Source organism: Pholcus phalangioides, unplaced genomic scaffold, assembly GCF_987345545.1.
Source record: "Pholcus phalangioides strain wild (caught in Gottingen) unplaced genomic scaffold, Ppha-v1.0 ptg000003l_1, whole genome shotgun sequence".
Classification (NCBI taxonomy): Eukaryota; Metazoa; Arthropoda; class Arachnida; order Araneae; family Pholcidae; genus Pholcus; species Pholcus phalangioides.
The window spans coordinates 55,807,010-56,095,367 of NW_028301596.1; the positions used below are offsets into that span (position 1 = coordinate 55,807,010).

Here is a 288,358-nt window from a genome sequence, read left to right on the forward strand (position 1 = left end):
CAATGGAAAAATTACCTATTGGCATTAAAAGCCTGAACCTTGTACGGTTTAGTTCAGTGTTTAGCAACCTTTTCCTTATTGAAGATCATTTTTTTCAAATGGTAAAAAAAAATTATAATGGGAAAAGCAGACGTTCCATCCACCACTGCGGTACCATCTTCAGTGCAGTTGACGGCAATAAAGGAGACGAAACGACCTCCCTATATGACCGTTATCTACTTGAACTGGAAATACCAGGCAGAAAACCATGGTAATATCCTTACAGAACCTCTAACGTAAGGGGCATCTACTACTTCACCAAACACCAACTCTGGCTATATCGCTATATATAAATTTACTGCCATTAATGAGATGGGTTGTCGCCTCAAACTCGTTAGGGGAAATATTTTTTCCATATCCTCCCCCGGGTTTGAACCTGGGACCCCGACAGCATCCTGCACGTTGGTAGACGAGCATCTTACCAATTAGGTAGTCGGGCTGCTAGTGATTAAGAGATGTCTACTGACATTTTTGCTGAAAACGCGGAAGAATCTACCTCGTGACATCGATCCGTCAATTGCTCGACGTCAAACGACGAGGTTGATTCTTTCGTATATTCAGCAAAGTCGTCAGTAGATAACGGTCATCCAAGGAGGTCGTTTCGTCTCCTTGCTTGCCGCCAACTCCACTGAATATATCCACCGCCAGTAGTGGACGAAACGTCAGCTTCTAAAATGCTTCGAACACGGCCCGAAAAAAATGGATTCTACTATAAACTTCGGCCGTGAAAGCCTGCCTTCTCTTTTCAATGAAAAAATGCTTCAGGAAATTGAAAAAGACCATATTCTATAAAAACATGTTAATTTATTTTCTTCAACGGGGTATTTGAACTTGAGATGCAGCTCTATTGAGAGCATAACGGAATCTGTTGCCAATCAGTGACACCATATCAGCGGACACTCGGCTCTTGTAAGAATCGGACAGGAATTTCAGTTGGTTGCTCAGCTTTCCCAGTCCAGTATATTTCGGTTTCACCTGCCCGACCAGTTGGAAATCCAGCCTGTTGACCGTAGCGGTGGACGACGCCGGTGGAGCGCTGAATAAGACGTACATTAAGGTCCTGCTTACGGTCGCGGTTACGTTAACCGACACTTGGGGCAGTTTACCGTACTTGATGTCTACCTTGTGAGTTGATGCGAGGTTTTCGAAAGAGATCGTGCAGTTGTAGTTGACCTGGCCGAAGCTGTAAGATGGGCCGTAACACTCCCCGTACCTCCTGACATTGTCTAATCCGCTGAGACGTCCCTGCTTGAAGTTCGCTGTACCGTTGACTTTGGTGAAGACAATTTTATCCTGCCATTTGCTGGTGAAATCTGACAGTGGAGCGGGCGTTAGACTTTGATATCTGAGTTCATTTCTTAGTGGCCCGTAGAGGATGCTTTCCACGTACCTGTTCGCTTGTGGTGTCGCAGATGCGACGGCTAGAAACAAACAAAAGTTCATATTGAGGAGAAAAGTTTGAAAAATATACATGAACTATCTCCCCTATCCAAATGACAAAGAATGTGTGGGGTGTATGTGGTACACTTCATTACATTAAGGGTTGCCACGACCCCTGAAGCCGACTTTTCAAAAACTATTAGAAAATATTTTATTCAATTGCAAATAAAATGCAAACAATTTTGTGGCACTCTGTTAATTTTATTTGGTAATTTTTGGCGCACGATGGCTATAATTAGACTGGGAGCTACAATTTATATCCGATTCCGAATGGCAGGCTTGTTTTTATCCCATACTCAGCAGGAAGTAACAGTTAATATATTTCCCAACCTACTCGCTAAGATTAGAGTACCAGATCTCATGATATAGGCCTTTCATGGGTATAATGCCCCAGATCACACACATGTGCACATGGGTCAGGCTTTATGAGTAGCTCCTCTAGATTCTGAAAGTAGTCGCATAGGGCATTGGGGCCTCAGGTTATGAACCACTACAATAATACAAGGAGAGGTAGCCGAAAAAGATGATCGTAAAAAATACGGATGCCTAATAACTAAAATACAGCAACCCAAAATAATAGCAATTATGTATCACGAGAAAACAAATACACGATAAAACAAAACTAATACAAACATATAATTATGGTAAAACAAAATACACTGCCCATAAAAAATTATCGGTTTCTCTCATCTAAGTAAAATAAATTAAAAAAAAAATACTGCATTTTTTTGCAGCGATGTTTTCGACATTTTTAAGGCCGCTATTACACTATAAAAGTTTGGTAAAAGTCCTTTCATAAAACTTGCAGCCAATAAGGTATAAAAATGTAGCCAATAAGGTCACCTCTTGCATTTTCTAGAATGTAACCAATAACTCTATTGGTTAGACATTTCAAGTCTTATAAAAAGGATTTTATCGAACTTTTATAGTGTAATACCGGCCTTAGAAAAATAAAACCTCAAAAGAGTGTATATCTGACCATAAATTAGAATTTTATGAATTTTTAAAGTTTAAAAAACCCATAAGTTAATTGCAAAATCTGAGATTTATTTTACTCTAAAATAATGTTGAATGAAAATTTCTGCAAAATTTCAGAATTTTTGGTGCAGTAGTTTTTTTTAAAATCTTACGGTTGAGATCAAAAACTGTAATCTGAGAAAATCGCGTTTAAATTATATTTTCTTGAAAAAAAACCCATTTACAATGTATTTTATTAATTCCTTCTTTTATTTTGAAAAGAAAAAATAACCAATTAATATGAAGTTAAAAATTTTGCATTAAATTTTAAATTGACATCGAAAAATGATTTTCGATTGAATGAAATATTTATAGTCCTTTTTGAAAAAAAAAATGTATTTTCGGGATCGCGACACCCTTAAAGTTTGTTAATTTTTTCACGCCAAAACAAGAAAAAGCAACTCATATTCTTCTGTCCTACAGATACGTTCAGCATCTGGACCTTAGGCCGGGGGATTACACACTACAAAAGTTTAAAAAAAGATCTTTTATATACAAAACGTGAAAAAAACAACAACCGGTATAAACCTATTACATTACATTTACCCGAATGTAACCGATACGTTTACTTGTTGTTTTGTAAAAGATCTTTTTCCAAACTTTTATAATGTAATCCCGGCCTTATATATATGTTTCGACAAAATAATAAAAAACTATTCAAAAGTGATAAAAAATAAACGATTATTTTCAAATTATAAGTCAATTTTTTAAAAACATCTCTTTCATGAAACATCAAATATTTGTTGTTTCAAGTCATTTTTAGAGAACTTTCTATTGATGCTTCTAACATTTGATAAAAAAATGGAATTTATTCAAAATTCATGACAAAGGAATATAGAAATATCTGTCGCTTACCAAATAAAGCTACGACTACGTAAATTGTTCTGTACATATTGAAAGATTTTTCTTCCTGAAACAAAAATAACATTGATAAGTATACAAATACAAATACAAATACAACACCACAACAGGCAAAATGCCCAACGAGGTGGCTGATAAAAAGATGCCCATAAAAATATGGTTGTCATATGTTTCAAAAATACAGCAACCCAATTAAAAATGCAATTAACACAAATTACAAACAATATATACACATGATAAAATATTATACAATGCCCATAAAGAATACTTATGGTTGTCTTATTCTAAGAATGGATAGCTTCCCGATTTACCCCAACATGTTTATCGTATTTCTTTTTAAACGTGTCAATTGTGTTACAATTTACTACCTCCGGGGGTAAGCTATTCCATTTATTAACAACCCTATTGGAGAAAAATTCCCTGCGACACCATAACCTTGCATTGTCCCTCACCAATCGATACTGGTGTCCCCTTGTAAAAGCAGTCGATTGGCGGTGTACTAAAAGTTCATGGTCCATCCTATCCATCCCATTGAAAATTTTGAACACTTCGATCATATCTCCTCGACACCTGCGTTCATCCAATGTAAACATATTCAAAAAATGAAGTCTTTCTTCATAACTCAAGCCCTGTGTGCCAATAAGGACACGCGTAGCTCTTCTCTGCACCCCTTCAACCAAGTCTATGTCCCTCTGTAGGTATGGTCTCCAAAACCTTACAGCATACTCCAGTCCAGGACGAACCAAGCCTCGAAAAAGCGGAAGAATGACTTTAGGAGAACGCGAAGAGACCTTTTTGAAAATGAGACCAAGCATTCTATTCGATTTTTTGACAACCGCTGAACAATGTTCAGAAAACTTAAGTCGCTCGTCAATGAGAATTCCCAAATCGGTGACTCTAGTTGCATCCGGGATAGTGACACCATTCAACTCGTAAGAGAACCGTGGGTTGTTCGAACCAAAATGAGCGACCATGCACTTATCTACGCTAAACGTCATGCTCCATTCATTTGCCCATGCTGCAATCTTGTTTAAGTTGGTCTGGAGCAACTCCCTATCGCTTTCATTCCCGATTACCCCCATTAGCTTCACATCATCTGCGAATTTGCTAGTAATTCCATCGATACCCTGATCGAGTTTATCGATAAAAAGTGAAAAAAGTAAGGGGCCAAGGACACTTCCCTGAGGAACTCCACTTGTGACGTCTGTCCAACCAGAGAATTCCCCGTTCACCATAACTCGTTGCGACCTATCTCTTAACCACGATTCTATCCAATTCAGCAAGTTGCCCCCTATTCCAATCTCGTGTAAACGCTTCAAGAGTTTGCCATGTTGGACCCGATCGAATGCCTTCTGGAAATCAAGGTAAACAACGTCGACATTTTTGCTCTTACCCAAAGCCTTAGTCACGTAATCATAGAAGCAAAGGAGGTTAGTTACACATGACTTCCCCTTCCTGAACCCATGCTGATTATCCGACAATACATTATTCTCGTCTATCCACTTCACAAACTGCCTTTTGATGATAATTTCCAAAATTTTCGAGAGGGAGCTCGTCAAACTCACTGGACGATAATTAGACACCACTTCTCTATTACCCTTCTTAAATATAGGAACAACGTTAGCCAGTTTCCAATCTCTCGGGACGATACCCTCAGCAACACTACTCCTATATATCTGTGCGACTGGCCCCAACAATTCATTAGCACCTTCCCTGAGAACCCTGGGATAGATATCATCTGGTCCTGGTGCTTTGCTTGCACATACATTTCTTAGAAGATTTAGGACCTCCACGTCTTCCACTTGAATATCGTTGAGCGTTTTATTACCCCATGCAACACCCGTATATCGAATATCATTATCTCCATTAAAAACCGACGCGAAAAAGTCATTGAAAGCACTACACATGCCTACATTGCTCTCTACTTTTGAGCCTCCTATCGAGAGGGGGCCAACTGTCCCCTTACATCCATTATTGACGTATCGAAAAAATGATTTTGGGTCAGAGCCAATGTTATCTGCCAACCTAGATTCAACTTGCTTTTTACTATCCCTTATCGCTTTCTTCAACAGTCTTCTTTTATCAGTAAACAATGATAGGTCACCTCGTCCACTTTTATACTCTCTGAATGCTCTTTTCTTTTCAAGATAAAGGTTCCGCACGCTATCCGTGAACCATAGAGGGTGTGATGTACAAACACGCTTTTTTCGAACAAAGGGTATGACGTCGTGCAAAACAGAGGACAGCTTCGTACTAAATTCTTCCCATTGACTTACCACCCCTACTGATTCCAACCGGTCTTTGAAAACTTCCGCTAACCTTCTTCGCAAAACATCAAAGTTAGTTCTCCGAAAACAAGGAACCAGTCTTTTGTTATCAACCTTACCCGAGGAAAAGTTACAGAGAAATCTGACGATACGATGATCACTGGAAGAAAACTCTTCCCCCACCGAAACATGTTCAACTAGATCCTCAGAACTAGTAAGAACTAAATCCAAAATAGCAGTACCCCTAGTGGCTTCTGATACATGCTGATACAAAAAATTTTCGAGCACCAACTTAAGAAAGTCTCTTTCATACTGATTTCCAGATGAAAGGTTCTCCCAATCAATACCCGCGTAATTGAAATCCCCTAGTATGAGAACCCTCTTTCGCTTACACATGTAGGAAATTTCATCATGCATTTTGGCGATATAATTTTGATCCCTATTCGGTGGATTGTAACAAACCCCAACAATAAGCTTATGACGTCTTTTGTTCTCAAGTTCAACCCATATGGTTTCAATATCACTTCTCTGCACGTTACACTCTCTAGCCTTGAAACATGATTTCACGTATATCAACACTCCACCCCCTTTCCTATCAGATCTATTTCTCAAAAAAGTATCGTATCCGGAGATGTGTAAGAAAGATTCATCCCCATCGTTTGCCCAAGATTCTGTAATGGCTATAAGATCCAAGTCCTCCACAACTATCATAGTTTCTAAAAAATCTTTCTTGTTACCCAAGCTCCTGGCATTTATTAACACACATTTTAATTTGCCCGGTGGTTTGTTGTCAATCGAGAAGCCATCCAAGTCAGAGGTGGGTAATTCCCCGTCAGTACTGTTGTGATTATCATTAACTAACCCGCATTCCCGACTACGTGGTCTGGGAGTAAAAAACCTGACCTAAGACTATCGTAAACCTCCCAGACCCCTCTCTTATTTAGATGGATCCCATCCGAACGAAGCCACCTATCGGTAAATGCGGGAAGCTCCAAGAACGTGACCCCAAGTGAGGAGCAAATGTCCTTCAGGCCTATATTGAATTGGTGGATCCTACTCCTATATCCCCTACTACCCCTTGGCAGCACTGGAATCACTGCCACATCTGAACCCCCCTCCCTAGCGGATAATAGTAAATCCCGGTATTCTGACAGAGACTCACTAATATTCGCTCCTACCTGATTTGTTCCCACCCACAGAATCACCCGCAAGGGCAACTTTCGGCGATGAAAAACGTCTCGAACGTTGCCAATCTTCCCCCCAGGAAGACAATTAAATGTTTATATTGATTTTTTTTTCAAATAATTTCATTCAGTTTCTTTCTTTGTTTCTAAGTGTTTGAAAAGGAATTTTTTGATCATATAATATCATCGCTATTCACTAAGATCTATGTTTTTGGTAAATTTACAGGCTGTAAAATGGAATATAAAAGAGGGAAAATACGCAAAAGTAAAAACCAAGGAAAATAGGAAACAAAGGGATGAAAACGGGAAAAAATTTTTAAATGAAAAAAAGTTAAAGAAAGAAAAAGGAATTCAAGAAGATGGAATGAAAAAGGAATAAAACGAAAAGAAATGAAAAAAGATAAGACACATCATAGAAATGAAAAAAGATAAGAAACATCATAGAAATGAGTAAATGGATGAATTGAAAAAAGGGGGTTAAATTGCGAATTGCAGTTAAAAGCAAAATAGTTAAGGATGAATAAAAATTCGGAACACAAAATAGTGAGGAAAATAGAAAATAGGAATCAAGAAGAATAAAAGGAAATGAAAGAAAAAAAATGACGATATAAAAATGAATGATAAGAACCGGAAAGCATAGAAACGAGAATGAAAACAGAAAGATAGAAATAAATGAAAAAGAATGAAAATCAAATAAATTAAAATGAAATGGAAACACTGTAAATGAAAAAAAAAGGAAAATAAATGGAATTAATATAAATAATATAAAGATTTATCCTCTTCAAACCTGTGCCAAAACTGGTATTTAATTTTTTTTTTTGATTGATTTGCGTTTGTTGTATGTCAAAATGCTAATAACTTTTTTAGTTAATTGATTATTTATTTAATTTAGGGCGATCTGATTACTAGGAGAATTTGAGTTAAGTTCTCATATTTGTGTACCTCAGGTCTTAACTTGAAAAAAGAATCATTGACTGTCTATAACAGTTAAAAATGATGTCTAGGTGTACTTTTTTGGAGAGGAGAGGTTACAAAGAACATGAAAAGAAAATGGCAAAATAAAGGAGAAAAATGAAGGAAAAGAAATATATGCATAAATGAAAATATTTCAAAAATGTAAAAGATGAGAATGAAAGTAATGAAAAATGAAGAAAAATGGTGCGGCCTGAAAATCGCATGACAAATCTGATTTTTCCTTCAACTGCATTTCGAAATTTTACAGGTAAATATTAAAATTTAGATTTAATCGATGTATATAACAGACACTTATTTTCGTAAAGAAATATTGCATTTATAATGTATTGTTAAACAGGGCTTGACAAATCAGAAAAACTTTGGGTGCCAGACAAATTTCATAGGAGCCGGGCATGACGTTTTCGCAATAAAAAGTGCCTTCAATAATGTTTTTCCGACTCCTCTGGGACTTGATGACCCTTTCCCGTGTTGGAAGACAGCTTATTATGAAAGCGGAAAATTTTGAGCCATCCTTGAACTCCGAGATTTAGCAATCACATAATAAAAATTTTAGGTGCCAATACCAATTTTCTAGTCACCATGGCGTCTTGGATTTGCCTGTCGTTAAGTACATATGTAAATTATAAATTAAGTACATACATATGTACAATGGATGCTACTTCTTTACACAAATTGCTTTCAACTTACCTGTATTCATTTCTTTAAAAGGAAAATTATTACTAATATCATTTACACTAATAAGCATTTTCAGGGTAAAACCCGTAATATAGAAAATTCAAGAGTAAAATAAAATAGAAATATAACAAAAAATATTGACGCTATAAAATTAATTATTTATAAATTCTAAATACCTATGGCTCTAATGTTAACTGATCACAATCATAACGTAAATTAGACAAAATACTTCCAAATCTGAAAAGGTATTTACGTGGTTAATTTCATTATTTTAAAATTATAATTAATATTATTAAAAGAAGTTAGAAACCGATAAAAACCAACATTTTTGGTTTTACTAGTTAATAAATAATTTTTCTTCATAGATAAATATCACACCGTTACCTTTTCCCTAATATTGTTGAGAAGCAGTGACTTGGGCGGAGAAATCTCAGCGTGGTTTATATACGTATGGTTACCTCGTATATATACCTAGTGCCCACACGATATCAACAACATGTGCATTGTAATATCCGAAGTAATAATTCTTTTGAAATCTTATTTCCAGGTAAAAAATCTTTATCTATCGGTATTGTATTGCCTCGTGGGAATGAAAGATGATGCCGAGATACAAAGGTTGCAACTGCCAAACCCGATTAGTTTCCAAAAAAAAAAAAAAAAACGTTAGATAAAGTAGAATAGAACGCAAACAAATATGCCTTTCCTGATAAGTAAGAGATTTCTGGATTTCGTAAAAATATCGATGTGTTATCAACCGGATTTCTTTACGAGAGAAATTTCCAGAGTGGTTTTGTCTAATCAGTTCAGTTCTTTTTCTCCAACTCTTAACTATTTTTCATTCACCAACATTTCAGGATAAGGCGTCGTTTTCAGTCGGTAGAACATCCGTCAGAAGAAAGAAATGCTATCCATTAGCTTTGTGGGCTTGGAACCAGTTTTGTTTTTCTCCAGACAGTCCTTCCTTAAGCTGAAAAACTGGTTAATGAAGAGAGGAGATCCTTTTTAAAAAAACAACAACAGAAACTTCTTCTTGAAGAAGATAGATGGCGCCTTATGAGGAAAAAATAAAACCATCCAGATTCCGAGCTAATGGGAAAAGAAAAATTAGATACTTCGAAAAACTGACTTCTTTTGGAGAAAGAGGGTAGGAAAATGATGAATTTTTTTTTGTGACTACAGACTGATTTGGGGTAGTCCAAAAAGGTCGGTAGGTCTACATTAAAACTATTTTTTTGGGAATGAAAATATCATGTTTGGCTGATGATATGGATGAATTTGTTGGCATTAATTTAAAAATAATATGGAGCTTCATTTATTTGCCACGTTATGGCAGAAAATAGAAATTGAAATGGTCTCTCCGAACATCCTTCAATAGGACACTTACATTACATGAAAATTCAGGCGTTTGTAGTTTCCGACCCAAGATACAGAAGGCAGTTGGCATCACCTGTACAATATGAAACTGGCATAACACTGAAAACCCAAATACATTAGGGCCTGTCATATATACATAAAACGTACTTGCATGTATCAATTCGTTACCAATGGCTCAAAAGAATGTTAATACGAGGTGCATGTACGCCGGCTAAGTAGTCACTGCCAATTCTGGACGGAAAAAAATCGTTCTCTCCCTCCCCCCCTCTCTCTAACGTTATTATGTGAGTGTGCATGGAATTTCCTCAGATCAGAATTATTTCCCTCAACTCAATCCCAGGGTTAATTTAAGATTTTATTCCATCCTTATTGGCACATCCATCAAAATTGCCGATTTATTATTATTATTCAAAAATACTTATAATTATTTTTTTCGAATTTACTGTTTTTTTGTATTTTTCTCGAGCTGTCGCGGAGCCCCTGGGAAGTTCACACGGAGTCCCAAAGGCTGCGCGGAGCACCGGTTGAGAACCGCTGCGTTAGACTATAACTTCTGTACGGACACGAGTAGTTGAAATTTTGGTTCCAACTATGCTCACTAGATAGCAGCAGAAGTTCTAATATTTAATCAACTTAAGGACGATTACAAATATTCTGAATAAGGAGGTTATGGACCAAAAAGCTTGGGAGCCTCTGATCTAGAGCTATGCGCTCGGACAGTAGTCATGGCCCCATATCCTGGAGCAGAGCCCTGGGCTGGAATATTTGGTTGTTGCTCGGTCCAGACTTTCCGATGGGGCCATTTATAGTCAGTTTATAGCATGAAAAAATAAAAAATGATGAGAATCGTCCTGTATAACAGGGCTGGAGCTCCGTCAGCCCCACCCTTGTGTATGTGTGTGCGGGATGAAGGCATGGCAATAGTACAGTAATAGTACAGTTTACTGTGTAACTTCTCTTTTGTCAGTCTACATTAACAGCGAATGCTGTTTAAACGATCGCTGTTAAACGATCGTTGATCGACGTTTAAAATAATTTAAAATTTTTAGAAATTAAAATATCCTATAAGAAACAAGTTTTTTTCCAGTTTTTACTTTAAAACCATCATAATCCAGCATGGAGCTTTTCCACCTATCACTTCCCTTGAGTACTCCAGTTGTAACTGTAAGAGTAACAGCAAAATATTTCCGGATATAAGAATGAACTGCTTATAACAATCAAAATGACTGAACCGAACGTGATTCTTACGAGCGGCGGCTACTATATTTGGCGACCAAAAATGGATTTGTGTGTGTGTGTGTGTGTGTGTGCCAAACAAATAATAAATTCCGGTAACTACTTCACCAAACACCAACTCTGGCCCTATCGCTATATTACAATTTATTGCCATTAATAAGTTGGGTTCGAAATGAAGACGTCGTTTATCGGTGGTCGACTCAAGCTCGTAAGGGAAAATATCTTATCTATATTCTTCGCCAGGTTTGAACCTGGGACCATGACGGCAACCGTCACGGTGGTAGACGAGCATCTTATTGGTAACCACGGTTTTTAGTAACCTTGGAGAAATCTAGTACGTCTCCCCTCATAATGAAATAGACTCTTTCAAGAGGCGTTCTCTTGTGCAATATATGGTAGTCGGACGAGGTAGCGTAATAAGATTTTTCACCCGTATCATAATAAATGACATAACAAAGACCAAACAACAACAATTATCACTAGCGATCATTTTATCGAAGTCACGAAGTTAACTGAGAGAGGTCCAGTGACACATTTCACAATGATACAATTACTGTACACTACACAAACAAAAAACGTTCCCGAGGAAATAAATTTCAATGCCCTTTAACTAATTACAACAGCGGTGTCGTGGCTGTCAGTTATAAATCCAGAGAAAACAAAGGTGGGTAAATACAATGAATACATTGACAACAATTATGTAATATCCAGATCCGTCTTCCCGCGCATTACAGTGAAAAATGTAACATCGCAAACAATATTTATAGTTAATAACCCATTTACAGAAAGGCGTTAATTGTTGGTTTGATGGTTTTCAATTCTGGGAATTTATAATAGGAGATGACACTGCTTACATATTAGAGATTTATACGAGATAGCTTTGTCCGCTACTTTATGCAAATATTCCATTAGAGGAAAAACAAGTTAATAATACACGAAAGAATCAAATCGATTCGATTGAGTTGCTATAGTAGCGAATAATATGTTGATACCGGAAAAAAAACCTTCTTAGAATTGAGGTAAAAACATAAATAGAGAGGAGGGGGGGGACTAATGTGCATCGCACGGAAAACATAACAAAGGATGTCCCGATGACTGTTATTGAAAATTCGTACACGATTCTGCCACAAAATTCCATCAATAACATTACATAGAAAAACGTTCAAGTACCTAAATCAGATAAAATGCAATCCTCGGCATAAAATTTGTCCCATTTAATTAAATAGATTGAATTATTTAAATTTTATTTTTTAATTATTATTTTATTATTATATTATTATAATATTTATTATTTTATTATTATAATATTTATTATTTTATTATTATAATATTTAGTATTTTATTATTATATATTATTATTATTTTTTTATTATCTAGATTTTATTATTTAAATTCTATTTGTAGCTCTAATAATAGCTTTTGACTGCAATCATATTTTGTTTTTCTTCCTTGCTTGATTTCTACGAAAATTTCGGGGAAAAAGTTCCTTTTTTTATATTTCATGGAAATAAAATTTTTGAGTTGGAAAAATAATAATTTCACTCGATCTTTGAGGTGGAAATGATTAATATTGATGATTTCATACCTGAAATACAAAAGAAAACATTTAATTCGTTCTGGGAGGTTAAAACCTAATTACTCTACACAAAAATGTCTTATTGGAATTATAGACATCTCTGATAATCTAATCAGAAATATAAATTAAATTATTCAATATTTAATTTTTTCGAATTTAAAATATTATCTCGATGAGAAAACAGGAATTAAATTTTACAGCAGGGATAGAATAATAATGCAATTTTGAACTAGAAACAAACAGAAAGAAATTCAGTTTTATAGTATACTGGGAATGGGGGCGGGGGATTCAGTACAATAAATAAATACGTTTCAGAGGAACAAAAAGAAACTGAAAAAAATATAAAATAACTAAAACTTGCGTTTTGAAATGATATCAAAAGAGCATTTTCAAATCAAATAAATTTTTTATTGAAAATTGCACCGCTTTTTGTCAGAAACGGAACTACTAATTTTTGGTGAAAACGAAACCGATTTTCTAATGAAACCGAAACTAGTTTTTAACGAAACCGAAACTAATTTTTTGTTCAAAAAATGAAACTAATTTTTTTATTGAATATGATATTAATGTTTCGTTACAAACGAAAAATTTTAGGTGAAAATGAAACAAATTTTCTTTTATCAAAATGAAGAACTTGTTTTGATGAAAATGAATGAGGTTTTCGATGAAGTTGGAATGATTTCGATAAAAAATAAATTTTCAAATTTACATGATAAAAATACGTGTATGTGTGAATTTAATCTTGAAAAGAAAATTTTTAGAAAAAAGAAAGAATATTTTGTTTACGGTAGTGAACTTTTCAAAGACAATAAAATGTTAAAAAATAAATTGCAATACACTAAATAAATATCGTAAAAAAAATATGCACATTTATGATTTGAATAAGTTTTTTTAGAAGGAAATAAAATATTTCTGTTGAAAATAATCGTCTTTTCAAATAAGATGAAATGTTTTGATGAATGATAAAAATAGATAAAAATTGTTTTCATGAGAATAGAACCTTTTTCTAATGAAAATGGGAGAAAAAGGGAAATGTGTTGATTATTTTCCTATGAAATAAGGCTTTGTAGAAAATGAAATAGAAGAAAAAAACTGTTCATTTAAGAGAATCCTAAATACCATTTATACTTTCACGAAACTACTCTATATTCTCAAGGTCTACTACACTCACAGATAAAAACATTTTACATAAATTACAAAAGTATTTTGACTCTATCACACACATTGTTGTAAATTTTACATATTATATTCTCTGCATACACACCATTCTATACGATAGAGGCAAAAAAAACAAAAAACAATTTTGAAAAATTTTTCTTTCGATAAATATTTAAAGTACAAATAAAGAAAAGGACAGACAACATTGATATTTCACGAAGCAAATCGAAAAATTCTTATCCAAATTTACAAACAATACTAATCGAAACATAACGTTGAGAAATAGAGAAATATTAGATTTATATGTCGAATTTTATACTTCTTTCGCGAAAACTATGTTCAAAAAGAATTTAATATGCATAAGAGAAAAAAAAACTCACAGTTAAAAAATTTGCACATTTAAAATATTTATTTTGTCGTCGACTAAAAGAAATAGGAAAAAAATTCTTTTTTCGGAAATTTCAATGTTTTCCAACGCGGATATTCATGAAAAACTCATAAATATTCATAAATCGAACTATGCAGGGTTTTTATTTATAGTAATTTGGGATTTATCCAACACTCATATCCTCACAATTACCATAATTTACATAAAAACATACATTTACTATACTCATAGATTGAATTCGAATTTTTCGAATGCATGCCATGTGAAAAGTAAATATAGTCCCGCCACTTGATGTCATCACATAAGGAGTCAGGGTTTCTGATAACAATAACCGAATTATAACTGTATCCGAAAGTCCCGTTTGCAAATACGGTGATGATACGGTGAGGAACTGTTTAATGTTACTCCTGGGAAAAGAAATTTGAATCTGGTCAACTGAAAGAAACACAACAAGGACTAAAGAAAAAGTGGTATTTTTTTCTCGTTACGCTTTTTGCCTTCACTATAAGAAGGCCATTGGAAAAGTGGCTCCACACTTACATGGGTGACAGCGAATATTACAAACTTATTACAGTGTTAAGTACGGAAATGTTTGTCAACAAGGGAGGGGGCTAGAGAACACCTTTTAGCCTCCTAGACAGTCTTGTTGCCCGATAAATTACGGGGCAAAAAACGTAAACACAGTCGAATCCCGTTATAACGAACTCCAAGAGACCAGAGAAATCATTTCGTTATAAAGGAATTACAGGTTTTTGCATTATTCTTATCTAAACTTACCTGGATATTAGAAAAGTGTTCGTTATATAAAACGAGATTTTCACTGTAATGGTATTCATTAAAACGGGATTTGACTGTATAAATACTAATAGCCGCGATAGACAAAATTCCCAACCAGTAAGTTAAACCTTAGCTTCATAATGCGCAAAAAAATAACTTCTGACGGGAAAAAAAATCGAAAACATAATCCGAAGTCCCGATAACGTGAGATGAATTTTAACCCCTGTTATGATATAGGTCTGTTCTGTTCTTTACGGAAATGATAACAGTACGCATACCCGAATGACAACATTACCCGTCATTATAATAACCGGTGTCAACTGTATATTAGCATTTCCCGCGCATGTCAGTAGTAAGTATTTAAGTACGACTATATACGTAAATACTCATAGTGTAACGTTGTTGAAATGACGCTCATCGGCTTCATTATATACGAGTTTATGGACATTGATCACGGGCATGTGATGAGGGTTTTGTGAAGACAAGATATCGATTTCCGATATCGTCGTACGGGGTATTCCGTAATAAATTATTTAGGAGGGAAATATCGATGATGTGATGGCTTTTTTTTCTGTGATTAAAGCAAGCATTTTTTCCCCATTAGGGAACTGAAAGCCTTTTTTTTGGTCATCCCGTATAGTAAAATTTGCATTAAATACTGTTCCGAATCATGCCTCGCACACAAGTCCTTGAAACTAGCAGGGAATGAAGCAATAAAATGTTTTCATTACTTATGAAACCGCAGTTTGTTTTCGGGTAAATTCTTGGGTAATAATTTTTTCCCCTACATGTAGGGATTTGTTACAATCACGAGCGAAATTCGGGAGATATAAGAATTTTTCGGGAGTCCGTGAGATAGAGTAGAAATCAGGGAGACTTGGCAGCTATGCAATTTGCATGACATCACAGATTTATTTAGAGAACAACTATTTTACACGTATTTACACGAAGAGATTTGACGAAATACGCTAAACAGAGAGCGACTTCTTTCATGTACAAGAGATCTCGTATTCAACTCAACAGTTTTATTAAACTACTCTTAGTTCCTTAGCTTAATTCCGAAATGCGTGAAGAACTTAAATAGAGGAAGGAGAAATACATATGTGTACATACATATGCATATACATAGCAATTAAACAAATTTTGACTCTGTTAACGAGCGATTGTTTAGCGCATTACGAGCAAATATTTTGCGCTTTTTTTTATTTATTTTCACGTTATCTCAACGGAGCTGATAGTTTTTTGCTTTCACCCACACACGTGTTATGGGATTTAGGGTAATATTCTCCCGTACGGTCTCCGGTAAGCGAGCCTCAGTCGAAAAATTAACACACGTGCGGTGTGAATATTTACGATACGAAACTAGATGTAACATACCAGCCATGCGTATGTGTACCTGAATTTTTTTCTTTAAATTCTGCTTGGAAAAAAAAGTTGTGGGTTGATTGTATTATTGAACGTAATTTTAAGGAGGGCTAACTCATGAACAAGAGTCACTACTTGTGGAAGTGATTTTATGCTTGGGGAAGACCATGGATTCTGAAGGTGCATGAGGATGGCATTCAAGAACTATTGGTGAAAAGTTGACGGTAGATGAAGCTATGGATCTCTTTTGCACGCACCAGCAAGAGTTCATGGACGGTATCAAGTCTGAGGAAGACAGAAGTAAGGAGGGGTCCTTCGCATAAAATGAGATTATAGAGATGTGTAGAATGTGGGAATTTGTGCAAAACTTTGTAGAAAAGAACCACCCAAATAAAGCTGTAGCATGCTGCAATCTGTCCAAGGAACACTGCAATTTGCTCTTTCTCAGAAATCCTAAAAAAGAGGCAAAGGCAAGTGCCATTGGATAAGGTTATTTTTGAACAGCACACAAAAAGAATAAGTTTACAAACAACAGTGAGTCTGTAAATCATCTAAACCATAGTCTCTTAAACTTTTTGTTCCATCGACCCCTTCATCAGAAATTTGTTTCCGCTCATCACCCCCCAACTCAAGTAAACCCATAGGATCCTATGTTAAATCAGTAGGTTCTATCGCCCCCTTGGACCATTCCATCGCCCACCAGGGGGCGATATTGCCCACTTTGGGAAACACTGATCTAAACGATATATATATATATATATATATATATATATATATATATGTGTGTGTGTGTAGATATATATATATTTAAATGACGAGAGAAAGAGAGAGGAGAACTATATATACATATATTACGTACTGTCCTCTCTCTCTCTCTTAGTAATCTGGAGTTCGCAGGACTGGGCGAAAGTACCAGTTATTTGTCCTGACAGAAGATAACGATGGCTTCCTTTTTTTCGGCGAATTATGACAATGATTAGTCAAATATGTCTTGGGGAAAAAAACCCAACTTGAACAATTAGCAGCGATCTTTAGTCATCTTAAGATCTTAAGATGACCAAAAATCTGCTAATTAAGTTACGTTCTTCGATGACCAATTCACTGAATTAGCGGTAATCTCTGTTTACCGTTTTCGATGACTCAAGGAGGGTAATAGCAGCGATCATCAAGAAACCCAATCAGAAGTCATCTTTGGTCATCTTCGATATCTTAAAGAGGTCAATTAGCAGTGCCTTTTGGTTCATATTCATCGATGACCAAGGAATCCAATCAGAAGCTGTTTTCGGTCATAAGGAGATCAATTAGCAGTTATTTTTGACCCATCGTCTTCGATCACAAAGGAACTAAAACAGAAGCTATTTTTGGTCTTCTTCTTCGATCACCAAAGGAACTAAAACAGAAGCTATTTTTGGTCTTCTTCTTCGATCACCAAAGGAACTCGGTCAGCAGCAATCTTTGCCATCTTCTTTGATGACCCCCCCCCCCCAGAGTGCCTTCCACGGCTAAGTGCTGCCGTCTAATATTTGAATAAGCAGGGATTGAAAATATACAAAAGAAAAAACGAATGTGCCTCTCTCTGGTGTGTTGTGACTAGACATGTAACGGAAAACAAACCTCGCTGTTAGAAAGACCAACATCAGTCATCTAGTACTTTGTAGTTGTTGGAATGCAACGTTTCAATTTTAAGTTGGAGGAACTTTCCATCCAAGGGAAAAGAAAAATATATCAAGAGTTCTCAATTTTCCTCAGAACCTACTTCGCTACTTTGTGATACAGCACAACCTTAAAAAAGTAAGTGTGGAATTTTTTTTAAATGTAGATTGCAGATAAGTGTGAAGAATCCCTTTCTAATATTTTCGGCCTAATCGTGTCCCCCATAACTTCATTGAACACGTTCCGGTCTATTCAAGACCAAACTTTCCGTGTAATTATGGCGAAAGCAATCTTTATTCTTCTCCGTGTCATACCGTATGCGTAGATTCATCAACACTTATCTATTTAGAACAAACTAAACACATTAACGTCGAGATTTTTCAAGACAGAGGCGCTTACATTTTAAGAGAGAGCCGATTTTTCCATCTAACTTTCCGGATTGTGTGTTCAAGAGCGTTCCTCAAGAGACATCTCGGGTACTTGGTTAGTGTTATAAACTTCAGGTGGTCCTTCAAACTCGACATTTTTACGTCCTCCTGGAATAGACGTTACCTAATCCTCTTAAAAGGTCGAAAGTGGCCAAGTACCATTAATCAATGCCTTTGTCTCTCTAAAGAAAAAAAAAGGAAAATTACTCAAAGTGCGTTTCCTCCGACTTTTCCCCGTGAATTCCGGGACAAAATACTTTTCGTTCCTTTTAAGAAGTTATAGGGACGAGATATTTGTATTGATCGGTTCACTGGCGCCTGGTGAAGAGAGAAAGAGTAGAGAAGATAAAAATTGTTGAAAATTCATTCAAGAGACGAAAAGTTAGATGTCTCTTGCTATTTCGCTGGATATACCATCGTATCGTTTTTTTGAATTTTTCTGTCATGTCTGTCGGTTGATTGCATGTCAGGAGTTATTGTGACATTGATCAGATAATATAGGTTGAATTGAATTTTTTTTCTATTGACTAATATTTTTACTCGTTAATCATAGTCTTTCAGACTATTTCACCCAGTTAATCAGGATGCTCCAGGAAGGACTTAATATTCTTATAAATATTTCTTGGAAACAGTGGTAGATATAATGGACAGGCCTGGAATTTCGAATACGCCGGTTTGTGGGATTAATTACGACTTTGGCTGATAGATGACGCCGCAGTTCTTATAACAGTTGGTTATATTTGCGGAGTCACCACACAGAGCCACAGCATCGGAATAAACATTTATTATGACGACACAAACATAATGATTGTCTTGGCAAATGAAAAAATAAGACAGGCATAGAAATTTTCGAACCTCACGCTTTCGTGTGCAGTGACTCTCTGCTCTGCTGTTTTCCAGACGGTCGTCTCCAGTACCCGGGATCACGTGGCACACTCGAGGTCGTTGACCCGACTCTTGGGGGGTCGTCTGCGTGAGACACCACACACTCCCTCCCCAGTGATCACGAGTAATAAGAGGTGATCGCGTACTATGGAGTAGCATCAGTGATCACGAGCACTGTAGACGATCTGGAAAGTGGACAACACGTCCAGAACGAGTGGTTCTGACTGGTTTCACAGCAGAATCAGCTTCGCAAACATGTGCCAAATCACATCCCGATGGATTGTGAATGGTTCCCTTGGCTGCCAAGAACAGGACAAAAGTGAAGAATGGAACTTGGAGATACCTTCGTGCAACGTCTCTACCACTATGGATGCGTGCCTATGCCTTAGAGTTCAGCTGTTCAAACTGGTAGAGCGTTGAGGAGTTTTAGAATAATAATTGTGAAATGAAACGACTTTGACGTTATCTTTTAGTTAGAATTGTAGCTAATTTTGCGACCTAATGCATTTAAAATTCTACTCCTGTCCATCAAAAAACCTTACCACTTTTATTGTTAACTTTCCTTCCGTCACTATTTCCAAGATATTTCATTTCAAAGTTAGGAAATCCTTTCTGGAGCACCCCATATTTATCTTTCGATTCATTTTCCCAACAATATAATGGATATATCCTGAAATATTAAGTTTGGTGAAATACAAATATGATAATTGTCCCAAACGATAAAATATTTCAGTATCAGTTAGAAATATCTGAATTTCGCCTGAAGGCAGAGATCCCGTAGATACGCAAGCAGGGGAATGACCATCTCATACTACTCCTTATTGAGGACTAGGGCTCGACAAATCCCTAAAAATTCACATGTCCAACCGGGCATGTAACTTAAAACAGTAGATGTCCGAAATCGACATTTCACATGACCGAAAAATATTATCACTGGACTTAATTACACACAAAATTATATTTAAAACGAATTAATTTATCTGCGTAAAAAATATCGAAATCAATGTAAATTTTTTAATAATCGAAATACCGAAAGAAATAAAAAATTTAAAAGGGGAATTTTTCGGTCACCAACTAAAAATCTAAAATTACTCAAACCGGTAATTACAATTACTTTTGCTCGCTGTTGGAGTCAGAAAAGAGAAAGACGCCACCAAGTTACAATTAGAGAATCACACGCGATTTACGGTACAGGACCTCACTTGGGCAGGCCTAGAATAAAGTGGCTAGATCATGCGGCTAAGAAACCGGGACAAATCATAATAAAATTACGGGACTTAACGCAAATTCACTGATAGAAACCGGGACATCTTTAAGAATATTTTTCGGAGGGCACATTGTGCCGAATTTGTAAGGCAATGTGGCTGATAGTACGTATTGGCTTTCATGCATGAGTCTGTACAGTTTAGTTCGGTGTTCTTCAATATTTTTCTCATTGCAGGCCGCTGGAACTGAGTGAACATTTTCGTGAACAGGCATGAATGGGAGAAATAACTCTCCAACCGGTGAAAAAAAATGAAAATTTCCCGACCTTCTGATTCTGATATACTCCATATTTATACTTCAATAATAATAAATACGAGAAACTACGTTAAGTTAAGAGTACTGCTGCCACCTGTTGAATAAAAACAAAACTATCTGTTGTATAATTCTTAAAATAAAATATTTGTTGGTTTTGAACACATACGCTGTATGAAAAGAAACAAAATGTGGTATAAAACAATAAGTTTTTATTTTTATGCAGCATACCTGTGCAAATTCTATGCGCCATGATATCGGTCACTGTATTTTTAAGTTTCTAGCAAAATCAAATTCTACAGTAAATATAAACATACAGTATCGGTACTTCGCATCAACTAGCAACGGCAACGGTAAATATTACAGTAACCGATATTTTAGTGCATGTAATTTTCACCGGTTTGCAGTTCAGAAATATAAAATTTATAGCTTGATACCACGTTTTTCATTCTTGTACTGCATATCGGTTTAAAACCAACAATGAATATTTTATTTTCAGAATTACAGATAGTTATGATTTTATCCAGTAAGTAGTAGCAAGGGTCCTAGCGTTCACGCAATATTCATATGCATTTCTCTCCTGTAAAAGAAAGTACCCCGGTACGAGAACGCGCACCCGTACTCCCTGTCACTATTTATAATTCGCCTCCATCTTCATTTTTTTTTACTTAAAAATAAAGTAATTTTATTGAATCTTCGATTATAGTGAAGGAAAAAACCGGGACAAACAGCTCTCCCGAAAGCCCTTTTTTTTCCGGGACAGTGAAATTTACTGCTCAAAAACTGAGACTCGCCCTGGAAACCGGGACGTCTGACGACCTTATCGTAAGATGAATTTTACGAAATAGTTAAATTTACTGAAGAGTAAAATTAACCGAAAAACTTTATTGAAAAGCCCTTAAAAAATCATGGCCTTGAGATCCGCAGAAGATTCTAGCCTATGAGCCCAGTTACAGTAAATGGGGACCATGACCACAATACTCTACTGAATATTAGGACCGTAGAAATAGATAGAAATACGTCGACTACATTCGCATCATGACTTCCAGCGGTGGACAAATCGCAAATAAAAAAAATGAGGTGCCAAAAAAATTTTACCCGGTCCAAAATCATGGATATATATATATATATATATATATATATATATATATATATATATATATATAATATATATATATATATATATATATATAATATATATATATATATACACTTTATATATATACCCGCACATCGAGCATGTGGTCGGAAAAAATACATGTCCGATCGAAATTTTAACATGCCTATGCGTGTCAGGCAATAGATTTGTCCACCCTTCTCTTTCGTACATTATCGCCATGCTGATGTAGTTTTCATTCAACGGTAAACACTGCATAGTGTAAAGCATCATATTTACCCACTATGGCGTGAACCTCATCAGCAGCCCTTTTCACCCTTTTCGTTTCGTCGCACGCAACACATGTTTCACATGTCATTAGGAGTTGATATGCCATCAATGTCTGACGTTCAGCATTCGTTATGTATTCTAGTACGAATATCCATCTCCGCTTGTTTACGAACGAGATCATAAGTCACTGATAATCCTATTAGTTGAAGGTTCCGAATCCGCTATCCCCCCCAACGGGTTATCCCGTCGAACGCGGACACGTTCACCATTTAGTTGATGATGATGATGATGCAAATTGGGTCAGTTCATTACGTTATTGAATTTTAAATCATTTAAACTAGGCTACTCGACTCTCCCAATTTGTAAAGTCCCCGAACGTGCTCGTGTACATGTGTGAGACCGCAATCCACTCACACTCTCACTGAAGAGCCCGTGCCGCATTTGCATCCTGTCAGTCCTCGTGTCCCTTTAATGTCGCCGGGTCGATACATGACAGACGGATAATAAAGCATGCACAGGCAATCCGATAAATGGTACATAGAGACAGAAAGAGAGAGAGAGAGAGAAACACCCTCGTTGCCTCGGTATGGAGGCATCTCCAGAGACAGAGAGTAATGAATCCGGGTGAATGAATTGACTTGTTATTGGGCTGCTGCTGGCTGTTCATTTTCACACAAAACGGCTCCCTTGAGCCATGATTCGAATTGATGAGGGTATCGAACCGTATTGATCACATTTATTGCTCCGTCTTCATGAACGAATCCAACGCATATTATTTATGATCGATGCGCAAAATGCGTTTCATATTTTCAATTTTTGACGTTTTAACAGATCCAGCTTTGCCAAGTGGATTGCTTGCGATATACTCACTCACTGATCCAACAAAAATACTGGTGTGCAATTCTGGTACTTTAAAGCGGCATCTCATCGATGCTCAAGTAGAGATATAAGGCCTCTGCTGCCTGCTCGTGACGACGCGCAAGTAGTTCATCCTCACTCAGAATATTCAGACTAAAAATTCCGCTGCAGTTGCTAGTATCCATCGTTGTGCGCAAAAAAACGATCTGTCACTGAGTTGGCGATTTCTATGCCCTACATCCAATCACCGTGCGGTATTTGTGAGCCAATCCGGAAGATTATTATCCCTCATATTGGGATCAGAGACGTATGGGGGCATGAGGAGGGGGAGGCTCGTGCAGCCCCCCAGACGATCGAAAATTTATTTTTTTGTTGCAAAAAAATATTTTCAAAATTTAAATTTCGGAAGGAAATACCTTTATATGCTATTATAATCAATTTCTGGTAATTTCAATGCTATTTGAAGGCTAAGAACTCTATTTATTTTTAAGAAACTCATTGCGACCCATCCTCTGAGCCATATATGTTGAACCCATGGCTTGCGGACTAAATGCGCCCCTCGGGGTTATTTGATGTGGCCCGTCACCCCAAACCAAATTTTGTAGAAATGAACTAAGCGAAATATTTAGAGATCGCTTAAGTGACCCGTGGCATAATTCCAGAGAATTAAAGCGGCCCGTGGCACATTTTCAGAACGCTCAAGTAGGCCCGTGGCACAATTTCAGAACACTCAAGTAGGCCCGTGGCACATTCACAGATCACTTAACTGACCCGTGACACGGTTCCAGAGCACTTAAGTGATACGTGGCACATTTAGAGATACCTTGAATGGCATGTGGCACAGTCGTAGAGTGCTTAAGTGGCATGTGGCACAGTTGTAGAGCACTTAAGCGGCATGTGGCACAGTTGTAGAGCACTTAAGCGGCATGTGGCACAGTTGTAGAGCACTTAAGCGGCATGTGGCACAGTTGTAGAGCACTTACTTGGTTAATGACGTAAGCATCATTCACCCCCCCCCCCCCACTGGTCATCAAAAGTCAGCAAATTTGAAATCCCCCCTCCTTCGATGCTAACGTAATACTTGAATGTCTCCTAACCAAACGATGTCACCATGAACTTTCTTGTGAGAAAATAACATTATTTCGCAGCGTCACCGACAGTCTATAATTGATGCTAAACGTCAAAAACGTTAAAGACTCAGTTAAAAGTCCATAAAATGGGTATATCATGTCGTTGAATCAGTGTAATGTCACCCAATAAATTTCACTTCGACAATCCCTATCAGAAATCATCCCATCCTATAAAAGATGATTGATTCACCTCTATATACATATACACTCATTCCCATTAATACATAAACTACCTCTAGCTTTAGAAATACCCTCCCTTAATCCCAGTGAATAGCCTATTAAAGTACTCTCGTGGACAACTATAAACACGCTCTTCTCAGATAGACTTAACAGTTCCCTCGTTGATTCAAAAGCGTAACTAATGGAGTTTTCTCTACAGCGATGTTTTGATTCGGATCCACAGCGCGGTTATATACATTCTCTTCTAAGTACTTTCGAAATAAGAGAGCGAGACTCTTGTGCTGTTTGAGGAGTATAAGGAATTCCTCGGGACATGATTCGATTAGCGCTAATAATTACTGCTGCTGCTGCCTGCAAAAGTTCGAACGAATTCGATTGCGTGACCTTACTTCATTTTCGCACAAGCTTAACTTTCCTTAGGAATGATGTTGTTGAGATGCGTCTCGAGTCAGGGGTGAGGAAAAGTTGTTTACTTCGGAAGCCAAAACGATCGGAACGAAGTTAGTTTTCCCTCTCTTTCCGCCATATTTATAGATCTATTCATTTTACCAGTGAAGTATTTTCTGTTAATTTCTCATCTGGGTGATGGTTTCGTATAATCTTAGTTCCCAAGTGTTATTTGACTGCGATGGAGTTTTTGATAGAATCGCCATCTAGAAACTTCTCAAAAACTGAAGAAAGCGAAACATCTTTTAATATGCACGCTCTTTTGCAATGCACGTGTAATAAATAACATCCGATCAATGTCATTCCAATGTGTTCGACACACAGGGTGGATACAATCTCCCGCTCAATAATTGCACACGTAATTCCGTGTGATAACTAATACAGAAAAGTGTTTTCCGTTTTAAGATCAGACGGATATTTAGGGACTTGTAACGTTTTGAATATTTGTGACGCGTCATTTTTGTAACGGTCAGTTGCGCACCAAACACCGAGCAAAAGTGAATTTTTCCCTCAACAATGAGGTTGGCGTTTTGAAAAAATGAAGTGAAATATTCAATCCCGTTAGAAGGCAAGTTCGATCTTATTTAACTATGGGAGCCTTTTCTCTTCATGAAGATTAATGTTATAACCTTGTTATTGCGTAATAAATTCTCCCACTATATTGGCAAATTTATTATCATATTTGTAAACTGTTAGCCAAATAATTAACTATTTGAGAATTTGTTTTCCGAAAACCACTTTTTTTTTTTTTTTGGCAAAATGTGGTAATTTTCTCTCCGTCACTATTAAGTGAAATTTTTTGAGTGAAGGTGCATAGAGAGAAGTGCAGCATATTGTTTACTGCGCGATCTTTTTTTTGTTTACCCTGTCTGTCAAATTAGATCACATGTTGGCCCCAATAAAAGTGGCCAAATTTTTTAATTATTTTAGGATTTCATCGTAACTGTTACGCATAAAAAGCTTCAATTAAGAGTGCAAAAATGGTAGCTTGTGTGACTAAGGTGGCGGCTGGAAACAGTAAAATAACAACAACCATTCAATCAGGAAATTTTAATCAAACTAATTATTTTATGACTTGAAATATTCAAAATAATTAGTGGTTCCTCGGATCTTTTCCTATTGATTATTCATCCAGTCACAGTTTCATATCGAATTGCAATGAAGATTCCCTGTGACTGCAATTGATTTTTATTGCGCTGAAATGTTAATAAATTTACTTTTTTTTTCACAAGAAAGATTTTGATGACTTCGAAATTTATTTTAGCCTGCTTGTGATTCACGCAGAACTTGGCCAATTTTGCAGATAAAGTTTTATTCGAAGTTATTCCCTCAGGCAACGCCATCTATATCAGAAGGCCTTCGCCAACACCTACTAGAGAACATCTGTAGTTCTCTCTAATGTGAGTTGCTTCCGCGCGAAGCTCGTGACGTCACTGAAGAAGGTCATCTCCCGTATAGCGATTTTTCATAGCAATCCGGCGCACGTGCCACCTTTACCCTTTTTTTTTGCAGTATATCCACTCACACAGTGGCGAAATTACCTGTTTCAGTGACGTCACGAGCTTCGCGCGGAGACCTTTTGCTGTAAATGGTGTTGCCTCTCAGTTCCCTCTTAGCGGAGACGGACTTCAGATACTCGCCGTTCTATAGGCACTACTAATTTTTTTTGGCCTCCTTTAAAATGCTCTTATATTTCATTTCTTAACATTTTTTCCAGCAGAAAAATAATTCCATTCCCTTCCTCACCCCTAGCTCGAAATTGAAAATATAGGTCCTCTCTTTGCTGTTTGTTTTTCTAAATACGGTTTTGAATATTGTTTCATACACACACTCATGACATGAATAAGATGCTGTAAAAATTTTAAACTGTATTTGTCAGACTTCGTTAAGACAATTTGTGTAACTGCGATCGATTTCATTGAACAAACTTACTGTATAAATGGTTATGGAACTACAATCAAAAGCCGTGGTGCATTCTTGGCCCCCACTTCTAAGATAGGGGGTTCTAGACTGGGATCTTTGGGCCCCTAAGCCAGACTTTTCACCGGCCCTTCAATAGTTAGTTTAGAGCACGAGAATAAAATTATGTAATCGTCACATATGGGCTCAGCGGCTAGAGCCCTGTCAGCCCCACAATTGTGGAGGCCATGGATGTAACATGTAAATCTTCGGAAACTTCTAAGTTGGAACTTGGAGAAAAAAATGCCATCTTAAAATTGCTAGTGAAACTTTATTCGTTTAAACGAGACAAATCAAATGAACACAGACGTTGTGCACGATTTGATCAAAGCAAAATTACATTTTTATACTTGGTTGTATCAACCACGTAAAAATTTGAGAAGCACACACACAAGGGAAAAACTGGTTTTTGTTTTTTCGATTTCTCTTAGGGTTAATAGATTATTACCACCTTGAATTCCGTAGCCGGTCAATTTGTCGCAATCAACTTGTCGCGCTCAACTCGTCGCGCATCAATTTGTCGCAGTGCCAATTCGTCGCGGTACAAATTCGTCGCAGAGCCAATTCGTCGCGATACAAATTCGTCGCGGTACAAATTCGTCGCGATACAAATTCGTCGCGGTACAAATTCGTCGCAGAGCCAATTCGTCGCGGTACAAATTCGTCGCAGAGCCAATTCGTCGCGGTACAAATTCGTCGCAGTGACAATTTGTCGTGTAACCAATTCGTCGGGACGTCAATTTATCGCAGAGTCAACTCGTCACGCGATCTGTATGTAGGTTTTTTTGTCTCATACGTGAAAAAATAAACATGAAGAAAAGTTTTTTTCCATCAAGAAATGCACACAGTTTACTAAATTTTTTTTTTTGTCATTTCGAAAAAAATCATCGAAATTACATCGAAATTAAAATTACAATTGATATTAATGTTTTATTATTTAATTATTGTAAATGTTAAAAAAATCATTTTTTCTATGATAAAATTTTAAAATTCTGTAAAAAAATGTCGGTGTTTATGATATTCCCCAAATTACAGTACAGCGGAGGCTGTCTTTAAGTGTAAACTTGTATCTGTCCCATGTGGAATCGAGACTCCCACCAACATTAACCACTACAGTATCTCCACAAGAACCTGAAATAATTAATAATTTAATTTAATTAATATTTCATTTTCACCGGATAAGCCACACTTGTCGCTTTCTCTCGAGATTTGCATTACTCGTAGCGAGGGGAGTTGGGGCGCACACCGAGATGATAAATTGCGATCACATACATTTTCAAAATTTAATTTGCACCGGATAAGTTGCTCAAGTTAAAAACTCAAAAAATCCAACCAATAAAGTTCATAGGTTACATTCGAGCAAATGCAACCGATAATCTTATTGGTTGAATTTTTCAAGTTTTATAAAAGGACTTTTAGAACACTTTCATAGTGTAATGCTAGCCTTAGATATATTGTCGGTAAAAAATTCCTCAAAGATGTATTCCCTACATGGCAGATACATATTCAATAGTGAATTAGGGCCATTCAAGTATTACGTGAGCAGATTTTCAGCCATTTTTGACCCCCTCCCCCTTGTCAGCAAAAATCAGCAAAACACTGACCCCCATCCCCTCCCCCGTCAGCAAAATTTCACCAGAAGCTTAGAATATTTCATATCTTCAAAAAGGGGTGGTTGATGACGTAAGCGACCTTCAACCCCCCCCCCCCCGCCATCAAAAGTCAACAAATCCGAAACTCCCTCCCCGATCCTGACGTAATACTTGAATGACCCCTTAGGCAAATTGTGCTTTGGGATGGGCATTGATCCTAATTTATCATCTTGGTGTGTTCCCGCAACACCCCTCGCTGCGAGAAATGGAGATCCCGCCAGAAAGCGGGAGTGCGGCTTATACGGTGAAAATTTAATTTTGAAAATTTATTTTATCGTAATTTATCATCTTGGTGTGTTCGCCCAACGCCACTCGCTGTGAGAAATGGAGATCCCGCCAGAAAGCGGGAGTGCGGCTTATACGGTGAAAATTTAATTTTGAAAATTTATTTTATCGTAATTTATCATCTTGGTGTGTTCGCCCAACGCCACTCGCTGCGAGAAATGGAGATCCCGCCAGAAAGCGGGAGTGCGGCTTATACGGTGAAAATTTAATTTTGAAAATTTATTTTATCGTAATTTATCATCTTGGTGTGTTCGCCCAACGCCACTCGCTGTGAGAAATGGAGATCCCGCCAGAAAGCGGGAGTGCGGCTTATACGGTGAAAATTTAATTTTGAAAATTTATTTTATCGTAATTTATCATCTTGGTGTGTTCGCCCAACGCCACTCGCTGCGAGAAATGGAGATCCCGCCAGAAAGCGGGAGTGCGGCTTATACGGTGAAAATTTAATTTTGAAAATTTATTTTATCGTAATTTATCATCTTGGTGTGTTCGCCCAACGCCACTCGCTGTGAGAAATGGAGTTCCCGCCAGAAAGCGGGAGTGCGGCTTATACGGTGAAAATTTAATTTTGAAAATTTATTTTATCGTAATTTATCATCTTGGTGTGTTCGCCCAACGCCCCTCGCTGCGAGAAATGGAGATCCCGCCAGAAAGCGGGAGTGCGGCTTATACGGTGAAAATTTAATTTTGAAAATTTATTTGATCGGCGTACTGACTCTGCGACAAATTTGTACCGCGACGAACTGATTCTGCGACAAATTCGTACCGCGACGAACTGATTCTGCGACAAATTTGTACCGCGACGAACTGACTCTGCGACAAATTTGTACCGCGACGAAATGAGTCTGCGACAAATTTTCACCGCGACGAACTGACTCTGCGACAAATTTGTACCGCGACGAACTGACTCTGCGACAAATTTGTACCGCGACGAGTTTGTAGCACGACGAATTGACGCTGCGACAAATTGATTGCGACGAATTGTCGTGCGACAAGTTGATCGCGACGAATTGACCTAGACCCGTTACAGACTCATTAAATCTAATTTTTGATCAATTTGAATTAGTTTAAATCATTTAGAGTCCCGTAATGGATATCACTCCTTCAAACTTAATTCTTATAAATAACTTTTTTCTCGGATATGATATTTAATTTTAAATACATTACATTTGTATATTTATTTTTAACACCATACATTTCTATATTTGTTTTTAACACCATACATTTCTATATTTGTTTTTAACACCATACATTTCTATATTTGTTTTTAACACCATACATTTCTATATTTGTTTTTAACACCATACATTAGTATATTTATTTTTAACACCATACATTTGTAACGAAGAGAATTCAAATTTAAGGTTTCTACAATCTATTAAATTGGAATAACAAAAAAACCCCAAAAAACCAAAATTGGAATTCTCTATAATACTCGCATTTCATATATTGCTTAAACAGAATGAACTTTTTCTGATTTTTTAACTTTTTTTTAAAACCGGTTTTTTTCCAGTAAAAACTGGAATTTCGTACTTCTAACAAAAAAAAAAAGCCATATCTTGAAATAAGTGAATATAAAACCCGAGGTTCAAAAACATATTACTTCGAAAACTTATATATTAAAGAAAAGAACTTTTTCTCTCCCTTAGGAGAATAATGCAAGAAGCAAAAGACGTCAAAACGCGCTCGACGTAGCAAGAAAATGAAATCCTTCCTCGGGGGAAGATACGTTTAAACGTGGAATACAAACGCTGTGTTATCGCGAGACATGTTCCACCAACAAGATTTCGAAACTTTCTAGCATTTCCTTCACGAATATACAGTATTTCTAGCATTTGCACTGCAATACGCTGGATAATGTATAATGTATTTACGAAGTAAATGTAGTAGTGTCTTTTCCCTGTCTCGTATCTATTCGGGTTCAGATTTGCTTATTTTTGATGACAAGAGGTGGGGGAGAAGAGTGTGGATGACGATGGCGTCATCAACCACCCTCTATGGGAATATGAAATATTGTTAATGACGTCTTCAATTTATGTGTTTTTGTGTGTGTTTATTTATTATTCGGCCGGGATTACAATATAAAGTTTGATGAAAGATCTTTCACAAAACTTACAAAAAGTCCAATAAGCCTATCGATTATATTCATTCGGATATAATCGATACGCTAATTGGCTACATTTTCAAGTTTCATCAAAGAATTTTTATCAAACTTTTATAGTGCAATGTCGGCCTTCTCTTGAAAAACTTAACCACGCATGGTGTGGGGCCCACCTTGCGATATACTCAAGACGAGATGCATCCGCAATGATTTTATAAAATTGCATCGATAGCTATGAATAGGAAGGAATTACCTCAAATTATTGGTTGTTTTTGAGCAACCATCTTGAGATTGACCGATTAGCATCTGTGGAATTTTAGAAAAACCTCGATGAAGGCGACAGCTCACTGCTCTGTATTTCGCACCAACTGGCAACAACAACCTATACCTCTCATTAATTAATGCCCAAAACTTAAAACATAGTAAATAGTAATATAATGTGTTCACTGTTCCATTTGTTATCATGTGAAAAATGATCTCTGTGCATTCATAGCAAAGTTCACTACAGACTGTCAGACAGTGGTGGTCAGAATCACTATGTATATTCTCGAAGAGCAATCCCAATCAGAAGATTACTCAGGATCGACCTTTGGAGGGGGCCCAAAACACTTGGAGGTGTAGGGCACAATGAATTTCTTAAAGATAAATTTCGAGTTATTTGCCTTCAAATAGCATTCATATTGACATAAATTAGCTATAACAGCGTACAAAGGTATTTTCTTCCGGCATATAACCCCTTATGGTCCCCTCCCACTTACACCTTTGATTCCAATTTGTAGTAAGTGGGCTGAGGAGGAGGATCAAAAAGGGCTAAAAATCTGCTGACGTAATAGCCTGAATCTGCTGACCTGAATGGCCCCCAAGTTTTGCCTGAAACTCGAAAGTGTATTTGAAACACCATTGAAACACATGTATGTTACAAAATATTTTAGGAAAGTAACTTCCATATAGAGTTGTTACATGGGTAGAGTGTAAACGTTCACACCAACGTCGTAAATATGTTCCACGTTCTCTTTTTTTCAAGGACTTTGTACATTCGTACTTCTAGCATGACAGAGACTATATACAGTGTAGGCAAAAAGTCCGTAAAAACCATAAAATAAAAAAAAAAGTGGGTAAATAACCGAAATATAAAAAAACGGTTTGCAGGGTTAGCATCGCTAGGTCACGGGAATTTTTTTTAAGACAAGGGCAAAAACCCTTAAAAACAGCCGATAGGTGGCGCTGGTATGAGCCACTGCGGTGGAAATGTGCAAATGAGACGTCTAGAAGAACTTACGCTCCTAATTCACAACCAGTTCACCGTTGTTAACCGTGTATGTGAACCTGCTGCACTCTACCGTTGCTGGATTTGTGACTCTCCTGCAATGTGTTATCCCCTGTGTGGTTTATAGTCATGTGGAACTCATACTGCTGTAATAAACGATTTGTAGGTATTCTGTTCGTTATTTGCGTATCTTTTCTTTGAATCATGCACGTCAGCGCCACCTATCGTCTGTTTTTGAGTTATTTTTTTCTTGTCTTAAAAAAATTCCCGTGATCTTAGCGATGCTAACCATGCAAATCGTTTTTTTTCGATATAAAAATTGGTAAGCGGTATCCACAGTAAAATACCTTCCCACAAATTCCATAGAATTATCAAGTTGCTATAGCTACTTCGAGGTTATGCACGCTCGGAGAGGTTGAGACGAGAATTTCCGAGGGAAATTGAAATTATGTGGGAACCACCCGAATCTCGATTGAGAAGTAAGTTGTTCACGTTTTCATCATCAAAGTTGCAACAAGGCAAAATTCCATTGATAATTCCATAAATTCAATTGATTATCAATTCTCCTGATGATTCGGGTCTTCGAACCCGAAAAAACAATTTTTATCAAATGATGGCCGCGAAAACCTTATCAACTATATACAGTAAACACTTGGATAATGGCATAATATGGTATTTTGCGCTTGATGGGGGTTTTTAGTGTGTGCGCCTGTTTGGTCATTATGAGGCAATAATCCCTGGTAACTACGGTATTCGGGTGTGTCCAGCTTCTACCGTCGCTTTAATGGTGTTCGTAACGGTTTTTTCAACGGCTTTCTGTGCAAGTCAAGATGGATTCTTGCAATATCGCTGGTTCTAATACCAGTGATACTTTGTGTGTGCTGTGATCGACCAGTATTTCTTCCCCCTCCCCAGTGCATACGTCTGCCCCATATTTTCCCTTTTTATAGGTTTCTGAATGCACTTGGATAGCGTGGATTTACAGCTGAAAGTGAAACAACGACACGCATTGACAGTGTGAATCCAGGAGACGCTTCGACTATCATCGACTTTTTGTTCGAGTTGTGGTCATCAGTGGACAAAAAGAACCCTCAACCTGTTTTGTATTTCAGTGTCGCGGATCGATCTGTGTTTTTCCGCTATCTACGGTTGTTTCTTTTGGGTGAGATATGTATGTTGTGAAGTGAAACCCGGTCCAGACCAGAGACGTGGCTCATCAGGGGTAAGTCTTTGCTTTTTGAGTGCTCACTTAAAATGCCCCTTCGTTGTCCCTATGCCGATCCGGCGGCAATCGCTGAAATTGTGGCTTTTCGCCGGATGGCAGAGAGTTTCGTTTTCGAGGGGAATCATAATTTTGAGACACTGACAGAGAAATTTCTGCCTTGGATTGAAAACATGTATGATTTGAGTAACGATGGCATTAGTGATGAATGTTCTGTGGTTGATCAATTGCAAAATCTTATAACATATTTTGTTGAGTTCAAAATGTCACATAACAATGATACTGTACTCAAAAAACTAATTAGTACAGGTTGTTTATTTTTTGGAGATCTTGAGGGTATTGATTGTGTTCATAAGCTGTCTAACAGCTTTAAGAAAACGCCTGTAAACTTGGTAACTGATCCTGGTCCCAAGTGTGCTAAATCAATTCGTAAGAGTAAGAAGGTAATGGCTGATAATTTATGTGTTAAAAACTCTGCTACAGGTAAAGAATTTGTGCATGGAAATGTTTCAAAGATAAATGATAAGGTAATCAGCCCAAATAATATTTATGATTGTGTCAAATCAATCGATAATTCTGTATATTTATGTGATAAAAATGACTTTAATTTTGAAAAGAGTGTCAATGATATGAAACCATGTGATAATGTTAAGATGGTATTAATTCATGATGCATATATCAACAAATCGAACGAAAATGTTATCAAATCAGTTAATGGTTCCATGTATGTATCAAACAGAGTTATTCATGATAATGATCATGACAAGTGTGGTGTAAATGAAAAGCTAGCATTTGATAATGATAATAGTAACCCAAAAGTCAATGTTAACAATACAGATGTTGTTGATGCTATAATTCTGGGTAATGTGGTCTGTAATGATGAACATGGTATCAATGATGTCAATGTAACCGATTGTTTGGTAAAAGAACTTGTCATGAATAATAATGTCACACTACTACCTAATTCTGATGTTGAGAAATTGGGTAAATTTGTTACTATCAGTGAAGGTTGTGATGATGATGCCAACATATCTGATAATTTGGTGAAGGCCTCAATCAATGGCTTCAGTAAAAAGCGTCATATTTCAAATAAATGTAAATCACGTAAGCATAATGAAGCCCTTAAAAAGAAGTTGAAAAGATGTGTGTTATCCAAACTTGTGTCATCTCAATGCCCAGTGCCGAATGAGTGTGATAAGCCTCAGCAAAAACGATCGGACTCTGACACTGATACTGATCATGATGATCCGGCACTAGTAAATAGGATCACCAAGGAACTTTCCGACTGTGTTAAGTTATCTAATTCAACGGCTAATCCAGTTTTGCCATCTGTAACTGGAAATTCAGTGATCCCTGACGAAGGCAATGGCAACGAAAAAAGCAGATTCAACGTGGGAAAATTGAAAACCAAGAACTCTAAAAGTGACAAGCATGCTAACAAAAATATCACTGTTGCCAAGGCCCCTCCATCTAATGCATGTATGGCAAAAACTTCAGATCGTTATCTGCCGTCTCTTCAATCCAGGATCTCGAAAGAGAAACCGGATCCAGCACTTGGTTCCATGGTCACAACTGACGAGCCAGATAATCAGCCAAAATTGACGAAGTCACAGAGATCAAAAGCTAGAAAAAAGGCAAAAAAGATGTCTACAAGAGCAAATGAGGTGATGCTCTCCACGGGAAATAACAACTCCACTGGAGCTACTGCTACCCCCATATTTGAAGATAAATCAACAAATGAGTTTGCAATCGCTTCAACAAGTCATCGAAGTCCAGTGAGAGACTCAGGTGGGGTTGGAGAGTGCAATGCAGAGTCGGATTCAGTGGAACCGAGTAGGGTAGAATCTAGAATTGACAATGATTATCCTAATGGTGACAACGATGAATTCACTCAAGTCAACAGAAGACGAAAAAAAGTTAATGTACCCCAAATTGTCTTATCCTCTTGGGGATCCAACTGGCTTGCAACCTTTCGAGATATAAAAAACAATTGTGAATTTGCTCCAGTGTCTAAAACGACAGAGAAGAACATTCTGTTAAATTTATTTAGTGAAAATGATCACAGGAACGTCACAAGGTTCTTGGACGATAACAGGTTCGAGTATCATACGTACCAAATGAATAGTGAAAGGTCCTTAAAATTCGTAATACGTGGTCTACCAGCAAATGTTAACCACTCTGACATCACTAATGACTTATCAAAACAAGGATTCGATGTAATAAAAGTATGCAATCTCAAAAACTATACTTCAGGAAGAGTACTCCCGCTCTTCTTGGTGGAAGTTCCGATCAACTCTAAAGAAATTGCCAACTTGGTCGACATCGACGGGGTTCCAATAGAGATTGAAAGATACAGAGGAAATCGTTTTCCCTTGCAATGCAGGAACTGCATGAAATTCGGACATACAAGTTATTTTTGCCATAATCAAGCCATATGCGCATTTTGTTCAGAAGGACACAGTACTAGAAGCTGCTTGGTTAAGGGAGATCTGAACAAGATAAAGTGTTACTTCTGTGGAGGCCCTCATACAGGAACGTATTCTAAGTGCCCTGCCAGACCTGCTTCCACAGGTGAATCTGGAAGAACCTTCATCTCCAAGCTTCCACCTTCGCTTCGAGATTTCCCCCTTCTAGGCAGCGTAGGAAATAACGTAGTTTTAGAACGAGGAAGAGATAGAAATGGGGAAAACAACTTTTCTGAAAATGAGTTGTCTACTAAAACGGAGTCAAATCCTTGGGTCAAGGCTAGTACAATCCCGTTGGTATTACAACGTTCTGTAGACGAAGTCTTAAAGGGACCACATATTCTTGGAATAGGCAAAGTGCATCTCACGGAAGCCGAACTGGTCGAGGAGCTGAACAGAAAGTATAACGAAGCCGAGCAAGTGAAAATATTAGATTACAAAAATAATCAATTTGGAATTAATTTCACAGATGTAATTCATGAATTCAACAAACATCTTAATAATCGTGATGATTCTTTCGGCGATCACATAGTTAAGCCGTCTGAACTTTCCAAATCTTATAATAATTCTGTAAACAGGCAAATGCCAGTACCTTACCTTGTCATTGATGAAACTGATGTCACTGATGCGTCTGTACATTCAGTTTGTATGTCTTCAACTACTAATGAAACAGTGGAGAATTCACAGAAGAACAACATCGAGAACTTTTCCAATGTTGTGCGAGAACTTTTGGTCAATATGGGCATTTCTGAAGACAAGGCTCATAACCTTATTCAAATTCTGATTGGTTTTATTTCAGCGCTCAAAAATTAATACACCAGTGTCAACTATCAGCAAACCGCTGAAAATTCTGGCATGGAATGCCACTGGGCTTAAACAGGAACTACAAGAATTCAAACAATTACTCTATGACCTACAAATTGATGTAGCACTGGTTTGTGAAAGTTTTTTAAAACCTTCTCATACTTCCAATATCTCTAATTTTGTCTGTTTACGTGAAGACCGTCTACATGGAAGGGGTGGTGGAATTGCGGTGTTCGTTAAAAAGGACATTCCTCACCAAAAACTTTCGATTCCTTCTTCAACTGAAATGGAAGCTTTGGCAGTAAACATCTTCATCAACAGATCACCAATAACCATTTGTGCAATTTACAAACCACCTAATAACCATGTTGATATCAATCTCCTAAACTATCTCGTTAATATCAATAATCCGGTACTAATTGCTGGCGACTGGAACTGTAAAAGCCCTACATTCTTCAGCCATTCCACAAATAGACAAGGTAGAGTTCTAGAAAGATTTTGTAGGAATAATTGCTTGTGCATTCATTCATCGAACATTCCAACCAATTATCCTACTAGTCGATTTTATCGACCCGATGTTCTGGACTATGGAATCTCCAAAAACTTCAGGCACAACATCTTTTTCGAAACAACTGCCAAACTTAATTCAACTCACAACCCTATTATTTTCACCATCGATATAACTAGACCAAAGGATATTCCATATCAACTGGTTACCAACTGGGAAATCTTCCGCTCTACGCTGGAAACATTACCAGTGTGGAACTCAGCGGAATTGACGACGAACTGTATTGAAAATGCAGTAGTTGATGTGACTGAACAAATTAAAACAGCTATTCAAGCCTCTACCAGGAAGATTAAGGCAAAAGAAAACAGATTTGGCATTTCGGAAGAATTACGGGACAAAATCAGACTAAAAAACCGGGTCCGAAAACTCTGGCAAAGATTTAGAAGACGGTCTGACAAAACCACTCTAAACAGACTAGAAAAGGAAATAAGACAAGAAACAACTGAATATGTCAATGAGAGATTCACCCACTTCATTGAGGAGGCCACAGCATCCGATGGCTCACTTTGGAAGGCGTGGAAAATCTGTAAACGAAAATCTCCAGCGGTGGACAAAATTACAAACGAACAAGGTCAACTGTTGTATACAAATGAAGAGATTGTTGAAACGTTTGCTGATAACTATGAAAAGCAATTCATGCCAAACAGTCTGCAATCTCGAAGTATTGCTTCAGCTCATCATGGAAAAGTTCAAGAATTCCTGGATAGAGTTCGCTCGGATGCCTTGCGCGGAATGGGTGCTGCCGGTTTGACCAATGTTGACGAAATCAGGGGCATGATTAACAAACTCAAAACTAAAAAAGCTTCTGGTCATGATGAAATTTCAAATCTCGCTCTTAAAAATCTTCCTCTTTCTATCCTCAAATCATTCACTAATATATTTAATAGCATGCTTCAGACAAGCTATTTTCCTAATGTCTGGAAACTTTCTATTGTCAAACCTCTTCATAAATCTGGAACTGACCCACTTTTCTCTCAAAACTTCAGACCTATCAGCTTACTCAGTAACATTTCTAAAGTCTTTGAACGTATCTATATTTCACGTCTTGACGCTTTCCTGTCCTTCAACAGCATTCTTCGAAGTGAGCAGCACGGATTCAGGCGGGGGCATTCTTGCGTCACTCAGCTGCACAGAGTTACCGAGTTCGTGATGACTGCGTTCAACTACAAGGAACATGTCTGTGCTCTCTGTCTGGATATATGTAAGGCCTTCGACAAAACGAATCACACGACCTTATTATCCAAACTAATTGACCTGGGTTTGCCTGACTATTTCATCATCTTTTTAAACAGTTACCTTTCCAATCGAAGATTCCAAGTCAAAAATGGCAACTGTCTCTCAACTGTTAGACCAATAAGAGCGTCTGTCCCGCAGGGTTCTTGTTTGGGACCACTGCTCTTTGCGCTATACATCAATGACTTCCCAGCTCCTCAGCGCGGAATGCTTGGTCTATTTGCTGACGATGCCATCCTGTTGACCAATCACAAAAAAGGGAAAAAATGTATTGAAAATTTACAAGAATCAACTGAAGACGTTGAGGACTGGTGCCAAGACAACGATATAAAGTTGAATCATCAAAAATGTCAATATATTCTCTTCACAAGACGGTACAAGTTTCCAAGAACTTCCATATACATCGGCAATACGGTGTTGACAAGAAAACTCCAAGTCAAGTATCTAGGTTGTATACTAGATAAGTCGCTCTCATTTTCTCCTCAGGTGATGTACGTAAGAAATAAGGCCTCACAAGCAGTTGGGATGCTATCCAGAATCACATTCCCACAGGCCAGGCTAACGTTGAGGAATAAAGTAATTCTTTTTAAAACTATTATTCGTCCTATTCTGACATATGCTGCCCCAGTGTGGGCTCATGCCAGTCTTGCAAATATGAAACGTTTACAGACACAGCAGAACATCATTCTTCGTCAGTTTACCAGAGCCCCCTGGTATGTGAGAGGAAAAAACATCCGTAAAGATCTTGACTTACCACTAATCTTGGACTATATCAAGGAGCTTGCAAATGCTCATTTTGACAGGCTACGATCTTCTGAACACCCGCATCTTAGAGAAATTGTCTATTATGACCCTAGAATACCCACAGTACACTCTAGGCCAATGGACTTGCTGAGCGTGGATTGGGTGACGAATTGATGTAATTTGCAGAACATTTTCATGATTTTGATTTTTTTTTTTTTTTTCAAAACAATTTATCAATCTAATGTCAGTTTTGTTTGATATTGCGGATGCTGTGATCGCAATTCAGAGGCATTTATATGTTGTTGTTTTTTTCGCAATTAATAATTTTTCTCATTTATTCATAATTTGCGCTTGCATAAAATGGTGCATTGGGTTCGTGTCGTGTTGAAACTGATTTTATTACAATACAGAGATGGTATGTGTCATGTCTTCATTATAACTTTTTCTTTGACGTTCTTGATTATGGTTATATGACTGATGACGGTTCAACAGTACCTCAAACATCTCTGGTTAGTGTCTCTCGATTATGTAAATATTTATAATGTTGGGGTTTTTGGGTAGCATATCATCAGCTACTTCCCGTAAGACATTGCCTCCTTGTTCTTCGATTGTGTTGTGTTTTATCTCGATGAGCATTCATTTCGCGAAGATTTGTAAACAATACTCTCCTGGCTCATTCATTCTCTACACACACACATACACTACATACCTTACACACATGCACAAACTTGTCTTTTTCCTTCTCATACCACCCCTGGTGATCTGTAAGTCGCCAGACAGCCTGCAAAGGCTGGGCAGCGACGGAAACGTTCAATTCTGGTCTGGTCTGGATGGCATAATATTCTGATATTGAAGAATTAATATTCTTCAGTAAACATTCAAAATTGCATACAATTTTATTAGAGATTTCATTAATTTCATTGCTTTTATGAGTAATAACAATGAATTGCAACGAAAGTTTCAAAACAAAATTAGGTAATGATGCATGAGTAGCATTTACATGGCACCGGGTAATGACCATGGTAATCGATCTACTTCGAGGTCATGAACTCTCGGAGAGGTGGAGACGAGAGTTTTTCCGAGAGAAATTGAAATGAAATGGGAACCACCCGAATATATCGACTGAGAGGAAAGTCGTTCGCGTATCAAAGTTTCAACAAGGCAAAATCCCAAATCATACCGCGGACACCGATCGTTTAATGATTCAATAGAAAATAGTATCCGACAATAACGAAGCTATGGGGGAGGGGGACCACAGATAGGATCGTCACGAAGTCCCTCGTGGGAAACGAAATCGCAAACGAGCTTTTCATCGTGGCTCTAAAATATGAATGATCAACCGCCGGCTATCAAATATGCATATGCACCTGAATAACCCATAATGCTGCTGCTGCTTCTCTTGATGATGTGCACTTTTAGCCCCCACCCCCCTCCTCCCCACCCGTCTTCGAATCCAATTAATTGTATTTACGTAAATTCGCAGTCCCGTTCGGTTCTCATAGAAAAGCATGTCCCGGGGAACGATCCTACCCATGAATAAAAAGGCTAACAATATCCATTAATAATTATCTCTAATTGGTATTCCGAGTACCGGGAAAGCGATGATCACGAGGACGCGTGTGGATCATGGGATGCAGAATGTGAACTATTCACGCTCATCGTGGCACTAAAATACCCGCATAGTATATTGTGAACTGTTTTGTGAAGAGAGTGCTGGGTTAGAGTTTCTGATAATTAAATTTTTTGGGAACAAAAAAATTGCATGCAGATTTTGGTGTTGAAATTAGGGCTGGTCCGATTAATCGATCAATTGTTAATCTCAATTAAAAATTTTAGTTGAGCTGATCGACTTGATTAATTCGATTAAAATTTTTAATAAAAGTTTGTGAATTAACTCGATTTTTGGTTTGGAAAAAAAAACCGATTAGATGTCATAAAAATCATGTTCCATACACAGAACATGCGACCATATTTAAAAATATTTGAACCAATATTTTGATGAATTTAGATTCAGCAAAAACTGATGATTTTAATTTTTCAAATTAAGTTTAATGGGAGTGTAGGTGTCGCTGTGAAAGTTCTATATCAAAGGAGTTTTAAAAGACGACCAAAATGTATTGTCTCCACTATGGACAGTAGTTTTTCTTATTCTTGGAATCGCGCATCAGCTCATCTCCTCACAAGGCCATTAGAGAGGAATGTATAGGAAAACAAGCAACAGAATAATTGAAAGTTGTTTCGTATATATAACCAGTGAATAATAACTAAAAATAACCGATTCTTTTTTTCAGGAAAAACGACAAGATCAAAGTGAAGAAATTACAGGTTTAGGCAATTATGTTCAGCATATTAAATTGCTTGAAGTGGGCAGCCTTAAGTTTTTAACCTATTCCTATATTTGTTTACATTTACCGAATAGGTGAATGAAATGAATAAATTATACTTTTATAGAGTCTATTAATATTATATGGTGACAAAAATATTCGATTAAATTATCCGATCGATTAATCGATAAAAAATTTTTGATTAACCAATTACAAATTTTAATCTATTCCCAGCCCTAATTAAAATGTTCGCAATCTTCAATAAAATACAAAAAATTGCATAAAATATTATTTAAAAGAAATTCATAATCTACATTCAAAATTTTTAAATTGTGAAATTTTCAACACCAAATCTGTACGAAATCTTCAGTGAATATCTGAAATTGCATAATCAAATTTTGGTATTAAAAAATTTATCTTCAATGAAATTTAAAATTACTAAATTTTTTGACTAAAAAAAATTCATAATCTATAGTTAACATTTAGAACGGCATAAAAAATTTTGGTATAAAAAAATTCATAACTTTCAGTGAATATTTAAATTTGCGTGATATTTTGGTATTAAAAATTAATCTTCAGCGAACATTTAAATGTAAACTTCAGTAAACATCCAAAATTTCGTAAAATTTTGTTATTAGAAATTTCGTTAATTTCATTGCTTTTATAAGTAATAACAATGAGCCACGAATGTTTTATAACAAAATTAGGCAATGATGCTTGAGTAAAATTTACATGGCACCGGATAATAACTGTGGTAATTGATTTACTTCAAGGTTACGCACGCTCGAAACGGACAAGGTAGCGTATTCGTAGAGAAGGCGAGAGTTTTCGAGAGAGAAATTGAATGAGAACCGCCCGAATCTCGACCGAGAGGAAAGTCGTTCACGTATCAAAGTTTCACCAGGGCGAAATTCCGAATTATTCCGTGGACAGCTATCGTTCAATGATTCAATAGGAAATAGTAACACTCAATAACGAACTTACGGGAGGATAGATAAGGATCGTCACAAAGTCCCCCGTGGGAAACGAAATCGCAATACAGCTTTTCATCGTGGCTCTATAAAACATGAAAGCTTATCCCGCCGGCTATCAAATATGTATGCATCTGAATAACCCATAATGCTGCTGCTCGTGATGATGTGCACTTTTAGACCTCTACACAAGCCTTCGAATCTAATTAATTGTATTTACGTAAATTCTCAGTGCTGTTCAGTTCTCATAGAAAAGCATATCCCGGGGAACAATCCTACCCATGAATAAAAAGGCTAACAATATCCATTAATAATTTTCTCTAATTGGTATTCCGAGTACCGGGAATGCGATGATTACGAGGACGCATGTGGATCATGGGATGCGGAATGAGAAGTATTTTACGCTCATCATGGCACTAAAATACCCACACAGTATTGTGAACTGTTTTGTGAAGCGAGTGTTGTATTAGTTTGTGCCTATTAACATTTTTGGAAACAGTTCTTTCATGTCTGCAAAGGATCTATTGCCCGGCGTACGCGGGGCATTCAAAAATTTCGACCGGACATGTTTTTAACCACATTTCAATTCTCTAATTATTTTAATTTAATTATTATTATTCTTATTTTTTTGCAATTTAAAACTTGAATTATTTTAATTTTAAAAAGTTGGTAATTTTTTCATCAACGATAGATAATGCATGTGTTTGAATACATGCTTGAAATTCCACAGAAATTTGTTTCTTTGCCAGCCGTGATGCATATACAGGGTGATTCAGAAAAGATGGGAAAAACTTTAAGAGAACTTGATAGTTCACACCAATACAAACCAATGTCGTCGAAGAATGCATGGTCTAACATGAAACGCAAACGCGTGTTTCGAAACGGCCACTCTGCAAACGTTAAAACGGCAGTCCTGTTGAAATTTATCGGGAGAAAATTTCGTGGGGGCCTCCTCTATAGTGAATTTATAGTGTAAAAAATGACAAATGGAATGAGATTTGTCCCGGAACCCCATGATAAAGCCCTGCCAGCTCTGCCTTTGTGGGGGTCAAAGTGCTTGCTTGAACCATTGAGGATAAATGATCGATTGCGTACTCAGGAGATACTCTCCGACAACTCAAATGAACACCCTATGATTCAATGATTACCATCATGATAATTTCAGTTAAATCATATGTCAAAGTTCTTGTACGGATGCTCTTATTCTGGTGACGGATATAATGAAAGCTCTTGATTCGGGAATATCCCAATAGTCTGACAGGGTTCCAATCTCGTGAGTTGTGTTATTGAGTTGAATCGGGCACGACAGGGAGACCCATGGCCACCGCATCCTGCAGTAGGGCCCCTAGTATTTGGTGGGTCCCCCGAGGTCAGACTCTTCACGGATCCCTCTCTATTATGAACTTATAGTGCGAAAAACAAAAATGATGAGAATTATCTCGGGCCTCCCTGGGCTGGAAACTTGCTAGCCCCACTCCCTTGTTGCCATGCGGGGACCTATGATGTATTAAGACGGCAGTAGTGACATACACTTTTTTGTACAAATATTCCAAAATTTGTTTGAGTTCCCCGTAGAACGACGTGGGGTTCCACGTGAGACGTTGGAAAACCCGGGTCTAGACGACTCCGCCGATGTTGTGGGGTTAAAGGCAGACGACTTCAAGGCCGCTGTGAGTGTAGTCCCGCCTCAGCTAACCGCTGTGAGATGGTGGAAGGCACCACGGTAGGTATGGAAGAGGCTGTAGCACGTTAGATAGCGAACAATGATGCCATTGGTGCAGTTCGGGCTTACCTCGCATTCGTGCATCTTGGCCTTCCAGAGCCTTCATTCCCACTGCTCAGTCGTGTATGACCACCCAGCTTCATGCATCCGGACTATGCGACCACGCATTGGCGGAGATTGACTTGGAATTCTGGGGGGGGGGGGCAAGGTCATTATTGCTGGGGGGGGGCACGATGATGATGATGTCAGCTCATATATACATTAGATCAGTCGACTCCACCTGTGACGCTGGTGGATGCCCCCCCCCCGTATCTCCGCCCATGCGACCACGTTCGTCCAATTAGCTATAAGGTCTTCGACAGCGTCGTAACGACATTATTGGTTGCGTCTCCTGCGTACTGCAACGCCGACAACGGGAAAATTTGTCCGCATTTGTTATCTACCAATGCTAGTTTCGCAGTAGAGACGCGCGCTATAACCGAAATTAACATTCATTGGCCTTGAAAATTCAATCATTTGCACACTTGGTATAAAGGAATTTGCAGGAAAAATTTCGTATCGTATTGCCGCTGTGGTGGTCGAGTGGTCATAGTGACGGACTCGCATCGCGAGGATCTGGGTTCAAACCCCACCGTCGCCGCAGTGGTGATCGGCTGAAGTTGGTTTTCTGCGGTTCCCAACTTCGAGGCGCAAATGCGAGCCGATCTCCAAGTTAAAAAGTCTCGCCGCAGAGAGAGAGAGAGAGCAACAGGCCTATACCCTATCATTATTCATTCATTACACTTCGCGCTCTATGAGTTGAGGAAAAAACTCATAGTTTAAAAAATTGGTTGAAGATGGCAGCAACTACAGATAACAAGCATTACACGGAAACAAACTTCACGGTAGGTTCACTATACGTACTCACACATTCCAACATGTACCAATTCGTTAGAGGTTCCGCAGAGGAATATGGACGAGGTGCATGTGTAGTGTAGTAGTAGGCAAAAGTTCGAGATGATTGAACTATTTTTTAACGGTGCTTCATTTTTTGTGCAAAAGAATGTATTTGTGCGTGTAAGAATGATAATTTTATGAGCACTGATGAATGTTAATGTTCAAACTATTTGCTTTCCCGTACCGATAATGTTTGAATGGAAGAGAAATACGACAAAATATAGCTTGAAAAAGACAATTTTTCCGCAAGAATTTCAGCTAACTTTCAAATAGAAGAAAAACTATTGCTATGATTCTTAAAACAACATGGTTGCGGGTTTTAAACCGAGATGTGCAGCATAGAAATGAACAACATGTAGTATGAAACCAAAAATATTTTATTTTTATGCCGCATACCGGTGTGAATTTCACGCGCTAAAATATTATATTTTTATGCTTGCCGCAAAATAATTTTTTGTAAACACTAAAAACATACATAGTAATAACCGTTACTTTTTGGCGCATGAAATTTACACCGGCATGCAGCATATAACATTAAAAATGAAATTATAGTTTTATTCAATATGTTGCGTATATATTTTCATGATGCACATCGGTTTGAAACAAACGACGGTTTTATTTCAAGAATTATAACAGTTTTGTTTTTATTTAATAGGTGGAGTCCTAACTTAAGGGCGTTTCTCTCATTAATAATAGCAACGTATAAATATAAAAGATTTGTACAGTTTCTATAAATTGCATTTATTTATAAATATTAAATACAGAAAGCCAGGAAATTTTCCTTGCGAATTTATTTTTCGCCGATTTGCAAATTATTTCTTCCATTTATACCAATTCTTGAAAATGTTTACTTAATTTCAGCAATAAGGTTGAAGAACGTTGAACTAAACCGCACAAGGTCCAGGTCTTTTAGTACCAATTGTAATACCAATTACATTCATTGCCTTACAATTGGACACTATAATACAAATACAAATACAAATACAACGCCACAACAGGCAAAATGCCCAACGAGGTGGCTGATAAAAAGATGCCCATAAAAATATGGTAGTCATATGTTTCAAAAATACAGCAACCCAATTAAAAATGCAATTAACACAAATTACAAACAATATATACACATGATAAAATATTATACAATGCCCATAAAGAATACTTATGGTTGTCTTATTCTAAGTATGGATAGCTTCTCGATTTACCCCAACATGTTTATCGTATTTCTTTTTAAACGTGTCAATTGTGTTACAATTTACTACCTCCGGGGGTAAGTTATTGTCACTTATTAACAACCCTATTGGAGAAAAATTCCCTGCGACACCATAACCTTGCATTGTCCCTCACCAATCGATACTGGTGTCCCCTTGTAAAAGCAGTCGATTGGCGGTGTACTAAAAGTTCATGGTCCATCCTATCCATCCCATTGAAAATTTTGAACACTTCGATCATATCTCCTCGACACCTGCGTTCATCCAATGTAAACATATTCAAAAAATGAAGTCTTTCTTCATAACTCAAGCCCTGTGTGCCAATAAGGACACGCGTAGCTCTTCTCTGCACCCCTTCAACCAAGTCTATGTCCCTCTGTAGGTATGGTCTCCAAAACCTTACAGCATACTCCAGTCCAGGACGAACTAAGCCTCGAAAAAGCGGAAGAATAACTTTAGGAGAACGCGAAGAGACCTTTTTGAAAATGAGACCAAGCATTCTATTCGATTTTTTGACAACCGCTGAACAATGTTCAGAAAACTTAAGTCACTCGTCAATGAGAATTCCCAAATCGGTGACTCTAGTTGCATCCGGGATAGTGACACCATTCAACTCGTAAGATGTTGGCCTCGGCAAGTTTATTTTTCAAGATATACCGGTTTTTATTAGTGTTTTTGCTTTACATCTGGTTTTTTTTGATGTTTTGTCCCGGTTTCTCAGTCGCATGATCTGGCCATCCTATTCTAGACCGACAGACCAGACACGACCCGGGCTCTGTCCCTCCTGGGATATAAGCCTTTTACCCATGCGGGTTGGGTCGCGCTGGGCGACCTAACCCCCCAACTATTCTAGACCCGCACTTGTCCATATCCAGTCCTATATCGTAAATCGGATATGATTCCATAAGCGAGTTGAAACGTAACTTGGTGACTTCTTCTCTGAAGCGCACAGCGCGGAAACTTCTAATTATCGGTTTTGCTAATTTTTGGTTTTTATTTGATGACAACATCCTTTTGAATTTTAGTATTGATAAAAGAAAAGGTAATAAAAGGGGAGTAATAATAAAATAGCAATGATCAACTGACGTACAATAATAACAAAGAGGCATTGATAAACTGGCGTGGAGTGATCATTAGAGCCCGGATTATATGTTGAAGGATATGGAAAAAAAAAACACCAATGCACATATTGGTTCTTTTCAGCACAAATGCATAAAAATCAAAGAATTTTCAGAATAAGTGCATATTTTTAATGGTATGATGTAAGCTCAATCACTTTTTTTAAAAATATTTTTCAAATAAATATTGCTCATAATATCCTCATAACATCGGTTTTTTTCCCGCAGATGGGGGAATTATAATAGAGATATTTATAATACTGTATCTTCCAAATATCTACCGTTTATATTGTAATGCTATTTCTAGAGATATTTCATAAGTGTTTAGATTTTTTTAGAAATAGTGTCGAAATTCTTTTGAGTGGTATTTCGTTGCTGAGTAGATACAACAAACTAGAAATTGAGACACCAAAAAAGAAAATATGTAGAAATTATTTGCATGTGTAGTATGTATATGAGAGGATTATATTTTTTTAAATAGATATGCATTTTAAAAACATATGCGCTTTTTTGTATGGTGAGTTTTTAATGCATATTTTCTCATTTTTGGTAAATATTTCGAAATTTTTAACTTTTTAGAATTTTCTATTGCATATTTTGGAGGATTAAATGGATGTTTGGGCGTTTTTAAGTGCATATTTTTTCATTTTTAAGGACATATTTGTATATTTTTAGAGCATAGTTCACCACTTTTTAGTGCATATAATCCAGGCTCTAGTGATCATAAAGTAACATGTGTCGCTGGCGTAGAATGATCACATCCGGAAATATATGACCTGATGTAGAACGATAACAAATTTACACTGATCACTGTCATTGAATGTTAACAGAGACATTGATCACTGACGTAGAGCGATCATAAATGGTCATAAATTGCTGATGTAGAATGATCACAAGTAGACGGAGAGTAGTAATAATAAAAACAGAATGATTTGTTATAAAGGCATAGAATTACTGACGTAGAGTGATCACTAGAGCCCGGAAGTTTAGGCACTTAAAATGGTCTAAATAGGCACTAAAAAAGCAACAATTTCTTGGGACAGTCATCGGTTAGCTCTATATATGCAATGCAATCTAAAGCGTGAGCAAGACATGCTATTGAAACCTGAAAGAAGCAAACTTCTAATTTTTTTTTCATATTTTCTTACATATGGGCCACGCCCGGGGGGCCGTTGCCCCCCTGGCTTTTGAAAATACACTAGAAATTGTATATATATACAAATATATATACATACATTGAGTACATGTGCTTTGCCCCCCCCCCGGAAAAAGTTGAAATGACGGCCCTGATATGGGCTGCTTTCGTACGAAACAAAAGTACTCATGTCTGTAACACCATCCGGCCAAAACAAAGTTGATGCATGGCAACACCATGTTTTTTATCTCTCAGGAACCTGTACCTGTTCGCTTTTAAATTGGGCAGGAAAGGGGCTGGGAACTGGCTTTATGATAATAATTAATACCAAGATTTGGAAATTTTAAAAGAGCAATTCTTTTGAAGTTCTCATTGCTCAAAATATTTAAGTTCTACAGATTACGTCATCTCAAATTTACGAATAAACTTTAAAAAAATGTTAAGATAGGCATTAATGGCAGAAAGAATTCAAAAAAGGCACTTATACAAAAAAGTTTGAAAATAGGCGAAAACAACCATTTATGGAAATTTTGCCTGAACTTCCGGGCTCGATCAGAAGTAGGCATATATGACCTGACGTAGAATGATAATAACTAGACAGAGATTACTGATGTAGAGTGATTGGTTTATAAAGACATAAATTACTATGTAAGATAATTACAAATAGAGTGATCACAAGTGGGCATATATAATGTAGAGTGATAATAAACTGACAACGTAGGTCTATGAATAGACAGGTACTGACGTAGAGTATTGCACAGGATATGCGTACATATGGAAAATAAATACATGCGACGCGTATAGAAATGCAGAAATCCTGATCATTCATAGAATATTTATGAAATTTCTTATGACATTTCATACCCTATCATTTATGTTATTAATTCAATTCACAAATTCTAATGATAATGAATATTTTCAATAAAACTATAAAAATAATCTGGCCTATTATTAAACACGATAATAGGAATTCTCTCTTATGTCTTTAACAGGAAATTAAATTACCAAATTATTCCACTCCATACGCGTGAATAAAACCATTACTGAACCATTATACATCTACTAATAAAGCTCACAATAATGAGGCAACATCAATATCCATGAATAGAATGATCATATTACCAAATTCGTGGCGAATTTCATGCCAATGATCATTCAAATCACATTATCATACTGATAATCGTTTTATTGCTCATTATTACAAGAGAAATAATTTCTACCTCTGAAAGAATGGGGGAAATGAAATTTCCATTTTGCCTACAAATACATCGGAGAATAACGGTTGATAACGAATCATTATCTCTACAATAACTAGAATATATATATATATTTTTTAATAATAACGTGATCCACACGTATTCCCAAGGGATCAGTATGATCCGTCCAGGGAATTTGTTAGTGTTAGTAAACATCCATGCCCGAACCGGAATTTCATGAATTAATGAAATTCCAACCCTCATTACTATACGTGCAATTTTGTGTTTATTCTATTAAATCATTAATCATCGTGAACGAACAAACAGCAATCTATTATAAAGATTATTCCAGAAAATTGTTTCTTCAAAGTACAATTTCTGGAGCTTTTGATATTGCCAAAGTAATTACCACTACTTAACGAAGGCCCTTTGTCATCTTGGGATATGCAATACTATACCGAGAGCAAATAATTCTCAGGGTATTATCAATAGAACTTCGTCTCGAAGAAATTAAAGGTAAATATTTAAAAAGGAGGTAAAAAAAACGCAACTAAATTGGGAAAACAACATATTATATTAATTGTTTCTTCTATAATCTCTTTCTGCCCGAAATGAAACGTGGTTTCGGCCTTGGAAAGAGACTCGAATGTCTTACGGGGAACTAAATTCACCTTTAATTGAATTGTCAATTATAAAATTCGTTCTTGATAATTCTCTCTATGGGCTGGAAATTTCGTACTGATTGTTTTACGTTAATGGATGTTCCAGAGTTCAAATTAGAAGTTATCTAATAAGGATTATATCAATTTGTGAATGGCATCAATTCTGAAAGGGGGAGACCCAACAACGAGATGAGTAAAGTGGCCTTGCCCTGTGCGGTGGTGTTATGCTAGTCCGTAATCATTACCATATTCACTTCGAAATGTGGGGGGGAGAGAGAGATGACAGAGCACCAGGAGAATACGAAAGAACTAAATAAGCATATTTCCTACTACAACCGAATCTCGTTTAATCGTACTGCAAGAGACCGGAGAAATCACTTCGTTATAAAGGAAATTCAGGTTTTAGCATTGTTTCTATGTAAACTTATTTGGCGGATTAGAAAAATTTCGTTAAAACGAGTTTTTTTCACTGTGACGGTATTCGACTGTATATAAATGTGTTATGGGGGGGGGGCACACATATAACAGAACCCACATTCCAACATGGAACAATTAGTTAGAAATAAAATTACGATTTATAAGATTTTTGATGTTTTGTTTGATGCCAGATATCTTGTAATGCCCCAATTGCTAAAGAAAACCTAGAAAAAACATATTTTAATACCATATGTGGTTATTTATATGACTTAGTATGACCGCGTACTACCATACGATTGCATAACCTCTGGCACAAATATAAGGTGCATAGGTAACAGGGCGCATGTCATTTATTTCACTGGCGGACCGTTGATCCTAGAGGCCTACTTCCAATTAGAAAAAGTATCCAAATAATTTGCACATGTCATTTATGTTGCAAGGGGTTTTTTTGCATAGTTATTAAAATAAAAATGTCGACATTTTATACAGACACCCCGTGCTCAAAAACCCAATTAGAAAATTATCGCTGTCTCTCCTGATGTCAAAAAAAAATCCAAGTTTCCAAGTGCAACGCACTAGAACCTCTCGATACGGAACACCCACAGGACCAAAACTTTTGTCCGCAAACGGGAAGTGTCTGCTATTGGGGAGGTACGATACACAGTAGAACCTCCTTTATACGACGTTTGGTTCCGGTTGGAATTGGTTCCAATATGGCCAAGATGGCGTCGAAGTCTGTAGACGCACGTGTAGTCTCGCTCTTTAAAAATAAGCTGGATTACGTGTTTCAAGCCCTCTCCTCTAGGCACAATATGGATACGACCATGCGGGAAGGTGCCAAGGCCATGATGTGCGAAATGCTGGGCTCCATTCAGCTTTTAGATGCATTAATCAATGAAAAATGTTTTTCCACGGACGATGACCAAAAATCCTCGGCAAAGAACAAAGAAGCTCCTCTGACTTTGCCCGTCGCCACGTATGCGAATCCATCGCCAACTGTGCCAAATACCCCCTGGTCGGTTGCGAATAACAAGTCTGTCCGTGGTTCCATTGTGACTCTCCCTCCGAGTTCCGTATCCCCTGAAGTCAAGCAACTATCATCGTCGGCATCATCAGGTCAATCCACAACCAATGTCATCGCTCGAGGTGGTGATGATAATGATGCCCCATTCACTGAGGTGAATAGAAAACGCCGCAAGAGGAATGTGATGAAAGGTTCGAGAACCGAAAGCTGTCTTTTGTCCGCGGGTGTGTCAATCCCTAAGGATACATTGATTTATATTGGAAGATGCGACAAGAACACTTCTGTTGATGACGTGATTAACTTTATGAAGGCTGAAAATATTTCGGTGAGTGACTGTGAACGGCTGAGCTCGGCTTCATATTCATCTTTTAAGTTAGCGGTACCAGCTAATGTAGGTGCAAATCTTCTGACAGACAGTTCTTTCTGGCCAATGGGTGTTGTGGTGCGTCGTTTCTACCCATCCCGACGTAGGGTCAGTGATATTCGACCAAATCCCTCAATGCCTAGCCAGAAGACTGATCAGCCCATAGCTGATGCAGCTGTGAACTCGGCTGTCATTGATATTCGATCGAATTCAGCAACGCTAAATGAGAAGTCAAATCTGTCCACACCTAATGCAGCCGTTAACGCGGCTGAGATTCCGGTCTCCTGTGATGATACAGATCAGTCAGTACAATCGGAGCAATGACTGTCTGTCAAACTGAACTCTCACGTCTCTACTAAAGATCGGCTACTTGTTTATTACCAAAATGTTCGAGGTCTTCGAACCAAAACCCATGACTTTTTTACTTCGGTTCTTTCCTGTAACTATGATATAATCTGCTTAAATGAAACATGGCTTCAAGACGACATTTCTAATTCGGAACTTTTTGACAATAGATACATTGTGTTCAGGCAAGATAGAAACCTTGTGCTCACAAACAAACGAACAGGAGGAGGATCTCTTATTGCAGTCAAAAATTCTCTATGTGCGAAAAGGATAATTCATGATGCGGCACCTGAAGAGTGTGTGTTTGTTGAAATTAAAAATGTCAGTTCCCGTGTAATTATTGGTGTAATATACATTCCTCCCGGCTCGTCCGTGGAGTTGTATCAGACATGTTTCTCTTTCATTGCCCACAATTGCGAATTCTCTGAATCTGACTGCATAATAGTTGGCGATTTTAATCTTCCGTCTTTAAATTGGATCAGTGGCGTACCTCAACACAGCTGTCTGCGAGATATCGAGCTTGAATTTTTATCATTTTTTAATTATCATGATTTTCAGCAACTGATATTTTCACCGAATTCTAATGGACATTACTTGGATCTTTGCCTTGCGAAGCTTCTTCGTGTCAATGTAGTAGTGACCACATGTGATGATCCATTAATTAGAGAAGACCTACATCACCCCAGTTTCGAGATTAATATTTTTTGTGTAAAAAATAGTTCTCGGGGTGTCGCTAGAAAGTACGTCAACAGTGAATACAACTTTCGTAAGGCGGACTTCTTCGTATTATATAATCTTCTGGATCAAACAGACTGGTCTTGCCTTCGAGCTCACTATAAAGTAGACGATGCTCTTACTTGCTTCTATAGTTTAATCTTCGCTGCATTTGACTCTGCTGTCCCTCGAAAAAGTGATTCCAAAAAATCTTTTCCTCATTGGTTCGACACTAATATAATCAAGGCAATACGCAAGAAAAATTCAATTAGAAATAAACTTCTATCTAGTAATGGTCAATTGCATCTTAACGATTTTCGTGACCAACGTAGACTCGTTAAATCCCTGATCCGAAGTGCACGGGACGCGTATTATCGCCGCATTGAAGATGATATTCATACGGACCCTTCTACATTTTGGAACTTTATGAAATCTCAACGACGAAAACTTACCCCGAGAAGCTTCAATTATGAAGGAATGAGTTTTTCCGGAGGATGAGGAAATTGCAAACAAATTCGCCGAGTACTTCCAGTCTGTATTCTCTTCTCAGGTTCAAAGTACATCTTGGGAAGACTACAGTAGTGAACATCAGATAGCTAATAGACTTGATATTTTTGACATTGGTGAAATAACTGAAAGTGATGTTATCGGCGCTATACGGCATATGAAATCTGTCAAATCCATAGGCCCAGATGGTATCCCAGGCTTCATAATCAAAGCATGTGGAAATATTTTTTCAGAACCTCTCGTAATTCTCTTTAATCTCTCCTTGCGTAAAAATGTTTTCCCATCTTCTTGGAAGCTCGCAAATGTCATTCCGATTTTAAAAAGCGGTCTAGTATCTGAAGTCACCAACTATAGACCCATTTCTATTTTATCCACCGTCTCTAAACTCTTCGAGCACATCGTATATTGCAAATATTACAACCATATCCGTCTTGAATTATCTCCATCTCAACATGGGTTTTTGCCGAATCGGTCTACTGAAACAAATCTTGTTCATCTCACTCACGATCTTGCTAAGTCAATCGACGCCAACAAGCAAACAGACGTCATTTACACGGATTTCACTAAGGCTTTCGACAAAATAAATCACCAGACACTACTTTACAAACTCCGTTCTTTCAATGTGTCCGAGAACTCTATCAATTGGTTCACCAGCTACTTAAATTTGAGAACATCCCAAGTTGTATTTCATAACGGAATTTCAACAAAGTATGTTAGTGGATCAGGTGTTCCCCAGGGTTCGAATCTTGGACCATTGCTGTTCTTAATATTCGTGAATGACCTTCCTCGATGCTTCAGTGCATCAAAGTGTCTGACGTATGCTGATGACGTGAAAATTTATCGCGAAGTTGGGAGTCTGGAAGATTGCATGGCTCTACAAAGAGACCTACAGTCTCTCCATGATTGGTGGGGGGCTAATTTCTTCCAGCTTAATGTTCGAAAATGCCACGTCATCAGCTATACAAGAAAATTGTCATCGACCGAATTCGACTACACCATTGATGCTGTTTCAATCAGGCGTGTTTCCGTAATCAAAGACCTTGGTATTTTCTTTGACTCCAAGCTTGCATTTACCGATCACATATATGATCTCACCAATAAATGCTTGAAACTGCTAGGATTTGTTGTGAGGAGCAGCAATAATTTCAAATCAATCACAACAATCGCGACACTTTTCAGGACTTACGTGCTCCCGAAACTAGAGAACTGCACTATTATATGGAGTCCTCACAACAATCTAGACTCACTGATTCTAGAAAGAGTTCAGAACAGATTTCTACGTTACATGTTTTACAGGCAATTTCACGTCTACATCAATGACGTAAGTACAACTGAACTGCGACGTTTTTTCCATTTCCAATCATTGGAATGCCGAAGAAGAAGAAGTTACCTTCGCTTTTTGTATAAACTTGTAAATAATATAATTGATGACTGCCACCTTCTTCAACTTGTTGGTTTTTCTGTGCCAATTGGAAATAGGCCTGTTCGGCGAAATTTTCGCCTCCCTAAACCCCGAACAAATATTTTACGACGGTCTCCTATTTTTGAGATGTGCAATATATATAATCAGTGCGATGTGAAACCCGATATGTTCAATTCAAGTATAAGGGAATTCTTAAAAGTATGTGTGAGTAGTGAATATTCATGTTAATATGCCTTTTCCGTATGTATTTCCATTGGTTTTTTTTTTTTTTTTGTAGTTTGTTGTATTTATGTTTTTGTATTTTTCTTCTCTTGTCCATCTCTGTAATTGGGCAATCCTTGCCTGTTGAGACGTAAATAAATAAATAAATAAATAAATACTGTGTGTAAAAGTGATACACCGGTGGTTATGCGTGATCATCAATCGTCTCGATATAAAGAAAGTTTGATTAAATTTCACTACATATCTCACTTTTACCAATGATTATACATAATTCCCAAATAAAGTGTGATTGAATATGGAAAAATTTATAACCTTTTTTCTCTTCATTAATCCCATAAATTATTTTTATCCGTACCTGGTATGTGCACTACACATATTTTGCAATAAAGATTAAATCAAATTAAGTGCAAAGAAGAAATAAACTGTTCATAACAATATTATCAGTTATGTTGGCTTTCCTCACACGTATTAACGTGTGCAATCAAAGCCAACATTACTATGCAGAATCAGCATCCTGGACCATAATTATGTTCAGTTAATCAAGTAATTAATCGACGGATTATCATTTTTATCAATACCAGCTGGGATTATACATAATCACCGTCGAGAATGACAAATTCTCGATTTATGAATAAAAATTCACAAATTAGAGTTTGCCTGATTTTACTGTCCATAACACCAAACATGGCCCCCCGCTCTGTCCCTTGCGGGATATAAGCGGCTTAATAATTACCTTGCGGCTGGGCCATGCTGGAAGACTGATTTTACTGTCCGCTAACGGGGAGTGAAATACATAAAAGCCCTATTCCACGGGGCCGGGGATCTGAAAAGTGTCCGTTAACGGGAAGTGTCCGTTATGGGAGGTTGTTCTACTGTGTTCACTGAGATATTCGAATTCGAAAAACGTAGGGAAGTCGAAGGGGGGAGGGGAACAGCACATTAAATGCAGGTGAAACGGTTAACCGAACTCTCCCTCTTATAATCAACTTCCGATTTTTATTGAATACAGTCAAGTTCACTCAACAAACTTTTCTTAAGAGTTGCACAATAATTACAGCACAGTTACCCCCTCGTGCGTCCAAGCAAGCACACACACACACACACACACACACACACAAGCTGCAATTAGTGCGCTTTTAGAACATTCCATTTGAGTAAACTCAATTAACGGTTTCCTCAGAAGAGCAAGGAAATATATTCCACACGAGGGAATAGCTGTCTTTTAACTTATTTTTTTCCCGAATCTCTTCGATCCCGGGCGTTTCAAAAAAGATATATATCTCACCATTCGCCCGGAAAACGATTAAATCTACTGAAAAGTTAGAAACGGCAGTAAAACTTTTTTTCAAGAATGAACTGTAACTCCTTTTATACAGCCATTGATCGCTCCCCCCCTCTCTCTCTCGGCTAGGAATGTTTTCCCACAATATAACGCCCCCGTCCCTTGCGTTTAAAGTAACCCCGTAAAAGTTTCCCGAAGCTTTTAACTCTGCGCGTGTATTTAATTAATTACTCTCGGCGTCCTTTTTCTGCGTTTACTGAATGGCGTGCTTGAAAGTTATTTGAGGGATAAGCGAGAGCCTCATCGATTACCTGATGTATTTTTATACGCGTTTCGGAGCTGGAACCTTCTAAAATTTCATCTATGAATTTCGATATTTTTGAGGAGATGTTATTTAATTTGCTCGGTGATTAAACAGTGTGTATAGAAGATATTACACGAATGAATGAAGATTACATTTTTTTCCCCGCATAGCAGCTTAACTTGGAGAACTTAACTAAGAACTTGCAGCTTTACGTCTTTACAAAAACCGTACATAGAAATATATGGAAGGGATTTTTTTCGCAAATAAAAATGAAATCGGAGGGATTTTTGTGGCTTTGAAAAAGAACGTGAAATCATGCTAGCCATTGTGAGTCGCCAATATGCCTGCTGTGGTTAAATCCCCTATTACGGTCCACGCCGCTTAATGTGATCCCATCGGGACTCGGGGTTTCTGATAAAATTAACCGAATGATTACTTATGTCCAAGAAAGTCCCGTTTTTGCAAGTATGAGAGTCCAAGTGCAATGCGTTTTTCTCTTTGTGTGTGCTACTGCCGAAGCCCGAAATATGGCAATTCGTGACGGGGTTGGACACTTCGTGAACTGGCCAATTTCCGAATTTCGGGAATCGGCCGGTGATCCTTGGCTAACGTAACGTCTGAAAACAAAAGACGTGATTCGGGATGATCGTCAGGTTGACGCATTTTTCGAGATAATCATGTCCGCGTCAGTTATGGCAACCCATCATGCCCCAGTCACGATGCGGTAATCATTTAGGTGTAATCATGCTGTAATAAATTAGATAGTTGTGTTTCCATCCGATAGGTGGCAGCAGAAGCATGTTTCTCCCACGTATAATACGAGGGTACAAAGATGAAATATGAAAAAGTCTGAAAGTTGGGAAATACTCCTCCTACTACTATTTTTTTTTCACCGGTTCACACTTATTATTTGTCCAGGGCTTTATAGTAAGGGCCATTTTATCTCTTGCGCCTGACCCCTGGGCTAAGTGGGGGGGGTGGTTTCGAAGCTGCGTGGGACATCTCACGGCCCTGCTACTTTTTCCTCGTAGACGAAATCACTTCACAGAACGTACCTCTCTATTGAAGAGGATTATTTTACATTTTATTAGCTTATTTTACTGCATTAAGTGAGTGATCTCTCGCTCATGGCGTGGTTTTAGTGGCAACGGTAAGTGCGGTTGGTATTTTTTTATAATCTATAAGCCAAGAAATATATGGATTAAATCCAAGAAAATACAGTAGTTGGTATTTTGATATTTGCATTCAGAATGATAATAAGAAATTCAAACATTCAATATTAGGATTTCTTTATACTTGCTTCCCTTGTTTTTATGTTCCACCTAAAAGTCCAAGGCTTCTAAAAGCTTTCTTTTTTGTTTTAAACCAAGCTCAACTGCGGTCTATGGCCATGGGCAGTTCACTACCGAGTGAGCATTCTTACATCTACATTTTCAGAAGCAAAGTGAGTGAAGTGTACTGATTGAATATTTGTACCATTGTAGACCCGTTTCTTTTAACAGGGAGATCGCCTCGCATTCATGCGTTGAAGTTGGGAACCACAGATAACCACCTTCAGCTGACCACCATTGTGGTGACGATGGGGTTCGAACCCGGGTCCTTGCTCGCTATACGCGTCGACCACTCAACCACCATAGCGACTTTTATAAGCTGCACTCAACGATATAAAAGTGACGTCAGTTGGTACGACTTCAATTGAAACTATCTATCTGGAGTTGGTTTCAGTCAATCCAATAAAAGGTAACCAATGTATGTGATACAACTGAAATAGATCCGAGAAAAATATTCCTAGTGGAAGTTATCTCATAAGCAAATGCAGAACTCTATCTTTATTTTAAATGTTCAAATGCCTAAACGAAGCAGGCCAATAAATAAACAGAGGCTAATGAAAATAATCGGAAAGATAATTTTGGAAGGGTTTGCGTTAATTGGGCAGAACAGCGTTTGTGCTACCTACCGTAACTAACAAGCTAGTAAAAGCGGACGCACTCCTCCGTTCTGGTTCTGCAGGGGAATGACGTCACGCGCGATGGTACCGACTCCAGTCATTGGATATACTGCAAAAAAAAGGTAAAGATTTCGCACACGTCGGACTGCTATATCCAATGGTTACAGGTGTAATGGACGACTCCAGTGACGTCAAAGCTTCGCACGGAGGCTTTCTGCTGTAGAAGTTGTTGCTCAAGCGCCTTATGAGACGGCCCTTGCTATATGACGCTGTTATTTTTCCCGTTTATGCCTCTCGTCCAGAAGAAAAAAAGTTGAAGAACATTGACTTGAAGAAAAGGTTGAAGAAGGTGTTGCTCCAGAGCCTTATTTGACGGCCCTTGAAGAACATTCAACTTTAGAAAACATTCCTTTGAAGTTTTCCGGGTCACACCAGTTGGAAAAACCCCTGCCATAAAGTAGAGTCGAATCCCGTTATAACGAACTCCAAGAGACCGGAGAAATCACTTCGTAACAACGAAATTTCATTATAAAGGAATTCCAGACATTTACATTGTTTCTATGTAAACTTATCAGTGGGCGATTAAAAAAGTTTTCGTTACAACGAGATTTTTCGCTACAACGTTATTCGCTGAAACGGGAATCGAATATTAAATCGCATGTCGGAGAAACGAATGATAACAGAACGTATGCGCACATACTCAAATTCATCTATACCAATCTCCCCCAAACAGTAAAAGTTTTGAACAAAATCCAAGAAATGTTATTGGATAGCGAATGAATACTTTCCAGTAAAGAAAATAAACAAAAATAAAATGCTTGGAAAAAAAAAAAAAAAAAAAAAAAAAAAAACCACCGCATACGAAAATATTTCCAAGAATTTCTCGAAATCATAGTAGAAGGGAGGAAAAAAAAAAGTAGAATGAAATAAACGAACTGGAATTGAGTTATTTTTCTTCTTAACTTAGCGAAGTATATCTTTAAGGCTATTATATATGGAAAAGAGAGAGAAAAAAATAAAAATATATATATTTCGTTCGGAAAAATACAAAAAAAATACAAAATACATTACAGTAGAGCGGAGAATAAACTCGAGTTTCTTTCTTGGAGACACGTTTTTCCATCAAATAACTGAGTTATCGCGACACATTCGTCGAATACGAGTTGGATTTCTGTTCTTATATATTCTTTTTTTTGCTTCTGGAGGAGAAAATGCTGTAGATACACATATTGGTCTGGTATGTGGTGGCCGAGAATACGATGTATTTATAGAAAATAAATAAATAAAAATATAATGTCCAAGGAGGAAAGAAAAAAAATTATTGCCTTACATATCTTTTCGTACTTTCGGTAACTTTCCCTTTCCGCGAGATCGAATTTAAATCAACCGAAGATGAAAAATATGGCGGAGGTAGTTTTTTTTTCTTTCGCCGTCATTCCCTTGGTGTGATGGGTGAAGTATTCATGGTTATAAGAAGGTTTGTGGATGGGGGAAAAGTTCAATATATATATAAGCAATTCGAAAGTAATCATTTCGTGTTAATAGTCGCACTATGGGGGAGTTTCTCGACTGGTTGAGCGTCTTCTGAAAATGTAGTTCCAAGGTTCTTCAACCGTTGGTTGTCCGTGGGAATCGTCCGCAAATAATTTCGACAAATTCTCGGGCTACTGCACGATTGGAAAGCGCAGAAACATTACCGGTTGAGGTGGTTGCTTCTGGAATTTCAATTTATGCTGAAGAAATTGTTCAGCCGTGTGTCAGTAATAAAAATAAAAAAAATCCGGGAAATTCGCCCATTTTTTTCTTAAATTTTCCATTCAAACAGGCAAATGTATTGAATGGGAGTTAATTAAGGGCTTTATATCACAGAAACAAAGCTAAAGTGAAGATTTCTTTTGTCACAAACAAGGATCGGATCTCCAACTACTAAAATATCAGAATTCAACTCCGTTATCATTATTCGTTGAATGAAATACTGAGGTTATAGCTCTTATCTTATTAATCATTATATCAAGTTTTACGTACAACTATATTTATTTCCAGTGTACCAAAAAAAAGTGAATGCTGAAATTCTGCGGCAGGCATGAATGCATAGTTACTGGCATTATGGTGCATGAAATTTACACCGGTTTACAGCGTGAAAATAAGTAACATGTGGCATTATCCTGTACGTTCTTCATTTACGGGGTTACAAGGTTTGGAAATTTTATGACGTGGCAGTTTTGTAACGGCCAGTTACGAGCTGAAAAAACACCCAACAAAAAAAAAAATTCCTCATGCAGTGGCTTGCCGCTAATTGAAAATGAACTCACATATTCAATCCCATTAGAAGCCAAGTTTAGTTATTCTCTTTCACGGTTGGCGCTTTTTTCTTTTCGGGTAAAGGAATGTTAATCTTGTTATTACGTGTTGCTTTTTCACTCAACTATATTGGCAAATTTATCACCAGATTTGTGAAGTCATAGCCAAACGATATATATTTGAAAAATTGTTTTCCCAAAATCAACGTTTTTTAACAAAAATGTGGTGATTTTTTCCCTTCACTTTGTTAAAAGTCAAATTGTTTGAGGGAAAGGGGAAGGAAAAAAAACTGATTGCAAAGCTTTAGTTTTCCTGATTATTCTCAGGGTTATATCATTGTTAACATTTTAAAACGACAAGTTATACGTTTGGTGCAGCATCGATGAATTTGGCAGGATTTGAAAGTGACATGATCAATATTTAATACCAATTTTCTTGGTAAAATAAAAAAAACTGAGAACAAACTGTTTTTTTTTTCATTAGGAATCATCATGTGTGTTGTTATTGGGTGGTCGATAGTATCCACCCTGTATTTTAAATTGTCAAAGAAACTTTGACTGAGCTTCGGGACGATAGATGACACCTGCGTAGGTTGCTAAATGGCTAGTAATTATGCAATCATTCCATTCACAGTGGAAAAAATATAAACCTGAACATTGGTGCATTTTGCTTCAAACAGGTCATCGTAGACGGAAAATGGAATAGGCGAAATTCATTACCAAGATACCTTCTGGATGATAGTCCGCACTGTGATGGAAGAGAGAACTTTTACAAAATTCATGAAAAATCGTAGTAAATGTGTGAATAACATATGAAATTCTTCAACCGACTCCCTAAAGCTTAAGCTAAAAATTTTGAATGTTACACCGAAACTCAAACGTAAGTATGAGTGTCTTAACTCTGACGGAAGACTTAACGAAAAATGAAGCAGCGCCTTTAACGCATTCGACGTAAAAACAATACGCCCAAACACAAAAGAGTTTCAGGTACGACACATTTTAGCATGTATTCAAAAGGGATAGTAATAGTAATGAATCACATTTCCTTTTACACGTCGCTTAAAAATTCCACTCCCTGATCTGAATCTTTCGTTAAGCGTGAGAAATAGACTCGTGATTTATTTTATGACAGAGAAGATAAAACTAGAAAAAGATCACATTTTAAATGAGTTCCGAGAGAAGTGCAATGATGATGGACGGCGACAGAAATAAACATTAAAGATTCGCTCTTCTTTGACATCAAATTCTGAAATCGGAAGTTTGAATTACCATTTGTCGTGGGCTATTATCGTTTTGCTGAGGTCATGCGGCTCTAATATCCATCATTCAGACACGTCCATGATAATTATGAACGGATAAAAATGAAGGTAAAGATGGAAACATTTCACTGGAAAACGACTTAGATTTAGTGTTCATATGCACATATACTTGTAGTTATTTATAGTCCATAATAAATTGTCCAAGTCTTTAAATATTTATCACGAAAGTTTCAGTTCATTTTCGTAAAATTATTTCAGAAATATCTCGACTGTTTTTATGATCGTTATTAGTGAGGTGATCACATTACATCGAAAGAGAAACTGGATGTCTCAAACGGGTTATTACGGGACCAGTTATTGCCGAAATAATCACTAATTGTTGCTGAAAGAGAATATATAGAAAAGTTGTCAATAAGTGAAAACTAGAGAACTGAAAACTGCATTGAAATTGAAAACTATACAAAAATCATGTAGCACTGGAGATTGTTTCACACACAAAATAAAAATTCTAACGTATAAATGCAGAAGTTAAATGTTATATCTTATCCCCCTATATTTTCATTACACTGCATAGTAACAGTTACGAAAGTGCATGGAATTTACGGCAAACATTAAAAACACCGTAACTGGTATTATAACGGATAAAATTTATATGCTATCATATCATGCACTGATTCTCACGCTGCACACCGGTTCAAAACCAACAGCCTATTTTAGTTGAATTGTAACAAATGGTTTCGTTCTTCTTCGATAGGTAGCAGCATGGTTCCAAAATTTTTTTTTTTTCCGTCTTTGTGTATGATAATAAGGCATATACAAAGGTTTTTAACAGCTGGCTGATGCGAAGATATATTTAGGAAAGAGAAAATTCAACTGCTTTTGTGGGGAATCGAACTCACGTCCTTTCACTTTCCGGTTGAACGCATTAGACCAGTGGTTCTCAACCTTTGGACGCCGACGGCCCGGTTGATTTCTTTTTTGCTGGAGGAATGCGCGGTCATACACACGACTAATGGGAAATAAATGGGTGAAAATAAAACGGTTAACCACTCACGGCCCGGTTTGACTGATGTAAGGGCCCGGCGGTTGAGAAACACTGCATTAGGCTATACAGGCAACGAATATCTCAATCTCTCCTTGGAGCTCGTGTGCACTGAACGGGACCGTATATAGACGGTTGTACCTAACTCAGGCCAAAGCTCACAATTGCTGTCAATGCCACCAGATGGTGAGTTATCCGAGGATGATGTCACTCTCCGCTATTCATACAAAGGTTTTTAACAGCTGGCTGAAACCTTTGTATGGATAGCGGAGAGCTACATCATCCTCGAATAAGGCATATTGCTGTCACACTGCCGAGCACAACTCCGGTGCGGGAAGTGTGGGTGTGTGTACCTAACAGCCTGAGTGCGCATATAGTGTTGTGTGTGAATTTGTAGTGGTGCCATCTATATTACAAATTCTAAGTGAAGTGTAATATTTTAACATTTGTGCCGTTATAGGAATTTTTGTCTCTTTGGTGAGACTTTTTAACAAGGAGATCTGCTTGCATTCGCACAACAACTGAACCACCGCTGCCGTCTACACGAACATTAACCGGTAAGTATACTTCAAGTGTTCATTATTTCGCTCGTTCTTCTAGCTTTCCCTGAACAGTTTCAACCATTCACGAACTTTGTCATCATGAGATCCGGACTGTGCGAATGTGGTGACGAATATGCGTCAAGAAGCGAATGAAGGATCTCATTTTATTAGTGGGCAGCCTATCGATTTTTTCACGCATTTCAAAAACGCCGCCATTTACGACGTCATTCGGATGACATGCGTGTCTGTAGACAATGTACATGTGAAAAACCACGTGCACTCGAATTTCTAACTCTTATCGCAGAATGGTATGAATTTAGTAAACTGTAAAAAATGAGAAATTTTCAAACAACAGCCCTTTCTTCATTTGAGATGACACCAAATGCTAATATTTAACTGGAATTGAAAGAGTTTGTGGAAAATTTACTGACCAAAAATTCACCGACTAACAATTCACCGACAACAGTTCGACTTGAGTTAGTGAGCCAGTAAGTGAGCGAGGAATGACCGGGTGAGTGAATCAATAAATGATACAGTAGTTAGTGAGTGACAGAGTGGTTGGTATTGGTGAATGAGCAAGTGACACAATGAGTGACCTAGTGAGCGAGCGGGCAACTTTGTGGGTGAGTGTCATGGTGAGTGACCCAGTGAGTGGTAGACTGAGTGATCTAGTGAGTGAGTGAGTGACAGAATGAGCGACCTAGTGAGTAAGCGTGTGACCTGGTGATTGAGTATGTGGCAGAGTGATAGACGTGGTGATTGAGTGCGTGTGACAGAATGAGCGACCTGGTAAGTTAGTGATGGAATGAACGACCTAGTCAGAGATTAGCAGAGTAAGCTACTTAGTGAGTGAGCGGGTGAGTGAGTGAGTAGCCTAGTTAGATAGTGAGCGAGTAACAAAGTCAGCGACATCGTGAGTGAGTGAGTGAGTGATTTAGTGAGTGAGTGATATAATGAGAGATCCAGTGAGTGAGTGAAAGAAGGAGCGACTCAGTGAGTAGTGAGTGATAGAATGAGCTACTTAGTGATTGAAAGAGTTGCCTGGTGAGTGAGCGAGAGTGAGTTCTAGTGACAGTCAGGTTTCGCTCATTCCATCACTGACTTGTTCACTCATTTGCTCACTCGATCATTCATTCACTCATGTCGAACTGTCGGTGAGTTTTGCGGACACGAATTGAAAGAATACGAATCTAAACACATAACTTGAAACAGAATAAATTGAAACTCGCACGAGTCAATAGTTTATTCTATGACCCGTGTGATTTATGTTTCGCAACAGAATTACAATCAACCTATGTCTGATAATTTTCCGGGTAGTAGCTTTAAGGATACCGACAAAAGCAATATTCTAATATGCCTTATACTGTGCTCATTAATTTTTCAAGCACCAAATTGTACTCTCATGAACTAAGTTTTCACTGATATGAAGGTTATTTTCGCAAGAGAGAGATTTAACAGCTTATTATAGGATATCATAAGAGTTGGATTCACTCGATGTTATATTGAGATTTTTCTCATTTTCTAACGCATCTTCGCGCGTATTAACGTTGATTCCTCAGACAGCCACGTTAATTGGTTTCTGCGAATCGCGGAATGATCGTGAGAAATCGCGGGATTATTTTCGATTATAAGTATTCTCGACATATTACTAGAAACAGCAGAGCTGATTACGATGTTATTATATTCAAATCTATCTTCTGTGTTCATTGATATTTGGAGCGGATGATTCTCATACCGGTTACCCATTGATTCTGTGTTTTTGTTCTTTTCATTCATCGAGTTGTTTCGATTGGAAGAACATACGTATAAGAGTTATGAATACATATGTTGAATTCTCCAAACCTAATTTATTCGTCGTATATATATACTAGAATTTTGAATTCAATACGTTTCCAAATTAAATCTAAACACCAAGTTCCGGAGATTGAAATATTTTATTGAAATGATTGACAGTCATTTAAATACTTGTAATGAAGCAGTTATGCTATTTATATAGCAGCTTATTTATATCATACAGTATTTGATGAAGTTCTACTTTTTGGTTAAATGTCCTACTTTTGTCCTCCTTTTGTCTTATTTTATAGTTTTTGTCCTCCTTTTGTCTTATTTTATAGTTTTTGTCCTCCTTTTCCACCAAATATTATCAACAATATTCCTGTAATTAATTTAAATTGACGAGGGAATCATCGATTTATATTGCCAAATATTACAAATGTTGTAGATAGCAAATAATGATTCTGCCAAAGCAGAAATTTTATCGTTTTTCAGGTCATTTGTGGACCATTTGGTTTATTAATTTTTCATTTGCTTAGTTTGAGGGGTTCAATAAGTAGAGTAGTCATAAAAACTTCTGTTTGGTATGAAAAAAAATAATTTTGTATTTATTACTTCATGGTCTTTTGGACAGTAACTACCATTCTACATTCAATATTATGGTGCACGTTTTGTGTACAGGTGAAACAACAGTTTGCATAACAGAACAGTTGGATACATGGATGGCCTGTTTTAGGTTTGGTGATTTTGATGCTTCTCGATAGCATTTCTTTCTCTATTTTTAGGGCATGCAGAAGCGTAAATGGTATTTACAATTCTCAGCAGGGGCTAGAAATGATAGTGTTTCGTTTGTCAAAAACGATTGCACTAGCCATTGTACAGTAAAATGTAAACAAATTCCTTTAAAAAAAGGATGGACAACGTAGTAAAACCATCCGGTTCACCTTGATTTAATTTACATCAGACCTTGCAATTTACACATTTTGCACTGTGATTTTGGAAGTGGTCTAGCAAAAGCGTCATTCTTAAACAAGTTACATGTCTTCATAATTTGCTGCGCATTGTCGAAGTGAATTGACAGACTTGACTATGGAAGACTCCAAGAGAGGAAAGTAATTTATATTGTGAGGAGAGACAGAAAATAATTGTTAGTGTATTGTTTTGGCCAAAAAAACAATACACTAACAATTAGTTACTGTTTCAGTTACCAAGTCATTTCTGTCATTTTGCTTTGGCTCGAGTCAATCTCACAGGATACTGAAACAGTGCTATGGTGTTTTTTTTAATTTTTGTAAAAATAAAAAAAAATACATTTTTGAGGGTTTATATTATGCTGTCTAAAAAAGAGTGGGGGGGGGTACCCTCTTCAGGTACATTTACTTTGTATAATGTTTTGAGTGGGAGCCCTGAATATATTATTTTTTGAGATCTATCGCTGGACCTATCAAAAAAAAGTTATGAAAATTCAGGAAAGGCTCAGTGAAAATAATTTTCAAAATCACTTTAAAAGGTGGAAATAACTTTTAAAAAAAAAAAAACGTCCTTGTAAACTGAACGCCATACTTTTTTCGTCAAGAAATCAGAACGGAAATGTTTCTTCTGGAGATGTTTCGATACCCCAACACACGAAGCTTGAGCAGTTTGGTCTCATATCTCCACTGTTCCTTCCCGGTCGTTTATCATCTGCAGCAGTTTCGGACAAGCAAGCGCCAGTGAATCAGAAAATCAACTACACAGATAATAAAGGGATTCGACCTCAGACCATGGAGACAAAAATACCGCAAACCACAAAATCCTCAGCTACCAACAAGACAACGGTCAGAAAATCTGTCATCAGCACCACCAAGAAGACAGCGGTCAAGAAATCCGTCGCCAGCACCACCACCAACACCACGACCAAAAAGTCGTCCGCCAGCGTGAAGATCGACGGCGGCAAGTCCCAGAATTCGACCGAAAAATCAACTGGTCCCAAGGTGCAGCAGCAGTCGCAATCCTCCGTTCATCTCCTCCACCAGCGCATCGACGCCAACGTCACCCCCGGATTCGACCCGGATTCAACCGAAAAACCAACTGGTCCCAAGGTGGAGGAGCCGCAATCCTTCGCTCATCTCTAGATGCTAGAGCCATAAGAAGAATACTGAAAGAGAGGAAGAATGTAGCACTGATGTGGGTGAGAGGCCATGTGGGCGAACGTGGAAACGAGGAGGCAGATCAGTTGGCGCGGGAAGCGACGAAACTGGAGACAACGTCCCAGGAGAAGATCGCTGCGGCAACGGTCAAAAGAATAATTAAAGGGCAGACAATAGTGGAATGGCAGAAGCAATGGAATGATCCAAAAACAAACGGACGGCTTATTCATAGAGTCATCCCAAAAGTCCAGTGGAAAGAACGTTACTGGAGTAGGGAAAAGACAATCTTCTTCTCGGGCCATGGACCGTTTTCACCAACTTCAAGCGTTTCAAAATTTCCGACAATGAGCAATGTATATGCGGAAGAGTGGGAAGTCCAATTCACTTTGCCGCGGAATGTGTCCACACCAGTCGTTTCCACTTAGTTAAGCCACGGCCGCAATTGGAGAACGAGTGGTTTAAAAGAATGGCCAAGGATGATAAAGCACTCAGGAAAATCAAGGAAATCAGGGATCGGCTTTCTGGAAGAGAGTATGGAGTGGCTCCATAATAAGCGGACGGGAGCGGCAGATCGAGCGACGAGCCCACCTGCACCCAGGAGAAGGAGTGAGAGAATCAGAAGGCGTCAGCAGGCAGAACAGGAGACGGGACGACAGGGAGAAGAAGAATGGACTGAGGAGGAAAACGAAGATCAAGAGGCAGACGATCCAGGATTCGACTCCGACTTCCAATGAGGACGAGGCGAAGAAGGAGGAAGTCACGAATTAGTATTTAATTAAATAAGGGCGAAAGCTGTTCCTTGTAGGCGAAGGTCGCGAGGCAGCTCCCTTGAAACCATGCCGGATGAGCGGCTGGACTTTGAGGGCTGGGTGACGGCTGGCCAGGTGTCAGGCAGTTGAATGCATACAGTCGCTTTCGTGGCCCGGGGTATTTGGGGGGGGGACACACACACTCATATTTCCGGCACAACTCAATCGGTAGTAAATTGCCTATGGCGATAGACCGGAGTTGTGCTCGGTTTGAATGAATGAATGAATGAATGGTCTCATATCTCCGAAAAATGCGCATGTGCATTGAAATTTACAAGCACTCTATAATGGTGAATATAATAACCTATCAATTTTACTCTTAATTTCTTTCTCATTTATTCATTAAATACAATTCCAGAGTTTCGTAGCATCTTGGCAGACCTTTGTTCCACTCGCAGATTAATATTTTCTTATTGTACATATTGCGGTAATCTTTCATGTTTCCCCCAATTGATTCACACAGTTTTTTACTTATTGTTGTTGTTGTTGCTGTTGTTATTCTGTGTATAATGCTATCTGCCTTGAGTATCAAGATGTCGCATCGTCCAAGGCGCTGTCTGCCCATGTTCTCATATTATTTTGTATATCGATGCTTTATGTACAGTAAAACATGTTAAAAGCGACCGTTAATCAGGGTTTTAAAATGCATACTTTTATTATACAAGGAGAGATTTTTATTTGGTCGTAAAAGAGGGGTGCCCATTAACAGCTGTTTTACTGTACAATCTTCAATTATTTCGGAAAACGTCTGCGATATGCAAGTCCAGCATCCACAGCTATCGCCCTGATTGTTATACATCAGGGAATTCTGACCCTTCTCGTACTTTTCTGGTTGGCTTTGTTACGGATGCGATGGTGGGGGAAATGAGTTGGGTTTCTACGCCTGATGGGACGTTCTGGGCCTCCGTGAGAGGTTGTTCTGCTTTATTACATGCTTCTCTTTAGAGATTCCTGTTGGAAGGTTAATGTGCGAGTGTTTATGGTTCTCAGGCTTCTTGACGGACAGTTATGGCTGTAGACTGCTCTGATCAGGGCATTTTTAAAAATTTGCAGCCATAATTTTCATTCAGCGACGAGGAAGTAACTTACACACCGCCAACATTCTAATATATTCTAAGAATATTCTGTGATTCTAATTCTAAATAATATTCACTTGTGCAACCAAGGTATGCCGTATGAGATAATGCAAACCCATTCTTTTTAATGATGTCAAAAATAGTCTTCGAGTTAAAAATTTTCCTTTTATAATAAGACCCATTATTAGATATTTAAAGACGAAAAGCCCTGAATTTTATATTAAGCAACAGATACTCATGTAATTAGTAATTTTTAAAATAATCGAATTACAAATGAGATTCAACGGTGAATAAATCCTCAAATCGAGCAACTAATCCGTGATAACCAAACGCGATCCCGACTCTTCAATAACATAAATTCATGAATAAACGTGTAGATAATTCGATAGTTTTTATTAAGACACATCTGAAATTCCAATTCGGAAATCCAGATATTTATTTAAAAATTCCAGCGAGTTTTTAAATGTCCGGGAAAAGAATTTCTCCCGAGATTTCTTCTCTCATGAAAGCGCTTTGTTGCCGCAGGTAACGAAAAATAAGGATAACGAAAGGGTTATCCGAACAGGCACCACGTGATACTTCATTTGAATATCAACCAGAGAGAGAGAACCATATTTTGTTTCCTGTTGTATTTTCTTGCTCACGAGTTACGAGCTTTACCTTATTAAGAATTCAACACGCGTTATGTTTTGCATAGTATAAGGGGGAGAAAAATACAACACAAGTACGCATGTTGTGGATGCAATTTCCCAGGAGAATATATATATATATGACTCCCCACCTTCTCGTATGGACGTGAAACAGATGTGCACACAAATATATTATGTGTATGTTTTTCGAAATCTTTTTTTTTTGTGTTGTGTGTCTGTTGGAACGTGAATTTTACTTGGCGTCATCCTCAACGAAACAAATTTCCATTTTTTTTTAAATGTCAGAAACGACGCGTCGGTTCGAGATTTGCATCGATATTGAACGGGCCTATCTTGAAATGAAATTATTTTTAACAATGTCGGAACTAATTATTCGAAAGAAATGAACGCAGGTTTAAAAAATTGGAAAAGTTTTTAATAAGAAATTTATATATAGAAAGTGCTAAATTTGATGAGTCAAATGTTCTGTGCAATTCGTGACTAACGTTGAGATTGGGGTGTGAATATGTTACGGTTAATTTGATAAATATGGTTATTATGCATAATTAACCAGTCAATATGCATGATCGGCCGAACATTTTGGTAAGTTTGATAAATTTTAGGAAATTTGTCAAACTTACCAAAATGCTCGGCGATCAGATAAATTTCGTAAACATTATCACTTTTACCGGTGATTGTGCGTTGTACCCACATAACGTCTACATTAATTACACATACTAGAAAATACATAATTTGGAATTTTTTCATATTTATCGAATTCACCAATTACACTAGGGTATTATGAATAATCACAGAAAAAGACAATAAAGTTTGAAGCATTTATCAAATTTATCAACAACATTTGGGTGTCATGCATAATCTCAGGTAAAAAAAAAGTAATAATTTTTTCAGTACTCAAAAAAATCACCAACGAAAAAGGCAAATACAAGTGAAATACAAAACTCCTCATGCATTTCGACACGCTATGGGTGTTGTCTTCAGAGGATAAAAATATCACACTGACCGAGGATAGCACTTGGATTGGTTATGAAATCTTAACTCTCGATTGCTCAGTGGAAAGAAAAAAATATGTCTATCCAAATCGAACAATGTGATCAGAATGAATCTGAGCACCTGCGTGTAGTTAACACCAGCTATAGCTAGTCGCTGCTAGCGAAGTGGCTCCCATAGCGTGTCAAAATGCATTAGCAGTTTTGTATTTTACTTGTATTTGCCCTTTTCGTTGGTGATTTTACTGAGTATTATTAGGCAAACTTCTTTCTCTCATATACCTACACAATTTTTTAGTACGTATTTATCAAATTTATCAACGAGCTCGAGTATTATGTATATTCTCGGTAAAAGTGATAAATTCATCAGACTTACCAAGACTATTGGTAAGTATGCATAATAGCCAGTTATTATGTATAATAACCAATTTATATGACAAGTACCGTAATTTATATATCCATTTTATCGAAGTAATATTCTCTCATATTTTTTAGGTCATTTTTACGAATCAATAAGTCTCACGAGTAACAATGCATTTTTAAAAATATATAATCATATTATTAGTATTAGTTTTTTTGCATTTTTAAAAATTTATTTATAAAAAAATCTAGTTTTTCATGATTTTTAAAAACTTTTATCAATATTTCTTGATATGGAATTCCTTTTTTAATTGCACATCAACCAGAATAAATTTTCCTAAAAAGCATTGATTAGTTTTTTTAGAGGTTTCATTATAATAATTTTTTAAAAAATTATTTTTAATAAATAAAATTTAATAAGTGTTGAATGATTTTATGATCTCTGCTTGCGATTGGTTTACTTCAATCCTTTTTTAAATTCATTTGAATTGAAAGAAAGAATTTTAGCTGTTCTATTAATTAGATTAGAAATCGATAATACATTATTAAATTAATCTAACTTTTTTTAAACACTGTATTATGTATATTTTTTCAAATTCAGTTGAAATTCTATTTTTGAAAATATACATACCATACGCTAATGAACGCAGTTGTAAAGTAACTGTTTCATAATATCACCCAGATTATGAGGTCGATTGGAAAATATTTATTAATGGACTATCCATTTATGAAATCGACTATACCGAGTGAACTAATGATTTTTGAACGAATGCATTTACTACTTTTTATCACTCTATAAACGAAAAAAATCGGTTTCAGCAAACGTTTCTTAACTACTTTATCATCCATAAATCATATATATACCGTACTTATTTATCCACAGTTCAAGACCATCAGTTTCAAACTATTTATAATCAATCTTCATAGATTATATATATCTATTCCTTAACTACACGAACTTCTCTCACTATACAGTAATATCAAGTAGAAATATACTTAAAATAACCAAAAATTGAAAAGTTCATGGACTTGAACAGCTACAAAAAAAGATAACTCCGTACCGCATACATTATGATCTGAGTGAGAATGTTCCAATATTCCAACACAGTAGCTACTGCTGTTTCGTGCACGAAAATCTAGTTATACGTACACGAGAGTGAATCAGTTTGTTTTTAGTACTAGTATATTAGCGATAATATGTTTTGTTACAAATTTTATTGGTGAGCTAATGTTTTTATTTCACGTTTAATCGAAAGAAAAATGGAATAGAATTCATATTATTTCGTATTAGTTTTTATTTTATTTTATTGCATTTTTCTCATTGAATTGTTTATTTCCATAACTTTTATCAAATTCAGTTTAAATTCTTATTTTTTTAACTCTAGATTTTTTAAAAATTCAGTTTCGATTATTTTGTAAAATAGATAATCAAAACGCAACTGAACGTAGCTGTAAAGTCACTCTTTTATAATATCACCCAGTTTATGAGGTCACTTTGGAGAGTAGTTATTGATGCGACTTTACCCATTGACGAAATCGACTATATCGGGTAGATAAATGATATTTGAACGAATGATTTTACTACTTTTAGGGCTCTAAACGTAAAAACTTGTTCTCAACTGACGTTTCTTAACTACTCTCAATCATCCATAAATCATATATACCGCATTTATTTTTCGAATATCCACTGCAAGACCATTATAGTTACAACCACTCTATAATCAATCTTCATAGATGTATATCTTCATTTCCTAAGTACACTAAAGTTCTCTTAGTGTATAGTAACATTAACCAGGAATATATTAATATTCAATGTAACCTAAAAACGAAAAATTTCATTGACTTGAGCAAGTATAAAAAAGGTAATTCTATACTGCATTCATTATGATCCGAGTGAAAATATTCCAATACAGTAAATACTATTTCGTGCACGAAAACCTAGTTATACGTACACGAAACTGAATCAGTTTACTTTTGGTACTAAGTACATTAGCGATAATATGTTTCGTTACAAATGTTGGAGGTGAACTAATGTTTTTATTTCGCGTTTAAGCAAAAGAAAAATGGGATCGAATTCAAACTATTTCGTATCAGTTTTCTTTATATTTTATTTCGTTTTTGGTTGGAGAGAACTTTCGGTTCAAAATTGGTTTCCTCTCACGGGGACCGTAATTGTTCTTTAAGAGGGAAAAACCTTTGTTTTTTCACTTTTTTTCTCATCCTCTTGATGGTTTTCAAATGAGGAAAAGAAAAGTATGGACTGTCATTAGAGAGCGCAAAATGTTTTGCAAAACATCTGATTCCTTATTTTGTTTTTTTCTTTCAAACAGAAAACGAAACTTAATGGTTGTTTTCTCTACTAAGAGTTCGTATTTGATTATTCTTCCTTTTTTGAAACCGAACTCAGTTTAGGTTCTACTGTATATTAAATTTAGTTGCGTTACTTCTTTTTGTCTTTCGTGTATTCCCGATGGACTTTAAGTGAACATTGATTATAATCCTTACCCGGAATATCTAACAGAAAATCGGTTAAATGATTCCTTTTTTTGGAGGACGTTGACGTCTATTTATGAAATATCGATTACGATTTTCTATGGATTTATTGATGAGTAATATTAGGGTACATTCAAAACATCAAATGTGGGTTGGAGTATTTTGATTGTGAAGCATTCATCTTCGTTGACGTTCATTTCTATTGTAGATATGCATATTTAGGATTTTAATGTTTGATATGAAATTTATATGTAAGGTTTTAGGGATTTTTTTATAATACTTTTCACCTCTTTTCTCAAGAATATGTATTTCTTTTTATTGAAAAATAAATGTTTCTAAAGTATCCAATATAGATATGCTTGAAGATTTCCATTATCTGAATTTATCATTAATCGTTAGGATTACTATCAAATCTAATTTTTTTTCGATTTTTTAATTACATCAGGAATCAAATGAAAACTGATTGGTTTTACGAATTTGGTTATCCAACAACCAATTCCTTTTCGAATTTGTTTTTAAAGATTCTAATTCGTTTTTAAAAATCCTATTCCTATCCTAAGTTTAATTATTTCTTGGATTGATTATTAAACTTCGATCGATTTTTTAAATATTTTTATACCAAAACTTCAATTGATTTTAAAATTTATGGGATAATTTTTGTTTTCTAGGTTTACCGGTACCCAAAAATCAATTGATTGTTAAAACTTTTGAACATTTTGCCAATTTTGAACTTCAGAAGATCAATTGGCATTTGATATTCGATTATTAAAGAATTCAATAATAAATAAATAAATTAATTAATTAATGAAAAAATAAATGGATTAAATAAATTGAAAGTGACCGGTTTTTTCAGTTTGAGTATTACAAAATCGATTCATTTTTTTGAGTATTCAAAAATTACTTTTTTTAATTCAGTTATTCAAAAACTAAACCGACTTTTCAAATTTCATTTTATTATTCGAAATTTCTTAATATTTTATTTAAAAAGACTTCAATTTTTCCTATTTGATTAGAAAAATATTTTATTCCTGCGATGATTGAGACTGTTTTAATCTCGATTATTGATTTTGACTTTATTGATTTCTGATATTTTTTTTGATTTTCTTTGAAAAAAATTTGATTTTTATTTCTTTTAATTTGAGTACAACGTTTTACCTTTTCAATGCGATTCTTGATTATGATTTTTTTTGTCAAATTCTATGGTTTATTTTTACTCTTTTTTAAATTCGATTCTTGATTTTTATTTCTTACTCTCTATTACAAAATTTTTGAGTATGAAACATTTGGAACCAAATGAAAGACGGCACTTATCAGTCAGTTTTTAAAATTGAATTTATAATCAAACACGAATATAATTTCAAATGATCATTGCCTTTTCTTGTTCGATTGTTATACCCAAAATTTGACTATAATCATCGCTTACCGAATAGAAGCACTCTAACAAATGTTTGATATGTACATTATAACACATCCGGTCTAGTTCACACCTTTATTAACCTCGAAGCGGCTCAGCTATTAACGTGCTAACACCGTTTCCAGGAATCTCAATCATATTAACTCCTGAGAACCGCGCAACGGGAATGGCACTCGTCGCTCCTGATTGACCTCGCGTCCAATCCCTGTTTGCATCTAGTCAACATTATCGAAACGCAGCATGTTGATCAGCTGACAAATTATAGCAAAGCTAATTATGCGCTTTATACAAATTTGTATATCATAACACGTCTCCTCAATGCTTCATTCAATTCGTGAGAATGCCTATCCAGCAATAATAATATACTGAACGTATTCTTCTATCACTTTTTGGTTGCCATTTATTAGGACTTCGTGGACTTGAAATATCAACGAGCTGCAGTCAAACACCTCGGCTATAACGTCGATAACTGTCCAGGCTGACTCCCAAAGAGGATGATGTTAATGAGTGGGGCTAGAATTTCTATGACTTTGCATATTTTTCATGCATTTAGCGTGTTTTTACGCTATATAGCATTTTTTCATGATTTTCAGTAATTGAAGACTTGAAAAAGGCTCTAAGTGCCATTTTTTTTCAAAAATTGTTTTTTCCCGCAAAGAAAAGCAAAAAAAGCTTAAAGTTGTTCCCTGACGATTGGTTAATTTGTTGCAGCTACCACTTGGTAGCGCTTGATATATCTCCTAATACATCGGTTTCCCTTTCACATCGACTTTCCTCGGAATTAATATTTTGGCATTTACAGTCTTTTTTTGATTCCAGTCTTCAATTTTAGAGCATTTTTCATGATCCTCAGAACTTAAGAAATATTTTCATATTTTGGACAATTATTTTATTTATATTAGCATGATAATGAAGAGGGACTTTTTTCTCAAAACTCTGTTTTCCCTAGCTTCATTTCTCGCTATTGGCGATTGTAGCGATAATTAGAAGTTTTACTTATCTTTGAAAATGGTTTTTTTGGCAATTATTGCGATTTTTCGGCTATGTTAGCAACTATTGGCAACTTTATTGTACAGCCCATGTCAGATGCCCTTGAGACCCAAGTTTAGGTCATGTCCTATAGGTTGAGAAATCTTTGATGTGTAAATACAGCAAAACCTCTCTTTTGTGGACTCCGCCGGGACAAAAAAAAAAGTTCTTCCGTAAAAGAGGGGTGACCGTTAATCAGGGGGTTTGAAATGCATACTTTTTTATACAATGGGAGATTATTATTTGTCCGTAAAAGTGGTTGACCGCATCTGATGGAGGTGGGGTGTCCGTTAAGAAGGGGCTTCACTGTATTTAATTACATCTGATTCCTAAAAGGCATTAAAAACGTCATTCTCGGTTACAACAGTACCTCGATTATAACGCAGAATCTTCGATATCGTTTGGACTGCCTCTTGTATATCATGCTACCCATAACAGCAGTAATATTCCTAAGTATTTGCGATTATTCATACCGTTAGATGGCGTAATCCAAATGTAAGAAATCCTAATTAAATTAATTTTATTGATTTTTTTTTTTTGTAAATTACTGTCGGGGTGAAAAGGAACTAAAATATGTGGTATATTCAAACATTAAACACGAAATCTCGATGGAAATTTAAACTCAATTTTTTTTACTTATAGATAAATCTTTTGAGAAAACACTATAATTAGTTAATTGCCATTAACATCTTCGTGAAACTCCGTCGGGAGAGAAATGATTAATATCATGATCGCGTAATTTATTATGTGGAGAGCGATGACCGAAATACGTGTTGGTGACATTTTAAAAGCATTATTTGAATAAAATAACTTTTTTCTTATGATGGAAGTTATTGTTTTCTATTAGAAGATTGAAATTTCATTATAATTAAGATAATTATATTTCTTCTAGGACATTTTTTTTGTTATTAATACCAGATTAATTTCGGTATCGACTGGAAGATTTTTTTTACTTGTTTCGAGAATTTTCTTTCAAATTTTTTGATAGTTTCGAAAGATAATTAATAATTCCATTAAACATGAAGAATTACATCCCATAAATAATTTTCATATACTTTTATCCAATATTTATTACCGAAGTTCTTCATTTTATATATATTTTGCTCTTATTAATAAGTAATTTCGGAGTATTCTTTATAAGTAGTTCGAAGTTAATATCTTCTCAATTAGATAATTGCTGTTGCACGTTAAAGTAATTTTATTTTTCGTTATATGTTGCACTTTCAAATTGCTGTGCCAATGGATATGTGATTTTGTTAATGGTATGTCATTGGATGTATTTTTTTGCATGTCTAAATTGTGATTTTTATTACACTCATTATGGATATTAATGAAAATTTGTTGCCGCCAAGTTTCGTTGTGAATTCTTTTCGGCTAGTTGTTGGAGATATCCGCTCATTTGATGGTATGAGATTGTTCGTTTTTGTGCATAGCTGTCATTGTTACTGGGAATGATATACAGTCAAACCTCGTTAGTGCGTCACCTGGGTAACGCGTCACTCCGCTTTCCGGGTAATTTTTTGGACATCCTAATCATCCTCTATGGGGATCTAATGTTAGTAAACTCCTGATAATGCGTCACCCAATTCCGCTTAAGAAGTCACTTTTTGTGAAAGCACTCGTGGAAAATTACCACTCAAATCGGAAACTCTTCGAGCAACATACACGATGAGTCCAGTCTTATCACCTCAAAGCCTAGCATTTCAAGCAGAAGCCACTGAAGCCTTCATTCGCCCCTTTACTCTTCTGTCACTGCAGGTCTGCTGACAGACTTTTTCAACATTGGGCTATTTCTTACTTGAGATTGGTTCAGCTGGAATTTTTTTTTTTTGTCAGCGAGTTGCGGTTCTTGGTCAGCTTTAGCTGAGAAAGTGTCCACGGCAGAAATCACCGGTATTTTTGTTTTTTAGAGAAAAAAATTATTAGTTTAAGTCACTCAAAATTTTTACCGGCTTTTTGATATTTTAACCTTTTATCGGCCGAATTAAGATTTGAATTGATTTTAATTTTTTTCTATTACAGTCAAACCTCGTTAGTCGTCATCCGGTTAACACGTCACTCCGCTTACCGGGTCACTTTTTGGAAGTCCTAATTGTCCTCAGGCATGAATTGGCACAGCTATGGCTTATTCCGTTTAACGAGTCACTCCGCTTAATAAGTCATATTTTTGCTCTCCCAAGAGTGGCTCATTAACGAGGTTTGACTGTATTTCCCCTTCTGATCCTTTAGTTTAGAGATATCAACCATAAAACTCATGAAAAGAAAAACTTTTCCTGCACGCTTTCTGGACTTGCCTATCTTCATAGAAATAACATTGAAATTAAAAACAAAAAAAAAATTAAATTTTACTTTTCTTCGAAAAAAAGCAATTAAAAAAAAACAAAAATTTATGGCGTAAGCACTGAAATGAATGAAATTTTTGTGTTTTCACGTGTTTAGGGAAAAAAATGAAGAGTTTTTAATAAAAGTGATGTTTCGGGAACATTGGCCGTAAGTTTAAACAAATCTTAGATGGACAGTTATAATGTAGCTAGACATATGTAACTTATAGAGGAGGAATATGAAAGATCGACCTTTTGAGAAAATTTGTTGGGACTGGAAAACACACAAAACAGACAGTCTTTCAATTTCTATCTCCTTTGAAGAAAACCCCTGAAGAAAAAGAATGCGCTTCAACTACCAATTCCACAAAAACAAAACTCATCAGTGCTTTTTCAGTGAAAATGAATTCTTATTTTTTTGAACTCATGAATGAATATTTTATTTTTATTTATGATGTGAAAAATTGAACTGCCAGACGAGACGACAATACTTTGGTTTCCATAAACATGCGGAAGAATTTGCGAATTTTTAAAATCGAAAAAAGTAATATTTTTTGTGTTATTCAAATGCGTAATAAAAATTCTAGTAATATCAATTTTCATGACGGAATTCGTTTGAATAACTAAAATTTACTTTTTTTCCTGCATGAATGCATCAGTACGGAGACAGGAATCATCACAGCCATGGCTTACTCCGTTTAACGAGTCACTCCGCTTACGCGGTAATATGTTTGATCTCCTAATAGTGACTTATTAACGAGGTTTGACTGTACTCAAGATGCCCCGGAAGTTACATCCCTTCGATTTCGGGTAGTAAGCGAGAAAGTCTAGCTCGTTTTCACCGTTATACAGGGTGTCCTGTAAGTGCTGGCACGGCCTTTATCTCATCAACCGTCTGTCGTAGAGGTACGATTCCGAATTTATAAAATGCTCAACAGACGTTCAAAAATCACCCTGTACCAAATTTGAGAGTGGAAATACAGTGTTTCACAAAATAAGAAAATCTAAAGTTTTATACGGTCCCCCGTGCTCTAATGCCTCTTCCAATTAGAAAATTGTTGCCCCGCCTCTCCTGATGCCGACGAAAAAAAAATTTGTTTCCAAGTGCAATATTCGTAGATATATTCAAATTCGAAAAACGGAGAAAATTTGGGAAAGAACAGCGATAAATGCGGAAAAACCGTTTTACCAGCATTTAACGCGGTTCTTTAACCAAATTTCCTTCATTTTCGAATTTGAATATCTCTGAATATTACACTTGGAAACATATAATTTGTTTTGATGGCATCAGGAGAGACATGGCAACAAATTTCTATTTGGAAGTTAGAGAACAAGGGGGACCGTTTAAAAATTTAGATTTTTAATTTTGTGACACACTGTATTTTCACTATCAAAACTGCTCCAGGGTAATTTTTGAATGTCCGTTGAACATTTTGTAAATTGGAATCAAATCTCTACGACGGATGGTTGATGAGATAAACGCCGTGTTACAACTTACGGGACACCTTGCATATAACATTCGCTAAAGAGTGCAAATACGGAAATCAGTGAGAAGTATATCTCTAGAAATCCATCATGAAAACAGCATATGAAAATAATATGTAGATATCATGTATGTAATTACGTAGGCCTACACTGTAGTTTGATATGATCTACAATCAGCACTAGTTGTTGGAACCCCTTGAATCGAAAACCCCTGAAGAGATGCCCGCACTGTTCAAATACGTTTATTGAATCGTATTTATATGTCTGAACTGTGTGAATGTCTGTATGCTTATTATACAAATTCACACGCTTTTACGAATTTTTATCGAAATTTCAGTATACACTATACTAAACGAGACTCGGATAGGATAGTTGATAGCTATTCTGTGTTCTTATTCCAGATTATTCCTAGTATGTATGTACAGTCGGACCCACTTAGCGAGAGTACTCTCATTTATAAATCGAATTGATGCATTTTGTTCGGTACAATGCAAATCGTGTAGCAATTCTGCCGCTTTATGCGAGCGGGGTTTTTTACGATAGTTCGGATTTAACGTGGGACTCAAAACGGATAGATTGGTTGAGAAAAAGAGCACAAAAATGAAAGTAAATAATGAAAGAAAAACTACCAAACTATGTATTTGAGTTTTTTTTCGTAAAAGTTCTCTTATGACTTCTCATAAAAATGTGGATAATGCGCTTTGACGAGGGTACTGTGCTAGGCGAGAGATGACTGTCAATCAAATGTTCGACAAGATCTTTCAGGATGAATTTTGTTGTCAGTGTGCAGGAACAGAAATACTTCGTCTAGAAGGGAGCATGGAAAATGAAGGTGAGAGACTGTACACACGCACAATCAGAATTTAGAATATGACCAATTCAACCCTTACGCAGTTTCCAATACAGACTAAATATGTTTGAGTGAGAAGATCATCAGCGAAATTTTTGATTTACCGAGTGATTTGTGTTCTAATTTTTTTTTTGGGGGGGGGGATATGTCCAAAAGCAAAGTTTTCACCCAGTGTTTAATTGCTAGACGAGTGCGGGCCACTTCATTGGTTTGAAAAAGTGTCGGGCCACTGAAGCAATCTGTAAATGTGTCGCAGATCACTCAATTTATCTAGAACTGTGTTGCGGGTAACTTGAGTGATGTGAAACTTCACCGCAGGCCGCTTAAGTGCTTTGGAACTGCGCCACATGTCACTTGAGTATTCTGTTAACATGTCGCGGGTAACTTAAGTGATCTGAAATGTGTCGCTTGTTATTTAAGTGCTGCGGAATTGCGCCTCTGATCACTCAAGTGATTTGGGAATGTTTTGCGGCCCACTTAAGTCATGTGTGAATGTTTTGCGGCCCACTTAAGTCATGTGTGAATGTGCCGTGAGTAACTTGAGTGAATCGGAACAATGCTATGGGTAACTTGAGTGATGTGGAACTGCACCACGGGCTGCTTCAGTTCTCTGGAGTTGTCCCAGGTTACTCAAGTGATCTTTAAATTTGCCGCTGAGTTCATTTTTACAAAATTAGGTTTGAGGTCACGAGCCACTTCAGATGACTCCAATGGTCAAATTTCACCCGCGGGACACTTCAGATGACCCCGAGGACCACAGGTTGATCATATATGTACTAAACTACTCTGGGAATCCGCAGATGAGCCATGAATCGGAAGGAAGCCGCAGGTGACAGAGGATTAAGAAAACAGTTTTAACTTGTCAAAGTGACAATAGAAATAAATCAAGTTATTAGAAAACATTTAAAAAAATACACACACACACATCGTCCTGCTAAATATTAGGACCGTAAAAATAGATCGAAATATGTTGACTGAGTGAAAGATAGAACTTTGGCGCTGTACTTATCCCGTTGCCGAGATCTCTTCCAGCCCAGCCTCGTGGCAGACTCCGGAACAAAAATAACTCGCTTCGGCAGTACATATACTAAAACACTTGCATCTTTGAAAAAAAAAATATATTTTTTAAATTTTAATAATGAAAAATGATTAAAGTTGACATTTTCTATACCCTCGCGTGGGCATGTTGTCGAAGAAATACACGGGCGGAATTTATACATCCCCAGGGCATTTCGAGCTTCGTCCAGCCCATGAATATTCACTGACAAAAATAAAAAATTCCAAAAATGCTTCATCAAAAATTTTTGCAATTCGCCGCACGAATCAAAAATTAATATTTTAAACTGAATAAACGACGAAATTGAAGTGAAAAACGCGAACACGGCAAATCAGTTTACACTCACGGAATATTCATTTGAATAATAATAATTCTAGAGAATTCCGTCTTTATAAAACTTTCAAACAAACTTTAAAAATATTTATCAGAGTTTCGTAAAATTCCAAAGAAAAGTGATTTTTGCGTTTTCATTCCTGATTTTTCCTGAAAATAAAATACCGCATATTCATTTTTTCGCTTTAGGATATATGTGTGTAAAAACAAAATACAAAAGTAAGAGGAAATCTTTTCCCTCGTGTGTGTGTGTTTTTCCAGGACGGAAAGTTTTCGTTTTCCCGGAATATATTTTTTCTTCTATTTCTCCCGTTTCCCGACGGGGCGTAGAGTAAGTAAGTACTGTACTGTAGTAGTAGCAACTACCGCCACCTAACACACTTAGTTTGCCGTTAGGAGGAGGCAAGACTCTTGGTCATCGAACATTGGCGAGGCAGTTTGCACAGGACTTCCGAAGAGGTTCGTTCGCTTCTACCGATTTTCTCTCGCTCCAAAATAAGGCAACTTTTTTTTTTTTTGCCAAGTCTTTTATATACTGTATACACGTATTTGGTTCATGTGTGCTTACCAAGTAATGACGTAAATGTAAAGCCGTGTGTTTGGTTTAGCAGCAGCTACTGGCCAGTGTCCAAGTTCCAAGTGATAGCGAAACTGTATATTTTTTTCTTATTATTTTAGTTTTTTTTTTTTGGTCTGGGGAAAAATATTTGCTGATGGACATTCTATGATGGAATTTCCTGCGAAAGGTAATTCAATCATTTATTTGTATAATAAAGTTATTGTAGCACCAAAGTCATTACTTTAAAGAGAATTTTATAGAAATACAATTTCATTTTTTTGTGCATGTATTTTTATGTAATTGATGTAATATCCAGAAATTTGATTAATATTGTGTGAAATAATTTTTTTGTTCTACATCACAACCGTTTGAAAGACCAGTAAATCAATTTGAATAATTATTTAAAATTAATTTTTTTTCCGATGAAAATTGATAGCAAATTTAAAATATCGAATCTTCTTTCTATATTACTATTTGAAATGTTAAAAAAAAATATTAAACTAAATAAAACGTATTCTCAATAATTTATTAAATAAATTCAGTAATTTATTTTTATAATCAATGGAAACTTCTATTGGAGTAATTATTACTTCAAAGAAAATCTTATAATTGTATGTGATTCATTTCAGAAACATAAATTTCGTAAAATAATTATGTTTTGTGCTAGATTTGTTTTATATTGGGTTTAATATCCATAATTTTCGTTACATTGTCTGGAATAGTTTTTCACTTCATCTTCACCGTTTGGAAGATTAGAAAATCAGTTTAAATGATTATTAAAAAATTTTAGTACCTTATAAAAATGAATAGCAATATTATTTAAATTATGAAGCATTGAAAAATAATTGAAATTATAATAAAATTTAACTAATTCAGTCATTCACCGTATTCGTATTATCAATGGAAACTTTTATTGTAGCATTATAGTCATTAATTCAAAAACAAAAGTTTGTTACAATTCGTTTTGCGAATAAAAATTTCTTATAATTATTGTTTTATAATGGATGTAATATAAATATATTATGGGAAACGATTTGATTTGATTTTTATTCTTACCATTCATAAGGTAAGGAAAACAATTTAATTAACTATTCCAAAACAAGTTCTTATAAAAATAAGTAAAAAATAAATAAAAAAATCTATATTCTTACGATTTTTGGAATATTAAAAGCAATTGAGATAATTACAAAGTGAAATGTTATTCAATAATTTATTTGCATAATCAACGGGAAAAACCTATTATAGGTTTATAATTAACTCAAAGAAACCTACCTACTAGTCATTACTTCAAAGAAAATCTTATCGCAGCATAATTAATTTTAGAAGCATATATTTCTTGTAATAGTTATGTTTTTGGCATGGATTTTTTTTAATAATGTTATTACATCAATAATATTGATAATATTTGGCGAGAAAAAATTATGTTCTTTATCCTAGAGCTTTGAACAATTAGAAAATAAATGTAATTAACCATTATTCAAAATAATTTTTCGCTATAACAATAAATAAAAAAATCTATATTTTTACGATTTGGAGAATTAAAAATAATTGAAATAATTATAAAGTGCAATTAATTCGATTCGATCATTAATTTCTTAACCAATGGAAACATTCATTGGAGCACAGTACTGTACTCAATACTTTGAATATTTTGTTACAATTCGTTTTAGAAATATAAATTTCTGATACTTATTATATGTTTTGGGCATGGATTTGTTTTGCAATGGTTAAAATATCCGCTATTTTGATAATATATTGGTTAAAATATTTTTTTTCTGTATCCTTACAAATTAGAGAAAAGGTCAAAATAAATTTGAATAATTATTTAAAAACATGATATTTCCCTTATAAAAACAAACGAAAAATCTTGAATAATTTGAAATATTAAAAAATAATTAAAATGATTGCGAAAGATAGTAATGAATAGTTTGTCTGATTCATATTCTTGAAATTTTTATCGGCTCGAAATACAGTACATTCAAATAATAAGAATAATCGTAAGTAACTGAATTTTATGTATATTTGAAACACGATTCACAATTACAAATCGTTTTACATAATTTGAAGAAAGTTTAATTCTTGGAAGAAAATAAATATAACCAATATATTTATCTTTAAGTAGTTGAAAATATGAATAAAAAGTAACTTATATAAAGATTCCGTGCAGTATATAAAATGAATAAGTTACAATATAATTTTTTTATAATTATCATTATACAAAAATAATAGCTTTCGGACATAAATTGGACTTATAAAAAAATGAAGAAGTATTTCTCATATTTTGTGAGATAAATATTTTCGTCCTACACTTTTATGGGTGGATTTTAGAAAAATAATTATAGCGTTCAATAATCAATAATTGTCAGCGAATTCTTACGGTTAAAGTGACGGGGAGAAGTTATTAAAATTATTATTCAAAATTATTTTCCTGCATATTAAAGAATGATTTATCAGTAAATATATATTTTTATGTTTTGAGATATTAGAAAAATGAAAATATAACTATAACGTAGGTATGTTAATGAAACATTTTTCAGGAAACTATATTCTCATGGTTCAAAATATGAGAAAAGTAATAAAAGTAACTCTTTAAAAATGGTTATAATGTATACAAATGAATAATTTATTAGCAGTTTCTTACAGTTTGAACCAACAGTAAAGGAAATAAACTTTATTTTTAAATATAATTTTTAACAGATAATAATGAATAATTTATAAACAAATCAATATTTTCCCTCCTCAGAATATTAGAAATAATAATTCTGAGGTTTTATTAAATTTATCAAAAAATGTATTTAATTTATTAATTAGCAAAACAGTAAATTAAAAAATACTTATAACTAATATTATTGAATAATTTATCAGGAAGTATGTTTTCTAAAATACGTAAAACTTGGCTGATGAATCAGATAGTGAATGTGTTTACAAACTTTATTTCTCAAAAAATTATTTCTTTGCCTTCAAAATTTCTTTTGCGTTCAATAATTATTTCTTCGTCTTTTTATTTTTTTTGCAATACTTTCTTTTTCAAAATTTTGAAAAAGTGAATAATAAATGATTAGATTATTGATATTTAATTTATAGTGAATAATAAATAAAAAAATTAACCAAAATATCGGTGTATCATATTAAAATACATAAAAAAATTGAAATAATCAAAAATATATTTCATGAAAAAAAATTATTTACATAACATTCCGTTTTCGAAATATGTTTAAATTTCTAATATATAAAAATTTTCGAACGTACCAATTTTTCAACAAAATAAAGAAATTTTTCTTTCCAGTTTGAATCAACTATTAATTTAGGATATTAATCACCATATTCTGTTCTTTGGATGAAATAATAATCTTATTTCATTCTAACTAAAATTACTGGAAATTTCTATTAATTTCATGCGACAATTTACTGGATTGTCTCGCTCCCAAAAGATACTGTAACGCAGTTGTATTGAAGGATGATGTCATTCTCCGCTATCCATACGAATGTTTTTAATTGGCTCACTTGGCTCACCCGGTAAGTGAGAGACATGGGTTCGCTTCCCCTCAGGACCAGATAAATTTTCTCTCTTTTCTAAATTCATCTCCACATCAGCCAGCTGTTAAAAACCTTCGTACAACGTTATATCGCTCCCAAGAGAAAGGGTAGGTTTCGTGATATTGCCGACATAAAGTGAAATCAATATTTTTGTGGGTGTCAAAAAAATTGTAACTTCATTCCTTTGAATCTCTTTATTAATTAATTACCATTATTCAGTCTTTGTTTTAAATTTAATGCTGGAGTAAAGTGACTGCTGTGAGGCGTTTGATGCCTCTGTTTGCCGAGGCATCAAACAATGAGGCCCGTAGCTATGGAGAAGCGTCAAAGTTTTATGAAAAAAACATGAGAATTTCGAGATTTAAAAAACTGTTTTTTAAACGTTTTTTATTCATTTATTTAAGAACAGTTTCAATAAAAACAAGACATACCGACATTTTGGCAGCTCACGTTCACGTTAAGGATGCTCGGGAAAGGTGTGTTCAGTTTTCAGAGCTCAGCCACAATACTGTGATAAATTATTATAAAAAACAAACTTGCGTTATAGTGTCTCCATGTTTGAAAAAAAAAAATGAACTTGGCTTCGTAGAATCTCTCCATCTTTATCACTTTGAAACTTTAAATAGTTGAAACTTTGTATTGCAGGGCTAGACAGAGTTTGTTGTGCTTGTCTGTTGGGAGTCGTCAAAGTTTTCGAGGGGGGAGGGCGATTATTTATCATTTCGATATAAATGAAGAATGGGCAGTAGCGTATAAATTTAGAAAGCTCTGGAGAGGCGCGTTTCCATTTTGAAAACTTTGGCAACATGCATTCACACTCAAAAAGTTCTGGAGAGGCGCGTTTGAATTAGGAAGCTTTTGAGAGACACGTTCGTTTGTGAAGCTCCCGCTTACATATTTATGAAGCTCTAGAGCGACGCGCTCTTATTTAGGAATCTCTGGAGAGACGCGCTTAAACTTAAGAAGCTCGGGTAAAGCACGCATACATTCAGGATGCTTGGGTAAATCCAGAGATGGACAAAGGATGCTTGCCCCTTCTCCCCCCTCGTTCAGTAAAAGAAAATCATATTATTGACAAAGGCGGAAGGGCGGAGGAAGTCATTCACCCCTTGTTCATCATACAACCCTCGTCCGAGGAACGGTAGAGCACGTATGCATTTAGAAAGCAAATAATAAGTTTGCTAGACCCCTCCCAGAGCATGGTCTGGTCATTGGACGTCGTGAGAGCAGTTCTACGTGCCAAGTATCGAAATCCAAAAACTAAAACTCAAAATGCCATTACGCGCCTGCAGTGGCAGGGCGACGCCAAATTTAAAGAAGAAACCGTTACAGGTCCCAACCCATATACATTTACCAAGCTCTTGTAAAGCGAGTATAAATTTAGGAAGCTCGGGTAAAACAAGTTTGCGTCTAAGAAATTCAGCGAATTCATTACACCAAAAAGTCTAAAATCTCCCGCTATAATGTCTTTCTATTCGAGGAAACGAGCATGGCATCGTAAAATTTCTCTCGCGATTAAATGGGGCATGAACGCAGAATTTCGGGCATTACGTCCAGCGGTTTAGGAAATATAGAAATTTATGTCCGACGTGTCAGAAAAACGCTAACCAAAATCTAATATCTCATTGTATAGATATTGATGGTTACGCGTCCGTGATTTCCCACATAATTCATACGAGTGCCCTCATAAGTTTATGTGAGCGGGTGTCTTTACATATTTAGAGGATTAATGAGAGGATTATTGCTAAGATCATCTGTTGTATTTCATTATCGTCCGTAATCAGTGTCCCGTCCGGGCGGGTGGGCAATCGTTTGTCCGGCGAACAGGAACATCAATAACCTTGCAAGGATACGGATTGGATGAGTTCCATCCAATTATCTCATGATCGGGGGTTTCGAGGAAAAGCGACTGCCGTTAATAGCAGAGAGTCGCGTTAATGGTTCTCTCTCTTAGTCGCCGATATAACGGCGGAAATTTTCCCGCGAACATTAGCGATCAACGAAAAACGCAATTATGTCTAATACTTTAAAAACAGTAGCAAGTTTTTCGTCGTTAAACTCCCTTTTTTTGTCCTGAATTTTTACAGAAAAAAGCTATTTATATCAATTTGAGCGCCATTGTTTCTCCGTATTAAAATTTAATTCCTTAAGAAGTGTTTTCGAAATTTCTTAACGACGGGATTGCGTATGCAATCTATCTTTATAAAGGGACACGGAATTTAAAACCTATAGCTGGCTTACTCATGTGTAATACCTGCCCCTTCGCCACGTCTCTGATAAGCATAATTTTCAAACTATCACAATTTCCTGAGTGTAAATGGCATCTATGTAATCCACGCGCGCATACGAATTTCATGTTCGAATTATAAAATTTTACGTAATAAAATTAGCTGTCGGTCATGGTTTTTCCTTAAAATAAATCAAAAATTTTTCAGGGGCATCAAAATATATTTTTACGAGTAATTTTAAAAATATTTTCATTGTTAAATCCCAATATTACAGAAAAATACGCTGGGTATGTAACGCGGTGGTCTATAATCCTCATTAAGAAATTAAGATTTTTGTTAAAGTATAAAATATGATTTTTCGTTATTTTGAACTAGCTGGTACCTGGGGAGGTTGCCCGCCCCGTAAAAAATTTCTATGTATGTATGTATTTATGAGCTATATAAAGTATGTACAGCTCAAATGTAGCCGGTATTTTACAGGCTCATCTGAAAGAAAGTGATTCGATAATGTTGAAAGTGACGATAAGATTTTAATAATTTGAAAGTTCAGAAATTGATTTAGTTTTATTAATTATTTTGTAAGCAAAAGCAAAAATTCTACATCAAGTAAAAAATGATAATTAAAAGTTTCGGGCAAGTTTGCAGCAGCCCTTTATTTCCCATACACCAGTAATTTCAGCAGTGATTAGCAAATTGCATTTAAATTAATAAATTGCCATTTTTTTTGCGAAATTTAGTGATATCCCGCATTTAGGATCGCGATTTCCTGCACTCTACTTGCGGTCCATCTGTTGTCCTGTCTTATTACCCATTTCCATTTTAGATGTTTAATTCTTTCCATGATATTACATACCTTTTTGTGTGGTTTCTTATCCGTGCGGTTTATTTTCTGCCTCTCCTTGTGATGCCTAATATACATCTTTCCATGCTACTTTGTGCAGTCTATAGTCTTTGTATCGCTATCGTTTTTCTTGTGAGTGTCCATGTTTCAATTAAAAATATTCAACAGCCCTAATTGACATATGATTTTGTAGAAGTAAAATGGAGGTGGTGGATTTTGAGTTTTAAATTTACAAATATCGATAAAAACGACATATAAAGTTTTATTTTGTATGTCGTTATATCTATACAATAGATATAACGACATTCTACGAACCAAGAAAAAATATCACTGTACAGGGATGATACAGGGTGGACAAAAAGTACGTAGAAACTTCAAAAATTCATAAAAGCCGGAAAAAATAATTTAAATAAGAAAAACGGTTTGCCGGGTTAGCATCACTAGGTCATGGGAATTTTTTAAGATAGGAAAGAAAAATAACTCAAAAAATAGCCGATAGGTCGCACTGACGTCCACAAGTCAAAGAAAAGATACGCAAATAACGAACAGAATGTCTCCAATCGTTTATTACAGCAGTGTGAGTTCCACATACCACAGATTCACGTAAAACAACTTCACCAACAAAGCTTTATCATATGCACTCAGCATCCTTGTTCACATACACGGTTTACAACGGTGAACTGATTGTGGATTAGGAGCGTAAGTTCTTATAACCGTTTCATTTGCATATTTCCATCGAAGTCACTCGTGCCAGTGCCCTCTATTGGCTGTTTCTGATGAGTTATTTTTTCCTTGCCTTAAATTCCAGTGACCTAGCGATGCTAATCCTGCAAACCGTTTCTTATTTCGGTTATTTTTCCTGTTTTTATTCACTATCTTTTAGGTCGAACTTTTCAAGTAAAAATTCAAAATACACTTTCTTCAATAAAACAAATTCATGGCTCTGTGCCACAGGGCAGTGTGTTGGGGCCACAACTGTTCCTGCTATACATTAATGACATACCTTGTCCCCAAAATAGCATAATATCTTTATTTGCAGACGACTGTGCAGTTTTGTGCAGTAGCAGGGATGCAAATCAGGCCTTCAACAATTTACAAGAAACCATGGATGAAATGGAATATTGGTGTGATCAATCTGCCATCCCAATTGAATAGTGACAAATTCAAATTTTTATGGTTCACTAGACGTCGTAAAATTCCGGACAGACGAGTTCAAATTGGTACACAATCTTTAAGCCCTGTTAGACAAATAAAATACTTGGGCTGTATCCTCAACAAAAATCTATCTTTCTCTTCACACATTGATCATGTAATAAACAAATCTAATAGAATTATGGGTATGCTCAATCGCATCACATTTCCACAGGCAAAACTTTCATTAAAGAACAAAATTATTCTTTTTAAATCCATAATAAGACCTACTCTACTCTATGCTTCGCCAGCTTGGGCGCATGCTTGTAAAACGAATATCAAAAAACTACAGACTATGCAGAATAAAATACTCAGAAGATTTGTTGGAGCCCCTTGGTTTGTTCGCGGAATAAACATCAGACAAGACTTGGACATACCTCACATATTCACATACATTAAGAAATTAAACAATGATCAATTCGAGCGAATGTTTAGTTCCCAATTCGAACATCTGAGGGAAATTGTTGACTATGATGCTGACTGCTTAAGGAAATATAGGAGGTCCAAACAGATTGGGCGCCTTACATGGGAAAATTTGTAAGGGTGTTTTCTTCTACAAATCTCATTGTATACATACTATTTTAATACATGAATTCTCTCATTCAATTGTATATACTCACATTACTTGCATACTACGTATCTATCCACTTTTGACATTTATTCGCATCTATTCGATTTGTATCTTCTCATTATTGAATTTTGTATATACACATATATTTCCCAATTGAACTTGCATATTGAACTTTGACCTGCATATGATGTACATTTGAAAAAGGTGTAAAAAAAAAAAAAAAAAAAAGAGCGAGAAGACTCTTTTTGAACTTTAGATTGTTTTGCTTACATAAAATGTGTCAATAGTAAATCCCCATTAATTTCTGATGCACTGAGTTGAAACAGAACTTTATTACCTGTATTGCATTTTTGATGTTATTGCTGGGGTTTTTTGCATCACGACTCCCATGTGATGTTTTTTCCCCCATTCCACTTCGAATAAAAGTTGCTAGCTGCAGATTGTGTGACCTACTTCTGTGAACTGTGGTGGCATTTGCGTGCTTATAGCCAGATCATGACTTTTAACCAATTTGACCAGTTCTTTTTACATACACATTCATGCAAACACATATCTATTTACAAACATGGACACATTTTCTTCTTCACAGGCCTTCTTGACCTTTTTTTATGCCGGCAGTTGGCCCTCACGGGCTGGGAATCGGCTCAAAATTCAATTCTGGTCTGTTTTTATTCACTTTTCAAGTTTCTACGGACTTTTTGCCCAAACCTTATATCAAGAGGCGGCATTATCATCACGTGCCATCAAATTTATGCTGGTGTTGGCATCTTTTCTGAATCGGTGGGGTTAGTACCATTGTACATTGAGGAACCGGACACACCCATCTTCCCATCTCAGACAGAACCAGAGAATGTGCTCTTTTACACATTTTTTTCACCGCAAAAACTAGTTTATTGGTTTATTATTAAAATTTCGTTATGTGCATTGCTCCTGTAAAGTTGTTTCTTTCATTGCACTTTTCCGTGTCCTGCAGAGAAAGTGGTGATAGCAGTAACTTCCTTAGTGCTTTGGGTGATCCTGTCTATCAAATTACCAATTTAGTTACTAGACGCCTTAAGAAGAACGAAGATAAGTGACGGACTTGAAATAAAATTGAAAACGAATTCGACCAAAATTTAAAGAAAATATCGTTGCGCGCATACAGTCGTTTTTCAAAAATCACTTTAAAATATTATTATAGAGAGATTTATCGTTGTATCAAGAAGAGTCCAACATCGAAATTTGAAAAAAAAAATAATGTCGTTGTTGGGGGGAATTTATCGTTATATCGAGTATCGTTGCAGCGAGGTTTCACCGTATAATTTTTTTTTTTACAAATTTTAATTTTGTCTTGAGGGGTGGTGGACATGACCACATCAGGGCAGTAATTTCAACTTTTTCCGGGGGGGGGGGGCAAAGAACATGTACTCAATGTATTTATAATTTTATATATATATATATTTGTGTATATATATACAATTTTTAGTGCATTTTCAAAAGCCATTGCCCCCCCTCCTGACCCCCCCCCCCAAATGACGGGCCTGGGCCATATATTAAATTCATTTTACGTCTCATAATTTTATTGTCTCAAACAATTATCATTGACATTGCTACATATTAACATTGCTATCTATGTCCATTTATCTGCATGGAGTCTGAATACTTTCTTTAGAACCAAATTCTATATATGCTAATTTTATGATTTTAGACCTTATTTTAAGAGATAATGGTATATCTAGACTGTTTTTAAGTAAGAGAATTTCATGGTAACTTAAATGGAACAACAAAAACATATAATTTTCTTCGATTGCATGAATAATAATCTAATTTTAGAATAGAAAGCCTAGAGGTGATTCTCGATATTATAAACGCGGATTATTTGTCTCGTATTTCGGTTCGTTGATAATTGGTTTCAATGGAGATCATGCAGGTAAATCATGATTATTAAACATGCAAAGAAAAGTTTCACGCGATACGTAAGTCTAGACTATTTGGTGATTATTCTCATCATGGATAGTCTATTTTCGATACCTGTAAGCGGAAAAATGTCTCTTTGGATTTCGGAAAGAATTGATTTCGCATTGAGCACGTATAGCTACGAAGAATCTTCTGAATACACAAATGGATTTGAATGAATCATTAAAATCGTCAAAACTGAACGGGGGAAATTTCGTTTCAAACATTTTCAGACCTAATGTTGCAATTTCATGCCTGAGGAATATTTTTCATTTAAAATCGAATAATTTCGTTATATTTCTTGACATTGCGATATAAAGGATGGTGAGTTTTCTGGAAAATGTTCAAGAGAAAAATTTTACATTTGAACGAATTCCATAGACGTCGGAAAATAACGCGCGGGCGCTGTCTTAAGATCTTAAAGTTGTAAAATAAGACAGAATGCAATGCAACAGTAAGTACACGGTGTGTTAAAATAGTTATTAAAACTTTGAAAACTAGTTAAAATGGAAAGAAAGATTGTAAAAAAATTGTTTATATATACGCGAATAGAATTAGAAAAAGAGATAGGGAAATTTTTTCTTTGGAAAAATAGTATGTTAGTTATAAAAACCACCGATAGATGTAACTAAGATGCAATTTTCGAAGCTGATTTACGCAAATCAATTACACTCTCATTCTTTTTTTTTGATGCTGGAAGTTTGATTTGCATAAACCTGCTTCACATACTGCCGGTACATCTGATCCATCTGCCGTCGACTTCTGTAACTAATTATTTAATTAAAAAAAATGATATGCTCACATTCCATGTCTCTCTCCAGCCTGACGCCAGTGGGCGGAGTCAGCTTCAAAGTTTGGTAATAGAAGAGAGAGAGAGAGAGAGAGTGTTTTGACCCCCTTTTTTTTGGAGTAGTACTGGGATATGCGTACAGAATAAGTGATAGAAAATACATAGAGCGAGTATATTTTTCTCTTCCTTATTGGTAGGTTCCGGGGGGAGGGGGGGAGAAAGCAATATCATCGCACAAAATCCGAAAAAAAAAATTATCGAAAGTAGCTGGAAATTTCTAAGGGACCCGGGTTCGAGTCCCGGTAGAGGCAGAGGATGAAATTTTTCAAAAAATCAGTAGCCCTGAAAAATTAGCCAGTTTTTCCGTATATCTCGTGTTAACAAGTGGAGAGTACATCATTCTCTAAACATATGTCGCCATCTGGTGGCCTGATGTCATTTACGAGCAATAGCTGATTGCTGTCACCGACCATGCACGGTACCATATAGCATATATGTTAGCGCTAAAGTGCAGAAATCAGTTATTCTACAAATTATCTAGGTATCAAATTAGCAATTAGTTAATGTGCACACACACACATTAACGGCTTTCGAGCTTTATTGATAACATATATATGCTCTCCATAGGTCAAATAGTCTGTCACTATAGCTTGGTGGGTAGAGCGCTCGACTGGCATTCGAGGGACCCGGGTTCCTCGGATAAAATGAAATAAGATAAAATTTTTCCAAAAAACAGTATCTCTACAAAATTAACCAGTATATTTGGAATTTCTAAAAGGTTTAGTATTTTCTCTTTGGCAGTTATATAATTGCGGATCAGAGAAATTATAAAACCGCTTAAAATGTTAAAATCAGGGCTTTAATAAATTGGATGAATGTAAATGTCACCAGCATGATTTGCATGATTCGCTTAATACGAATACGTCATGTCAACGCGTATTTTGAATCCCAAACAGTTTGAATAAAAAATTATCAAATTAAACGATTAATGTTCAACTGGTGGCTTTTTCTGAAATAAAATCTCAAGTTTTACAATGAAAAAAAAGCTTCATTATTACCTGATGGCGTAAAATTAACCATACAAAACATGATAATGTCACTTTCTCCGCCAACTGCACATTCATCAGTCTGTCATCAGCGCCACCTATCGGTAATTTTGATATTTTTTTTTTTTTGTCAATCGCAAATGCCAATTTCACCACAATGGAATGATTCGTAAATTTTTTAAAATTAATTTCCAAAATTTTATGAAGTTAATAATAGTTATTATAACACGAATAAAAAAATACTTTCACTAACTCTCTCACCACACCAATGATAATTAGCACTCGTTTACTTAGTCAGCATCTTATTTAGTTACCTCATTAACTGGTGAAAGGAAATGACTGAGCGTAATTTAACATGAAATACGCGTTGAATGTTAATTGCTAAGAGAAATTATTCGCTATTTTTTTTAAAAGATTTATTCAGTAAAACGAGAAATATAAGACACATCATGTATTTCAGTAATTAAAAACACTCATAATTTTCCCCTTAAAAAAAATATACTCGTAAGACGTATGCATATAATAATTTTTTTCTCCTCCTCAAATAAACTTGGAATTCAGGCAAATCGCACGCAAGCTTATATCCCTGGTAATTAGTATCAAGAAAATTCTCGAGAAAAATCTCTAGATTTATTTTTTCGTCTAGAAAAATTAAGTGAGAGAAGATGTGGCTCCGGTTTCATTAAATCTTGACATTTCGAGTTTCTCTCTTTTTACTGTGGAAAAAAAAAAAACATTTATTTTTTTCGTTTTAATGAAATGAATGAATGAAAATATCTTCATGGATTTTTTGGAAATTTAAAAAAAAAAAATTGTGTTTTATGGGATTTTTCAGTTTTTTTTGGGAATTTTATACGCTGTTAGAAAAATTTAATTTTTGCATACTTTTGGGATTTTTTTTTCTAGTTAAAATAAGGTAATTAAATTGCTTGCGTTTTGGGTGGAATGATATTGTGGGGGGGGGGGGGAGGTACATATAACCAGATTCCTTAACTGACCCGCGGCACATTTACAGATCTCTTGAGTGACCTGCGGCATATTCGCACACATCACTTAAGTCAACCGCGGCATATTGTCAGACCACTAAAATGACCCACGGCACATTTGCAGATCATTTAGGTGACCCACGGCACATTTGCAGATCATTTAGGTGACCCATGGCACATTTACATGGTCACTTACATCCGGCCCGGCTAATATAATTCGCCATACGGGGGTTCCCCGGAGGGAGAATTTATTTTCATGGCATTTTTTCATTTCATGGCACATTTACAGATAATTTTTGTGACTCGCAGATCATTTACAGACCATTTAAGTGCACATTTACATTACATGCACATTACATGCCATGAAGGCACATTTACATATCATTTAATTGACCTGTGACACATTTACAGATCAATTAGGTGAACTGGAACAATGTTTTAGATCACCTAAATAATCACTTGCGGGACAATTTCAGTTCATTTAAGTTACCCGCGGCTCATTTAAAAATCAATTAAGTGGGACATTCACTGTTAACCTGGGGCACTGTTCTAGATCGCTTAACTGGCTTGCGGCACATTCTTACCTTATTTAGAACTGGAGCAATGTTCTGGATCACTTGAGTGACCCGCTCCACGCAGATGAGTGACCAGTGACACATTTGCAAATAAATTAATTGACACGCGGTACATTACCAGAGCACCTAGGTGAGCCACAACACAATTGCAGGCCACTCAAATGACTCGGGGCGCATTTTTAGATCACTTTAGTCCTTCGTGGCCCATTTATGGATCAATTATGTGACCCGTGACACGTTTGCCTACCTCTGCAACAGGTTGAGAACCCGCGACGTACACGATCAACCCCTTTTGCAATATATACATTATAACTATACGTACCGTTCACACGCCTCGTATGAATTTCTGTTATGTCGGTTCCACGCCAGCAGAACTCTGCAGAATTCATCAGCGAAAAAACCGGTTTTATGGTTTGGGCTATGCAAAATCGACCATTAAAATCGGCCGCGCCTTGCTAGTCACACCTTCAAACTGTTTTTTTGCGCTGCGGAATTCTGTTAACGGGGATCCAACTGTAGGATTTTCTGATAATTTAGAGCATGCCGGAAGATCCGCATATTACCTTTAGCGGATCTGACGCTGCATCTTGGGGTTAAATTCAGTTTGTGCAGGGGTGCCGCAAGATATTCCATCGATAAAATAAGCGTTAATCGGTGTTAAATTTCCTTTGAGTCAGAAGTAATTAAATGACTCGCGTTTTGGGTTGAATAATATTAGCACTGAAGGGCGTATATATACAATTAATTGCTATTACTGTGCAATGCATTTCACTGAGGAACTTCCAATGAATTGGCAGATGAGCAGGAAAGAGAACATGCAATCTCTAGAGCAGCGGTTTTGAACCGGTGCTTCGGTTGAGAACCGCTTTTGAGGAAAACAAAAAAGAATAAATTTGAAGAAAAAAAATAATTTCAAATGTTTTTAAATAACAAAAATAAACCAGTAACTTTGACGAATAAATAAAAAATATGTCATTGGGGCTCAGCCATAGAAATTATATACCAGAAAGGGCTCCGCGAGTCAAAAAAGGTTGAGAACCGCTGCTCTAGAGCAAGGGCTATCAACCTTCTGTGTTCCGTTGACCCTTTGTTAAAATAAGAAGAAGCGCACGGACCCCCCTTCCTGCCAATAGAACAAAGTCCACATAATATTCAGAGTATAGCATTGTAAAACTAATCAGTTGAGGTTTTTTTTATTTTTGTTACGAAGGTTACGGACCCCATGAAATCTCTCTAAGGACACTTGGAAAACATTGCTCTACAGGATGAGTCACAGCTCCTTGGAGTTAATTGAATTTAGAGAGGGGGGTTCGTAAGATATTGCATGGATAGAATACCTGGTAGTCATAGGCGGAGATAGACTTGAAAGTCTGGGGGGGGGCATGGTCATTATTACTGGGGGCACGACGATGATGATGATGATGTCAATTCTGTCAATTCATATATACTGACATACATTAAGTCGACTCCACCTCTGACGCTGGGGGGAGGGGAGCCCATGCTGGTGTAATCGAAGCTAAATTACTTCAAACTCAGTGGATTGCGGGGCGTTCTACTCTGATTCAAATAACATCAAACGCGGACAACTGTCACGTTAGCTTCAGATGATGCACTTACTGTTTCTTTAATAAAAAGTTATTACTCAAATAATTCATACCCTACAAATCATTTCGCAGAGATGATATGTTTCTCCCCTCCCCCGTATTCCCACAATGCCTTCTATTTGCATTTCGGCGAAAACACGTCAATTATCCATATCTCTGAAAGCCAGCATTCAAATCCAAACATTCATCGGCATTTTCTAAGGATTAATGCAGAATTGCTCTGCGTAAACACGGCTTTGCGAATGGGAAATATAGCTGTAAAACAAAAGGGTGTTATTACACATTCATAAGGTTATTTATTGAGCGTCACCTATATCAGAGAATTTTCATATAAATCTTTATATTTGAAAAATGTTTAGCTCATCATCTGAAGTGTCTAGTGTCGGCATATTTCATGTCATTTGAATGACTTCCAATTCTCAAGTTGGGAAGTTGTTTTTTACCTTCAAGTCGCGAATGCGAGTCAATCTTCCCCTCAGCCCCCTCCAAAGGGATCCACAGGCCTTACAACGGCATTATTACTGAGTAATCAATCATTATACTTAACTAATAATTTTAAATATGGGTGGCAACACTGACTTAGACCTTAAAACTGGGTAAACAAGTAGACTTAGAATTGCCAGACGTCCTCCTTTTTGGATGTAATTCCAAGCGTTTCCCCTACGTGTTCAATCCTCCTTTTAAGGTTTCCGACATAATGTTTGTTCTCGGAAAATTTTATTTTTCGCTCGAAAACGCCTTTTCATTGATATGAGAGAGAGAGAGAGAGAGAGTGTGTGTGTTTTTATTTCCACGCATTTTAAACGCTTTTGACCGATCACCGTCAAACTTCCCAGAACCCTTGTTTGAAAACAACAGCAAATACCGTATACTAAACTAGGAAGAAGGGAGGTGGTGTGGTACATCTTTCATTCAGAAATAAAGAAAACATGAGGCAAACAGCTCTCAATGCTGATTCCTTTGATAAATCACCTCTAGAAAAACAAGCAATGCTCAAGGGGGAAAAAAAAACTTTCTGAGCGTAGAGCTTAAAAAAAAAGCTATGAAATCTTTTAGAAAGGGCCAATAAATGTAAAAAAAGACCAAGTAAGTTCTTTGTGAACGGAAACTTCTTGCTCCAGACAAAGCAAAAAAACTGACCGGACTATAGGAATAATTCATTATAATCGGAAGGAGAGAGACGGGTCGTTTTTTTTTCTTTTCTAAGCGTTTCTGTTTCAGTTGGGGAAAAAATGTTGTAGTGGCTGGTGTTTTGGTCAAGTATAGTGGTGCAAAGTACTGTATCTGTTGCGAAAATTGGGAAAAGTGGCGTTAAAAAGTGTGCATGCAAGCGTCCTCCTTTCCAGTTTTCGAATCTGTTAGGTACGCAGGCGCACTTCCGGAAGAATTTATCCCTGACGAGGGATAAAACGTTTATAAATTGCTCACAGTGGCGGTAGACGGTTGTTGCTCTCTATTTAGAAGAATAATACGGTTTAATGCGTCAACGAAGTGCTTTGAGATTCAACAAGATTGCCACGTGATACTTCGGGGATGGAATATATTGATCGTCGTTTCTAATACTTAGAGATACGTAAATTTCGCAATTATTCACAATAACGAATTCCAAATGAAAAATTTCACACACACAACAACAACAACAACACGCACTCGTATAAGTAAAACATAGTTCAAATAAAAAATTTCCTATTCAAAAAAAAAAAAAAAAAAAAACCAAAAAAAAACCGACCGTGTGGCTGGAAAATGTTAAAGTTGTTAGTTGATAATCGAACATCTCTACTTTCTCCTAATTTGACCTTGTTTTTCAAATGCTTTTTATAGCATCTTTTTCCGAAATTTGAGAATGTTGCATATACAGTCGAGTAGACACTTACAACATAACCCGTGGATGTGACATACGGTTGAGAAATGCTTAAAATTTGATCCATTCACCTCTATGTATTTTTACCTCTTTTATAACTTATCCTGCTTTTAAAGCATACACTGTGGATATAACAAACCAAAAAAAATGGTCTTAACCAAGAAGATAATATGTAATAACATACTTCAAAAATCCCTAGAAAATATAGCCAAAACAGCCTTTAATGTACACATTCATTGTATGCGGGTGTATATATATATATCACCCGTTTTGAAGCATATTCTGACTTTTTAAATATCTTGAGTGACAACGGATATCCATCTTCTTTTCTGGGTTTCGAAATTTCACCCAAGTGCTTCTGGTAGTCGGTTCGGCCAGCATGCTCTAAAAAGATTCTTAACCTTGGTATGTTTATTTAAAGTTTTCTCATTTTTCAATTTTTAACACTTTGTGTATGTATATTTTATATTTTTAACTCATTTGCTTTTTCATATTTTGATTCTTATTATATTTTGTCATTTTTGCTGTTTGACTTCCAAAGCTTGTTTCTCGCAAAAATGTCGGGGGAACTGATGGTAATTTTTTGCCTATTAGGCTTACCATCATTAGAAACATTTTTGCAGTTTGGAGCAATGTGGGCGGTTTCCCCTTGAGAACGACCTCCTCATTGATCCATATTTTTTCTTTTTACAATTTTTCAATTGTATATATATATATATATATATATATATGATGGATATATATATATATATATGGTGATGAAGAACAATTGTTGCAAATCAACTCAGTCACTGTTGAAAAGCTATGCTAATTCAAGTGTATTATTGATTGGTGATGGCGTGTATATGAAAATTCATAAACACACACATCAGAGGGGTTATTTCTCTGAATTTTTAAATTGTACAATACTGTCAACTTCAAAGGGAAAACAAGTTGACACATAAATCTAAAAAAAAACCATTAATATTTTCAGAAACATCATATATTTTTTGTTGGCATCGGGAGAGACGGGGTAAAATCTTTCTAATTGGGTTCTTGAGCATAGGGTGTCTGTATAAAAAGATAACATTTTTATTTTGATAACTATGCAACCGCTTGAAACACGAATGACATATCTAAGTAATATACGTTATTTGGAAACTTTTTCTAATTAGATGTATTGGAAACATAATTTAAGAAAAAAAATCATTTGACATTTCCAAAAACGCCTGCATGTTCTTGCATATCTTGCATTTTCTAATAAATTTCTAAAACTTTCCAGGTATCAATCAAAAACTATATTCATGTTGTATTATATTTGAATTATGTGCTGCATAAGGTTATTTTGTCCACGACAATCTCAATAATGCGTGTATGTTATTGCTACGTAAGCTAATTTCAACACCTCCCTTATACAACACATGTCGGTTATTACCTACACTTCTCGAATTCCGTAAGGGGTATGTTATAACCGACTGTATTTACATCTGCCGGTGTGGTGGTCGAGTGGTTATAGTGCCGGACTCGTGATGCGAGGATCCGGGTTCGAACCCCACAGTGGTGGTCGACTGAAGTTGGTTTTCTGTGGTTCCCAACTTCAAGGCGCAAATGCGAGCCGATCTCCCTGTTAAAAGTCTCGCCACAGAGAGCAACAGGCCTACAACGTTACAAATATTCAATCATTACACTTCACTCACAATTTGAAGTATAGATGGCAGCACTGAAATATCATACACAACACCAGCTACACACTCAGACTGTTAGGTGTACACACTCACTTTGTTCCAGACTCTGCCACGAAGCTGGGCTGGAAGAGATCTCGGCAACAGGATAAGTCCGGTGGCAGAGACCCTGGCGTTCATTGTATTTACATCTAACACAATGTCAGAGGGGAAATAAGTGATGCTTGTGGTTTCCCCTTTCAAACACGCTCACAAGTACTGAGCAAAATTACGACTTTTCCACTTCGAAAAGTGTAAATTACTTAGGTTTCGCTAAAAAGCAGTAAAAAAAAAAACAAATTTTGCTTTTATTCGTCAAAATTGGCAAATTTCGCTTTCATCTCGTAAATTTCGCATTTATCGCAGTTATTTCATTAATACGAAATTTACGTATCCCTACTAATGCTAAACAGAACTGTGTTTCTTCCCAAGCAGTGTCTTACGGAAGCACCATTACTACTAGAGCACACATGCATCTCGTGAAGATTTTTCCGAGGACCTACTCTAACGAATCATTCTATAGCACTAAAGTCAACCACTGTGGTTCCTCGAGGTCAGGCAGGTATATCATAAGATACCTGTTCTTCTGACACCCCCCTGATTTCTATTTGGTGACGAGTTTTACCGATAGGAATGAAAACCTTCAATCATAGATCAGAAGAAGATGGCTGAGCAAGACTGTCTTTGGTGAGAGACTGTAGCAACTGGGAATCAACCTCTCGGTAGTTTTTTTGATTACGAAGATGGCAAAACACGACTACTTCACCTCGACGAGGATATTGCGGTGGAAACTCGACGACTGCGTGCTGTCGACTTACTTCGAAAAGACGCGTGAGACCTGGTCAAAGCACCCAACTATGGACAAGGCGGTAAATCAGATAATGCTTTCACATTATTTTGGTCACTCACATACTTGCAGACACTCTAGGCCACTGTCCTCGTCACTCACACGCTGGCAGACAATATAGTCGGTCACTCTCCTCATCACTCACATGCTTGTACATTTTCTTTTCCATCCACTTTTTAGGCAGAGGCGGATTTATGGTTTTACCCCCTGTGACCTATAAACACTTTGGTTCCCTTGTACTTTTATACTAATTTTCTCGACTACTCATTCCTCAAATTTGTCGCCCCGGGCTATAGCCCGTTAAGCCCCCCTCCCTTCATTGTATAAATACACTTCTGAATACATTATCAGAAGTTTTACATTAGTCATTGAGACAAGACTTTTAAGGCTTTGTGTAGGCGATTCAATCTAGAATATTAACTTAGTTATTCATAAACACTATGAGGCCTGGTGCATCAAATTTGGATAACATTTCACCCGCAGGCTGTGTTGGAGCTAAGCCAGGGCACGCCTTGATGTAGAGATTCACCGAATTTTAACGTCCACGCACACGCGACACTTTTAGGGTTAAGACTAGAATTTTAGATATCTCCGGTAACCGAATGGTTCCACGGCATACAGGTTGGATGAACCGAACTGTTCGAATTACCAATTTAAGTAAAGTGGTCTCATTGAAATAATTCGTGAAACCATTGATCGATGGCGCAGGATAGCCGTGGTGCCCTACGTCCTGAGTTTGAATTCACCTAAATTTTCTCGACTACTCATTCCTCAAATTTGTCGCCCCGGGCTATAGCCCGTTAAGCCCCCCTCCCTTCATTGTATAAATACACTTCTGAATACATTATCAGAAGTTTTACATTAGTCATTGAGACAAGACTTTTAAGGCTTTGTGTAGGCGATTCAATCTAGAATATTAACTTAGTTATTCATAAACACTATGAGGCCTGGTGCATCAAATTTGGATAACATTTCACCCGCAGGCTGTGTTGGAGCTAAGCCAGGGCACGCCTTGATGTAGAGATTCACCGAATTTTAACGTCCACGCACACGCGACACTTTTAGGGTTAAGACTAGAATTTTAGATATCTCCGGTAACCGAATGGTTCCACGGCATACAGGTTGGATGAACCGAACTGTTCGAATTACCAATTTAAGTAAAGTGGTCTCATTGAAATAATTCGTGAAACCATTGATCGATGGCGCAGGATAGCCGTGGTGCCCTACGTCCTGAGTTTGAATTCACCTAAATATCTCGATTACCATGTATAGTACAATTTTCAGTTTTAGTTGAATACATTTCTGGGGAAATTTCGTAATGTTTCGAGTTTTTTTCCATGTGTATGCGGAAAGGTTTTTCAACTCATCCTGGTTAACCGATCAGATAACAATATACCCTCGAAAACTACAGGTTACAAAAAATGCATACAGGGTTGGAGTATTATTGAGAGAAACATCGGTTTTTTTTCCTGACAAGAATCCGTCTCAGAGTATTTCTACTTTTTCTATCAGTCAGTATTTCTACTGACTTATATTGAAGGATCTTAGCTCACAACACTATCCCAGGGGTACCCACTCCATGGCCTACGGGCCCCTTTTGGCCCTCGGATCTTTTTGTCGTGGCCCGCCGATCATTTTCAGAAAATGGTTGAAAACATGGAAAAACGATTAATTTTAGAATTAATGAAAAAAATAATCTTGGAATTGATGGCACAGAAATAATTTCTTAATTTTTTCTGGAGACGAAGAAATAAATTTGAATTTTTCTCGTGCTGGCGTAACAGCAGAGATGGTTTTGATCAGTCTGTGAAATCAGTTTTTCCCCCTGAAAGTGTGAAGATGCCAAAGACAACATATTTATTGAGAATGGGAAATACGTGCTCTCTAAGAAACTTCGATGTCTGGCCATGGAAGGGTGAGAAGAATTTAAAGATCGAAGGCTGCAGTAAAAGTTTTATAAATGGGCCAGAGAATTATGGACTGAAAACTTAAACGGTCTTTTTTCTCTTACTATTCGTCTGAAAAAGATTCACAGTTTTTGCTTGAAAATAAATTTTCCGGTGCAATTCCATCCGTATTGCATTCACCGGAATACGACTAGCCTTGCACACGTCGAACCGTGTCTAATGTGATAAAAAAAAAAATTCAAATATCTTTGGTATGCAAAACCCCGAAATGAAAACCTCCTCGTATAAAACAGGGAAGATAAAAGCGACGTGAATCGGCCAAACAACATGTATCACAGGGTGCACAGTAGGATGCGGATGTTTTCTTTGATGAGAAAGCAATTCATACAGACTCGATGGTTTCAAATATTACCGACCTATGCAATGACAGAATCATATTTTACGAATGTAGGCACATCAAGACAAATTCCGACAGAATTTATATTTTCTCGGCTCCTCATATATTTTTCATTCAGTTTTTGTTTTAAAAGGATAATGCTCCTGTGCATGTTTTAAAGTCAAAAAGTTATTGGTTTCAAGATAATTCAGTGGAACCCCTCGACTGGTGATTGAGAAATCCTTTTCTTATTTCTACAGAGCACTTGCGTGGCACTTTGATTCACGAAGCGTACGCAGTACGGGAAAGAACATGATGTTATTGCAAAGAAGCTTGAAAGATGATTGCATAACTGGTTATTAATGACTTATATACCTATCAATGGCTTCCCGAAAGATAAAGCTTATAAAGAAAAAAGATGTCTCTTCTGATTAAAACAAAAATTTTGCCCATAATTGTTAATTGTGTCCTCATCCTTTTTCCCAGGTTTTAACCTTTACTATAATTTCAACAATTTTTTTTTCTGAAAAAGTACAGCACTCGTCAAAATTATTTTCAGTGGAGAATTTTTAGTTAAACTCGTAGCTGTTACCCTAAAATTCCCATGCATCTACTAGCATAAGTTTTCAAAGTATAGGGGTTATCTGTTTTCCTTAAACTTTTCCAGCACCTTATACGGTAGTTTTCAAGAGCAGAAAGCATACTGACGTGCGTTGCTTGCTTCGAACAGACTCAATGAAATTAAGGAAATAAATATAATGTGATTTGACGCATTCCCACTTCTTGTATCTACTGAAGAACGGAAGAAAAAAAAACGTCTTCAAAGTCCCGTTTTCACGCTTCAAAGCAACTTCGAAATCCTTTCTAATCTCATCACCGTGTTACTATTCACAAAAAGAACGGATCCCGGCGCCAATTTAAACTCCCTTCTCATGTTTTCCGTCTCAATTTTAATCGTATGAGTTTCGTTTTCGCTCTCGCGAACCAGAACGGTGATATGATCAACAGCCAGTGAAAAGCGTAATTTAAAATTCAAATGATAATGCCACACCAAAAAGCATCAAATTCACTCTCCTAGAAGCCCGTTGTATACCATTTGAATTTCACACTGCATTGTTGTGTATAAGACACCTCAGATACATGTTGTTATTTTCTTTCTTTCTCAACCAAATCGTCATTTGTAATTTAGATTCGAGGAAGAAATTCGAGAATACATGATTTCAAGAATCTGGAATTGATAAAAGGTGTTTGAAATCTGGATTGGGGCAGATCCATTACGTGCGTTATTTGCAGTGTAACGTGATAACTGCTGAATGAAGCCAACTTTCCCTAGTAGTTTTCAATGCATGTTTCTTAGAGGAATAAATACTATTGAGAGAGATCTGGGAATCTAGAGCATAATTTGATGGAATTCGCGGCAACTTCATACGGTACATCGAAGGATGTACGGTGATAATTTATTATTCAGGGTATTGATAAAGCTTTGGGAAAAGGAAATAAATGTACACTGGTGTTTAAAAATAAACACCGTTGTTTCGTATATTTCTTGGTAATTATTAATAAGAATTAAATAAAGATTAAGACATTTATTTTTATCAGCCAACATCACATCAAGGAAAGGTGCATTTTGGATGTTTACCCTTACAGCGGCAATCCCGAGACATCTCGTCTTCTGAAAACCCTTTTATTTCGGCAATCCCGAGATATCTCGTCTTTCTTCTCATATTGGAAATCCCGAGCCTGGATAGCTCTGTACAAAGAGCTTTGCCTGGTAACATGTTTTCCTTCCACTTGCCCCGTCTTGTCAATCAATTGCCACTGGGCGAGGTCAGTTTTTGGTCAAAGGCTAATACGTGAAGGGGAGAAGGAGATGACGTTTTCCCTTTCCCTTCTGGTAGTACATAGTTATAGCATAAATAAAATAGAAAACGGTAGTTTTTTTCTCTTCCTTGGTAATTTATGGTTATTATTTTGTGTTGGGAGAAACATTTATCAGCTCACGCAATTGGAAAAAATATTCTTGAAAATAGGTGGCAATTTCTAAAAAGTTTAGTGATTCCCATGTGGTAGTGGTAATGCGGATCTGGAAAAGTTTAAAAACGGCTTAAATTGTTAATGGCCGAGATAAAATTGCTAAATGGACATGAAAGGTGGTGTTCGTCGGTAATCGAGCACAGGTTCTCTTGCATTCCAGTAGGTTTTTTTTTTCCCTGAATTTCAAGAGGGTTATATTCTCGGTCAACTTTACTTTCGGAAGAATTAAATAAGATTCGGAAGGGATACAGGGTTTTAGACAGTGGATATTATTTTGGACTCTAATCGTGAGCATCCAAAGGCTGTACTATCTCTGATCGTGCTTATTCTCATCCCATCCGAATTATAAGCATGACTTTAAGAATAATCCAAAAAACGACACCAAGGAATTATTCTTAGCCTCACCCCTTAACGTCACGTGACGCGAAAGAGGGAAAATTAAAAAAACTCGCTTCAGAATCGAAAAAAATCACTTTTCCCTTTGGCCAATTGTCCGCTGACCAATCAAAACGAAGTTTGGTATATATACAACTAGTATGACTATATATTGACTGCATTTTTTTTCAGCGACGGTGGCAACGCAAATTCATTTTTGATGCACGTGCAGAACATTTGTTTTTTTTCCCACATTCTTTCCACGTTACAAATGGAAGGTGTTAGCGGAACTATATTTTGGCTAGATATTTTTCCCCTTTTTATTAATGGGAAAGATGGAAAACAGGGAGTGCATGAGGAGAGTTACTTTTATAATTAAACTAGCTATAATACCCGGTACTGCGCTGGTTTTCTTCAATTGCTGGCAGCATAAAAAATGTGACAAACAATTGTAAAGACATGTTCATGTATGAAATGCATTGTTAGGGAACCACGACAACATACATAAGTAAACATTCTGAAAGTGACTGTTGGGGCCCAGAAACCATTACTGCCCGACGGTTTTTCGGCCATTTCGGGCATTTGCCCTACTCTGCGAACAAGCAAACAATGTCGTTGTAGAGAAGATTATCATTATATAATCAATATATAAGCATTTTCAAGCAAGACTTGAAAAAATATAGTAGTAGAGGGATTTATCGCTATATCGAATGCATCGTTGTAGCGAGGTTTCATTACAAATGTTTACTACACTTGGTAACAAGTAGATTTCTAATTGAATCCAATCTATTGTGAAGAAATTGCGCAGTTTTCTTTCAAGGAAAAGCACTACTTAAGTCATCGTAATAAATTTTCAAGTCAAAGGATTACATTTTTCACTAAACCGGCGCCATCGCGAGTAGAAAATACTATCATCCGATGCTGAAGGAGCGGCCTCCCCTATTGTCGTATCTTCCTCCGAATACATCTATCGAATACACGAAGCCGTGTGCAGTTCTATAAATTGGTCTCTGCCTATGTCGACATGCTGTACTGGTTCTCTCAAAAGAACCAGAAGGCGATATATGTAAGTGTGCATGCGGAATATAGACTAATAAAGTTTAAGAGAACGCGAACCCATAAAATTTTGGTCAAAGGCTGATCTTCTCTGCAGCATGTCAGGCGCCCTTTCTAGTGCGAAGGAATGAGCGGACCGCGAACACACAGAACGTTTTCTACCATGTAATCCTCTCTCGTAAAGCCTTCTATAAACGGTATACGTTTGAAATTTCGGTTCCGATGGCAGCATATAGCTTAATAGCATATATCTTGTTAAACCACAGCTGCGTGGCTGTAGAAGTTGACGGGCCACCTTGCTGAAAATCTTTACTAGGCATCATTGACTGTTGTCGCTCTTAGATGCTTTTGTCCAGGCCTGCTGAATATTTATGCGGTCTCTTGAAACTTTCTGCACAAATTGGTGACACTAGGTCCTCACATTGGTCTCTTCTGCAGCCTGAGCTTGGAGTTACTCTGCCTCTAATCTACCAGCAATTCTATGTCATTCAAATGCTATTTGTGTTCGTTTTAATGCTCTATGAAATTTTGAAGAAAAAAAATTATACCCATGCTATACTGATGGTTTATGTTACGTGTGGCTATCATGATTCATGATGGCATGCCAATGTTCACGGTTCGATATAATCAGTGCCGCTCTTACCAGACGCGGGAGGAGATGCGAACATAATAGCGGTACCAATTAGCTGCGATTTTCTCTTCTGGGGAATCGAAAATTCAAAAAATGAAAACCAAAAGTTCATAATACCAAAATGAAAGTTCAAAATACAGTGAATGCTAAAAATAATTCCAGCACCCATGAAAATTCAGAATAAATGAGAGCAATAATTTCAGAATAAATGAAAAAATGAAAGAAATAATGAAAATAACTTCAGAATAAATGAAAAAATGAAAGAAATAATGAAAATAACTTCAGAATAAATGAAAAAATGAAAGAAATAATGAAAATAACTTCAGAATAAATGAAAAAATGAAAGAAATAATGAAAATAACTTCAGAATAAATGAAAAAATGAAAGAAATAATGAAAATAACTTCAGAATAAATGAAAAAATGAAAGAAATAATGAAAATAACTTCAGAATAAATGAAAGATAATATCAGTATAAATGAAAGATAATTTCAGAGTAAATGAAAAAAATTATTTCAGGATAAATGGAAATTTCCTGAATTTATCAAAATTCAGAATTTATGAAAGAAATTATTGTGACCATAAATGCGGAGCTACCAAAACCTCTCACCCCCCCCCCCCACACCCAAAGGCTGCTTTGGATATAATTGCTTTCAGCTGAAGGTGGCTGGAATCGACCAGATTCACCTGCACGTCGTAATGCCATATGACAGAATTTCAGGAAAGAATTCACAATCGTTTTCTCCTAACATGATATATTTGGTTATTATTTTTGGAAAATTACTTAATTCAAGACACAGCGGAAAGAAAACCAATACAAGTCGTAAAGTTCATGACATAATCAGATTCCGAAACTGCCCATTAACAGAACACCAGCGAGAACTACAGTAGATTAACTCCTCCAGTCCCTTCTGACATTAGCTTTAAAACAATATCCAGTATCGAAAATAGCCGAAAACCTAATAGAGGAAAACGTTAACATTGCAGCGAACGACAAAGTTGATGTTTTGTAGAAAATCGGGAAATCGGATATCGGTCCAATATTAGTAAAGATAATTATTGTAGAAAGAGCGAAGATCCTTCGGATTCGGACTTGACTATCGTTGGATATATATATAAAAATGGACCAAATCGATTGAATTCGTCGAGAACAAGTTATTTTCGGCAAATTTCATCTCTGCTGAGTACTTTTGGGGATTCCCATTCGCAGCTCAACTTCAAATTAGCCGGATTCGATCATCTCCAAAGTGCTCCTGATGTAAAGATACGGATGAAAAAAAAAAGGAGCGAAATCCTAAGAATGATGATAGTATAGGAGAAAGAAAAATTATCTGGAGTTTTCTGAAAAGATGAAACATTGGGGACTTTCAACGTGTCGGTTAAAAAAGACTTGTAAGAAGTAAAATATAAGGGGAAAAAAAGCTAGATGAAAATCCCTTTTCCTTTAGGTTCTAAGGGGATAGAAAAGTTATTTCCGTAAATCCATTAGGATATTTCGTTCTACACTGAATCGGAAAGTTTGGCAACGAAAATGACGTGTTTCTTTTTTTTTTTTTTTCATTTTTCTGTTAAATTCCAATAACGAAAGAAATTTCTCTTCTAATACTAGCGTATCAGGATATGAAAAAGTAATTTCTGTATCGGTGCAAAGATTAAATGGTATAGAAATATTTGAAATTCTTTCGAAAAATGGATAACGTTTCGTCAAGATAATACTTTTTTTGAGTAATATCTTTCGTGATATCTGGCAGACTGTGTCTTGGAATTATAATACTTTGATCTTTCTCTCTTCTCTCAAATTTAGTTCACCGCAAAAACGTAGATTTGTTTTACCTTATGCATGAGCTTCAATATGTTATTAAGGTGGGTGATATGTATTAAGAGTTGGAGAAAGTATTAGTCGTGAGGTTTTCATTGAGGCTTGAAGAACGGAGAATTTTTAGATTGGTTGGATATGTGAGAGGTGGGGTTCTTCAAGGAAGTGTCCTAGAACCCATGCTTTTTTTTTCATTTTTATAGCTAAGAATTTGATTAGAGTGTTGATGAAGGTTGTACAAAATCTGCAAAAAATATGAAAGTGATTAATTTAATGGTGAATTCTAATTTTGATCCGTGATCGGAATATGTGTGGATGAAGTTTGTAGGATTTAAGTTGTAAGATATCCTATTTTGGTTTTACTCACCCATCTTGGAGAACAATTGATATTTCCTATTAGAGGCACCTGTAGCTACTATGTGAGGATTGCCTTTTGCCCCTGAAATGGAATTCTCAGCAAGATTCGCCATAGTCGCAGCTGTTGATGTCGAATATGTCTATATATAAACACATACATTTCTCCATTTATTTTCCGGCCTATGTATTTAATGGAAAGCCATTAAATTTTCTGATGACTTGATTTTCATCGTCGATGGGCACTGATGCTAATTTTTGCCATCATGTTTATTACATGCCACATCTAGGGGAATATTCCAGTCATTATTTCGAAAATGTGAGTAAATATTATTCTAGTATTTTCTAAACTTAAATTCACAGTATGGTATATAATAGTGATTCCCAACGTGGGCGTTAACGTCCCCTGGGGAGCGATGGAATGTTCCAGGGGGGCTGTAGAAGCTACGGGCATAACATAGGATCCTATGGGTTAGAGAGGATCTATAGGGAGAAAAAATTTTCTGAAGAAGGGGGCGATGGGACAAAAAAGGTTGGGAAACTATGGTATATAGGGTACCCAGACGGAAAACCGAGAGACATAAAAATATAAATTTTTTTCGCGCCAATATTCCGTAGCCCAACTGCAGCAAGAAAAATTTCAGGATATCATAAAAATCCGTGCTCTCGCGTAGTTGACATTACAAACCGTGCGCAGCTTCGCTTTTATCACCCTAGAGGTAACTAATTACAATTTTTACTTTCGGAGAAAAGTAGCTGCGTTTGAATTAATCATTGTAGACCCTAACCGTGAATTTATGCTGCTTCCTGCATGTATGAATGTTTTGAGGTACTGCCATCTACTTTCTAAAGAAGAAACTGGCAATAATTTGTATAATTTAAATTTTGTAAAATCTGTTACTCGATGTGACGAAATTTTGTTTCTTGGGAAGACCGTAATCAACTGATGTTCATATCCTTTACATGCTCCTCATTACACACGAGGGAAAAAAATTGGCAGTTTTGAGCTATTTTGACAGCATTGTTACACTGTAGCACTGATTATTATTATTTCATTTGCACTTGCATTAAATATAGTATGTATCATATAGTATGTATAGTAAATATTTTGATACAGTACGTATCAACATTGACCGGGCCATTTGAACAATTGGTTAAACAAAAAAAAAAGAAAAAGAAGAATGGAGAATGCGATAGAAAATACTCAATGCTCTGCATTGTACTTCGGGAAACAGTAAATTTCCAATCAGACACAATTTTACAATTAGTTACACATTTCAGCTGAAAATGACGCTGCAGACCCAAAAACAAAAATACGAAATTTTCAGCGAATCTACCATTTACAGACATACCATGGTACACTTGGTCTCAAGACGAAATTCGCAGAAATTAGTCATTAGATGGTCTGAATAGAAGTGACAGAATTTCGAAATTAGTCACTAAGTTAGCAAACAGATGACACAGAAACTGATCTGCGAGAGTTGTAGATAAACGCAATTTAAGGGATAGCTTTACCTTCAAAAGTTTGAGAAATACCAGAAAATTATTTCTCACTGCAAACTTTTCAGTAAATATAATTTCCACACGAAACAAAGCGGATAAATATAAAAATTTGATGTAATATTAATAATAAATTAATTTTTCATGAGTACTGCATATTACCATAATCATTTTAGTTTTATTTGTTTAAAATTTAGTGTGTCATCGGTTTTTTGCGTGATAATTGTTTTTATTTTGGGTTTCTATAAGGTTGCTATTGGGTTGCTTCAGTTACGTTTGACATCCATTATTGACATCTTCTTTCCGTCACGGCCTTGTATTTGTATGAAAAATGGAATCTTCTATCAAATAGTATATGAAACCATAAACAACAAACCCAAACAAACAATTTTACGGGCAAATTGCAGCACACGCTTGTCAATACAAATTCAAAAAAAAAAAAGACAAATTCTCGAGAATTTCAATTTCTTTTCTTCAAGGTCCATTGCAAAAAAAAGTCTTAGTAACTATTTTCCTTTCCGGGCACAGAGATTCAAGTTTCGTTTTCCTAATACACATATAAATATACATTTGGATTTTTTTTTTTCAAACTTATATTGACTTCACCTTGAACATCTTTCGGTATTTTTTGACCAGGGGAAAAAAGTAGGATGAAATAGAAAAATAAAATCCACTATGAACAAATATAAAGTCTGTGTTTTTTCCTACTCATGGATAAACCGAAAAAGAAAGACTTCTCCAGAACTTCTCACGTCACTTCGACGTCATTACTCTCGACCATGGCTCGCAGTTTTTCCGGGACAATAACAACAAAAAACATTTTTTTTGTGAGGGTATTTCTTTTTTATCGCGGTCTATAGACTTTTCCTACTCCTTTTTTTTTATCCTTATGTTTCTCCTGGAGAAAATTTTCTCTGGAACTATCCTGGCTTGAGTTCTGATAAAAGAGGCGTTTTTTTTTTCTGCTAAACTCATTGGCCAAGAAAAATAGGGGGACTTTCTGGTAGTAGTTTTCTCCTTTTTTTCCCCTCTTATACAATGCAATTTTTTCCCGAAAAACTATATTTTATTATTTTACTTTCTTGTTGTTTTCCCCGGAGTATGTTTCATTAACTCGTGTGCTCTGTAGATACCTTCAATTTATAAAACTTCTATTTTTATTATTCCACGTCGTCTTGGTTGAGAAATTTGCATGTTTCGATGAAAAAAAGTTTGTGAACTAAATTTTGTTGCTGTTGTAAATTGGGTTTCGATATTCGTGCTTCTTAAAATTTCAGCATCGGGATTCAGTGGGAAAGCGTCACGCTGGTCATCAGTTTGAGACGGTTTTATTCGAAGCGGTGACACACAGAGGTCAGTGTACCGTCCTCCGGTAAAATCTCAAGGAGGGTCATGGATGCATAGCCATCATCAAAGTGACCATACGACCCTATTTTCCTGTAATTTTTGCCTTTATTTCTGTTTTATGAAAATGTTCAGTAGTTTCAACAAAGACTATTCGAATTTTGCACTCTTTACTCAAATCAGGAACTAAAGTTACTTTCTCAATTTTACAGCGTGTCCTGTAAGTGCTACAGCACGGCCTTCATCTCATCAACCGTCCGTCGTATAGGCATAGTTTTAATTTAAAAAAATGCTCAAAATGTGTTCAAAAATTACCCTGCTCCAGTTTTGAGAATGAAAATACAGTGTTCCACAAAAGAAAAAGAATATATACATCTTATACGTTCTCCGTGTTCTCTAACTTCAAATTAGAAAGTTGTTGCCCTGAATCTCCTAAGGCCAACAGTATAAATTCCATGCTTCTAAGTGCAATATTTTCTGAGATATTTTTGAATTCAAATATCGGGGAAAATTTGGTAAATAACAGAAGAAACTAACGGACTTGCGCTCCTTTCCCTCATTTATTGCTGTCCTCTCCTGATTTTTCTCCGGTTTTTGAACTCGAATATATCAGTGAAAATTGCACCTGAAACTTGTAATTTTTTTGCTGGCTACAGGAGACACAAGGCAGTAATTATATAATTGGAAGTTAGAGAACAAGGGGCGCGTATAAAAATTCAGATTTTTTTAAATATAGTTTTCACTCTCAAAACTGACACAGGGTAATTTTTCAACGTCTATTGAACATTTTTTAAATTGGAATCATACCACGACGACGAACGATTGATGATATAAAAGCTGCATTAGCACTTACAGGACACCCTGTGTAATGATAACTTTAACTACAAATTTAAATACAGTCGAATCCCGTTTTAACGAACACTGTTATAGCGAAAATCTAGTTTTAACGAAAACACTTTTCTAATCCCACAAATAAGTTTACACAGGAACAATGCTAGGTAATTTGGAATTCCTTTATAACGAAATTTCGTTTTAACGAAACAATTTCTCCGGTCTCTTGGCGTTCGTTATAACGGGTTTCGACTTTACAGTTGATGCTCGTTATAACGACTCCACCGAAAACGGATGTATTGAGAGGTCGTTGTTTCGAATGTTTGAAAGAAAAAAGTATTAATTTATATATATACTTTATATATACAGGGGTGGCAAACTTTTTTCTGTTCGCGGGCCAACATAATGGCCCGCGAACAGAAAAAAGTTTGCCACCTTGGTCAGCTATAGCGTCGCGGTACGCATCAGTGGTGCAACTTCGGTGTATAAGCCGCTCCATTATTAATTGAATTAATTAGTTATTAAATTAATTTCGTCACTATAAATAAGAAAAGTTTGTTAATCAAGAAATCTGCTGTTGGAACCAATAGTTCAAATAATGATCCCAAATTTAATTTTTTCACGGTACTTTTACCTTGTCGCGGGCCGCACAAAATCACTTAACGGGCCAGCTGTTGGCCCCCCCCCCCCCTGCTATTCATACACTATTAAAGATTATACTATTTTTACTAAAGAAATCATTTATAGAAATCATACTACTACTGTTATCATTTAAGCCAGCGGGTCTTCAACGTTTCAGATACCACGGTCCAAATCAAATTGTCCATGGCGACCGCGGAACACCAAGTCATACCGTGGTATTCTCGGTTATTAAACAAGGTTCTTTAAATTTAATGAACGGTTTTATTTACTCCCTGAATTCATTTCTTTTATTAAATTTGAGTTTTCATTCATTTTTAAATAACTTCCTTCAATTAATTAATTAATTAATTCTTTTTTAATCATTTATTTCTTTTATTAAATCTGACACGTGTCCCGATAATTCTGAAATTATATTTTCATCTCAATTTTTAGTTTTTTTTATCAATTATTATTTCGAAAATTCTTAAATTTGTTTTCGTGAATCATTACTTTTAACAACTCTGAAGTCACTCTTGACATTTCTGAAGTCACTCTTTGACATTTCTGAAGTCACTCTTGACATTTCTAAAGTCACTCTTTGACATTTCTGAAATACAAATACAACGCCACAACAGGCAAACTGCCCAACGAGGTGGCTGACCTAAGAACATCATGGATCCCCGAGCCATTTTTTTTGGAATCCCTACCTAGTACTGCTACACCACACATGCACCCCCCCTCCGCGGAACCCCCCAACGAACCCCCCACGAATCGGTACATGCGTGAATGTGCGTGTACGTGTAGTGCAACCTGACGTAAAGTTTGTTTCGGTGTAATGCTTGTTATGTGTAGTGCTGTCATCTGCCTCCAGTTTTTCTAACTATGAGTGAAGTGTTATGGTTGAATGATTTACCGTTGTAGGACTGTTGCTCTCTGTGGCGAGACTTTTTAACGGGGAGATCGGCTCGCATTTACGCCTTGAAGTTGGGAACCACAGAAAACCAACTTCAGCCGACCACCACTGTGGGGTTCGAACCCGGATCCTCGCATCACGAGTCCGGCACTATAATCACTTTTGACATCTGAAATCTTTCGTATTCAAAGTCGTCATTTTATTCATCCAATATAACGACCTACAAACACCTATTTAATCCAAAACAACGGCCGAACTCGGTTCTGCACCATTTCTTTTTTTTTTTTTTGCAAAGAAATGTACAATATCAGTAGTTTTTGTTTGCTAGAATTGTGTTTGACTTTGACCTTTGACAATCCGATAAATAGATCAGTGCAAGTAATCAATCATAAATATTTTATTATTATTTTATAACATTATGCATTTTTATTGCAATTATTTACAATTGTAACAAAATCTATAATATAATTTTTAATTTCGTCCAAGTATGAATTCTACATAGAAGCTAATCTTTTGTTAAACTTTCGATGCAACGATCTCCCAATATAGCGTTTGTTTTCTTTGGAACGATGGGGGTTGCTATAATGAACGGGGATAGCAAAATTGTCATAACTGATTGCATGTCAAGCTCAAAACATATTCAAGAACGGATTTTGTCCATTTCCTTTGGGGAAAAAAAAAGAGGCGCGTCCATAACCTGAGTTCAGACGTTGTATTGAATTGAAAGGTTGTTGTGGGTAGTTATATGGGAGGTAAGATTACATGAGATAAGTAGGAAACGTTTGTGGCTTATCATACCAGTCGTTACAATGGAATGGTAGCAATAACGAGTGTGTGTGTGTCGACGACATTAATCTCCTATGATTTTTGTATAAGACGTTTTTTTATCGTGGAATTGAATGCCATTTCGCGTGGATTTCAATCCACTGCAGATTTGCAGTAGCGCATTTCCCGCCATTTGCGATTTTTGCAGTAGTTTCAGTTATAATTGGTAACTTATAACTCTTTGCCATGGTTTTTTGGTGATATTGCGTATTTTGGATTCAAATTTCTCGAATTTTTCTCGAGGAAACATTATCAGCATAAGCCCCATTCACATGTGCAATAAAAACATCCCGGGAAGTTCCCGGTAACGGGGATTTTCACTACAAACCATTCACATGACGTTTAGTTCACGGCGATAATTCCCCCCTCTTTTTTCCGGAAGTCGTCACTGGTTACGTGGGTTGAACGGAAGTACTTGATTCAAGATGGTTGACGAAGGACCTTACAGTAGTTTTCGCGGTGCGAAGGATTATGGGAGAGAAGGTGGGTGTCGACCACCAACCCACTCCAAGAAAGATGGGCTGTTTTTGCGATTAGCTTCTCGCCCACCTTTTTTTCCCTACGAGGAGAAAAAGTTGTCATGCCGGTAATTATCACCAAAGCGATCCCCAATCTTACACATGTGAACGGGTCTATAGTTTCATCATCAAGCCAGGTACAGGCACGAATCTATGTTTATGGGTATCAGTGAAAGTGACTAATTGCGAAGTAAAGCAAAATACCCAAAAAAAATGCATTTAGTCCTTTAATTACCCTGAATACTTTGTTGGAACTATTTCTTGCATTCATTGTGAACTTTCATAAAATCTAGAACTATTGCTTTTCATTTATTCTGTTTAATCAGAATTTTTTTCGATTCCGTTTATTCTGAATTTTTTTTCGATTCCGTTTATTCTGAATTTTTTTTCGATTCCGTTTATTCTGAAATTTTTTTCGATTCCGTTTATTCTGAAATTTATTTGATGCCGTTTATTCTGAAATTTCTTTGATTCCGTTTATTCTGAAATTTCTTTGATTCCGTTTATTCTAAATTTTCTTCTATTCTGTTTATTGTAAATTTTTTTCGATTCCGTTTATTCTGATTGTTTTCGATTCCGTTTATTCTGATTTTTTTCGATTCCGTTTATTCTGAATTTTCTTCGATTCTGTTTATTATGAATTTCCTTCGATTCTGTTTATCCTGAAATTCCTTCGATTCTGTTTACTCTGAAATTTTTTAATTCTGTTTATTCTGAATTTCCGTCAATTTCAGAATTTTGAATTTAGATCGATTCTGTACTTATTTCTTCCATTCATTCAGAATTTTCGTCTATTGTGGAAGTACTTTCTTCATTTATTCTGTTTATTCTGAATTTTTATCAGGTCTGGAATTATTTCTTTCATTTACTTATTATTTTCATGAGTACTGCGATTATCTCTGTTAATTATATTTCAAATTTTTGATACATCGATTGTGAATTTACGTTAGTTCTCAGACACAAGTTCTTTCATTAGGACCTAATTCCAACTGATTTTGAAATTATTTCTTTCATCCATTTAATTTTTTTTTTCAGTAAGAAATCATCATTAAATTTTTTTAAATTCAAATTTAATTGTCAATACTTTTTGTGTGTCGGCGCAATTTTTATTTTGTAGAAAATTTTCAGCATTTTGGATGTGCTGATTTTTCCTTTTCTACAGAAAATATGAATTCGGAGCTAAGGGGGGGGGGGATTATTAAGACGCCTTCGGCTCCGCTATTATTTTCGCACCGGGCCCTTTGTCTGGTAACGGCATCCCTGTAAGAAGTACACGGTGCTCGAGCGCAGCATTGCCAAATGAAAGGTTACGTGCCATCAAGAGAAGATTACTAAGTAATATTTAGTGCAAATTCTCACTTCTAAGTATTCGTTCTTCAATACGATGATGGGAGGGCAGAACAATGGTTGCCTCTGCGGGTAAATGATACTCACCATTACCCAAGGCAAGGAACAGAACTCAAGTATAACAGGAGTAGGTTATATGATAATGATAAGGTAGCGTCCTATGCACTATTAGTAATTATCTTAAGCACGGTTTGTGTAACATTTTCTAGTCAAAAGGTTACTCCATGTTGGAAGTTCTAATGAGCTTTGAAACAAACGATGTTATTTTTGGATTGCTCTCAATGCTTGGAAAGAACTTGTGAAACGAGATAATAGTTCATTAAGGGACAAACTTTTATTTCTCAATGGAGACACAATGGCAAAATGAAAGAATTCAACACGCATTTTTTTACTTTTTAGGAAATTTCAGTGCTTCGTTTTACAAAAGAAAAAAACAATTTCTGTCTTGAATTTTGAAACATTTTTGAGAGAATGTCAACCTAATTAGAGTATTCTGCGGGTTAAGAGCTTGTTTATAATGATTACATGTTAAGCAATATGAATAGTGGGAAAAATTCTCCTTAATTAGTGCTAACGATGTGTTTAGTCTTTATTGAAAAATGCAATGTTTATATACGTGGAGATTATATACAGGGTGCATAGCAAACGGGGGGCATGGCATTTTACTGGCGAATCGTTGATCCTAGAGGCAAACTTCCAATTAGAAAACGTTTCCAAATAACGTGTAGTACTCAGATGTATCCTTCCTGTTGCAAGGCGTTGTATGGTTATTAAAATGGAAATAAATAATAATTTTTATACACTATCCCGGTGTATGCCAAAACCGAATTAGAAAGTTATTGTCCTGTCTCATTCCAACAAAAAAAATCTGTTTATAAGTGAAATAGTCATTGACATATTCAAATTCAAAAACAGACATAGGAAATTTTGGAAAAAAAACAGCATTAAATGCGGGCAAAAAGATTCGTCCTCATTTAACGCTGGAGAGGGTACAGAGAGAAGTTACGCGCGCCCTGTTTTGTACACGAGACTTGAGCTATGAAGAATGAATTGAAAAGAATGTACTTACATTTTCTCTTGGTGTTGTTGAACACCATTATGCCGGTATCACCGCTGTTCGTTCGTGTGGGCATCGTGCTAGACTCTGGTCATGAGGATCCAAGTTTGAACCCCCGTTGACGCACAGTGGCGGTGGCTAAAGTTGGTTTTCTGAGGTCTTCGACTTCAAGGCGTAAATGTAATCTGGCACCCATTTCAAAAAGTCTCTCTTTAGAGAGTATAGGCAGACCTTTAACATGGTACAGTGAAACTTCGCTACAACGAAAAAATTTCTTTACAACGATATTTTTATCACATCTTGTTTAGGGTTGTGTTGTCTTTAGTAAAATGTCAAACTTCTCTCGTGATGCAACGATACCCTCTACTACCATAAATCTCTCTATAACGATTTTTTAAAGAGATTTTGAAACCACTACAATGATATTTTTTTTATATTTCGCTCAAAAACGTCTTGAATTTAATTTAAACTTCGTCACTTGCTTTCATTCCTCCCAGAGTGTCTGATGACATCGGTATTTTTTGCGTCACATGATCGCTGAAAAAACCGTTGGCATTGCGCTTTCTGTGCAAGACACATAAGTGCAATACGAGTGAACTAGTTTACGAGGGCAACGCATCTCTGGAAGAATTTCATTAATCGACTGATTAATTACAGTTTTCCTGTGACGAATGAATACTTTGAAGCACGTTTTCTGATGGTACTAGCAACGAAGAGTTAGAAAAGAGATGCCAGCAACAGCATAAATTTGATGCTCTCGTTGTATAACGGTAATCCCTCTACAACGATATTTTTTTCTTGACCCACAGAATAACGTTATATCGAGGTTTCACTGCACATACATAACATGGACAGCAATTTCCAACCAGTAGAGATGGGTCGGAAATGAAAGCTCCATCCATCGGTGGTCACCTTAGGCTCGGTAGGTAAACAACTTACTTCTAACGTTCTGTGCCTGGATTCGAACCCGTGGACTTTGACGGTGACCTTCATAGTGGAAGACAAACATCTTACCACTCGGCACAATATGGCGATTCTAGCATTTACCATCTCTACTTCGAGATATAAAAAAACAGATGGCAGAACGAAAGAACACGAAACAAGCACTACTCTAACAACACAAATATACTCGCACAACACGTTCCGACGTGTACTGATTAGTTAGGAATTCCTCAGAGGAATGTGTACGAGGTGCAAGTTCAGTTAAGTAGTAGTATACTGGTATCGGCGTGTTGAGAGATATACTGTTATTTAATTCGAATATTCTCATTTGGGATGTAAATACACACGTTTGCGTCAGTGATAGCAAATTCCCATAAACGAGCATTTATTTAAGGAAAAAACTAATTCCTGAAAAGAAATTTGTCTCTTAGGAAAGAAATCAACGCATTAATACGACGAGATTAATTGCCGGGGTGGCATAAAATCTGATGAATGCAAACAAAAGGCGATTACTAATCCTAATTATATCCCGGAGCGGGAACAAATTGAGACATCAGGAGAAATCTTTTTTTTTGTTCCCCATAAATAGGAAACCAATAACAACGTCGTTTGTATTTTAAGCCCGATAATTTCCAGGAACGATTTATGGAACCGAGAAAAGAAATTAAGGATCACAAAAAGTATTTTTCACGATTAGGATCAAATAATTCATAATTAAATCTTTAATAATTTATAATTAAGGCATTAAGTGGAAATGGGTAATTAGGAGTCGTTAATTTTTTATTTATTTTTAGTTTGGAGTGATTAATCTTTAACCGAAATTTTTAATTTTTTTTAATGGGGAAACCATTTTAAAATTCTTAGAAATATCCTAGTATTCGTGATACTATTTGGAAAAAAAAATGCTGTTTTGCCTCATTATGGCATTTGAGAGTCACAACTAAGATTCGTTCAATTTCTGACTCATTGAAACTTAAGGTGGTTCCCAGTCATGAAACGCTCGTCTACCACCGTGAAGGTTGCTGTCACAGTCCTGAGTTCGAATCCGAGAGGGAGGATATAGATAAGATATTTTCCATAATGAACTCAAGGCGACCACCGGTAGACAGCGCCTTCATTTTTAACTCATCTCATTATTGGCAGTAAATTGCAATACAGCGATATGGCCAGAGTTGGTGTTTGGTGAAGTAGTCATGGAATTCATGAAATCCCAAAAAGTAACGTCATGGAACCTATCTTAGAATTGAGCGGAACACCGTAAAAAAAACCGGTGTTGTTGGAGCAGCGTCTCCTCTACCGTTCAGAACGCAAGAACCAATAAAAATTCTAATGACTCCTTACGTATACAGTATGTTTCCTTTTATTTGAACCCATGTGAATGTAATAAACATGACATAAAACTTTATTAGAATTTAATTTTCAAGTCTGCTTGTGGATCACCTCTGCTGTTGTATATGAGCCTAGGTTGAGGAAACACTGCTGTAGAGCGTTGCGAATTGTGAGCAATCGAGTTCAAGATGAACAAAGACAGTGTCACAAATAATTCAGGATCATCGTGCTCTATAATTGTTTTAAGAGAAAGGTTTTAAAGAGGATGATAGGGTATATTTTGATAGAAATATCTTTTAAGCACAAAATGAAGAAAACGAAAAACTTCAACGATGTTTGCTAAAAATATATAACTGCATAAATTCATATAGTTTAGGATGTTTTAAAATTTATTATGGACCCGTAAAGTACATCGAAGAAATTCCACAGCTTTAAGTAAGCATTTTTAAAGCAGAAACATGCAGATAGATAACCTCAAGTTCAAGAACAAAAATCGTAATACCTAGCGCCCATCAAAAATAAAAAAAATATATTAATTTCTATGTTGCTTTAAAACTAGATTTGTTTCTTTCATGAGTCGAGCAGGAAATCGCCATGTTAGTTAACTTGGATACGGTTTGTATGTCCCTCATAGAAAGAGAGAGAAATCACGTGATCCAAAAAGTCTTATTGAAGAAAACCCGGGTATTATATCTAGTGCTAATATAAAGGCGAAAAGGTCTATGTATTATGAAAAATATTAATAACGGCCGAATGCAAGAGAAAAATCATTTTGAAATTAGATGACTTTCTGAATCACACTTGTATATCAAAATCAAAGAACATACACCACCCTACACTTCTAGTTTCATAGAAAAACAGCACTGCCAACTAACTACTGAAAAATAATATGATTTCAAGATATACAGAAAACTGTTGTGTGTGTATGAAGATGCTTACTCTTGAGACGTTGATTTTTTTTCAGAAAAGAAATACTTCTACCCGGAGTCGAACCCGGGTCCCTCGTTCGACTCCGGGTAGAAGTCTTTCTTTTCTGAAAAAAAATCAACGTCTCAAGAGTAAGCATCTTCATACACACACAACAGTTTTCTGTATATCTTACATATACTTATACAAGTGGAGAGCGACATCTTGGCATATAATATGATTTCATTCATGTATAATTTCACAAATTGAAACCAAGAGTAAAAGGCATTCCGAAAAATGCTTTCGAGACGGAAATGTTTCGGAAAAGGAATCGGGTCGGGAATGTCTCGGTTTTCCGGGATATATATGATTATATTATGCAACGGGTCGCCGATAAATTTCTTGCCAAAAGAGGATCGCAGTTCAGACTTTTATAATCGTTGGTTTTCAATTTTCTATCGGAGGACATTGTTTTTCAAACAATGTACTAGTGATGTTGATTTTACCTGAAATTCGAATCATTCGTGCCATGTAACGTAGGTTGATTTCTTTTCGTGGTTGATGAAAGCAACCAAATTTCCTATTGATGCAAAATTGCTATAGATAGAATTACGAATTAGGGCGCAAGTTCTTTTTTTTTTTTTTTTGGCATAACACGTAAAGCGGTTTACTTTGCAAATATGATGTTGCTGCCAAGAAAACAATTATCGCATTGAAGTGAACCGCACCCATTGTATTTGGTAGTATATGGATCTGTGTAACGTCACCGTATTTTGAAATTTTTTGAAACTTATTGCAATACGAAAATGATATTTTTCTTATAAATGTTTCTGATAAAATGTGTGCAAAGATAATAATTTCTCACGCTTCATGTCTTCCTCTATTGCAGTGATTCCTAACGTGGGCGATGGAATGTTCCAGGGGGGGGGGGCGGTAGAAGCTGCGGGTACAGCATAGGATCCAATGGGTTAGATTTCGTTTGGGGGCGATGGGAGAAAAATTTCTGAAGAAGGGGGTGATGGGTTGGGGGAAACTATGCTCTATTAAATAAAGCGCTTAAGAACGGCAATTAAATTTCCTAGCAATGCACAACCGTAGAATTCACCTACTACAAATACAAATACAACGCCACAACAGGCAAAATGCCCAACGAGGTGGCTATTCAAAGAGGGTAATCTATACCTTCGAATATACAACAGTACTTCAACTTGCACCATAACGATAGATTGCCATTTTCGGCAGCTCATTCATTTCCTCACCCTCAGACAGAAGGTGCCATCTATTGAGCGTTCAAAGGTCTATGGAATTTATGAAGGCAACCAAAGTTGGTGTTCATAATTGTTGACGATTTTCTCAATCTGTTGTCGTTGAAAACTATACAAGGTGCTTGAAAAATCCACGTAAAAATGTTAAGAACAATGCAATACCATCACGATACGTTATGCTTTTAGACTATTCTGCAAAATTGTGTTTAGTTATAAGTTCTGGCAGCATTTAATACATCAGAAATGCAGCATTATATGGCGTTCTCAACCATTTTTTACTGTAAACAACTATACTGGGTGTCCTGAGAGTCCTGGCTTGGCGTATATCTGGACGTCATTATCCGTTCGTCGTAGAGGAATGATCGCAATTTAAAAGAAATGCTCAAAATATGTTCATAAACCACCCTGAACTGGTTTTGAGAGTGAAAATACATAATATTCGCATAGATACTTAAATTCAAAAATGTGAGAAAAGTTATGAAAGAGCAGCTTAAGTGAGGGAAAGAATTCCGTTTGTCTTTGTTGTTCTTTCCCAACTATTCTGAAATTTTTGAATTCAAATATCTCAGCAAATATTTCGGTTAGAAACGTGGATTTTTTTTTTGTTAGTTTCAAAAGAGACAAGGAAAAAACATTTTTAATTTGGTTTTTAGGGTAGGGTTCCGATATAAGAATTTAGATTTTTCAGTTTGTGATACACTATATTTTTACTCTCGAATCTGGTATGTTTTGAACACATTTTCAGCGTTTTTCGAATTGGAAACATTCCTCCACGACGAACGGTTGATCAAATAAATTCCGAGATAGCAGTTACAAGACACCCTGTATATACGAAATTATATATGAACTTGGTTCATTTTGATGTTCCTCTAAACCTGTATAAAAATCATAGATTTCTCAAACACCCGGTACATCACTCTCAAATCTTCAAACTAAACCAAAACTTTAATTGCAACCCGAAATTGCGGTGCTTCGTAATAAAATTCCAACTTTAGAATAAATTTGAAACCAGCCCTAAGCGTATTTATGTTCTATATTTCCACAAAAACTGTAAATTTCTAACACAAATATAATTTTTCTTTTCATATAAACAAGATTAAAATTTTCTTTTTCTAATATACAATTTTCGTTTTTCTTCCGATATTTACCAATATTTTTTTCCTCCATACTGAACTTGATATATGTATATATTTCCTGACGTTTGTTTCGCCGAAAAAAAAACGAAAAAAAGAAATAGTTATATATTTTTGGCAAACAGAACAATTTCTCAAATTTATGAAGATTGAAAAAAGGATAGAGACTTCAAATGTATTTTACACAGAAAAGCAGAAAAAATCCCCAGATTTTGGAGAAGATTTGAAAGATCAACATTTTGATCATTTTTCTCTTTATATAAGAGAACAAAACAGAGACATATTTACCCTTCTTTTCCCATTTCCACAAAAAATAAAAATATCCGGTTTTTCTGAGAAAAATATAATTTTTTTTCCGCAATATCTATTCGTCTTTAAAATGATGAATTTTGAAAAAAATCTTCAAATTCTTGAAACCGTTTACACATTTCCCTATATGGGATGATATTTCATTATTTTCTTATATAATGAAGAATATTTTGAAAATTTACATATGAAAATTTTATGTTTTAGTGAATGAAATTTTTGATTCGTTTCTAGGAAATGAAAATTTTGCACTTATTTTTTTTTTGTATTTAGAGAATATTGATTTTACATACATTCTCTGATAATGTTCATTAATATTTATGATAAAAGAATTTGATGCAAATTTCAAATTACTTTTCCAATATGTGGGTTTATTTTCATTACTTAGGAAAAAGTAATGCGATTTCTATTTTAAAAACGGGATTTATTCGTGCATGTCTTTATTTATGTGAAATAAGAACAATATGCAGTGCCATCTGTGCATGAAAGTTTGAGTTGTTTTTGATTTAAAGAAAATTCTTCATGAGAGATGACAAAAATGTTTACTGTAGATCTGTCTCTAATACACTATTTGGTTAATGTTAAATTGATTTGTTTTTAAATACATAGTTGATGTTTGGATCGCTGTATACAGACTTGTTATCGAATTCTCATTTCGTATGGTGAAAATAGATTTCAACAACGACTGAACACATAAAACCGGAATTACAGTCGAGTTTCCATTTTACGAAATTTCCTAGAGAAACTTTGACTTTGAACGACACTTACATATTATTTACTTTCCATATTACGGAAGATAATATCTATATCACGGATAAACGTCCGTGACCTAATTTTATCCGAATAAATTTTTCCCTGATTTTTTTTTTTTTGCAAATTTTCGTGTTTTTGCAACGTTTCATGACTTCTCATTTGTTGAAGTTAAAACAAAATCAAACACAGGGTCGTAGAGTAGGGATGAATGGCCAGCTAATGTGTTTGTAGAAAGTTGAGAGAGGGAGAAAAAACTTAGAGTTGTCTTTTCAGTAAAAAAGTTTATGTTGCACGAAGAAAACAACTTTAAAATGCTGTAAAGTTTTCTGTCAATCAATAAGCTACAAAGTACAATCACAGATTCTTTGACCTGAATACGTCTTTTGAACCATCTTACGATACTCGGTGAATGAGTTATGATCGAAGTCGCAACTCATTTTATGTAAATTATTATCACAATAATTTTTAATTCATTTTGGGATAGCTATATTGGTAAAGAGTATGTGTTTCTTTATGGTCTCGGCTGGTGAAGGGGAATTAACCCACGTATCGTGAGAAGTTTGCTCACGTGGCCTCTAGGACATTCCTTAGATATACGAGGTCCATTTTTACTCTGAAGGGGGGTCAGGTAGTGTAAGTTCTGGAAATTTTCCGTGACGTAAAGCCCATTTACCACTCTGATTGGATGAAGATCCCGCTCGGGGAGCCACTACCCACCTTGGGGGTTTCCCTTCTATTTTTTTTATATATATTATTATTATTATTATGTAACCAAGGAGTCCAATAATTTGTTTTCACAACGCATTTGTCCTTGTCATAAATTAATTACAAAAATTTAAATTCTAATCGTCATAAAAAGCTTCGATTACTTTTCTTGAAATTTATTTTTTCATTTTTTGATTAACAAGTGTGATAATACATTCTCAAAAAGGAACGCAACAAAATGTTTTGTTACGAAATAATTTAAACGCTCACATCTCAGGAAGTATTAAAATATATCCATGTTTTTGATCTCGTTAAGAACGGAGGTACACTATAAAAAGTTTTAGAAAAATTGTTTTTATAAAACTTGAAAAATGTAAATAATAAACGTATCGGTTACATCCTAACGAATGTAGTTGTCGATAGGCTTATTGATTTTTTTTCAAGTTTTGTAGGTCTTTTATCAAACTTTTATAGTGTTATCCCGGCCTAAGGCAAATCCAATCATACCACTCCGGTTTCCATACCTCTTCCTGTCTGGGCAACAGACTCGCACCCCGCTTTCGTAACGAAATTGTTTTACGCTATATCTCGAGAGGTTCGTAACACAAACAGGAGCTATTGGTGTCATTTGATAGGCATTTCCGATACGAATTCAATGACGCTACTCTGGTTGTTTTATCTTTTCTGGTTTTGGCACTATATCCGCGGCTCGTATTCATAACGAAATGGTTTTACGCTATATCTCGGGAGGTTCGCAACGTAAATAAAATACATTGGTATCGTCTGTTAGACATTGTAAAGAAAAATGCGACGATACCCTACGGATTTCAATACATCTTTCGGTCTGGAGACCAGGCATATGGCCCGCAACTGTACCGTTAGTGTGTTACGCTATACCTCGAGAAGTTTGCAACGCAAATATACAACATTGGTATATTCCGGTGATATCAACTTCATTATGTCAGTACCTACAGCGCAAAGGTAGGCCTAAATAACGTATTCACGTTATGACTTGCGGTCGTGTTTATGGCACAGCCTACCTCAATTTTTTACAGTTTAGGATGTTGATTAAAGTCAATAAAGTTGATTGATAAGCTTCCATCTTTGTTTTTTGTTTCGTTTTTATAACTTAATTTACGAATTTCTATTCAACGAATTTTCTTTATAGTGAAGTTTTTAAGTGGAACGATGAGACTTCGTTAAATATAGACTCGACTGTAGATCTTTTTTGTGGACGGCGAGATTTAGCATTGACGTTCGCTGGCGCTCTCTATCTGGACGCAACTCAGTTTTATATACAGGGCATCCATAATTAAAGTACCCTATTTTAAAGTACACTACATGAAAAAATAGTCATCAGAAAATTGCGAAATTTTGTGGAGGACTTAATGAAATGGTGGGAATTTGTTTAATGGGGGAGGGGATTAGTTGCACATGTCGCCATCAGAGGGCGTTTTATTAAGAAATGACACATTTATTAAATTCTTCAGAGGAATGTTTACCAAGTGTATGTAGGGCCAAGTAGTCGTCTGAACCGCCTGACAGTCTTGAACCGTCCTTGAAATTCGTAAGGGATCCTATCGCAGGCTAATGTTTCCGGTAATTTTTTTCAGTTTCAAAATGATGACATGTTTTTGTCCATTGATCTATCATTCGGTGTCTTCTTTTCAATCAACTTTGGCATTTATTAAATCTCGAATGGCTATTAAGTGAGGCATCTGATGTACCAGACAAGACCTAGACTCCGTCCCTTGAGGGATATAAGCCCTTTACCCGACTGGGTTGAGTCTTGCTGAGGAGGGTGAGGCATCTAGCGGTTAAGTTAGCGTTCTGATTCTTACAAACCATAAAACTTAAGGCTAAAGAAGCATGCAGATTACTCTGACGTGACGTGAGAATACGACAGATCAGACGGCGTGGAATTATTTCAGACGAGATACGGTGTTCACACTAGTCTGATGTTTTAAGAGATGCACAAGCACATTAGTTACCCCAGAAGAAAAAGGGCATGATTATAGACGCTATAAAAGAGTCTGGTTCTATAATAAAAAATGAAAAATATGTGCCCTATACTGGTACATTTCACCCCAGAATGTATTCAAAAGCTCAAAAAAATTCACACTTTATGCAAAATTTTGTTTATGAAATGCAAGTTTCCGTCATTTAATAGCACATTTAATTTTTTTATTGGACTAAATCCTTCAGTATATATGTAACGGTGAATGTAAATATCCAATTATCATTCATAATCAGCGAGCATTTTGATGAGTTTGATAAATTTATCATTTTTACAGGTGATTATGCATAGTACCCAAGCCAGATATTTACTTTTGCGTCATTTACCAATGACGATTTGTTATTATGGATATTCGCCGGTAAAAGTGGTATATATTTTTTTAAACTTACCAAGACGATTGGTAAGTATGTATAATAACCGATTTATCACATTTACCGTAACATATACAACATGTATTATGTGGTGTTTTTAAACCTCACACATCAATTGTGTACATACATTTTAAAGTTGATCGAACTCAACTAACGTGATTCATTATCAGTTTATCTCTAACGAATTAGTTAATGAACAAATTAATTAGATTTGTTAGTAAAAAATTAAGTTTTGATCAAATGTACGCAGTAATTGCGCTAATTAATTTCTTCAATTAGTTGATTTTTCCAACGTCGTAAAAGCCTGGAAGGTCACCAAGTGAACGAAAATACGAACGAAGCAAAAAATGAACGAGAAAGATCAGATATGGCCTCTTTACACGCCCGACGAAAATGTGGAAGATTTGGTTCTGACGCGTCATAAAGTGTGTTACGTCAGATTTCATGATCCCTCATGTTCACACGTCGCGTCGGCACGGTGTAAAGGTACCTATAGAAGTCTCATAGGTAGAATAATTCATGTATCACGCGCATTGTCATGTTGTCCCACGTCACGTTAGACTAAAAAGACTCGGTACGTTGCGACGCTGCATGGACCGTGAACAGGAAGCGTAGACTACCATCGTTCTTTGATTGCTGTCATTGCTGAGTGATAAACCAGCAAATGTTGTGATGAGACTGCGTAGTTACCTAGCATGTCGCGGAAATATTGCGAATCATGTACATATTAAATATATCACGAACAAATAGGAATGGTTCAAGCTGAGGTGCGCAACCGCCGATAGTAAAATATTTACCACTTCATATTGCGCCATTCTGCATTGATTACTGTACGAAACATGAATTGTTCGTATCTCGAACAAATCACTACATAACGACGGGATTAGTTGAGTATTATTGACATGAATAAATGCTTGACAAACCAACGTTTCGCCTTATTCGTGTAAGGCACACTCTCCTGTCACTCTAAATTGATAATGTTCAGAAGCAATCATATAACTTATATTATAATACAGGGTTTGCACAAATGGATGGCAAGATTTTAAAAATATGTATATATTTTCAAAACTATTACAAACTAGCTGATACCCGGCGACGTTGCCCGCCCTGTAAAAAATTTACATATATATAGCTTATTAATTATTTCTTAATCAAAATATTTCTGCATTAAGTAAGAAAAATTACTTTCATTTTTAAATATTTTAATTAAAAACTTCAGGCAATCGCTTGTGGATACACAATATCTTTGGTTTTTCCATCTGGTGTGCAGATATACAAATTTTTGGGATTACCAACACACGAACAGGCGACGAAAAGTTGTCCGTGAGAAATACAGGGCTCAAGTAGGTTGATACCTGCCACTGCTAACGACTGGCCTCGCGCTTTGTTGATTACCATAGCAAAAGCTAAAAGAATCGGGAACTAATCGCTTGAAAGTGAATGGCATTTCTTCAGTGATAATTAGGATGCGTGGAATGAAGACGTCTTCTCCTTTGGCACATAATTTCTTGAAAGCATTATAGGTACTCCGACTTTGAGGGTCAAGTTGTGAGGTGGCACACCCGGTATATCCAAAGAGTTCAGAAATTCTGCAGGATACAGAACTGCCTGTGCTGAGTCTGTGACAGTGTCAACCGATTTGTAAGATGTGGAGTCTCCCGGAATAATTTTTAGGATTTTTCCGTTGATCTTGTTCACACTCATTTTTCGGTGCCAGAATCGCACTCTCACAAAGCCACTCATGGTTTCGGTGATTTTGTTGAATGTTTGGGAAGACTTTGTCTGCAAGTTCTTGAACTGAGTTTATATATATAATAACTGGCAAAATCCATTTGGGAACGTTATCAGTCCAGTGCTTGGGTCTACGGGAATTCTTCCATTGCCAAGTTTGATCAACTGATGTGGAAAATGATAGCAGTGCTGAGTTATTTTGCAGTTGAACTCGCATGTTGGTGGATAATGATAATTTTTTAGCTTCGTGCCAGAGTGTTGATGTCCTAACAAACTCGAGGCGACCACCGATAGACAGAACCTTCAATTCCAACCCATCTCACTAATGGCAGTAAATTGCAATGTAGCGATATGGCCAGAGTTGGTGTTTGGTGAAGTAGAGTGCTGATGATTTGAGGCAACCATTGAGTTCATCAGCTGGCGTAGAACATTTTTATTCCCTGTTTTATCGTCGTAGTTGTTGTTCTCTGTTGTTAGTGACGTCAGATGTCCAGCTTCTGCAGCGAATATTATTCAAACTCCTTTTAAGCATTTTTAAAATTGAAACTATACCTCAACGATGGGTGGTTGATGAGATAAAGGCCACATTAGCACTTACAGGACACCCTGTATACATGCAAGCAAAAATATCTGGCGCTTCCAGGGTTTTCTTCAATTACTGGGAGTATTGGAAAAGAGCCAAACCATTATAAAGGAATAAACTGCAATGATGGCAGCGTTAAAGATGTGACAAACCATTATAAAGACATATACATGTCTGGAACGCATTGTTGGGAACCACGGTAACCAAAATAAACGTTCCGAAAGTAATTGTTGAGGCCCCAAAACCATTGTTGCCCGGCAGTTTTTCGCCCATTTCGGGCATTTGCCCAGCTCTGACGAACTTTTAAAGTAGCCTACGGTTCAATCCCGGACCTGTTTGGTATATATGCAAAATCTGGCGACGATCGGTCTAAAACTGTAGATTTGTATAAAGAGCATACATACATACATACATACTTTCACATTTATATATAAGACTAGCTGATACCCGGTGACGTTGCCCGCCCCGTAAAAATGTATAACATATTAATTATTTCTTAATCAAAATAATTTCTGCATTAAAGAGAAAATTACTTTTATTTTTTAATATTTTAATTAAAATCTTCAGGCAATCGCTTGTGGATACACAATATTTTCTCTTTTTCCATCTGGTGTGTAGATGTACAAATTTTTGCTATTACCAACACGTGAACAGGTGTCCGTGTGAAAAACAGGGCTCAAGTAAGTTGATACCTGCCACTGCTAACGACTGGCCTTGCGCTTTGTTGATTGTCATGGCAAAAGCTAAACGAATCGGGAACTGTAATCGCTTGAAAGTGAATGACATTTCTTCGGTGATAATTGGGATACGTGGAATGAAGACTTCTTTTTCTTTGTCACATCCAGTTAGAATCGTTGCTTCAATGATGCAATTGTGCAATTTCTTCACGCAGAGTCTGGTGCCATTGCAGAGTCTCGGTGTGTCCAAATTTCTTAAAAGCATTATAGGTGCTCCGACTTTGAGGGTCAAATTGTGTGGTGGCACACCCGGAATATCCAAAGGAGTTCAGAAATTCTGCAGGATACAGAACTAAATGTCTGTGCCGTGTCTGTGACAGTGTCAACCGATTTGTAAGATGTGGAGTCTTCCGGAATAATTTTTAGGATTTTTTCGTTGATCTTGTCATCTTTCGGTGCCAGAATCGCTCTCAGAAAGCCACTCATGGTTTTGGTCATTTTGTTGAATGTTTGGGAAGACTTTGTCTGCAAGTTCTTGAACTGAGTTTAACAACTGGCAAAATCCATTTGGGAACGTAATCGGTCCAGTGCTTGGGTCTACTGGTTGGTCAACTGATGTGAAAATGATAGTAGTGCTGAGTCATTGTGCAGTTGAACTCGCATGTTGGTGGATAATGATAATTTTTTAACTTCGTGCCAGAGTGTTGATGATTTGAGGCAAGCATTGAGTTCATCATTTGGCGTTGAACATTTTTATTCCCAGTTTTGTCAGCGTAGTTGTTGTTCTCTGTTGTTAGCGACGTCATACGTCCAGCTTGTGCAGCGAATATTATTCAAATGCCCTTTACGCATTTTTTAAATTGAAACTATACCTATACGATGGGCGGTTGATAAGATAAAGGCCGCATTATCACTTACAGGACACCCTGTATATAGGCAAGCAGAAATACCCGGCGCTTCCCGGGTTTTCTTCAATTACTGGGAGGATTGGAAAAGTGACAAACCATTATAAAGGAATAAACTGTTATGATGGCAGCGTTAAAGATGTGACAAACTATTGTAAAGGCATATACATGTCTGAAATGCATTGTTGGGAACCACGGTAACCAAAGTAAACGTTCCGAAAGTGATTGTTGAGGCCCCAAAACCATTGTTGCCCGACAGTTTTTTGCCCATTTCGGGCATTTGCCCAGCTCTGACAAACTTTTAAAGTAGCCTACGGTTCAATCCCGGTCCTGTTTGGTATATATGCAAAATCTGGCGACGATCGGTCTAAAACTGTAGATTTGTATAAAGAGCATACATACATACATACATACATACATACTTTCACATTTATATATAAGATAATATAATCTATGATACATAAAAACAAAGAAAAACATTCAAAGTTTTTTTTTTTCAACGTCGCTTAATAGGTGGCAGCACTTCCCTAGAACGCAGTGCAACGGAAGTTAAAAATGGTGAAAATGTGTGTGAGAGAAAAAAACATTTATGCGTATTAGAATATGCAACTGAAAAAAACAAAAACCAAAAGAATGTGTTTGTCGATTTCTGGCACTGCGTTATATGGAAGTGCTGCCACCAATTGAATGATGTCGAAAACAAAAACTTTGAATGTTTTTCTTTATTTTTATGTATCATAGATTATATTTTGTGCAATAGTTTTGAAAATATAAATTTTTAAAATCATGTCATTCATTTGGGTTAACCCTGTATGATATTCCACGAAATTTCGGGACTGAAGAACTACCAAAATTTTGACAGCTGGTTGATGCGGAGAAAAAAATCCAGGAAAGGAAATTCAACTGCCCTTCAAGGGAATCGCACCCACGTTCTTGCTGGGTGAGCACCCTACACTACAAAGCCAACAAATCCTCTTTTCTTAGAGCTCGTGTGCGCTGAACGGGGATAAAATAGTTTTTCCCCCCATTTAGAGCTAGCTGTTTCTTCCCAACTTTCTTCTGTTTTTCGAATTCGAATATCTCAGTCAATATTGCACTTAGAATCGTGGACATGCTTTTGTTGGCATCAGGAGAGAGAGGGCAACAACTTTTTAATTGAGTTTTGGAGCACACGGGGACTCTATAAAAAGTTAAGTTAATCTCTATATTTTAATAACCATAGAACCCTTTGAAATGTGAATTACATATCTGTGTACCACACGCTATTTGAAAACTTTTTTAATTGGAAGTATACCTCTTGGATCAACGGTTAGCCAGTAAAATGTCATACCCCCGTTTTCTATTCCCTCTATACAAGAATATGGTTCATTTTTATGTTCTTTAAAACCTATAAAAATCATAAATTTTCCAAGCACCCAGTAAACTTCATCATCAGAATAATCACTCTCAGAGCTTCAAACTTACAATGAACGCCAGAACTTTGCCACTAGACTTATCCCGTTGTGAGATCTCTTCCAGCCCAGCTTCGTGGCAGGATTCAAACTATACAAAAATTTTAGCTTCAAAATTGTATTAGCAAAATTAGCAAAAATTGTATAGCTTCAAACTATACAAAAATTTTAGTCATACTTTGAAATTACAGCATTTCGTAATAGAATACCAGCTTTAAGATTAAAAAAAACAAGTAAAATAACAATCGAATCGATATTTTCCTCCAAAATGACGTTTTCAACGTAGTCGGTTACCATAAATAGATTTGATACAGCATTTCAAACAAGTAACAGATAAATGATTCGGGTATTATGAAATAATCGGGCAATATGAAATGCCTCCGCTTCCAGGTATGGCCGTAAAATGGAAGTGGCAAAGTTCTTGAAAATGACCTCATGATGCTATAGAGTGCGCGATGCTCGGTTGTCACCATTACCACGGCTGGAGAAACTGGAGAAACCACGAGACACCCAGGCTCTGTCGCAAGAAGCAGCGTAAGCTCCTCGGCCCCCCCCCCCCGAAGGGGGGAGGTCCAGGGCATCTCCGGAAAAACCATTATTTATTGATACGGCAAAGATTACATATAGTGAAAGGAAATTAAAAATTGTGTAAAAAGAAGAATCAAATTAATCAAGTTAAAGTCAAAATGCAACGGGCACGGATTATAAATAATCATGGAAAGTTGTATAAAATCATATCACAAAGGCGCAATCAGAAATTTGATTAAATAAATAAATAAATTGAAATTAAATAAATTTGATTGATCGAGGATTGTTTGACAGAAAGGCAGAGCACCCCATTGCGCGCGGGCAGTTCAGTACACTCTGTCCAATTACCACGGCTGCTATAGGAGAATATTTGTTTTTCCATTTGCCAAAAATTTACTTGGGAAAGTTTTCAAAAGTGTTTAATGATTATTGAATATGTGCCAATTAATTTAAAACCAATAACAGTGTGCATGTGAATGTTGCTGAAATTTTTAGAGATTCTCTCCGGTCACATAAAATGGTGTTTTTCACAGATGGTGTGTGTCGGATAATATGGAATACCATAAGTATTATCTGAGTTGGGCATCAATTTCTCTTCAAGATGAAAAGTTTAATAAGATAAAAGAGGAAGGGGGGTAGGTCAAGAAATAATGTGTGTCCTCTTCTCCGTGGGCCCACCTTGACGACTTTGGGCAGATTAGGGATATTGCGCATTTATGACTCTTGTAAATAGACTATGACATCACAGCATCATCTACAAGAAACATACGATGAAATTATTATTTTCCATTGTCATAGACTCATTAAATATTGGTTTTGATCAATTGAACCTCGTATTTCCTTATTTTCCGACTATTCCAAATTTTCCCTATTACCTCAAGAAAATGACTTTAAATGCCTTGTTTCATAGTTATTATATTTATTTTTAAATACGATACTCTTGTCAAATGCAAACCCAAAAAACCCGAATTTTATAGAAGTACAGGTTTCGGGCTTCTACCATGTTTCAAATGAAATAATTAATTTTTAAAATTTAAAATATTTAAATAATAATTATTATTATTTAAAATTTAATATTCAAAATTTTAAATAATGTTTTTTTTTTATTGCTTAGCCCTAAATGCTTTGTAACTGTGTTTACTTAAACAAATAAAACAAAAATAAAAATTAACCTGGCATCCCATACTACCGAATGTACTCTACATTCAAATAAACTAGCATGGTGTGCTACTTATATTTGGTATAATTATTCAGAGAAGCCAGAGAAATCAAAGTTAGAGCTCCCATAATGACTCTGAGTTTCATAAATACAACAAAGTTATTGAAAAATATCCATCTTAAGCGCAACGAAACGCGGGACCAAATATTCATCCAACAGTCGATGTCATAACGATCAGTTACCGTTAAGTATGCAAATGCATGTGTGAAACCATTTGATACGATACGAATTCAAGCGTAATAAGAGGAATCTGGAAATAGCTTTTCTTTTTCGCATTCAAAGATCGATGAGTATAATACTTGAATAAATTACCCCGAACAAGAGATAAGCTGAGATAAATTCAGCCCAGTTTTTCCTTCTTCATATGTATTGACAGCGGGACAAAAATATTCACTGGCATCCGATGTCAGGCTAATAGCAATCGTTACTCTATGTACTGCGTTCGGCGATCTTTTCCAAAGAGATAAAGATACATGAAAAAAACCCGTAAGAACTTCGAAGAAAACGGAAATCGATGTCTTCGATCAAATGCTAATGACAGGATGAGAGGACTTGGAACCAGTGATACATCAACCATGGCGTTTCCTTGTTGCAGCAGATGTGGAGATTTTCACGAGGAATAAAAAAAAAAGAATAAAATTCTCACTATATACTACTACTAGCTTCTTCTATACCGTGTGAGAATTAAAGTTTTTCAATTCTTGAAGGCCTTCAATCTTTGTCATCGGTATCCAAGTAGAAAGTTTTCTTAAGTGATTTGGCGTCGGTTAGTGTCTTGTCTTTCAACACTTGAAATATGAAGCGCACTCGCTTTTAAAACTCTATACGTTGTAAATAAACGCCGAAAGCCTTATCTGTATTGAATTTAAAACCTCGGAAGTTTTGAGAAAGTAACTATATGATGGTGGCGGAATACAAATACTGTATATAATATATCCACCGCGCGGACTATCAATTTTACCTAGAAGGGTTGTCAAATTATGGATCACTTGCAGATGTTTGCCATCCTTAACGTAATATCAAGTTGGCGGCTATCAATTTTGACGGCTGCTACTTTCTCCGGTGTTTTAACGAGGACATGGCGGTCGTTTATCCTGCATTCAAAAATCGTTTATCTATAATTATCATGATTGTGACGTGTAAGACTTTAATGAACATCATTTTAACTGGCTTTAAATATGATCTTCAATGCGTATAAATATCATGCAGAAGATAGGATAACAAAGTTTTAATAATGTTTTCAGTGACTGGATGAATCAATAAACCACAAAAGCCAATATTGTGTTCGCTGTTAATTGTATCCACTTGAAGAGATTGGATTGCATTATAAACTACATCCTTTCACGTATCCTCTGAAAGGTCGTATTTTTTTGCAAGACAATGATACAATTACATAACGAAAAACCATAAACAAGAAAAATAAAAATACGCAAGGAATAAACAAAAAAAATGGAGACACGGAAGTGCGAAAAATAATCCCAGTAATACAAAAAAGCAAAAAATAAACAAGAAAACACTAAAAGGGAACGATAAATACGAATACATTGAACACTGAATGATAAACACAAAAAAAGAAAAATGAATAAGAGGCGCAAAATAGTAACAATTAAACACGAAGACAAAAAGTCAGCAATGTTAATAAGTTACAAAAATGTTAATAATAAATATGGAAACAAAAAAAAAAGAGAACATTAAAGATGATGACATCAAATAGGGGAAAAAAAAGCACAAAGCAGAAAATAGTAAACAATAAACCATAAGGAAAATAATTCGTAAGAAATAAACACTAGGACACAAATCAGTAAAAGTACGAAGACAAGAAAGAGTAAACAATAAACAATACGGAGACACAAAGCAAACAATAAACATGATATCAAAAAAAGTAGGCAATAAATTACGAATTTCAAAATATTAAAAATTAAACATGAAAACAAGGATGAGCAAGAAATACATTAGGACAAAGATCAGTAAATACCAAGACAAAAAATAGTAAACAATAAACCAATACCAAGACGCAAAAAAAGTAAACAGGATGATATCAAAATCTGGACAACAAATACGAAGGAACAAAATAGTCAAACATAAACATGAGAACGGGGATGAGTAAAAGAAAAAGGACACACATATCAGTAAAAAAATAAACGTGAAGATAAAGAGGAGCAAACAATAAGACAGAGACACAAAAGAATTAACCCAAATACAGTTACCGAATTGATGCCAAAGATCACAAAATAATCATGAATCACTACATAATGTAACAAATGTTGTTCCGATATTTTTTAAAAGTTGAAATCGTACCGCAAAACTCTTTTGGGAAGAAAGTCTTTTGAACTTGTGTGTGTGTGTGGCATCGTTAACTAGAATTAGATCTTATATAGATTCTTTCACAAGATCGATTCATATGCGGTATTTCATTTATTTTTTTAAGGCGTTGAGATGAAATTAATTTTCACGATATTTCTTGGACAATAAATTTAGAATAGTTGTGAAAAATATTAAAGAATAATGAAATCGAATCAATGATTGTAAAATCATCATTATATTGAATGCTATTGCTAGTATTTAAAACCGTATTTTCATTATTTGAGTTTAACTATTTTATCGTATTCTATCATACACTCATGTCCATAAATTGAGGATAATGCCAGCTCCGGCAAATAAAGGTTCAGAAACAAAACAAACGTTACTTATTCATGAAGCCCATTTATTAAACAAAAGATAAAGAACAAAAACGATGGTGTATGTATGATACCATTCATAAAAACTACGATTTTTGCTCCCTGGAGCAATTGTAAAAAATATCTCCTTTACAAAAACTTACTATTACACGGTTGGTATGATGGTTAATACATTGTATGTCTCCCATGCGATGAAATACAGTCCGTACACCGCAGGCATGCTGAGTATCAAATTATCGATCTGATCTTGGGGAAGATCACTCCACTCAGCAAGCAATGCTCTCCGAAGTTCCGGTACACATGTAGAAGGTGGTTGACGGGCTGCAACTCGTCGGCCAAGCATGTCCCACACATGCTCTATCGGATTCAAGTCAGGTGAGAATGCTGGCCATTCCATACGGGTTATATCCTCAGATTCAAGGCATTCGTTTACGATGTTTGCTTGGTGAGGACGGGCGTTGTCATCCATAAACACAAATTCTGCGCCCATGGCGGCCACAATTCTGCGGCCCCTAAACAAACTTAAATGTTGTTCCAGAATGATGTCCCGATAAATTTGGGTTTTCATGGTTCCGGTTTGAACATGCGGATCTGTTCTGGAACCCAGTATAATTCCACCCCAAACGAGCAATGCTACACCACCGTAACGGTGTCTTTCAATGATGTTGTCTTGGTGGTAACGGGTACCTGGCGTTCTCCATATGAAAGTCCGACGTGAATCAGACTTTGACCTTTGAAGACCGGATACACCCCGCTTCCCATCTCAGAGAGATATCGAAAATCTCCAGGCTAATCGCTGCTGACAGTGAGTTGCCGTGAGCGGAACACATCTGACAGGCCTGCGAGCATATGGACCAATATCTCCCAAACGTCTGTACACGGTTTGCCTTGAAACTGTGGTACCCGTGGCTGCAGATAGCTGACGAGACAGGTCGGATGCTGTGCTCCGTCTGCTTCTTTTGGCAGTTACTGCCAAATGCCGGTCTTCATTCGGCGTTGTAACTCGGGGGCGACCTGTACTGTAACGTCTACTGACATTTCCGTTATCTTGGAATCGTTGCCAAAGCCTAGAGATGACACTTTGGACAATTCCAAGTTCCTCGGATACTTCCCTCTGAGTACGCCCACATTCCAGGCGCCGATAATTCTACCACGTAAAAAATCATCCACATCCGTCCTCTGTGTCATAACTATTCGCTTATGGCACTGAGCGCCTTGCAGAACTCTTGTGAACAATTTTACTTCTTTGCCACCATTCCTTATATATCCCCCTCTTACACTCTCGTCATTGTGACGTACTATCGGCATCATCTAGTGGCTTCCTGAAATTTGCATATCATTTTTGCAGATGTGCGTGATAATTCTACAGGTGAAATTTTTACTTTAGATTTCGATTTCCGTGTGATTCTGAATTATCCTTAATTTATGGACATGAGTGTATTTCGAAGAAATGTTTATAAAATGAACTAAATATATAAAGTTGATATAGCTTTATTATAAAAATCTATACTATTTTTTAATACGGAAATTCTCTCAGAGCATTTCATAGATGATATTTTCTATAAGAAAAGCGTTAATTTCTGAAAGATGCTACAACATTATTCTGATAGAAGAATGAAAACTTAGTATAATTATACCTATGAAACTTCCACACACAAAAAAAAAATTTCGGTTAAATTATCCGAAGCTTTTAAATTTCAATGAAAGCTCCGAAGTTGATCGAAGTTTTGAAGTATTTTCGATGTTGATCTTGAAATTAAAATACAAATGTTATACAGAAGAATGCGATTGAGGAAAAAAAATCATTATGATCGCTAAAAATTATGTTTCTCCGAGGAGCAATCAATATTTATTCATATTATACGAATGACATTCAAGAAATTCCTATAAAATCCGTTTTTTAACTATTCAACCTCCTTTTAACTTAAACCCCAAATTCGATTTTGTCTTGACAACTAAGAAATTTAAATCCTGTCGAAAATATTTTCTGATCATTTACAAGGAGAGTAAAAATAATGAAAAATCATCAAAATTTCTCGAGAGTTCGCAATTTCGCATCATTTTTTAACGCTCTATTATTTTTATAGACGCCATTAACGTTTCACTTTAACGGAAAACAGCGTTCAAGACATGTAAAGAGACTAATGGTACATATCACTAGTGTTCTTCCTCACTTAAATAAATTATTAATTTCCCATTTATCGGGATATGAAAAACGGTGCATGGTTACAGTTTGATCACTAATGGATAATTATATTTTTTTTTACTCTACGTTGTGATCATGCCATTATTTCCATTAGACCTATTTTTTTTTAGAATATGAATATTTAATAGATGAGGCAGCTTAAACGGCGACACGAATCGGTTTTCTCATGCTCGTGATTAAGGACGCCACCCCGGTTGAACTAAAATGAGATGGACGATAACAGTGGCATAATGCGCCGATGTGATTTGAATTAATTGGTATGACCGAAGAGAGTAAAAAGCCATTATAACAATGAAAGGGGATGTATAATATGCTGAAAAAAGTCATTGTCTTTCGATGTTGGAAATTAGCTATTTAAAAACAACCAGCGGGATGTCCGATACTTAAAGTGTTGATAACACGTATTATCATTTCTAAATTTATTTTTAGAAAATTGCTTTTTTTTTTCAATAACAGATTATACTGATTATGTATGAGTACATGGAAAATTGATGAATGCAAAATGAAAATTCACTTGCAGAAATATGGGAGGAAAAAAAGATGAAAAACATAAGATATACGCAGATAAAAAAGAAAGAACCAGGAAAAGAGGAAAACTTTGCGTTGCCATGAAAACGAATCTATTTTAATAAATAAATAGAAGCGAAACAGTATCCTTAATGAGAGACTAAAGAACTGAGGTCGTGAGAACAAACATTTCCGTGAAAAGGTGTAAAAAGTCTCCTTTCAACTAAAAAAGTTACAATCACAACAAAATTATAAATTTGTCCGAAGAAAGGGATCAAGAACACAACCCTGGCCACACAACCACACAAAGGTCTTTGAAAAAATCTAAGCATGAAAGTCTTCAGGAAAGTACTTTATACGTAAAGGTTAAGGCGAATTAATCGATACAATTAAAAGTCTTGAAGGTGGGGGGCTCTTGTTTACGCATAGATCTGGGACGAATTATTCTATGCATATTGTATTACGAGCATTAATATTCTATGCAAAAGGTTTTGGGCATAAATTTTCTACACATAAATAATTTTGATCAAAGTGTTCCACTCAAAAGTGTTCCACTCAAAAGTGTTTCGATCAAAGCGGCATTAAAGTGTTTTAATCAAAGTGCTCTACTAAAAAGGGTTTTTATCAAAGTGTTTTACTGAAAAGTGACCAAAGCTTTCTATTGAAAAGTGATCAAAGCGACTTAAAAATTATCAAAGTGTTCAAAGTAAAAAATGTTTACACATAAAGGTCTCGAGCAAAAATGGGCAAAGAACAGAGCATTCTGCGCATAAAAGTAATGAGAAAGATATTCTATGTATAACGGGGTCTTGATTAAAAAAATATTTTTTTTACGCGTAAAGGCCAAGAATAAAAAATCTCGTACTCATAAATGTCAAAGAAAAAGTTTTGTGCACATAAAGGCCAGGAAAATATACCTCGAGAGCATAAATGATACAAAAGAAATCTCATACGATTAAATTTCAATGCGAAAAAAGTTCATGTGCACATACAGATGTGAAGAACAAAACAAAGCATCTATACTTTAGTATTTTTTGAGGTAATTCTTTCACTTAATAAAAAGCATGAGAATGAGAACGAAATTTCTACACACAAAATTCTCGAGAGAAATTTACATAAAACCATTTCTTTATATAAAGGTTACGAGAGAAAATCACCTATAAGCATCTGAATAATCTAATTATTGACCTTTCGAAAGGAGACGATAAGTCCCTTGCGGGTCACACAGTGTGTGTGTGTATATATGTCTCTTTTTGCATATTTTTGTGCATTTCTAAACCGTTGTTATATGTGTCTTTCTTAACGTTCTTTTTTCCATGTTCTGTGCAATAATAATAATAATAACTAATTAATTTTAAGGGTAAAAAGTTTGAAAAAAAACCTTTACGTTCGCAGTCGAGTAAAAGGAAAGGAAAGACAGTAAACTTGTTGAATTTTTTTCCCAATTTTTAAAGATTTTTTGTCCGAAACCTATATCTTCAGTTGATGTAAATATTTGGCATAACGATTAAAATGACAAACCGTATCTAATGTAGATTTTGGAGAAAAAAATTTAAAAAAAATAAAAGATCTTGAATAAAAAATTTCTCTTCAGAAAGTTATAAAAAGTATTTATACTTGTTATTAAAATATTATTAGACTTATAAAAAGTATTTACATTAGAAAGTTAAAAAAATGTATTAAAAACAGCTTGTCCACATGATAAAATTGTATGAAATCAATGTAACTGAATAAAAAATGATTCAAAATAAACTGTTCAGAGCCCATAACATAATGATAAAAAATATCGAAATTTTGTTGACTCAATCATACTTAAAAAATCACTTTTAAATTTGAAATTTTTTTCATAACTCAAATATTCATGAATGTATTTCAATTTGTATATTCTTTCCTTTTTTCGCAATTCTGTGAACTGAACAGAGTCCTTTATTTTGAATCAATGTTATTGATGTCATGTTATTTTATCATGCGCGTGCAAGCTACTTTTAATGCATTTTTCTTGAAAAAAAAAGTATTAGAGCTGTATAAAACTTCATACTAGCATGGGATAGAATACACAATTAAATATATGTTGTAAAATTTTTAAACAGTTAATGAGAAACAATATTTTTAATAATACTTTATTTCTACTTAAAGTTTTTTACCATGTTAAAAAATAGGAGACCCCTTGAATCTCGATCAAGACTAGTCATTTAGGAAGAGTCTAGTTTGATATAGGGTCGGAAAAGATATTCTCGCCGAAAAAGGACTTAGACAAGAAGTAGAAAATATTTGGTTATAACCATAGTGCAGTAAATGAGTAACCTCAGGCAGAATTGATCTTAAATTTAGTTAATTCGCATTTTACAAATCTACTTTCTATGGAAATTCTACTATTATTGATACCTTACAACGTAGATGTGATATTCCAATTTCCTTGCCTACACAACGAACATAATATTCCGATGCGCAGGAAACGATTCTTTCCGAAAATGCCAATTGTTCAGCCATTGTATCGCGTGCCGAAATTTTACTACGGCAATGAACTTCGAAAATCCAATTTTTTTCCCCCATGTCCTTGGCTATAGGAGAATGAAGGAAGCCTTTGTCGACGAGATATTGTTTTAACCAAACTGGTGATCCGTCTCCCATTGTCTTTGCGCTCGCTAATTGGAGAGAACGAGAACGTTTCCGAGCTAAATTTGCATAAAACTTTAGTTCCCGCTCCGGAATGTCATTCTCATCGTTAGATGTAGAAAGAGATACGAGTGAGACTGACATGATAATTAGAAAGTCTGATTCAAACCTAATTACCGTGTTCAATTAGGGGAACAGATGAACTCTTTCCAATACTTGGATTATTGCGTTCACTGAGCAATAGTTTCGGGTATATGATGGTTTTGAAACTGTTTGAAACAATTTTCCACCGTCTAACAGTATATCATCAACATCTAAAGAAACAGCGCGTATTTGATTAATGAAACGTATGATTGATAAATCTATAAATATTAATTGCTACATAGTATTGCAAAATTAATTGTTATAGGTAAGAGCCAAGTAAGTCGATAAAACCTGTCTAAAATAATAATGATAAAAAATCAGTATGTTTCGTGAAAGTTGTAGTGTACGGTTGCACAACCTCTGGTCCGTGGGCAAAATGGGGCTCGCGAAAGGTTTTTGCGGTAAAAAGATATCTACATATCACGATAAATACTTAGGCTGACCATATTTCTTTCATAAAAATACGGGAAATCGGGATTCATGCGGGATATCGCCAAAAAATATTTTTTGTCAAAGGCAAATTATGTTGACAATTTTAGCCAAAAGAATGGTCAAAAGCAAGTAATTAAGTCATAATTATCATAATATCATTTATGTCATGAAAATAATCTTAATTTTGATACAAAAAAATCCGAGTAAAACATGGGACATTTTATAAAAGAAAAGTTTGGGAGGGCCAAAATTATACGGAAATGCCCCGTAAAATACGGATCATATGGTCACCCTATATGTTCAAGTTTCTAGCCTTCGGGTGGCAGAGACACCAAATATCTGGCCCACGGAATGAAAAGGTGTGTACTCCTGTTGTAGCGTGTGTCGCAAGGAATTGAATTTACCATACATAATTGCTATTAATATATAAATATTAATTGATATTGGCTATACATAATAATTGATATAAATCAATTAAAATTTCGAAATAGACTTTAATCACACCAGATAATGAAATCCTTAAAATTACAATATTTCCTTCTCCAATATAGGAAGTGAATCCAATGTGTTATACTTAAAATACTCCGTATGTCTGAAATAGATTTTCTTGCGGTAGAAGTTTTATCATCGTTTATACCCTCAAAAAAACATTATTTTTGTTTCAATTATGTTTCTTGCGAAATCTTTTATGTGTGGCGATAATTGATTTTCTGATACGATGCCTTTCGTATGAAGAAACCAATGTATTTTCTCGGGAGGAAAAACAAGATGAGAGAAGATAACTCCAGATAATAAATATTTTTGCCAGAAAGAGCAGAAAAAAACAAACCACGTATAAATGGAGGAAAGATGTAACACAGGAAATGTGTAGTAAAAGGATTTAAGTTATTTCTCAGGTAAAAAAAGAACAGGAAAAAGAGAAGAAAAATAATGGAAAATCATTATTTTCAACCCATAAGTCGGAAGAAAAGAATAACACATTAAGGGAGAAGAAAAACTTTTATCTCACGAAAATAATCTTGGATGATGAGAATTTGTCTGGAATTTAACCTCCTCCAACTGGTTCTGCTCTTAAATTAATGAACAATGTTTGAAGGCATTAAAAATATTAAAGCTTTGTATTTGGTAAGTACAGTACTTGTGTATGGAATGATATTCCAGATAATCGCTGATATTACCGAGGGCATGAAATTTTACGATGTAAACGATATTCACGGGAAAATTTCTTCTTCAGGATAACTGATAAAAATGATCTGGGTAATTAATTTTTTTTAATCAGAATTTTTCCTCAATTCTGTTATTTATGCAGATTTATATTTTTCAAATTTAAATCACAATATATAAGTTGTGTACCACGAGGCAGTGTTATAGCACCTATATATACCTTTTCAGTTCTTATCAATTTTCTCAATCCATGTTACATGATGAATCAATTAAACAAAATCTATATATTATGGATAATAATATTAAGTTTTATACACAATATAAAGCTGATGTGGAGACCAGTCTCTGATAATTATTTAGTGATGGCCAATTTAGTATTTTCTTGCGCCAATTTAATCAAAATAGATTATCAACTAGACTAAAAACCGAATATCAAATGCCGACACTGTTCTAAAAATATTGAATCTATGGGTCGTGACCTAAACTTGACTTGGTGGGACTGACAAAACTCCAGCACGGGGACCGAGATTATTCTCATAATTTTTAATTCACACTATAATGGAGGGGGGGGGGCAGTGAAGAGTCTTACCTGGGAGCCCACCAAAGACCTCAGCTTAGGGGGCTCTGCTGTAGGATGGGGGGGGGGGCAAGGGTCTCAGTGCCAAGCCTGATTGAACTCGTGGTTGGGACTCGAGAGGTTGGAGCCCTGTCATCCTATTGGAAGGCATATTTATGAATCAAGAGCTTTGATTATAACCCTCACCGAAAGCTCCCGTAAATATAACCAGAACTCTGGCACGTACTTTAAATAATCATGAGTCATAGGCTGATCATCTGAATTGTCGGATTTTTGTACACTATAAAATATCTACGGAGGAGGCCCCCATTAACGATCTATGTCCTCGTGGCCTGACTCCGGGGGGTCCATGATGAGCCCAGAAATGCTCGCGAGGAAAGGAAAAATTGTATTCCTACATAACATTTTCCCTCCTACTTTGTTTTCTTCCAGATGGGGGCACATTGTCTTTTATTTCACTGCACTGACCTGCTTCACTGAGCATAATTAAGCCTTCTTTTATTAAGCCTTAATTGGTGCCTTTTTGTTTTGTCCATTACCAACAAACGGGTAAAAATAAAATTTTATCAACTTTTCAAAATATACCTTTCGGAAAACGACTATCCATATAAAGCCGGCTTTTCCTAGGAGCAGGTTTCCTGTGCCGTGCGCAACGTGATTCGCCCAGCGCGACACGCCGTTCACTCACCAATAAGAAAAGCAGCATGACTGTTTTTCCACAGAGCACAATACGACTCACGAAAGCGCTTTACGACGGGCGTGGTTGGCCGAATGCTTCTGGAGGAGTCAAATGCATCGTGCGCCGCGGTTTTGCCGATATTTTCTTCACTCTTGTGTGTTTTCTCTCCCTTCAAACCAGAGCATGCAGACGACAGAGTAGCTGATGCCAAGCCTATATACTATAATATAGCCGCCCTGATCTGATGCGCCACGCTAGGAAAACACAAACGCGTAGCGTAATTATATAACACGTTTCTGCCGGCGCGAAATGGTCTAATTCGGTTCACGCGGGGAAACCGATTCCTAGGAGTAGAATTTCTGCGCCGTGTGAAGTGTGAAAACGCCGATTGGTTAAAACTTGTGTTTTGTAAAAACTTGGTTTTTTTTTACCAGAGTTTTCACGCTGCACGCACTGTAGAAACTTGCTTCTAGGAAAATCTGACTTTATCCGAAGAAGCTAAAGGTAGCCAAAACCATAATTCGTCTGCCCGAGGTACCGCGGTGCCCTTGTGGCACATTATAACCTCTTCATCATTATTCTGCCGATCCTATTTGCAGTTGTGCGGAAATTGCCATGGTGGGTGTAAAAAGTTATTTTCTGCAATATTTTAATATTGCCGAGCGCCATCTATGGCGAGTTTATACGTTATAAGGAGGGCGGCTTATTGTCTTGAAGAGGGCGTATCCAGCTTCACCTCGTGAGGAGGTGTGACTAATGAATGTACCCCTGAAGAGACAGCCTGATCATAGTATGTGTGATGCAATAAGATAAGGAGGAGTGGGTGAATGCTGAGCCCCTTATCGATAACGATGATTCCCATTACCAATCATGATGATGAATTATGATGAAAAATAATATAAAAAATTATATATATATATATATATATATATATATATATACACCTCCACACCGAAGATGATAATGGAGATTTTGAAGATGGTTATTTTTACAAAATATATGTATATACAGGCCTTTTATGTCAGGTTTGACCATCAAAAGCACAATCTTAGGCCTGGGGAACTCAAGGAATTCTCTAGGACTATATGCGGCGATTTCCCTCAAATGGTCGAAATCCGAGTTGTCCATCCTGTCATAGAACCTTTTTGCTAAGCTCTTGACATATTCACATATGGTAAGGATCTTGGTGTCCGCTCTGCTATTAACGTTACGCACAAACCATGGCGCTTGTGTGACTCGTCTTAGATATTTATTTTGTTATATATTTATAAAGCTATCAAGTTGTATTTTTTTTTGCACATCCACACAGGTGACGCATACAGGAGTGTGGGGCGAATCAGCATTTTATAGAGTAGTAACTTATTGTTAATCGAAAGGGTAGATCTGGCACTGAAGAGGCGACGGATCATTACTGAAGTAATTTTTGCTTTGTTTATTAGATTGTTACAGTGTGCTTGAAAGCTTAGTCTTTTGTCTCAAGCCGAGATATTTGGTTTGTGTTGACGGGAAAATGTTAATTCCATTGATAGTGATGTGAGCATTCGTGGGAAGGATATTCCGAAGGGTCACCGGCATAAATACTGATTTTGTTGGATTTAGAACAATACGGCTTTTTTCGCACCATGACTCTATCTCAGCTATTGTGTATTGTACGTTATCCAGTGCTTTCCTGAGGATTTCCTTCAACCTGGATAGCACAAGAATCATCGGCAAATAACGCTGTCATTCGCCTTTGGGCTCTGGGGAAGTCATTCATGTGAAAGTTATGGAGTTGTGGCCCAAGAACGCTGCCTTGAGCAATGGAAGCTCGTATTTGCTTAATTTCTGATAGCGAATCGTTAATCTGGACTCGAAAAGTTCGAGCCTCCAGATAGCTTTTTACAAATTTTATTATGCTGTATGGCATGTTCATGCAAATCAGTTTGTGTAATAGTCCATTATGCCAAATTTTGTCGAAACTTTTTGTATATCGAGAAAGACTATTGCAGCTGTGTCATTTTTGATCAGAGCATCTTGCAGGTATTCCGTTACTCGGAAGTTGCGTGCAAGTGGAATTGCCTCGGCGGAAACCGTGGTCTTCAGCAAATTGAGATATTCTGGTGCCGACGACTCGCTCAAACAGTTTCCCTAAGGAACTGAGGAGCGAGATCGGGCGCTAATTTGTCATAAGGTAGTCCTAAATCCTAAATATGACATAGTGGCCTGTGGGTTCCGACTGTATAGTTGTTTTATAAAACGGATATTTTAGCTGATAAAATTTTCTTTTTCCCCCATTTGTTAGTTATGGACGAAAATAACTAAGAAAGACATCATAAAACCATTTTACCCGCATTTAACGCTGTTCTTTCCCCAAATATCCTCCGTTTTTTGAATTCGAATATCTCTGTGAATATTGCACTTGGAAGCATGGAACTTTTTCTTTTGTTGGCGTCAGGAGAGACAGGGCAACAACTTTTCAATTGGAAGTTCGATCACAGGAGGGACCACATGAAAATTTAGATTTTTTTAATTTTGTTACACACTGTATTTTCCCTCTCAAAACTGGTACAGGGTGATTTGTGAAATACTTGTTGAGTATTTTTTAAACAGTGGAATCATGCCTGTACGATGGACGGTTGATGAAAAAAATCTGTGCTAGCAATTACAGGACACCCTGTATACCATACACGTAAAAAGTATGTACAATGTTAGAAACAAGTTGCTTTTTAAAATAGAAACTTTTTATTATAAATTGTTATTGATTTTCTGAAACGACAAGAAGTCCCTCGCACAGTGGCTGTACGCATGTGTCCGTTTCTGTTTAAGAAATTGACAACGTGATCTGGGAGTAAGAAATCCAAATTTCAAAATTCACCTCGCGAAGACTGTTGAGAAATAATTGTTTAATTGCCAATTTTTAAGCTCTTAGCATTATTGAGAACTCATAAATCAGAATGCACATCAACATGTGCTTCAAGACTTTTGCATGAAATTAATATGAAACAACTTTATTAAATTAAGAAAAAAAAAGGGCTACAAGAAGGTTAAATACCGAATTACTGGAAAGTATTGAAGGATATAATTGATATATCATCAGCTGTATTTAGCTCATATCATTATTTTCTCCATAGTTTAGAGAATGAACTCGTACCTTTCTTACTTACAGTGAGAAAGTTCCAAACCCATCATGTTTACTTGAGGCAGTTTTCTATAGTTTGATGTCGCTGTATAAATTGAGATAGATGTTGTTGTATAAACATTCGAAAATACATTAATGCGTTCAAGTATAAACTTGATTACACGAACAAAAGAATAAAACTGGATGATTTCAAGAAGGACTTTCCAGAATGATATTCCTATAATAAAGAACAAATTCGGGAGCGATGAATGTAAATCTTATTATAGAGTGATTGAGAGAAATTGAAAAATATACTCTACAATAAGATTTTTATTCATCGCTCCCGATGAATTTTAGACATTGAATCTAATTGAAATTGAAATATAGATTCAATATCTAAAATCATACATCTTTTAAAAGAAGTGAATTCCTAACGTAGAGTGACATTCTAAAAAGATGTAAATATGACAGCTATTAATTTCATGAAAATAACGAATAAGGCTATACTCGATATTGATGTCAAAAGCAAGATAAAAGATCTCACTGTCTCTAGAAACGCGTAGAAATAATCATTCAGCAATTTTAAAATATTTGAAGATCGAGCTTCAATTGATTTTGTTTGTACGAGAAATCGGATGGTTTAATGAAATTTTCTTGAGTAGGACACATTCTCAGATTAATAATCTTCCAAAATACTCAATTAAAGAGAGGTTCTCGGGGCAAATCGTGTTTGCTTGAAGCGTGTTATTTCAAAAGTGTTTGAAATAAATTGTCAAACCGTCACCTTCTAACTGGATCGGAGCGTAGCAATTGTGGGGGAATCTCCATAATAGATACAGGAGAAGGAAATCTCACGTGAAAAGCGTCCAGTTTTTTTGCATTTTTAAATCCATAAAACACATCAGTAGTCAGTTATATTTTAAATTAATAATTAAGTTTTATACTTTGAACAAACACTCTAGATCAAGGGTTCCCAACGCCGAACTTCCCGCAACACCTTTGATAGTTATAAGGCCGTGAAGTAATTATGAGACACTTGATGATAATGAGGCTGTTCTACGGAGAACTCAAACAAATTTTTGAATATTTATCTAAAAAAGTGTATTCTTTCTGCAGTCTCGACGAGATCATAGCCCCAGGACAAAATCAAAGATGGCTTATAATGCTTACGCATCGCTCTGAAGTGACGTGGGACGTCATTCCGGCGTCAAAGAACATCTTTGCGAATATCAGTAACAAAAAAAGGTTTCTAGTTCGAGAGTTCTCCGGGTTAAGGAATTTTTAAGGGTTGCGCCGAACACCAGTTGGAAACCCATGTTCTAGATCCAACTAATGGAAATTTATTTTTAGAAATCATTTGGTGTATATATATATATATAGTTTGTTTTACTTGTTCCATTTTAAACAACTCCACGACGATATTCTTGCTAAACTGGATCGAGCCAGGGAGCGGTATAACTCAGGTCGATAATATACTTACTTAAAGTACCAAGCATGAATCGATATACAATTCGTCCTCGGCAGATCCTTTTCCTGACGCGTGGTACAACAGAAATGGCGACAACATCACCACAGAAAACGATTACTAACGAAGGGAGTCCCACACCGAGGGGTTAGGGTACCAGCTTCATGGGGTAAGTATAAAAAAGGTAAAATGTCGAACGTTGCGTTCGGAATTGGCACTGTATTTTAGGTCCCCAGTCTAGTCATAGATCGTGTACAGAAAATAACTATGGTGCGACTTAAGTGATCAAACTGGATTGGGCCGTGGTTGCGAAAGACATAATAAAGATTTATGACCGGTTATAATAGAGAATACCCATGAATAAAATACCTAACGTAATTGACGTTATCAATAGTATACCGAAGGGAAGCGCTTTAAGACCCATACTTTTTTTGTTTGAACAGCTATCAACGAGAATTACATCTGCAGCAATTTCACATAAATTTATTGCTGAGTTGGAAGTAAATTTACATATAAATTGTAGAGCCTCAATGTTCTTATATGTATTATTATTATTATTATTATACTTTGCACATTGGCTCTCTTTCTGAACAAGCAAGCTCTGGTCACGTGAAAGAATCTCAGTACATTCTGTACTGAAACACGAGATGATCACGTGACCGGATGCCCCTTCGGAGGGTCCGAAGGGCCATGTGTGTGAGAAGTCAGTTCAGCTACAGCTCTCACACGAGATGCATCCACGTCGTATTTCTCTCTCTTAATATATGCACCATGTAAATAATATCTTCTATATAGCATCATAATTAAAGATAACGTATCTAAAACTACGTCTCATTCATACGGAGTCAGTTGCGCTACCGTCACCACTTAGCATTAGCAAAATCAATTGATATGGATCAATTGCCAAGACTTTGGCGTATTACTAACAAATCTAGAAATACTAGGGCCGAAGGCAGTACAGTGAGACTCCAATGAGTGTGTGTGTGTGTTTTCGTAATTGTATAGCATTGAACACTATTTTGATCATCACCACCTTGATGCTTGAAATCAAAATAAAAGAAAGGAAGAATAATACCAGGAAAAGCCTTATATAAAAGCATTGCTAATGAGAATACTTTATTTCATCCGCACACAATTACGCAAATAAGTATGACACTTTCTTTTACTTGAATTAAATAATTAAATATACAATTTGTGAAAGCAAAAAACTCACTTAATTAAACGATGATGTGAAGTCCTTTAATTAATAACATTTAATATCGAAATTATGAACTTTCAGGATATTCACGGTTCTGGGATGGCCGAATAAAGCGCTGAATGTTAGTCCATGTCGGATTTCACATTCTTGTAAATTCGAAAATTTCCCAGGTCTTATCAGAAACTCTCTGACTGGAAGTGCTATCTTGAAGAAGAAAGTTGACGCCAAAGTGATAGCGTAAATATTTGGCTACCGTAAAAATATACCACACCGACCTTTTTAGAGCACCAATCTTCGAAAAAAAGCCGTTTTCTAAACTACTATTACTAAACCACACATGTACCTCGTCCATATTCCTCTGCGGAATCTCTAACGAATTGGTACACGTTGGAACGTCCGTGTCCGTGTTGTGAACCTAATGTGAAGCTTGTTTCTGTGTAATGCTTGTTATAGTGCTGCCTTCTATGGCAGAACTGTGGGTGAAGTGTAATGCTCGAACATTACACTTCACTCATAATTCGAAAAATATGTGGTACATGGCAGCACTATAACAAGCATTACACAGACTTTCTAATCTGTAGGTCTGATGAAATTACCCTTCGTGTGCTCAAAATTATCGCGACGTGATAAAAAATGAACGCAATGACAGAATACACTATGCTAGGTTCGATCTTACTCTCAGTGCAGACGCTGTTATGGAGTAGCTGTATCAAACACGTACACAGTTTTGTGAGTACATGCAAAACACCACATAACAGAAAGAAACAAAATGTGTAATCATAATCAGAGCGTGATTTTTTTGCATTATCCGAACATTAAAAGTTATTATTTTTATTGGAAAACCTGCTGATGTCATTCATGACAACACATTTATTGACACAACACGTGTTGAGATAAATCTTATTTGCAACATTTCAAGCGCATAATTCCCCCAGCAAAGCATTAAATTCTAATTATCGTAGAGATTGTTGTTCCCTTGTAAATATCTATTACTCAACGTCCTTATGTACGATGATGATAGTCGAATCTAAATTCAATTTATTGGAATGACAAATTATCGTTCTTTTTTTTAAGGTAAAAAGAAATTGATTTCCGATTATTATAGTTCATATCATTATGTTTATATTTCGCGTTTTCGAACTCCATGACCTAGTTTCGGGTTGTTTCTTTCTCCTTCTGTCATAAACGGTCATGAATCAAATTATTGGGAAAAACCTAACTTGGAAATCGAACTTTTTTTGTCGTTTTTATCCCGGAAAATTAACTTCATGTCGTAGGAAAAAGATTGGTCGTAATTTTTTTCGAACGATGTTCTCTCTTTTAAGTGGGAAAAATATCTATTCCAAGCAATAAAACTTCAGATTTATTTTTATGCCGAACCGTTCGTTATGAAACTTTTGTATAGAATATTTATAATAATAAGTTATATATAAGTTTTATGGGGGGATTTCTATTTTTCATCTTAAGGGTAGTTTTGTGTGTGGGGTTGCCGGATAGGTCAAGGTACGTTAGGTCGTACTACGAATTTTTTTGACTGGACGGAGGTCTGGTGGAGTCTATCAAGGAAGTGTCCGGGGCATACATGATCAACCCATGGCCCGCGGGCCAAATGTGGCCCTGTGGCCCCTTTTGCCATCTGTTGTGGCCCGAAACTTCAAACTTAATTTTGCAAAAATGAACTAAGAAATACATAATCAGATATCTGAAGTCACCCTTGGCATATTTCTAGGCCACTTAAATGACCAGCTGCACATTTTTAGACCACCTAATAGACCCGGGACGCATTTCCGAATTGATTGAATGACTCGGCCATTGCGTTAGATCACTTAAGTGGCTCACGGCACATTCTTACATCACTCAAGAAACCCACGGCACATTTCCAGAGCACTTGAGTCACACGCGGCACATTCGCAGACCCCCTTAAGTGACCCACAGCGCATTGTCAGACCACTTAAGTGACACGCAACACATTCCCATACCACTCAAGTGACCCACGGTACATTTAAAGATCACTAATATGGCCCGCACCACATTTTCAAACCAATGAAGTGACCCGCACTCTTCAAAAGGTTGAACACTCTTGGTCTAAGTTCCCAGTGTCTTCGGGGAAAAAAGTCCCATAAGAATGGTAGATTATAACTCATTTTTAACTGGTGTTGCATTTCCACAACGCTTTGTTTGATTTTTTAAAATTAATTTTCATGCAAATTTTTGTTTGAAATTAACATTTTTCGAAATTGAAAGGTCTAATGAGAGAGAGAGAGAGAGAGAGAGAGATGGCGCCTTTTAGAATTTTGTTTTTCAAATTTTTTTGCAAAGAAATCTGTTTTTTTCAAAACTTTCAAAAAATTTTGCTTATTTTTCGATCTGAATTTTTTTTTCATGACCATGAACAGAAATAATAAAAAGAAAACAGTTTTTGAAAAAACAAAAAATTCTCACGTAGTTGAAGTTTTTCAAAATTACAATTACTAGTTATTTTAACTAATTAACGCTTATTCAGTTTATTTAAAAAGTTAATCAATTAAAAATTGCATTAATAACAAAGAAAAATCATGCTAAATTTATTTTTTAAAATTTTAAATTGTTCTAATTTTTTTTGTGAAGAAACAATTCACTTCGTTCAATTTTTTTTCAGCCAAGATGATGTGAAGTATATTCATCTTCACGTACAAATTTTTCCAGAATTTTATTGCTAAATTTCATGTAATAAATCGCACCTCCCAGAAGTCATTTTAACTCCCCCATGAAAGTTCAACTTTAGTGCTGCTTCCTGATGGAAGCCTCTTAAGTTCATCCGCCATATTTCCAAGTCAAAACTTGCGCAATCATTTATAGTAAAGGCTTAACTTCCTGCGGTCAAAAGGAAAAATTCTATACGGGAGAAAATAAACCACACGTTTGTGTGCACCAGGTTCTGTAAGGGTTATTGGCGACACGAAAGTAGGGACCATTGGAATCGAATCAATTGGAGGAAATACCTTTGACACCAGTTGATTGATGTAAAACTTATGTTATAGGTTCGAAATGTTGCATGCAGTTTTCAATTACAAACTCACCATCTTAAAGCAGACACACCCTCAGCATCATTGCGAGACATCAACTCCAAAATTAGGCTATTTCGTTACACAACAAACGCGCACTCTACTTTATTTTATTTATTTTATTTTTTTGTGATAGTCTTACAAAAAAATATCTCCGAAGTGCGATTCAAACATGTCTTCAAGTCAGATTTACTCCTCTGAAACAAAAAAAAGAATTACTTATAAATAAAAGTACAAGACTTTTCTTGGAATAATCTCTCGTGCCTGGAAAGACATGCACGCAACTGCGTGGAAAATTCAATTTTCCCGTGTGTTTCTTCCATTTACAATACCTTTTTCTTGGGTTGGGTATGGAAGTTCCCGCCTCCTGAGGGATTATTGCGCACAGACGTTATGTCCTAATCTTTCCTATCGGAAAATATGGCTTCGTATCATGACAACCGCGGGATGCAGCTGTCGAATGTGCAAAAAAAAAAGAACACCGACATTTGCGATTTCTTGCAGCTCTTTCACATGCATGAGTGTGTACGCATTGCTGGTACAGGAAGCGCCTGTCATCTAAAACAGTTTCCTTCTAAGACATCATACAGATACTCAAGGCGGAAAAACCCTCACCTTCACTTGACAAGACATGGAAACCAACTGCTTATCACGATATACTACAAACATACAATAGTTTTTTTTTCCTCTCTCTCAAATACTGTTCCTGTAATGATAATATTCCGTGAGGGAAACGGCGCTAGTCAATAAACATATGTATTTCCGATTCCTATGAGTTTTTCCGTGTAATTATGGAAAATCAATGCTCGTGATGTGCCATGAACTACATGCGTACGTCAAGATAATAGTCACTTAAGCGAATAATAACCATTCCGTGATGAATACGGCAAAACTGTGATTCGAAAGGTTTTAGGGTCTTAAAGATTCACTAATATATATATATATATATATATATATATATACAGAGTGGTTATAAATAAACTGACCCCATTCAGACGTTTAAAGCGCCTATTCTGATGGACGTATTTGGATGACATTTGGTATATATGGTATATGAACCACATGAGCAATAGGTAGATTTAATAAAAGTAGTTTAATTTTTAGCCATCAGGTGAAACGTGGCACTTTTTATCGCAGTTACCTTTTTCCCATGGTCCAAATAACAAATATACCAAGTTTCAATAAAATACGTCCACCACAACGTGAGCTACGCAGGTCAAAGATGTGTCAGTCCGAGTAGTGTCCTTGTAGTGATGCCACCTTGTAACAGTGTAGTGTTTCTTGATCTTTCCGAACCCAATGACCAGCAAAATATCTGAAACAATTCGACGAACCACAAACTTATTGTATGAGTGGCGTGACCACGTATCCTTCATTTTTCGGGACATTGTAGTTATCTTTCATACGAATTGCCCCGTTTTTTTCTATGAAGTTTATTTGAATTAGTAATATCTACTAAAATCGTCAGTGGAGATACTTTCATAACTTTATAAATTATATTATGATAATTACGGCTATAAATATTAACATTTATCTCACGCATTGTTATGTTCAACTTTTATTCCGTGAACTACATTTCAATTCACTGCGAGTTTTATTAACCTTCATTTTCCACCTATTTGCGGTTGCAAGCGATTTAAGCAACAATTGGGAATTTTTCCGACTCAGAGCAATGTTTTTGGTGTCAGTTGGCGATTTTTCGTATTTTGCCGTATTCCAGATCACAATTTCCCGTTTCATTACGGTAAAATCTCTCTTTTGTGGCCGGAGACGGAACAAAAAAAAAAGTTCGTGAAAGAGGGGCGACAGTTAATCAAGAGTTTGAAATGCATACGTTTATTATACAAGGGGAAATTATCTGGCCGTAGAAGAGGGGTGACCGCATGTAGGGGGGGGGGTGTCCGTTAAGAGGGGGATTTACTTTAGTTTGCAGTGTTGAACAGACGATCTGTATTCATTGCTGTAGGCTCAGAAATCTTTTTTATTCTCTTTAATGCTACTTTAACGTTTCCATTGCTTTGCGTCTTGTTTCCCGCTTAAGCATCCAACAATAGCTATAGCTATTTTCTCAAAAAGTAGAGCCAATATGACAAAACCCAATGACAGATTCCGAATCAGCGCCCTAATATCACCTTGAAATCATTGAATTATCTTTGGCAATGATTTACTATATGTGTTTATAATGCACAGTTTCAATGTCATTTGTACGGTGCTCATGTATTGCCATTGAAATTTAATTTTCACTTTATTTCAAAAACTATAGAAGTAATGAATTTTTTAATTGTTTTTTCAGTAATTAGCGCCCTAAGAACTTTAAGCAACACTAATTATTTTTTTCATCGCAGGCCTGTGTAATTTTTCATTCGGCCAGAATTAAAATTGTCTGACTGTGCACTACCTGTACCATTGTCGTGACCACCTTCTGCCCGCAAATCATTGATTAAGAAACGCTTTACTAACGCACAAGTCTAACAAGGCCAGACAAATTTACATAAATGTGCATGCCCGACCGGGCACGTAAATGTTTGACAAGTTGACAAGTCTAAGGGTGCAAACCATACCCCGATATGTCAATTTGTGAGTTTAAACTCGAAAATGCTTAGTTCTTGTTTTATTTCATTCTATCGGAAATGTTATTCGTCTATATACATAAAATATAACATGTCCTGACCATAGGCGGAGATGGACTTGGAAGTCTGGGGAGCACGGTCATTATTTCTGGGGGGGGGGACACGATGATGATGATGCCAATTCATATATGCCTATATACATTAGATCAGTCAACTTCACCTTTGACGCAGGGGGGGGGGGGTAATGCCTCCCACGCCCCCACCCCGTACCTCCGCCCAGGGTCCTGACTTACTCACTCGTCATCGCCGAGCCGAAACCGCTATAGCTATAATTTTCAAATTTGGTCAGAAGCTTTATTTCATGACGTAAAGACGGAATTAGAAGGGGTTTTTCGACCCCTAAGAGGATAAGACAGGGGTTCAAATGTAAGAGGCAGAAATCACGGCGAGCCAAAACCGCTGAAGCTATTCATGAAATTCGGTCAGAAGTTTTTTTTCATGACGTAAAGACCAACGGGGAAGGGATTTTCCAAAATTCAACTCCAAAGGTAACGGAAAAATCACGCCGAGCTGAACTGAAACAGCTGAAGCTATAAATATGAAATTTGGTCAGTATTTTTCTATTGTAATGTAGGGAGTCACTGAGAAGATATTTTTCAAAATTCAACCTCCTCTGGAAAGGGCATTCAACAGTTACATGACGTAATCATCATTGAGCCATAATGAAGTCATAAATGCGAAATTTAGTCAATACTATATTTTATAATTAGACACCCACTAAGACGGTCATGAGCCGCTCAAATGTCATATGGGGGGAGTCATCGCCGTGTAAGTTTCAGATTACCAAATCCACGCAAGCGAACACAGGGGTAACACCTAGTCTTGAATGAAAAGATAAATGAAGAAAATAATTATTAAATTTAATAAAAAAAAATGTTTATTCAAATTTATTAATCATATTGATCTTGTATCGAAAAGAGGAAAAAAAAACGTGTTTTAGGATTACGATAACAAACTATAACGAGAAAACACGAGAGCCAGGAAAATTAATTTAAGACAAGGAAAAAAAAAAAAAACCCGGATTTTCTCGAGTTCCCCCCATTTATTTACTGTTTATCTTAATGTCAATATATTTTTACTTCAAAAATAATCAAAATAAATCATTTTTTTACACGCATAAAAAGCAAAAGAAAAACGCCAAGACGAAAAAAGATGAGCTCATCCGAGAAATATTTATTCTAATTGAATTACATGAGGATTTTTTTTGCCTAGCATCAGATGAGAGAGATTTTGATGCCTTAAGGCTCAATATGGGTTTTTGTTTACTCGTTTTTTCCCCACGATTCAAGGCAAATAATGTGAAATAATTATTCTCATCGTGTCATGAATATTTCATGGAATAAGATAACTTGACTTTAATAATTGCTTTATTAAATATTCAATTTTCGAGATTTAAAAATTACCAGCGTTTTGCTATAGATCTTCCAACTAATAAAGTATTTATATCTAGAAAATTTATATTACCCGGAAAAATACGCGTTTCAAAAAAGTATCCTACCATAATTTTTTCGCGTGCAAACCAATGAAGCTATGGAGGCGTGGCACACTCATGTAAGTGATCCTAAGGAGCATGCTTGAGTTTTTACGTATCTGCAAAAGCAAACGCCTGATGACTGGGGAAGTGTAAGTGAACGCCGTGTCGTATTTTTGTTTTTGACGAAATGGCGGGAGGAAACTTGAACAACGGAACTGCATTAAATTTTGAGTGAGATTTGGTGATTCCCGAGTGGAAACAATTTGTGAGATTCAACAGATCTTCAGAGATGAAGAAATGGGAACCACACCGATAAAGGAGTGGCAGCACCCCTTCAAAGATGGTCGAACGTGAATGGAGAACGAAGCACGTATTATGGTTTTGGTGCCCCAAAACCAAATTAGAAATTTGTTGCCCTGTCTCTTTTCTGATGCCAACTAAAAAAAATTCCATATTTCTAAGTGCAATATTCATTGAGATATTCGAATTGGAAAAACTGAGGGAAGTTGATAAATAAACAGCATTAAATGCAGGTAAAACGGTTTTCCCGCATGTAATGATGTTTTCCCCCCAACTTTCCTCCGTTTTTTGTATTCGAATATCTCAGCCAATATTTTACGTAGAAACATAGGATTTTTTTTGTTGGCGTCAGAAGAGACAGGGCAGTAACTTTCTAATTGGGTTTTTTGAGTCTCACGGGGATTGTATAAATGTTATGTGAATTCTTATATTTTAATAACTATACAATCTGCAACTTGAATAGCATATCTGAGTACTACCAGCACCTCCTAGAGATAGAAGACCTCTGCAATCTGCTTGTGACGTCCATTTTCCCTTAGAATATTCAGGGAAAAAAAATTCCCTGCTCGTGCCAGTATCATCGTTGCGAGTAAAAGAAATGATCTCGAGCTCAGAATTGGCGATTTCTATGTCCCACATCCAATCACTATGTGGTATTTGTGAGCCAATCAGGAAGATTCCACGCCAAAATCAGAAGAAACGAAATAGGTTCAAATGTGGTTCAACATGTGGAAAAATTGCTACGTAGTCTGAATGGCGTTTATGGCAAACAGAGGTGCTGGTACTGCACGTTGAATGAAAATTTTTTCTAATTGGAAGTGTGCCTCTAATATCAATGGTTCGCCAGTAAAATGTCACGAGCACCGTTTGCTATGCACCTTGTATATTATATTATTTTTTACGCCATTCCGCAAATTATTTCTCTCATTTATGCCGGCTCACAAAAAATTGCACTTAATTTCAGTGATCTTCAATGAAAAAAATGTTGAAAAACAGTGAATTATGAAGGTAAAGGTTTTTATTGACTTAATTAATTAATTGGTAATTTTTTATATTGGCTCATAGTTTGACACTATGATTTACCCGCTGAAAAAAATTCTTTTCATAAGACTTTTTCATAATTTTACGCGTTTCTTTCGTTCTAAAATAGAAATTTAACATGTTCGAAAAACCAGACATTAAAATATTCGTATCCAAAGTGGGGTCGAAAACCAAAAACTAAAATATCTGCATCCAAAGTCAAAAAAAGAACATAAACCATTTCAATGCTTACAGCTTGTCACGATCAATTACCTGGCGCTTTGATTTGCCGACATTTTGCAAGTCTTTGTATTCGGAAGCTGATATCTGGATGAAATCGATATCGAAAAACACCAATAAATAAAAGAGTCGCGAAGGCAGGGATAAATTGTTATGTGCAGTGAAAGAGGTTGAGTGGAAAATGTTATGACAGGCGTTTCGTTGGTACCAACAGCAATGTGGATTGGAGTCGAAAGGAAAGCACTTGCCGTCACATTTTTTTCTTCTGTGTTATACGAGCGTCTGGTCGATGAAAAGCACGATATTTTGACGGGTCAGTAATGAAACTGGAAGGCCTGGCAGCCATTGGGTGAAGCGCAAAGGCCATGTCTCTATAATTTCACTGTACGATAAAACCAGGCGATGTCAGCTTCTTAATATCAGCTGCAAGAAAGCATTCCCCCCCCCCTTATATATTTGTTTTATGGCTAGGATAGAGGACACATTGTAAGACACATGCTTTCCTATGGGCTCTATAAAACGGACTTGTTGTTACATATGGTTTTTATGTGACTCAAACTAGTCTGTGAAGCTGAAAAGCCAAAGATTGCAACAATATATTTCCGTAAATGTTTGAAATGGATTTGGTAAATGTCACTGTTATATTTTTAGCGTCAGGTCGGAAAATTTCATTGGTCTATACTAGTGATTCCCAACGAGGGCATTAACGCCCCCTTGAGGGCGATGGAATGTTCCGGGGCGGGGGGAACGGTAGAAACTACGGGTATAACTAGCATCCCCTATAGGGGGTATAACCACACCTTATCTATAGGGGGTGTTGGTATAACATACGATCCTATTGGTTAGATTGCGTTGGAGAAGATGGGAGAAAAAATTTCTGAAGAAGGGATCGATGGGACAAAAATGGTTGGGAAACTATGGTCTATACCGTACTTATAATACATGTGTTATGGTAGATGTGATAAACCGGATAATAATTCAGATAATTTCTCTGCACCTATAATTTCTCAAAAGACTGTACTGAGAACAAAAGAGAATGATACAAAAACTTTTGTTGACGGAGGGACGCTATTTTCGTCTGCTCCCACTTGGTGGTGGTTTCGTGCGATTGCTTTGCATCATGGTGGCCAACGCCATCATTGAAGACTACTACAGTCGAATCCCGTTATAACGAACTCCAAGAGACCGGGTAAATGACTTCGTTATGTAACGAAATTTCGTTATAAAGGAATTCCAGGTTTTTACATTGTTCCTATGTGAACTTATCTGAGGAAATAGGAAAGTGTTCGTTTTAACGAGATTTTCGCTATAACGGTATTCGTTAAAACGGGATTCGACTGTACTACTAATTCATTGGGTTGAAAATATGTCGCGGGCCACTTGAGTGATCTATAAGTGTGTCACAGGTCATTTCAGAGTTCTGGAAATGTGCCGCAGATCGCTTAAGTGATATGGAAATGCACCGAAGGTCACTTTAGTGATCCGGAAACGTGCCACAGGTCACTTGAGTGATCTTGAGATGTGCCGTAGGTCAATCAACTTAATTGATCTGGAACAGAACCCCAATTCACTTAAGTGACCTGTAACTGTGCCGCATGTCATTTGAGCGATCTGCAAATGTGCCGTGGGATACTTGATTGATCAAAAAATGTACACGTGTGCCACTTGAGTGATCTGGGTCCGTGCCACATTTCATTTTTACGAGAATAGTATTGGAGTCGAAGGCCACAATTCGCTCACGGGAACAGCAGCAGTGAAATGTATATACGCCTCCCATAGACGCTTCTACGGCCCAGAAATGCACGTTTCACTACTACTCACGGGGGCCACGGATTGAAGGTGTATGATTTACATAGAAAGAAAAATATTGGAACCCCATATGCATCACGGCAAAAAAGAAATAAACTGAGGAATTTGTATGCATCGTTCCTGCTGCGAGATTGGCGTTGGGAATCGCTCTCTCCTTGAGCAAACACAAACATGGCTGCAAGAATCTTCTCGTTCTTATTATAACTTGGGATGAAAATAGGGGGGGGGGGCCAATATCATCACTCGAAGAAAACTTTATTCCATTTCTTCACTTCTTCATCCGAAAGAAAAAGAAATTCCAAGTATTTTTTCGGGAACATGAAAATATATTGAATTTGGTTATTGAGAGTCCGGAGAGCCTTGAAATGGAAATTTCTGATCAAAAATACGGAAATCGTAAATAAACATGAGGATATTGAGTTCGAATAACATTGAATACATTCGAATGAGAGCCGCTTATTTAAGAAAATGGAAATTTTTATTGTTTGATTCATTGAATGTAGAACTGGATTTTTTGAATATTCAAGTAAAGAGGGTCATTATATATCGTATTTTCATGTCCTGCGCAGTCATTCGGAAAAATTTAGTGATATATTTGAGATATTTTTATATGTATTTTTTCCAATTTGGAAGCATGTTTTATTAAGGATGCCGATTAAAATCTTGTACGAAAGTAGTGCTGTGCATGGTATTGAGAGTGTTTAGGACAAGGTTACTCAACCTATTGAGAAGTGCGTGGACCACTCCATTGATTTGAAAATGTGTTGCGGGCCACATAAGTGATTTGAAAATGTGTTGCGGACCACATAAGTGATTTGAGAATGCGCCACAGGCCACTAAAGTGATTTTTAGATGTGCTGCGAGTTATTACTTAGGCGATCTGGAAATTTGCCACGGGTCACTTAAGTGGTCGGGGAACGTGCCACGCAGAGCCGCAACTAGATGCTTGGACTGTCGGGGAAAGCAGGCATTTCAGCGCTTCTCTTAATGTTGAACAAAGAATGAAATTTGCTCCCCCCCCTTTGGTCCGGCGTCCGGGACATCGACAGACTCGCCCATCCCCTTAGTTACGGCCATAGTGCCGCGTTTAATTAAAGTGATTTGTAAATGCGTCACGGGTGACTTAAGTGGTCTGAAACAGCGTGCCAGGTGACTTAAGTGATATGAAAATATGCTGCAGGTTACTCATGTGGTCTGGGAATGTGTTGCACGTCATTCGAGTGGTCTGATAATGTGCTGCGCGAGCGATTTAAGTGATCTTTACATGTGCCGCGGTTCACTTAATTGGGCAGAGAATGTGTTGCGGGTCACTTAAGTGATCTGAAACAGCGCCCCAGGACACATAAGTGGGCTGGGATTGCAACGCGGGTAACTTGAGTGGTCAGGCAATGTGCCGCGGGTAATTTAAGTGTCCTTAAAGATGCCGCGGTTCACTTAAGTGGTGCGGGAATGTGACGTGGGGCACTTGAAGAATCTGGTTTTAAGTGCTGCTTAATTCATTTTCACAATATTGAGTTTGAGTTCGTGGGCCAAATCATATGACTTCGAGGGCCACAAATTTGACCCGCGCGTCATGGATTGAGCATGTATGTTCTTTTAGGAGGTACTTCGATCTATTTTCTATTCCATATTTATTGTATTCCTATATAAAACTCCGAAAAAACTAATTCGAAAATGAAACTTCGGTGATATTTTTAGATAATGTAAGAGGATTGTGTGTATAAAAAAATAAATATATTCATTTATTATTTAATCGCAAAACCACAAATGTTTAAAAAATAACGGTAATAAAGGTATTAAAGACACAATAAGCTACCATAAATTTATATTAAAAATATCCAGATATAATTTGATATGAATTAGAATATAAAAAAGCCATGACAGTCTCGAAAAAAACGTATCGAAAAAAAAGTATATTAAAAGTATTTTTTTAAATTATGTGAAAATAATTAATGAAATCCAACCAAAACGCATCGAAATAAAATTTTTAAACATAATCATAAAACAAATTTTTCAAGGGATTTTCAAGAATAAGCATAAAAAATTCAATGAATATTTGATAACAAGAAATTAAATAGCAAGAAATTATTGTTGCGAGGAAGGACAAAATATGTAATATTAATATCTCTGTGAATTCTATGCAGTATTCTGGAATAATAGATGTTCAAAGAAATAAATAATGACAGAATAAAGAGGGAGTTGAAAAAAGAAATGAAACAAATGGATAAAAGCGAATTACTTCCAAAATGTTTAAAAAAAATCCCATTATCACTTCTACATAAAATACAAAATCTTATTATCACAAAAAAATTTGTATAAAAAAATCTTATTAACTATTAAATGTTTTTTTTAACCGCAATGAAATATTCCTAGTATATCATATTTATAAAGCTGAAGAGGATATAAATGGTTTATATCAAGTTGTGGACTAATATCAGTTTATGAAGGTTTTTAACAACTGGCTGTTGTGTGTGAAGATGAATTTTTTGGAAAGAGAAAATACAACTGACTTCGCCGGTAATCGAACCAACACCCTAGACCACTAGACTACAAAAGTAACGAATCTTAATCTTTCCATGGAGGTCGTGTATTCTGAAAGGGATCGTACACATGGACGGTCGGACCTGATTCAGGCCAAACTCACAACTGCTGACGCTGAAACCAGATGGCAACTTATGAAAGGGGATGTGGTGTCACTCTCCGCTACCATACGAAGATTAATTTTTTTGGAAAGAGAGCAAAATTCAACTGCCTTCGCGGGGAATAGAACCCACGTCCTTTCACATTCCGGGTGAACGCCCTAGACCACTAGACTACAAAGGCAATGGATCTCTCCATCTTTCCTTGGAGCTCGTGTGCGCTGAAACGCAGTTGCAGTGCCGCAAAAGCAGTTGAATTTTCTCTCCAAAAAATTCATCTCCGCAACAGCCAGTTGTTAAAAACCTTCGTATGGTAGCGGAGAGTGACATCATCCTTTCATAATATCAGTTTGTTTTCTATTTTTTTTTTCATTTTTAAAAAACACACACAGACACATTAGAAAATTACTGGACAATAACAACAAAAAACGAATGCAAAAGAAAAAAAAATGCATGCACATAAATACACACTATGTGACCCCCGAGGAACAATTCCTTTCCAGGAAAGTCAAAAAAGGATTTATGTTGTTTGTTTACTCAGTTTTATGTTCCAAGTACATCTAGTATAATGTAGATATGTAAAAAACATCCAAAATATGTAAAGAAATGAAGGCATGCGGTACAACAGTTCAAAGTATTATGACATCGGATTTAGGGATTTAAAACAAATGATGCGAATATATTATAATGGGAATGTGTGTGTGCTAATAACAAAACAAATACCTTGTAAAAACATAGAAAAATGATTCAAGAAACAACAAAATGATTACCTAAATAACTGGAACTACTTAGAATATAACTAATGGCTTCCAAAAGATATAATAAAAATAAGAATATAATAAATGAATGCAAACCAATAAATGGATATTCTAAATAATCATTTACACCAGGGGTGCAAAATATTTTCAGTCCGTGGGCCAGATCATTGCGGTAATTCTGCCCGTTCACGAGCTAGAAGCTTGTGCACATTTAGGTGACCATATGACCCGTGTATTACGTGGCATTCCCATAATTTTATAGCTAATTTTGGCTGCCCCACAACTTTTGTTTTAAACAATATTCCGTTATTCATCATATTCTTAACAAGCATAAATTGAATTTTTGAAATGAAGAATTAAGACTATTTTCATAACGTGTAAGTTATAACTATGACTTATCTACAATATAACTATAACGATAGTCATATAGTATATTCATCTCCCGCATAGTTAAGAGATAAGTTTTCAGTAATTTTAAAGTTAGATTGCAATTAACGTGAATTTGCCAATTATTTTGACTGTAATTGACAGATTTACGTGTCTTTGACAAGTTTTGTAGCCCACAATTGGCAACTTTACGTGTCTTCGACAAATTTTGTAGGCTGTATTTGGCAATTTTACGTGTCTTTGATAACTAAACGTGACACTTTTCATGGTCCGAAACTGTTGAGACTCACACATGTGGCCTCATTATTATTTTCGCACCGAGCCCCACGGCCCTTTGTCAGTAAACATTGATACATCTAGTTATGAAAATTCTAGTATCTAATCAAAAAATAAATAATCCCGATGTACCAAGTGAAGAAAATTCACGGGGTTTCACTTAAACCCATCTTAGAAGAAGGTACACAGCTGACGATTCAGACGAATAAAAATTTGTAATGTACTTACTTATAACTTATATAAGCAATGGCATATTCTAAACAAACGAGTAAGCGCGGGAGGAAACGCATGCGAAAAAACGACAGATTTTTATGAAGTAAAACATTTTTCTTCGTTTTTATTCAGAAACAAAACAAAATGATAGTTTTGGAAACTGCATGAAAACACATTCAATTTCAGTGGAAGGAAAAAAAATTGTTTTTTCCTCCCATTTTTTGTGGTGGTGGTCTTATTGCTTTGGAAAGAGAAAATGTTGTGTGTTGGACTCGACCCAAAAATATCTTAATTCCATTTTCTATGAATATTACGCACGTAAACATAATTTGCATAATCTCACGCCATCGGGGTACTTTTTTTTTTTGTTTACCCGTCTTAAGAAAACAAATGGAAAATGCCAACGAAAATTTTTTTGCCCTATACGTGTACTTCAAATATATAGTAATACAATTAGTATTCAGTTATGCATTTGTTTTAATTATTTTTCCTATTTTAATCTATTTATTTATTCAATCAGTTATTCATAATATTCGGTACATTTCTTTTGTACAGGGTGAGCAAAGAGTCAGTAGAAACTTTAAAAATGAATAAGAACCGGAAAAATAACCGGAGTAAAAAACGGTTTGCAGGGTTAGCATAGCTGGGTCATGGGAATTTTTTTAGGTCGGGGAAAAAATAACTCACAAAACAGCCGATAGGTGATGCTGGTACGAGTGACTTCGGTGTAAATATGCAAATGAGACGGTTCTAAGAACTTGCGCTCCTAATCCACAATCAGTTCATCGTTGTAAACCGTGTATGTGGCCCTGTTGCACTCTGCTGTTGCTGGATTTGTGACTCGCCTGCAATGTGTTATAGCCTGTGGTGGTGGTCACGTGGAACACACATACTGCTGTAATAAACCATTTGGAGGCATTCTGTTCGTTATTTGTGATTCATTTCTTTGACTTGTTTACGTCAGCGCCACCTATTGGATGTTTTTAGTTATTTTTTCTTTTCTTAAAAAAGTCCAGGTGACCTGGCGATGCTAACCCTGCAAACCGTTTTTCATTTTGGTTATTTTTCCCGTTTTTATGAATTTTTAAAGCTTTTAGGGACTTTTTGCCCACTGTATAATATTTTGCACATTTTTACTTAATGTTGATGAAATATTTGGGTTTTAATAGTTAGGTTTGATAAAAGATATTCATATTCTACTCAAAATTGTTTTTTAAAATAGATAATTAGGGGTCATTTAAGTATTACGTCAGCATCGATGTGGGAGGGGATTTTGGGATTGCTGGCTTTTTATGACAAAGGTGGGGGGGAGGGTTTGAATGATGCTTACGTCATCAATCACGCTTTCTAAAAATATGAAATGTTCTTGATGGCATCTTACTCGGTGTACCAAAACGATAAAAAACCTTCCACTAGTGCGTAGGCAGCTGAACTAACCCTATTGATAAGTCCTCTACAGAGCCATTTTAGTGATCTATAAATGTTTCTCGGAACCTTCAAGTGATCTGAAATGTGTCCGGTCCACTCAAGTGCCCTAAAAATATTTTGCAGTCATTTCAAGTGCTGTGGAACCGTGCCGTTTGTCATTCAAGTGATCCGTAATTATGCCACGGATCACTTTAGTGATCTAGGAATGTGCCGCGGATCACTTGGGAGATGTAGAACAGCACTGGGGGCCGCTTAAGTGCTTAAAAACTGTGCCACATGTCACTCGAGGGATCTCTAAATGTGCCACGTACCGCTTAAGTGTTCTGGAACTGTATTGCGGGTCACTTAAGTGATCTGTGAATGTGCTGCTTAGTTCATTTTTACCAAATTATGTTTGAGGTGGCGGGCCACATTTGGTCCGTGGGCATGGGTTTAGCATATATGGCTTACAGTGTGGCTCCACTGAATTTTGCTAAAAAGAAAATTTGAGTTGTTGGCCTTCTTCTTTTAATAAACAAATCACAAAAACACAGACATATACACAAGTACAAACATGCATATAGGTGCAAACATAAAAACACATAAATACAGACATAAAACACATAAATACAGACATAAAACACATAAATACAAACATAAAACACATAAATACAAACATAAAAACACAAATACAAGCATAAAAATACATAAATACAAACACTTTGTGACAGGGCCGTAACTAGGATTTTTCCACCCGGGGCAAGCATCATTCTCAGCCCCCACTACTTTAAAATTCGGTAATTTTGTAATGGTGTTCTTCGTTTCCAAATAAAACTGCCGCTCCCTAAATTTTTCCGCCCGGGGCAGCTGCCCCTTTCCCCCAAGTCCCCCTCTAGTTACGGCCCTGCTTTTTGACACAAAGGGACTTAGTAAGTCCTCCCAGTAGGGCTAAAGGGATTTATAATCTCATATGGTTCAAATACCGGATATTGATTATAATAACACACATAAGGGTGTTTTCTTGAGAAATTTTAGTTAAAAAAATTTGTTTTTGCATATAAAAAAATTGATCGTATGGGGAGGCTATGAACACCCCCCCCCCCTCGCCTACGTCTCTGATTCCAATATGCGTTAGGAGCCAGAGCTGACAAAGGGGTAGGAGGGATCAAAAAAGGCTAAAAATGTGCTGATGTAATAGTTGAACGGCCCCCCAAACTCGAATATTTGTAAAATGTATCTTAATGTTGTTATTCTCCCGTTTAAAATATTTCATTTAAACTTGTTTAAACAATTTTATTCTGATAAATGCGTCAAGGAAAAAGAAAAAAAATACAAATTTACTTCTGTTTTTGCTCGAAACACTTCATTTTCCTAAAATAATCCAAAAAAGAAAATATCTCGCACTTATATTATTTTATATTTAAATATTATTAGATTCAGATATTATTTTTCATTCAAATAAAATATTTAAGTGTCTTAAATTGAAAAATTTCATACCTCAATGGGACTTAATTATCGTTTTTCGTAAGTCGATGGTAAATATATCACATAATTGTTTCTTCTAATACGTCAAATAAATGTTTTCCTTAATGTATTCATTGCTGGAAATTTCCGTCATTAGATGAAATCATTTTTAAATTCGAAAAAAATGTTTGTTCGAAATATTTTTGTTTTTATATTATCTAATCCGGAAGAAACGTGATTGATTCTTGCTTATTTCCTTCATATTTACATAACTATAATTTTCTACTCGAAAAAGAACAAATATTTGCGATTTCTAATAATTCAGAGTCATTTTTTTTTCTAAATTCACTGTTTCTTATTTTTAATCAATCGAATAATTTAAATACAAGGGATAAAATATAAAAAGATTATTATAAAATTTGAAACTCGCCTTTATAATTACATTTTTCTTTCTCATCCTATGTAATATTCTGTATCCATACCTGTCTATAACATTCATATAGTCTTTTTGTTGTTGTTGTAACCGTCGGACTTATGTCTTGTGACTCAACATTATATATGCTAATTACATATTATAATGTTGATTTCAAAAGTCGATTCAATAAAAATAACTTGCAGCATATCATTTCGTCACGGAATAGTCAATGACGTCAAACAGCTGAAAACTAAAGTTCTTTCAGGACTATTAAGGACCTTAAGACGACCTTAAGGACGTCACGTAGCCGAGTGACGCGGAGGTAATCACTTACACGCACGAAGTATTATCACTAGAGCCCGGATTATACACACAAAAAAGTGGCAAAATATGCTCTAAAAATAGGCAAATATGTACTTAAAAATTCAAAAATAAGCACTTAAAGTACCAAAATGTGCACTAAAAAAACAAATGTGCACTAAAAAAACAAATGTGCACTTAGAAGGCCGGAATATGCAATTGAAATCCCAAAAATATGCATTGAACACCCCAGAATATGCATTAGAAATATTGAAAAAAATTTACAAATTTCTTTCCTATTTTTAAAAACTGTAGTTTAAATCGGTTTTAATTATTAAAAAATGTATTTTTCTTACATGAAAGCGCACGATTTTTTTCCTCTTGAAGGTGTGAGATTTCAAACTTTATTTACAAAACAAAATTTTCATTTATTAAAGCACTTACGCCATGAATTTTTTAAATCGCCCATTTTCAAGGATGAATAAAATTAATTGTGTTTTTTGTTTTCAATTTTAATGTTGTTTCAATGGATTTCAGCAAGTCCAGAACACATGATAGAAAATTTTTCATGAATTTTGTGGTTGATATTTCTAAAATGAAGGATCAGAAGGGAAAATTGAATGAAATAATTGAGAATATTAATCCAAATCCTAATTTGGCCAGTAAAAGGTTAACGGTTCCTTGTTTTCGGAGAACGAACTTTGATGTTTGGCAGAAAGGTTAGCAAAAGTTTTCAAAGATCGGTTGGAATCAGTCGGTGTGATAAGTCCATGGGAACAATTTGATACGAAGCTATCTTCTGTTTTGCACGACGTTATTCCCTTTGTTCGAAAAAAGCGTGTTTGTACACCGCGCTCCCTACGGTTCACGGATAGCGTGGGTAACCTTTATTTTGAAAAGAAAAGAGCATTCAGAGAGTATAATAGCGGACGAGGTGACCTATCATTGCTTACTGATATAAGAAGGACGTTGAAGAAAGCGATAAGGGATAGTAAAAAAGAAATTGAGTCTAGGTTAGCAGACATTGGCTCCGACCCAAAATCATTTTTAAGTTCGCCAATAATGGATGTAATGGGAGAGTTGGCCCCCTCTCGATAGGAGGGTCTAGGGTAAAGAACAATGTAGGGCTGTTGTTCCCATATATAAAAAAGGTAGCAGAGAGGCTGTGTCCAACTATCGTCCAGTGAATTTGACGAGCTCCCTCTTGAAAATTTTGTTAACTATTATCAAAAGGAAATTGGTGAAGTTCGTAGACGAGAATAGCGTATTGTCAGATAATCAGCGTGACTTCAGGAAGGGAAATTCATGTGTTACTAGCCTCCTTTGCTTCTATGATCACGTGACTAAGGCTATGGGTAAGCACAAAAATGCAGATGTTGTTTAACGTGATTTCCAGAAAGCATTCGATCGGGCCTGATATGGTAAACTCTTGAGGCATTCACGCGAGATTGGGATTGGGGCAACTTGCTGAATTGGAGAGGATGATGGTTAAGAGATAGGTCACTACGAGTTACGGTAAACGGGGAATTCTCTGATTGTACAGGCATCGCAAGTGGATTTCCTGATCCTTTCCTCATCCCGGATTTCCTTTTCCAAGTGGAATTCGATCAGGGTATCGATGAGATTGCCAGCAAATTCGCAGATGACGCGAAACTAATGGAGCATGGGCAAATGAATGGAGCATGACGTTTGGCGTTGACAAGTGCATGGTCGGTCAATTTGGTTCGAACAGCCCACGGTTCTCTTACGAGTTGGATGGTGTCGCTATCCCGGATGGAACTAGGGTCACCGATTTGGGAATTCTCATGGACGAGCACCTTAGGTTTTTTGAACATTGTTCAGCGGTGGTCAAAAAAGCGAATAGAATGCTTGGTCTCATTTTCAAAAAAGGTCTCTGCGTTCTCTTAGTCATTCTTTCGAGGCTTAGTTCGTCCTGGACTGGAGTATACTGTAAGATTTTGGAGGTAGAGAGATTTAATTTCTTTGAATATGTTCACATTGGATGAACGCAGGTGTCACGTAGACATGATAAAATTTTCAACCGGATGGAAAGTATGGACCATGAGTTATTAGTACACCGTCAATCGACTGCTTTTACGGGGGAGGGGGGCACCAGTATCGATTGGTAAGGGACAATTCTAGGTTATGGTGTCGCAGGGAATTTTTCTCTAATAAGGTTAATAAATGGAATATCTTACCCCTGGAGGTAGTAAATTCTAACTCAATTGACGCTTTCAAAAACATACGATAAACATGTTGGGGTGAATCGAGAATCTATCCATACTTAAAATAAGACAACCATAAGTATTCTTTATGGGCATTATATAATATTTTATCATGTACCGTATACACTCGTGTATAAGGCGACCCCCCTCCCCCTTCAGAACCACCAAAACAACCATGAATTGAAAACCCGTGTATAAGCACCACCTCAAAAAATCCGTGCATTTCAGAAAAAAAAAATTCTTACATTTTCATGCTAAATGAATAGCTTACGGAAATTTACAGTAGAAAATGATTCGACTCCTTAATCCGTTTCTGCACACATCTCATGTACCCATTGACACACTAGGCCAATGTCAGGTTTCTTCAAGGCACCACTTTTTGTAGTTTCTTTATAATCGGAACTCATCCATTCGATTCACAAATTCCTCAAATAGTCTTTGAAAGGCTTGTTGATGCTCACGTCCAAAGGCTGTACAATCGACGTTAGCCGCCACCATCAACCAATGATGTTTTCGATGTTTTTGCCTCGGCTTTGACATTATCAGTTCTGTTGGATTTGAACATATCCCATACCAATAATGCGGGTTTCTCGAACACTTCTCCGGGACTTTTGTTCCATATTTCCTGGATCCATTGTAGAACGTCCTTTTCATCCATTCAGCCCTTTTCCTGGACTTTCACGATCATTCTTGGTGGGAACTTTATGTGTTCGGAGAGGAATTTTCTTCCTTTTGGAATCACAACTGGAGGCAATTTCTTTCCATCGGCCATGCACGATAGCACGACCGTAAATGGTGTTTTTTCGTGACCAGTTGCTCTAACAGAGATGGGTTTTTCCCGAGTCCATCAAAAGTTCTGGAAAATCGAAAGTAACTGGTGTTTCGTCCATAATACCGATTTATGACAGTTCAAATCCGTGTCATTTTCGCAGTTCAATAATGAACTTCTGGAAATATTCAAATCTGCTTTCCAATTTTTCTGGGATTTTTTGTGCGATCTTTGTTCGCTGTCACAGGGCAAAACGGTTCGTGAACCGAGTGCACCAACTCAGACGAATGGCTGTCCTTGTCACGATTATACCTTCCAGTTTGAGGTGTAGCACCCATTAATTCAATTTCTTCTCAAGTTTGCTTTCCTCGAAGAGCCTTTTTTGTCTTCCGCATGGCTGAAATTTTTTTTATCATTTTCTACCATTCTCTCACTTGTTTCTCATTGACGTTGTATGTCCGAGCTGCAGCACAGTTATTGTTTCCTTCTGCGAATTTGATCACTTTTAGTTTGAAAGACGCATCATACGCAAATCTTTTTGCTTTCTCCATTTTTGATCATTGATACTCCTTGATACAACAATGGTTTTTCTGTGAGTGATCACGACCTCAGATGGTAATGGAACGAATCCCCGAATCGTCCTGCTATCCGAGATGTGCCCCGACTAAGCCAACCTGGCCGGGAACCTGCCGTGTCTAGTCACTACCTGGCCCGAGTAGTGATTCGTGACTCGAACCTTGTCGGCCTCTCGACCGACCACGAGCCATCAAAGTGATTGGATGATCTTTCATGATCTTCTTGAGTTGTTTGGTTATTTGTCACGGGCCACATCAGAGGACCCTGAGGGCCACAATTAGCCAGCTGGTCATGGATTGAGCATGTATGATTTAACCGAAATACACAATCATATAACACCTTCAAAATTTCTTGAATAACACTACCCTTGCATTCCGAAAAACTCCATGATGTATGGAATCGAATTTGAAGAATGATCCTATCATGCACACCAAATATTCGAAGGAAGGAAACAATCATTTATCTTCAGCAGAGATTTAATTGTAGTTAATGACTCCAAGTCACTGCATCGATGCTTATGATATTGAGCTACCGCGCAAGAATTTTCATTAATTAAAACGGCATCAAAGAACTTGTCAAAACCATTGGTCAGTGAAGCACGTCTCTCTCGTATGACTGATCACCGATTTCATGAAACTTCGCACGAAACAGACACCTTATGGGAGAGAGTAACGGGACAAACCATTCAGCGTGAAGTGGACTTGAAGCAGATAAATAGATTCGTGACAGGAAGACTTTTGAACGGTCACCTAGAATGCTTTTTCTGTCGGTAAATAAAACCTAAAAACATATTTAAAATTGTAGTAATATTTAAGTTTTATAACGTGTAGATTATCCAATCTTGCTGCGCAAAATAATTTATGGTTTCAGAGTCATTTTCGCCGTAGCTATTCAAATGTCGAACTTCCATCGAATACAGAAAGTGGTACAACCAAGTCGGGTTTCATTGTCAGCATTTTCATTCTACCCTGAACGCCCTAGCGTTTGTAAATGTTATATTTCATTCTGCTCTGCAACTCTCTAGTATTCGGAAATGCTATCTTTATTCTGCTCTGCCACTCTCCACCATTCGGAATAATTATCTTTCATTCTGCTCTGCATGTCTCCAGCATTTGGAATAGTTATTTCCCATTCTGTTCTGCAACGCTCCGATATTCAGATTAGCTATCTTTAATTCTGCTCAGATTTTTTAGAATTCGTGGATCATAAAGTAATTTATGTTGATACCTTTGACATTTAAAACTACGGATTCATTCTCTGCGATTTTCGAACCAGCTATGAGAAGAAAACAATAATGCAGTATATTAAGACTTCATATCCGTGTGGATTATTCTATAAATGTCGATGACAACCATGAAAGATAAGAGGGAACATGAATTTCCGTGTGAGCTTTTTCTCGCCTTTCTTTAAGACATCGGTAGCACATTGAAAATATTTTCAGCTCATTGCCCTCAGCGCAGGGGGGGGGGGGAATCAAACCCATCATACATTTTTCTTGCTTCTAACTTAAAAGCTCCACAGCAGGCAATTTCCTCGGAAACATCTCATGGTTCAAGAACTTTCAGAGAAAGAAGTAAAATAGTGGAGCAAAAGGGGGGAAAAGACGGTTCTTAAAAATTCCGTTAATATTTCCTAAGAAATACCTCGAATTTCTGTACTTTCGGTGCCATAAGAAAGAAATTTTACAGATTTTTCGGGGTCCCGGGAAGAATAAGACCAAAAATAAGGGTCCAAAAATCAATAAAGATAGTTTAATATTCTGGATATATATTTTTTTCCCTGTCGGAACTCAACGGAAGTGATAGGGTTGAATGAAAAATATCCGCTGAGAGGAAAATATGCATAATGGAATCTTATATATTTTTTTCAAAGGGAAAGTCCGATATTTCCACTCTTTATTCGCGACGTCACTCTCTCTTTCCATAACCTCATTTTACTCTCTTTGAAAATATCATAGAATTTATTATATAGCCCAGGCGAACTTAATTTTTTTTTTCTGTTTCCGATTGAATATAAAAAAAAACATCGATTTAAATGGGTAACTACGTGCGAATTTGAATCACTACTTGCTTTTTCGTCCTCTTTCCTCAGAAAAGTTTCGTGCAGACGTTGTGGTAATACGCGAGCCGAATATTTGATATAATGTTTTAATACAGATTTTGTTCCTTTCATTCTATAGAGTGGTTATAAATGAACTGACACTACCCAGACGTATGTAGTGCCCATTCTAATGGAAGTATTTTGATACAGGATATACGTGCCATGGAAAGATTCAATTAAAAAAAATAATAAAAGTTTTGACCACCGGGTGGAAAAGTCGTGTTTTTTCATTGCGGTTATCTTTTCCCCCCCATGGTTTAAATAACGTATATACCAAGTTTCATTGAAATTCGTCCACCACAATGGGCGCTCCATAGGTCAGAGCAGTGTCGGTATAATTAAGCTGGGTAGTGTCAATTTAATTGTACTGACACTACTCTGACCTATGTAGCGCCCGTTGTGGTTGGTGGACGTATTTCATTGAAACTTGGTGTATACGTTATTTAGACCATGGGAAAAAGATAACTGCAATGAAAAAGCTCCACTTATACACCTGTGGTCATAAATTTCATTATTTTCTAGTGAATCTTACTTTTCCCATGGCCCATATATCCTGTATATCAAGTTTCATAAAAATACCTTCATCAGAATGAGCGCTACATACGTCTTTGTCAGTTTATTTATGACCACCCTGTAAACCATTTGTTGTCTCAGTCTATCGTATTATGTTTCTGCAGTAATTTTATAGCTTTGTGTGTGTGTGGGTCATTGCAGTGATTATTAAACTCTTAGGTGAGAGCTGCAAAAATTTATATTATTTGAGTGATGTAGAACCACACTGGGGGGGGGGGGCACTTAAATGCCCTAAAACTACGTCACGTGTCACTCAAGGGATCTCTAAATGTGTCACGGATTGCTTAAGTGTTCTGGAACCGTGTCCCGGGTCATTTAAGATTGATCATTTCAGATCATTGATCTGAAAATGTGCCACGGGCAGCTTAAATGTTCTGGAATTGTACCACGGGACACTTAAGTGATCTGTAAAAATGTAAAGAGCACCACTAACTTTTTAACCCTCTAAACATCCCTTATATACATTTTTGGTATTTTGAAACATAAAGGCCGAATAACTAGGATTACCAGATAACAGCTCAAGAGTGGGATTATTCGTTTTTTTAATACGCAGGACCTCGGCGTGCCTTCTCGGGGGGCCCGGTTGCAGCCTTTTTCTTCGAGGCCTCCTTGAAAGGAATTATTATCATTATTAAATTATTATAATGCAAATTAACTGTACATTTCTTTGTAGGGCCTCCGTTCGGCTCGGAGCCCTAGCGTAGTTCCCCGGTTGCCCCAGCCGAGTTACGGGCCTACAAATATGTTAATTAATAAAATTCAGTTAGATGTTTCACCACTTAGTTTCCTGTACTACACTTTCATGCGATACACTATAACACTACTTTTACAAAATGTTCCCTAACAAATGTATAAAACAATTTATGACTTTCTGGTGGTAAAATAAATAAATAAATATTCATTTTATATATATATAGAAGATATATAGATGAAACTTTCAAAAATACCAGGTCAATTAAATCGTTGTGTACAAAATAAGTTTTAGAATATGTATTCTTTTGAACTATAATTGTATAACAAAGTTTTTCATGGTAATTATTTCATTTTTTTCTTCAAAATTTTGGTACCGGAAGGCTTAAATCGAATATTTAATTTCGGTGTCGATCGGTGGAGAAATTCGTTCACAAGCGTCATGATTGCTTTTGTACTCAAATGAACACCGATGTACTCGCAACTAACAGATGGCGGTGCTTGATTTAGGTCAGTGGAGCGGAGTAGTTGAATATTCTAAAATAACGAGGAAATCGGATAAAAAGGCTTTAATATACCAAAAAATTTGCAAACTCTTGAGGTGCCTACAATAGGGTATATTCAACTTCCTTGGAGTTGAGAGTACCATGAATGGCCATCTTTCAGAAAATAGCCGTCGTGTAGCAAATTCTACACGTTCTCAAGCTCAAATCAGTATGATGAGAATCCACGAACGCAAGTCGAAATACAGTCAAGGTTCTCAATTACTCTCAAGTACAAAATCAGTCACGAGTGCAAAGACCAGGTAAAAAAGGTTCCATCAGCGTCATGAAAGACCCCCCCCCCCCCAGAAAATTTTTGAGCTGGTTTCGAACCTACGCAACCCACAGGAACAAACACCCGATCATTTTTTGTCAGATGGTCAAGATATCGAGAAATTTCTCAACAAAAAACGGTTATTATTTCAATTTAAATCACATTTTTTCATAGTACCCCATCGCCAACTTTCTTGGAGCTAAATATGCACTGCATATCTTTATTCGTCTTAACCCCCTTCGCTTGCAATCGAATTGGCAAGAAATTGCGATGTTCTCTATTTAACGAATCAATAGACGGCAATAAATATAGTAAACTTGTGTGCTAACCTAACCGCACGTTAGAAAAAAGGAAGGAAAAAACATAAAAAACTAAAAGAGGAAGAGAAGATATATAGTATAAAAGATAAGGTGATAAGAAAATGTAGCAAAAAGTTATATTTCTTTCCACTCTCACCCTACCAGTTCTCTTTCACTCTTATAAGAATGATACATCCTACGTAAGGAAAAAATCACTATTAGGGTGTACAAAAAACCAAAAGGAAAAAAAAGAATTGTATTGTTGCAAGAAAACTTTGGGTTGATCAGGCGAAAGGAAAGAAAACAGAGCGAGATTGTTTGAATTCACTCCACTGGCGTTAGGACGCAATATTACGTCCTTTGATCGTAAAGTGGTTAAAGCATGCTTATACGCTAAGACATTGCTCAAAAATATAAAATAAATACCCCTTTTTTAAGTACAGTCATATTCTGTGACTATTTTCAAGCAAGGAGAAAGCACAAAAGAGCACCAAACAGCTGTTACGAGACCAATATAGCCTCTTCTTCAGTGATAGAAAAACTGACATAGCGCAGACCACTCGCTTTAACACAACACGTAGTTGATATGAGACCGACGCGCGATGGTGATGGCAGAGGAAGAGATTCGACTTGACTTGATAGTGATAATGATGCACACGATTACGATTGTAGGACGGGGTGTGTGTCGATGATAGAACAGAAGGAAGGGGCAATTTTAAGAAATGGGCCCAAATAATGGAGTAATATGGAGTACTGGAGAAATCGTTAACCAACGAAGAATAATTTTTATGAATGTTTGTGCTTCTAAGAAATCTAAGTCGAGAGGTGAAGAACAGTTTTGAACGATTTTGACTCTAATTTGACTTTAATTTTGCCAAAATCATTCGAAAATGTTCTACACCTCTCGAGAGACTTAGATTTCTCCGAAGTACTTCACATTCATAAAAATTATTGTTCGTTGGTTAAAGATTTCAACAGTACCCTATATTTTTCCATTATTTGGGCTCATTTCTTAAAATTGTTCCTTCCTTCCATTCTATCATCGACACATCCCGTCCTACAATCGTAAACGTATGCATCATTATCACTACAAGTCAAGGCAAGTCTTCCTCTGCCATCATCATTATGACCATCGCGGGTCGGCCTCATATCAACCCCGTGTTGTGTTAAAGCGAGTGGTCCGCGCTATGTCAGTTTTTCTACCACTGCAGAAAAGGCTATATTAGTCTTTAAACAGCTGTTTGGTGCATTTTTCGTATTTTGAGTTATAATCGCTTGTTTCCAGCTTTGTCACTGCTTTAAAATGTTCACAGAATATATGACGTTCCTGTTTTCAGTATATTCAGATTCTCCATGTTTGTTTCCTCCATGTCATTCAAACATCCGATTCCTACCGATATTTGTGATATTTCAACAAGACAGTACATTGCCGGCATCCCATAACATAGCTTTGCCTATGTAATATATTCTCCCTCGTGTGTTGTTGTTGCTGACATTTGGTCAACATTTCTTGGCTTTATGCTTGTTGTTATATTTTTGCATCGTCTTCGACATGAATTCTCGAAATACCTCGGGAATCATGCCGCTCAAAAACTATACGAAGCGGAAGATGAACCAACAAGAAACTATGTTCTGACTCAAAAAAATATATGAGGAAAAAGGGAAAAAGATGTTCTCGTTATACTTTACCTTTCTCGTACAAGAATCCGACGAGCCGTGAGCAAAATATGTAAGAAACAAGTGTCAGAAACGACAAATTTTTGTTTCTTAGAAGTTCCTCGTGACATATCCAGAGTGTTTTTTCGTGTCGCATTCAAGATGCCGCTGTAATATAAGCAAATTATCTTGTCACTGTATGTTGACATGAAATCTTTCTTCGCATAACATTAATGCAATTACAGATACGTGAATAAGAAAGTATATTTTATGTGCAGAAGACATTCTACAAATGCTACTGTCTATACTCACCGACAAATATTCAGACGATTATGAATATATGGTTTAAAAATTATGTCGCATTATTTTCCAATGCATTATTGTTAGCTAATGTCGATATTTATTTCTCTCCTGTAGATTATGAGAATGATCGGCTCAAACCAATGGTTGGTTCTAGGATTCAGTGTCTGTAGATATTCTAGAGCCCGTTTCTAGTCCACGAATCGATTATGAGGAGTTATTCGTCTTCAGTGCTAATGATCTGCGCATTAGGTGAGTAGAAACTGATAAAAACATCAGCTTTTCCCCTGATATAATTTTGGTTGAGGATGCAAATGAGTTTCCATCTTCGTGTACGAAAGCATTTATTTTAGGATCTCACTTGGAGAGAAATCTCTTTTTCCAGACAGAAAAATTCTAGATTATCCCAGTAGACGCAGGGGTTCTCAACCAATGAGAGCACGTTAAAATTCGAAATAGAAGATACGCGCGATGAGTAGCAGACCACCGATATTGATTTCATTGATATTATTAACATACAAGGTTCATTCAAAAAGAACCTACTTAAATTTATCAGAAGCATTTTTTGTTTGAATCGCGATCTTTGTTCTGTTTGTTACTTTGTAAACTACTAGTCAGTGTCATGGTCACTAGAAAATATTTCATCACTTAACTTATTGTTGTCTTCGAGAATTTCTTCGCCGCACAATTTTTGACAGCAGAAATTACTTTTCGGCACCGCATGCCTCCGATAGAGCTAGTAACTGATTCTGCGTCAATCTACAGGAACACAGCTTATAAATTACGAGAACACGTGCATTGGATTTCTATACATCAATCTCTTTCCCTTATCCAAAAAAGGACTTTTACGTGTTTTTCAACAGCACCATGAACATACTCACACGAGTTCGTAGGAAAGAAAGAAGAGCCTTCTGCTGTCTTTTGGATCTAACGTACGTGCGCAGACGAGTTAAATGTCCGTGCTTCAAAAATTTATAAAAAGGGACAAATCATGATGTATAATTTTTAAGCAATATGTATGAGTTCAGTTTGCATTTAAAACTATCGAAATGAGATACGTTTTGTGAAATAAGAATGAAATAAATTCAAAAAGTGACCGACAAAGGATGAACATTTGCCAAAAGCGCTTAGAAAGCCTCAATTTAAAGATTTTTCGCACGAACTCGGTCATTACAAACGAATAAAATATTTCTACACTTGGCTATGCAGAGGAATACTAGGTGGTACATCCTGAATATTATATACGTATTATTAACGAAAGCAATCATTGCTAATTATAACTTAGATGCTTCGCGGCGCGAAACGTTACGGTAAAATGAGTACCGGTATAATAGAGATAGTTGTGTGTTCCATGACGCTTAAAATGGTAGGCAAAGGTAAATAATCTCAAGTGTCCTCTTTCGATTAAAGATGTTTAAGAGTCAAATACCTCTCTTCACACTGTGTTATTCAAGACGCCCGACGCCGTTTGAAAGCGTCGTTAAATGACTCATTAGATTAAAGATTAATGCGTTCTGATGTTAAAGTTTGCAGTTAGGAAATGACGTCGAGAAATTAAAAGGATATGTACATTGATTAATGGAAGTCGTTTCGTGAGTATGGACGAAAAATTCGAAAATAGTATTTCAAATCTTTTAGGATGTGTTGCTATTTATATATGTATTTTTAATGAGGATATATATAGAGCAACACATTTAATATTGAAACAGTTTATATTCATTCCTGCTAATATTCATTAAAGGAAAAAAAATGGCAAATATGAACTAGATGTTAAATTAGAAAGAATCAGAAAGAAAATGATTAGATTAGAGAAGAAAATAGTCTTAGCAGCATGAACCGTAGAAAATAGGAAAATAGATTTCAGCAGTAAAGAAATACCACCAGTCTGATTACTAACAGAACGCAAACACAAGCAGCCCAAACATTTGCAGAAAATAAACATCACCAATCCAGACAAAATACTGTAATAGTAAGTGGAGTAAGGCAGAAGAAAATCATTCCAAACATTCGAATTCCAAAAAAAGAGTGAAGTAACAAAGAAACACTACCAGTTTAGCTATTGGCAGAAAAGAGAAACACTATAAGTGTAAACACTATCAAGAATAGAGCACCAGCAGTTCCAACACTAGCAGAAAAACATCAGCAGTTCAAATAATAACAAGTAGTCTGAACACTAGCAGAAACAGAACGTTGACAATCCTGACACCCGATGTAAACAATAACCATCAGTCTGAATACTTGAAGAAAACAATAACCATCAGTCTGAACAGTAATTGGCCACTCTTGGTCCGTGTGCGTGTCGTCAAGATTCGTACTGCGTGGATTCGGGTTCGAACTTCAGAGACCGCACGGTGGTGATCGATTGAAGGTGATTTTCTGTGGTTTTCTAACTTCAAGGCACAAATGCGCGAGTCAACCTCCCATTTAAAAAAGTCTCTCCACAGAGAGCAATCGGGTCGATAACATTCAAAACTCAGGCATAATAAGAAATAGCAAAATAACCTTCCACGTTGTCACTTCTGAATGCGGAAGGCAGATTGCGCGATACTTGAACACATAACAAGCATTCCATGCAAATAAACTTCATATTCGATAGACAACACATACACGGCGCAGTCAAACCCGCGACAATTTGTTTGAAGTTCCTCAGAGGAATATTTACGAGGTGCATGTGTGGTTTAGTAGTGGCCTAAACAGTATCACAAACAAAACACCAACAATCTGAACACGAAGAAAAGAAGACCCCCTCCCCAAAGAAAACCTCTAATTTAATGCCTAAATCAGATATATTCCAAGAAGTTCCTCCGACAACAATCAATCCAATCGCATCGGTCTTAAGAATCTGAGGAATTCGAAAGGCTGAGCAGAAATTTCCCATACCTGTATGAAAGCGCATTTTTTGCGTAGTATGTACGTTCTATGTGCATTTTCTGCTAAATTTCCATCAAACTCTGGAATGTTCTCTCGCCTATCATAAATCCAGAATATACTTCCGTCACGTCTCATTTCTCCGGATCCACTTTTCTTTATCCCAGGATTCTTTTTTTCGTTGCCAGCACCACAAACTGCTCAATTCCTTTTCCACAACTTTTCTAGAATATTCCACTTCCATTTCGAATTTCTCGCTCCGCGCTGGTGACTTCTGATACATTCTTTTCTATTCTCTCATGGGAAACGTTCCCTTTACCTATGCTTTCCTCTCTTTTGTGAATTGTTCTTAGTTTCCATTTTTTATTGTTTTTGTTCCTTCTGAATAATAAAGCATAAGAAGAAAAAAATGTTTTCCATAGTTTCCCTTATGTTTTCACCATTGTTCTGTTTTACTTTCCTCAGGGGATTGCCGTTGCTTTTCTTTTTTATCTTTAAGATTCGAAAATTAGTTTTTATCCGTATTTCCTGAATCTTTGATTATTTTATTTCCAAGGCTTTTTTCCGGTTTTTATTCCAGTCAAGAGTAAAATTACTGGGAGTTAGAAGAATGATAGCATAGTCACCTGGTATTTTTTCGAGTGCCTATCGTGTCACGTTACGGTTTGCTACCTGTACAACCTTGCCTGCGGAGATATGTTTCGTTTAAGCAATACCAACTAATATCGCAACAACACGAATATAAATTGCTGAAGCACTTCTAAAAAAACACGGCATGTCTAACACTTGACGAAAAGAAAGAGTAGCACCTTCCACTTATTACTTCATTCCTTCTTAACACTTGTAGAAAAGGGACACCAGCAGTTGTATCAATTGGAGAAAAGAAATGTCAACAACCTAAACACTTGCAAAACAAAAACAAAAAACTTCTAAACGCACTTGTAGAAAAAAGACAAAAAATTTAAACACTTGCTTTGTATTTGTATAGATTTATCGTAATTGACTGAGGATAAATAAATTATGTTATGTTGCGAAAAAGACATATCAGTAACCTAAACATTTGTAGACAAGAAATATATATCAGTAACCATAACACTTGCGAAAAAGACACATTAATAACCTGAACAATCGTTGAAAAGAAATGTCAATAGAATGTAATCTTTATTGATGTAGGCGAAAAATGTCTGTCCAATAGATGGCAACAATCATGAATACAGATAAATATTAGATCGGTACAAAACTACTTTACAGATAAACATATATATAACCCATAATACAAGAATTAATTTTTATATATATATAATATTTTTGATTTGCCAGATGTTTCTGCCTAACCGTAGCGTGAAGAAGACATGGAAAATAAATATCCGCAACTACATACTTGCAGAAAAAAGTGAATAATTTTAACACTCCTTATAGTTGCAGAAAAGGATTATAAGTAACCTGAAGTGTAGAAAATATACACCTGCAGCCTAAATACTTGTAAACACTCGAATAAGGAAATGACAGCAATCTTAATTTTTGCATAAGAAACGCCACGGCCTTAATACTTGCAGAAGAGAAATATCAATAACCTACATATATTTATAGAAAATAAAAATCAACAATACAAACACTTTCAGAAACGAAACGTCATTAGTCTAAATACTTAAGGAATAGAAACATCAACAGTCTATATATTTGCAGAAAAGAAACATCAATAGCTTGAACATCCGTGAAGAAGAAATGCGAACAGAAAATATTCTTTATTGATGTAGGGAAAAAAAAGGCTCTCCAATAACTGGCAAAAATAATAAATACAGTAAATGATGAGATCGGGAAAAAATTATTTACAGATAAACATGTTACGAATAATATAAGAATTTGTTTTTATGTATAACATTTTGCATTTTTCAGATGGCTCTGCGTGTCAATAGCCTGAAGAAGTCGTGGAAAATCCAAACACAACCAAACATTTGCAGGGAAAAAAGAAAAAGAAAAAAACGTGTTAAAAATTTTTGACACTTGCAGCAAAGTATTAGCAGTAACCTAAACAAGTGTAGAAAAGATTCACCAGCACCCTGAGAACTTGCAAACAACACTTTCATAAAAAAAAAGCGAGCAAGAAAAACTCTTGCAAAAGAAACATCAGTCTTAACATTTACAGAAGAGCAATATCAGTGACCTGCGCATTTATAAAAAAGGTACATTAACAATCCAAACACTTTCCGAAAAGAAACATCATGAGCCTCTAAACACTTACGGCATAGAAACATCAATGGTGTATACATCTGCAGGAAAGGGGCATCAATCATTTAAATACACGGGGAAAAGAAATATCAGCAACCAAAACACTTGCAGAAGGGAAATATTGTATTAATAATAATAAATAATAACAATAATAGTAATCATAGTGATAACGATGATAATAATAATAATAATAATGAAAATGATAATTATGATAATATCAAGAGTAGTAATGGTGATGATGCACAATGACTAAACCACGGCCCAAACAAAAGCAGTATTGCTAAATGTTCGGAACATCATTATGACAGAACATCGATAATGTGCAATATATATATATATATAGCTAACTATATCTACTTAATTCACTTATTACTATTTCCCCCTGTTTCTTGTCTTGAAAACTACCGAAATGTTTATTAGCGTTTTTCCCTCCAGGTCTAACAGCGAGCAAAAGCGTCCGAGTCACAGAACTCAGCGTGCCATCGACAGCGATATTCGGCGAGTCGGTCACGTTGTCGTGTAGTTACGACTTGGGAACCGAGGAACTGTACGTCGTAAAGTGGTATAAAGATGACTTGGAATTCTATAGGTTCGAGCCCAAGGATAAAAACCAATCCGTGTACTTCCCTCAAGCTGGGATCGACATCGACGTGAGTATTATTGCTATCATTATCTATAGTCACCCGGGAATTTTCAAGCTGGTAGTTGCATATGCAGCGTGTCCGGAAAAAGGCACCCAAGCTTCAAAATTTGGAATTTTTGGCAGTGTGACAATTTCGGAAAGATGTCATCTGACCTTGTGTGACCTTCTTCATTCTTCAGTAGAGAGAAACGGGGGGGGGGAGAAAATAAACATCTTCAAGGGTTGAAGGGTTGCTGCTGGAACCTTTCTCCCCATTTCCTCCCTACTGAAGAATGAATCCTCTGTTTTTGTGTTGAAGGTCATACAAGGTCAGAAGCAATCTTCATGTGGTCCCACTATATTTAGCATATATAAATGTAAAAATATATAATATGTAAAATTTAATTACAAGCACACTTTAACATCACTAAAATTTCATTGATCCAAGGTACTGCATTCACTTCAATTCAATTCAAAATATGAAAGACATATAACAGAATCAGCAAAAACACGAAACAAGTACATCTCTGATAGCATAAATACGTTAAGGGCATTTGCATATTTCCACCGAAGTCGTCTCTCGTACTAACGCCATCTATCGGCTGTTTTTGAGTTTTTTCCAGTCATAAAAGAATTCCCGTGACCTATCGATGCTAACCCTGCAAACCGATTTTTATTTCGGTTTTTACCGGTTTTTATTAATTTTTAAAGTTTTTACGGACTTTTTGACACCCTGCATATAACCAGTCTTTCAAAAAAAATCTTGTATTAACAATAACGGAGAGGATTTTTCTACATATATTTATAGCTAATAGTTTCTAAAGAAGTTTTGAATTAAATTTTTTAAGCCTATCCAACAAGTACGAACGAAATGAATCGGTTTTTAAATTCGCCAAACCTTTTGAGAATTAAAATTTCGAAACTTTGGTGTCTTTTTCACTGACACATTTTGTACATTTCGTGTGACACACACTGACTTAAAATTTAAAAAAAAAGTGATTGCACATTTTTTCTCCGCCCAAAAAAGCTTTCGAAATCCGGAAGAAATGTCGTCGTACTGAGAAGTGTGGCGCTTGACACTGCGGGGACTTATAAATGTCAAGTGTCAACGGATGCTCCGACGTACAGCTGCGTCCAGGCCGTCAAGGAGATGAGCGTAGTCGGTGAGTAGTGACACATAAAATCTTATCGTATCCGTAATCACAGCGCCCTCTACCAGTGAATTCAAATACAACTGCCACAACAGGCAAATTGAACAACGAGGTGCCTGATAAAAGATGGTCATAAAAAATATGTATTTCAAGTATAACTAAAACACAGCAACGCAATGTAAACGCATATATCGCAGAAGAAAAACTAATAATTAATAATATACGTAGAATACACTGCCCATAAAAACGGTAATGGTTGTCTTATCTAATTACGGATAGCTTTTCTATTTAACCCAACATATTTATCGTTCTTGTTTTTAAACAAATACATATACAAATACAAAGGCCACAACAGACGAAATTCCCAACGAAGTGACTGAAAAAAGATGGCAATAAAAATATGGATGTTGAATACTATATCAAAAAATACGGCAACTTAATAACAGCAATAAAAAGCCAATAATGTTGATAAAATATAAATATACTGCCAATAAAAAATTATGGTTGTCTTAATTCTAAGTATGGATAGCTTCTCGATTCATTCAACTATGTCTATAGTACTTCTTTTTAAACGTATCAATTGTTTTAGAATTCACAACCCCTGGAGGAAACCTATTCCATTTATTAACAACCCTATTAAAGAAATACTCCCTACGACACCCGAACCTTGTTATGTCCCTCTTCAATCAATACTGATGTTCCCTTGTCGAAGCATTTGTATGTTGTATTAATAGAATACAAAGAATAGGAAAGAAATTTAAAAAAAAATACATTAAAAAAATTAAGCAGGAGAGCATTAAAGATAATATTAAAAAAACTAGGAAAAACAAACGACGACAATAGAAATACATTAATAAAAATATATTAAACAACAATATTGGACATACGACACTGCCAGGATTCCAGGACCCTATAAACTTGGTCAATAATTTCAATAATGACTTCATTACTAGGAATTTAGACACTAATGAACAAAATAGTTTTTGCATGTACTGTAAGGAACAAAATAATATATCAACCAGTTCGACCAACTCTAATGTATTGTACCGAGATATATCAAGAAAAACTGAAACAAATAATAAGAGACCTAAAGCAAAAAAAAAAGCAAGTGGCTATGATGGACTACCCCCTAAAATGATGAAAATAATTTCAAAATGCTACCTGAATACATTAAAAAAAATTAATTGATCATTTTATTTTAAATGGTATCGTTTATCATGAATTAAAATACTCTCTCGTCCATCCTATTCATAAGCAGGACATAAAAATGATCTGATAAATTACAGACCGATAAGTATACTTCCAGTTTTTTTCAAAAATAATTGAAAAATGTGTAAAAATGATTTCTAAATTTCCTAAATAGACAGAATTTCTTCTCTTCTAATCAATATGGATTCCAAAAAAACAAAAACACAGAAATGACAATATTAGATCTAAGTAACTATCTAAACAATGGCTTCAATAATAATATGTATTCCATAACTGTGTTCCTTGATTTCAAAAAAACATTTGACTTCGTTGAGCTTTTCCTACATAGCCCCTAAAGTTTTAACTTATTTTATACTGAAAATCAAATTAACAATAGAAAAAACATAAATCATATAATATTTGACTTTGTTAAAAATAATGATTATGAAATGATTTTAACAAATACACTATAATCAGATATAAAAATAGTTCTGTGCACTGTGTACGAAAAGAGAAAGAAATTGTAAAATGATGAACGGATGTATATGGTTGTGATTGTGTATATAAGTATAGATAGATACATGTATATGTATGGTGTTTAATGTACTAACTGATATCCATAATAAGTAACGTAATTATATAACCGTGATTGACCCTCAAAATGAGAAATCTAACATCTTATCGTATACCGTAATAGTAAATATATAAATAGAAATACAATATAACATGTCTAATCATTATAAAAGCTGTTGTCTGAAACATATGTGATTATAACCCCCCTTTAGACCTGCTGAAAGGACTTACTAAGTCCCTTGAGGTCACAAAGTGTTTTAATTTATGTGTTTTTGTGTTTGTACCAATGCGTATGTTTGTATTTGAATATATGTCTGTGTTTTTGCGATTGGGGTAGCGGCTATCTCCGGTGCATTAATTACTGTGTATTATTAACTCACTGTGTATTATTAACTCACTGTGTATTATTAACTCACTGTGTATTATTAACTCACTGTGTATTATTAACTCACTGTGTATTATTAACTCACTGTGTATTATTAACTCACTGTGTATCCATCCTATAAATCCCGTTGAAAATTTTTAAATACTTCGATCTTATCCAACTCAACGCTAAACGTCATGCTGCCCATTCTGCAATCCTATTTGAGTTGGTCTGGAGCAACTCCCTATCACTTTCATTCCCGACTGCCTCCCATTAGCTTCGGGTGATCTGCGAATTTGCTAACAATCCCGTCGGCACCCTGATCAAGTTTATTCAAAAAAGTGAAAAAATTTCAAGAAACTTCGAATCATATTCCTTGAAGAAGTTTTTCGGTTTGATCAATGGAAGCGAGGAGATCAGTAAAATTTCTCTCACCATTCCTCAAATTCATTTCTTCTGTGAGCATATTATTATCCATTCTAAGGCATTTCTTATATCCAATAAGCTCTTTTCTATCAAAAAAAGAGCAAGAAAGAAAACCTAAAAGTAATAAGAAATCGAAATCTCGCCCTACTCTAAAAATCTAATATATTTCCTGTTTCTATCAATAAAAAGAAATTCCCAATAAAACATTCTAGGTCAGAAAAATTTTAAATTTTAAACCATTTCAATATTCCCGACGTTATACTCAAATGCATAGGAATTCTACAATAAAAATGAAAAATACATAGGAAATCATATCCGAGGGGGGTAAATGAATTCTTATTTCATATTTTATGCCATCGTTTTGACATTTCCAAGTCAGATCTCTTTCTTGGGCTGTTTTGGATACACGTGGAAAATCGGAAGAAAGTGATTTCAGGAAAAAAAGGAATGAATGGTATCATGCGAATACCCTTTAGGGGCATTATGCAAAGCTATATGTATATAAGATGCACACAAGCGTTGTGAAATATTAAAATAACTAAAAAGAATAGAGAGAGAGAGAGAGAGAGAGAGAAGCTGAGGCGAAACTTTTGCGTTTTCGGCGAGCGAAACATCGCGTAGACAGACATCATCTCTTTGTATGTCTTGTGAATTATTCATTTCGATATCTCTCCGGAAAATGTTAAAAGACTCGCCAGGTATATGTGGAAACATGTTTTTAGCTCCGGTAAAAACATGCCATTTTCTACGTGATTTATGATTTTTCCCCCCGTTTATTGCGCACTTGGAGAATTCTCCCGCCCCCCTCCCTTCTCCCTCGTTCGAGGTACATCATAAGACATGTAAGGAAAATAATAATTGAATATTCAGTGACAAGTGACAAGACATCCTAGAAAATGATGCATTTTTCAGGAAGAGAAATTAATGGATCACGTCATATTTTAAGACATCATGTCTTGCGTAAGAACACATTCGTCTTGTCTTCAATTCATTTTATGGTGATGATGCGAGTAAGAGGAAGCGTAAAGGAATTGCATACATCTCTAGATGAGTAACTTCCAATGCTGATGACTCAAAATGAATATTGAAGCACTAGACACACAGCTGTTTCGGAAACTACTAAAGCCTCTTCTACAATATTATGGGAAACTGAAGTATATATTTATCCTTTCTTTCTTTTTTTTTTTTTCGTGTTTCCACTGATGAGTTGATCTTCAGTAAGCTCCGAAGCACACAGCTGTCTGGTTCTTTATATATTCATTTTGAACCATCATTATTTTGAGCGTTAAAAAAAATTGTGTACACCTCTGTTATTGCAGACGTGGAAGAAGGCGCCATCAACGGGTTGTCACCTCGGCTTTGTCGGGGAAGAAGTTTTTTACGTTCTTTTCCCGAGATTGAACTCGCGGACCTGACGGAGACCTGAAAATGAAGATTTCGTTGGGGCGAAGTGTGACGATAGAAAAGCACTCCCCTCCCACCTCCCCCAATTTATAATATTAACAAAAGTATAAACGGAAAACACCTACAAGAAAAGCTACACGGTCACGCGGGTTTCGTGGCAGTCTTCGAACAATCTATAAGCAAGTGTTTCTGCGCAGGTGCGCCACTGCTTCGTGTGCGCAGGAACACCGTGATCTAGTGACGGACACTCTCACTTCAAGTGGAACAGGGACTTGTGCTGCCACCTAACAAATGAAATTCATACTATATGTCATATTTCTTGAAGCAAAATTAGTTGTTGGTTTCATTAAGTTTTCTGCCTAAAAATGATCAATATATGACACGATATCGCATATTGTTTATTGTTATGCTACACACAGACGTGAGTTCTGCGCGCAATATTATTGGTTAACATATTTTTATGTTTGTCGTAGAACTTCGAATATTGCTTCCGGGAATATAAACATCAAAATCAGAAACATCTTTGAAAGCGTTTACGTTTCTACTTTGAACTTGATATTGGAGATTTGCGTTGACGAAAAATATAGCGAAAAGCGGATTTCTTTTTTCTTGAGACAGTTAACTTAATTTTGTAACTAAAAAATTAGGGCGATAATACAGAGCAACATACAAATAATGAACTTTGGAAACCCGAATGTTTGAAAACTTTTACCTGATTTCTTACGAGATGACATCCATTGGATTCGTGGTCATTGGATAGCGCTAAAATGAAAGAGGTGATTGTACACGTCAAGATAAACAATTTTGCCGAAGGTACCCAAAGTTGCAAATGACTTTTTTTATTGCATGTTAGCACTTAGAAGGACGATTTGCTTTACAAATGCTAAAGTAACACTAATGCTAAGGCCACATAAATGGTCTGTAAATGTAGCATGGGCCAATAAAGTAATCTAGAACAGTGCCTCAAGTCACTTAAATTGGTTTGTAAATGTGCTGTGGGTTCACTTTTTACTTAAGAAACTTGCTGCTTAGTCCATTTTTACGAAATTATGTTCTGGGTATTGGGCCACATCTGATGACTAAGGGGGGAAACATTTGGGCAGCAAGCTAGAGATTGAGCACGTATGCTATACAGTGCTTTAATAACGATATAAAGTGAAATCTCGCCACATTGATACTCGATATAACGATAAATCGCTCTGCAGCGATATTTTTTTCCTACTCTTAGTCTTGTTTGGAAATGTCTATACTATGAAAATTATGTTTGTGTGTGTGTGTGTCTGAAATACTTTATCTTTATCTGAAACCGACTATAGCTCAGGCCTACCACAATGAAGTGATTTTCTGCCCTTTGTGTCTGAAATACTGTCAGAGACTTCCGCCTCTCGATGTAACGATATTCCCTCTACAACGATGTTTTTTGTTGGTCCGCAGAGTATCGTTATATTGATGGTTCGCTGCAGTTGAGTCAGAAATGAAGGCACTATCTACAGGTTCGTCAGGAAATGACTTGTTACATATGTTCTTTCCCTGGGATCGAACTCGTGAACCTGACGAAAACTTTCATTTCAGTAGATGGGCATCTTAAGCCAGGACCATACCTCGTGTCAAGCCTGGCCCAATAGTCATTCCCAAATATTTGCTTCCAATATTTGCTTTTCCCTGAAGCAGCAGCGACATAGGCTGTCTACACACTGGCTCAGCTTGGCCCAATATTCATCGGCGAATATTTGCCAAGAACAACAAAACAGGTTTTTCCGGAACACTCTTCGTGTTGTGTTGGCGTTCTTCGACTAATGTGTGCGATCACGCGAATTGGAAGATCGGGAAAGCAGGCGGCACCTTTGCTTAGGGCTGGAACTTGGAAGGTACTCGACCAGCCTTCCGATACTTTCCAAAGTACATTATTTGACGTTTATTGCCAAGTGGAGCGGCCACACTACTTGCCCATCGAACGTGACCAGCCCTCGCACGAGTTAGGCCATGGCTTTCCACGGCGTCACTCGAGCAAAGAGTTCGTTGGGTTGACTGGCAGAAAGAAACTCCCCTGTCGCTTCTCATGATGTGAGCAAGGTTGCCATATTATGGTGACTAGTGAAATGGGGCAAATGAATGTATATCCCCGAATGATTGGATTGCGACCCTGTGTTCCCATTAGATTGTTTGCCTTGATCCCTATACTCCCCTCTAATTTCAGTAGTAGAGTTTTGGAAGATCCTGTATACAGTATGCATTTTGAAAAGAGATTCCTGAAGCAGCTTAAAGAACTAGCTTTTACGTGACTTTCCAGCATGAAAACATGTATACTATTAAAATAGGCCATTTACACCAGGAATACGTGACTCAAATCAAAATTGCTCGAGTCATTTGAGATTCGCCAACGAGGGAGAAATAGGAGTAGGAAATAACGCTTTGGAAAAGACTGTCCATAATACTATAGAATTTATCAGGTTGAAGCAGTCATGCATTAGTATCAGATATTATTACAGTTACGAATATGTTATTGAGAACAGGAAGTAAGAAACAAAATGTTGTATCCTATGCGCCACGTCTCTAAAATGCTGTCATCACGCTCGATCCATAAGTTAGGTAATGACCGTGTATTTATATTTTCTTGCTTCAAGTGCGAAAGGTTAAACTGTCCTTATCACGGAATACGGGAATTAATACGACATTTTTCTTCTCTTTTCTTTTGCGATCTGATTGTTTACTCAAGAAGCTACACCGTTATTGGGTGGTACTCTAACGAGACGGCCATAAAATTATATAAAGTGGTACATGACGGGCAAAATTTAAGGAAATAGGCAAAATAATTGACAAAGGCGGATAGAAGTGATACATCTGCACAAAGAATAGGAAGGTTTCCTTCTCACATTCCTAGGAATGTACGCTAGGGAAACATACCGTTCATTTCTAGAGAGAGAGAGAGAGAGAGAGAGAGAGAGAGAGAGAGAGAGAGAGAGAGAGAGAGAGAGAGAGAGAGAGAGAGAGAGAGACGAAAATCACATTTAAAGGGTTATGCACGTTTCCTACGCATTTCTAAGGGGAAGGCAATGCGCAAGTCGCTTATACATTTTTGTAGGAGTAAACAAAACCTTGCAAGCATGCCTAGAACTTAACATGCTTCCTATGAACTATGCACGAATCCTACGGATTTTATAGAAGAACGTGAGTTTATCACGCATTTTAAGAGATGAATAACTTTTCCTTCTTTTCTAGAACATTTCTAGTGATAAGCATTTCTAAGAGTACACACATACACACACACACACACACACCTATGACAAGGATTCTCAAACTGTGCGCCGCGGTGCCCTGGTGTGTCTCTAACCTTCGTCAGGGGCACCGCGGAGCGATGACCCTGACAAAGGTTTTTCGAAGAGATTACTTGTTAAAGCGGAGATCCGCGGATATGCGTTGATTAGAGAAAGGGCGCCACTGGTGAAAAGAGTTTGAGAACCCCTGTTCTATATAGAATACGAAGACTCCTACGCATTTCGAGGAAGTACGGAAGCCTTTTATTCAGTATATTTAATATACATATGGGGAATAACAAACTTCCTACGAATTTATACGGGTAAGCAACTTTTAATGGCATTAATATTCAGAAAGTCCCTTCATGAATTAATTAATTGTTTGTACATTACTATAAACACTGAATATTATTTTTCAAAGAGATTCGTGGCATTCATTTGATTATCATAGAATGTTCGTGGATTTCACTTTGTCGGCACGAAAGTCCGTGGAACACAAAAGGTTGAGTCCTTTGTGTTCTTGCTCTAAACACGAAACCCATGTAATTCGGAATCAAACCGAAACATGAATTATTTATCCATTAAAATGGAAATAACTTTTCTCGTTTCATCATCATCACTACCTCTTCCTCGGAAATCATCATCACTATCACGTTTCGGCTTCCGATTCGACCACGTGCTTTGATTTCAGCGAGTGGCTGCGCTATAACAGGCTATTTTCACTGAAGAAAAGGGGCTATATTTCCCCTGAAAAAGTTGCCTGGTGCTTAAGTTTTTGGTATTTTGTGCTAATATTGTTGGTCTTCATCTTTCTTCATTTTTGCCATGTTTCCCAGATTATGCGTCTTTTTAGATGATCCACACTGAACAAAAAAAAAAAAACTCTCCACACGAACCCCCCCCCCCAAAACAACAACAACAACACGAAGTGCATTGTCACAAAACTCTAATCACAAACGAACGACGGACACGACACTCCAAAGGTCTCTCTCACATTTCAAACGTGATAATACGCGTTCTCCCCGTATTCTCTACAAACTTTACTTCAAGTCAGTCCCGACTCGAATGCATTCATCATAGAAACATTTCTCATGAATCATCCGTGACCAGAACAGTCGTGTGAACATACGGATTCTCTTTGCGAAACTAAAATTTCATGAACTCTTCTCTCTCTCTCCCTCTCTTTCTCATGACCATTAGCACGAAGTGTATTAGTATACGAGTGTATACTCGTTATAGCGCACGAAATGACAATGTTAGGTATTCCTAACATAGTATATGGTTTCCGAGCGCGAAGAGAACTTTTCATTACAAAACAACGATACCTTTTAAATGCGAGAAAGGCTCTTTTGAATATAAATTACGGCTCCTTGGGCGAAAACCATTAAGACGGGCGTTGGGGGAGGGAGAGAGAGAGTTTGTGCGCGGAATTACATGCTTTTATAGAAATTTAAGGGCCATTAATTTTTATAGTACTACTGGTTACTTGGGAGAGATAGTTAATGACGTTTTGGTGACTTGAATAATGGTCCGGCATCCGGAAGCGGTTTAGTTGCAGAGTTTCTGCTCTCTCCCGTGCCGTCATTCATCATTTTCTCTCTTAGGATGCCCTGGTGCATCCTCTGACCATGATATAAGGAATTCGGATAAATGTTATTTCTCCGAGTATGTGATGCATTTCGTAATTTCTCCGGAAAACGAAAATTGAAAATTCACGTGTAAGAGAGGGAGGATATTATTCTACTCACGTTTCTCTGAAAATGGGATTATTCCAAAGCTTTGTGTAATTCGATTTCGAGACGCCATCATTCAAGTGGTGAAATTTCCGTTGATATTCTGAGGAAAATAATTTCTTGAATTCAACAGAATGAGATTCGATTACTAAATAGACAAATGTGGAACAAATTGATTTAAGTCTGAAATTGATTCGCTGCTGTTGCATTATGGCGGTGCTCTTTTAACCCTTTCAATACTGACGGTACTTTGAAGTACCAACAAATTTTTAATCCCGCAACATCCCTCACATACGTTGTGGGGTGCTGGTATGCAACTATAAAGGCTGTATAACTACTTTATGATTAACAGATGACCGCGCAAGTGTGAGACAATTAGTTTTTTAAATATGTTAATTAATTAACAAAGTTCAGTAGATGTTTCATCCCTCTAAAAGTGCATTATACTTGTGTGTGATGCAGTAAACACTGTTCCCTAACAAATGTATCGAACAAATTATAGCTTTCTCTTTGTGGTTTAATAAATAATTATTCATTATTATGCACTATTCAACATATTTGCATTTGTAATTTTTTTATTTCTTGTTGTAAGCATATATGCTGATGAAACTTTCAAGTATCAGGTAGATTAAGTGATTGTGTGTAATAAATAACTTTTTCTTTTGTATCTAGGCTTCAGAACTGAAATGACCTAACCAAAAATATTTTCACAATTATTTAATTTTTTTCATAATAAGGGTCAAAACGATGTCGTCTAGCATTTTAAAAATTATACGTATTAAATATAAAAAGATATACATAGTATATAGCATTTAACCATTCCTCGCAACTTCGTTTTACAGGCAGCTAAGTGCAGTATAACCCTCTATTAACGGACACCTCTCAGATGCTGTCACCCCTCTTTTAATGCCAAATAATAATTTATCCGTATGTGTTACACAAGTGCGCTTTTCAAATCCCTGATTAAACGGTCACCAACCCCCCTCCCCTTTCGCGGTCGATTTTTTTTGTCCCGCCTGTGTCCGCAAAAATAAAGTTTTACTGCACAGTTTTCACAGTGAAATGCAATCTAACGCTACATTGTGTGTGTGAAAACTGCTTTTTTAAAAGGTGTTTTGTCAATTTTATCAGTTTTTACCTGTTTCTTGCGGAAATTTACATAGGTTGACGTTGTAGTTGGGTGATTGTTATTTTTTGCACTGTGCGTTACAGAGGTCACGCATTTTCTTTTTACGTTAGAGTTTGTTGGAATGTTTTGCTTCTTTGCTCACGTGAATTATTCATTTTAATGTAGTTTAAAAATCAATTTTGTTTTGTTCTAGAAAATATCAGTCGAATTACAATTTTATCATGTTTGAATATACAAGAAAGTTAGTGATTAGGAACTCGAAAAGAACCGTCTGTCCCCGGAGGGAATCAAGCCACGGATCTCTGGCAAACCGGCAAATGCAAGTGCCCGCTGCATTTTCCACAGAGACACAAGATTTCTCTTACCATAACACACAGTAACGGAGCCGCTACTAAATCTTTACTCGCACGTCACGCTTTTCTCCGTATTAAAGAAAGAGAAGGTTCGTGTCTGTGTAGTACGTTGTATGAAAAGGCCATGTTCCGGCGGAGGCAAGCTAACATTTTTCTTTCCGAGTTCCTCTCGACATCACCCCTTACATGTATTGCTTTGCATGTGTCAAAAGGGTCCATCAAACGTTCATTACTGCAAGCAGATGAAAATAAAAATTCATAATCGCCTTTGCACATAAGCTGAGGTTCACATTCCTTCTATTTTATATTTAGAATTTGCTAATGGCTATCCCAATAATAATAACGACAATTTTTCTTTGTTTGTTGCAGAGCATTCGTGGCTGTGATTTCTCTAATTTGTGAAAACGCTTTTTGTTGACATTTATTTACCTTTACCTTGAAGTTTGCTACTCGAATTTTGTTTTCTTACTATAGTTTGAATCACAAAGTAGGTAGTTATACAAAGTGTCCTGTAAGTGGTAATACGGCCTTTATCTCATCAACCGTCCGTCCTAGAGGTGCAGTTTCAGTTTGAAAAATGCTCAAAACGCGTTCAAAAATTACAAATACAAATACAAATACAAATACAACGCCACAACAGGCAAAATGCCCAACGAGGTGGCTGATAAAAAGATGCCCATAAAAATATGGTTGTCATATGTTTCAAAAATACAGCAACCCAATTAAAAATGCAATTAACACAAATTACAAACAATATATACACATGCTAAAATATTATACAATGCCCATAAAGAATACTTATGGTTGTCTTATTCTAAGAATGGATAGCTTCTCGATTTACCCCAACATGTTTATCGTATTTCTTTTTAAACGTGTCAATTGTGTTACAATTTACTACCTCCGGGGGTAACCTATTCCATTTATTAACAACCCTATTGGAGAAAAATTCCCTGCGACACCATAACCTTGCATTGTCCCTCACCAATCGATACTGGTGTCCCCTTGTAAAAGCAGTCGATTGGCGGTGTACTAAAAGTTCATGGTCCATCCTATCCATCCCATTGAAAATTTTGAACACTTCGATCATATCTCCTCGACACCTGCGTTCATCCAGTGTAAACATATTCAAAAAATGAAGTCTCTCTTCATACCTCAAGCCCCGTGTGCCAATAAGGACACGCGTAGCTCTTCTCTGCACCCCTTCAACCAAGTCTATGTCCCTCTGTAGGTATGGTCTCCAAAACCTTACAGCATACTCCAGTCCAGGACGAACTAAGCCTCGAAAAAGCGGAAGAATGACTTTAGGAGAACGCGAAGAGACCTTTTTGAAAATGAGACCAAGCATTCTATTCGATTTTTTGACAACCGCTGAACAATGTTCAGAAAACTTAAGTCGCTCGTCAATGAGAATTCCCAAATCGGTGACTCTAGTTGCATCCGGGATAGTGACACCATTCAACTCGTAAGAGAACCGTGGGTTGTTCGAACCAAAATGAGCGACCATGCACTTATCTACGCTAAACGTCATGCTCCATTCATTTGCCCATGCTGCAATCTTGTTTAAGTTGGTCTGGAGCAACTCCCTATCGCTTTCATTTCCGATTACCCCCATTAGCTTCACATCATCTGCGAATTTGCTAGTAATTCCATCGATACCCTGATCGAGTTTGTCGATAAAAAGTGAAAAAAGTATGGGGCCAAGGACACTTCCCTGAGGAACTCCACTTGTGACGTCTGTCCAACCAGAGAATTCCCCGTTCACCATAACTCGTTGCGACCTATCTCTTAACCACGATTCTATCCAATTCAGCAAGTTGCCCCCTATTCCAATCTCGTGTAAACGCTTCAAGAGTTTGCCATGTTGGACCCGATCGAATGCCTTCTGGAAATCAAGGTAAACAACGTCGACATTTTTGCTCTTACCCAAAGCCTTAGTCACGTAATCATAGAAGCAAAGGAGGTTAGTTACACATGACTTCCCCTTCCTGAACCCATGCTGATTATCCGACAATACATTATTCTCGTCTATCCACTTCACAAACTGCCTTTTGATGATAATTTCCAAAATTTTCGAGAGGGAGCTCGTCAAACTCACTGGACGATAATTAGACACCACTTCTCTACTACCCTTCTTAAATATCGGAACAACGTTAGCCAGTTTTCAATCTCTCGGGACGATACCCTCAGCAACACTACTCCTGTATATCTGTGCGACTGGCCCCAACAATTCATTAGCACCTTCCCTGAGAACCCTGGGATAGATATCATCTGGTCCTGGTGCTTTGCTTGCACATACATTTCTTAAAAGATTTAGGACCTCCACGTCTTCAACTTGAATATCGTTGAGCGTTTTATTACCCCATGCAACACCCGTATATCGAATATCATTATCTCCATTAAAAACCGACGCGAAAAAGTCATTGAAAGCACTACACATGCCTACATTGCTCTCTACTTTTGAGCCTCCTATCGAGAGGGGGCCAACTGTCCCCTTACATCCATTATTGACGTATCGAAAAAATGATTTTGGGTCAGAGCCAATGTTATCTGCCAACCTAGATTCAACTTGCTTTTTACTATCCCTTATCGCTTTCTTCAACAGTCTTCTTTTATCAGTAAACAATGATAGGTCACCTCGTCCACTTTTATACTCTCTGAATGCTCTTTTCTTTTCAAGATAAAGGTTCCGCACGCTATCCGTGAACCATAGAGGGTGTGATGTACAAACACGCTTTTTTCGAACAAAGGGTATGACGTCGTGCAAAACAGAGGACAGCTTCGTACTAAATTCTTCCCATTGACTTACCACCCCTACTGATTCCAACCGGTCTTTGAAAACTTCCGCTAACCTTCTTCGCAAAACATCAAAGTTAGTTCTCCGAAAACAAGGAACCAGTCTTTTGTTATCAACCTTACCCGAGGAAAAGTTACAGAGAAATCTGACGATACGATGATCACTGGAAGAAAACTCTTCCCCCACCGAAACATGTTCAACTAGATCCTCAGAACTAGTAAGAACTAAATCCAAAATAGCAGTTCCCCTAGTGGCTTCTGATGCATGCTGCTAAAAAACTTTTCGAGCACCAACTTAAAAAAGTCTCTTTCATACTGATTTCCAGATGAAAGGTTCTCCCAATCAATACCCGGGTAATTGAAATCCCCTAGTATGAGAACCCTCTTTCGCTTACACATGTAGGAAATTTCATCATGCATTTTGGCGATATAGTTTTGATCCCTATTCGGTGGATTGTAACAAACCCCAACAATAAGCTTATGACGTCTTTTGTTCTCAAGTTCAACCCATATGGTTTCAATATCACTTCTCTGCACGTTACACTCTCTAGCCTTCAAACATGATTTCACGTATATCAACACTCCACCCCCTTTCCTATCAGATCTATTTCTCAAAAAAGTATCGTATCCGGAGATGTGTAAGAACGATTCATCCCCATCGTTTGCCCAAGATTCTGTAATGGCTATAAGATCCAAGTCCTCCACAACTATCATAGTTTCTAAAAAATCTTTCTTATTACCCAAGCTCCTGGCATTTATTAACACACATTTTAATTTGCCCGGTGGTTTGTTGTCAATCGAGAAGCCATTCAAGTCAGTGGTGGGTAATTCCCCGTCAGTACTGTTGTGATTATCATTAACTAACCCGCATTCCCGACTACGTGGTCTGGGAGTAAAAAACCTGACCTAAGACTATCGTAAACCTCCCAGACCCCTCTCTTATTTAGATGGATCCCATCCGAACGAAGCCACCTATCGGTAAATGCGGGAAGCTCCAAGAACGTGACCCCAAGTGAGGAGCAAATGTCCTTCAGGCCTATATTGAATTGGTGGATCCTACTCCTATATCCCCTACTACCCCTTGGCAGCACTGGAATCACTGCCACATCTGAACCCCCCTCCCTAGCGGATAATAGTAAATCCCGGTATTCTGACAGAGACTCACTAATATTCGCTCCTACCTGATTTGTTCCCACCCACAGAATCACCCGCAAGGGCAACTTTCGGCGATGAAAAACGTCTCGAACGTTGCCAATCTTCCCCCCAGGAAGACAACAGCGCTCGAAACCCCGAAAATCCCTACACACTCGGTTCCCAAGTTCCCTAACCATAGAATCGCCGATGATTAAACCCCTATCACTATCCCCCTCTACCTCATCCACGACCACCCATTCGCCCTCTAAAATGTCGTTGTTCGTGGAGATTGCTTCTTCATCAACAGGTGGCTCGACGACCAGAGGGTCCGTTATAACCGGGCCCTCTAGCACCCTAACTTTTTCCCGTAAAGCTTCGACCTCGAGTTCCAGCCTTTTCCTAACCAAGCACCCTTTACAATTGAAACTATCAGCTACTATACCCCTAGACCAGGGAAACCTCCCGTCGCAAGCTCTACACAACACTAGTCGAGGTCGAGGCATACTAACACTATTGCTAAAGCTAGATAATAATAATAATACTTAAAAATAGGAAAATGAGAAACGTTAACAGGAATTTAAAATAATGTAAAATACATTACTATGCAAAATATACGTAAGAGATTATACGAAAAAATTACGTAAAATAGAATGCTCAGCACTAAATCACGAAGAATAAAATAAATATGTATATAAAGAATACAACACCACCCTCTAAAAAAAGTATTAAGCTACGAAGTACAATTTATACTTATTAGAATTAGCTAACTATCTCAAAACACTAACACTACAACAATAGGCCCAAATGGAAGGAAAACAACGTTATTGAGAGTACCCGGGAAAAGGTATACACTGTTTGCTAACACTAACGTCCAAAAACCTACGAACTTATATCAAAGAAGCGAGCGAACCTGGCGAAAAAACAACGAAAATGAAATGCGAACGAGAAAAATAAATATAAGTCGATCGAAAATACACAACGAAAATTTAAAAAAAAAAAGAGAGCAATATAAAAAAAAAACAAAAAAAACACTTATCTCACAATCCAACGTGCGCTAAAAAAAAAAAGAAAATCACCGCAGAATATGACCCAACAATAAACAACACGCTAAGTAAAACTCAATTACGCTATACGAGTTTTGAGCGTGAAAGTACATTGTGTAACAAAATAAAAATCTAAATTTTTATGCGGCGTCCCCTCCGAGCTCTTGGGCTCGAGACAAATCTCATTACGTTTGCTATTTTTACACTATAAATTTACTATAGAGGGGTCCGTGAAAGGCTCGGTATATTTCAGCACAGGTGCCCGTATCAAAAATGTGGGAGTCTATGACGGGCCCCTTGTCCTCTAACTTCCAATTAGAAAGTTGCTTTTCCAAGTTTCTAAATGCAATATTCAGATATTCGAATTCGAAAATCTGAGAATAGTTGTGAAAGGACAGCATAAATGAGGAAAAGGAAAGGAACGTCGTTGTCCGTGAGATTTTGCTGCCCTTTCCACGCTTTTCTCCGGTTTTTGAATTCAAATATCTTAGGGAATATTGCAATTAGAAACGTGGAATTTTTTCTATAGCCCAAGGACATACAGGGCTATAACTTTCTAGTTGGAGGACGAGGGGACAGTATAAAAATTTAGATATTTTTTTACTTTGCGACGTACTGTACTTTAACTCTCAAAACAGTGTAATTTTTTAACGCCCTTTGAGCATTATTTAAGTTGGAATCCTATACCTCTTTACGACGGACGGTTGGTGAGATAAATACAGTATTAACACTTACAGGACACCCTGTGTATTTGGAAAGTAATATTACTTCAATATACACAGAGTGGGAAGTCCGTAGAAATTTCAAAAATTCATAGAAACCGGAAAAATAACCGAAAAAGAAAATGGTTTCCAGGGTTAGTGTCGCTTATTTCACGGGAATTTTGTTGATAGAAAAAAAAAACCGTCAAAAACAACCGATAGGTGACACTGACGTACACAAGTCGAAGAAAAGATACGCAAATAATGTACGGAATGACTTCAAATGGTTTATTACAGCAGTATGTGTTCCCCATGACCACCTCCACAGGAGATAACGCATTGCAGGCGAGTCACAAATCCAGCAACGGCAGGGTGCAGCAGGTCCACATACACGGTTTACAACAGTGAACTGGTTGTGGGTTAGGAGCGCAAGTTCTTATAACCGTCTCATTTGCATATTTCCACTGAATTCGCTTGTGCCAGCGCCACTTATCGGCTGTTTTTTGAGGTTTTTTCCCTGTCTTGAAAAAATTCTCGTGACCTAGCGATACTAATCCAGCAAAACGTTTTTTATTTCGGTTATTTTTCCGGTTTTTATTAATTTTTAAAGTTTCTACCGACTTTTTGCAAATCCTGTACTAGCACTGGATTTACTGGAAAACATTTAAAATGAATTGATTTATATGACATGAATGTCGCTCTCCACTTGTTAATACAAGATATACAGAAGACTGGATGTTGTGAAGATATTTATTATTTGAGATGTTAATTTTTTAAGGAAGGAAAAAATTCATCTCTGCCTCTACCGGGAGTTGAACCCGGGTCCCTCGATTGCCGGACGAGTGCTCTGACCACTAAGCTTCAGAGGAGATAGAGTTTTTTTTCCTTCGCTAGAGCGTATATGTGCCGAACGGAACCGTGCAATGGACGGTGAACCGATCAGCTAATGGACGACGAGCCACCAGATAGCTATATATATATGACATGAATGTCGCTCTCCACTTGTTAATACAAGATATACAGAAGACTGGATGTTGTGAAGATATTTATTATTAGAGTAATAATAAATATCTTCAAAACATCCAGTCTTCTGTATATCTTGAATTGATTTATATTGTTTTTTTTGTTTAATAAACAAATCACAAAAACACAGATATATATACAAATACAAAGATACACACAGGTACAAACACAAAAACACATAAATACAAACACTTTGTGACCCCAAGGGACTTAGTATGTCCTTCCATCAGGTCTAAAGGCGGTTATAATCACATGTTTCAGACAACAGCATACGAAATATCGAAAGTTATCAAAATCCTACCGACTTTTTGCCCACCCTGTATTTATTGTATTTGCTATTTTTGAAGCTCTGTATGTGATCTTATAAGCATTACAATTCGAGATAGCCTGAAAAATTATTCAACAAAATCTTTCTATAGGTGGACAGTAACTATGAAAAAAAGAAGAAAACTATCAGCTCCAACAAACGATTATGCATTTAAGGGTTAATATTATTATAATATATAAAAAAAAATCTCATTCTTCGATAGATTGTGAACTGAGGAAAAAAATAATCTATATCTTTATTTTTATTGTTACAAAAGATGATTTTTCTGTTAAACAATTTTCTTTTGCATCATTCGATGGTGATACGGCAGTGATGCCTCTGGAAGGACCAACCATAAGCGGCGGAGAGAAAAGCTACGACTTCGGCGACAACATCACTCTCAACTGCACATCGGCCAAGTCGAAACCCGCAGCCATCATCAACTGGTTGATGAACGATCAACCGGTAAGTACATGAATAGAATACATATGCTTTTTCGAACTCGGTTTGATTTCTTGGGATGCCGCGCACCAGGGGTTTCAAATATTTCAAACATCGTGGGACTAATTAAAATTGCCCCTGAAGCTCGCGGGCCAAATCATACTGAGGGGTATTAATCAATATTAGATAGGATCCAGATTTATACAAGGGCTTCTCATGTAATTTACAGTGACGTCTTAATGTCACTGTGGTGGTCGAGTGGCCATAGCGACGGACTCGCATCGCGAGGATCCGGGTTCAAACAGCACCTACTAGAGATAGAAGGCCTCCGCACTCTGCTTGTGACGTCAGTAAGTAGCCTATTTTCCCTAAGAATATTCAGGGAAAAAAATTCCCTGCTCGTGCCAGTATCATCGTTGTGAGGAAAAGAAATGACCAGGCTTAGAATTGGCGATTTCTATGCCCCCACATCCAATCACGATGCGGTATTTGTGAGCCAATCAGGAAGATTCTACGCCAAAATAAGAAGAAACGAAATAGGATGCTCTGTTTAAAAATGTGGGAATGACGTTTATGGCAAACAGAGGCCTTCTCGTTAAGATGTCTCGCCGCAGAGAGCAACAGGCCTACAACAGTATAATTATTCATTCATTACAATTCACTCACTATGAGTTTAAAAAGAAAATTGATTGCAGATGGCAGCACTACAAGCACTACATAACAAGCTTAATACAGAAAAAATCTTCACGGAAAGTTCAACATGCATACACGCACACACATTCCAACGTGTACCAATTCGTTAGAAGTTTCGCAGAGGAATATGGACGAGGTGCATGTCTGGTTTAGTAGTAGTGACATCTTAATGGAGGGCTAACGGGACTGACTTCGAGTTGAATAGGAACGAAAATAATTGAAGACACTTATTTTGAAATTATTTGTTTTCTTAATTATCCAATTCAGTTAGTTCTGAAATTATTTTTCCCCCTAACCTCTGGAAAAGTTTCTGATCAATCACTGATTAGTTTTTATCCCAAATCATATCAAATGTTTCTGTATTCATGTATATGGTAAAATGATTTTTTTCAATAATCAATTATTGAAAGAAATCGTTTCACCATACACATGAATGCAGTTTATCCATTTTTGGAGTGGAACTTCTTTTGCCAGTGGGGGAGGGGAGCGAATTTTTGTGAAAGAAAGGAAATTCATGCCAAAAAGGGAAACGCTTTCTTTTTCCACAAAACCCGTTTCGTAGAGTAACTGATTGCGTGATGAAGTTCCGAGAAACAGATTGGTGGTGGTGGAGGGGGGGGGGCTAACAGTCGACATTCTGCATGTAAGAAAATACAGTTGGGTAGAGGGGTTGGTTTGGACGGTTTGTGTCGGACAAAGACAGTTTATTGACTTCCCCTACCCCCCTTTGACGCCGCATCCCCCTGTTCACACGAGAGTATACTTCGCACGCGAACGCAATTTTTGTGACGTCACAGTGTCAAACTCCGATTATCGTCAGAAATTTTTAGCGAACAAATCTGCCACACTTGGGATTTACAGCGGGTTCAATTATGATTCCATATGACGCCAAATCCGTTATAATTGTACGGGGCGGGGCTTGGGGTTTAAGGGGTCAATTAGATCAAGTCGGTCAAGTTTAGGGGAGGGCGAGGTTTAAGAAAGATTAGGGGTGAACAATTTTATTTAAAATAAAATTCAAAATTTCTAAATTCAAATTTAAATAAATTCAAATTAAATTGAATTGAATCTAGTCATGTCAAACCTAGAAGATTCGCTTCCATCGCGCGAGATTATCACGTTCATTTCTTTATATTGTGAAATAATTTATATCACACGAATTACCGAATTATTTCTCTCATTGACTTATTAGTTATTTTTTTCTCAATATTTCTTAAATTATTTTTTTTAAATATTTCTGAAAATTCTGTATTTATTTTATTCTGAATTATTCTAAAATTATTTCTTTCGAAAATTCGGAATTTTAATCAATTCTGAATTATTCCTTTCATCAATTCTGAGTTTTCGTAATTTTTTTAGGCAATTATTTCCTTTCACTAATTCTATTATTAATGAGTTAATTATTCTAATCGTTTGGCAATGTTTTCAATGATTTTCCGAAAAGTAATCGGAATCAGAATAATCTACAGAAAGCTCCTAGGGCTAAATGAGGGCCCGCGAGAAATGCAATAAAGGTCCCTGCCGTATACCCTTTAGCATTTCAAGTTACATTTCATGTAATCCCAACGATAACGGAAATAATTTACATGCTTCACATATAATATTCATGATTTTTTCCACACACCCACTTCGTTATTCACTTCCGTAAGATGCATTTTCTTAAGACCCTAGAGTTTCAGGTGACATTCGGAAGATGTAAGTGCTTACGGTAGGGAATAACAAAGCACGCTGTGATGGAACATCTATCAAGATTTTCCTCGAGATTCATTCATTCATACGCACCCGTGAGAAAGAACCGCGGCTTCTCTTTTGTTGAGGACAGACGTGCACGTCATGTCTTCGTATGACAAGCAGTAAGATTATATGTCGAGAGCGCGGGAAACGGAAGGGACTTTGCGAGGATCTGAAGCCATGAAACTCGAGCTGAGATGGGAAAAATCTCTTTGTGTGTTGTCGGACCCAGAAAAGAAGATGAAAGCTTTTTACCCTTTGAGGAGGAGGGCTGCTTCCACCCCATCACGTACTTTTTTCACTGGTCGTCAATGCAATTATTGGGAACAGCTTGTGGCCTCGTATTTCATCATGTTGCCAGTGGCAGGGCAGTAAAAAAAAGAAGCTCTTCCGTATGTTCCGTCTATTCTATTTTTTTCTGTCCTGTCCTGTATTTATTTATTTTTTATGTATTGCCCTCAGCTTCAGGCTAGATTAACTCTCAAGCCTTTCTGTACCTTCAAATTAAATCGATAGCAATGTTTCGTAGTAAATCGTCGCGAAGAAGTTTTTATGACCGTATTACAGACGTCGGAATATAATCGAATAACTGCCTCTTCTTAGAAACGAAAGAAAGTGAGAGCGGTTTGTACTGAAGGCTATGGGTCCTTGTAGTGTAATATACGACAGAAAAAGAGGTTTTATTGGATTTCGCAACTTCACTTTTGTAAAAAGGTCTCTCTACCCTCCCTGTTTCTCTGTTAGCGCAGTGATATACGAGAAAGGGCTTGATGTATGGAAGAGACATTGCTAAACTATTGTACCAAAAAAAAAAAAAAAATCCGTTTACTGGGTTGATCGCTTTGTTTGGATAGCCATTGAGATGCCGGTGGGCACTTGTTCTCGAGAGCAGCCTCTTCGTATAATAGCTTTATTATTTTTCCAAATAATCCTAAATTCTTCTTTTGAGGTCCAAGCGGATATCCTGGTATATAAAGTTCTCTGGAGAAGGTGTAATAATATTCTCTGTCCAGACAAAAGAATTTGATTAACTCGTAAAATTTTATATGCAAATACCAGTTGATGAAGACTGGTGCATTCTAGTCTCCGTGCTTTCAGAATTGAATATCTTTGTAAAATGATTATAAAACATCGAAATGAAACACATCTATGTGCTGGCTTAATCAATTTCTGTTGATTGAAAATGGTTTTTTAAAAGGTTGGTAACCAAAAATTCTCTAAGGGGATTCATTCTGCTCCTTCAAATGTCAATCTTATTGTACGCCCCTGCTCGTGGCCCCCCAGCCGGACCATATTCTATTATCGTGGACCAATATCTTATCCAGCCCTCCTTCAATCTCATCCAGCAGCGAGACTTTTTATATTTGATCGATTTTTTTCAGTAAAGTTATATTAAACAAACGGAAGTTTTTAAATAAGGTAGGTCTGTTAGTCCGTGGACTGTAGAGTTTGTTGATTAGCCCTATTTCCCTGGCAGAGCCATCTCACCATCACGCTCCTCAGACAAAATGATATTCTTCGGGCACCGCACTCAACTGGAGAGAACTGGCGAACTGCCTCTACCGGGAGTCGAACCCGGGTCCCTCGATTGCCGGACCACTAAGCTACAGAGGAGATAGAGATTTTCCTTCGCTAGAGCGTATATATACCGAACGGAACCGTGCAATGGACGGTGAAACCGATCAGCTAATAGCTCATGGACGACGAGCCACCAGAGGGCTATATATATGACATGAATGTCGCTCTCCACTTGTTAATACAAGATATACAGAAGACTGGATGTTGTGAAGATATTTATTATTTGAGATGTTAATTTCTTTAAGGAAGGAAAAAACTCATCTCTGCCTCTACCGGGAGTCGAACCCGGGTCCCTCGATTGCCGGACGAGTGCTCAAATAATAATCTATCTCAAATACACCTCAATACATCTCAAATAATAAATATCTTCACAACATCCAGTCTTCTGTATATCTTGTATTAACAAGTGGAGAGCGACATTCATGTCAAATATAATTAAGATAATTCATTCCCGAATCACGTTCATTAGCCGAAAACTTCGTAAGCCGAGGTATCACTGTACAGTGAAACCTATCTAATAAGACAGACAATGTATGAGACGGAAACCTGTTTCCAAAGGAGTAAAAAAAAAGTTGCTTTTATGTGTGTGAGCACCTTTATGAAATGGAAACCTATCCAAAATGGAATATTATTTCAGTCTCTCGACGTTCCATTTCGTACAGGTTCCATTGCATAATACAATGGTGCGATACATAGGATTTAGGTTCGAAGGTTCGAACCCCCAATCACCAGCAAAATAGTGATTTGGGGGGGGCAGGCAAGCACTCTATCACTACTCAACAATGTGCAATCGTCCTGCATAGTATTAAAGCCCTGAATAATATCCTAGTCAAGCCAAGTCCTGCATAGTATAAGTAAATCTGTTGGAGAATAGAGAAATAATAAAAAATTTAAAAAAATCCCCTAGAATATACATGTGTAAAGCCATCTATGCATCATTTCAAGAACTTCATATTAAAAAATTTCTTTGAAAAAAAAAAAATTCAGATCATCTCAAGATATGATGGAGCGCACGCTGCTACACTTATCATCCCTGGATGATGGCAGCACGCTGAGGGTTAAGCTATATCAACCGATTGGGTCTGATATTTTTGGCCTGTGAGTATAAGTGAAATTATAGTATGAATATTTCATCACGCGAAGCTTCTATTGAACTCAGAACTATATTTGTTTTACTAGAGAATGATTTAAACATTTAAAAAAAAAAATCCAATCCGGTAGGTCGAAGGAGCCGAGGTAGTGGATCATGGGGTGACGACGGATACCGAAGACCTCGAAGCGACCACGAAGACGTTGAAGCTTGCCGTCACCAAAGACTTGTTCAAGAAAGGTCGAGTCGACATCAAGTGCGTCGCATCATTTTACGACAAGGTAGCCATGATAAGTAAAGATATTACAATTCTAGGTGAGTGTAAATCCTTTTATAATGGTATGGATAAGTTTTCACATCCCAAACACTGTCTGATGAATTAATTGTACGCGTGAAAAGGTGATCATAAGGTACGGCTAAAAAATGTTGCCTTTAGACGGCAGAGCGTGCTGATTAGTACAGTTGATATTAAAAAATTCTGTGAGAAACACAGGTGGTATACGGAGGGGGGGGGGGTCGGCAGGGAGCAACCACCACCAGACCAATCGTGATCCACGCTCTGTCCCCCCTAGGGAATATAAGCTGGTCCGTCTCAGGAGACGTGAGCCACGGTGGAAAAATCCAACGACATCGAAGACCAGCAAACCACCCACACCGAGCCACAAGCCAACCAGCTTGGTTTGCTTGCTGGTTGTCAGGGAGCAACCGTCCCCCTCCACTGTTGCCTAAAAATTTGCATTATCAGCATAGGCAGGATGGTGCTGGTGGAAAATATGCCCCCCCTCCGTCCCCCGATGATGGGAAAAGGCTTTACTGTCCGCTTTCGACGGCGTGGATCGAGTTTAAAAGCTGTAGTCAGCAACTAAACCAAATTCACCTGGTGATCTACTTCATAACTTTTCGATCGCCAAATATCGACTTATATGTACAATGTCCCTGCTATTCCGTTTTCTGGCTATCATCGCCAAAGAACTACCTGAAAATTACTTTACTCCATGCATGCTCAACCCATGTCCCGCGAGCTAAATGCCGCCCTCGGGGTCATCTGATGTGGCCCGCGACCTCAAAACTAACTTTGTGAAAATGAACTAAGAGGCACATTTAAAGATCACTTAAGTGAACCCACTGTGCAGTTCCACATCCCTTAACTTGTCAGAAGCGCTGATCCAGATCACCTAAGGGAACCATGGCATATTTTCACTTCAATTAATTGATCTGGAAGTGTGCCGCAAACAACTTAAGTGGCAGATTTACAGATCACTCAAGTGACCCGCGGTGCACATTACACATTTCCAGATCACTTAAGTCACGCACGGTACATCTACAGATCGCTTAAATAACGCGCAGTAAATTTTCAGATCACTAAAGCGTCCCCACTGCGCATTTAAAGGTCACTTAAGCAGTCCCTAGAACATTTCCAGATCCTTTAAGTGACCCGCGACACGTTTTAAAACCAATGAAGTGGCCCGCATTCGCCAAAAGGTTGAGCAACCTTTGCTTTGCACTTTGTCTCGATATAGAATTCTCGCCCAATTGGCACGATTACAACTTATGAACATTTTGGATTGCGGACTATGCTTGAAATGGAATTCAGGCGTTAGTTTGGAAGTATCTTTGTGGTGAATGGTACTCTGATCGCGCCCTTGTGAGAAAGAGAGCACTGAATGGGACTGTAGATGAATACCAACACCGCTTGTCAAAGACTTTCACAGAATTTGAAGAGCACCGTTTATACCAGTGTTTCTCAACCGCCGGACCCTGGCATCAGTCAAACCGGGCCGTGAGTCGTTCACCGTTTCATTTTCACCCATTTATTCCCCATCAGTCGTGTGCATGAAAGGGCCATTCACTAGCAAAAAATGAAATCAACCGGCCCGTGGGCGTCAAAGGTTCAGAACCACTGGTCTATACCGCCTAAAATCGGCACTAAAACACCAAAAAAGCTCGTATTGAACCTCTTTCTTCACTACCTTCAAATTTGGTCAGACATTTCTCACCTTTGAATCACTTTGTATAATGACGGTAAAGTCGCCACATCCATCCCATAATCTACATAATCTATATTATATCACAGAAATCTACTAATTCTGTATATTCCATCTCGATGATCCATCCATCCATTAGTAACATTTTTCACGATATATACAAACATCCTATTGATGCATAAAATTCCTATCTACAGAAGTTTCCATTACTCATAATCATGTGTTAGTAGCACGAGTTTTCTTTTTTCCTCTCCTCCACAATGATTTATAACGGTAGATAAATAGGCGCATGATCTGTTAACATGAGGTTTTTACCATTAAGAGGAGATAGAAGGTAAGAAAAACGTTCATATTTCAAACTGAACAATTGACGTCGAGACAGATCTTTGGCAACGTTAACACGATAAAAAGAGGAGAAAAAAAAAGGAACTGGAAATCGGGAAAAATACATTAAAAAAAAACCGAGTAGAAGAAGACATGATTGATGTTGATACCTGAATATAAAGTAGTAATAAAACGAAGCATGCAATGCATTAAAGAAAATGAAATTTAATGGTTTCTGGGAAAATTTTTTTGAAGTATTAATATATAAGAGAGGGGGAAAAACTTCGTAATATTTAGAATATTATTATTTTTTGTTTTTCCAGAGCTGAATGCTGCTTGCTTGATCTCTCCAGGATATATCCCTTTTCTAATATCCCTTCTCATCACCATATGGCCGGCGTTTAGGTGAGTGTTTTATTATTTTCCACCATCGAAAGTATCATTAACAGAAATTTGAAATACATACTTGGATACTTAGAAATTCTTCACTGTATGTACTGAGAATATATAAAAAATTCATAAAAACTGGAAAATATCCGAAGTAAAAAATGGTTTCCGAGTTTAGCATCTCTAGGTCACGGGAATTTTTTGACAGGAAAAAAAACAATAACTCAAAAAACAACCGATAGGCGGCGCTGTTAGTATTTCCATCTGTCCGGAGGTGAGAAAAGGGTTGGAAAACACTGTTCTAACTAGCATGAATGATACTCCCGTTTTACGAAATGCAGTGGAAATTCTTTTAATGGATAAACATCTATCGCTAATATAAATTATGATCAACATCGATAGTCTCGGCGTATATAACGTTATTACTTTTTGGACTGCCATAATTATGTGACATATTAAATACCTTCCGTCTATAACGATAATTTTCTCCAGTTCTTAGAAAGACAATCCTTTCTACAGTTCAGTCTCCTACGAAAGTCTTCATACAAAGATTTCACAATCATATTAACTGAACCTGTTTTGGAACTACGAATCACTGCACGAGATTATTAAGCAATTTGAATACATATTTGTGTCTCAAGGTGTGGTAATCACTGAAGAGCAATTGCAGTTGGCACATGTTTCTAAAGGAACAAATCTCAGTTAAGGACAATAGCAAGTCCTAAACTCAGGAATCGTTCTTAGCAGAGATCGCACAAGTTTTATATTGACAGTTTTCAATATTCTCCAAAGGGATTCACTGCAGTCTTCGTTGACAATTCGACCATAATTACCCTTAATTAAAGCACGTGAAAACCATACGACATCGTTGGAAATGGCCGACATTAATTGCGTATTTTCCATAAAACAAGCGAGTCGAAGAGAGAGAGAGTAAGTACTAAAAGTGATAAAACCATTGTGATAAACCACTTACCATGAAGTAAGTGATAAAACCATTTTAATGAGCGTTAAAGGACAATTCAAATGCCGTTATTCATGTTAACAGGAGAACGATTCAATCCAATGCACTGATATCGCAATAGATACAGACTATGGATGCTTTGGTGATATTTCTTTTTTTTAGAACAATCGCAAAATTATGAGCTAGGTACGAATGACCCAACATCTTCAACCGAAAACATCGTAACTTCCCGTTACAAATGCAAGTTTCACTGTAAAAATACCTTTCGCAAAACGGAAAACGAAATTGTTCAAAATCGTAACGTTAAAAGTGGCTTTCGATGGCTATAAAGAGCTTTCAGAAACACACCAACAAAATCCCAGCCTCAAAAATCCCTCCGTAAATACATTATACCATACATTCTTTTTCTTTTTTACAGTCGGACAAACATAGCCAATAAAAAGAAAGAACGAAACGAAATATTTTGTTCTCTATAGCTATGGACAACACTCACGATAGTGTCCATCGTGTCGATGACAGATGGACGTCGACGATGTCATTCCCAGGGAATTGCTTAGGAAATACGTGACAAAATAGGATCGAAACGCGTTTCAACATAAAGAGAAACTCACATTGTCTGAGGGAAAAATACTACTTTCCATCAACGTCTTTTCCGAGTTAAAAAAATAGGGCAAGCAAAACTCCCCTTTTTCTTGCCCCGTATTTTATTGTAAAGTTGGGCAACTGGAACTTGAATAATAGCCAGAGCTAATGTATAAGTGTTTGTCTTACATAAAAAAAAATGATAATAAAAAGCCATTGGAAATAAACCTTCGTGATCTCGGAAAGGTATTCCGTGACTAAAATCATCAATAGGGATTTTACACGTTTTTTTCCTCCCTATCCTTGGATTTATCTTTGTCTAGGAAGAAGTTATTTTCCCGGCATGTCTTTTAAGATCTTGGCTTCTCTCCAACAACTTGAGACGCCTTAAGATTCAGTTTCCTTCAGGAAAAAATACGTACTTTTTTTATTGTTATCTTCGTTGATAATAATCGAAAGTTCTTTCTTTCTTATTTTTTTGCATATGTTGGTTTGGCATCAATTTGCAACACGTGATGCCACGTCATTCGTAGACGAAAAACTTTGAGAGACGCATTTTTATTCCCGAAATCAAAAGGGAAATCGAAAATTACAGTTGAATATTATATTATAAGTGGATCAAGATTCCATTTTTTTCCTGGATAGTTTTTCAGTAAAAATGTATATGTATTGATCAGAAATTTTGAGATGTTTCTATTTCGTGTTAAGGGTTTGTGATCTGTTTACATAGATATTAGGTTTTGTACTGTATGTTATTGTGTGTTGGTGTTTTTTTTGGGAAGGAGTGTATCCTAGGTGTTGGGGATAATGTGCAAAATTTCGTCAGTCATTGTATAGTTAACACCCTTTATTTTACTCTTCTTGTTTTTCTACATCTCGCAAACTGTAGTCGTCCTTTGCTTTCATATCGTTTTCGATTATAATCTCAGGAACTTTGCGAGTTTCACTAACAATCTTTTACCACACACAAATAACAACTATTTAAACTATATAATTTGACTAATATATTATCGCTTACAAAATATTAAATAATATCATATATTTTTTTCATTCGGTCTATTAATCAAAATCCGGTTGCTAATTTCAATCGAAGAATTGTAGCAGTTTTATTTTATAGGTGGTGGAAGGGGTTCTAGTTCATTGATGTCTTTGTCACATGTAAATACAGGGTTATTCTATATTCATAGGCCAAAATTTAAGAGGTTATATAAGATACCTAAACGAACATTTTTGATCATATGTGTGGTCGGGGGTGTTTTGGGAGAGTACACACAGCATTTCATCAAAAACATATATCTTGTTTTCCGGATGGATTTGCTGCGATATGTGCCATAAACCATTTGAGGGTGCATATGCACCTTCGGATTGGATTGGAGTTTGTTTTTCAGATGGTGCAAGGACCATCAAGGTTATGCTGCTCCAAACAACGATCAAGCGGTGCAATGACTGATGGTAGAATTTACGTTACTCAAGTTGCACCATGAGAAGACTTAATACATTACAATACCCTGCACTCTGGTCACGAGTATTGGCACACGTAAGATCGGATCGACTTTTAGAGGGAGTTCATTGGGTTTATAGAGGCATAAGGAATTTTCCCTGGTGAAAAACATTGCGCTACTGACCTTCAGAAAGCTTTTTAAATAAACAGAAATGGATACCACAGTATAAAAAAGTACTTTCTTCCGATATTTTATTTTTTTACTGAAGCATCTGGAAACCAAAAGCAGTGATTGATATTTTGATGCATAAAATTTACGCTGGTATATGCAGCATGAAAGTAAACAAAGTTATACTTCACACCACATTTTGTTAATATTCAATCTGTACATTGGTTTGAAATCAACAACTGTTTTATTCTACGAATTATAACAGATAGTTTTGCTTTCATTCAATAGGAGGCAGCAGCAGTATAACAGCAAGGTATAAGTACGAAATATAATTAGATTTTTAAATTTTTTTTCCACCTGGTACCAAAAATTAGTTCTTGTATTTATGTGCAGGTTCGCACAAATTTTCACTTAAATTCAACGGTCTGCAATGATAAATAAGTTGAAGAACACTGAACTCTAAACCATACAAAAACCACAGGATTTCAAGCCAATAGGTAATTTCACACACAGTAGAATCTCATTGTAACGGACCAATAGTGTGGCCGGTTTATAATAAATAATTGAATTGTTAACGAGAGGTATACACATCAATGAAAGTAAAGTACTTATATAGCTATAAAACGTGATTATTGTATATCAAGTAAAAAACAGCTTTCAACATAAGTTGAACTGAAAAACGTGCATGTATGCACTGCATTAATGTTAATTTTTCTTGTTGGCTATCGATAGGAGTCATGCAATGCATCCATGTTTACGCAAAACAACAAACAACACAATAATCGATGTTCAATCGCTTGCCGGGAAACGTAAAACTCGTCAGATGTAAATAAAATACCATTTATTGCTATAACAATTGTTCTTTTTTAATTCTCATTCACTTTTATGATTTCGTAATACTGTATATATACAGTGAATACGCGATAAGTCGAACTCCGATAGCTCGAATATCTATTCAAGTCGAAGTTTTCCCTCAGCCCCAGAATATTTTCCGTATGTTGATGTTAAAAGTTTCCCTTTTTCACTCACATTTATTTAATGGCACTTGGCATTCATTAGCCTATTTTTGACAGCACCTCAAATTTATGAGCGGATATTGCACAACTTTTTCACATGATAACTGATTACTTAAATAACATATATTTGAGAAGTTAAAGATGAAAGTAGTGTAATGTAAATTTACGATTAATAAACTTTTTTTAATTAATATAAATTAATTAACTTAATTCAATTAAAATAATTAGTGATTATGATATTGGGAAACCTCATGCAGCTACAGAATTGAGCATTTAGAAATAGAATTCAGCATTTAGCAACAGAATTTATCAGATTCATTTTTTTGCTTGAGAAATGACTTTCTCAAGAAAGAAGTGCAAAGAAAAGAGAGACAGTAAAAAATAATTGCATTTGCATTTTTCGACAGTAATAATCTTGTATACACTTCATTTATACGAGTATCATGTATGCGTCCTTTTCCATAAATAGTACACTATGTACGTCGAGTTTAACTAAATATTCCCCTTCAGTAACTAAATTAGAATACCTTAATTTTTACGAATTTCTTCATCTCCAGCGGTTTGACATGTTTTACGAATACGATATTCGTCGTAAATAATGCTGTTATTTTAATAAGTCGTTCATTTCCCCACTCTGAAATGGGATTTTCCGATAAGTCGAACTAACGATAACTCGAAATTTTTTTGCCGGTTACACCAGAGCCTTTGAGACATTAACAAAACATAGAAAATTCAATTATTTTTAGGCCCTAGTCCTCTGGTTAATCAACACATAACGTCGTCACGTCGAGCTTCACAAAGAATACCACTGAAATAACGGTGATGAAAATTCGTCTTGATGAGGTGCTGATTCACTTTTCAAAGGAATCGAGTTCCCTCAGCAATTGGAGAGTTTTCACAAGCATCCATGGAGTAAGTTCCGCATTGGTAAGAGAAAGAGACGGAAACACACGTAGATGAAAGATAAGGCATTTCAACGTCAGTTTCGTTCGAATAAAAGGATTTATCTGCGACAGAACTCATCCGAAAAGAGAGAGGGAAATGCAAAGATGGGGAGAAGACATGCACAGACAGACCTTTTCACCGAACTTTACCTTGAAACAATGAATACAATAGCCGGTGACTGTCGTTGATGGCTGCCAATGATGGCAAGCTGCGTGGAAATTCCATTCATCGATAACTTTGGGAGGAGAAAGACCGAGAGAGATACGAAATAACGACTGTTCCTGAAGATAACACATATCTGGCAAAAATAAAGAAAAAATAAATCGTCTTCAACTTCTGATAGAATGGCGGAAAGCATCGTCACTACGATTAGATTACCTTCCTCACGTTTTCTCCAACCCTTTTATAGAGTACGTATGAGAGTCATCGTGGGAGATAAGATAGAAAAGGTTCGAGTCTGAGGGTATCGAAGCCAAGAATCCCATTCCGTCATTTTTTACTATCAAGTTGCTGTGCTATCTATTGTCTGTGTATTTTTCGAGGTTCGTCCATGATCTATGATGTCGTGATCTTGGCTTGTGCCGACTGATATCCTCTTGTTGTAACGCGTGATGGATATCTTTCAGTTTGGCTTACATACTATACCCCCCCCCCCCCTCCACAATGTAACTTACATTATTTATTTGCAATATGGTCAGAAAATAATATTTAGATATTGACACGCCTGTGAAATCTTCTCCCCGGCTTCGCACTGATTTTCACCTGGGGATTTGCTTTTCAGAATTTTGTACATGATAACTAGACTCCATTAAAAGATCAATAAATTGGAATGGAATACACAGGGTGCATAGCTGGCAGCGCGCAGCGCAAATTAGCGGCGAACCGTTGATTCTAGAGGTATGCTTCAAATCATAAAGTGTCCGAATAACGTGTAGATCTCAGATATGTCATTCATATTGCAAGAGGTTTTGTATAGTTACTGAAATGAAAAAAATAACTTTTTATACGGGCACCGTGTACCCAAAAACAAAATTAGAAAATTGTTGCCCTGTCTCCCCTGGTGCCAATAAAGAAAATTCCACGTTTATAAGTGCAATACTCACTGAAATATTCGAATTCAAAAATCGGAGAAAAAATGGAAAAAAACAACATAAAACGAGTAAGTGAGGGAGTTAATGAGTGAGCAAGTGAGAGTAGGTGAATGTGAGCAGGGGATTGAACAGATGAGCAATTGAGTGAGAAGGTGAGTGAGAGTCACTCATACTATTACTCACTAAATCGCCCATTCACTCACATGGTTACTCACTCTGTCTGTCACCCATTCACACACATGGTTACTCACTCTGTCTGTCACGCATTCACTCACATGGTTACTCACTCTGTCTGTCACCCATTCACTTGATTCATTTTATACTGCCACTCACTCGGTTATTCACTCTCTAAATCACTCGGTCACTCATACTGTCACTCACCGTTCACTCATATGTTTACTCACACTCACACATTTATTAGTTGCTCAACTCGGTCACTAACTCACTTACTGTGACAAACTGTAAATTTTTCAAGCGATGAATTTTCCTATCTGTGAAAATTCTTATCGGTAAGTTTTTGGCAGTGAATTTCCCGTCGATGAATTACCCCCCCCCCTCTCCCTATCGGTGAATTTTGACATCGGTAAATTGCGTGGTGGTGAATTTTCGGTAAAACTGCGAGGTGGGAATATCCCTATCCGTAAATTGCGTGGAGGTGAATTTTCCGCCTGCGAACTTCCTCATTGGTGAATTTTCCTATCCGTAAAATTGCGTGGCGGTGAATTTTTCGGCGGCAATTTTTCCTATCGATAAATTGCGTGACGATGAATTTCCCGTTGGCGAATTTCCTAATCGGTGAATTTTCCCATCGGTAAACTGCGTGGTGGTGAATTTCCCTATCCATAAATTGCGTGGCAGTGAATTTCTCGTCCGCGAATTTCCCTATCGGTGAATTTTCCCATCGGTAATCTGTTTGGTGGTGAATTGTTGGGGTGAATTTTCCGCAAATCGTTACAGATAGGAACTATATACGATAACTTCTACTGCACATTCTTTAATATAGAATGCACATTGCTATATTATAACAATCAATTTTTAAAAATTAAACGATAAAAGCTTAATATTGAAATATTTTTATCTTTTTTTTTTCAGGTGAACTAAGATCCAACAGTAGTAGAAAGAGGAAAACAAAGTAAAGCTATTTTTGCCTCACACAATTACACACACAAAAAAAAAAAAAAAAAATTAAAAAAACCCAGAGCTACATAAATTCAAGATTTTGAGAACAAAAATCACCCTGATGACGATAAATAATTGAGCATTTCTCTCTTTCCTCTTATAAAATATTCCACAGAGTGTGTGAACGCGCAGTGATTTGACTGCGGACAAACAAAATGCTTTGCTTTGGTGTTGTTTGTTCATTTCATACGAAGGAAATTGACCAAATCGGTGCCAAAAATCCAAGAACGAACCATTTCCTAGGATAAATTCGTCGGTGGTGGTGGAGTATTTGTACATCGATTCAAACAGGACCTTGTGCACAAATTTCTGCTATTGGATCACTTTTAATTAAAATGCTATACATACATAGTCCACTTTTTTTTTGTTTTTTGTAATAAATGTATTGTTATACGTATATGTGTATTGCTGGTGTTATATCTGAACAAAATGGACAGGATCAGAATCGGGCGAAATATCCGGACGAATTAACGAATTATCTTCTTGTTCTTATATGCTATTGAATCAGGAAATATCAAGCCAAAGACTGATGCAAATTTGAATTATTTACAAATTTTATCATTTAGCTATTAAATTGCATTTATATATGATGGGAATTATTTGTATAATGTTGATGTTAAATTTTCAGATCGATCAGTTGATTTGGTGTTCAATAAATTCTTTTTTTCCACGATAGACTTTCATCGAAATATTACGAGTTAATTTATATAAATTATCCGATTATGTTTCGCGGAATGTATTTAAATGGGAATAAAATTCATGAAAATTATTAGATTATATTCCGGAATAAAAATTTATAAATTTATTTTTCCGGAATTAATTTATCAGATTATAATGCGGAACAAATTTATTACATAAAATTATTCGGAATGAATTTTTCAGTGAATGAAAATAAATTTGTATGAACTATCAGGCAATATATCGGAATAAATTCGTATATTTCGGGATAAATGTACCTAAATTATGTGAATGAATTTATGTAAATTATGATATGTTATAACTTGGAATAAATTTATATGTGTTTTATCAGATTTTGATTCGGAATGAGTTTAAATAATTTTTTGTCAAATTATAATTCGAAATAAAAGTATGTAAATTATCAGATTATATATATATATAACTTGAAATGAATTATATAATGTATTGCGAGGTTTTGATTCGGAATAAATTTGAGAAGAAACTATCAGATGAAAACTCGGAATAAGTCCGAGTTATCAGACTGCAATTCGGTATAAATTTGTTGAAATTATCTATTATAATTCAGAATAAATTTATATAAAATTATTAAGTTATGTTTCTGAATAAATGTATTACATTTTTTTTCGGATTAAGTTATCAGATAATATGTCTGATAATTATGCATCCAGAATAAATTTATATAAATTATCAGATATGATAAATTTTTATATAAATTGGCATAATCATAATTCTTATTCCGAATTATGGTCATAAGAAAGCTATCTTTGCGAAGAAGAATCAATTGGCGATATATTTTAGAAACGTTCGCGTTTTTGTAGTTTTGCGCATGCGCCGTGCCTATTCACTTCTGCAAACAAGCAAACGCGGGCTGTTTCGTTTCTCGCCCAATGATGGAATAAATATGCACGAGTATCCAGATGCAAACCATCTATGAAATAATATCGGCTAAAAACTTCCTAACGGAGGGCAAAGAGTGTTCATCAGGAATTTGGAGCATGCGGTCCGAAGCAGGACACGACAAATCCATTCCTCGAGATGCCCGGGGCATGCAAAAATTTCCACCATATATTTCCACCAATATATTTTCGATCTCATTCCCGAAATAAAAATTTATATAATTATATCATAAAAATTATGAAAATCATAGTTATAATTTTTCAAGTAGTGTTGGTTGTCAGTTTTGAATGTCAGAAAACGAGCAAAATGTGATATGGGCATGATGCAAATACAAAGGCCACGACATGGAAAATGCCCAGCGAGGAGGCTTAAATGATTTTATTTTTATGCTAAATACCTATTGTATAAGTAGGTATACAATAGGTAATTTTATACATTGCCTTACTATTCACCACTATAATGACCATCCGAGATGTCTCAGATTTTATCAGTGAATTTACGTTATCTCCTTGCTTTTTGTCAGAATTTGTCCCAGTTTCTCAGTCGCATGACCTGGAAAACCTATCTTAAGCCTCCCACACCTGCTCAAGTCCCGCACCGTGAATCGGCTAAGATCCTATCAGCGAAGTGAATTGTGCAGCACTGAAAAATTGTAATTAGCAGTTTGACAAATTTTAGATTTCTAATTGGTAACCGCATTCATTTTCTTAATTTTCGTATTTATATAAAAATTTTGACTTGAAAATTATTATATCACTTTCGATATTTCCTATGCATATAAATCAATTTGGTTTCAATTTTTTTTTCAAGTAAATCCAGTGAGATAATAGTTTTTGTACACGTATAATTTTAAAATCGGGGAAACTATTATTCTGAGTTAAGTGCCCGACCAGGAATGTAAATTTTTTGGACATTTTTCCAACCCGATTCCGTACGCCAGTGAATGTCCGCAAAGTTCGTAAATGGCTGAGACAGTTAAGCCGGGATAACACCATAAAAGTTTGATAAAATACCTTTTCTAAAACTCAAAAAATTCAACCAATAAAGCTCATAGGTTACATTCGAGCAAATGCAACCGATAATCTTATTGGTCGCATTTTTCAAGTTTTATAAAATTACTCTTATCAAACTTTTATAGTGTTATCCCGGCCTAAGAGGAGAAGGCCGCGAAAGTTTTCATGATGAGCCACGATGGAGCAGGTTTTATGTGGTAGCTGGTGATGTCACCCATGGGTTAAAAAAACACGGAAATCTACAAATTCTCGAGGATGTTTTCTTTAAATAGTCTGTAATTTTTTAACTTTCTTATCACTCGTGACTGGCGTTCAACTTATACACGCCTCCCATCACGTTTCTCGCAATCATGAAACAGCTGCCTGGCAATCATAAAGCGGATAACTACCCTTACACCCTATTGGGCTGTCCCATCTTCTTACACATTTCCATCTCGTGACAATAAGCGCGCATATCGCCAAATACATTCAAAATGACGTGTCCTTGTGTTCTAAGGAAGTTATCAACACAGCGCATGAGCAAAATTACAAACGTGCGTGTTTTAACTTTTGCGGCCCTATATCGAGGTGGACTCGAGTCAGGAAACAACGATACTTTTTTGTTGCAACGGCCCCTTGCGATAAAAGGAAGATCCCGTGAATTCGGCAGAACTCATTAGATATACAAAAACTACAAAGGAACAAACATCTAGGAGCATTCCTTATTGCGGGCGAAGCGCTATGAAGTAAGAGCTGTACCAACGAAGGGCAGAAAATACCTCTGGACCGCAAAGGGTTATAAAAAAATTCATTGCCAAAAGATGTTCATCCCTTACTTCATTTTATACGAAAATATTACGTTGGTGCATTTTAATGCAAAGATCTTGTCTGTATAGTTTAAGATTTTTTTAATTCAATTTTAATTAATTTAGGTAATTATTATTACAAGCTAAATGTGAATTTTGAATATACATTCTTATGACGGAAGTACCACATAGTACGTGGAAAGATGTGAACTGATGTTGTGTAAATTACAAAGTCGTTATAAAATGCTCATAAGCAAAATGTATTGCATTGTTCAAGAATGTGTATCTTGCCCAGCATTTTTTAAAATTGTATTAACATACATGAGCTCCCCTTTTTAAAGTGCCATGCTAAATCAATGGAAATTATGTGTGTATATAATCGTTTTTAACCCATGTGTGAATGAGTGCGCGCGCGCGCGCGCGTGTGTGTGTGTGTGTGCATGAGAGCTATCACTATGTAATGTTTCGAGAAATCTGAAGATACAATAAAAATATGTCAAGCACTTTGAAACGTCATAGATTTGAATTTTTTTAATGGTGCGTGTCATGGTTCGCAGAATTTATTTTCCGTGGCTCTTTCAAACTTTCAGACCAAATATCATTTCTCAAATCAACTTGTTACCGAAATGTGGCGCATTATAGTCGTACTCTGAGAAGATCGCATCTCAATATGTTGGAGATTATTATTGTGTTAGTAAATATGTGTGATTCTTTGGTGGTGCCATCTGTCTACTGCAAGTGAAAGTAGTTTATCAAGTCAGACGCGGGTTTGAACCCCACCGTGTGGCCCCAGTGATGGTCAGCTGAAGTTGGATTTCTGTGGTTCTAAACTTCGAGAGACGAATGCGAGCCGATCTCCCGGCTTTAAAAAGTTGTCTCGCCGCTGAGAGCAACAGGCCTCTGCAACGGTGTAATTTTTCAATCATTGCACTTCGCTCATAGTTAGAAAAATTGGTGGCAGATGGAAGCACTACAAACAACAAGAATGAAGTGTAATGATTTTCAATCGCAATTGTACCGTTTGTAGGTCTGTGGCTCTCTGTGGCGAGACTTTTTAAAGGGGAGATCAACAACCATTCGCACCTCGAAGTTGGGAACTTCCGAAAACCAACTTCAGCCGACCTTACAAAGTAACACACTTCACGTGAGGTTCACGACACGTGCGCGCACATTCCAACATGTACCATCTCGTTAGAAATTCCGCAGGGGAATGGGGACGAGGTGCTTTTTGTTGTTGAGTTGTGCATCCAGGTCATGAATGCAATCATTACACTTCGCTCACTCTCGCTTCACTTCTGAAATATAGATGGCAACACTGAAGAATCAGACACAATACTAAATACGCACTCAGACTGTTAGGTACACTTCCGGCACAACTTACTAAGTAGTAAATTGCCCGTAGATGGCGATAGACCTGAGTTGTGCTCGGTTTGAAAAAAAGAAAAGAAAGCCAGATGGCAGCACTACACATATTCAATTCACTTTATATTCAGTTTACTTTATTGTTCCAATTTGTTGCATAAAATACAAGTGAGATAAAAAAAAAAATCCGCCAAGGGCGTCTAGAGACCCACACTGGGTGATGCACTGCAAGTAACATATCAAGCATCACGCAGAACCAAACTTCATGTTAGATTCACAATACGTATACGCTCATTTTCCAGCATGGTCCATGTCTTCGACTACCTGCTTATATCTCTTCATTGAGACAGAGCGCCAGGCCATGTTCTGGTTAGAGGCATGAGGTTTGAGATTTACGGAACTTCAATGCAGTAGACAAATGTTTTCTCGACCTTGTTTAAGCTCAACTAAAATTTTAATCCGTATTAAAACTCTTCAGGAAAATTGAGAAAATAGGTTTTCAAATTTGAAGAAGAAAAAATAAGTGACAGTACAAGTGTTAACAGCGCCCGAGTGGCGTGGTGGTAAGATATTCGTCTACCACCGTGAAGGTTGCTGTCACGGTCCCGGGTTCGAACCCAAGGGAGGATATAAATAAGTTATTTTCCCTAACCAACTTGCGGCGACCATCGATGGACAGCGCCTTCATTTCCAACCCATCTCATTAATGGCAGTAAATTGCAATATAGCGATATGGCCAGAGTTGGTGTTTGGAGAAGTAGTAAAAGTGTTAAGAAAATGAAGTTTTTATGAGAGCTTGGAACACAAAAATAAAAATATTCATGAAAAGAGATTTAACGTTTCTCTGTGAAATTGCAATTTCTTTTCTTTTTAATTCTGTGAAAAATTGCTTTCCGAATGCTATAGGGCAGCGGTTATTAACCGGGGTTCCACGCACTCCTAGGAATGTGGGAGAGAAATTTTTGGGGATGAAAGATGTGAAAATTACAACATGTCGACTCTCTGATTATTCAGGAAAATTGAAATGATGGTAAAAATGAAAATTTTCAATTCTTAAAAATATATGAATCTTGCACTTTAATAATTTCAACATCTCATCTGTTGCTTCCAGTTGCAGAAATACGTCAAGCGAAATTTGCGTGGTAAAAGTTTCTTTTTTGACTAGCTACCGTATTTGCTTTCCATTTCGGTTGAGAAAAACTACCAAAGCTACCATTCTTTACCTAAATCATTTCGTGGTTTGTTTACATTGGTACCTAGTGTATCAGCATGTTGTGCTTAGATTTAACGCTGTCGTGAAAATGACTCAGGAAAAAAAAAACGTCAAAAAATTCAGTCAAGTGTCAAAGAAACATTAATTTATGTTTGTTGCGGCTGGAAGCAATAAGTAAAGGAATTACTTTTCCAAGCAAATTAAAAGAATAATAATTAAAAATTGTGTAGCAGGATGTTTTGTAAAATATCAAAGTATAATTTTCAAATTCGTGCAATAATATCTAAAAATCGTAAAAAAATTTAAACACTGAAACACTGTTTACAATTTAGTAATTACTTCGACAATGTTTGAGCATCTGTGCAAAACATTAAGGAAATATATAAAAAAACGTAATTTGAAAAAAAATATATTTAAAACATAATTTAAAAATGACATGAATGTCGCTCTCCACTTGTTAATACAAGATATACAGAAGACTGGATGTTGTGAAGATATTTATTATTTTAGATGTTAATTTTTTTCCGGTAGAGGCACAGATGAGTTTTTTCCTTCCTTAAAAAATTAACATCTAAAATAATAAATATCTTCACAACATCCAGTCTTCTGTATATCTTGTATAATTTAAAAACATAATTTGAAAAACTTAATTAAAAAAATAATTTGAAAAACAATTTAAAAAATAATTTAAAAAATAATTTGAAAGACAATTTAAAAAATAATTTAAAAAATAATTTGAAAAAAAATTTAAAAAATAATATAAAAAATAATTTGAAAAACAATTTGAAAAACAATTTAAAAAATAATTTAAAAAATTATTTAAAAAACATAATATAAAAAAATAATTTGAAAAACAATTTAAAAAATAATTTAAAAAATAATTTGAAAAACAATTTTAAAAACAATTTAAAAAATAATTAAAAAAATAATTTGAAAAACAATTTAAAAAATTATTTAAAAAATTATTTGAAAAACATAATTTAAAAAATAATTTAAAAAACGTAATTTAAAAAATAATTTAAAAAATAATTTAAAAAAAAAATTAAAAAAATAATTTGAAAAATATAATTTAAAAAATAATTTAAAAAAAAATTTGGAAAACAATTTAAAAAATAATTTGAAAAACATAATTAAAAAAATAATTTGAAAAACAATTAAAAAAATAATTTGAAAAACATAATTAAAAAAATAATTTGAAAAACATAATTAAAAAAATAATTTGAAAAACAATTTAAAAATAATTTAAAAAATAATTTGGAAAACAATTTAAAAAATAATTTGAAAAACATAATTAAAAAAATAATTTGAAAAACAATTAAAAAAATAATTTGAAAAACAATTAAAAAAATAATTTGAAAAACATAATTAAAAAAATAATTTGAAAAACAATTTAAAAATAATTTAAAAAATAATTTGGAAAACAATTTAAAAAATAATTTGAAAAACATAATTAAAAAAATAATTTGAAAAACATAATTAAAAAAATAATTTGAAAAACATAATTAAAAAAATAATTTGAAAAACATAATTAAAAAAATAATTTGAAAAACAATTTAAAAAATAATTTGAAAAACATAATTTAAAAAATAATTTGAAAAACATAATTTAAAAAATAATTTGAAAAACATAATTTAAAAAACATAATTTAAAAAATTATTTGAAAAAAATAATTAAAAAATAATTTGAAAAACATAATTTAAAAAATAATTACTAAAAACCATGGAAAAAAATTGAGAATCCGTGGAAAAGTTCTGCAGAAGCCATTCAAAAATATTCGAAAATTTTGAGAATAGTGACAAAAAAATTGAAAAAAGGTTTTTTTTTCAAAGAACAAAATACAATGTTCAAAATTATGAAAAAAAATTTGGAAATTCTGCAACGTTCTTGAAAATACAGCAAAATGCTAGAAATTTTGCATAAAAATTCGAAAATACCGCAAAATACTTGGAGATCTGAAGAATAATTTGAAAAATGTGAAAACTAATTTGGATAGGGTGAAAAATATTAGAATTTCGTGGAAATATTTTGCGTCTGCAAAAACTAAATTGTGCAAATTTAATTTCGTGCAAATATTGTGTGAAAAAGTATTGAAAATTTTAGAAGATTTGTAAACTTTCAAAAGTTTAGCAAAAATTTCATTAAATAGGAGGAAAAATCTAAAAAAAAAAGTGAAAAGCTGTTTAAACAACTAGATTTTAAAATCAGTTTCAAAAATAACACAAAAGAAAAGTTCAAAAAAATGTAGTAGATAACGCATTTCAAAAAATCAAATTATGAAATAACTTTTTATAAAACAAATTGAAACAACTTAGAAAATTTAAAACAAAATTCAAATTCCTTTCATAAAATTACGGGGCAAAATTTATCAAAAGAAAAATGAAGCATTTATCATAGAACTGTGCAGATGCCTGGGAAAAGTATTCAAAAGATAAAATGCCACGTAAATCTGAAACGTCTGACCCAATGTTCAATACATTCCTCCAATATATAACCGAGGAGTTTCAAATAAGGAAAGATCCACAAAAGGCAATTCCACCCACAGAAAAAAGGGAATCAAAAAGATATCCAGTAACATGGCTATTCCGTACACAACTTTATTGCTTTTTTTCTTATTGTACCAAAAAAAGGACGAAAAAAAGTCACTTCCTAACCTTTTAATTCCATCCACCATTCTCCTCACAGGGACTACTAACATTAGCAGTTGTAGCGCGTGTCTCACTTGGAAAGTAAGTACCTACGGTAAATGATGTCGCCGTGACTCTCACGTAAGGCGTGTCATTACAAAGACACTCACTTTCGCTATCATTAAGATAAAAGAAAAGAGAAAGCACAAAAGAAGATTTTTTCCTCAAACCAGATGTTTCAGTACATATATATATAAAGGAAGTGCTACGAAAAGAAAACACATAATAGTCATTAAATCGCTGACAATCTTCATGGTAATGTCACTTGGAGACTTGCCTTCATCTGTGATTAAATATGGAATCTTCCAAAACAAGATGTTTTCGTGCGCTTCTGCCATTAAACAAAACAAGAAATATAAATAACTCTAGAGAATTTTCTTTCGCAACACGACACATTAGACCGGGGGGGGGGGGGAAGAAGCTAATTTAAAATTTTCTGCAATGGAACCGAGCCAAAATTTAGTCGCCTTCATGGGAATCCAACACCAACAAACGCTAATCTCTTAGCGATCCGGTTGGAAATTTCTCTATCAATAAAAAGTGTCAATTGCGTATTCTTCTCCTCACGATAACTCAGTTTCGAGTTCTTATTGTGTATTTCGGGATATACAGGGTGAGCATAAAATATGAGGGATGTTTATCCCTGAGGCAATTTTTAAGGCAGTGAAATAAAGACCGGCGATTGTCATTTTTGCGATTTCTCATTCCCACTACACGTTTTTGCTTCATAGTGATAAAAACAAAACAAAAAAAAAAAGGTTGTAGATTGCTCACGTTTTCAAAACAGCGTTGGAACTGGATTAAAACTGAATTTGTGAGAGGTTGTTGCAGCGCCGCAGTATCAACAAGGACTCCAAAATAGATTGCGGGGCATCTGCATTGTCTCGCGAAACTCAATCTGATGCCCAGATTATGGCTGAAGAATGTCCGCAGGTGTTTATTAACACAACGGTACAGTTATTCAATCATTACACTTCTGTCATAGTTTGTAAAATTGATGGCAGCTGGCAGCACTACAAATAACAAGCATTACACAGAAACAAACCACGTTAGAATCACGGCACGTACACGCACATTTCAAACATGTGCCAATTCGTTGGAAGTTCCGCAGGGAAACTTTTTTTAGGAATATCGACGAAGTGCATGTATGGTTTAGTAGCATTTAGAAACATGGTTAATGTCCGAAGAATTTGCGCAACTGTTCAGAATCACGGTTAATGCCAAAAAAATGTCCGCGACTGTCTAGTCACAGCTAGTGTCCAAAGCATGTTCGCAAATGTTCAGAATCTGAAGTGATGACTAAAAAATGTCCACAACTGTTCATTATGCAAATGGCACAATGCGGTTCGTTTGTGTTTGGTAGAAAAATGCTAAAAATTTTACATAAAAGTAAAAACTGAAGCAAAATATTTCAAATCCGAAAAATAATTTGAGAGCTGTGAAAATTAATTTGAAGAGTACGAAGGGAAATTCGAAAACAGTGCAAAATATTAGAATTTCACGCAAATATTTTACAAAAAACTGAAAGTTGTGCAAATATTGGTCGAAAAAAATTTAAAAACTGCGGAAGATTTGAAAAGTTTCAAAAGTTGTACGAAAGTTCCTTAAAATGGAGAAAATCTAAAAACTGTGAAAAAATTTTTTATAAACAAAACATGCAACCATAATTTCAATTTCTTTCCAGAATAAAGCAAACAAAAAAATTCAAAACACATGCAGCATATAACGCATTTCAAAAATCATCATGAAATAACTATAAAACAAATAGAAACAGATGCATACTGGTTCTGAATTCTCATTAGGTCTCAGACAATTTCTTTCATTAGGTCCCAATTTTAATTAGTTTTGGGATTATTTCTTTCATGAATTTAAAATTTTCTTCAGTTCGAAACTTACATTAAGTTTTTTTTTTTTTTTTTTTATAATTTACATAGCACTGTATCTTTTTTTGTATATGTATATATTTTTCAGCATTCCTGCATATTTTGTAATTATTTTTAAATTTTTGGATGAAGAAATTATTAACGAATTTCTGACCCTACTATTGTTTTCTCACTGGGCCCCGCATCTGGTCTCTCCCAACACACTGTTGAAAAGAACCAATTCCCGTAAAACCCGCTATAGCAAAGAATTTTATCAGCTTTATACCGGAAAAATACCAATTTATCATCGGTGGAAAAATTTTTTTTTTAGATGCGACCACAAATCCGATAAAAATGATTATAAATTACCACCTGGATTGTGACTGAATACACGCGTGAGACGAGAGAAATTGATTATTCTATGGATCATATCAATTCAGGTATCCTCGAAACCTCTTTGTGTTTTTTCTAAAGTAATGCATTCCATCGAGAGAGGAAAAATCATTTCCACCAGCTTCCGATCCAAAAAAATGTGTGTTTTCCTACTCTTTTCTATAAACCTGATGACTTGGAAAAATAGGTTCCAGAAATTTCCGCGATGCTGTCTGTGATCACGTTCCTATGCATTCTTTTCCGGAATATGAAGGAATTTCGGATCACGAGAATATATCTGTCATTCAACTGATAGGAACAGGAGAACGAGAAAGGAAATACAGAGTGGCATTTCCGATAAAAAATTTATGATCAGGCGTTAGATTTTAATGAAGAATGGCATCGGGACAAATCTACAAGATAAATTCTTCGTCTCTCTTCATAGAAGAAACGACGTTCATTAAAATTTGAAATTGGGAATATGGATCGCCGGTTGTTTCCACGAAATAACTCATTCCTAATAGCCGATCGAAATTATCCATCCGTATTGACGATGAATTTTCCTTTGAAGTGACTCGAGATCAATAACTTTCAATGGGAAAAAAAAGGGCGATCAAAAATAATTTTCATGGAGCAGGGTTGATTAGCCATTAGCGATTTCTCTCGCCTTTTTATTTATTTGAATGTAGAGATTTGTGTTCGGATCTTGGCAGGAGAGCATTTTCAGGATTAAATTGGAAACACAGAGATGACTACTTACTTGTAGATAATCAAAAAAGTTTTTCTGCAATACTCAGGGCTTTAATTTTTTTTCTGCAGTACTCATGCCTTGGTTCTTTTTCCTTCAGTAACCAATCAAGGCTTGATTTTTTCTTCTGCAATATTAATGGCTAAATTTTTTTCTGCAATACTCATGGCTTCTCTTCAATATAGTGAGAAAGTACTCATTGCTTGATTTATTTTCTGCAATACTCATTGCTTGATTTATTTTCTGCAATACTCATTGCTTGATTTATTTTCTGCAATACTCATTGCTTGATTTATTTTCTGCAATACTCATTGCTTGATTTATTTTCTGCAATACTCATTGCTTGATTTATTTTCTGCAATACTCATTGCTTGATTTATTTTCTGCAATACTCATTGCTTGATTTATTTTCTGCAATACTCATTGCTTGATTTATTTTCTGCAATACTCATTGCTTGATTTATTTTCTGCAATACTCATTGCTTTATTTTTTTCTGCAACACCCCTGTAATACTCACGGCTTGATTCTTTTCGGCAACACTCATGGCTTCTCTGCAATAGTGAGAAAATACTCTCATGGTTTGGATTTTTTTCTGCAATACTCATTCACGGCTTTATTTTTTCGGCAATAATCATGGCTTCCCTGCAATAGTGAGAAAATAATCTTGGCTTGGTTTTTTTTTCTGCAATACTCCTATAATACTCACGGCTTGATCTTTTTCGGCAATACTCATGGGTTCTCTGCAATGGTGAGAAAACACTCATGGCTTGGTTTTTTTTCTGCAATACTCATTGCTTTACATATTTTCTACTACAATAGTCCTATAATACGCACGGCTTGATTTTTTTTCCTGCAATACTCGTGGCTTGATTTTCTCTTCAGTGATATTCTCGATTTGAAGAAAAATATTTTCAGTCCAGATACAGAAGAATCAATCAAGTAGTTCAAGATATCCATATGATGTGGATGACGCGTGAGGGGTTGATTGAACCTATTGCAGAACTACTTTTAGAGAATATGATATCGAACGTGCATAACATCATTGATTGCTACCTATAATTTTTGGTAATCATCAATAATGGTGATTATAACTACCGGTTGAGCAAAGAATTCACCACCTTCATACATCAAACTTATAATTGACAAAAAATTGGGCTATTATAGCATGATTCACTGAAAGTGTCTGCTACCGTTATGTGAAATGAATGTATTATTTTTGTAACTCCCGGTATGGATCTCAGTTCATGTAGTGGAGGCAGTCTCTATCGGGCAGTTTTGTAACTACTTTTTTCATTGTAAATCATTAAGCAAATACTTGGGAACAGTAGTCCTCAATTTTCCATGCTACAAGTACCCTATGGAAATTCGTAGACGACTTTCCCACCAATAGAGGTGCGTCGTGGGCGTGCGTATTCCTAGCAATTTGCGAGAAGCTGGATTAGACCTAGACACAAAAACGAGGCGTGTGCACTTCGTAATACGCGTAGGAGGGGGGGGGGGCTGAATAATCGTAAAAACATTTACATGCCCGGTAATCATTAGATTTAGATTATTGGCAATCATTAGATTTAGAAATTATTGACAATCATTCGATTGACTGACGATTACTAGATTCTTTATGAGAACGCCATCATATGATGCCATCTCATCGTATAATCTTGTTTATAATTTTCATTGCCTCTTGGCGTTTGTTGTTTCGATTTTAATTATCTGTTATATGATCTCAGATTGACGATCGTTTTTTATATATATTTTACTTTTTGTTGCCATCGTCTGCGGCAACAATGTTTTGTTGTTTATAATAAAATTTTCCGTATACACCCATCCTTGGGGGAACGCTTCGATATCTGTCTGAGATGGGAAGCTGGACGTGTCTGGTATTCAAAGGTCTTTGGTACGAAACAATAATTTATATGCTGCCTACCGGTATAAAGACTATGCGCAGAAATACCTGCTCCTTATTCTTCAAGTTTGCAGAAAAATCAATTATTGCAGCGAACATAAATACAAGTACATAGTAACCAATATTTTGGCACTTGAAATTTACACTAGTATGCAGCATAAAAATAGAAAAATTATATTTTCATACAAGATGTTAATTTCTGTGCTATGTATCGGAATTTAAAAGACCAACAATTTTATTTTTAGAATAATGGCATTTAGTTTCGGTTTTATCCGATAGGTTTTCCGTAACCGTTGTCTGGAGATTACCGAAGTATTATCCGTCACGTCGGTTCGCCATTTTGTGTTTTTCTTTGTGTTTTTCTTGTTCTCGTGAGTCTACTTAGCGTGTTTTTAATTTTTGGGTCATATTCTTCGGTGTTTTCTTTCTTCTAGCACATCTTTGGATTCCGAGATAAGTGGTTTTTTTTAGTCAATTATTTTATCTCTCGCTGGTATTTTCGGTTGATTTAAATTTTATTTTCTCTTTCTCATTTCATTTTCAGTTTATTTTCGCCAGGTTCGTGACCGTTGATTTTGTCGATAATCAACTGTTTTGCGCCATTTTTTCGTGTTCTTTCCCCGTTTTTTGATATATTTTCGTGAGTTTTTGGGCATTAGTGTTAGCGAACGGTTTCCCGGGTATTCCCAGTAATTTTGTCTTTTTGTCATTTTGGGTCTTATTGTTTTAGGTTAGGGAACAGATATATATATAGTTGGCTAATTTTATTAAGTATAAATTGCGCTTTGTAGCTTAATACTTTTTTTGAGTATGTTGTATACTTTTATTATATATTTTTTCTTCGTGATTTAGTGCTGAACATTCTATTTTACTTAATTTTTTCGTACAATCTCCTACGTATATTTCGCATTGTAATGTATTTCAATTTTTTTTAATTTCTTGTTAACGATTCTCATTTTCCTATTTATAATTATTATTATCTAGTTTAGCAATAGTGTTAGTATGCCTCGACCTCGACTAGTGTTGTGTAGAGCTTGCGACGGGAGATTTCCCTGGTCTAGGGGTATAGTAGCTGATAGTTCCAATTGTAAAGGGTGCTTGGATAGGGAAAGGTTGGAACTCGAGGTCGGGAAAAAGTTAGGGTTCTAGAGGGCCCGGTTATAACGGAGCCGGAGCCTCTTGTCGTCGAGCCACTTGTTGATGAAGAAGCAATCTCCACGAACAACGACAGTTTAGAGGGCGAATGGGTGGTAGTGAATGAGGTAGAGGGGGATAGTGATAGGGGTTTAATCATAGGCGATTCTATGGTTAGGGAACTTGGGAACAGAGTGTGTAGGGATTTTCGGGGTTTCGAGTGCTGTTGTCTTCCTGGGGGGAAGATTGGCAACGTTCGAGACGTTTTCATCGCGAAAGTTGCCCTTGCGGGTGGGAACGAATCAAGTAGGAGCGAATGTTAGTGAGTCTCTGTCAGAGTACCGGGATTTACTATTATCCGCTGGGGAGGGGGGCTTCAGATGTGGCAGTGATTCCAGTGCGGTCAAGGGGTTGTAGAGGGTATAGGAGTAGGATCCAACAATTCAATATAGGCCTGAAGGACATTTGCTCCTCACTTGGGGTCATGTTTTTGGAGCTTCCCGCATTTACTGATAGGTGGCTTCGTTCAGATGGGATCCATCTAAATAAAAGGGGCGTCTGGGAGGTTTACGATAGTCTTAGGTTAGGTTTTTTACTCCCAGACCACGTAGTCGGAAATGCGGGTTAGTTAATGATAATCATAACAGTACTGACGGGGAATTACTCACCACTGACTTGAATGGCTTCTCGATTGACAATAAATCACCGGGTAAATTAAAATGTGTGCTAATTAATGCCAGGAGCTTGGGTAATAAGAAAGATTTTTTAGAAACTATGATGGTTGTGGTGGAGGGCCTGGATCTTATAGCCATTACTGAATCTTGGGCAAAGGATGGGGATGAATCTTTCTTACACATTTCAGGATACGATACTTTTTTGAGAAATAGATCGAATAGAAAATGGGGTGGAGTGTTGATATACGTGAAATCATGTTTGAAGGCTAGAGAGTGTAACGTGAAGAGATGTAATATTGAAACTGCATGGGTTGAGCTTGAGAACAAAAGACATTATAAACTTATTGTTGGGGTTTGTTACAATCCACCGAATAGGGATCAAAACTACATTGCCAAATTGCATGATGAAATTTCCTACATGTGTAAGCGTAAGAGGGTTCTCATACTAGGGGATTTCAATTACCCAGGTATTAATTGGGAGAACCTTTCATCTGGAAATCAGTATGAAAGAGACTTTCTTAAGTTGGTGCTCGAAAAGTTTTTTAGCAGCATGCATCAGAAGCCACTAGGGGAACTGCTATTTTGGATTTAGTTCTTACTAGTTCTGAGGATCTTTTTGAACATGTTTCGGTAGGGGAAGAGTTTTCTTCCAGTGATCATCGTATCGTCAGATTTCACTGTAACTTTTCCTCGGGTAAGGTTGATAACAAAAGACTGGTTCCTTGTTTTCGAAGAACTAACTTTGATGTTCTGAGAGGAAGGTTGGCGGAAGTTTTCAAAGACCGGTTGGAATCAGTAGGGGTGGTAAGTCAATGGGAGGAATTTAGTGCGAAACTGTCCTCTTTTTTGCACGACGTCATACCCTTTGTTCGAAAAAGGCGTGTTTGTACATCGCACCCTCTATGGTTCACGGATAGCGTGCGTAACCTCTATCTTGAAAAGAAAAGAACATTCAGGGAGTATAAAAGTGGACGAGGTGACCTATCATTGTTTGCTGATAAAAGAAGAGTGTTGAAGAAAGAGATAAGGGATAGTAAAAAGGAAGTTGAATCTAGGTTGGCAGATAACATCGGCTCTGATCCGAAATCATTTTTTAGATACGTCAATAATGGATGTAAGGAGACAGGTGACCCCCTCTCGATAGGAGGCTCTAGGGTAGAGAGCAATGTAGGCATGTGTAGTGCTTTCAATGACTTTTTCGCGTCGGTTTTTAACAGAGATAATGATATTCAATATACGGGTGTTGCATGGGGAAATAAAATCCTCAACGATATTCAAGTGGAAGATGAGGAGGCCCTAAATCTTCTAAGAAATGTATGTGCAAGCAAAACACCAGGACCAGATGATATCTATCCCAGGTCCTCAGGGAATGTGCTAATGAATTGTTGGGGCCAGTGGCACAGATATATAGGAGTAGTGTTGCTGAGGGCATCGTCCCAAGAGATTGGAAACTTGCTAACGTTGTTCCGATATTTAAGAAGGGTAGTAGAGAAGCGGTGCCAAATTATCGTCCAGTCAATTTGACGAGCTCCCTCTCGAAAATTTTGGAAATTATCATCAAAAGGCAGTTTGTGAAGAGGATAGACGAGAATAATGTATTGTCGGATAATCAGCATGGGTTCAGGAAGGGAAAGTCATGTGTAACTAACCACCTTTGCTTCTATGATCACGTGATTAAGGCTTTGGGTAAGAGCAAAAATATCGACGTTGTTTACCTTGATTTCCAGAAGGCATTCGATCGGGTCCAACATGGCAAACTCTTGAAGCGTTTACACAAGATTGGAATTGGGGGCAACTTGCTGAATTGGATAGAATCGTGGTTAAGAGATAGGTCGCAACGAGTTATGGTGAACGGGGAATTCTCTGGTTGGAGTTCCTCAGGGAACCTTGTACCCATACTTTTTTCACTTTTTATCGATAAACTCGATCAGGGTATCGATGGGATAACTAGCAAATTCGCAGATGATGTGAACCTAATGGGGGTAATCGGTAATCAAAGCGATAGGGAGTTGCTCCAGACCAACTTAAACAGGATTGCAGCATGGGCAAATGAATGGAGCATGACGTTTAGCGTTGATAAGTGCATGGTCGCTCATTTTGGTTCGAACAACCCACGGTTCTCTTACGAGTTGAATGGTGTCACTATCCCGGATGCAACTAGGGTCACCGATTGGGGAATTCTCATTGACGAGCGACTTAAGTTTTCTGAACATTGTTCAGCGGTTGTCAAAAAAGCGAATAGAATGCTTGGTCTCATTTTCAAAAAGGTCTCTTCGCGTTCTCCTAAAGTCATTCTTCCGCTTTTTCGAGGCTTAGTTCGTCCTGGACTGGAGTATGCTGTAAGGTTTTGGAGACCATACCTACAGAGGGACATAGACTTGGTTGAAGGGGTGCAGAGAAGAGCTACGCGTGTCCTTATTGGCACACAGGGCTTGAGTTATGAAGAAAGACTTCATTTTTTGAATATGTTTACATTGGATGAACGCAGGTGTCGAGGAGATATGATCGAAGTGTTCAAAATTTTCAATGAGATGGATAGAATTGACCATGAACTTTTAGTACACCGCCAATCGACTGCTTTTACAAGGGGACACCAGTATCGATTGGTGAAGGACAATGCAAGGCTATGGTGTCGGAGGGAATTTTTCTCTAATAGGGTTGTTAATAAATGGAATAGCTTACCCCCGGAGGTAGTAAATTGTAACACAATTGACACGTTTAAAAAGAAATACGATAAACTTGTTGGGGTAAATCGAGAAGCTATCCATACTTAGAATAAGACAACCATAAGTATTCTTTATGGGCATTGTATAATATTTTATCATGTGTATATATTGTTTATAATTTTTGTTAATTGCATTTTTGATTGGGTTACTGTATGTTTTTAACATATGACAACCATATTTGTTATGGTCATCTTTTTCTCAGCCACCTCGCTGGGCATTTTGGCTGTTGTGGTGTTGTATTTGTATTTATAGAAGTCCTAGCGTTCAAGCAATATTTTTGTGAATTTATCTTCCGTGCAAAACTTTTCGGTGCGCGAGAACGTACCCAACCCTCCCTCCACAATATTCACCACCATCTTAATTTTCTTTTTGCAACAAAGTTTCACTTCACTGAATCTTTGATTACTGGGGAGGAAACCGTAACATACAGTTGTCCCATTATTCGTCTGACCACCCTAGCGTAGGATGCACGCGTGTGTGTGTGTGTGTATGTGAATCCCATTAGTATTTTTACCGAAAGTGTTAAATTTACTGAAGAGGTGATGTTAACCGAGAATCTTTAGAGAAAGGCCCGTAAAAAACCCTGGATTGAGGAAGCCATTCCGAAGATTCCAGGCTATAAGCCCAGTTGTTGTACGAAACAACCGGATCTGGCTCCATTCACAAATTTCAGATAGATCGGCGAAACATAGCATTTATTAATTTCAAGTAATACATGGTGCGCGCGCGTTTAACATAAACAATAATAATACACAAACACACAAATAAATAACAACTTGACTCCACAACAAATGCAAGCCTTTTCCCGAGCAGTGGAAGAGAGATAATACATAAGGGCGAGCGTGCGAGAACGATGTGTTGACAGACGTACGCTAATAGCGGCGCCACACATATACACATTTGCCGACAGTGCCACCACAGTACTTCCCCCACGAGTCTTCGTTCGGGACCCTGTGGCAAAGCCCTTTGATGAGGCAGGAGCGTAACATACAGACAGTCATTTTCAACCTGTTGCTCACGAGCACCCACAGTGCTCTTTGTCCGTGTCTAATTTCGTGATCGTAAATACTATTCACCAACATCCCGATTACAGACCTTGTACAAACTACATTTAAAGATTAAAATCATCATGATTTCTTGCATTCGTATGTCAAACTTGCAGTAAGTGTGCTCTTGTTTTGATGATGGGTACAGACAGTGCTCGTGACTAGAAAAAGGTTGAAGACCTCTGACGTACAGATAATCCGCAATTGGTACAGTCGTTAGAGCATAGGACGTGCATAACAAAGACTGTAAGTTCGATTCCGGATAACATACAGATAAATTACGAACATTAGATTCTTTACATTCCTCAGAATTAAATAAAAATGCAGGTTTTAAACAATCAATAGAAATGCACTTTTATTTATCATTGATACGCAATGAACAGCGAAAGAGCGACAAGAAAAGGGAGTGCGCGCGAGAACAATGTGTTAATACAGGGGTTGGACAAAATAATATGACCACCTGTGAAATGAGACAAAAGTTATATTAATAGGTCCTCTTTTTGCATTAATTACAGCTTGTATCCGTCGTGGGATGGACAAACACAAGTCATGCACAACAGTCGCAGGGATACGTAGACACTCCTCCTACAAAAAGTCCACTAATTCAGAACGTGTCTTTGGAGGTGGAAACCTACTGCACATTTTGGCCTGCAAAATACCCCACAAAGGTTCAATTATATTAAGATCAGGGGACTGAGCGGGCCACACGAAGTGTTGCAGTTCATCATCGTGTTCATCAAGCCAGCCAATTGTCTCCGACAATTCCAGCAGTGTGAATGGGCAAATTACATCTTTTGGAACACAGATCGAGAATCAGGGAACAAATATTGCACCATTGGATGAAGGTGGTCAACCAGAATAAACCGCTGCATTAACCCTCCCATCCAGGACAACAAGTGGGCTGAGACCACGGTGAGACATCGCGCCCCACAGCATCACTGATCCCCCTCCATGCTTAACAGTAGGAAGGAGACAGTCAACATCAGAGGCTTGTGGTGGCGTTCTCCAAACGTAAACACGCCCGTTAGTCTGGAATAATGTCAACGACGATTCGTCTGAACCGATGACATTCTCCCATTGCTGTTGTGTCCAATTCTTATGTTCGCAACACCATGTTCGTCGTTTCAAGGTATTGCACGGTGTTACCAATGATTTTGGAATAGTCGCTCTACCTTGTATGTTTGCTGCATGCAGTTCACGGCGGATAATTTTTGTCGATACACCTTCCTGTAGATGTGTGTTCATCTCAGATGTTATCTGGGACGCTGTTGTCTTGTGCTTCCTGGCCACAATCAGCTTCAAAAGCCTTCTGTCTGTCATCTTCGACTTTCGGCCACTGTTATGCTTGGTAGATGATGTCTTTCCCTGTTTGCTATAGGCTGTCGATATTACCATCGACACAGTACCTCTCCCGACACCAGCAAGGGTGGCCGTTTTCATTACTGTGGCCCCGGCAAGACGGGCTCCAACAATCATGCCTTTTTCGAAATCTGTGGGGTCAGCCATAACGAAGTTTTAACGCCCCAATATTCATCGTATCTGAACGCTACCACAGCTATGACTAGACTGATGTGTGCACATTCTCGTCCGCTAATAGGTGCTCTTCCACACTAGAGGGCGGGTGGGAGTATACGACAGGTTTCCTCGAGTGTTGTTTTTTTCTCCGGTGTCCATATTATTTTGTCCAATCCCTGTATATGATAGTAGTATCACCAACGCATAATCACACTTCCCGAGAGCGGCACTACAATTCTATTTAAGACACATGATTACACCACGCGGGTTGAATTTCACACACGTGTGTAGGAACATTTGCTTCACATCGTCGACGAAAAAATTTAAAGTGGAAAATTGTTTAGTTTTTTTTCTTCTATACAACCGCGTCGGGCGTAGAAAAAATACCAATAATAAATTTAGAAATACTAAATGCCCTGATAATGGAACCGAAAAATTTTGATTTCTTAATTGAACCTTAAAACGCGATATCAATCCGAATTTGAAATTTTCGAGCAATGACATGAGCAATCAATACGTGCAGATGGAACTCTAATCGCCTAAAAAATTTCTACCCATCGGATGTTCCAAAAAAAATACCAAAAAATTATCATCTAAAAATTCTGAAACTCGATGATAAAAATTAAAATTTCATCGGAAATGTCCGCAAAGGGTTTCCGATAAAAATTCGAAACTAAACCATATCGTACGCGTAATTGATTTTACTCTACTGACGACAAAATGTAAATTGAAAAGTTACAGAGATCGTACAATTCCACTTGTACAAATTTCCAAGGGGAGAACAAAAATTGGATATTTCCGAAGTTAAAATTAAATTAAAGTTACTTCCCGTTCTATGGAATTAATAGCGTAAAATTACGCCCCGGACTTCCCCACGTGGAAAACGTAATTAACTTTCTAATGCAAAGTAAGTACAAACCGGTGAAAACTGCTAATCAGATTAGATTCTGTAGCGATATCTCATCAGTTTAATTATCGGGTTGTAGGAGATCGTGACTCCAAACGCAGATTCTTTGGTATAAGGTCCTTATTGAAAATTTTAAATTTCTCCCTCCCACACACCCTTTAATTTTCTGCCTTTAGGGTGAAAATTTATTATTATTTTTTTTCCTTTGGAAGGTAATTCCACTGATGAAAAGGTCTCGATACCTGTTTGGAATTTTCGATTGACGAAGGCGAATTTTATTGGGGAGGAAAGTGAATTTAACTCTTTCGCTACCCCATTAAAGATTATCTTCATTCAAAGCACATTGGACAATCTTTAATGGCTGGGAGAACCGAAATACTCTACCTAAATGATTTTTAGATTCTTTTGATGGCATTGGTTACTCTCTCTCTCTCTCTCTCTCTCTCTCTGATAATATTTAAAAAAATATATTTTTCATGTTTAAAATCCAAACAAAAATTCTTGAATCCATTTTGGGTTTATAGTATTTTTTTAAATGCAAGTGTGTAAAGCTAAAGCCATGGCCTCACTCGTGTCGAGGATGGCCCAATAGTCATTCGGAAATATTTGCTTCCAATATTTGTCTTCCCCTGATGCAAAGGAGCATCATTAGCTGGCTACACATTGGCCCAGCTTGGCCTTATATTCCTTGGCGAATATTTGCCAAGAACAACAGAACCGGTTTTTCCAGAACACTCTTCGTGTTGTGACTGTTGACGTTCTTCGACCAGAGTGTGGTGATACGGATCGAAAGATGGGGAAGGAATGCGGTTCCTTTTGAATTGGCTTGGAAGATGGAAGGTACCCGCCCAGCCTTCTTATATACCTCCCAGCCTCCAACATGGCTTTATTGCACGAGTGGTGAAGTGGTAAGATGCTCGTCTACCACCATGAAGGTTACCGTCAAGGTCCACGGGATCGAGCCCGGGTAAAAACATCGACAAGTTCTTTACCTACCGAACCTGAAGCGACCACCGATAGATAGAGCTTTCATCCTCAACTCCACTGGCTGGGAATTGCGATATGGCTGGAGTTTGTGTGCGGTGAAGTAGTCTCCAACATTCGACGATCATTGCCAATGGTGGAGCAGCCACACTTCTTGCCCATGGAACGTGTTGTGCCACCCTTGATACAAGGGTGGAAATGGCATAAGTAGGTAGGTGAGTTGTATAGTGCAAGTGTTTGTCAACCTGAGACCATAAGACCCTCTTATGGGGTGGGTGGGGGCAAATGGAAGGGGAGCCATGAAACTTTGTCAAGGGTCCTCTGGATGAGGGTAGGGCCCTTGTTAAGATGGGGGGTCACGAGAAAAAAATATGGCCAAATTGGGCCATGGATAAAAAAATGTTTAGCAGCACTCGGTACAGTATTATAAATTAGAGAAACATCTTCGAACTGTAACTTCTGCTGCTCCATATCAAATAATACTTATAATTCTTTGATTAAAATTGATGACTGATTTTTGATAATATTATACATGGAAAAAAGCAATATCACTTGGTATTCTATAATTAATAATATTAATTAAATTGTTAAATTTACCTCAAAATTTAAACAGTTCATGTTTGCGCAAGGCAAAATAATATTAGTAACACGTAAAAATTACACAATCTAACACAATTAAGTTAAAAAACCAAGATAGAGAAGACGAGAGCTCAGTACTCTTTCGCAAACGTAACCATTTTCAGCTTTTTCTGATTGCAATTATAAAATATAAACTAGAGTCAAAGTGTTTTTTAATTACGTATACATTCGTCATAACTGAAATTATGAAACAAGTAACTACTGTTAAAATTTCAAGGGAAATTTGATTGATGAATTTTGATGAACCATCATTGCCATTGTTTTTTTTTTTTTCATGCAATACCATCGGTCGGAATTTATTCGCTCATTTCAATCGAAGAATTGCAGCAGTTTTATTGGCCGAAGGGACTCCAGCTCATTGGCATTCATATTTCTCCATATGTAATATAATACCGTGTAAGCAGTATAATTGTTTCCAATATTTTCTAGAAAGCATATTTTTTGCTGATAAAATTTTAATTTTACCAGTTTTATTTGTCATGGAACATATTAACTATGAAAGACACAGTTCTTTCATGGTGAATAAGTTTACGGACGTTATAGTATATCATATAATTATATATATGACGCCATATAATTATGGACGTTTATAGTCTGTGAATGCTGCCGTGTACAGTTTTTGCTGCGCAGAAAAAATTCTCCATATTGTACGTGAATAAAATTTTTCCTTTCCCCGCGAGCATCTCGATGCCCATCATGCCCTTCCATTTTGGAGCTAGCCAACCCTAAAACTCAGATTTTTGGTCGAGGCCTCCTCTATAATGACTTTATAGTGTAAAAAAACAGGTTTGTCTCGTGCCTCTCTGCTCCAAACCAACCCTTGCGGCGGAGGGGGGGGGCATGGTGCTCACTTAAACAATTGATGATATATGCTTGATTTCGTACTCAGGATACATCGAACACTTAATGATTCAATGATTAGCATCATGACTACTTCAGTTGAAGAGCCATATGTGTGTCGGAGTTCTTGTGCCGGCGCTTTTGTTCTGGTGATTTTTATGAAAGCTCTTGGTTCGTGAATATGACTCCAAATAGGCTGACAGGGCTCCAACCTTGTGAGTCACAACCATCAGTTCAACCACGAAAATAAATAGCTTCAAATCCCGCAGTAGGAGTGAGTCACACTATTATGAATTCGTAGTTTTAAAAACAAAGAGGGTAATCAGGGGGGGTCTGAAATTTTTTTTTGGTCTGAAAATTTTTCTTTCAAAATTTGGGTCAGTTTTCCGGACCCTTCGCGAAATTCCGGATCTAAAAACCGCACCCTTCAGAGAATAAAAATTAACGAAACCATAAATTTTAAATTTCATTTCTTTTGTATAGATTATTACTTATTTTTCACAAAAGATCTGGACAGACGCCTGAATATTAATTACACTCTAATTTAAAAGGTGTATAAATTTCCAAAATATATAGCCTATATTTTTTATTCAAATATATTCCAACTTACAAAAATACAACAGATTTAAAAGGTAGTAGAATTAGAAGAAAGGGGGAAAAAAAATACAGAGCTCCTCTCTCTCCGTGGAAAGCGCTGCCGAACTTTGACCATATGACCCGTATTTTACGGGACTTTTTCAATGCTTCCGAAAATTTTTCTTTCCTAATTTATTAAATTCATTTTAGAAATGAAAACAAAAATTCAAGGGTATTAAGTTGGTGTCAAATCCATTTAAAGAATTAAGTAAATGACGCAATTTTCAAAAAAGCGCGCCTCCTTCACGAGCCACCCCTGCTAAGGACACTTTTTATTAGATAAATATTCAAAAATTCGCTTGAGTTCTGTGAAACAGCTTCATAAAATGAGTAAAAAGAACCTTATAAAAAAAATTAACCTAACGTTTTTTTCAGAAATCAGCTTCTCCAGAAGTAGATGACACTTTTCGGAAGTGGTGGACCAGGCAAAGGAAGTGACCTCCCTTGAACACCGAGTGAAAACACCGTCATAATAAATCAGTCATAAAAAATGCCGCCATAGGCGGCCTCCTCGTGGCCTCATGTCCTGACTGCGATAATAGTTTAAGCCACCTGCGATCTCCCTGGCATCACGAAGAGTAATCATGGCAATTAACATTTGATCATTGACTACAGTGAATCGAATTCCCTAAACATAACCTCAAACTTTTTCATGCTACGTAATTTTACACGGGAATGAATTAAATGCAATTCACGCTTGACTTCTAATCTTGGTTGTTATTGTTCATAGTACTTTTAAGGAGAAAAAAAATTCCCTTTACTAAAATGTTTATGTTTTCATCTCTATCAACTAAAATATAAGCTCCAAACAAAGCAAATATACAAAGGTATCCTAAATAGCAAACTTCTTGGGCACAGTATTCACATCATCCACGCTGCAGAAACTGAAAAGAAAAGCCTACGAAACGGAAAGATTCCACCTTTTGCGACATTTCACTTCAGCAATATTCCTTCAATCCACCTTATACAAGATTAGAACGAAGCTTCCGGAAAGCTAAAACCCGAAGCATGAGAAAAATAATGATAAATAAAGAACTAGGCTGTGGCAATTCACGTTTGTACGGCATCTGAAGCAAGACAGACACAACCGAAATAACGATAAACGTCAACTTATTAATAAAACTGAAAGGATGAAACAGTAGCAAACACACTGTCCGTATTCAATATAATTCTATATATCCGTTGCATCAAATCTTTACAAGCAGGAAAGAAAAGCACAATAAAAAAAGAAGAATAACATTTCGATAAAGGAATAACAACAATTGTTTCTTTCTCTACCTCGTGACAATTTTTCAAACAAAACCGAATCACGAAACATTGAAACATACTTTCTTCTTATTTTTAGGACTATCCTATTATCCGAGATTCCATTTTTTTTTTCTATTCTGTAGGAGGAGGTTGGCAACAACGAAACACGTTTCCGACCGAAAATACGTAAGTAAAGTGAAAGAAAAAAAAGAATTATGATTGATCGTCTATTAGAGCGATAGTCGAAGTAAAGCGTTTCAAATGGAAGTCTTGTTAAAAGCAATCTCAATTCAGTAGCGAACTGTCAGTTTTTCTTTCTCTCTTATACCTTTTTTTTCTTTCTTTTACTTCATCTTCTCAATGGTTTCAGGAGAAGAGACATGGCATATGTCGAAGAAATCACCAAAAGCGAAGAAAGTTCGCGAATAGGAAATGTCATTTGATCCTAAAGAATTTGCTTGAATTACCGAGAATCTCTCTGCATCCGTAACAAGTACGGAATTTTCGCAGGTTCTTTTTTCCTTCTGGAACTGAATTGAGTAAGTGGAATATTCCACATTGGTAATTTATCATCGAGGGATAGAGAGACTTTACTTCTTCTTTCTATGGCAAATACAATTCAACCTAGATCTTTCCCTAACATCATTTGTCTGTTTGGTCAATTTTTCTATTAAAGTGAAGACGTATAAAGACGCCATTGAAAACGTACGTTCCAACTACCATTGCGATCCTTTTTGTAGAAAATTAGAACGAAATTCAGACATTTGAAGATTTACGATTGGAATTTCGGGGTGAATAGAATTTATTATCCTTTAGAATGAATTTTGGAACATGTTTTATTTTGTAAAATATTCTTTGAAATGAGTTAATTGGAAATACTTGATAACATTTCGAGTTCTTTATCAATGAATGACTGTACAAATAGCTCTGCTGAAAGGATTTATATTCATCAAACTGCAGGACAGAGAGGAATCGGTATCTATTCTGATGCATAATTTTAATTTCCGCTCTTCTCTGAAGTTGATAGGTGCTAGATTGAAACGTTACCAAAACTTTGAAATTTCAAAATTTACCAGGGAAGGTAATCCTTCCCATCATCTAAAGCAGAGCATCCTCGCACGATATCAGGATGATTTCAATCCTTCAATACAATTTGTATACAATTTGTTTACTCAAGACGTTTCACGAGCACGAAATTGGACACTAGCATCGAGCACTCTGGGTGCTTCAGGGAGCACCGTGGTGTTCGCGAGCGACGCGTCGGAGATGCCTGTACTACAGGTTCGAGCCTCGGACGTCTGACGGTAACTTTCACGGTAGCAGACGAGCTTCTTACCACAACGTCACTCGGATGTTGCGCAAAAATTTGCGAATTTTCAGGGTCTTTTTCTTTGGCGTGGATTATAAGCCAAGGGGCGCCGAAAATAGAACCCTTGAGAGTGAAAATTTTGTCTCGAGTTGAATGAGAGTATCTTTTGTTTTGATTGATACATAAAAAGCGTTTTCATCAAAACTGTCCAAAACAATTACATTTAAAATAATTTTCTCAATTTATCCCTTTTTTTGGCATTTTCTGGAAAATTAAGATTCATTCCTTGTTTATATCCCATGGATTTTTCTCCAATGTTACTAATACGTCTTCCAGAATTTTGTTAAGATGAGATTTCCCCCCCCCCCTCTCTTCCTTGTACTTTATGATTGATGATGCATGTCCTCTTATCTTAATTCGTTAACGACCAGATATCGGCAGAATGAAGCGAGTGTACACATTGCGCTTCTTCATTTTCTTACGGTGATTAAGCACGACAGAAGAAAAAGGGTTTACCTAACCATCTTCATTAGTGGAGTATGTTATTGAAGTGTTACATTACGAAAAATATTTTTTTTTCTCAGCGATGCCGGTCGTAAAAATCCACTTTGATAGAACTTTTATTACAAGTTTTCCGTGATATTGTAGTTGTCTCGACAATGCAGTTTCTTAGGAAGATCTGCCTCTGCACAAACTGCTGAACCACAATTGTAACATTCTGGGAAAATGAAGATTTTCGTTATAATAAAAAAAATTGTCATATCTTTCTATGAAAATCGCATCGTGTCACTGTCTATATCAGGGTTTTTTAACCTATGGGGGGCCACGAACCCAATTTGATTCACAGGGGTTTCCCAGATGAGTCGTTCAAATTCACTTTAAGCCAGGGATTCTCGAGCAATGAGGTACGACCCAAACTTGATTCGAACATGCTTCCGAAAGAGGCCTTTAAAACCCACCTACATCCAGGGATTCTCGAGCAATGACACACGACCCAAACTTGATTCGCAGGGGCTTCCGAGATGGGTCGTTCTAAATGAACTTACAGCCACGACTTCTTGAACTACCACTACTACTACTAAACCAAACATGCACCTCGTCCATTCTCCACTTCGAACCTCTAACGAATTGGTACCTGTTGGAATGTGTCTGTATGTATAGTGAACCTTCCGTGCAATTTGTTTCCGTGTAATGCTTGTTATGTGTAGTGCTGCCATCTGCAATCAATTTTTTAAACTATGAGTATTTCCTCAACTCACAGCGCATGAAATGGGTGAACGGGGAATTCTCTGGTTAAACAGGCGTCACAAGTGGAGTTCCTCAAGGAAGTGTCCTTGGGCCCCATACTTTTTTCACTTTTTATCGATAAACTCGATCAGGGTATCGATGGGATTACTAGCAAATTCTCAGATGATGTGAAGCTAATGGGGGTAATCGGGAATCAAAGCGATAGGGAGTTGCTCCAGACCAACTTAAACAGGATTGTAGCATGGGCAAATGAATGGAGCATGACGTTTAGCGTTGATAAGTGCATGGTCGCTCATTTTGGTTCGAACAGCCAACGGTTCTCTTATGACTTGAATGGTGTCACTATCCCGGATGCAACTAGGGTCACCGATTTGGGAATTCTCATTGACGAGCGGCGTAGGTTTTCTGAACATTGTTCAGCGGTGATCGAAAAATCTAATAGAATGCTTGTGGTCTCATTTTCAAAAAGGTCTCTTCGCGTTCTCCTAAAGTCATTCTTCCGCTTTTTCGAGGCTTAGTTCGTCCTGGACTGGAGTATGCTGTAAGGTTTTGGAGACCATACCTACAGAGGGACATAGACTTGGTTGAATGGGTGCAGAGAAGAGCTACGCGTGTTCTTATTGGCACACGGGCTTGAGTTATGAAGAGGGGGACTTCATTTTTTGAATATGTTTTCATTAGATGAACGTGTGGCGAGTTTCGCCAACGCTTGGCGTAAAGAGTGACTACGCAGATTACGCGCGCCAAGCGACCGGAAGAACAAAAAAATTTAGTTGCATATATGATGGTTTTTTCGTGTGTGTGAAATTTTGTAAATAAATTAATGTTGTGATTGTTGACAAGTCGTCTTATAATCAGAGTTGAGTCAGAGATATGCGTTATCATACCAAAAAGGCAGGTGTCGGGGAGATACGATCGTAGTGTTCAAAATTTTCAACGGGATGGATAAAATGGACCATGAACTTTTAGTACACCACCAATCGACTGCTTTTACAAGGGGACACCAGTATCGATTGGTGAGGGACAATGCAAGGTTATGGTGTCGCAGGGAATTTTTCTCTAATCGGGTTGTTAATAAATGGAATAGCTTACCCCCGGAGGTAGTAAATTGTAACACAATTGACACGTTTAAAAGAAATACGATAAACTTGTTGGGGTAAATCGAGAAGCTATCCATATTCAGATTAAGGCAACCATAAGTATTCTTTATGGGCATTGTATAATATTTTATCATGTGTATATATTGTTTGTAATTGCATTTTTAATTGGGTTGCTGTATTTTTGAAGTGTGGTCCATATTTGGTGTGGGCATCTTTTTCTCAGCCACCTCGTTGAGTATTTTGCCTGTTGTGGTGTTGTATTTGTATTTATATAGACAGTAAATGAGCATCCCTATAGAGTAAGGGTTTTTAACCTGGTGTGGTTTCACGGACCATTTTCACCAATAACAGGAAGCCTATGTGGACTCTGCATATATGAAAAAAAGGGGTGTAAGCCTTCCCAAGATGCAGTTGCCAGGGTATCTAGATACTTTTGGCCCTCTGGTGCACGATAGTCGCAACTGATTCCACGTTTGAATACGCAGCGATGCTCCCTTCGGTTCATATTTCATATTTCATATGCATTTAATATGAAATACGCTTTCAATCGTTTAATCGGATGTCTCTGGAGGTCACGATAACGACCGTCTAAGAACTAATGGCGTCCCGGCAATAATAAATACTATGAGGAGCAAAATGTGTGTCTACCCGTTTCCGTACTGGTAATAAAGATCTAATAAATATCCACAGCAGTTATACCAATATCCTCCTTCCGTAGGAAATATCTCCGACATACTTCCATGATTATCAAACGTTCCTTCGGTTGTTATGATACTTATCTTGTGGGAGCACTGAAGAGCACCCCCAAGAAGAATACCCATCAATTTGTCTCTGGGACATCTTCTTAGTGGCTGACTCGACCCCGAATGACTAATAAAACGTTAATGACGCTCTCATAAAACGGATGATATACAAAAAAAAAACTCGCCCAAATGAGACATAATCGTTTATATTTCGCTATTGGAATGGAAATATAGCCCTTCCCCCACTTTTACAGTTTTATGCAACAGAAATAGAGATAAGCAGCGGTCTCGCAAGTACCACTCATTTGTGTCAGCGCATATGATGGCACTGCTGTCGTATGTAATATACAGTGAAACCTCTCTTTTGCGGACATCGGTGGGACAAAACAATTCTTCCGTAAAAGAGGGGTGGCCGTAATCAGGGGTTTGAAACGCATACTTCTATTAAAATGGGGGAAATTATAATTTTTCAGTAAAAGAGGGTGACCGCATTTGAAGTGGGCCTATTAAGAGGAGTTTTTCTGTACTACTAGTGGGTAAGATGGTCTCTGGACGGTCAGCGGTTATGTTTCTCTGTACTACCAGTGTAGTTGGCAGAGCCAGTCCTTTCGTCTACTAGAATGTGTAATGTTCGTGATTGAAACGCCCTTGATTTGGGTTAAATAATATGTACTTGATGTAATGCCCATGCAGTATCCAAAATTTCTTGAGAGCCGAGCCTTTCAAACTCGTCGAGGATACACGTTGGATATTGGGATATTGATAATCATTCGCACAAACTGCAAAGAGCAACTAACATAAATGACCGTTGTCGGGAACAGCTAAGCCGTATAGCATGCTACAATCAAAAGCTGATATTAGCTGCAACAGTAATATACTTTAAGGCACACCAACTCCGATCATATCGCCATACGGCGATTTCCAACCAGTGCAATTGGGTGGGACAAGAAGGCACCATCTATCACCGGCCGTCCCGGGCTCGGTAGGTAAAGATCTTGTTTTCGATGTTCTTCCCCCGGATTCCAAGCCGTAGACACAGACTGTAACCTTCGTGATGGAACGTGACCACTGCACCATTAGGACGCTTTAAGAGTGATCTAGTCGCGTAGTCAAAAAAAGAAAAATGCAACAACAGTTCACCTTCAGAGAGTTGAATTCCTAATAAAGGATCATTGCCACACGTCACCGAGCCCAACATCTTGTCTGGGCCAACAGTGCGAAGTGAATTCGAACCTCGGAAGCAAGTAACATAAAATAATGAGTATAATTTCCAACTACACCAACCAGAAGGAAGGCCGATAGTATGGCGGGAGAATAATGAAACCATGGATCCTGCAAGCCGAAATAGAGCTATACAAGGCCTTAGCGCGACACCATAACTTTTCCTGACCTGCAGTAGGTTCTCCTAATCTCAGAGAAAAACTTTGAGACGAACTCAAAATTCAAGGCGCGCCTGGGGTGTGCCCATTTCGGCAATTTCCGGTCAGTGGAGTTGGGTGGGAAATGCAGGCGCTATCTATCGGTGGTCGCCCCAGGCTCGGTTGGTGAAGAGCTTGTTTCTGTTGCTCTCTTGGTCGGGATTCGAACCCGTTGTTCTTGATGGTAACCTTCATGGTGGGAGAAGAGTATCTCACCACTGTGTGCCACTCGGGCTCAACAATCTGACACGCGTATTGTCAGGAAACACTACCGGTACAGTAGGTTCCAGAGCATTTCAGCACCATACATGAAGTGCATGCCCATTCCTTGCCCGGGATCGTGAAACAAGCCATCCCTCCAGCTATCCACGATAGAAATAACGATGAAGTTGTAAAACCCAGTGCTTTATACGTTCGATCGCAGCGCCGTTTTGTGGTTTACCGCTGCGTTGCAACAGCAATGTGCACAAGAAAAATTATTTTTTTCGATGTGTTCTATCAAAGTTTTACCCACGAGTTCTGAATCACCCAGTATATTACCATATTAAAAACTATACAGGAATGTTTTTTTTTGAAGGTTAAATAGCCACCAATACTTTAAAGTGAGGGAAAAAACGAGCTTCACCGAAGTATATTCAAGAGTCTACGAGTTGTTTAGAGACTGTTCGTAAATAAACGAGGCACTAATAAATTAAAGCGCGTCTACTAAACACGCTATCTTTAAATTAACGCCAAGTCAGTGCTGGGCACGTTCTTTGTCTCTCGCGTCGCGTCTTCGCCGTTTTGCGTGGTAATATTTTCGGGAAGGTTCTTGTTCAATTCCTTCGAGAAGTTGAACATTCTCCATGTTCACTTGTTTTAAAACTGACGGGTCTTGTTTCGAGGCTAATAAATATCTTCTTTGCTCGAGAAACAACTTCTTTTCAGCAGTGAATCTGGGATATTCGCAATCCTGCGCCTCATTTAAGTCTTAAGTTGGACGATAAATTTTTCAGTCCTGCAAGAGAGAAATAAGGGGAAGAGGGGGGAAATGAAAACGTTAAGACGTTGGAATTTTTGGAATTTTTACCTTCAACCATTTTGGAAAGTTTTCCATTTCCGTTAAAAAAGTAAAGAATTTCCGTGATCAGAGATTCACCAGGGTTTGAAAAATTGGTTTTCCGCTTTTACGTGAAAACCAATTAAAATCTCTTCAAAACTTTTGCGGTGTTTCGAAGGCAGAAGGAAAAAGTTGACCAGAAATAAGAAAAGAGAGCGTGTTCTACCTTTTGTGGAATCTTCGCTCGAGGCGTTGGTTTACCATAAAAATAATTTTTAAACGTTCGAGAAGGCTTTAAGGGGTTAACAACGGGATTGGTTAAGTTTTCTAAAGGTTGCAAGTATGTTACCCTTTTTGGATGTGTTGAGGTTTTGTCTGATAACTCTTAACCTCTTATCGATGGTACTCCTTAAGTAAGCGTATTATGTCCTTTAAGAGGCGTGTTGTAACGGAATACTTTTCGTTGGGAGATTCCAAAGTTTGAGAGTGAGGGGCTTCTCAAATTCTTTATTAAATCACAGCATCGAAGAAACATAATGCGTGCTGTCGCAGTGAAAGTATCTATGCAGCTACCGTTGTACATAGTAAATCAGTAGCAAACATCAAAAGTGAGCACGCTGCCACTACAAAGTAAAGTATGCAGTTGAAGTGAAATAGAGTATGCGCAGTCGCAGAATAAAAGTATCCAAGTAACCACGTTTAAGTAAGAATACAACTGCAACAAAAGTAAGCATGAAGACACAGGAGAATAAAGGATGCAGCCACAGACAGCAAAATAAAATACGCAGTCGAAGCAAAGTAAAGCAATGTGCAAGTAACTATGCAGCCACAGTGGAGATAAGTATGAAACTGCAGCAAAAGTGAGCAGCAGCAGTCACAGCAGAAAACATTATGCAGTCATAGCAAAATAAAAGGTACAGTGAATGCAAAATAAAGTATGCAGTCGCAGCAGAATAGGATATGTAATAGAAGCAGGATAGAGTATGCAGTAACTACAATGAAAGAAACTATGGAACTACAACTGAGGTCAGTATGCAATTGCAGCAAAGTGAACTGTGCAGTCGCAGAAGAATACAGTACGCAGTAGAAGAAAAATAAAATATACAGTCGCATAGAGAACTATGTGACTACTACTCTAACTATGTAGCCCCAAGTGAGGTAAGTATGCAACTGCAAAAAAAGTGAGCATGCAGCCACAGCAAAATAAGTAATGCAGTCGAAGCAGAATAAAATAGCAGTCGCATTGAAAGTAACTATTCAGTCAAAGAAAAAAGTGAGCACACAGCAACAGTGATCATGCAACCACTGTAAAAGTGCATTTAACAATAACAAAACAAGATATGCAGCAGCCACAGTAAAATTCACAACTAGATATCTATTCAGTCTATGATATCAACTCGCTAACTTCACAACATCCATCCATACAGCCGTCCAAAACGATTATGAAATCATTCTCCAATAAAGTAAATATTTGGAGATCCTGAATATCTAACCCATTCCCTCTATAAACCCCACTCCAGAATCTATTCATTTGCATAATGTTTTTTTCTATCATTTCCAGTCAAATTGACAATTAAACAAGTTTGTTAATTGCTTTTTCTCTCAGTTCCATCCGTTCAACACCAAATAACCATAAATATTCATGAAATTTTTCTCTCTATCAAACTTATATTAAATAATATATTGGTGTTTCTTCATCACATCATTTTGAAATGAATCCCAATAAATTCATTACGGAAAATGAATGCTTTTCGACGGAACCACACAAAACCTCTTTCTTATAATATAACTCGCATAAAAGTATTTTTCCGCTTAAAATGAAATGAAATAAGAAAATTTACTAGATTTTCATGGAAAATTACTCCTGAAATGTTGCCATTCATGGGAAAATAAAAAGTACCGAGATACGTGTTTTCATCGAAAAATATCCTCTCTGTGATCATGGAATGTCATATATATTTGAATAAATCCTCTAATCCGATAAATTCCATGTTTTATTCGAATTTTCTAAGAATTAAGTTCACGAGGAGGAGGAAGAGGAGGAATGAAAATACATATTCCTGTTTCGTGTAATTCAAGGAAGTGGAATTAAACTTGACTCTTTCCCCTTGAATGGAAATTAATAACTTTAAGAAAATATTTTTCTTCTCTTATTTATCTTTTTTATGTTTTTATTACTCTGTTGATATAAATTAACCTAAATTGATAACATCCATTTCTCGTATGTCTCATACATATTCATTTAAAAATGTTGTATTTCCTTTTTTTTGTACTGGGCTATATAATTTTGTGTTTGGGGAATGAGAAACTATATGCAAGGATGACGTCAGTCTGAGCTACAATACGAAGGTTTTTAATAACTGGCTGTTGCGAAGATGAATTTTCGGAAAGAGAGAAATTCATCTGCCTTTGCGGGGAATCGAACCCACGTCCTTTCGCTTCCCGAGTGAACGCCCTGGACCACTTAGACTTCAAAGGCAACGAATCTCTCATCCTTGCATAAGTCGCCATCTGGTGGCCGCGTCAGCAGTTGTGAGCTTGCCCTAAGTGAGGTCCGGCCGTCCATGTACGGTCCCGTTCAGTGCACACCAGCTCCAAAGAAAGATTTAGAGATTCGTTGCCTTTGTAGTCTAGTGGTCTAGGGCGCTGGTTCGATCAACACCACCTGTAGATAAAGGCCTCCTCACGAAGCTCTTGACGTCACTGAAGAAGGCCATTTCACCTATTGACATTGGATACAGCAGACCGACGCACATGCAATATTTTTACCCTTTTCTGCAGTAAATCCAATGGCAATAGCAGAAATGGCCTTCTTCATTGACGTCACAAGCGTCGTGCGGAAGCCTTCCAGTTGTTAAAAACCTTCGAAATGAAACTATATATTTAGGATAATTCCATAACAGAGTTGATAATTTCTAATGTTTTCATTAAATTATTTTCTATTACTATAATGTAGTCGAAATTAGATTTTCCCCAATTTAGAAGGTTGTAAATGTTATGCTTTTCAAGTGATTGTAAAATGCAGACAAGAGATACTTCAGTTGATGAGATCAGAAATTATCAAATTAGATGTTATGAAAACTGTCCGATAGGTGGCACCACTCAAAAATTGCTCTACAGATGTTCAATACGTCCATCTTGGTTTTCCATAGTTCACCTAACTACTACTAAACCGAAAATATGCACCTCGTCCACATTCCTCGGCGGAATTTCTAACGAATCGGTACACGTCGGAACGTGTTGTGTTGAGAGTATGTATATGCGTGGCGCTGACGTATGTATGTTTTCCGACTTCTGCTGGTTTCGTTTACTTGCTAGTGCTTCCATCTGTGTGTTCCATATTTTCAAGTAAAGATGAAAAATGCTTGCATTTTTATGTTATGTCAATAGCGTGTTGTAGGAGTGCCTGCTCTCTGTGGAGAGACTTTTTTTAAAGGGGGGACCGACTTGCATTCGCACCTCGAATTTCGAAAACCGCAGAAAACCAAATTGAGCCGGCTACCATTGTGCCGGTTCGAACCTGGATCCTCACGCTGGGACTCCAGCACGACGCCCACAAGCACATACAGCGGTGGTGTCGTTTATCTGCAGATCTAAAGAATAACCACGCCTCATAATCGCTGAATTTAAAAAAAAAAGCAGGATTTTAGCTTAAATGTCCCGATTTAAAATTAAGAATAAGAAAACCGGAATGAGATTGAGAGCATTTTCCAACCGAATATGCAGGAAAGAAGAGCAGAATTGTCCCGTTTTACAAATACCCGTTTAATATTCGTTCAAGTTGACGAAACGGGATGTATAGTCACCGTACTTTGATCTTTGAGGACCGGACACACCCCGCTTCCCATCTCAGAGAGATATCGAAGCGTTCCCGAAGGATGGGTGTATCCGGAAAGTTTTATTATAAACAACAAAACACTGTCGCCTCAGACGAGAAGGCAACAAAAATAATATATATATGAAAACGCTCGTCAATCTGAAATGTTATAACAGATAATTAGAATGTAAACAACAAACGCCAATAGGCAATCGAAATTATAAACAAGATTGAATCGAATGATTGTTAATAATAAATATAAAATTTCGAATCGTAAGAGAGTCATCCATGTTTTATCATTGTCCAGCTTCGACATCAGTTCGATTGTCGCTATCGGTCTTCAGTAGTCATAGGTCCACCGCCGTCTAGGCCGCAAGTTGTATATACTTGCCTGACTGCTGCACTCTCGCGAGGGCGGGTACGTTACGGCAGCAACTCCTCTCAGTCTTGGCCGCAAGTCGTACTCCCTCACCTGACTGCTGCACTCCCTTGATAGCACATACATCGGGTCGGTGCCTTCTCTCGGTTCGAGTGCTCCTCTGGTGTTGTCGTGCATTTGATGCAAGTTCCGCTCCAGAGACCTGACAAAACCTATCAGGCGGCGGAAATTCGTAGGCCTACGAAGGGTCCTTATCTTCCAGGCTAAGGTATGAGACTCTGGCATCTTACCAAAGGGGAACTGGAGCATCTTTGGACACTGCGGTGCATAATGCCAAAGGGATCCACAGGCTCCACAATTACAAGCAGAGTGGAGTTGAGACCTTACACCGTTCTAAATAGACCGGAAATGCGCCTCGCTCTGTGATCACTATTATCTTTTCTCTGGGCCAAACATGACGGTGCCACCGGACCGGTCGTTCGACTTTATAGGTCATTTGTATAGTCACCAGACTGGCAAACGGAATTTTTCTGATATAGTTATCAGTTGGGTATTGTTATCACAAACTTTGAGACCCAATGCGATCACATTAAGCGGCCTGGACTGCATTTCAATTTGTTTTGGGGGTTATGTTATAATTATGTTACCGCGAATCACCACACTCAAAAATTACGATACCCGTTCACCATACGTGTGATTTCACCAAACGGAATGCAACGCACCGCCATAGGCGGAGATAGACTTGGAAGTCTGGGGGGGGGGGAGGCACGATTATGATGATTTCAATTCATATATACATTTATACATTAGATCAGTCGAGTCCAACTATGCTTTGACGCTGGGTCCCCCCACTCCGTATCTGCGCCCATGAGCACCGAATTTGCATACGGGATTGTTTTGGATATATTAATCCATCTGTTATTGTTATCAGAAACTAAAAGTTCCGTTATGATCACATTAAGTGGCTTGGACTGTATTTGAATTTGTTTTGTGGGAATAATGTTACCGCGAATCAGCATATATATATATATATAATCAAAAATCCCGATACCCGCGCTTATTTGACCAACGGGATGTATGATCACCACCCTTGCAAACGGGATCTTTTCGCATATAGTTATTAGGTGGTTATTATTATCAGAAACCCTGATCCCCGATGTGATCACAATAAGTAACGTGGACCGTATTTGAATTTGATTTGTGAGAATGATGTTGCCACGAATCACCATACTCAAAAATTCCGATACCGTTTACCATATGCCTCATTTGACGAAACGGGATGTAATAAGATCACCGCACTTGCAAACAGGATATTTTCGGATATAGTTATCAGCTGGTTATTATTATCGAAAATATTCAAATGCCGATGTGATCGCATTGAGAGTCATGCTATGTATTTGAATTTGTTTTTGTGGGAATAATGTTGACAGAATTTTGGTGTTATACGAATCACGATACTCCAAAAATTCCGATTATACTTCAAACATTGCTTTTTCGAGGAAATTTCGTTTTCGACACCTTAGTATATATAAGAAATACATCTAGAAGAAAATTGGAAAAAATTTGTTCTTTTTTTTTTTTGCAGTCAATGTTTGTTATTATTTTTTTTTTGGGAAGAGGCAAAAAAAAAGTTAATGCGATTCTGATGATAAATGGATTTTGCATAAAAACAAATTTTAATTTAAAACAGATTCCGTTTCTTTCCTCCATTTTTCAGCAAAGAAAATCATTAATTTTATTTATCCGTTATAAAGTGCGTACACTTTTCTCAGATTTCAGCGATAAATTCACGTGATGTTCATAAAGTTTGTGGGGGATATTTCTCCTTGGCATAATCAATTGAAAATAAATCGATTATTACTGCGTTAGTTTTTGCAAAAAAATAATCGTTTTATGTATTTTTGGGTTTATGCAAATTCTTATGTATTTCGCTGAAATAAATCACTTTATGTGATGATATGCTTTTAACGAGATGATATAGATGTTCCCTGATGTACATCATACTGTAACGGTAAATGTGATAAATGCGGTTATTATGAACATTATGTTATTATGCATATTTACCAGTGGTCTTTGTATATTTGATAAATTTATCGCTTTTACCAGCGAATAAACATAATATTCAATCATCGCCGGTAAATTTGATAAATACTGGTGTAATAATAATAAATACTAAATCTCTTTTACCGGAGGTTATGTATATTATAAATACTCGAAATTTATCGCCTTTTCAGTGTTTATGCATAATACGCTAGTGGTGAATTTGATGAATATGAAAAAAAAATCCAAGCGAGTCTAGTTTGTCAGACGAATATAGTCGTACCCAGATATAATGATACAATACATGTATGAATTATCATGTATAGCATATCATATAGTACTATTTATCGTGTTTACTAACGACGCGACACTTTGATATTATGGATAATCACCGATAAGACTGACAATTTTTAAGTACTTATTAAACTTACCAACGACACTTGGGTACTATGCGTAATCACTGGTAAATGTGATAAATTTGGAGAAATTTATCAATGTCACGAATGACGCTTTTGCACTATGTAAAATCACCGATGAAAGAAATAAATTTATAAAAATTTGTCAGGCTTACCAAAATGTTCTGCGAGTATGCATAGTATCCGGTTATAATTGTATAATAACGGGATTTATCACATTCACCGTGATACACCACATACACACGCATGTAGACAGTATATACATAGATCCATAGATCCTGTACATTTCTTAGTTCACTTTAGTAATAAATAACACCCAGCCTTGGAGAACGCTCTTAAATTTTTATCTGAAATGTGTCCGATTCTTTAATGTTCAATGTGTAGAACGTGGGCTGTCAGCATCTCGATTTGATCATATTTTAAGCAGTCGGGATTTTATCTTGTCAAAAAAAAATAGGTAGCGTCAAGATTTTGGGGAATAGATGTAATTTCAGCTTGAGCGTTCAGATTAACTTGGTGAAGAAAACCAGGTATCATGTTGACGGCAAGGCCAATAAATCTCACCAAAAGAATGGCTGTTTCGCCATCGTGCCTTCCGGATCCTTTCTGATATTGGACCTGATTCATTAGATGACATTATATTCCTTTCAGACAAACACAAATGCTTTATGGTTGCTTCATCTCACTGTAGAAGTTTTTCTTTTGACCTCAGGGAGTTAAGCCCTGGCTTAAGGAGGTTGGTGGCTTCCCATGCTTTCCCATGGGAAAAATCTCCTTCATTTAAGAAACATTTAAACATTTTCTATTCATTTTAGGAGCTAAATTTTTTTCTATACTATGGGTATTTTTATATAATTTACCGTGATCTCTAATATTTTAATTGCTGGTAGTATTTTTTCTCGAAGGGGTGTATACTTTTGGTTTTTTTCTCGAATTTTAACTTCAACAGCATGAAAAGTTTTCAAAATCACCAATATTGACCCATATATTGTGCTATAAAATTTTTTAAAAATAATTTTAATCTAAAAAATCTCTTGTTAAAGTGTGTAACACCATAGCGTTGAGAGACATACAAAGTTTCGAAACATTTCAATGGGTGGAGTTCGAAAAAATGTTCTTCAGCTAACAAAAACTTAATTTTGAGAAAAGAGCATTTTAGTGGAAAACATTAGCGTACATAATGCCTGCAAGCGGTTTATATTAATATATTTCAAACATATTTCTATTACTCATACAACAAAAACTTGAACACCGTTAGACGCAAAAAAATTTCATAACATTGAAAAATTCGAAAATGTGTTTTTGGAAAATTCGAAAATGTGTTTTTGGAAAATTTGCGTGCACCAACCCCCCTTAAAGGTTTGTGTAGTTTTGAGTTAGAACCGCACCAAAAATAATGAACTTTATCTACACTCATGCCCATAAATTAAGGATAATGCCAGCTCCGGCAAATAAAGGTTCAGAAACAAAACAAACGTTACTTATTCATGAAGCCCATTTATTAAACAAAAGATAAAGAACAAAAACGATGGTGTATGTATGATACCATTCATAAAAACTACGATTTTTGCTCCCTGGAGCAATTGTAAAAAATATCTCCTTTACAAAAACTCACTATTACATGGTTGGTATGATGGTTAATACATTGTATGTCTCCTATGCGATGAAATACAGTCCGTACAACGCCTAGGCATGCTGAGTATCAAATTATCGATCTGATCTTAGGGAAGATCACTCCACTCAGCAAGCAATGCTCTCCGAAGTTCCGGTACATATGTAGGAGGTGGTTGACGGGCTGCAACTCGTCGGCCAAGCATGTCCCACACTTGCTCTATCGGATTCAAGTCAGGTGAGAATGCTGGCCATTCCATACGGGTTATATCCTCAGATTCAAGGCATTCGTTTAAGATGTTTGCTCGGTGAGGACGGACATTGTCATCCATAAACACAAATTCTGCGCCCATGGCACCCCTAAACAAACGTACATATTGTTCCAGAATGATGTCCCGATAAATTTGGGCTTTCATGGTTCCGGTTTGAACATGCAGATCTGTTCTAGTATAATTCCACCCCAAACGAGCATTGCTGCACCACCGTAACGGTGTCGTTCAATGATGTTGTCTTGGTGGTAGCGGGTACCTGGCGTTCTCCATATGAAAGTCCGACGTGAATCAGACTGCAAGCTAAACCTGGACTCGTCGGAAAACATCACACAAGCCCACTGTGACGATGTCCACATTGCATGTTCTCTACTGCAGGCTAATCGCTGCCGACAGTGAGTTGCCGTGAGCGGAACACATCTGACAGGCCTGCGAGCATATAGACCAATATCTCCCAAACGTCTGTACACTGTTTGCCTTGAAACTGTGGTACCCGTGGCTGCAGATAGACGACGAGACAGGTCGGATGCTGTGCTCCGTCTGCTTCTTTTGGCAGTTACTGCCAAATACCGGTCTTCATTCGGCGTTGTAACTCGGGGGCGACCTGTACTGTAACGTCTACCGACATTTCCGTTATCTTGGAATCGTTGCCAAAGCCTAGAGATGACACTTTGGGCAATTCCAAGTTCCTCGGATACTTCCATCTGAGTACGCCCACACTCCAGGCGGCCGATAATTCTACCACGTAAAAAATCATCCACACGCGTCCGCTGTGTCATAACTATTCGCTTATGGCACTGAGGGCCTTACAGAACTCTTGTGAACAATTTTACTTCTTTGCCACCATTCCTTATATAGCCCCCTCTGACACTCTCGTCATTGTGACGTACTATCGGCATCATCTGGTGGCTTCCTGAAATTTGCATATCATTCTTGCAGATGTGTGTGATAATTCTACAGGTGAAATTTTTACTTTAGATTTCGATTTCCGTATGATTCTGAATTATCCTTAATTTATGGACATGAGTGTACTCTAGTAATTACACAAATAGTAATAAAAGTACAGATTACAATGTCTTTATTATATCAAAAACACAGATATTAATGCAGTGCTTTGAAATAAATTATTGCACCAATTCATATCAATTATATACTTAAATACATCTAATGAAGAAAACAGCTGTTGCTGAGGGAGAGAATCATGTAATAAAAATCATATAGGCCTGCTGGAACGACTTCATAGTCCCTTGGGGCTACATAGTGTATGTATTATATGTGTGTGTGTTTTTTGTGTCGTGTAACATATGTTTGTATTTGTATATTGTATTATTGTATTGTATTAAATCTCTTTTGAAATTCCATAGAGGAAAAAAAAAATTAACTCCAAGGTTTTGGCAAGAAATTTGGGTGCTCTATATTTGACGAATAGGTGATAAATATGGCAACCTTGTCCTAACCAAACCACACGTTAGAAAAAGGAAGAAGGTAAGAAAGAAATATAAGGGGAAATTTAATAGGTAAGGTAAATAAGAGAATTTTTTCGAAAGTTCTTTTTCGCTCTTACATGTATAGAAAGATACATTATATATGCGTGAAAAAAAATCACTAGTGAAAGGAATGAAAGAAAAAACAAAGGTTACTATAAAGCTAAATGGTGAAGATAGAGGTAAGATAACTCAGAGGAAATTGTTTGAATTTATTCCACTGGTGTCTGGACGTAATATTACGGCCGTGATCGTAAAGAGGTTAATTACTACTGAATGTAATGCTGAAATAAACGTATTATTGGAATCTTGTGGGACTAAAATTCGCATCAGGGAGAGTTTTACTCAACGAAAATAATTCGTGCTTTGAAATTTTGGGAAAAGCGTAAACTAATTTCGCGGAACTAACTATGTCTCATCACTGGAATTGAACTTTGGCTGTTCGTTATTTGAAACCACAGCGATACCCGCGTCTACTCCAGTTTCTAGCATTAGCTGATAGAACTAGAACCGACTCAGTATCATTTCCACGGGTAGGTAATTCTATCTGCGTTCAACAAGCTCTCGAATATTCCATGATCGAAAGACACCGGCATCATAGGTTTAACGTATAATTTCCGAATTCTTCACTCGAATTTTCTGAGCTCTTAAATTCATTTAATGGTTCGGCCCGACAATAAAATACCATCCGGGAATTTTTTTCAACATCGAATCAATTTACGTTTCGCGGAAGAATTTCTTTTGGTCGAGCCGCAATTCGAAATCGCATTATATATCAATGCGAGAACTCGTAATAGAAAAGCAAAAACAAAATTGAATATTTCTCCAGAAATATGACCGGAAGGAAACTTTCATATAATATTGCTCTGCTTTCTACAGACTTCCATTTCCAATATCTGAGATCATATGTGCGATATATTGCGCAGATAAAAGAAAATTTCTATATATCTTATTTTTCGTACAATTTTATTTCTGTTCATCACTTATGAATATTATAAAAACAAAAGACTATTTCCACATCAAAGTTTGCGCAAGAATGTTAAAATATTCATAATATATTTTGTCATATGAATATCCAAATATTTAAAACTAAATTTTCAGATTTCGTAATGTTTAAATAGGATATTGAAATAAGATGGTTTCAATGAGGGAATTATATTTATTGTTGCTATAGCGAAATATTTAAGTTCGCGTCATATTTATTGCTGCATTTCTCTTGCGATTATTAGAACTCACTAGAATGTATTGCACTGTATTGTGGTATTTTGCTCGTGTAACTACTTATCGTATTTAGAAGAAACTTTATTTATTCATCTAGTTGAATGAAAATAATTCTATTATGATGTGCATGTGAACACGACAAAAAATAATTTTACCTTCAACATTGTCAAATACACTGTTCAAAAACATCGATCTCATCTTATCTATGTACTTGAAGTACAAAAGCAGGACGTCATGGATGACGTTCTTTGTATGTCCTTATATGCGTTACAAACTCACATCATAAAAGTGATCATTATGTCTATTTTGGAGACGTCATATGCAGTAGCTCTGAGAAGTCTTTTGACAAATGCAATAATGTTAGTAGCGCCAACTCATTTGCATGCACTGCCCTGACCGTGACATATGTTAAGTAGAAGCAAGATATTTATCGACAGCTGCTGCTGAAATTTGTTTGTTTCAGGTTGGTGAGATTTTCATTGTCTAATTTTTGTTTTCGGGCTGATCGAAAGTGTTTTGACAACTATGCTTTAGTCAAATATGGAAGCAATTAACTCTTATTTAATATAAATTTATAGTATGATTATGCGGAACATATATAATGAAAACTGTAAAACACATGAAAAATATTCGAAGGATTTTTTTCCGGAAAAGTGTAACTAAGGTTTCAAGGAAGCGGTGAAGTCTAGCTCAAGTAACAAGTGATTTTTGTATTTCAAAACAGTTCATACGTTTGTGAAACCATGTTTAATTATCTCGGGAACATGTAACAAAGTAATTCAATACAATCAAAGAAGGCAACAGATTAGATGAATAGAATAATCAAAATGGAAACAAAGAGGGATCCTCGAAATGGCCAATCCGAGGAATTTAATTCGAAACACGGACTCGCTGATCATTACGGTTTGGTTGGTTGTCTTCCAAGCGAAAAAAAAGTCGTTATTACTTAATTACAAAATGGCAAGAAACAGAAAGAGTTATTCCAATCAACGACAAGAAAAAACAAACCCAAGGTGCAAATGGGTAACATATAATACACACGTATGGTATATTACAGGCTCCTATAGGTAGTTATAAGGTAATTACAATGGAACTTCGGTTAACGAGCCTAATTAGTTCCGCTAACGTGCTCGTTATCCGAATAGCTCGGTATTCGAATCAAACTTCCCCATAGGAAACAATAGACACTCGGATAATTCGTTCCACAATATTATTCATTCACATAAAAAAGACTAATAAAAACGGCGTTCAACCAATAATTAAACACAATAATAATAATATATAATACAGTACAATAAAATATGCATGATATAAATAACGCCATAAACAAACATACAATACGATAATGTTCGCAAACATTATTGACTATTAACTTACTCTAAACGACGAGAGAGAGGAGGACTATCGTTTAGGACAATTTGCAGACTCCTTGTTGTTTGCAAACTTATTTTATTTTGCATGACTTTCAAAAAGAGCCTTACCCATTGACACTTGCTTTTGCCTCCTTTTTAAGATTTCTAGGAAATGGTAAATTGCAGTGTTCGTTGGAAAGATTGCACATTGCTATAGCTTTATTTGGGTGGTTCTTTTCTACAGTTTTTTCCCACATTCTACACATCTCTCTAATCTCATTTTATGTGAGGGACCCCTCCTTACTTCCCTCTTCCTCAGACTAAATACCGTCCATGAACCGGGCGTGCAAAAGAGATCCATAACTTCATCTATCGTCAACTCCTAGACATTTTTCAACACTAGTTCTTGAATGCCATCCTCATGCACCTCCAGTCCATGGTCTTCCCCAATCATACAATCACTTCGACAAGTAGTGGCTCCTGTTCATGAGCTAGCCCCCTCCTCCCAATATAACTTTCAATAATGTAATCAGCCCACAGTTTCCTCCAAAAGCAGAATTTAAAAAAAAAACCTTCAAGCGTACGCACGCGTGGCTACAATGCTACATCTATGCAAATACAACGCCACAACAGGCAAAATACCCAACGAGGTGGCTGAGTTTCGTATCGTAAATATTCACACTCGCACGTGTGTTAATTTTCCTAATGAGGCACGATTACCGGAGGCTTTAGGGGAGAATATTATCCGCAATTCCATAACACGTGTGGGCGGAAGTAAAAAATCATCAGCTCAGTTGTAAAGTGAAAATAAATGAACAAAGCTCAAAATTTTTGCTCGATATGGTTGATTTGCTCGTTAACCGAAGTTCCACTGTATTACGGTATTATGGGTTTTCTTACTGTTAAACACGAAGGTAAAAATGGGAATGTGCGTCTCTGCTAAAGGTGTCAGTTATTCTTTAGCTTGTGGAAAAAATAATAATAATAAATCACAATGGACAGGTTTTGTAATAAAAAATGTATTTCCACAAAACCACAAGTCGTCTTTCACGACGTGACACTTGCCGCTTTTACCGATAATCCAACACGACAGTGACTGTAAATGTAGCTCAGAAAGTTGTTTGATTCCATTTCTTGAAAGGCAACAAAATGAGAGGTTTTTTGGGTAGTGAAGTCGAAGTCCTGAATCGAATACCATCAAGCATTTATGGATTGAGTTCGACAAACGAGACGGAGCGAGAAGTTGTGGAAATTCGATGGTTTTTCTTTTTTCAATTGTGTGAAAAAATGTCCACTGTGTGACCATGTGACAAACTCATTGAGTCCATATCAAAACGGGGCGAGTGGCTTTACAATCTAAACTTCTTCTAACAAAGATTTGACTTAGGGGTCATTCAAGTATTATGTGAGCATCGATGGGGTTTCCCGATTTGCTGACTTTTGATGACAAGGGGGGAAAGGGGGTTTGGATGATGCTTACGTCATCAACCACCCTTTATGAAGCTATGAAATATTCTTAATGGAATCTTATTCGGTGTGTCAAAAACAGAAAAAAACCTTTCGATAGTTATAGGGCACCTGAACTAATGTTCTCCCTATTGATAAGCACCCTACAGAGCTACTTCAGTGATCTCTAAATGTTTCACGGATCCTTCCTTCAAGTGATCTGGAAATGTTTCCGGGCCGCTTAAGTGCTCTGGAACTGTGCCATGCATCACTCAAGTGATCCGTAATTATGCCACGGATCACTTAAGTAATCTGGGAATGTTTCACGGGTAACTTGAATGATATGTAGAACCGCACTGGGGGCCCGCTGAAGTGCTCTATAACTGTGCCACGTGTCACTTAAGGGATCTCTAAATGTGCCACGGATCGTTTAAGTGTTCTGTAACTGTGTCACGGGTCACTTAGGTGATCTTTAAATGTGAGTGATCTTTGAGGCCTACCTCAGTGATCTGAAAATGTTCCACGGGCCACTTGAATGCTCTGGAATTGTGCCACGCGTCATTTAAGCGATCTGTAAATGTGCCGCTTAGTTCATTTTTACGAAATTGCGTTTGAGGGGGCAAGCAACATCAGATAACCTTCAGGGCCCCATTTGGTCCGCGGGTTTACCATATATGGCTTAAAGAGTGGGTCGCAATGAATTTCTTAAAGAGAAATTTTGAGTTCTTACCCTTCAAATAGCATTGAAATTAACAGAAATCGATTATTATAATAACATATAAAAAGGTATTTTCTTCAGAAATTTTAATTTTTTTAAAAATATTTTTTGCATTAAAAAAAAATTTTTTTTTTGGTCTGGAGGGAGGGAGGCACACGAGCCCACTATGCCCCCTCCCCTCCCGCGTACGTTTCTGATCCCCACCAATATGCGTTGAGAGGTAGGGGGCAGTGATGACGAAATTTGGCTGACAAGCGGGCGACGGGATCAAAAATGGCTAAAAATTTGCTTACGTAATACTTGAGCGACCCCTTATTCTACTTTACTCTGGTATTCAATACATGACTGAGACATCTTAGATTATTTAGTAGTTTTTATTTATTGTTTATGGGATAGATTTCATTAAAGAATTCAAATACGAAGTTTGCAGAGATATAGGCTACTGTAGGTATAAACATATGACGAGATTTAGACACGCACGGCACACAATCACCTTATTTTCATTTCACTCACTAATGAAATGTATGTTTATCCACAAATGTAGACTAATGATCTAACAACGTGGTTGATAATTGAAAAAATTTGCCATTGAGAAATCAGGAATGGATAAATCTCCAAAAATTTAACGCCACATTAAGCGTGTACTTCAAAACAATAGATGCCCGAATAAATATTTTACGTGACCGAAAAATATTATCACTGCATTTACTTATTTGAAAAAAAATTTAAATTTATTTGCCTAAAAAATATCGAATATTTATATAAATATATAATATTGTCATAATATATATATTGTAAGGCAATGGCTAAAATTATCGGTTACGGATGTTCAACTGTGTAGACAAACTGAAACTGAGCGAACATTTTCGCGAACCGGCACGAATGGGAGAAATTTTAATAGTATGCGCTTTAATAATATGATATTTATAAATATGCACAACATATGGTATGAAACTATATACAGTCAAACCTCGTTAATGAGTCACTCTTGGGAGAGCAAAAATATGACTTAGTAAGCGGAGTGACTCGTTAAACGGAGTAAGCCATAGCTGTGCCAATTCCAGTCTGAGGGCAATTGGGACTTCCAAAACGTGACCCGTTAAGCGGAGTGACGTGTTAACCGGGTGACGCACTAACGAGGTTTGACTGTATATATTTTTTAAATTCTCATGTTGCATATCGGTGTAAATTTTATTTATCAAAATTCCGGTTACTATGATTTTAGGTGTTTACATAAAATGATTTAGTAGCCGGTATTTTTGTGCATAAAATTTGCATCGATGAACAACGCATACATAAAAAAAGCATAGTTTGATACTACATTCTATTCATTTTTATGCTGCACATTCTTATAAAACCAACAAACATTTAATATTAAGATTTATAACGGATAGTTTTGATTTCATCCGGTAGATGGCAGTAGAATTCCTAGCGCAAAACTTTTCTAATTCAAGCAACATTTTTACGCATTTCTTCTTTTACACAAATCGGTGCGGGGAAGCTAATATCACATTCGAACTCATTCACCAATGTTCATAATAAAACATTCTGGCACACGCAAATGTTCAGTAGTAATTTGTAACAAACGTCTTTCGTTCGCAAATCGCTTCTCTAAAGTTATGAAGAAAGCCAAGCACACAAGCCTGAGGGCCAAACATTCCAGTCTATGAGTGCAGTTGCATTATACGAAAGCCCATGACACCATGCCTTTTCTAATCCGGATAAATCAAAATAATGAAGGGTTATTCATTTAATATTTTCATGTGTATATCTTAAAAAAATATATATTAGCAAATTAGCTCGCATCCCCTAAGATGAGGCGGAATGACACATGAGTAAAATCGAATCAGCTTGTATGTCAAGGAAAAGACATATTCAATAACAAGACGAACTTCGTAAAGGAAAGTTGACAGTCTCCCCACGGAATGGAGTCTTTTTGCAACCACAGCAAGTGCATTAACCAACATACCGCAGACACTAATGGGATTTTTCTTTTTTTCAAGACCGTAAAGCACCGAGTAGAGAGAGCCGTCCAACAAATATTCCCCACTTGGCTCAGCTTAGATGGTGAAGCATTACTGTGGCAAAAAAAAAAAAATATATATATATAGGAGGTGACACATAAAAGTACTTTTTCTTATACAGGGTGATCATAAAATGACGTTGACGATATACGAGCTTCTAAAGCCTTCAAAAATTAACGAATTGAGACGAAATTTGAAGTATGGGTTGTTCCGCGTATGAGGTTGGGAATGCGAAGAGAAACGAAAATCACAGTCACGGTTGAAGTTACAGAATTTAAAAAAAGTTCAAATATAGCAATACTCACCTTTATGCATTGCAAAGTGATCGGGGCTGAGTGAAAAATCACAAATGGGTACCTGTAGCACGGTAAACGCCGGCGCTACACGCAGGATAAGAAACGTGGTTACAATCAGTGGAGATTACATTACTGCCGCAGGTAGTCCCTCACCGAGAGGTTGGTGCGCCAACGTCCTGGTGAGATCTTTCTCTGCATCTTGCGCCGACGTTTATGGTGCTACAGGTACTGTTTTCTAACGCTATGCGATTTTTTTTTTAAACGAACAACAATATAAAAGACAGAACAACAAAAAACCACATGGAAAGGACAACACGTGAACACAATAATCCTTTGGGTCCCAAGGGACATAACGTCCTTTCAGACAGCCCTATGAATTAAATTATTACACGTATTTTGCCGCCATTTTCAAAGAACCGAATGCTACGTTAATAAATGTTATGAAATAAGATATGAACATTTCAAAATTTTATGCACTGTAAAAGTTTGAATTATCAGATCTGCAATTGTTGAATTACGATATTTCTCGTAAAAATAATGAGTGTGGAATAAATATACCTTTTCTTTTCACGATAATATTTATATATAGCTGCGGCGGTCACTTAGGCTTTCACCACTTAGCAATGAATAAAAGTGAGTGCTGTCATTTGAATTTCAAGAAATGTTGTTGCTGTCGGCGCGTAACCACGAGAGTCAGGGTTCTGTTTTCCTCTTTATCGTTCAGCGCATGCTTTGAGACACGTATATCTCGAATTTCAATCGCATTCGTTGATTTTTACGAGAGCTCGGGGCTCGTACATCGGCCAAAGTATTTTATGACCACCCTGAATATATTCTTTAGAATGCAAGGTGATACTAAGTTCAGGAGACAAACTTTAAGAGGTGATATAAGACTCCTAAACAAACATTTTTGGTCATGGAATGTGAGGTCGAATCCCAATACCAAAGGCGGAAGAGGGTAGTTATTAGAGAGTGTACAACTGCACTTCACCAAAAGCAAATATCATGTTTTGCTGATGAATTTGCTGGAATAAGTGCAACAAACCAATCGAGGGTGCAGTGTATTATATTGTAGTAGGCCTTCTCATGGCGCTACCTAGTACCGCAAGTCATTATACCGCTTGATCATTGTTTGGCACCGCATAACCTTGGTGGTCTAACATAAACTCCAATCCCATCTGAAGGTGCATATGCACCCTTAAATGGTTGATAGCACATATTGCAGCAAATCCGTCAGAAAAATGTGATATTTGTTTCTTGGTGAAAAGCGCTGTGTGTGTGTTAAGCACTCTCTAAAAACCGTCCTCTACCGCCTTCGCTATTGCGATTCGACCGCACAGTCTATGAACGAAAATGTTTGTTTAGGTGTCATATCACCAGTTTGCCCCATGAATTTAGAATCGCCCTGCATATTGTTTATTAACGTTCATCGACACATTTTTTTAATCTTTTGAAACTATTCCAAGACATGTTTTAATTTTAATTTTTTGTGTATTTTAATCAGTTAACAATGTCGTATCACAATTTCAATGTTGAAATATATAATCGATTTCATTGTTGAAATATATAATCGATTTCAGTGTTGAAATATATAATCGATTTCAATGTTGAAATATATAATCGATTTCAATGTTGAAATATATAATCGATTTCAATGTTGAAATATATAATCGATTTCAATGTTGAAATATATAATCGATTTTAATGTTGTTAATGTATTTGAAAACGTTGGAAAATTATGACGAGTGTGTTGTATGTGTGATCATTCGATTGGGTCCATGGTCTCAGAGTGGTTTTAAGTCTGTCCCTCATTGCTTCTGACCATTTTTCTCTACCATGGATATTTTTATATACGAGGCGGTATATCCTGTTCCTCTCTTGGAGATATAATTCCTCTAGTCATGACAAATGCAATCCTCATGTTAAGGTAATTGATACGGTGCCACTAATCGCAGGTAACACGTATCCAGAGGCAATCCACGAACCATTAAGAGACACGCGTTTTGCCTGTACCGGGGAAGGGAGGCAGGGGCGTCTCATCCCGAAAATAGACGTAATCTGTCGTTGAACATCTGTCACTGTGTTATGAAACATATACGAGCATAAATACGCTCGTCTTCTAATCAGGATTCCGGGCACTCCTGAAACCGCGAATCCTGGCGTGTGTGTTTTTTCGTCTCTCCTCTCTCTTTCGAACATGGTATTAATGTGGAAAGTTTTCTTTCTCCATTTCTGTTCATGTATAATCATTAGGCAATACGTGTTTATGCGAAATAAATAAAGGGTTTCATATTCCATACACGGAAGTTTGCAATATGTCTCATATGATAGAATATTGATTTTCTTACATATTATGTGCAACGAAGGGTCTCTTGAAAGTATTTCATCGATCCGATAAAAATTGTTATAAATCATAAATATTCTCAATTTTATCGTAAATTATTTACGAGCCTAGCTTGATATTTTTTGTTTGGCAAATTCATGCCCCGCCCCCTCCACATCATTCGGAGGGAGGAGGAGGAGGAGTCTATTCCTCTGATTTTTAATGGATTTATATGAAATTAAAAAATCTTTCCAATATTAATTTCGTGCCATATTCATTATGGGAAAAAGTATTGTGGAGGGTTTCATGCAGGGCCGTCATTTTAATTTTTCCAGGGGGGGGGGGGCGGCGGCAAAGCACATATACTCAATGTATGTATATATATATATATATTTGTATATATATATATACCACTTATAGTGTATTTGAAAATACACTAGGGGATATACCGTTGCACCCCAGGGAGGGAGGCAACGCCCCCACTCCCCTTCCTAAATTACGGGCCTGGTTTCATGTTCGAAAGTGCTACTTAATACCGCTTAATGCGATCACATTGGGACTTGGAGTTTCTGATAACAATAACCAAATGATAACTATATGAGAAAAAAGTGCCGTTTGCAGTTACGGTGACCATACATTCTTCTTGGTGGAGCAGGATGGATGGTAAACGTGTGTTGGTAAAAAACGGGAAAACTCTGTTTTTCTTTATTGGTTGCAAAATATTCTATCACACGTTTTCTTTTCCTTATTCTAAAACGGGACTTTCTAACATTGAAATTTAAAATCCTAATTTTTTGTTATCCAACCATTGTAAGGCATTAGAATCGAACTGTCTAGTGTACAGGATCTTTATAATTAAAGTTCTACTTTGAAATGGCCATAAAATGAAAACTACTGCACAAAATGTTATCAAACTTGATGATCAAATCAAAATCAAAAGACTTAATCAAAATTATCACAAAAAGTTCAAAAGCTCACCACCAGTGGGGAATGGCGCTGCATGCAATATTGTTAAACGAAATAAGACATGAAGACATCGGTTTAAAATGTTTTTAATCGTTTCTAAAACGAAACTATTTGTGGGATTGTGAAAAATCACAATGGCATCGAGACAAGTCCGTAACAATCCTCCTGATATGCTAAGAGCTATTGTTGAGACCGCAGTAATACGATTCAACTTGCTTTCAGAAAATGGTGGACGCCAAATAGAACATGCTTTGTAACACGTTTAAGAAACGATCCGTGCCATCCGTCAAAGGGTGCTGAAGTAACTGTTTGACACCTGTACCAATGAGAAGTGGAGCTTCGTCCTCAGGTGGATGCCTTCGTGTCTTATTTCGTTTAACAATATTGAATACAGCGCCATTCTTCGCTGGTGGTCAGTTTTTGAATTTTTTTTTGCAGAAAATTTAATCCCATGACTGTTAACTGTTACCAAGTTTGGCAACAGTTTGTTCAATTTATGGCCTTTTTTTTTTTCCTTTTATGGCCATTTCACAACACACAAAGTGGAACTTTAATTATAAAGACCCTGTATATTATTTTTTTATGTACACAATACGTTTCATAGATCCCTTGAGAAAGTCTGTGGGAAACATAAATTGAAATCTGGCCAACTGATCAGGAATTGAAAAGCCGATTATAAGGAAAAAAATTGTCATACATTTTCTTTCACTACATGGGAAGGCCATTGCGTAAAAGCAGCTCCACACGAACGTGGATCACAGCGAATACTACAGACCACCACCGAACCAGTCCCACTTGCTCCCAAAGAGGGATATAAGCGGTTAACGAAGCCACGCTGGACATACTACAGGCCGATTACGGAGTACGAAAATGTTTGCTAACGACGGAGGGAGGAGCGAACACCTTCTAGCTTCAGTCTTGCAGCCTGATAACGATAACTTACAGGGAAAAATATGTTTGGATAAATCTTGGATTTTTTCAGAAGCGCGAAAAAAATGTAGAAAAAAAAAGATTGATTGCATTATACATATATAAATAAAGTCGCGGATAATGTTATCATTCGGGTATTGTTATCACCTTTCTAAAGATTGGAACGAAGTAATATTATAACATGAGGGAGAAAATTCATTCTTAGCTATCGGGACTTCGGATAAATATATAAGTACGGTTTTTAATATATATATAAGTATATCCGAAGTCCCCCGATAGCTAAGAATGAATTTTCCCTCATGCTACAATATTACTTCGTTCCATTCTTTGGAAAGGTGATAACAATACCCGAATAATAACATTATCAGTGACTTTAATAGGCGGTGGCGCAGACTGTATTTCTTTAGTTTTTGTAATTATAAATTTACTGGAAAATCAACATATAACGAGCGAGAAATATCCAGGTTCTGGGGGGGGGGAGGCTGTTAATGAGACTACGTGTGTGGCTCTCTCTTCTCTCTATGTGAGGCTCTGTGTGTGTATGCGTTCATATTCGTTATAAAGTGTAATACTTTCCAGAAGTTACAGTTACCAGTACGGTTTCTAATATATATGATAAATTCAGTAGGAAAACCAAAATAAATTCCGAGATGCATTCTCCAGACAATTCCGGATAAATATTCAACTCTCAAAGTTCTCCTCTTGCATTAACCGACGTATTGTTTTACTGGTTGGGGAGATAATTTTCCAGAGATAATTCAATCAAGGCGGTAACCACAAATTTTACTTCATCCTTCTTCAGACGGAGGATCGGAAAACACATAATTTCCATATTTTTCCCTGTCTCGTCGTTTCCGTACGTAGAGAGGGGGGGGGGCGAAGGTTCCTAATATGAATCGTAGACAGTAGAATAGCTACTTTCTTCATCCTAGACGAATCCGTTACAAACCTAGACACTAGAGACGTGATGCGTTATCCTGATAGATACACGCAATGCATTGGGCTTACGCAAGGGGGAGATTTGGGGTTCTAAGCCCCCCCCCCTCCCCCAACAAGTAACGTGCGTCGAGAGATGGAAACCGTTAAGAAAACGAATCCTGATCTCAAAAAAATATGACGACAACGGAGATCAATCGCCAAATACGGCAAATTACATGGTCCGAACGCAGTGAGTGTTGGCGAAGTTCGTAAATGGGCGAGACATTTTGAGGAAACTGAAGAGCATGCAGAGGACGAGTTCTGCTCGGTCCAAACTCAGCATGTTCCAGACTCTGCCACGAAGCTGAGCTGCAAGAGATCTCGGCAACGGGATATGTTTAGTGGCAATGTTCTGGCGTTCATTCATTGATTACTCGGTTCGGCATTATGCATGTGTGTTCATGGTACTTCAAAAGTATGAAAAAATTACTTGATAATGTGTCTTAAAAATGGTTTTTATTTAAAGAAATGGTCTTCGTCTAGATCGACATCTTCAATCACTCATTAATGTTTTTCCTGGAAATATTATACACTGAAAAAATCGCTGATGTTGATGCATATTCTGATTTCAAAAACCAAATTTAACGAGAATATTCTTTAAAAAAAACTTCATTTTCCTCAAGAAATCCTATTTTTCATGCTTTTTTTCCGTTTTCTTGTAAAAAATACGGAAATTCGATTCGTTCGTCATTTCAGAAAACTCTATTGGGGAACGTTAAGGTAAAAGAAAAACCGATTTAGAATAAAGTGCCTCGAGTATCAAATAACGTCCCAATTAAATGAATGAAGTCTTAGACATGATTTAGTCAAGCTTTATCTACAATTACGTTTTTTTTTCAATACAAAAAAAAAATATATTCAAATTTTTAAAAGCAAAGAAAATGAAACCGATTTTCTGCCCATTTTCCCTTCCCTTCACAAAAAAAGCAATAAGAGACGTCAGACCCACCTAACAATGAAATGGGGGGTCCCAAGGTGACGTCTTTAAAAAAATTGCCGCTAGTTATACAGTCGAATCCCGTTATACGAATTCCAAGAGACGACCGGTGAAATCACTTCGTTATAACGAAAATTTTCGTTATGAATGAATTCCAGGTTTTTGCATTGTTCCTATGTAAACGTATCTGGAGGATTGGAAAAGTGTTCGTTAAAACGAGATTCGACTGTATTCACTAAATATGTACAAAAATATCTAAAACAATCCGGCCGATTAATTACGGGCCACTCACAAAAAAAACAAAAAACGAACTAAATACTAACATTTTAAACGCCATTAGAGACCAAGAATGAATTTAAAAATCCGGCAACCCTGGAGTGTTAGGCCGTGCACATAGCGAGACGACCAAGAGGTACGAGAGGGTAGAATAGAGATTAGCAACTAAAACATGTTGTATTGTTTTGTTCTACGCCACACGTACTCGAAGAGTGCAACAAAGGAAGAAAGAGACCACTTAACAAGGTGAGCGACTTGAACAAACGAGTTTGTTTTCACCTCGATCTGCTCGCTGACTTTCACTATCTGCTGATTGGTCCATTTTTCCCTTTTCCCCCCTCCCCTCTCTTTAAAAGAAAAGAAAACCTTCTGCGGAGGGACTATCAATATCACACATTTACATTTAAGAACTTCTCTGAACATTTTCTCTATCTTCCCTCCGCTTGACTATGTGCGGAAATTTCTTCCTCTACTTCAATGCGATTTTTTCTTCCTGGTCGCAATTCCCGTACCTCGTGCCTTTTTGTCCCACTATGTGCGCAGCCTTAGAGTCACGCCATTCACACAATACACGATCAAGTACATTGCAGACGAAGAAAGAGAAATAACTAGTTTCTAAAACGAGAAGCTGGAGAAAAAAAAGGAAAAGAAGTTATTTATAGTCATCGCCAAGAAGCGCAAGAGGCGATGAGTAGTCGACTGTTATAATTTTTTTTATTTTTTACGGCTTTAATAATTGCATTCCACTGGTATAATTTTTTTACGCGTTCCTGGAAGAGTGAGTGTATTTAAATTTTTTCATAGTTTTTTAGGACAACACCTTGGTAGCCTTTCCTTGTAAATGAAAAGAGATGTGCAAAATACTTCAAACAAAATTTAAGCTATCCGCAAACTATAATTCAACTATGAGAATTAGGCTTTTTTACAGAGGATTCTTTAGTCGTATATCATGTAGTACGATTTATCATGTTTACCAATGACGCGACACGTTTGGGTATTATGCATACCCAAAAGTGAGAATTTTTAGTACTTATTATTGACCAACGACGCTTGGGTACTATGCATAACCACCAGTAAAAGTGATAAATTCAGTGAAATTTATCGAACTTACCAAAATGTTCGACGATTATGTATAACAACTGGCCATTATGAATAATAATTTGATTTGTCACATTTACCGTAATGTATCTATGGTAAACGGAATTTGGTAAATGTTTCCGAATTCCCATTTGGTAGAAAGAACTAAAAAAAATTTACATTGTAATAAATTTTTACCAAAAATATTTCCATTCGAATAAACCCTGTTGCATAATCCAACAGAGCACATCCCAGAGATTTAGAAACCGTTGAAAAATGAATTTCGAAAATGCAGGAAATATTTCCTTTTTGAAAATAAGCTCCTCAATTCATCTTGTTTTGCATTATTTTTGTCGAAACTGACAAAAGTACGAGCCAGTGAAGCAAAATTGAGTTATTCCTAGGTCAAAAACCTTTACCACAGGGCAAATATAGTAAGCCCTCAATGAAATAAAACTAGCCACACAACATGTCCTCTTACTACATTTTCCAATTATTGGCAAGTGAAAAACAAAACACCACGACAATCACATACAACCTACCATTAATAATACCATTGTAAAAACGAGAGAAAATTACACCCATAACATAGGGGGAAATAACAAAACATGAAAATAAACACGCACATGTCGTTTGAATGACGCGTGAAACACTAGCGGAAACATGGCACGGAATCATGGGGAGGAAAAAAGCAAGCAAAAATATTTTCGTGATTCCGATAAATACCTTTTTCGTATTAACACAAAGCACATGAAGTTATAACAGAAAAGTCATTTTGTTTTTGATAATATTTCTTCCAATATTTTCCATGGAATCACGGTAACATGAATTTGACGGATGGACAAATGGTGAAAATGAGTTTTGTCCGTGTTTAATCCATTCTCATTTGTTATAAAAACGTTTTTTTTTTATGATTTAGCAGAAACACGATTTTTTTCTCTAAAATGCCTGATGGGCAATCTATTTCAGAAATGATTGTGGAGATCGTCCGCTGTATGATACAATATCCACGGAGCAACAGCTAAACAATATGCTTCAGGATCGATGATGAGAATGTCGAGTTGAACATGAAAATAAGATCTGGTAGAAATAGATTGCATATTATAGAGTCATGCACCCGAAGTGAATGTTTGTAATAACTAAAAATTATTTAGATTGAATATATTTCCCGTAAAAATGATTAATTTCTGAACAATTTAGATCATGTTGAAAGCTCGCCGGTCATTTTTTTATGTTAAATAAATTTCCAACATAATTATCTAGCATTCACAGGCGTTAACGAAAATGATATACGTGTATTTAGTTTTTTTTAATTCAAGGTTAAATTTTTAATAACTTTAAATGGTATTGTGATTCAAGGCGGATTGTTATGCAAATGATCCGCACCTGCTAATGCCCTATATAATAGGCTATAAACTGCTGAATTCACTGTAATCGACATATTGTATAGGGTCATATTCGATCATAAAAAAGTCACTTGGTAGCACGAAAATTCATTGATATATACAAGTTCGGTTAACGGATTTCAGAAAAACTGATAAACTTAATTTTAAAAATACTTAAAAAATTACAAATACACGGAGAAAAAACTAACTCATCTTTCTTTACATTATTTTCATCAAAACTGACAAAAGCACGATCCAGTTTCTAATGTCCGTTCATAAAACAAAATCGACTAATTCTGAGGTCAAAAACCTTTACCATAGGACAAATATAGTAAGCCCTTAATGAAATACAACTAACTATACAACATATTCTCTTACGACATTCATTACATACTCCCATTATCGACAAGCGGAAAACAAAACACCACGACAGTCACATACAACCTACCATTAAGAATACCATTGTAAAAACGAGAGAAAATTACACCCATAACATAGGGAGAAATAACAAAACATGAAAATAAACACGCGCATGTCGTTTGAATTACGCGTGAAACACGAGCAACTCATGGCACGGAATCATGGGGAGGGGAAAAAAAACAAACACCTAATATTTTTCGTGATTCCGATAAATACTTTTTTTTTGTTTAATAATACAAAGCCCATGAAGTTATATCAGAAAATCATTTTGTTTTCCCTAAAATATTTTCTTTCCAACATTTTCCATGGAATCACGGTAACGTGAATGTGACGGATGGATAAATGGTGAAAACGAGTTTTTGTCCGTGTTCAATCCAGTCTCACCATTTATTCTAAAGATTTTTACTTTTTTGAAGATTTAGCAGAAACACGATTACCTCCAACGCGTAGGAAAATGACTGATGGGACATTTGGGAAATGACTGTTGAGATCGTTCGCAGTATGATTTATACATCAGTGGAACAGCTAAACAACTTGCTCCAGGATCGATGATGGTTTATTTGAACATGAAAATACAATCTGGTAGGAATTGATTGTACGTTAGTCATAAACCAAGTGAATAACAAACTTTTTTAGACTGAAAATATATCTCTAGGAAATGATTAAGCGTTAATGATTTGCAAGAGAGTAGTACACGGGAAAGGATAAATATCATAAACACCTAAAGATTTTCAATGTAGATTTCATCGAAATCATTGAAGATGCAATATGAGAAGCATTCACGAAAATATATTCACATTCAGAAATATATAAAAATGATAAAAGTTTGAAAATAAAGGAAACGAAAAGAAGAATTATCAGAAGAATTTTCTTGCAGACACAAGCTAAACACGAAAGAATATATTTCTCAAGAAATGTCATAAAGTTCTTGCGACAAAAAGAAAGAAAAAAAAAGATATTTTATAGAGTTTTTCCTTCAAGAAAACTTTAATTCGAACGCGTACATTTCTTACGGAAAAGAAAACTTTTCTTATGCCATCTCCGTGACTGTATATCACAGTTTTTAGTTCTCCATGTGTGCTTTACTTTTCATTTCTCCTAGCTCCTTCGACTCGTATAAGCATGAAGTACATATATGCACATAAACTTGAGGAACTGTTTCGCTTTTGTGAGCGCCAAGCCGTGGCTCTCGCGCAACTTTTTCCTCCTAGAAGAATTCTTTTCTAAAGAAGTAAATAAATAAAGTAAAATGTATATATATATGTAGAGAGAGAGAGAGAGAGAGAAGATAGGAATTGAACGCGAATACACAGCAGACTCTTTCAGTCTGCTGGAAAAGGAGCAAAAATGGAAAATAAGTAGAAAATACAGACATGCGTTATTGAGATCCGCGACTTCGTGTTTTACTGCAGTTTTATTGCCGGAGGCCGCAGACGTGTATTCCATACACAGAGATGATTTTTATGAACGTGATGTTTTCAAGTGGCCACGGAAGTTATATCTTCATCTGGGGTAAAAATACTGACTGTGCTCGCTATCTCTGAGAGTACGGATCTCTGAGTGAAATGTGCGATAGGGGGATAACTTACCGGCCAATGAACAAAAGCACTCTGCCGCCAGAGATAAATGAAAATTCCGTCACCATTTTATTTTTTTATTCACTTACGGGATAAAATATTCGTCTCTTGAATAGAAGGGGAATCTGCCCTTTCTATATCTATCAGGTGTTTTCTGGAATGCGACCTTGAAGAGAATTTTTGAGGTACTTTATGTTATCCGAAGATGACGTCACTCTCCGCTATCCATGTAAAGGTTTTTAACAGCCTTTCTCATGCGAGGATATATTTTTGGAAAGAGAGAAAATTCAACTGCTCCTGCGGGGAATCGGACTCACGTCCTTTCACTTTCCCGGTGAACGCATTAGACTACAGAGGCAAAGAATATCTCAACCTGTCTTTGGAGCTCGTGTGCACTGAACGGGACCGCACATGGACGGTCGGACACAATTCAGGCCAAATGTTTTTAACATCCGGCTGATGGGAAGATATATTTTGGAAAGAGACATTTTTTTTTTCTTCTGTCCACTGAACTGTCCGACCGTCCATGTGCGGTCCCGCTCAGTACACACGAGCTCCAAGGAAAGATTGAGATATTCGTTGCCTCTGTAGTCTAGTGGCCTAGGGCGTTCACCCGGAAAGTGAAAGGGCGTAAGTTCGATACCACGCAGTTGAATTTTCTCTCTTTCCAAAAATATATCTTCGCATCAGCCATCTGTTAAAAACCTTTGTAATTTATGTTATGCTTGAAGTCTTAATTCCAGGAATAATGGCCAATTGCAATGCGCACTGGCTACATATAGATAACTAAAGCAATATGTTGTCTTACTACTTTCTGATGCAGTCAATGACGTAGAAAAAACTGAAAACGCGCGAAAAATTTAAGGTAGAAATAGCTAAAACAAGCAGAAATGTTAAGTTCAAGATAATGGTGATTGCTATTGCCAAGAAATAGAAGTTCATGAGTATAATTATCTGGGTATAAGAAACAATACAACATGACCCTAAATGGAACTCGCACCGTGATAGTGATATTTCAATCAGAAAATGTGCAATAATCATAAAAAAAATGAAAATCGATGAAAAATTTTTGAAAGACTTATTTTACGCATGGATTTATCCAATCATTAATTATTCAGTTTGTGTTTGCGGTGGAGACAATATGACAATATCCGGAAATTAGATAGCATGTAATTTCCGTTTACATTGGAATTATATGTTTACATTGGATGAACGCAGGTGTCGAGGAGATATGATCGAAGTGTTCAAAATTTTCAATGGGATGGATAGGATGGACCATGAACTTTTAGTACACCGCCAATCAACTGCTTTTACAAGGGGACACCAGTATCGATTGGTGAGGGACAATGCAAGGTTATGGTGTCGCAGGGAATTTTTCTCTAATAGGGTTGTCAATAAATGGAATAGCTTACCCCCGGAGGTAGTAAATTGTAACACAATTGACACATTTAAAAAGAAATACGATAAACATGTTGGGGTAAATCGAGAAGCTATCCATTCTTAGAATAAGACAACCATAAGTATTCTTTATGGGCATTGTATAATATTTTATCATGTGTATATATTGTTTATAATTTGTGTCATTTTTAATGGGGTTGCTGTATTTTTGAAACATATGACATCCATATTTTTATGGGCATTTTTTTATCAGCCACCACGTTGGGCAATTTGCCTGTTGTGGCGTTGTATTTGTATTTGTATTTGTAAGATAGAATAAGATCTCAAATTATAACAGACAGTACGAAAATACAGTGCTACACTATATCTCTAAGACAAAACTACATATATAGAGTGATCAAAATTTCACCAGTAAATGAAAAATATTTAACAAAAAATCCAAATAGAACCACAGGTAGATACAATAGTGTATATCAAGAACCGAAGCCTAATAAAACACTCTATAAAAAGAGCTTTTCCTACATAGCCCCTAAAGTTTTAACTTATTTTATACTGAAAATCAAATTAGCAATAGAAAAAACATAAATCATATAATATTTGACTTTGTTAAAAATAATGGTTTTGAATTGATTTTAACAAATACGCTATAATCAGATATAAAAATAGTTTTGTGCACTATGTACGAAAAGAGAGAAAGAAATTTTAAAATGATGAACGGATGTATATGGTTGTTATTGTGCATATAAGTATAGATAGATACATGTATATGTATGGTGTTACATGTAATGTACTAACTGATATTCATAATACGTAATTTAATTATATAACCGTAATTATGACTCTCAAAATGAGAAACCTAACATTTTAACGTATACCGTAATAGTAAATATATAAATAGAAATACAATATAACATGTCTAATCTTTATGAAAGCTGTTGTCCGAAACATATGTGATTATAAATCCCTTTAGACCTGCTGGAAGGACTTTCAAGTCCCTTGGGGTCACAAAGTGTTTGTATTTACGTGTTTTTGTGTTTGTACCTATGTGCATGTTTGTATTTGTATATATGTCTGTGTTTTTGTGATTTGTTTATTTAAAAAAAAGGAAATAATTGAAACACGCAAGAAAGGTTAAGATAAAACATGAGATCTATAAACTTCAGTTAAAGAAGTACCTGAAACACGTGAAATAAAAGTTATTGTAAATCGCTGAAACACAAGAAAAGTAAAAACATAGAAACGACTGTAACGCAGAAAAAGAAAGACGTAGAAATCACTGAAATAGTGAGGAAAATAAACGCTCAAGCAATGCATGAATCAATGAAGAACACATACAAGAAAAGAAAAACGCTAGCACCATTAAAATAGACAAAATAAAAAAAATGGAAATCACTGAAACACACACAGCAAAGAAAAATCACTGAAATAAAAATAATAAAAATAACAAAAGCCACAATAGGAAAACTTCCCAACATGGTGGTTGAAAATAAATCACTGGAAAATGAAATGGAGCTCACTAAAAAAATAGATAAAAACGTAGAAATCACCAAAGACACAAAAACCAGTAGGGAGAAATCACTGAAAATCTAACACATAGGGAATTTTACTATTAATTTTAGTTTTTATAATAATACTCTTATTATTCTAAAAAGCGTTTAAACCTCTGAAACGCACACACAAAAAAAATAGCAAAATTACAGAAATATATATATTTTTTGAAACCCAAAACACGTTTAAGTCACTGAAACACAAAAGAAAATTATAAAGAAATGATGAAGAAATCATTGAAGCACACACGATAAAACCCGAACCAATGTGTAAATCAACGAAACACAAATAATCATAAATCACTGCAACAGAAAAAACCAAATATAAATAATATACCGGACACATTACAGATAAACAAACACAACATAGGACAATTGTTACATTAGATAAAATCACGAAACAGTAAATTACCAAAATTGCCGATAGAGTGCATGATTGCAATTACTGAAGCGGTAAAAATATTAAAATCGACTGAATACTACAAAAATGACAATAAACACCGCAAATATGACAATCGATTAAAGCATATGAACGTTTCAATCGGTTAAAGACTATGAACGTTTCAATCGATTAAAGCCTATGAACGTTTCAATCGATTAAACACTATGCACATGGAAATCGATTAAACACTACTAACATGTCTATCTATAATAATAACACTAATAAAATGACAATAGATTAATTATTAGAGAGATGGCAAGATATAGATTAATTACTGGAAACGTAACGATATATAGATTAATTACTGGAAACGTAACGATATATAGATTAATTACTGGAAACGTAACGATATATAGATTAATTACTAAAAACATGGTAATCGATTGTATAATTAAAAACATGACAATCGATTGTATAATTAAAAACATGACAATCGATTATGTAATGAAAACATGGCAATCGGTTATATAATAAAAACATGGCATTCGATTATATAATAAAAACATGGCATTCGATTATAAACTACATAGAAATCAAAAAGAAAACCGCAATCGATTAAAAGCTACATAGAAATCAAGAAGGAAACTGCTAACATGTGGCAATCGATTAACCACTACGAACGTTACAATCGATCGAACACTACGCTAATGAAAATCGATTTAGCAATACAGACATATAAATCGATTAAAAAATACAAACATGGGAAATCGATCAAAAAACCTACAACAGACAATGGATTAAACACTACGAACATTGGAACTGATTAAGCACTGTAAATATGACAATCGATTTAAAATAACAAACATGACGAACGTCTGAACATCACAAACTTGGCAATCGATTGAACACTTTAAACGTGATTGAACGGGGTTCGACGACGATAATAATAATAATGTAGATGTGATATCATAATTATATAAATAATGCAAAATCATAATAGCCAGACTACCACGCTCTATATACCTTTAGGTGATTCGGATGGAAATTTGAAAAATGTAGAAAAAACTCGAAACATCCAGAAATTTTTATCAAGAAATAGATGTTAAATTTTTAATTGAATATATTTTACAAAATTTATGCGGTGCACAGAAATGCCCGTGTGAATATAACTGATAGTCTATATTGAAAAATCTCCGAGTATTATTCTAAACGAACCCTTGATTCACGCGAGAAAGTTCTTTTTGAAAAAGTTTTATCCCCTTTAATAACTAAAATTTCCAGGAGAAAGAAAAAAAATAAGCACCCGCTCACAAAAGAATCAATTAAGAAACTTTTAATTAACTTTTCATACTTTTTAAATTCCATGGTGAAAAAAAAACACTCATTATTATCATAATGAAATTTTGATTGACGTCCCTCGGATATGAATCCCATAGAAAAAAAAAATTGCCATTTTTTTTTCTTTATTTTATTCTACATTTTTTATGAATTTCAGTTTCATTAAACGTCACTTAATTCCAATTAATAAAGTTTTCGAAGGAATTATTAAAAAAATCATTTCAGAATCATAACATCTGTTTTAAAAGATCTGAAATCTGTAGTTTTCCATTGCTTGAAGAATTGGAATAATAACTCAATTTTATATATTCATTGCTGCATTAAATTACGAAATAATCGAGATTAATAGAAGTATTTCAGTACTTTGATATATAAAAGATAATTATCTTTTGCGTAATGTTTAAGAAAAGATAGAATTTCATTTCGAGATAATTGCTTACTGATCGTAAAAATGACATAACATTGTTCCGGATTAATGAAAAATCCCATTAGAGTAGTTTCTGCTTGATTA

General features: G+C 36.4%; 2 protein-coding genes across 2 annotated transcripts; one reads left to right on the forward strand and one right to left on the reverse strand.

The window, feature by feature from the left end:
• Positions 1-823: 823 nt before the first annotated feature.
• Positions 824-9,049, reverse strand: LOC149088922 (uncharacterized). Its single transcript, XM_089250860.1, has 3 exons — positions 8,843-9,049; positions 3,352-3,406; positions 824-1,460 (listed from the first exon to the last, which is right to left on the reverse strand). Exons 2-3 carry the CDS (start codon positions 3,386-3,388, stop codon positions 853-855), a joined length of 645 nt encoding a protein of 214 aa, XP_089106986.1. The 5' UTR covers positions 3,389-3,406; positions 8,843-9,049; the 3' UTR covers positions 824-852.
• Positions 9,050-83,274: 74,225 nt separating this feature from the next.
• LOC149088923 (endothelial cell-selective adhesion molecule-like) lies at positions 83,275-226,405 on the forward strand. The gene is made up of 8 exons (XM_089250872.1): positions 83,275-83,595; positions 182,705-182,839; positions 188,120-188,334; positions 189,334-189,469; positions 207,214-207,347; positions 212,547-212,730; positions 215,048-215,129; positions 222,409-226,405. The coding sequence occupies exons 2-8, from the start codon at positions 182,797-182,799 to the stop codon at positions 222,410-222,412; spliced, it is 798 nt and encodes a 265-aa protein (XP_089106998.1). The 5' UTR covers positions 83,275-83,595; positions 182,705-182,796; the 3' UTR covers positions 222,413-226,405.
• The last annotated feature ends 61,953 nt before the right edge of the window (positions 226,406-288,358 follow it).

Excerpts from the sequence above, each read along its gene's own strand:
- LOC149088922 (XM_089250860.1), bottom strand. The coding sequence starts at position 3,388 with ATGTACAGAACAATTTACGTAGTCGTAGCTTTATTTG. Across the intron at positions 1,461-3,351 it reads CGTAGTCGTAGCTTTATTTG|CCGTCGCATCTGCGACACCA; the intron begins GTAAGCGACAGA and ends GTTTGTTTCTAG.
- LOC149088923 (XM_089250872.1), top strand. The coding sequence starts at position 182,797 with ATGAGGAGTTATTCGTCTTCAGTGCTAATGATCTGCGCATTAG. Across the intron at positions 189,470-207,213 it reads CAAGGAGATGAGCGTAGTCG|TGATGCCTCTGGAAGGACCA; the intron begins GTGAGTAGTGAC and ends GTGATACGGCAG. Across the intron at positions 207,348-212,546 it reads GGTTGATGAACGATCAACCG|GTCGAAGGAGCCGAGGTAGT; the intron begins GTAAGTACATGA and ends CCAATCCGGTAG.